Source organism: Orcinus orca, chromosome 13 (assembly GCF_937001465.1).
Source record: "Orcinus orca chromosome 13, mOrcOrc1.1, whole genome shotgun sequence".
Classification (NCBI taxonomy): domain Eukaryota; kingdom Metazoa; phylum Chordata; class Mammalia; order Artiodactyla; family Delphinidae; genus Orcinus; species Orcinus orca.
The window spans coordinates 90,696,279-90,984,636 of NC_064571.1; the positions used below are offsets into that span (position 1 = coordinate 90,696,279).

General features: G+C 47.1%; 1 protein-coding gene across 1 annotated transcript; it reads right to left on the reverse strand.

Annotated features, from left to right (window-relative positions):
* Window positions 1–10,434: 10,434 nt before the first annotated feature.
* SNTG2 (syntrophin gamma 2) lies at window positions 10,435–211,200 on the reverse strand. The gene is made up of 17 exons (XM_049695901.1): window positions 210,997–211,200; window positions 140,304–140,441; window positions 127,408–127,464; window positions 127,262–127,319; window positions 117,525–117,568; window positions 117,371–117,412; window positions 109,607–109,694; window positions 104,171–104,262; window positions 78,268–78,395; window positions 61,530–61,659; window positions 59,907–59,945; window positions 52,066–52,182; window positions 40,708–40,779; window positions 34,553–34,759; window positions 24,737–24,829; window positions 17,204–17,314; window positions 10,435–10,694 (listed from the first exon to the last, which is right to left on the reverse strand). The coding sequence occupies exons 1-17, from the start codon at window positions 211,066–211,068 to the stop codon at window positions 10,563–10,565; spliced, it is 1,620 nt and encodes a 539-aa protein (XP_049551858.1). The 5' UTR covers window positions 211,069–211,200; the 3' UTR covers window positions 10,435–10,562.
* Between the last annotated feature and the right edge of the window lie 77,158 nt (window positions 211,201–288,358).

The following is a 288,358-nucleotide window of genomic DNA, read 5'->3' on the forward strand; positions in this document are numbered from 1 at the left end:
CAGGACATAGTTGAAGCACCAGAACGTCACGATTAGCACAGGAAAGATCAGTTTGAAAGTAACACAGTAAATGAGTTAGAAAAGCAGGTGGGGAATCGTCAACAGTCATGGTAATTTCTCCCTGAAATGGTGGGAACAGGCTGAGACAGTGAGATGAAGGGCAAGACTCAAGGCCCCTTCACAGCAAAGCAGGGACTTGGTGACTTGCTTCCCTGGGAGCAGGGAGGGGGCAGAGCCAGGGCCCCGCCAGGCTGAGCTGCTGGCCTGAAGTCGTGGAGATCCCGCTTCTGACCCTGGGGAAGCCAGGGAAGCAGGGGAACCGGGTGAGAGAAGCAGAGGTGACTGTTCGGGTTTGGACGCTGGACTTGAGGCACTGGCTGTGCCCAGGCAGCCAGCTGGGGCATTTGGAAACACACTTGTGTAACTTTGGGTGGAATTTGCCTGAAGAGGGTCATGAACATAGATGAGGCAGCTGGATGTGACACGCGGGATGGTTCAGGGAGAACACAGGGACGCAGAGGGGTCTCTTTACTGGGACACCAGCTGCTGTCGGCCTGTGTTTAGGGCCCTGGACGTGAGGACGATCCCAGTGGAGACCAGATGTTCCTCTGAGTCCTTGGCTGGCTCAGGGCAGACGCTCAGACGGGTGGCCTTGTGCACACACCTCAGAGGCCAGTGCCTTGACGTAACTGTTTCCACGGGCATCTCGTGCCGGCTGGCTGCGCCCAGGAACAGCAGGTCCTTGTGCTCAAGTCGCCCTCCACGACTGGGCCCAAGATGTTCCGTGACTCGCGTCAGAGCCTGGAGTTTGCGTGGTGCCCTGTGGGGATGAAGCACCCACGTCCCACTGAGCCTTCTAGAGGTTCCAGCTCACTGGTGTCCCCACCCCACGTCCTCACACGAGGGGTCAGAATAGCACAGGGTTGAGCAAAACACAGCAGCCTGAGATGGAATCCGGGACCTGACGCTTCGCTCTTGCCGGTGCGCTGAGGCCTTTACTGTTCACCCTCCCAGCCCTGCCCCGAAGTGGAGGGTCCCAAACAAAGGTCCTCTTCCTCCAGAAGAGACAGAAGAAGGTTGCATCATTCTTCTTCCTTTAGTGAATTCGAATCACTCCAAGGGGTGATAGAAATGTTAGCGGGTGTTAAGGCGGCAATGTGCTTTTCCGGTTTATTAAACGTTCTGACGAGCTCAGTTTTATATTGTGCGTTAAGAACACTGATATTTGGCGAGTTATAGACAAAAAACTATAGGACTCTCCTGAAATACCTGTATCATTTAACTAACTGCTTAAAGACAATCTAGGAAAGGGTATCTTTGGGGAGACTCTTAAAAAGCAATTGTGCCCTTTTTAAAAAGAAATAAAGAAAACATTTTGGCTTTTGTTAAAGTAACAGTTACACAAGGAAACCTATCTGCTTGGTCAGTCTGGAAAAACCAGCTCAGGGCTGCACTTTCAAGAGGTATTCGTTGCATTTCCAGCTGCCTTTGAAGGGCCCAGAGCATGTGCCCTTTTCAATGTTCTGATAAAACATTCTCCAGCTTCAGGTAGTGAGACGCTGACAGCCCCTCACCACATACGCACACATCCCAGTCGGTCACGAGGACTGTGGGAATTTATTGATGTGACCGTCTTTCTAAAGGTATTTTAAAAGTCACGGTGCATATGATTTGCCCATGTTCACGTACACAGAAATGAAAGCCCCAGGACGTGTGTCCTGAAGCTTCTGAAGGATGTGTCCTACATTAATAATTGTGTTGCCCGCCGTCCGTCGCCCCAGGACCTGGGTCCCCTCCACGCTGTGTGTGACTCTCCATCTCTACACCTGGAGAAGTGGATGCTTCTTGGCCGTCCCCTGAACACATATGAAATGGGGGGAGGTGACAACTAAATACATCTGGATGTTCCCTCTGTGCCCACGACCTTCCAAACGAAGACGGGGTCACGTGATCCGCCTCCTTTGAAGACATCGTGTCCAGAGTGAGACGTGGCCTCACCTCCTTCCCGGACCCCAGGGCGCTGGGTCGTGTCCCGTGGGCTGGAGACGGCGTCTTCCCTGTGTCCCTACTATCCTCTGTGTGTCTGCGTGTCTGTGTCCTGACCTCCTCTTCCTACAGGGACACCTGTCCTCCTGGGCTGGGCCCCTTCTGAAGAGCTCACTTTACCCAAATTACCTCTTTAAGGACCCTAACTGTACACACGTCCTGAGGTTCTGGGGGTCAGGGTTTTGGCATGTGAACTTTGGGGGGGGGCGTGGTGTAGCCCATTCAGGCTGCAGTGAGGTGCAGCGAGTCCCCTCCCGCTGGGTCCCCACGCAGGGGCCCAGTGTCCTCTCGCTCCAGCACCAAAGGGAGCAGAGCCGCTGTGCACGTTCCTACCCGCCGAGGAGAAGATGCGCCCTCACGGCAGTGTGCGAGAGGCAGCCGGACCCAGGGACCACGCGTGGCCGGTCTGCCCACATGGACTCCGTGTGAAGACCTGTGTGTCCGCGGGCCCCGTGCCTTCCGGTTCCAGTTCACGTGCGACTCTTGGGCGCGGTCTGTGCCGGGGAAGTGCGTGGCCTCCTGCCACGTGTAGGTAGGTGGACCCTCCCGCCCACGGTAATGGTGGCATCCTGTGGGACGCCGGCGGCGTGGTCCTTCTCGGGTCACTCGAGCCTCCCGGACTCTGGCCCCCAGGCCACGTGGGCAGAGCCAGCCTGGGGACATCGCTGGTCTACATTCTGGGTGAGGCTAGTGGTCCATGCCCAGGGCTCTGGGTGGGAGAAGCGCTCAGTGCCCACTCAGCTGATGGGACCACGGGTGTAGGCTCGGCCAGGCAGCTGGGGCCTTGCCTCGACACCGTGCTCTGCGACTCGAGCACCGAGGGCCCTCCCGCCTGCCCGCTGTGCTTTGCTCTGTGGGTTGCTAGCTCAGCAGGGCCTCTGGGCAAAGGCTCGCCTTGGGGCTCCCCGCTCCCGCCAACCCCGACCCTCCCCCCCGGCCCCCGGAGGAATCTGGAATTTACCCTGAGAGACGAGTGCCCGGAGCCCTGTCACTGCAGAGACATCGTCCCCGGGTGGAGCCCGGTGGCCGGGTTCGAGGCGGGTGTGGCAGCCGTGCCCTCGGGTGTCAGATCTCAGTTCCCGCTGGAGGTGCGGGGTGCTCCTGGGCGCCAGCGGGACGGAGGGGCATGGGGCACAGGGAGCGGGGGACGGGCACGGCTGTGCAGGGTCTTCTCCTCTGGGGACATCGGTGCTGAGTCGTCCCCAGAGGTGGCCTTGCTGGGCCGACTTGCAGCCCAAATGCTGGAGGCCTCTGCGATCTCACAGCCGTGCTCCCTGCACGCGGGGGCACCTGGACCGAAGCTCTCTGCCTTTCGGACAGGGAAGGGGACGCTCTGTCTAGGTCGAGGAGAGACGCCCACAGCGCAGGGCCCAGGGGACCAGCCAGAGTCCCCACCAGGCCCGAGGACGGGTAGGACAGGGGAGACTCTGTAAGAGGGCTTTTCATTTTGCTTGTGTGGCTCGCAGCTGTTGCCACCAGGACACGTGATTAGAAAGCGGTCTCTCTATTTATATTTTTGTTAAAGATAAGAGGAATTTTTTAAGAAGTTCTCCTTTAGGTTTAGTCATTAGTGACTGACTTGCCAAGACATGAAGAGAGTCTGTGTGAATGTTTGATTCTTGCTGATAAAAATCCTGAATAAACTCACACCTACAATGAACGCATCACCAGTTTCATTGAAATGTGAAGTAAACTTACATTTTCACTTAGACTGCTGGGCGAATTCGCACATTATAGTGGAGCGGTTCTTCTTCTCAGACACTTGCACAGTCAAGTCACAAGTATTTCTGGTTTTCAGGTGCAGCTGTACGTGTTTTCTGTAACCCAGGAGTCCCCCTGCCAATTTAATAACTTTGCAAAATGAGTTCTCTGAATGTAAGAAGCTTGCTAACAAGGACAGAAGGTCAAGTGCTGTATGAAGGATGGAAACTAAAGTCCACGGTGTCCAGGCTGAAAAGGGCTCTCCAGCTGGAAGCCCCGCGTTTCAGGTTGTGGTTTCTTGTGGGAAAAGCGGGTAACTTTCCTGGTAAGCGGTAATAATCGCCTAATTCAGAGAATCTACAGAGACACCATGCTGTAGCAAACATGGCCACTGTCACCGCTGACCTCCGTCCCTGTCAGCGCTGACCTTTGTCACTGTGCCTGCTGACCCTGGTCACTGTCACCGCTGACCTCCGTCCCTGTCAGCGCTGACCTTGTCTCTGTCACTGCTGACCCTGGTCACTGTCAGCAATGACCTGAGGCCGTTTCAGTGCTGATAGCATCTGCTGACCCAGGAGAGGCCCAACTTCCCAGAATAAAAGCCCAAGGAAGCAGCAGCTGAGCCTCCAGCCTCAGGAGTGGGACGGCCCACAGCCCTGGCTGCAGGGGTCAGAGTTTAGGGCCGAGCGAGCGTTGGGGGCATCGGATCCCAGCCCTGCCGTCGGAGTCCCGGAAGCTCAGAGGGAGAAGGCAGGCTCCCCAGGGGTCAGCTTCCGGGCACTGAGGCAGGAGGGGCCCCCGAGCCCGACCCCCGCGCTCTCCCCAGCCTCTCCCGTCACCTGCCTGTCACCGTACCTGGAGGGTGCGCCCAGCCCCGTGGATCGGGCCGGCTTTGTGACTGTGAGCCCCTTGGTGTCCGAGCCGCTCCACGATGACCCGATGGCAACGTTTGTTTTCCTTTCTCAGTTAGAAGATCCTCAAACCGAGAGTCTGCCCCGGGGAACGGGTGGGGCTGGTAGATGTTTGCTGTGTCCTCAGCGTCACCTCTCCAGGTTCTGGAAACAGAATCCATGTTTATTTCTGAAATTGCCTTCCCCCTGCTCCATACACACACGTACACACATTCATATGCACACACACGTGTACACACACCCACACACATGAACTCACACATGCACACACGTACACACACTCACACGTGTACACACACACACAGGCTCCCATGCAGGCACACACAGGCAGGAGCACACACACACACATGGTACACACACGTGCAGGCACATTTTATTCTTGTGGAGCTCGTGAGTCTCCCACCAAATCCGAGACAAAGACTGTGCTCAGGGCAGGCAGGTTCTCTGTGTGTGTGTGAGTCAAGGTGGAAAATACCGCCTGCCTGGAGGAAACCGGGACATCGAGTTCCCTGGAGGAAACACGTGGGTGTTCTCTCTGTTTTGCATTCGCTTTGAGTTCCAGTTTTAAGGGAACAGTTTATTCTAGGAGAACATTTTTTCTCAGGAAAAGTATGTATTACTTAATATTCTTGTCTCTTACTGTGGTGTTAATTTACTGTTGGGTACCGATGACGCATGTATCCTTTTTCCAACCAAACTCTGTATTACCTATGTTGTCATTGCCGGAATATAAACCACCTTTCAGGAGAGCTGTGCTCTTGCTTCTGCACCGCTGTCTGTCACGCTGTCTGTCACGCTGTCTGTCACGCCGCCACGGCCCTCGGGAAGTTCTTTAGAAACGTGCATTTGGTTTTCTTTCATTGCCAGAAGCATTTAAGTTTGCTCAGTTCTGAAATACCATTGGTTGATCTCGGGACGTTACCTGTGGTTAAATGCCTTAATTCTTCACTCTGGGGAGAGAGGGGGAGTGGGGAGGGGGGCTCGGGCCTGGGTTTGGCTCAGAAGGCGCGGCCCTGCTCATTTACGGCCTGGGCCTTGGCCGCGCAGTAGGGCTGTGCCCCTGGCCACTTCTGGGCCCCCCTGGCAGGAGCACCGTCACCTGGCCGCCACCCCTGGCCCTTCGGCGCTGAGAGTGCCCGGTGCCCTGCGGGCGACATGGACACGGGGCCCAGGTCCAGGAGCTCCAGGAGGATCACTGCTCCATGCTAAGTGGAAGGCCGTCCCGGGTCATTTCTAGGCAGAAATGGAACCTCTGAGGACACGAGCCAAAGCCCCTTAATGACCTGTTTGCTCAAATCAGACAGACTTGTAGGAATGTCCCTCGTGGACTGTCTGAAAGGGCAGAAAGGCCGCTCAGTCCCGTTTGTGTGGACTCGTGCGGCGGCTTCTTCTGCAAGGAGTGGAAGAGGGGCACGCTTTTTATAAAAGCACTTGGCACTGGGCGACCGGCTGAAGGTCAGAGCTGGGCTTCGCTCCCGGCAGGCGTTTGGGGAGGACAGGCTGGCCCTGCGGGAGAAAGGGGACTGTGCACCCCACTTCCAGGGGCCTTGGGGCCGGGCTGTACTTAAGTGGACAGCTGGACCCCAGACGGCAGAGCCGGGGCCTCCTTCCTCTTTCTCTTCCCAGGTGTAGGGGGACCTGTGAGCTGACATACCTCCCACCCCAGCCCGGGTAGGAGGCACCTGTCAGAGCTCAGCCTGCACCCAATGCCCAGGAGACACACTCGAGGGACACAAGCGTCCTGAATGAAAGACTCAGGACCTCACTCCCAAGGGACTGAGGGAAACACGCGTCCCCTGTGACTGGAAATAGCCTCCTGGGTCCTCACCTCCATCTCCGCTTTTCCTCACCTTCCGGAGACAAACAAGGGAATATCGCAGAATCGTGGTCAGCATGCAGCTTCAACAAACACAGAAAAGAATTTAGAATCCGAAGCCTGATGGAGCTGTAGGTTGAAAATACTGAGTGATTCCTGCCTCTGAATACATTTCCATGTGATGGTGTAGACGCTGTAAACCAGAATAGAGCCTCTCTTCCATCATGAAGACGAGTTTTGAATTCACCACTTCACTCTGCTAACGCAGACCCAAGTTAAGAGTGTGATTTTTTCTATCTCCTACCTGTTCTATCAGCAATTTGTGATGGAAGTAATTTGATGCAATTTACTTCATGATAATTTTTTCTTTTTAAAATTTGAAAGTGAGAAAAAAAAGAATGAAAAAACTCACTAACTAATCTTTTTGTGTCGATGTTTAAAATTCGCATGCATCTATTTAAAAGATAAATCTACAAATGAAAGGGCTCACCTTTTCAGGTGTGCTGTTCTTCCCAAAGAATTCCTCTGTCAACAATGTTGCATAAATGTTTTCAGATATTCTCTGCTGAAAGTTAGACCCCTAAAGGGCCAACATTTGGTTCTACTAGATAGGAAAAGCCCAACACAGCAGGGACTGTTTCCCTGAGAGGTCGTGGGTTGGTAAGTCTGTAACACACTTCGAAAATTCATTATCCACAACTAACAACAAAAGACGAACTCAGCCAAAAATTCAGCCGGGTCAGTGAAAACAAAAAGGAACACACACACAAAAGCCTGGGGCTGGCCGGGGCTGGCCCGTGGCCGGAGGGGCAGGAGGGTTTATGATGGAGGTGGCCAGAGGTCCCGCCAGGGAGGAGCTGGTGACACGGCTGCAGCACAGGAACTGGACTCGAGGGGGTTTCCAGTTCCTCGCATTCCAGCAGTTTGGGCCTAAAGAGCGTCTCTGTCCAGACTGGATCCTCGTGACCTTGTGAAGCAGAGAGCGTCCAAAGCCTTGACCCCGAGAGCAGTTTGTCCGAGGAGGCCTGCTGCTGATTCAGCGTCCGGAGTCCTTGCTCCGTTGTTTCAGAGCACCCAGAATACGTCTTCAGGACTCCCCGTCGGAACTGTGGCTCCAGTCTGGGGAACACGGCAAAGGTTTTTGTCTGCTTGGCTCTCCGCTGCAGTCCTGGTTCTAGAATACTCTCTGATTAGGGGCAGAAATCCATTTGAGAGTGGTTCACCCACAACCCCGTGAGCGGAAGCCCTGGGCGGCTCTGAAATCTTGAGCAGGGAGAAGCCTGCTGATGCTGCAGCTGATTCTTCTCAGCGTTACTCTACCTGTGTCCCGAATGCACGCAACGGGCAGGGAGAGGGAAAGGGTGAGAGAAGCAGAGGCCAGGTGGTGACGGTGCAGCTGCTTCTTCTGTTCCGCTGAAGAGTCTTCAAAGGTGGCTTTTCTTCCCAAGGGGAGAAAAGAGTTCTAAACCAACACAGGCATTTCTATACCTATTAGCATAAAAATGATGCTAATTTATCACACTTAGCATATTACTTATGAATTTGAAATGGACGCTGTAGACATACTGTAGGTAGCAGCTTACTTTATCTTTCAGAACGCCGTTTATATTTTCCTTGAATATTCTGAGGCTATATATGTTCCTCTCACCACTGTTTGGGGTTTTAGGCATCACCAACAATTGTATGTCAGTGCACACGTTGGAATACATTCAGGCTTGGGAACTTCAATTATCCATTGACCTTTGAAATTAATGACACCAAAAATACTGAGAAAAACAAAATTAAAAAAAGAAAAGAAATTAATGACAAGGGGAATAACAGTGAGACTGAAGGCTGGGCGGGGGGTTCCTACAACTGTGAACACGACCCTGAACTCTCTGTGCCTGAATTACCTGCAACAGTTAATGGTTAATGGCCCTGAGCATAGCAGGGATTTCTCAGTGCTTTCTGAACAAAGAAAAGAATGTCTTCTAGGACAGAGCTGTGAGTCGCCTGCACTTCAGAAAGTCACGAAAGTCTGTCCAGACTGTCACCACTTTGAGAAAAAAACTACAAAAGCTGTATAAAGCCAGTTACATTTGTGTTCCTCCTTATTGCTATGACTGTTTCTGGAAGCCAAGCCCCAGCGTGCTGGTGTCTGGAAGCAGCGCCTCTGGGAGCTGATGAGGCCACGCGGGTGGAGCCTCATGAGATTGGTGACCTTATAGCACCCCTTCCTCCGGGTGAGGACACAGCGAGAAGACGCCATCTGAACCGGGAAGAGGGTTTGGAGTCTGCAGACGCCTTGATCTCAGACTTCGGCCTCCAGAACTGGGAGAAATGAATGTCTGTGGTTTGTAAGCCCCCAGTCTGTGGTTTCTGTTACAGCAGCCCGAACAGAATAAGACGCTCGCTCTTATCCACATTTCCAAGTAAGCACTGTTTTATCAAGAGTGAGGAAATTCTAAGTCACGTGGGTATTGCCTTTGAGTTTTAAAATAAAAACACACAAAAAAGGACACTATAGGCCAGATTCTGGAAATCCTGCTAACGTGGTACAACCACCATCACATTTATGAATGGTCCAGGGCTTTAAAGTAAACCAGCTTCCTAGTTACTATACAAAAATCTAGAATTCCTAACCTGTGGTAGACAGTCGTAGTTTATACAAAACGTGTTATATTACAAAATGATGTCTATTTGGAACCAATATGCCAACGTTCTTCTGGAAGCATGAAGGCCACATCCCATGTCTGAACTGACCCACGAGGGTGGATCTCGGCTACTGCCTCGGCCGCCGTCACCTGTCACGTTGGCCTTCTGAGGCCACCTGGCCTCGTCCGAGCCCACAGCCTGCACTGGGTCCTCAGCCGCCTCTTGCTGTGGCTGTAGGACCAGCCACAGTGCCTGCCCCGAAGAACCTTCCGCAAGTGTTTGTTGAATAAATAAACCTACCATCAGCTGTTCACCTCAGACCTCCACGTTTTTCTCACACTAGCTCTGTTGACCTGTTCCTCTGTTCCCTGGATCTAGAGTCTTTTAACTTCAGTGTAGTGCTATCTTCTAGAACATACGCTGTGCTAGTTTTATCCCAGGGTTAGCCAGTTGGGAGCTTTACAAAGTTTCTAGGGTGCGTTTTCACCAATCCCATCTCTCTTTCTGACTTAGCTGTGCTTCTGATGGGTGGCCTGTGTCCCTTTCCCCGCAACCGCAAGTCTGCAGGGCTGCCGAGTGGCCCAGTGTTCACTTGTCCACGTTGGCCATGGTGGGCAGAAAGGCCTCCTGAGGTGGGAATCCTGTGTCCACAGCCCTGTGTCAAGCAGGGTCTTGGCCACTGAGAGGAAAAGGCTTTTCTGAGTGAAATCAAGTTGGCCGTCAATGACCCCTGCATCTTTTTATCTTTCTCTTTATATATATATATATATATATATATATATATATATATATATATATATATAGTGGTGTGTATCTGTTAATCCCAAACTCCCAATTTACCCCTCCCACCCACCTTTTCCCCTTTGGTAACTGTAAGTTTGTTTTCTACGTCTGTGGGTCTGTTTCTGTTTTGTAAATAAGTTCATTTGGAACATTTTTAAGATTCCACATGTAAGTGATATCATATGATATTTGTCTTTCTCGGACTTACTTCACTTAGTAGGACCATCCCTAGTTGCTGTACAGCACAGAGAACTATATCCAATGTCCTGGGATAAACCATGGTGGAAATCCAAAGGAGAACTTGCCATTCTTGGGGAAAATGAAAGTGGTGAAGCTCTGGGGCTCTTCGACTGTAAGGAAATAGAAATGGAAACGAGATGTGGGTCTTAGCAGCGTGTGTGCTGTTGGCGCCTCCACGTGTCTGGAGGATGTGGTGACGCGGCTTACTTCACAGGGAAGGCGAGTTTCCTCAGCCACAGCTCTCCCTGAGCGGAGGCTGTGCTCCTTGTCAGATGCAACAAGTCCGACCCATCTCTGGAAACTAGCGACATGTTTTATTGGTATCACAACTATAGGATCATTATAAAATCACACAAAGTCGCAATATTGTGCAGGAGATATTCATTTCTTAAGAAAATAATTTAAATTTCAGCACTCAACAGAAGCACTGCTCAGCTGCTATACATGTACTTTCTGGCAATACTCTGACTGTCTATAAATACCGGATCCACCGAGGCCACCTTCGCTGCTATGAAGGAGTGGATGCAGTGTAGAACAGCCGTCAGATCTGGAAACTCCAGCTCCTGCAAGAAAAAATAGAATGCACTTATATATTATAAATATTAGAAAAACACATGACAGAAAATCTAACAGATTCTATGTTCTTAGAACCACAAGGAAGTTACTCAATTAAGTACAAATACACACGAACTAAGAAAGGCGGCTGTAAACATGAACACACTGGCTTTCTGGGTTTTGTGCACGGATATCCTGACGGTTGGGTTTAATTCGTGATTTTCTTGTAACTAACACAGGTCAGCGCTCAGGTCCTCTTCCGCATCCTGACTCCATCTGTGCCGGGCTTTCAGTCACCTGACCGGCAGCACCAGGTCGGGACTCCGGCCTCCACTGCAGCCTGTCAGAGCTCTCACACAGCAGGGCTCACCGTGTTCCCAGTTTAGCAGAATGAACCGTGCTACACCCTGTGTGTGTGCACGTGCGCCTGTGCACGTGTGAACGTATGTGCACACATGTGCCCCTGTACTTATGTGCCCGTGTGTGTACGCTCTGCATGCATGTGTGCCTGTGTGCGTGCGTGCACACGTGTGCTGTAAGTGTTCGTGCACGTGGATGTGTGTGTCCGCGTGCTCGGCAGGTGAGCTAGAGGCTGGGGCACATGGCCAGCAAGTTCTATCTCATGTTCTGTGAGTTTCACCCACTGAACCCTGTCACCCAGTTACTTTCCTCTGCAATTTATTTGTCCCAATGACCTCGATTTTTATAAAGTCTTTTAACATTTCATGGTGGCTGAAACACTGATTTTAAATATGATCTACAGCTTGGCATAATTATCAAATTTTAAGTGTTTTAATACCTTGATCTTTTCCTTAATTAGCGGAAACTCTCAGGAAGCCATGAGGGTCTATACTGGGCTCGTCAAACTATGAAGACTGAGGTCACCCAAACCTGAGAAAACATTTCTTCTTTTATGATCCTTACTCTCAGGAATGTTCCATCTATCACAAGGGTGACACTTTCAATGAACGTGTAAGTGTTAACGTTGCCCGGATGTCCTCAATACATCTCCTCGCGCAGAAATCACATTTCCTTAGGGCACTACCTCTATTTCCATCCTGCTGCGCAAACTGCAGACATGTGTCCAAAACTGTCTGTGAGATGACAGACAGCCGTTCCGAGCAGCGGTAGCCATCCTGGGCTTTTAGTTTTCGCTAATTGTCATCTAATGGCCCAGTGCACGAGGGGGAAATTTTAGAGTCTGTAACCGTTTAAGAGACCAGTTTCCACTCAGCTGTAGCAATTCAGACACAGACTGTACTTCAAGGGGAGCCTTAACCACTGCCCTTCCCAAAGAATTCAACATGGAAGCCGATCAAAGCTATACTTGAAAGAGATTATTGTTAAATAAATGTACGAGTCTCTAGAATAAGTGAATCGCGCTGTAATTTCCCTTATATAATTGGATGTGACAGTTAGCAGGGATAACCACACACAGAACACAATTTACCACGTGTTATTCTCCAGGGAACTCAGCTCGGGGCCCAGCCACTGAGCGTGGAGACAGGCCCACTGAGGGGATCCGATACGGGTCTCCCACCTGTGGACTCTGCGGCCCAGGCAGTGCTGTGCCAGGGCCTCTGAGCTGCAGCATTTGCTGATGGCTGTGGTGTTTGTAAATACTCCCCACGGACTGATGACAGGCTGGCAAAGTTCCTGAAACGTCACCGAGTGGCTCCCCGTGGGGTGTGATGCACACGGCCCCGGACGGAGCCGGGCCAGCACAGGAGGCGTGGAGGGAAGGCGTGGCTTCCGGTACAGCATCGGTACCCAGCCAATGCCGGTCCTCTTCCAGCTGTCTGTTAATAGAGCATCGTCAGCCTCAAAGGTCAGAAGTGAAGTAGGACACGCCGAGTAAAGTGCCAAGTTCATCTTCCAGAGGAGGAAATGGCGGTTTTAGGGGTTTAAGTAACTTCTGCGAGGTGACGAGGCGGACTAGTCACAGAACTGGCACCGAAATCCAGGGCAAACTGGTGCAATGGGCCCTCGCTGTTTCCTGACAAAACCTTCCAGAAGAAACCTAGTGCACTAGCTCTTACACCGAGCGGTCCTGAGGCATCAGCACCTCTTGGGAGCATCCTGGAAAAGCAGATTCTCAGGCCGCATCCCCCGTGGTGCCTGGTGGTCTGTGTGCCCCTCGGAGACGGAGGCTCTGCGTAGGGGATGTCGTCCTGGAGGAGCTCAGGGAGCAGGGTGGTACCTCACAGAGGCACCCGGGCCTCATCAACCCCGGAGGAGACGCGTCCAGTGGGCGCGGCTGGGGCCCCAGAGCGGGTGGAGGGGAGGGGCTGGCTGCGGCTGAGCTGCCCTGGAGGCATCCAGCAGGCATGTGGCGGGTGGAGCCGGGCAGGGAGAAGGGTTCAAGTGCAAGGTGACGCAGAAGCTGCCGCGAGTCATCCAGGAGGTCCAGAGAAGATACTCCACAGCACGGCTACACTGAACCACTGATCTTCCATATGCAGACAGAACCGCCCTGCATTGGAAGTACTGCCACCTAGGACTCGCATAGCTGGAGAGGAGAAGTCCATTCCTGGCTTCGAAGCTTCAAGGACAGGCTGACTCTCTTGGTGGAAGAAACATTCACGTACTGAGGTCTGGGGAAGTCGTTCTGGCTTGTACGTGAATTAACGTAAACTTTATGCCGACTTGAACAATCTGTTTTGTACCATATTGAACATATATTGTGATGCCAGCGCTTCTCTCCTGGGCTGGTTGTGGGGATGAGGCAGTCGTGCTTAGGAAGGACTGAGCACAGCGGCGGCTTGTAATGTAACGGGTGCGATAAAAGATCCCCCCGCCCACCGGGCCGCGGTGAAGGCCTGACGGCCCAGGAAGGCTCGGAGGGAGGGGTGGGTCCCCAGGCAGGTGTCGTAACCAAGACGACCCTTGCACAGAGACCCTCGGACACAGCAAACCTTTGACCGATGTTTTCCAAGCAAATGTCTACGGGAAGCACAACGTCCAGGAAGAAAGCCGAGAAGTGGAGTCAGAGGCCAGCAGGTGAGAAGCGGCGAGGCGGCTGGGTGATGCTGGGCTCTAACCTGGATGCAGCGGGACGCGGCTGGTGCGCCTTCCCTGTCCCCATGCGGAGGAGGGGCACCTTACTGACCGACCACGCAGGGGACCTGGGAGGGAGGAAGGAGGGAAGAAAGGCAGCGAGGAAGGGAAAAGAAGAGCAAAGAAAGGAAAGCTCTGCTCCGCTCCAGCTTCCGGGAGAACAGATTAAGGCCAATTTCAGACCCATATTTGGAAGGGGCTGCACTCGCGTGTCCCCTATTCTGTCGAGGCCCCGCTTCACTCCATTTTCAGGAGGAACCTGGCCTTGTCTCCCTCCACCATCTCTCCACAATCCGACGCCGCCACGGTTACTCGCTGAAGCCGGCAGCGGCGTGATGTACCCCTGCTCAGCCCCCGCCGTCCACGTCTGACCATCTGTGCGACTCGCGACGCCGAGGCATAGTTTCCAGTGGAGTTTATCCTCCCGGATCATCACAGAGTGAAGAACACCCGCCTCTGTTCCTCCTAAAGACAGAATTCTTCTTCATCACACAGTGCGCTGCCTTCAACGACCAGCATCCGCCTCGTGGATTCTCAGCTGGGCTCGCCGGAAACCTTCGTGTGCAGAGGTCTGTAGCCGTCGGGGATTTTCACGATAATTGGAACAATTTTTTCCTTGGAAACTGATAACAATTTTTGTGAGTGTATCTGGTAGTTCTTTCAATACTAACTTGCTCTTTCTTTCTTCATTAATTTATTCATTTAAAACATATTTACTAAGTTCTGAAGATAAAAAGCTAAAGAAAAGCTGCCCTTGGCGGCTCAGTCTAGAGGCAGAAATGAAATCATAGAGGAACGTGTAAAATACAAACAACGGGCATAGGAAAGGGGTCGGGGGTAGAAGGGCACCGTCCCTCCCTGCAGTGGACCCCGAATTCAGTCCTTGTAACTTAACTGTGATTCGCTTATAACCTATTAAGTAGATCAGTAGGCAAGTAAGTCCTTCATTTCAGAAAGCTTCTTTATGCTACACTCTTTATTTAGGAGAAAGACGTAGAAAACAGGAAAACAAATGCTTTCTTTAAAAAAGACTGCAGCCCCAAAGCTCCGGCCATTGGCCTCACTGTGGGCTCAGCCCACGTCCCGGAACCGCACAACGTTTTTGTAAATAACGGATAGAAAAAATAACCTCCCCTCTGTGCTCCCAAAGCCCAGAAATCCTCCCTCGGACGCATTTTCTCTTTACGCTCATCCCTGAGGCGACGACCGTTAAACATCCCATGAAGATTCTCAATAAACACTCAAAGGTTAACTGCTCACGACTATCACTCCCGTAACGAAAATCAATTAATAGGAATCGTTTTCTCTGAAACTCTCGGTTCACTGAGGACATCATGCCACTCTCCCTTCCACTGGCCATAGCCCTGGGTCCTATTCAGAATTCAGCGCCCGGCTCTTGGTTTAAGTCCAGCGGTAGCTACAGGTGTTCTCACGGGTTCTAGATTCCTATTGGCGTTTCCAACCTTCCCTCTGTCTCACAAGCTGTAATAAACGCAGAACCTCAGCCTGAAGCAGTTTTTTCAAACCGCCGCCCATGCTTATTAGAGGCTCTCCACGTGCACGTTTCCTGCTCCGTGTGACAACATGGAAACTACTTTTGTCCCATTTCATCCCCACTTGCAAGGCCCCGGGAGGGGCCTGAGCAAGGGGCCCCTGGTCGTTGTGCTACCTGCTGAGACCCCAGCCCCCCTCTGCCCTACTCTCTCGCACCCCACGGCCCCGGAGGGGAGGCACAGGGGGGCTGCTGGAGGTCCTGGGATCTGGGGGGAGGGTTCACGTGGACATGGGTTCAGTTTGGGTCTCCTGGGAGGTGTGAAGTGTCTCACACTCATTTCTGTGTCTAGTTAGCTTACCACACTTGCAATTTTGTATATTTTTTCATAAAGAGACACCTGCAGACTGTTTAAGCTTCAATTCTGCAAATCCTGTATCCGCCCCTATGGCCTCCACGACTTTCTAGAACTTTCTCTTTGCCTGAAAATGGAAACTGAAGCTGCCTAAACTGAGGGCCAAAAAGAAACCGAGTCTGCTTCAGTACACACGTCCCAAAGTTTACGTCACCTGTTTCAGACTGTCTGGTTTAGACCATCCAATGCCTCTACCCCCTTTACCAACACAGATAACCAAGAGTTGACTAAACATCAAAAAATAAATACTTTTAAATCGAATGAAACAGGAGTCCCTGTGAAAAGGGACAGGGACGTGACCGTGCCCTGGGACATCAGGTGCTCTGACAAAGTCCCTGGAACCCGTGAGCACAGGAACCCAAGGTGCACTGCGGGGCTAGCTTCCTAAGTGGCCCCCCGGCTCACACGGATGGCATAGGACCTGAGCCTGGAAGGGGTCCTGGGGCTCCTCCCGGCCGCAGTCCCTAGGGTGAAGGGCCAATCAATGCGTCAGCAGAGGAGGTCTGCTGTGTTAGCCGCATCCATGCAGATCAAGTACCAAACACACGGTACAATCGCTTCCAGCCTCCCTCCCTCTCCCCGCTCTCCTCGGACCCCCCTCTGCTGGTGGCAATGTCCACTGGACTCCGCTCAGGGTGACGTGACTGAGAGTGGCCACGTCTCCATCACAGCCCAGGGACCCGTGTTCCTGCCAGCATCACTGTCGCATTGGCTGCCCTGTTGTTCACCTCCAGACCCAAAAGCCTTGACAGTGGTTACGGTCTGATTTGATTTCATCCACTCCCTAAACAGAATAATGTCAAGCGTTTCTGCACAATCTCAGTTTTACTTAAAAAGTAGATGTGGTTAAAAAAAAAAAGTAGATGTGGTGCACTATCTCATTAACCTCAGTGAAGAGGTGTTAAAAATTGACACAGTATTCGGATATAACAATGTCACAGGAGCTGTGTCCCTCTGATGGATTTCATCAAAAAGTGCGTGCAAAGTGCTGACAGTCAGTTTCCAAACAATATGTGTTTGTAGGTTTTGCATTTTTGTTTTCTCTTTCTTTTGGTTTTGTGTATGGAACTTATCCTTCAGTTTGTCTTTAGTTTATATTAAAACTGGGTTGTTGACAACACAGTTATACATAAAGTAAGGAAAACATCAACAGTTGCTCATAGTAAAACGATAGTTCAATGCAATGACTTTGTAAGTTATGTCAAGATCCTCTGAATTAACAGAGCAGTTTGCTCCTGGTACCACAGACAATCCATCACTTAAGGCGGTTCGTAAAACTCTTCCTTTAAGGACCGACTTCCCCTGTATTTTTAAATATTGTTTTCTGCTAATACTGACTAAGCAAGTTGTGACTTTCAGTGGAACCAAATAATGTTTCGATGATTTTACAGTTTTAGGACATTAAAGCCTCTAACAGGAGACATACTACGGGCTCTCGTGACATCCTTGCTGATCTCTGAGGAGGGTTCCCACTCCGATTCTGATTATTTTCCCTCCACCCTCGGACGCTTGGTTACTCGGGCGAGGCTGGGCTCAGGTGGGTGAGCTCCTACCTTCATCTCGATCTGCTTGGTGTCCGGATTCTGAAACAGCAGCTTCACCCGAGCTTTCCCATCATCTGAAGATCCTTTCAGCTGAGAGAATTTAAACCTCCAGAGCACATTCTGTAAAGGAAGGCAATTATCTAGTGGTTTAGACAAGAGCTCACTTCTTTCATTAACATCTGTCAATATGTTAAATAATCTATTTAAATAAATGCAGACATTTTCTCCGTTATCTTATGTACACTGAGCACGTGGTGACTTAGAATCTCCACCTTCTCTTTCCGAGTATAAGAGACTGACCCCCTCAAACCACCAGACTTCCTGGGGGTCCCTCCCGTCAAGGAGGCTGTCCTGGTGCCCGAGCGCCCAGACCCCTGTGGTCTCCTCTTCAATCCATGCTACCCGCACCGCCTTGCTCCTGGGTTTTCCTTAACGTTTAAAAGCATCATAAGCGCTTTGCTCCCTTTTCTTCTTGTAAAGCTTAAAAGAATCCACTGCAAGGGCCAGGTCTGGCTACACAGAGTACATGAGACGCGGTCAGCAGTGCAGAGAAAATGAAAACCTTTCTCCCGCCCCCTCCTCAGGCTAAGTTCCAATCACTCAATGTTGGTTTCTCCTGAGCCAAGCTGAAAAACGTAGGTGCTATTACCTCTTAATACTAGTGCAACAATTGCTTCATGTTTGCTAAGGTACTTTAGAGATGATGTGTGCTCTATAAACACTTACTCTTCAATTAAAAAAGAAAGGCTGCGGCAAATAAAGACTTGGCTGCCTTTTATAAAAGATAGCCTTTAATTATAGACTCGTTATGGTAATAAATCTTTATCTTCCCAGAAAGAATCCCAAGAGAGGACAGCATTATTTTTTAGCAAGCTATAAGTTTGTATTAAAAGCATTTATTTTGAAATAATGAACATACGTTTCTCTAAGTATCACAAAAGGCCAAGAGGCTGGGACGTGGGCAGAGTTTCAGAGGCGCTGTCATCCCATCGGCCCCTCGGCCCGTGTGTTCATACTCGCACTGGCCTCGAGGCTCCTGGCACATGTTTCTTTTATATTGAATCTTGCAGCGGAACAGAGGCTCTGCAGCTCGCGGTCAAGTGTCACCATGTATGTTCCTTCTCGATGCCGAGGAGTTGGAACCCCGTGGGGTCTCGGGGAACAGTGACTCCAGTGCTTGCACTTTCACGCTAAGTCCCCACTTGGGCACCAGGGCCCTCTCAGGTCAGAGTCACTGGACCCACCCAGGATGAAGCCGCTAGAAGCCGCTTCCGTCAGCACTGCGGTAGCAGAGGCTGCAGGAGGGCTGCTGGCCCACGAGATAAGCCAGAGGACAAACCACAGCAACAGCACAGACCAGCCAGGAGGGCCCGGCACCGGCGATGAGACCGGCGGCGGCGGCGGGGAGCGCTCTCAGGCCGCCTGCGACGCCCCCTCCCGGGCAGCTCCCATCTCCCAGGGCGTCGCCCCGGTTTGCCCTTGGAGGGCAGGGAAAGACGGCTGTGATTTCAGCCTCAAGGATTTTGTGGAAACAGCCCAAATCTCACCTGCCTTTAAAACTACCCACCCTCCAGCTGTCCTGCCAGGAACCTGTGATCACAAGGGCGTGTATCCGGAGGAGCCGGAGGCATCTGATAGCATATAATGGTTTGCGAAATTCCTCACCAAATAAGCGAGACCGGGACTGCTCTGAGAACATCACCTGGTGTTCAAATTTGCTTATGAAGAAGAACAGCTCAGTGGTCGTAAGATTCTAGGAATAACCTACCCAACCATCATTTACATGGTATCATAAGCGGCTGTCAAAAAAAAAAAAAGGCAAGATGAGCAACAGGACTTAGAAACAGGGCAGCAAGTGCGGGGAAACAGCTAAAATTGTGGACGGAGGGGGCCATGGGGCGTGAGAGTGACAAGGGGCAGTTCAGAGGACTGCTTTTCCATGACACATCTGTTGGTACTAATAAGCCTTTTAACACTTTGTACACGTATAATTTCGATTAAGGTAAAAATTAATAATATTCATTCTAATCATGAGAAAACCACCAGGCAAATCCCAACAGAGGGGCAAATTTTACAAAATACTGAACACCTGACCACTGCTCTTCAGAACTGTCAAGCTCATCAGATACCAGGAAGTGTGAGAAACTGTCACAGTCAAGAGACATGGCAACTAAACGTTATACGGTATCCTGGATGCGATGTGGGAAGAGAAGGGGGCGTGAGGTAGAAACTAAGGAAATCTGAATAAAGTGTCGACTTCATTCATGATAATTTATCAATATTGGTCCACTAATAGTTACAAATGTACCATACTAATGTAACTTGTTAATAATAAAGGAAACTACGGGCAGGATATATTGGGAAAAAAATAGTATAGACAAAAAGTGCAGCAATCCCTGTGAAAGCCCTGCTTGTCGTTTGAAGAATCCACAGTGGTCCTTACGATGAAGTCCTTTAGCTGCATCATCGTTAGCTGTTTGGTACGTTATTTTTACACTGAAACTGTCCTGCAAGGTGATATGAAGGAAATGCAGCTTGTGAAACGTACATACACAGCTCCTTTGCTTAAAATCATGCTCTCATGTCACGTGGTGGCCCATCTGGGGTGAGGTAAGATGTCCTAAATGTGGGAGCTGGAGGACAGCCTTCGGGGGCGGCCCCCTTCCCTTCCCGCAATCAGGAATCTTCAAGTCACTAATGGTGGCCTCTCGGAACTCTTTCTCAACTTCTAAGTACCTATAAACGGTAATTTTTATTTAAAAAAAGAATTTTCCATTGCCATTATGGATGACATTTCTGCACATTTTATCTACAAGTGGTTCCAGGTAACAGTCTAACTTGAGGACTCTGAGCTTTGCTGTGCGACTGGACTTTCCAGGCCAGAACCTGACACGCTGTCCACTCACAGCTCAGAGATGCCGCCTTGACTGACCGCTAAGCCCAGCAATGTCCTGGCTGGTTCAGCAGCCTCGGGATGTGTTTGGAGGGGCCCTGGGTCTCCCTGCCAGCCATCTGAAGGCTGGAGGGAACCCTGATCTCTAGAACTCAATCTTGGAAGACAGAAAATGTCTTTCCAGCATTTCAGTAATTAAAGAACAGTTTTACAGTTAAGCGAGTGTTACAGGAAACATGCTAACGTTTATGTTTTATTTTTATGACTCTGCAGGGGGTTAATGATGATAACCTTCCTCTGTAGCAAATCTGAATTATTTTAATTATTATTACACACTGATAGTGGATAATTGACATAAATTGATAATAAACTGATAATTATAAAAACATTCAACAAATAACCCAACTAGCGGTTCCAGAGACTTTACGAGAAAAGGATGAGGCACTAGAGCAGAGTCACCGGTTGGCATTTTCCTGGGCAGTCCTGTGGAATCCCTCTTCACTCCTCCAGTCAGGCCCAAGCCAACTCTTCATTTCCCCTCCTATGGGAAAGTCAACTCCCGGTTTTTTCCCCAAAACTATTCTTTCTGTTCCTCCACCTCGGTCTCAGCTCAGCCCTGCAGCATCAACAAGTTTCAGCCTAACAAGCGGGTGACGTAGGGGCTGAGGCCCATGACGAGGACCACCCCCCACTCCCCGATACAGAGATGTCAGTTTTCTGCTGTGCACGGGGACCATCAGAAGGTAACAAGAAAATGTGGATGCACGTTGACATTTAGAGGCAAGGCGAACGCCCCAAGTAATAAGTAAACATGGAAAGAAATTCCCTTTGTTTCCAGGTCCCAAACATTTGATGCCGTGCACACGGGCAGCAGCAGAGTCCGCGGCCCGTGGAGGACACGCAGCCTGGAGGAGGGGCTGGTCCGTGGCCCCGTCCACGTGTGGTCTGAGGTCCACACGCAGTTTTCTAAGTCTTGTTACGTCCTCTCCCACTTCTGCTTAATTACAGCGCAGATGGGGCATTGGTTGGCCCTAAACCAGAGGGATCAATACAAAATAGGTCAGTTTGGAAATGGGCAGAGATGTACGTCATTTCTATCACGGAAGTGCGGGGGCCACCAAAGATGGAGTTCTGGTTTATTCTGGCTTAATATTTTAAAAATAGTTTGGAAATTTAAAAATATTAGATAATGATCTTCTTACTTACTTTGTAAGTGCAGAAAAAATTTCCAGGTCAAACGTATTTCTTCTCCCCTGTGATTTCAGATCTTCTCAGCTTAACTCATCTTTATCAATGTTGAAAAGGAGAATTGATGGTGAATGAACTCATGCTTGGAAATAACTGCTCAGCTCTCCTCTGCCAGGCACAGGGGTGGGGAGTTAAGAAATATGACCTCATGCGTGCTTCTGAGGTGAGTGCCGAGCAGACGCCCAGCATCAAAATTTGGGCTGTTACCGAATTCTAGGGGCTTTTTTAAAGCATTTGGTTAGTAAGTAGCACTGCTACATTGTGTATTTAGCTTTACCCACACATCATACACAAACGGTGTAATGTGGTATAGGAGTGCTAATTATCTTGTGAAAATAGGCGTGATAAATCCCAATCTAAATATTTTGGGGCCCCCAAATTTTTCCATGATGACTTACATAAAGGGCATATGGAGAATACCTCATTTTCATAATGTTCATAATTATTTCATATTCAGTAATTATTTAATTATTTTCATAATTATTTCATATCAATCTAGAAATACTGAAATCCTATTAGTACTGGACTTGCAAATGTCATCCTACATTAAAGGACTGAAGACACATCAAATGAAGTAAAAGTATAAATATTTTATATATTTACAACCCACTGGTGTACTCTTCACTGTTAGGTTGAGAAAGCTTTGCTTTTCAAAACTAATTCAAATATTGTAAGTTCTGAAAATAAAATTTCAAAAGGAATCCATGAAACAAGCCTCCGGAATAACCTTGTTTTTTCCTTTGTCAGTTTTTGGTTTCATTTTCCATTACTGTCTACTGTTTACTGTGTAAATAAATGTATAAGTATTAGGCCAGAACTTCTTGAAATAAAGAAGTAATCACAAGAAAAACGTGGAGTCAAGAGTTCACCTTCAAAGGGGAACAGGTCAGGAGAGGGCTCTGGAGTCTGAACCAGAGGGTCGGATGAGCAAAAAGAGGGCTTAGTTGGAACTTTATGAAAACGTGACTGAACAAGAGTGGACCGGACGCGAGTGGGAGAGGGCTCCGCTGAGCGCGGCAGGGACGCAGAGCCTGCGGTGCCCGGAACCTGCGGCGGGCGAGCTCCAGGCGGGGCTCAGCCCTGACGTGCTGGCAGGGAACAGCCGCAGCTGCCCACGCCTCCCGCAAGCCCAGCGGCTGCAGAAGCCGCTCGCTCTCCACCAGGGGGGTCGCGGGCAGCCCCGCGTGTTGGGCAGAGCGAGGCAGGCAGGGCCACCCATAAATACTATTTCAACTAGGAGAGCTTCGTTGAGTTACGCGGTTCGGTTACCGGGACATTTAACACGGCAGCCCGGCCGTGCACAGCGGTAAGAACACAGTGTGCCTGTTTCAAGTCTTATTCGATTAGCGTGAGGGCGAAGTGGGGAAACGTGCGGGGTTCAGGGCTGGGAAGAGTCTCCCAAGGGCCCCGGGCCTGCACCTGCCTGCCCGCCGCCGGGAAACAGCGGGCCACGCACAGGGCGACGCCCTAAAGACAGAAAGACCCGCGGCCGCCAGGGAGGCAGGGAAGCTCAGTGGGCAGGTAGGAGAGAGGGTGCGGGCATCGCAGGCCACCCACGGGCTCCCCAGACCCCCCCCAGCGGCTCCGGGGGAGCCCCTCCGACGCGGCCAGACCTAACCCGGCTGCACAGGCTGCAGGCCTGAGGGACAGGGGGCCTTTAGGGAAGCGGCTTCCCGTCCTCGGCGCCGTGCCAGCGGGCTCTTCTGCGGGCGCCTTGGGAACATCAGCGTCTGGGCCTCGGGGTCCCCGGTAGGGAGAGTGCCAGGCACTCGCTCCCGACCTCTCACAATCACTCACACCCCTCCCCGGCCTGGCCTGGCCCCGGGGGGTGGGTGCGGTGTGGCCCCGACAGAGTGAGGCCGCACAGCGGGGACCCCGCGGGAGACACGGTGACCCCGGCCAGCTCACTGGGCGCCGGGTATTATGCCAACCGTGACCAAAGTACCAGACCTGCCGGCTGGGAACAACCTGCGCACGGAAAAGCTGACAAGGAGTGGAGGCTTTGCTCCTGGACTGAGCAGGCGGGCCTGCACAGAGCCCGGAGCAGCCGGGGAATGGGTACTGGCTTCAGAAACGCACCCTGAAGGTGAACTCTGGAAAGTCTCGGTTTAGATGTCCTGACACACAGGATTCCTTGAACCACAAAGCAAGAAACAGACGTTATAAATCAGAGTTGCTGGTTAACAACTGTGTTCAGGGCTTCTCCCTTCTCTGGGGGAGGTGCTTCGTCACTTCCCTGTCTCCGAGGACACGTGGAAGGAGGTCGTGCATGTCTGGCTAAAGGCCAAACAGCATGAACAGCGAGTCATGGAGCCCGAGCTGGTGGGAACCGCGGGTGGACCAGGTACGTGGGAGGATGCCCGCACGGGGTCGGGAGCCTTGGTCTCCTCTGTGACCTTGATGTCGGATGGCAGACAGGAGAGCCTTCTCAACTCCAGTTTTATGCAAGCAGACCTCTCGTCATTATAAACGGTCTGTGGACCCCTACTGGGGAAACATCTAACCATCTTCCTGGGAGGAAGGAAAGTGACAAGAGCACAGTGGGTTTCCGGCCCAGAATTCTGTGACGGGTGTGGACTCCTGCCCAGAACGGGGTTCCCTGCTCGCTCTGCGGGGCTGCCCCGCGCATTGCGGATGTCTGACCTCATCGCTCTCCCCTCCCCACTAGATGCTGGTAGCAACTCCCTTCCAAGCCGACATTTCCGTGTCCCTGGCAGGTCTCACTCCTCTTCCCATCACACCGGTGCTCTCCCCTCACCTCTGCTCCTAATTAGCAGACAGTGGATTTTTAAAAATATCGAAGGACAAAATACTGGCTTCATGTTTGCAACAATATTCTCAGCACTTGTGTGGTTGGGTGAACACCCAGGCCCCTTCGAGATGCTGATGGGAGTGGGTCTCATTTCCCATCCCTCACGCTGGTTGTTCAATGTCCAGTGAAACTGAAATCCTGTCACGGCTCACAGGTGTGGAATCAGCACCTGGTCAGCCCCACCAGGTGTGGGGCGTCGACCCCCCAACCAAGGTGTCGACCCCCCAACCTAACAACCCAGGTGTTAGGTCCGGTAGGGGTAAGGGGTCTCCCCAAAGGGCTCAGTCGGTGCGGAGGGTCCTCCCCCTGAGCGGGAGAGCCCTGCTGACCTCCCCCTCCCCACTCCAGACCCCTGGGCACCTTCCCACAGGCACCACGTGGTGTGGTGTCAGCCCTGCCCGGCTCTGGGGCTTGTGAGATCCTGGGACCCTGAGCTTTCAGAGAGAAGGTCCACCACGAAGGATAACTTGCACAGGACACGAGACTGTCGGGGCTGGTGATGGCTGAGACGCACACAGGTGTTAATGGCCCTGAAATGTAACAAAACGCACCGCTGATGGGCGCCGACCCCCAGATGCTTGGCCCTTACCTTTGTCTTGCTGTCAAAGCAGGTGAATCCCAGAGCGAAGTCCACCGTGAAGCACAGAGCGTCTCCTTGCCAGCTGCACATGTACGTTTTGGACTAGAACAAAGTATTAACTGTGAGCAAACATTCTTCAATGATGAGGTTTAACATTAATCGGGTAGTTACAATACTTCCCCCCGTCAAAACCTATTTTTTTAAAGGTGTTAACGTGTCAACCACCTGGAGGGAACCTGGAGGCCCGCGGTCACACGAAACCTGGGACACGGCTCACACGGGCAGCGTCCCTAGCTTTTGGTCTGTCAGCAAATTGTAGAAGTTGGACCACCTGCATGGGCGTCACTCTAACTAGAAATAAACCAGCAGAGGACACAGAGTTCCATTCGCTGAAGCCTCTTTGAAACACATCCCAGATCAGTAAATCCCTGTTGGGACTCATTCCAGAAGGACCATCCCTGTTGCACAAATGGGGGGTATTGTTTTGCTCCTACAAATTGCCTCGGGACAGGTCAGGCTGGAAGTGTGTCCAGGAGAACCTAGACCCGGCTGTTCTTGGGAAACCGTCCGAGAGGAGTTTGTTGTAAAACGAGAACAAAGGACAGAAAAAACGGCAGCAGCGACGTCACCAAAACCCAAACCAAGGACCGAGGACCCCTCACAGGTGGCAGATTGCTGTGAGGGGCCAGCATCCCACCCTCTGGGGCTGGTTCAGGTAGGGCGGCCTCAGCTGTCGCGTGAACTTCTGTGGGCCCAAACCAAACTCCACGGGCCACCTGGTTTCCAGGGACCAGCGCTGTGAGGACGCGGGCACACGCAGGCACATACACACATGTGCACACACAAGCACACGCACGTGCACACAGGCCGCAGGCGCACGTCCACACTTCCAGCCACGTTGGGCAAAAGCACAGAAACGCACAGGCCTGTGCTCTACTGTCTGGGCACCGCTCTTAACATGAGGTGTGACTGCAGGAAGGTGAACCCTGAGGTCCCGGGAGCACAGTAGTTACAACCCTGAGGTTAACCTGCAGGTAAAACGCTCCACTCAGCGGGGAACCTCACCATCCGTCTGGACAGGAAGACGTGGCAGTGCCCTGTTCCCTGAACCCGCAGGCTTGTGACTTGCTGGCTCTGGGGAGTGTCAGTCACTGTGTCTTTTCAGCCCTGCCCTGGGTCTCCTCTGTGGGGACTCCGATGACATGGGGGCTTCATCCCCCGTCCGCCCCTTTACTCCCTGAGCCTTGCCTCCAGCGGTCCTGCTTTTCGCCCTGAAGCTTCCCTGTGTCTGCTCTGTAACTCACCGCCTTGATCGCTTTGCTGAGACTTTCCAGTCTCCATCTGTTTCAACGTGTTGGCTCTTGTTTTGGAAGTGCGGTTATCGGGGCTGCTGGAAAGCACCTGTGGACGCTTCTGACCTCCTATGGGCTTCACGTTGGCTTCTGTGGTCGTCTCCGTTCATTCCAGATCTTCCAGGTTCTTGGCAGGAGCAGTGACTGTCGATCGACACCTGACTGGTTTTGAATTTCGAGACGCTTAATCTGTTCTAAACCCTCTGTTCCGCCCGACTTTCTCTGACGCATCTTCCTCAGGGGAGGGAGCCGCCCTGTAGCCGGGTGCCCCGCTTGGCCTCTGGAGACGCAGGGCTCCCTTTCCTGCCGGGCAGCGATGGGCATCGGCCACGTGGTCCCCACGGACAGCCTGGGGGCGTTCCTGACTCGGCCCCCCAACAGCACTGGCAGGGCTGGGGGCCTCGTCCAGCCTGGCGCATGGGGTCAGGTAAGCATGAGGTCACCCTGGAGGAGGGAGGCCCCGACCCAACCTGACCGGGGTCCTCGCAGGACGGCGGCGGCAGAGCAAGTGACGGGGGCCACGCAGCAGCGCCGAGCCGTGCGCGTCCCCGTGAAGACGAGAGCTCACGTGACGTCAGCTCTGCACGCTCACGTGACTTCAACGCTGCACGCTCACGTGACGTCAGCGCTGCACGCCGTCCGGGACGCGAGGACTGATGCTCCAGCAACCCGGCTCCTCTCCCACGGGCACACGTAGCGGGAAGCGGGCAGGAGTAGTCACGACCTTCAACGGTGGGACCCAGGTTTCTGTTCATGAAGGTGGATCAGAACACGCCACCGCCCTGAGGGGAGGCGCGGAGGGAGAAGCTAGAGGCGGCTTTGATTTCCCCGGAGCTGCCGCTTGAGGCTCCGCGTTGGGCAGGGACCCGGTGCTGGTGTCACGTGAGAACTGCGTCTCGGGAGCCCCGGGAGGACCGTGTTCTGAACCGCTTCTGGGGCGAGTGTCCATCGCCTTGTGTGTCCTGCACTTGGGCTCGGAGCGGGAAGGCCGGGGGCACGTCCCCTTCACTCCCGCCCCCGTGAGCTCAGCCCTCTTCTGACGTGAGGATCTGTTACCAGGGACACTCTCCGAAGACCGTGCTTTTCTGAGAAACGTGATCTGTCTGCAGACCCCGGGCCGGGCAGGTGTGCGTCCTGCCGCGCGTTCCCTCCGAGCGGGGCTCCCACGCCGGCAGGGCATCCAGGGAGGGCGCTTCGGGCGGGTCAGTGGGTGGCTGAACAGCGCAGGGGGTTCAGGAATCAGGGGCCGCCCCGTAAGACAGGCAGGTAGTCCGTGCGGGTGGGCTGCTTGCACTTCGTCCCCTAAACAAAGGGGTGACGGTGGCCCCAGCATGCTCGGGTTTTGTGAATATCAGGTGATCAGTACCTGTGTAGCTCATAGCCGTGCTTGGTACGTGTGAGCACCAGACGGGTGAGCAAAGGCTTCTGTGGGTGCTCGTCGGTCAAATTCTAAGCTAGGTGAACAGACCGTAACGCAGTGCTCGCTAGGGAGAAGCTGCGGGTGAGCTCTCCACCCCCGGCAGGGGCCACGCCTTCTGCAAGTTCTACTTCAGGAGACGTTTCCTCCTGTCACAGCACTTCGGGGGTGCGTTTTCCATGTCCTTATGTAATGCCTTTGGGGAAAGTTAAAACTAAGGAATACTTGAGGCAGGAAGATGGGTAACTATTTTTTATTTTTATTTTTGCACTGGTCTCTCACTGTTGTGGCCTCTCCCGCTGCAGAGCACAGGCTCCGGTCGTGCAGGCTCAGCGGCCGTGGCTCACAGGCCCAGTCGCTCTGCGGCATGTGGGATCTTCCCGGACCAGGGCATGAACCCGCATCCCCTGCATTGGCAGGCGGATTCCCAACCACTGCGCCACCAGGGAAGCCCGATGGGTAACTTACTGAAGAGGACATTTCCTTTTTAAAGAGTCTCTCTCCCCGTATAAGTCTCTGCACCCTTTGGGGAAGTGAGGCTGGGAAGTTGAGGTCATCCAGGTAAGTGGGGAGCAGAATCCTCGGTGAGCAGGTGCTGTGCTGGCCCAAGACACAGTGACCTGCTGTGTGTGGCGTCCGTCCCTCTGGAGCCTGGGCCGTTAATCTGAAAGGAGCCTGGGCCAGACCCACCTGCTGAGCTTGGCGAGTCTCCAGGGAGGCTGGAGCTCACCTGGGGATGGGGAAGGTGGCCTCAGCCTCTTTGGGAGCACGTTCGACCACGAGAATGCTGGCGCTGCTGAGTGCCATTGTGGAGTCTTCCCTGTAGTCTACTGGTGCCAGGTCCCAGCTCCAGCCACCAGCCAGTTGGCACCAGTCCTGGGACCCTCCAGGCTGAGCAGCCAATCCTGTGGGGACCCAGGCCCACCCACCAGAAAGCCAGCACCAGCACTGGGTCCCGCCAAGGGATCTGGTGCCACAAACAGGCCTGGACCAGCCCTGGGCACCTCCAGGCCCTACACCTATTACATCGGGACACAGGCCCACCATCAGCCTCCAGCAACCTCTGCACAAGGCAGGGCGTGGCAGCCAACAGGGCCAGGGACCAGCCCAGCCTGTGACCATGCCCAGGCAGTCAGCCAAACACCCCTCACGCGGAGGTACCACTAGAGCATACAGCTCTGATGACCAGAGGGGAGTGTGCTGCTAGAACCCTCAGGACGTCTCCTACATAAGGCCACGTCTCCAAGACTGGGAAAAGTAACTGACCCACCTGATACACACAAGTAAACACAGAGAAGTAGGGACAGTGAGGCAGCAAAGGAAGATGTTCCAAAGAAGGAATAAGATAAACCCAAGAAGAAGAACTAAGCAAAGTGGAGCTAAGCGATCTACCTGATGAAGAGTTCAAGGTAATGATCACAAAGATGCTGAAAGAACTCGGGAGGAGAACGAACATAGTGAGGAGTTTAACAAAGAGTTAGAAAATATATACAGAAGAACCAAACAGAGCTGCAGAATACTAAAGCAAACAGAAAACACACTAGAAGGAATCAGCAGTAGACTAAAGGATACAGAGGAACACATCAGTGAACTGCAAGACGGAACAGTGGAAATCACCCGAGCTGAACAGAAAAAAGAACCTTAAAAAATGAGGACAGTTTAAGACAACATCTGGGACAGCCTCAAGCATATTAACATTCAGATGATAAGGGTCTCAGGGGAGAAGAGAGAGAGAAAAGGGCTCAGAACGTAACTGGAGAAATAACAGCTGAAAACTTCCCTAACCTGGGAAGGGAAACAGGCATCCCAAGTCCAGGAAGCACAGAGTCTCAAACAGGATCAACCCAAAGAGGACCACGCCAAACACACTGTAATTAAAATGGCAAAAATTAAAGTTAGGGAGTATTAAGAGCAGTGAGAGAAAAGCAACAAATAACATAGAAGAGAACCCCCAGAAACTCCGCAGGCCAGAAGGGAGTGGCAGGACATATTTAAAATGACGAAAGGGAAACACCTACGACCAAGAACATTCTATCCAGCAAGGCACTCGTTCAGCTTTGATGGAGAAATCAAAAGCTTTACAGACAAGCAAAAACTAAAAGGGTTCAGCACCACCAAACCACTTAACAAGACATGTTAAAGGGATTTCACTAAGTGGAGAAGAAAAGACCACAACCAGAAACATGAAAATTATGAAAGGAAAACTCTCCCTGGTAAAGGCCAGCATACAGTAAAGATAGTAGATCAACTATTATAAAGCCAGTAGGAAGATTTTTAAAAGGTAGTAAAAGCATCTATATCAACAGTAGGTACTTAAGGGATACACGAAACAAAAGAATGTAAAATACGACGTCAAAAACCTTAAACATAGCAGGAGGGAGTGAAAGTGCAGGTGGATAGAATGCATTCAACTTAAGAGATCATCAGTTTAAAATAACACACGCACAAAACCACACACTCACACACACACACGCACTCACAGACACACTCAACACACACTACACAATACACACACAGACACACACACAACACACTACACAACACACACGCACTCACACACACACAGACACACACTCTCACAATGCACACTACACAACACACACATATGCACACAGACACACACACAAACACATTCTCACAACACACACAACACACACAGTCTCTCACACGACACACATACTACACAACACGCACTGACAACACATTCATACACACACACACACTCTCACATACTCTCACACACAGACACACTCACACACAGACACACAGACACACAGACACACACACACACACACACACATATATATGTTGATATATACATAAACTTCATGGTAACCAAAACCCAAAATCTTCAGAAACACACACAAAAAAGAGAAGGGAATCAAAACATAACACTAAAGACAAGTCATCATACCACAAACGAAGAGCAAAAGGAGAAAGGGACAAAAGAGAACTACAAAACAACCAGAAAAATAATTAACAAACGGTCAATAAGTACATACCCATCAATAATTACTTTAAATGTAAATGGAATAAATGTTCTAATCTAAAGACACAGAGTGGCTGAATGGATACAAAAACAAGACGCATGTCCATGCTGCCTGCAAGAGACTCACTTCAGACCTAAGGACACACACAGATTGAAAGTGAGGGGATGGAAAAAGACATTCCATGCAAATGAAAATGAAAAGAAAGCTGTGGTAGCCATGCTCATATCAGACAAAATAGACTTTAAAATAAGACTGTTGTAAGAGACAAAGATGGACACTACATAGTGATCAAGGGATCAATCCAAGAAGATCTAACAATTGTAAATATTCAGGCACCCAACACAGGAGCACCTCGATATATAAGGCAAATATTAACAGCCATAAAGGGAGAAATTGACAGCAACACAATAATAGTGGGGACTTGAACACCCCACTTACACCAATGGACAGATGAAACAGACAAACAAGAAGAAAATACTAGCCTTGAGCGACACATTACCAGATCTGTCTGTCTGTCTGTCTGTCTATATGCCATCTATCATCTATCTATGTATCGGGGGGCGGGGAGAGAGAGGAGGAGAGAGAGAGAGCATTGGGGATAGCAAAGCAGCTTAGGCAATAGCAGCAGATGATGGACACTGCCTGAAGGACGTGGGAACACAGGTTATTCACACAGCTGAGTTGAGGCCAAGAGATCAGTGACAGAGCAGTTCTGGGAGGGGAGGGACTCAGAGACACATGTATAGGTGTGGATGCCAAAGGACCGGGTATTTCTCAATGCTAGTGCTTATGTATATATATATATAGATGAACATCTCACAGCGAATGTTTAGTAAGTGTTGAGTTGTGTGACTTACAAATAAAGCTGAATGTATCCATCAAAAACAGAAATGTTTATTTTATAAGACAATGTATGGATGCAGTATTTGGAATTGGTGATTTTGTTGGCAGTGCCTTTAATGTTCTACTTGTTTTCTGAAAACTTAGCTCTAAGTGAAATCTTAAAAGATAAACCCAGGTTAGTCTTGTCTTACTCACGATTACATGGAGTTCTTTTTCTAGGGATACAAACATAAACTTTAAAAGAAAGTAGTTTGCAGTCTTATGCCAGAAGGCAGTAGATGTCAAGAAACGTACCCTAGTTTTAGATGTTTTATAAGTTTTTGGGAGGCAGCTGATCCGTGATATCATATGTTGGAGACTTTGGGTTTATAGTGAAAAACTAGGACAGGATCCCCCCATTATTGAGCTTGGATTCCAGATAAATGCTTGGACTCGTGATTCTCAGCCACATTTTCAGGTCACGTCAGTGTTCCCTTCCTGTCCTCATCCATCAGAACCAGAATGGTTACAGCCTGGAAAGAGGAAGGTTTAAAATGCGAACAAGTAATAAAAGCTAATTTGGCTGTGCTCTTCCATGATGGGAATGCTAATTGGAGGACAAGATTGACCCCGAAATAAATTCAGGAGCGGAAATAGAAACGTTACGAGCAGCGCTCTGAGTTCTCATTTAATTAAATTAAGCCGTGATGGTTTTTAGAGAAATGAGTTGCTGAGCTGTAACCTAATCCGTACTCCAGCATCTTCTGGGAAATCCTCAGAAGAGCTCATCTGGGCCAAGAACAGCGCCTCTCACAGTCACACAGATGTCGGCGATTCGCTCTGGAGACTTGCAAATATTTACTGTGGAGATTACTCAGCTTAGGCTTTTCAAACAAAATTTCCAAGGAGAGCACAGCTCCAGTAGTCTAGATATGTTTTCTCATCAGTGGCTCTGTCGGTGTTCAAACAGCTGGAGAAGGAACACGGGCTCTTTAACTGTTTAATCCCCAAACGGCAAGGATGCTGCGGCCCACTCGAATCCCTAAACGCTGCTCAGCGGCTACCTGTTCTGCACGGGTGGAACCCAAGGGTGACCAGGGTCCTTGAGGCCTGGGGTCACACTACATCCAGAAGGAAAGCATGGAAAACTAGGGTGTGGACGGAGGACGGGCCGCAGATGCAGAAGGAGCCGCGTGGGTGCTGCAGTGTGGGAGGGTCAGGGGCGCAACAGGGGGCGGTCGGTGTGCCCCGAGGATCGAGGCCCACAGTCCGTCCAGGGCACAGGCAGTTTCGTGGGCCCGAGCGGCCCGCCTGGACCTGCCTGCAGGGTTGTCCCCGGCTGCACCGACGCAGGGCTGCAGGAACACGAGGACGCACGCTCTCTGCCACTGACAAGTTAGGTTAGGATCTGGGGGTGGACAGGAGACACACAGGAGCCTGGGACGGTCCCCCTGCTGTGAGTTCGTGCTTCTGGCCGAAGGACAGCCGGGCGGCACCCCCAGGCCAGAGTGGAGGTCCGGGGAGCTCAGGCAGACAGGAGGACGGGGTGGTAGAGCCCTGACGCACAGCCTGATCTCGAGTGCTCGGGAAGACCTGGGTTCAGGCCATCAGCGCGGGGGAGGGCACAGACCGTCTGCCGTCCTCCTGGCTGCGGCGGGGCTCGGGGGCATCTGCGAGGCCTGGAGGACGGGCTGCCCTCTGGGCAGCAGCTTCCCCGGCATCAGAGGATCTGAAGCCCCAGCCCCGGTGCTCCTTTCAGCTCAGCCGCTGACCTACTACGGCCACGTTTGCCTTAACGTCTGCATTTTGAGCATCTTGATTATATTTTAAACATAACTTGGAAAGTGGAGGTGCAAGTTCTTTGTGGTAAAGGGATGAGCAAAGGGGGCTCAACTCACTTTAATGGACAAAAGTAGAGGCAACACCAGGAAATGCAGGGGTGCTCTGCTGACAGGGCTGGCTGTGAAGGGGGAAAACACTCCAGGAGCAGGAACTAAAGACACCCGGGCTGGAAAGACGTTCCAGAGAGGGCTGTGCTGTAAAACCAGGGAGAGCCACAGTGAGTTATGCGCAACGAGATTCTGCAGATACAGAAGCTGGATTCTCTTGTTTGGTAGAATCTGGGAGGATTATAATTTTAAAACCTCTACCGCACAGATGCCACTTAGCCCACCTTGAAGCCCGGCTTCCTCAACAGACTGGCCGGAGTTCTGACTTCAAAAGCACACAGTTGCACTTTCTTACATCCACAGTGTTTCCAACTGAAAGAGTTGTAAGTTCATGAGCAATAAATGAATGACAGATTCCCTGGGAAGATGTTCACATCATCAGAGACAACTACAAGTGAGCAAGGGTATCTCGGGGCCCCAGAAGGGACCAGGCTTGGTTTCCGTGAACGTCTGCGTGGGACCCACCATGTGGACCACAGATTTCAGAGAACATCACACAGTTGAAGGGACGCTCCCTGCTCCCTCCTAGCCCTGAGCATCAGGGGACTCCGTACATTTTTACATCCCGAACGAGAGATAAACGATGGCACAGAATCTTTTCACATTCAAAGCAGTGCTGATAAGTGAAGGAGCCGCTCCCAAGTCCTCGCCCAGAGCGACTGACGCCAGGCCAGGAGGGAGAAGGAACCCAGAACTTCCGTGTGGAGTTAAACCCACCCCACGATGCTGCATCTGTTTTCTCACTTCTAGCCATGCGAATTCCCCCATGAAGGGCAGCTGCTACTTCCAACAACGCGGATCACGACCCACACTACCTCATCCATTTAGTCCCTACACACCCCGATCTGGGAGAGATTTATTTGCTGTCCTGAAAAGGGAGAAGCGACCCAGTCACATGAGCTGTTTTATGTTCCTGTTGGATCATTAAGTTTGAGAGGAAGGGCCATTGAGTGCCTTAAACTACGACACAGGTCCCGGTGAATCACAGTAAACACGGCTGGCGAGCAAACACCAGGGGCCTGACTGCGCCGCTGGCTGAGGGCGTTTCCCTTAACGGCGCAGGAGGCCCTTCCCTCACAGTGAGTAGAGAGGCTGACGCAACCGAGACGAAAGCTCTGCCTGCTTTCCCCTAATTTCACCCTCTTCGTCTGCTGGGCGCACTTGACGTAGGGACCCCGGCGAGAAGCACCCAGCTCCTGACGACGCCTGATTTCTGGAATGCTCGCTACAGCTGCTCTAATTTACGTCTCCGGTGCCCAAGCAGGTTTAACCAGAGACGACAGCGAGTCGCTCACCCCCGTCCTCTGCACGTCCAGGAAGGTGGCCCTCTGGAAGGACAGCTCCCACGCTGCGAGCTCGCTCCCCAGCTCCACGCTGAACACGTGGCTCCTGCCGTGGCCGACGAGGACGCTGAAGCAGAAGGGCCTGTGCTCCCCGCAGGTGGGGTCCTGAAGACCCAGGCAGAGGCTGGTTTGGGCCCAGCAGTCATCCGGAAGCCAGAACTGAAACAGAGAGGGGGGCACGCAGGTTAGAGGGGATGCCCCCCGGGTGACCGCCCGGGACAGAGGGGCCTCTTCCAGGCTGGGGGCTGGGGCCGCACTCCACCAGGCGACCTCCTGGCCACGCGCCTGGATTCAGGAGCGGCGTCCCCTGACGTCGCTGCCGTGGAGACGGGCCTGTAAGTCAATATCTGGGAGTCAGTTATGTCCACCTGCCAATGCTCTGCAAGCATCTTGCACCTAAACCATCAGTGGCCACAACTTCTGCTTCTATGCTTAGCTTTAAAGATAAAAAAGTCACGAGACGTTTGTGCTTAACTTGAGCACAAAATCAGCAAACACTGAAGAGAGCGAGACCGCACGACTCTCTCCGCTCTGCCGGGGTCCCTGAAGGGTCCCCACCCCTCAGCCATGTGCGGAGCACCTGGGGTCCCCCAGGGGCACTGGGCCACCGAGACCTAACTACGTGAGCCCAGAGGTCCTGGCCACACAGAAGACGTGTTTTAGAAATAGTTTCAAAAGCAAAGGTTGAAACAAGAAAAAAGAGCCGTTATTCAGTTCCTGATTAAACATTTAAGCAGAAGACGTGAGTCAGCCCCAGCGCGTCCGTGGGTCACAGACATAGCGGGCGGATGTCCCGGCAGCTCTGAACCTCGGGGCGGGGGGTCTCCGCCACAGCCTCGCCTGAGACATGAACGCACCCACCCAAGGAGCAGCTGTGTCGGGCTTCACTCAGGGATCAGGAGAGATGGGGCCTGGGGCCTCAAACGAGTCCGCGTCTCAGGCCGGAGCCTGCTCTTCCCTTCCTCCGTGTCTCTCTGTCTCTGTGTGCGTGTGTCTCTGTCCCCTGGAGATTCACGTCTGTCTTCGTCTCCCGCTCACCCACCCACTGCACAGACACCCTGAAGAGTCCGCGCCAGGCCCTGCACTAGGGTGGCCTCTGCCCGCACGGCCTCCCCGGGGACGGGGAAGCAGGTGGACATCCTGCCAGGGCTGCTGAGCAGCTGAGGGGACATGATGTGAGCCACAGCCCGGTGGCAGCAGGAACAGAGGCTGCCCACAGGCCAAGCCTTCACCCCCCGACTCCGAGCTATTCAGATCCACGCGGGCTGTCCCGCCAGGCCACACCCACGACTCACACTGGTGGCCAGAGTTCATTCCCAGAATCCCCGTGCCCCACCTGTGGGCTGGGCTGGTTTTATGTGAAATACACTTCTGCCTACTGGGCCCAGGCTTGTGAGAGCAGTGGCTGCTGACGGGGGTGGAGATGGGCGCACGGGCTCTGGGTGCCCCCTGCCTTCTCAGGGCCTCGCGGCGGCTCTGCAGGCCCCGATCCGCGCTGTCCCCGCTTCCGCCGCCCAGGGACCTGTCCTCACGCGTCACTCAGGCACTTGCTGCCTTGTGGTGTGCGACGTGAGGGTGCGTGTGCGTGCGTGTGTGCGCACGGGTGTGGTGTGTGCTGGTGCAGCTGTCCTGATCCTAAATGAACACGGTACAGAGGCTGCACCTGGATTTTGGGGCCGCCAGATCCTTGGCCTCAGCCTGGCATATGCACAGAAACCCTTCAGGAAATAGGATATCAGGTCCTAAGTCGAGAAGAGCAAGATGTGAGTCACTGGCCTGACTTCTCAGGAACTCCGTCCATAACTACTGACCTTGAGTGTCAGGACTGACCACCAAAGAAGGACTCTTAGCAAGTGTTTGTGCGGGTGGCACCGTCGATGGTATGGCTATGTTCTTTCCTGTACTGGTGTAGGTGGGGGGCTGTGCGCTGCTATAGGAGAAAAACAGGCTTTGGAGTCAGACAGACAACGCTTGGGACCTTCCTGGCCAATTATCAGCTGTTACCCTGAGCTTTTCACTTCTCTCTAAGCCTAAATACCTGAACCATAAAATGGGGTGTAAGAGAATGGTTGTCATGGGTTTAAAGGAAGCACGGATGAAGCGCGTAGCACCTGCATCCTCGCCCATGTGGCTGGTTTCTGTTTACACGGAGCCCACCGTCCACAGGCAGTGCGGAGTCGTGGCGTAGACTGAACTTTCACATCTAACGTATAGCGAACTGTCTCCCGACAAAGTCAGCGACTACACAGTCCAGCATCAGGTTTCCAGCTACCCGCTCCTGATGTGGCCCCCCTGCCCCAGACTGTGAGAAGACAGAAACCATCCTGGGTTCACTTTTCAGACAACAAAATGCAAAGACTATTTTAGAAAATTACCTGGATTTTTTCCTGCTTCTATTTATTTGAGACGATTAGAGCAACAATACAGGAAACTTAAAAGACAGATCATTCTATTATGATCTATCTTTTGTCATCTAATTTGTTTTTATATTTCCTCCATGCAATGTCTCTTTGTACACATCATTCTATAAATGTGTAATGTGATTTTAATGGAGGACTTGACATATACGACCCTATTAGGACTTTATTTCTCAGTGGTCATCTGACAATTCTCCTAATGTTCACTACTTAAGAATATCATTAAATATTGCCATGCTCACAGCTATCTGACTCTTGCAAATTCCTTGTTTTGAGTCAGTTCTGAGGAGTGAGCTCATTTGATTGAGCAGTGAAGTGTCTGCGAGTCTTCATTTGAATGGACAAACCTCAGCTCTACGCGCAAGAACAAACAGAAGAGTTAAAAATAACGTTTGAACCACCTGAGAAATCCAAGAAAGGACACTGAAGGATTTCATAGATGTGATTACTTTCTGCACCTCAAACTGTTGAGCCTCACAAAAGATAACGCGCTATAAATGCTGCGACGTGAGTGAAATCACTGATCGATACACAGCTCATTTCCCCGGGTATTTTCTGTAGCTTCTTTTGGAAGCAGGAGCTCAGTTCTTATGCACTGCAATGTGTTGTTAAGACTGAAAATCGGGAGCGATTACAAAATTAAAGGTCCCTGAGCTGCTGTGGCACCCCCCAAATCACTTCCCGCGGCCTGACCAGTGGCAAAGGCCCCTTCCTGACTCTGGGCGCCCCCTGCCGTCCCCGGAGCATTTATGGTAGGAAACCCATCCCTCTAAACCTCTCTCTGCCCCCTGGAAGTGCAGACCTTTTTAAAGCCTCCGCTGGTTCTACAGGGCGAGCCTGGGTGCTATCCACGCCCCTGGGGCGCGAATGCCCAGGAATGGGGCCCGTCTTCCCATCTCTGCGGGCGGGAGCCCCCCTCCGCGGGACCCAGGCCAGGCTGCACAGACACTTCCCTCCACGAAGACGGGAGAGAGGCTCCTCTTCCTTTGGGAGGGGCCCACCTGGGCCACACTCGCCCCTCACCCAGCTCGGGGACCCCTGCCCTTTGTTTCAGTGGAGTTGAGGTCGGTCTCTGCCCCCAGCAATGTCTTCCTTGTCTGTTTAACTTTGATGGGTCCAGGTTTTCTCTGACAGGACTTGAGGAGAATTGTATTCTCCTTATTCACAAGGCTGCACTTGAGAGGTGGCTGGAGAACAGGTCACAGGAGGACACTCCAGAGAGCTTCCCGCGAGGCCAGCGCTTCTGACAGGTGAGGCAGAACAGGATTTAGAGAGGTGGCATTTCAGGTCAAAGGTCGTGGACTGTTTACATTTTGATAGGCCCTTCCTCGCATTGTCACCAACCTTTTCATCTTTGACAGCCTAATTGGCAAACATATTATTTCACGGTTTCCACTTGCATTTCTTTTTCACTTTTAAAAAATTTTTATTTTGTATTGGAGTATAGCTGATTAACAATGCTGTGTTAGTTTCAGGTGTACAGCACAGAGATTCAGTTACACATATACATGTATCTATTCTTTTTCAAATTCTTTTCCCACTTAGGTTGTTACAGAGTATTGAGCAGAGTTCCCTGTGCTCTACAGTAGGTCCTTGTTGGTTATCAAAATGTAAACAGTCCACATCCTTTGACCTAGAAATTCCACCGCTCTAAATTTTTCCTGGTGATACACTTGCACACGTGTGAAATGAGTTATTACATTGTTTGTAATTGCAAACAAATGGGCACAAATTAAATATCCCTTGATAAGGGCTTGGTAAAATGAAATACGATACATTCATGGAATTGAACACTAGGTAGCGGTTTTAAAGTGGGATCATCTCTTTGTGTATATTGAAGAAAGAGCCACAAGATAAACTGTAGGGCAAAAAGTGACGTGTGGAACAGTGCGCATGCTTCCATCTGCAGAGGGAAAGAAGAATAGTGCACATATAAAAAAATAGAGTCGGATTCAGCCGAGCTTCAGGCCGAGGGAACCTGGACCCCACCTGCCTCCAGTGAGGCTTCTGGAACTTACTCCCCCTCTGTGCTTCTGGGTCTTGCCTGTCAGATGGAGATGACAAGGATTAAGTCCGCAGTTGGGGACAGGATTAACTCAGGATGTAGATGGAGCACTTAGCAGGGCTCCAGGAGGCTCACTCAGCAAAGATAAGGTATTATTCTCAAGATCCTTTGCCAAACATTTGAGTAAATTTGGTTCCACTGAAAAATGCAAACGGAATATTCTCACGTTGAGAGGGAATATTTATGCAGGAGGAGCCTCACTGCTGAGCAGTGTTTTTATGATTCACTGTGTGGAGGCTGTTTATGATTTAGGTCACGATTGCAATCAAGTCTGATTGATTCAATTTTCTCATCCCTTTCATGGTGAGTGTGAAATACAGACACATAATTTTAAGAACTGGAAAAAGGAATTTGGGGAGAGGAGGAAGTGTCATAGAAAAACACCACCACAACTACAAAATTTGATTTCTGGACTAAATATTAATGACTATACTTTGAAATGGTGATTATGAAAACAAATCATTAAAAAAATTCTATACTAAAGTGCTAGTTCTTACAATAATCATACATTTATTTCAATTTTTGAAAACTGAAGTAAATATTACAGATAATTTAAAATTCATACGTGCAAAATGACCAACATCGACAACTAAAGGCACCTGAGAAAAGGGGAGATTTTGTAAGATCACTGTTTAAAGACTCCCAACAAGACACAGAATTCAATCTCCTTTTTTAAAATGTTGAATGCTATACATTTATTATGATTATTATTTACCCTGCATTGAGTTTAATACTTTTGCTGCAGCCATCCTCCTGGCTAATTTCATGATTTCATGTTTATTGATTAAAATTGTAAGGCCCATTGGCCTGGGTGAAAGGAGGCCCAGGGGGTAAGAGAAAACATCGACCAGTATGAGGTAGGAGAGGCATTGGGACATAACAACCTCACCTGTTCTGGGAATCAACAAGAGACTCTAACTTCCTGCCCAGAAAACAATGGGGCTGACGGGAAGGGAAAATGGGCTTACGCCCGCACAACAGACCAACCAACACCTGGCCCTGCTGTATCCTCACCAAATAAGGAATTACCCTGTATAGCAAACCACCCCCTCCCCTTGCAAGCCGCCTTCTGCTTTTACCTCAATAGAAATCCCCCTCATCCAGTACTGGGCGCGACTTCTCTGGCCCCTTTCTCGCGGACCAGTGCACCTCGCCCGGGAGCGCTCCCTAATAAAGCTCACTTGAAGCTTTCCTCTGTTTCGCGGTGCCGTTTGTTAAGATCCGACCTTACAAAAATTTTTTTTCAATTTTTCTGAAAAGATATGCTGCATGAAAACAGAAGAGGCTCGATAGTTTATTAATGAAGAACACATATAAAATATGATGGTCCTATGAGGACATCTCAGTACCAAATGAACATCTCAGATGTCTGGAAAGCCATATAAACTAGTTGAAAATATAAAAAGGCCAGAATGAAATAATAAGGCACCTACATAAAAAAAAGAATAAGGACTTAAAAGTTCCTCTATGATACTCTTTTGTGGAATTCTGATGAATGATTGTGGGATGAAGCTAGATGTTCATGTTATCTTACTATTTCAACAGACAGTGGGAAACAAATATTTCTCTCACTCTTTAAGCCCAAAGATCATCTTGTCAATATGAAATGTGCAAAGGAAACTTACCTTGTGAACTTTAAATAGTACCTCACAGAGGTTATAGGTTTTTTCCGCTCGGACCCAGTCTAACGTGCTCACCTGCAAGAAATATAAAACAGACACATGAATCCTATGTGCTCTCACCCCAAATAAGGGAAACTGTGTGAGGTGATGGAGGTGCTAACTAACTTGATTGTGGGAACCACTTAACAATGTACATGGATATCAAATCATCACACTGTACACTTTAAATATATTCCATTTTTGTCAATCGTACCTCGATAAAACTGGAAAAAAAATGTAAAGTATACATGCAAAGACACATACTATTTTTAGTATGAGAATTTAAACATTTACAACAATGGAGCTAGTCAATGTGTCTTTACCTTCATTAAATTCTAAACCAGGAGCAGGACAGTTGAAAAACTAAACTATATGCCACAGCAAGTTTTGCTGAGTAATTGCACGTCGCCGCTGTTGGCGTGAAGCATGAAGATGTTTAGATACATTATTGATACAAGAACCCAGTAACGGCAGAACTTATCTATTACACACAATTGGGCATAATTTTAGGAATTCATTTTGGATGTCTTTTGCATTAATTTAAGGACCGATTTTAGGTTAAATTTAGAGACTCCTCACCCATTCTGCTACGCTCCTAACTTCTGTTAAGCAGCTACTATCTGTGTGTCTGCATGGCCATCTGTGGTTTGAGCTGTCCCCTTCCATTTAGTTTTCATTGCTGATGGTCACTTTCCTTTCCCCCCTGGAAGACCCCCTCTCCATGCCCGGCTCCCGTGCTCCTGGTGGGTGACTGCTCAGTCCAGGGTGGAGGTGCCCTCGGAGGTGAGTCGGTCCGTGCGTCTCACGCTCTGGGCCATGGTGACTGTTTCAAGGAGAATGTGCCACAGTCAGAGACACAGCTGACACTGAGAAGATGCTCGGACTTCTGGGATGGACCGCTTCTTCCATGGACTTAAAGCAGAACACTTCCACCCTGAGAGCCTTTGGAAGCTTGTGGGGACCATGTAGCCATCAGTCACTACGATGTACCCGCACTGGTCATCAGCTGTGACACACACACACCCACTAAGGCAGGATGGTGAGAACAGGGAAGATGGGGGGCCTGAGCTCTCTACCTGCCACTCACTTTCCTGTAAACCTAAAACACAAAGTTTATTAATTAATTTTCAAAAGCAGGTCTTTCTCTTCATTACCTCCTGCTTTGACTATTTTCTATTTATCTGAGCACATCTGATTTGAAATAGAGCAGAGAGTGTAGCTCCTCAGATGTAGTACCTTGGCGTATTTTAATATTATTGTGGAACCCTTGTGTGGCCCCAGGACTGACACAGAGAGATATTCTATATTAGATGCATAATTGTCTAATATGCCTTCAGCCTACAAATCTTCACTTAAATTACTTCTTTCCAGGTAAATATTTTATTTTAAATGATAGAATATACTCCCCTAATTGATATCCTTAAAATTACTTCTAGTACTTCTTGCATATTCATAGGTAACTGCTATATAATTTATATGTTAATGTTATAAGATGCTATAAACTTGGTTTTATAAGTGTTATTTAACACATTTTAATGGTGTCTGAAAACATGAGTAGCTGAAACATTATTTCTCAGATTCCAATTTGCAAATCAGAAATGACAGTTCACGCTAAGGAAGGAGAGCTGAGTGCATGAGAAAGGCCAGAGAATCCTGGTTCAATGCAGCCTTTCCAGCATGCATCAGCACACAGGACAGACCTGGGGTCACAACTCCCCACCGCCGGCTGTTTACTCTTCGTAGGTAACTCAGCCCCAGAAAACCCACCGCCTTCCCCCGCCCCACGCTGCTCCTTTCCTGTCTTCCAGCCCTTCTCCCTTCTGTTTCCTCGTTGCCTTCAACATCTCCCTTTCCCTCACCTTGAAGGAGCTCAGAAACCATCCTTGAAGACAGGACTTTCTCTTTAATTTTTCCTAATTTATTTGCCACAGTGTCTCTGGGCCTTTTAAAAGTTCATTTAGATATTCTGACACAATGTCTTGGCCACAAGGCTCCATCAGTGTGGTCGGGCTTTCTCGGCAAAGACTGCTGGCCCGGGGATGGAGGAGTGAGGCACCCAGGCTGGGGGGGTCTGAGAGCAGATCAGCAGGGACACTTGTAGATTCACTCCCCTGGAGCCACTTATTCTCATTCCAAAGAGAAATGGACCAGAGGCTTGCCTCCCACGCCCTCCCAAGAGAGCTGTTTATGTTGCCTGAACTCAGAGAGGCTTAAGGACGTCGAGCCCCTCCCGTGTGGCCCAAACCTCTGTGTACACAGAGCCCACCAGCCTCACTGGCCCGCCCGTGAGGCCCGGTCGGAGGGAAGATGCTGTGACTAATTAACAGTCCCCCTCACAGCCACGACCTCACATTTCATGTCAGAATAAAGGAGATCAGTAAACATATGTATTAGAAACTTAACATACGGTTGTTTCTGATTTGGGCAATTTGCTTCCAGCGCGAGGATACAAAAATCCAAGGTCAGACAAAAACATGTGCAAATATTTAGGTGCAAATTCACTCGCCATATTTTGTGTATTGCGTTTACAATGAGAAGTTGCTGAACATTAAGAGTAAAATTTCTTCTGTTAAATTCAAATGCGCTGGAGTTTCAGACACACTTATGAATACACACATTAAGTCCCTCAGCGCTCCGTTTCATCCTGTGAGGTAGTCAGCTAGCATTTACCACCCCCATCCTTAAACTGAGGAAAGTGCTGAATAGAGGGTGAGTTAGTGCCTGTGGTCCCACAGCCAGGAAACAGATTCTGTTTACAGCCCAAAGCTTCCAATCATTCACTTACAACTTTTTCTACTTCGGCTCTTTTCCCTAACATTTTGCAGAGTAAATACTTCCATTGTCTTATAAAATCTTTCAGGCCCCATTTTCAAATACGCTTGTGTTATTCTGGATAGCACAGGAAAATGATTTAAGTCAGCACAATGCCATTGTGTAGAGGTCATTTTGATTTTTTTTTCTATTTGAAAAGTTACAGTGTTTCTGGTTCTGCATGTAAGGAGCTTGAGCATCACCACTCCTAAGTAACCGTCAGCATGAAGCGGAGGGGGTGGAAAAATCAACAACTCTTGCTGGATGCGGAACAGAGGGGAGGACACAGGGCCAACCGTGGCCCCCAAGCACATATATATTGACAGCAAGTGGATGGAGAAAATATTCCATGTTAACACTAGTCAGAGGAAAGTAGAGGACTATTACTTTCCTACAGAGCACACTTTACAATAAGGAATGTTATCAGGGATAAAAAGTGTATGACATAAAGATGAACGGTCAATTCTCAAAGGAGACACAACAATACTTAACATGCGTGCACCTAACAACAGAGCGTCAGACCATGTGAGGCAAATACAACCTCCAACCATGTGAATGGAACTCGAAGCTTCCCCACTAAGACCAGGAACGAGCAAGGATGCCCCCTTTTCACCAACTAACTGGAAGTCCTTGCTGTGCTATATGGCAAGAACCACATATAAAAGGTGTACAGATTGGGAAGGAAGACATAAAACCGTCTTTGATTGCAGATCTTCTCTGTAGAAAACCTGAAGGAGTTGACCAAATGAAACAAACCAAAAACCTCCTGGAAATAATAAGCAATTATAGCAAGGTTGAAGAATATAAGGTTTACATACAAAAGTCAATCACATTCTTGTATGTGAACAGTGAACAATCAGAATTTGAAATTAAAAACATATTACCATTCATATTAACATCCCCAAAATGAAATGCTTAGTTATAAGTTTAACAAAAACATACGAGATGTATATGAGGAAAACCACAAAACTTCTTTGATTAACAAAATCAAAGAAGTAAACAAATGGAGGGACATTCTATGTTCATGGACAGGAAAACTCAACATGGCCAAGATGTCAGTTCTTCCCAACTTGATTTACAGATGCAACACAATCCCAATCAAATCCCCAGGAAGTTATTTTGTGGATATTGACAAGCTGATTCTAAAGGTTATACGGAGGCAAAAGACCCCAAACAGGCAACACATTTGAAGGAGAAGAGCAAAGTCAGAGGCCAGAGACCACCTACCTATAAGATTTACTATAAAGACAGTGCGGTATTGGTGAAAGAAAAGACAAATAGATCCATGGAACAGAATGGAGAGCCCAGAAACAGATGAATAGACTCATCTGATCTTTGCTAAAGGAACAAAGGCAAAACAAGGGAGCAAAGACAGTCTTTCCAACATATGGTGCTGGGACAACTGGATATACAAATACAAAAAATGAATCTAGACATACATCATACACCCTTCACCAAAAGTAACTCAAAATTGATCATAGACTTAACTGTAAAATACAAAACTATAAAAAAACTAGAAGATAACACAGGAGAAAACCTAGATGACCTTGGGTGTGGTGATGCCCTTTTAGATACAACACCAAAGGCACCACTCATGAAATAATAGATAAGCTGGACTTCATTAAAATTAAAAACTTATGCTCTGCAAAAGACAAAGTTAAGAGAATAAAACAAGGTATAGACTGGGAGAAAAAAATCTCAAAAGACACATCTGATAAAGGACTGTTAACCAAAATATACAAAGTACTCTTAAAACTCAGCACTAAGAAAACAACCTGAGTAAAAATGGACCAAAGACCTTCACAGATCCCTCACCAAAGGAGACAGGCAGATGGTCAATAATCAGGTGAAAATGTGCTCCATGTCATATGTTGTCAGGAAATGAAAATTGAAACAACACTGAGAGACCACCACACACCTATTAAAATGACTAAAATCCAACATCGACAGCACCAAATGCTGGCAGGGATGTGGAGCAACAGGAATTCTCGGTCATGGCTGGTGGGGATGTCACATGGTGCAGCCACTTTGGAAGACAGTTTCTCACAAAACTAAACATATTCTTCCCATATGATCCATCAATCACACTCCTTGGTATTTACCCAAAGGTGATGAAAGTTTATGTCCAAACAAAATCCTGAACATGGATGTTTATAGCAGCTTTATTCATACTTGCCCAAACCTGGAAGCAACCAAGATGTCCTTCAGTAGGTGAATGGATAAATAAACTATGGTTCATCAGACAAGGGAATATTTTTTCAGAGCTAAAAAGAAATGAGCTCTCAAGTCATGAAAAGACATGGTGGAAACTTAAATGCATACTATTAAGTGAAGGAAGTCAACCTGAAAAGGCTACATTCTGTATGACTCCATCTGACCTTCTGGAAAAGGCAAAACTCTGCAGACAGTAAAAAGATTAGTGGTTGTCAGTGTTGGTAGGTAGGGAGGTACAAATAGGTGGATCGAAGAGGATGTTTAGGGCAGTGAAACTACTCTCTAAACCACAATGGTAGACACACGTCATTGCACATTTGTCGAAACTCATAGAATGTGCAACATCAAGAGTGAGTTGTAATGGAAACTGTGGACTTGGGTGATAAGAGGTGTCTACGCAGGTTCATCCTTGGTAAAACACGTACCATCTGGGGGGGATGTTAATGATGGGGATGTGTAGGGCCTGGGAGTAGAGGGGAATCTCCGTGCCTTCCCCTCTATTTTACTGTAATCCTACAACTGCTCTAAAGATAAAATCTTTGAAAAAAAATTACCCGGGCTGTTTCATGTCTTTATATGTTGTGTTTAATACACAGCCTTTTCATCTCAAAGCAAATTACAAGGTGAATTATTGTCATGTGGTTACCTTTGGAAATGGGTATGTGCTAAACTATATACTATGGTATCACACACACATATCTACACACACACACACACATCTACACACACACACACATCTACACACAAACACACCCCCCAAAAGGAGCCATGAGAATCCTGCCTTCATGCTGACTTTGGAAATTTTTGTGGTCCATACCTTTCTGATCTCTACCTAACTCTTGTATGTACTAACACTGTGTACTCAAACGTTCTCAAAACACTTGACTTTAATAGGAAAATATTTACATACTTGTTTTCTTTATTTAATTAAAATAGAAATGGAACTGCTACCATTTTTACCTTAAATGATATGAATGAACTCCTGGAAATCTTTCCAAAAGTCTGGGAGATGGAGCGTCCACACCACACTGTCTCCGGCAGGGAAACTTCCACACCTGAGAACTCGCCGTGCAGAACTAGGGCTAGCAAGTGCACGGGCTGAAGGCTCCGCCTCTGCGGGCACCTGGATGGGGGCCTCATGCACGATCCCTCACCCCACGGCTTCCTTTAAGCTGCAAAGGCTGGCAAGATCCTAATGTAGTGTCGTTGCTTCTCGTGGAATTTGCTCGTGGTTATTTGAGGGTTTCCATCACGAACTGTTTTGAGATCTGTTGGCTTTACTGCCCTCACCTGCCCCCAAATCTAAAGGGCTGATTTTTCCTCTGTACAGTTGACCTTTGAACAGCACGGGTTTGAACCGCGTGGGTCTACTTTTACGTGGAGTTTTTTCAGCAGTAAATGCATGTAGTAAACACTATGTGACCTGAGGTTGGTTGAATCTGCGGATGCAGAACCGTGGGTACAGAGGAACTGCATATAAGGAGGGTGGATTATAAGTTATACTGAATTTTCCACTGTGTGGAGGGTCAGAGTCCCTAAATCCTGCATTGCTCAAGGGTCAACTGTATTCTCTTTAGAGGATTTGATGATATTTCCACATCACATAGCTCAGCCACAGAGCTTTAATGCTTATTATTAAATATTTATATTAATAGCTATATTAGATATTTATTTAAATACTTAATATTCACTTTACAGACTATCCAACCAGTAACCAAGGGGCATCTTCTTCACGTTCGGCGTGATGCCAGATTCAACGGGGCCACATTAAGAAGCTCCCAGGACGGCGGAAAATAAACAAGTTGGTTTGCGGCGTTTACTAACAGAGAAATTCTCCATAAGCCATCTTTCAACCTCACAGCACCTCTCAAGTAGCCATTTACTTTGTACTTGCTTATAGGTGATATTTAGTAAGGAAATTTTAAAATTATATGAAGACATCAGGAAGTACACAAATAAATCAACTCAGTCTAATTTCTGGAGCGAATATTTATAAATACTACTGGCTTCATCCTTTCATTTCTTCCTGGGAATTACTAGTATTGATTACCCTGGAAAATAGAAATTATGCAGATTCAGGAGAAGCAGATGGCTTCTGCAACTTGTGACCATGCAGAATCCAGTGAGATGACACGGAGGCTCATCTGGTCTCGCAGCATTAAGGACCATCTACGTACTGATGCCTCCAAACTCATCCTGCCAGACAGATGTCGTCCCTGCACTAGAAACAAGGGTACCTAACTCTACTTGAAAATCTCCTTGGGGCATCTCTAGATGTCTCCGGCTCAGGAACCCCCAGCGCTCACTACTGTGCCCCCCGTGGGGCTCCGTCTGGGGCGCCAGTGGCATCCCCACATGGCTGGAACCACAGCCACAGGCACCGAGTGGTCTGCACCTGTGTGCATGTCTCAGTGGGCTTCTTAAATTCTGCTGCGTTCTAGGGCTTCAGAGGCTGCGACGTGCTATACTGATGGGATGTACGATTTTATATTCACACCTAAAAATCACAGTGTGAAACTACAGGCTTTCTTCAGGACAAGACAGTTTTCATATTTCAGTGATGTGAGACTCTAATCTGCGAGCGGGCAAGTTTGAATGGATGCGAAAAACTTACATTAGCCTCTGGCTACCCTAACTCCAGTGTGATCCGTAAATGAACGCGGGGCTCATTCAGTCTCACAGGTCTGCATCCTGGACATCACTTCCAGACTCCCCTGGGGTCTCGCTTTTCCTTTACAAGTAACGGCATGAGATAAACATATAAAAAAGGCCTCCCTCTTTTTTTGATGTCGACAAAACTATAATTATCAAAAGACGTTGCTGCTGATGACTCTGAGAAGAGATGGGGGCGGGGTGGAAAGTACCTCCTGCAGAAACTGTTAGGAATGCGAGTTAATGAAAGATGCGCCTGCCAGGAAACGCCTTTACTGGGAGAAGGAGATGTCAGTTATAGGAAAAGACGAGGGGGCAGGTGTTTCTTTCTTCTTCTTTTTTTTTAAATTGTGCAATTCAATGTTTTTTCGTATGTTCACAGTTGTGCAACTGTCCCCACAGTCAATTGTAGAAGATTTTCATCATCCCCCAAAGAAATCTTGTACCGTTTAGCTGTCACCCTGCGTCCTTCTCCGCCCTCCCAGCCGTAGGCCGCTACTAAGCTACTCGCTGTCTCTCTGGGTTTGCCTGCCCTAGACGCCTCCCATGCACGGACTCATACAGCGTGCGCGCCTTTGTGGCTGGCTTCTCTCACAGGTGTCTCTTTACTACAGGGCAACGCCGCCCTTTCTCCATATCAGAGATGCAACTCTGTCTCAGTGGAATTAGAAATCAGGTAAGGGAGGAGACCCTGGGCAGAGAGACAGAGAGAGTGACAGACAGACAGACAGACAAGCATTTCCCGCAAAGCACCTGCTTTCTGCAAACACCTTCTGAACGGGCCCCGCAGAAGAGACAATATGCTGCCGGATCCCACATAATCCAGAACCGGCAATCTCCGGATTTCCAGAACGTTCGCGATACGGGGCTGATGGCCACATGTAACTAGAAGCTCACACGGGAGGCTCACGTCCAGCTGCAGGGAAGTGGAGTGGCTTTGCTAGGATTATGTGCAAAGTAAGCGAAATCCCCCAGGGCACAGACGCTAACGGGCAATCCAAGGAGCGGCCGCCAGCCCAGCACTGGATTCACCCAAACCTCAATTTACTGGTAAGAACTGGGCCAGTTCACCTCGGTTCACGGAGGAAAGCAGGGTTCCTCGCGCTGCCCTTTCCATCTCTGAGGGTCACCTGAGCACCTCCACCAGCTGCACCCAGAATCGGGGGGGCAGGCGTCTGTGAAAAGACGCGGGGCATCCCGTGTGTGCCTAGAATACCTGTAACGTAGAAGACGTTGTCGCCAAACCAAAGGAAAGGGGGGAGTAGATTGTGAAAGCTGCTCACCGGTGCCGGGGAAGCCGGGCGGGGAGGGACCCCGGCCCCGACGGGGGCACATGGGGAGGACTCAGCCCTCGGCCAGGCCAGAGCAGAGAGCTGAGCAGATTTCAAACTTCTAGGAACGATATTTACGGCAGCAGAAGGCCTGCTCCGGGCAAACCCGAGCAGCTGAGGTCAGCAATTGATTCGCATGATATATGCTGCTGGTGACACGGATCGATGCAAGAAGATGGGCCCTGGGATTTTAAAGTAAACAAGCCAAGCCTGGTGTTAATACAGATGGCATTATCCATATGGTGCTGTGGAGATCCCCTGAGCCCCAGATGAGAATTTCTGTCCATGAAATTGACACTGCCATGGGAAGTGGATGAAATCGTCTTTCACTATAACAGTACAGAAATCTGATTAAATATTTAAAGCATTTCTCATAATTTAGAATGTTGTACTATGTAGGGAAAACCTATACCCTGAGAATATTAATTAACAAGAAAAGAAAAATTAGAACTCTCAGGCGTGTGACCTGGGACATCAGTCACTTCCTCCCCCAGTTCTGCAGGGGGGAACCCTCCTTCCAGGTACATCGGGTGAGGTAGGGTGACCCTTTCCTCCTCTCCCAACTGTCACAGGCCAGCGGGAGGTCCCTCTGCTTGGAGCCTCACGGTACTGATTCTCGATGCCCCTCCCTGATCCACCACTCTTGCCCCAGCCGCCTTCCACGTCACTCACTGCTGTAGCCAGAAGTGAGGCCATCGGGGTTATCTGTGGTTATTCTTATGTTTACTTTGTTAGACAAAACCATGGAAAGTTACATTTAGCAACAAATGCTAAATAACATTATTGCATTTGAGAAGAACTCAGTCATTATGCAAATCTGTAGATAACCCTCCAGCATCAGTAAATTCACAGCCTTGGTTTATGAAAAGCTCGAATCCCTGGTGGAATACTGGCCTGGGTCCTGGGGAGAGAAAAGAAGTCCGTGGGAAGAATGGTGAGGTCTGGTGGCATCCGTGCTTTAGTTCCCAGTGTTGTGTCACTGGTAATCCTTCAGTTTCAGCAAACAGACCACAGTTCTGTATGGGGTCAGCCCTCAGAAACCTGGAGGGAGGCTACGTAGGAATTCTCCTACCCTGTGCGCAAGGTCTCTGTCAATCTTTTCTTAAACCATTTATTGAGGTATGATTGACGTTCAGAAAGCTATACAAATTTAATGTATACAACTTGATGAATCTGAAGATGAGAAAACACCCAAGAAAGTATCACCCCCGTGTTTGCCATAAACGCATCCATCCCTCCAAAGTCAGAGAGGACACGTGCTGTGAGGGTGTGAGCCAAAGGGACCCTCGTGCACTGTTGGAGAGAACGTAAAATGGTGCAGCCACTGTGGAGATGGTATGGAAGTTCCTCAGAGAGATTAAACACAGAACTGCCGTACGATCCAGCAATCCCACTTCTGCACATTCACCCAAAGGAAATGAAAGGTGAGACTCAAGACCCCTGCCCCCGCATGTTCATCACAGCACCGCTCACAGCAACAGGACACGACACAAGCACAGTGTCCACTGATGGATGGGTGGATAAAGAAGATGTGCTGTGTGCAGACAAGGGCACAGCATTCAGCCTTAGAAGGAAGGAAATCCCTTTATTTATTTGTAATGGCAGAAAAGTAACAGCACTGTAGTAAACGGCATCTAACTGTTTAGATGCCTGAAGCTATCAGGTTCTGCTGCTTTTTGCAGCTCTGATGTTTGGACTCACACAAAGTGAAATTGCTTTAATTGACAAACTTGGAGGCAGGGCACACACATTACATTTGGTCAGTTTTGGGAAAATGGCGCTGGTAGGAATTAGAAAATGAATTGTAAACTGTAGCATTCACCGTTAAATTTCTATCACGGGCCCTACTACATCAGGCTGTTTGTTTATTTTTATAAAACTTGGAAGATATGAGGGAAAAATAGCTTCTTAAGTTTCATTATTTGACCGTTAAATTAGAAATGTCTTAACAGAAGGGTTTTCTTCTGTTTTGTTTGTTTTCTGGATTCTTCAGCTATATACGTGATGCTCTAAGACATCTAAGCCTTTACTTCCCCACGTCCCAGCCAGCTATTTTAAGCAGGAAAACACTCTAATGTCTTAACGGCTGTTCGATGGAAGGAAAACCATGGACTGGTTGATTTACGGATTTAGAGTAAGAAAAGCCAGCAGGTCCACACAAGAGCCCTTTCCATCTGCGTACGTAGGGGCGGAGGGGAAGGCCGGCTGGTCGTGCACCCTCTCTGGCCTCTTCCAAGCGCTAGATCAGATCCTTGCTTCTCTTACAAGAATGGCCTCGTCGGCATCCCTCCCAGAACCCCGGAGGCCTGCTTACCGGAGGAGAGGTGAAGACGTAGAAGGACGAGCCCTTCAGGGCCAGGAACTTGGATCTGAAGGTTCGAGAGGAGCTGGCCCCTCCCAGTCTCTCGCTGACCCACCCCACGTGGACGACCTGCGGAGCAAAACCTTCAGAATTAACAACCAGGCCTTAGGAGAAGCACAGGGCCACCGGGGCGGAGAGAGCAAGCAACACACCACGGGCCGCAGACAGGGACGGGGGAGCCCTCAGCCATGTCCAACCTCCGATCAAGTGGACGCCACGAAGATGTGTAATATCTGGGTCAAATGCACTGGGCCAGGCTCGAAATTCGAGCTTCTCAGTTCTCTTAGTTTGGGCCAATGCTGGACGTCTCAGCTGCCTCACACTTGTGCCTCCCATACGTAGATTTTTACAACCACGGTATTTAATTACATCCTATCAGGGGTTAGTATTTGTAATCTGTCTATGAGGTTGCAAAAGCAACTATTGTATTTTCCATTTCTGTAGTAAATATATCGTTAATACACGTGGGAGAAATGATTGTTTCTTTACAGTTCAACTTCCTAACAACAGTGAAAATAACACAACAATATTAGATTCCCACAACTGGCACTGACTATCTAGTGACACAAAATGCAAACTACAACATATCAGAATATGGTTAAAAAGTTAACAGAAATAGTAATACAATTTAAAAATTGAGTGCAGGAATTTAAACTAGTACTAAGGTCAAATCCCCGTGTTGTCTCAGCTAAAACTGTAATGTGACATGTACTTTGCACATTTAAGCAAACTTAGTAGTAAACTATCATAGACAGGCCGAGGGCTTTAGGGGATGAACATCCTCTGCGCTGTCTGAAGGGGCTGCCCTCCAGGTCTGGGGACCGCAGCCCTCGGGAAGCTCCCTCACTGCAGCCGCGTGAAGTGACTCGAGCCGCGGGGGCTCAAGGTAGGTCATTTCCTTTCCATTTTTACTTGCTAAATCACTGACAGCTTTCACTCACGCCTGGTGAAAGACTTCCCAGGTCAAGATGCCAGGTAAAATTTTACAAAAATCCTATTTTCACAGTGTTCCTGGTGATGGAAAAGAGAAAATTAAAGAGTATCATTCTACGGAGAGTGGCAGCCACAGCTAACCAGTCCAGGTGTTGAATAGAAGTTGTCTAGCGCATCAGTGCCCTAGATACAGAGCTTCGTAAGGTAACCCAAATATTCCGCTGGCTCATGGACTTGTCTGTTCCCTCTCGGTTTAGCTATTGTCTTGTGAAGACTTAGGGTCACATCAATGTGATACAGTTTTAATGTTAAAACAGAGAGTTTTATTATTAGTATACAAGACAACCTTATTTCATGTGTCCTTGGACTCGTTTAATGTTTCTGGGTCCGTTTTCTCGTCATAAAATGGGACTAGGATTCCCTCACATGGTAATTTCGAGAATTTAACGCTGTACCACAGAAAACTCCCTCCCAAAGTACTAGCAGGCAGGAGGCAAGTAACACACTGCTCGGATGGAATCAGAACTCTGCGGAAACAACACAAATAGGACTGAGTGCTTGAATATCTTGTGGATTTGAAACTGATTACACACGTTACTTAAAAATGTCTGATTGACTTTTCTCCTTTTTGTCCGGTAGGATCACACAGATACACTTTTGTTCATTATAACAGTAGCATTAATACTGCTGTAAACCATAAGACGTGCTCAATTTCCATGATTAAAACAAGCTTCATTTTAATCGGGTTATTTGTTTTCTTACTGCTGAGTCTTAAGAGTTCTCTGCATATTTGGGGGAAGAAACGTTTCATTTTCTCTAGCTAGTTCAGCAGCTCCTTGATGTTCTACAATTAACACAAAGTCAATGGGTGGTTCGAATTCCACACTCACCACTGCACGAGCACAGTGATTTGTATATTTATAGAAGACAGGATCCATTTTAAGCACGGTTACTAAAAACAATGAATTGCAACTGGATTGAGTTTTACACAGTGAAAACCAGGGATTTGTTCAGAGATCAGCCTCTGTTCCATGCAGACGGGACGTGGGGCATGAAGAGGCCGTCCTAGTTGCCTTAAGTTGGTACGAGACCACCTTGCTGAGCATCACCCAGGGGCAGTGGGTGTTTGGTAACGTTTTACAAACCAGTCATCACTGTAGGTCTCAAACGGCATGGTTAGCAGCATGGGTATATTTTTTTCTTAGTGCATTTATCAGCGCTCATGAGACATCCTGTGGTTCTGGACAATATTCACCCCGTTGTCCTATTTCTGAGAGGGCTGCCTTCTCAGTAGTGGGGTGGGGACCACAGGTGACACTCAGTGAAAGCAGCTCTGGGGGCAGGAGCTCTGGACGTCAGGCTACACCAGGCCCGTCAAGGACTGCGTTTCACCTCCTTATCTTCAGAAGTGGACGGAGGCCGCTGCACACGCCTGTTTTGAGGCAGATGCAGCCGTTTGCACGGCGATACTCAGCATCACATGATGTCAGATCCTCTCGGCATCTCTAAGCAGGATCAGGGCTGTCTTTTCTGGGGCTCTCACACTGCTTCCCTCTGGGTCTGCGTTAGACCACATGCTCTCTGAGGATGAGACCTGTGTCTTTACCTGTATCTACTCCACACCCGCAGGATCGGCAGGGAGGGCTCGTCCCCTAAAATTTCTTGAAAGAACCCATGTGTGGCTCTTCGTCTATCACTACCTGTGACTTTATGGGAAGTTAAGCGATCACAGCAGGGAGGACCTGCGTATTGTACCCACCAGGTTGGCGGACTGGAAGCCTTTTGTTTTTCTGATTACCCTCAAAGTGTGGGACCAGCATCTCTAGAAAGCACAGGAAATTGTTTAAATTCTAAACTATTGCCCATTTTCAGGCCAGCCGCAAGCTCAACTATCTGCTTTGATACTATACTTAGTACCGGGAATCTTACCAAGATGCTTTCAAACTACTGAGCTAGTGAGGGCTGGTGGGAACAGAAAGCGCCAGCCGGATGAGGAACTAAGTAATGGGAAGAAAGCAGCCCCCAGCGGGCCTCTAGCAGTGCGGCGTGAGGGTCCCTAACACCTGTAAACACGGTCTTCTCTCCGCCAAGAACTCCGAAGAGACCAAGCTTCAGCCTTGGGTCTCAAAGCGGGCTGTAGGGAGGACAAACTCTGCCGGGTTTTCCTTTATTTTTAAATCATATATTCAAATGCTGACAAGTCTCCCATGGTCCTCTTTCTCTTCATGAAATACTTAGTCACAGACTGCAGCGTAGATTCCACAAGGGATGAATGATGTACTGGAACCTGATAATAGGAGCTTAATTTAAGACAGGGCTGTAATAGGCACAGACATGGAAATGTAGATAGATGATAGATAGATAGTTAGATAGATGATAGATAGCTAATGATAAGATATATAGATGATAGATAGATAGATGATAGATAGATATAGATATAGATAGATAGATGATAGGTAGCTAGCTAGCTAGCTAGATGACAGATTACAGATAGTTAGATGATAGATAGATATAGATAGATAGATAGATGATAGGTAGCTAGCTAGCTAGCTAGATGACAGATTATAGATAGTTAGATGATAGATAGATGATAGATATATATAGATAGATAGATAGATAGATAGGTAGCTAGCTAGCTAGCTAGATGACAGATTATAGATAGATGATAGATAGATGATAGATAGATATAGATAGATAGATGATAGGTAGCTAGCTAGCTAGCTAGATGACAGATAGATAGGTAGATAGATAGATGATAGGTAGAGAGGTAGATAGGTATGACAGACGGATGGGTAGATTAGATTCACATTATAGACTGGTCGAGGGTGAGTAGAAAGCTGGAAGTGTAACTTCTAGGCTGACATGGAGAAGCTGGGATTCTTTTTCTAGCACAGCAGCAGCCAGCGTTCCTCTGTGCGGACAATTTGTCAAGGGAGAGATTTTCCATCTGATTCGCACTCAGCTGAGCGTTGCCCTGTTTCTCTGGAGACACAGACACCGGTTGTGGAGCCCCCCCGCCCCTCGGTCCTGCCGTCTTCCTCCTCCAGGGCTGGGGCAGTGTCTTATTCTGCTGCTTCTCCTTCCCACATCTGGTTAATACAGTGCTGGGCACAGCATCCAACAGGAGTTACCTACCGAACTAGGAACTCCTTTTCTGGCCAAGATGGAAACACACACGTTGTTAATAACCTGAAACATCTATAAAGCAGATGTGAAGTTAATGAAATTCCATATGTAATTTAAGTCTGCCTATATTAATTAGCAAAGAAATAAGTTATCGCTTATCTATTACTGGAAACATTGGCTGCTTTAGGAAGCTTTTTTAGGTGTATGCAGTTCATAAATAATTTTAAGGGAAGCTAATTTTAAATTTCACATTATGAATTTTCTATGGCTTATTACATAATCCAAGAAATGTATATTATAATTTTATGAACACCTACTTGTCCATCAGATAACAATTGTACAACTGCTCTGTTCCTTTTCACAGAAAAAGCTAGAATAACTTGAATTATTTAAGCCTCTTTTGGATTTGGTGACTAAGGTACCCATATTTCCTTTAATTCAGGTTTTCGGGAAGAAATTTATTTTGGAAAATAGATTCTTGCTGTTTTCGCAGGGTGAACACATGTCCTAGTTTTCCTGGGATGATTCTAAAGTTACTCCTGTTGTCTTAGTGTTACTTTTAGGTCAGTCTCCATCCCAGAAAGAAGTGTCCCAGTTTGGATGACAAATCACACAGCCATTTTACTTATCAGATATAAGAGCCTAAAAATCTATACTTATGCCTCTTGTATTATCCTTCTAATTCTGTTTTCTTTGGTTTTTGTCAATTTCAGTGGTTGTCAATATCTTTATTTTTTTCTTATTTATCCAATATTATTTTTTGCTACATACCAAAATCAATAATTAATTGTTCAAAATGAGAAAAAAAATCCTTCTTATTTTTAAATAGGGCCCAACACCATAAATCTAAACTCCTATAATGCGTACAAAATGTTTAGTTTTTGGAGAAAATGTGAAAGCATCCTCTACTGAAATCTCGGCAAATTGGGGCAGCGGTTAGTTCTTTCACAACCTCACATAGTGAGGCCTGTCTCTGATGTTTCTTTCCAGATAAACAAATTCAAGCCCTTAAGTAAATTCAAAGTTATATAGAAATTTTAAAGTTAAAAAAAGACTTTAGATTACCCTTTGCAACTTTCTTCTCCTATAGATTAAGAAACTAGGGCTCAGGTGTTAATGTGTTCCAACTGCACCACCAGAGAAGGGATTAGGTGGGATTAGAATCCAGGTTTGATTCACCTAAGGCCACCAAGACTGATATCACACAAACGTGGCTTCATATATGACAAACTTTCACTAAGATAAAACCAAAGCGAAATCACTCCACTGCCTTTGAACCATGATTCATTCCATGTCCTTTGTGTTGGGAGTTTTGCTCCTCAGATAGTTTTAACTTCCACTGAACCTTACTTCTTGATTCTCTCTTGTGAGTCAGTGGGAAAGAGGAGTTAAATTTCTAAACAAAACAAAACATGCTTCGGTTTCCAGACTGGTGCTCTTCCCAGACGGCCTGGCAGTCAGGTACAGCCGCAGAAACGCAGAGTGCGCTCCAAATGCGTCAAGTTCAGGTCCTGTGAGAGCTGCTCAGGTCTCAGGGCAATGGGCATTCACGTGTGCCCGCACGTAACTGTTCCCAAACCACTGACCATGCATTACGTGTTTGGGAAGTCGGGGACGGGACGACTCCCCTCTGTGACAGGACATGGAGAAACTGAAGGAAGGGCTCCACCTGCAGGGCACTCTCTCCTGTGCTCCTGAAACGACGCAGGGCCCGTGGGGCTCCGGGGGCCTGGAAGCCTTTTTGTGCTCCCCGTTTCCTGTTTGCAGGAAATAGGCTTCATTTAGCCTCCAAGGCCCTCCCTGCGTTCCAAAGGGCAGGTTCAAACAGTTGCTCATCAGGGAAGGGAGGGGATGCAGAGACAAGGGAGGAGCCCTCAGGAAACAATAGTGCAGCCTTGGGGCAGGGCCCTGGTTCCCCTCAAGGGATACACATAACAATGTCTTTGAGTTCTTCTGCAGAACTAAAACCCCGAACAAATGGAAGATGTTAGTACTCTTCATTCCACAGAGAAGGTCACAGTTCCGGAACCTTGAGAACCACAGGAGCCCATCCCAGACCACCTGAAGCCGAATGATCGCTGGATCGAAGGAATGCAAGCCCTGCAGGCACCCTGATACTTTCCAGCAGCCCTGCCTCCTGACCATAAGACTCCGCACTGCCGCCTCCAGGTCAGGACACACTGTTTTGAGGGCATTAGCCCGCTGTGGCCCGCTTTGCCAGGCAAAGCAATAAAGCTCTTCTTTCCTACTTTACCCAAACTCTGTCTCTGAGATTCTATTCGGTGCCCGTGTACATAGGCCGACTTTTGGTAGCAGTCTTGGAAGAGTCTGATTCACGACAAAAAGGATCCCCCGGGGACACTTTGCTAGTTTTGCTTGTGCCAACAGAAATCCAATTTCAAAGGGCAAATTATTCTTGGAGACAAAAACACCAATTTGGTCTATTGTCCCACCAGCTTTGGTAAATAAATCCAGAGAAGACAGGCTTTAAGTGTGAACTACGGGGAGGTGTGTCCTCAGGGGAAAAGTCCAAGAGAAACTTCTGTCTCAGAAACACTAAGCCCAGCAGAAAAGCTGTATTTTATGCGTAAGAATATGCAATGAGTCCCACAGTAATCTGAAGACATTTATGGGACCGTTACTCATTAAATAGCTACCCACCCTCATTTAGCTATGTAAACAAAAATAAGCTGTTCATAAATTTAGGAAAACATTACAACAACTAAAAGTTAGAAGAACCTTTCTTAGTGTTTCTCATCTAATTTAGAAATGTTGACTAGAGGGGTTTAACTTAAAACATGGTCCGAATTTCCTATCTTTTCCAGGAAACATTTGATGGGCAGGTACTTACTCTCCTGAATGCCTTCCATTTTAACGTAAATGTTATCACTCAGCTCTATGTAAAGGGCGGCTCTGTGTGCTATTTAAAGCAAACTGAACACATTCCTTTAGTTTGCTTAACTCGAGCCTACAAGGTATACTGCCTCAGACCTATATGAAAGACACAACCAGAAAGCTAAGCAGCTACACATCTTAAAAAGTTCACACTTACAGCTTGAACTATGACTTTATCAAAAAGGAAACAGAAAAATAATGTAGTGACTTCCAAGTGTATTTACCTGATACACAGCTAAGCACTTACAGACCTAGTACATGAGCAGTCCTTGAATTAGAAAGCCAGGCGCGTTACAGGTTGGCCTCTGCTCTCGGAACGAACGAGCCCAGGCTCCTGAAGACGCAGGGCTACCACCACCGGAACACGTGGCCTCCAGGTGGACAAGGGCCAGCGCGGGGCACAGGGGTGGGGTGCTTCCTTCCCACCCGCGACAGTAGCTCCCAGTCAAAGCCTCCCAGAGTGAAACCTCCTGAACGAGGACGTGAGCTAAGAAAATCACAGGATGCTGAAGACTCCCGATTACACGGGTGAGTCTCAGCTGTCACACCCTCTAAGCTTAGACAGTCACATCTAGGTTATCATTTCATCACGATTCCTTAGAAAATGTACGTGCGGATAGATCACTGATAACACGGCACACTCAGGTCAGAACGATTCCTCCTGCGCTATTTCCAGGACAAACGAGTAGCTTCCTGGAGTTAACACTGAGGGTGAGGATGGACTTCAGTCTGACGTGTGCTAATGCTTTCCTGTCAAAATTTCCAAACCAAATCTCAAAAACAGAAAGAGGCTGCCTTCGGGGACATCGTATAATCAACACAAAACCCACGAATCCTACCTGGTCACAAGGAGAGCGGCACTGATTTGCCATCTTCATCTGTAGAGAGAGGGAAGCAAGGAGTCAGTGTGACCATGTATTGATGTCATAATTTTTCAACCTAACTGGCAACTGGATTTAATTAGCTGCATGAAGTGTCCCTGCATGAAACGTTTCCTTTATGAGGTATTTCTTACCTGAAAACCAAACCAGAGCATGTACAGATGTCTGGCAACGACTCTCATAACAGAAAACCCAAGACTAGCGTATCGACGCTACTGTTTCAAGCATCAGCTCTTTACTAAGTGAAGCCCTGGGGCAGCGGATGCTTAAATGTCCACGTCTGAAATAACTGGGGAAAATGATTTCTGTACTACATGGTCTTAGGTAATTACAGTTTTCACAGTTCACATTTGATTCTCCCAGCAATCCTGCAAAATTTAACCAGTGAGGACATGAAGGTCCAGAGTAATAACAAGGTCACGCCTACCCAGTTGGAAAGTGGCTTTGAATCCACAGTTCCAGCTCGAAAGTGTCTGCGTCTCCTTTCCTCTGCTCTGCCCAGTAGCTGCAATGTGTGAGATTCATGTAGAACCATGCATTTCTGCCAATAACAAGCTACCACCACCTGGGTTTTTCTTTTCCTTTTATCCGTCCAGATACCTTTGGAATTCAAAATGTCAAGTTGGAAAACTGAGGTCTTAGAGAGGGTCTAGTACCTCCTATGTAGCTGAGAGCCTCTGAGGTCTTTGGAATAGAAATCTCACATTGCTGCTTCCCTGATATTTCAAAGTGCTCAGGCGAGCTCTGTTCAGTAGTCTCCAGGAGTGAGGCAGGTGTGAGACTACGCCGTGTGCGTCCAGACCCCTGGGGTCCTCCTGCCACCAGCTGCCCTGGGCCACAGCAGGCCCTGGGGTGCAAATGTGGACAACGGGGCAAGTCACCTGCAGGGGCTGAGAACAAGGAAACGGGTCCACGGCCTCCTCGGGCCAAGGGCTGGTCCCTGCATGAGCCTCCCACAGCTGTGGCCATCAACTTACTGCCGGGATACAGCGGCTGCTTTAGGGAACTGAGTACTTTATTCATGTTTTACTCTCACCCCATCTAGTTTTATTGTTTCATTTTGAAGTTTCATATTGACCTTGATCATCAAACAGATCACTCAAAGAGACAGAGCGTTTTTCTTTCCTGGGTGCCTGCGGTGATCCATTGAGAAGGGATGTTTGTGGTGGAGGTGCCTCTTCATAAGTTTCCTTAATGTTCTGGAGAATTACGTATTTAACCCAGTTGGGTTCCCCAAATAAAAACGTCACGTTACATCAATGCATTTGGATAGCGTATATATAAAATTACGTGCACACAAATACTTCTGTGTAGGTGCGTGGAAAGGAAGAGGGAGAGACAGAACCAGCGGGGAGGTGTCCAGAGGTTTGATTCAGTCTACACTCTTATACCAGGAAACTTTTAGATGACTTAATCTTTAACATTTTTAGTCAAAGGTTTCTTATGTTGAAAAAAAGTGCATGTTCGTCTGTTTAATGTTATTACCAACTGTTTCAGGATTCATCATAAGTAACAAAACATCATAATTCTTTTCGTGGATTAAAGAGCAAAAACAGGGACATGGAAAGTCTCCGTGCTCACTTTTTGCAGCGTCAGGTCGCTGATGTTGGCAGACACGGCCCTCAGCCAGGCGGTGCTCTCCTGCGCGGTGTAAAACCAAAGGCTTCCCGAGCTCGCCCCATCCAGGGCCTGCACCTCAAATGCACTGGACCTGCGGGAGGAGGACAGGAGATGCTGGAAGGAGGCCCCTGGGATCCAATGCCCCAGGACCGGGAGAAGGCGGCGCCCACTCAGCCCTGCTCAGCACCGACCTGCAGTCACTGCGGGAAACACAGCTCACAGCCGTGGGCACAGCCTAACCCATCTCCGTATCTTAGGTAGGTTTACTGAAATTAAGTTCGAAACGCTGAAATCCCTATTTCTAATTTAATAAACACATGAAAGGCAGCTCCTGTAGGAAATACACTTGCTCTTAGAGCAGGGCTGGAGCTACTGTTTTGTGGGGTCCTTAGCAGTGATTCTTTCGGAGACCACTTATCATGGTCTGAAGGCTCTTGACCCCGTGACGATGGAGCAGGTCAAACACCACCATTCCTCAGTGTCGACGGTGTTTTAGGACCACACGTATACGTCTGATTTACAACAGAGCTTTTGAAGAAGTTGAAGTTGGTTCTCCTTTATTTTTAACCATGAGAATCAACCTGCCACAAACCCACCCATGGCAAATCATTCGTAACGGCGACATCACTGTCTCTAATTCAGTAGTTCTCCCCTATCATGCAAGCCGTTTTTTCCAGAGATAATTTCCATATAACTATTGCTATAGACTGATGTGTGTATTCCCCAAAACCTACATGTTAAAGCCCTAGTCCCCAGTGTGGGTATATCTGGAGATGGGACCTCTAAGGAGAGAAGCTTAGGTGAGGTCAGAAGGGCGGGCCTGATCCAACAGGACTGGGGGCCCTAGAAGAAGAGGGCCCAGAACTCTGTTCCATATGAGGACACAGTGAGAAGACAGCCGTCAGCGAGCCAGGAGGACAGTGCTCACCAGACACAACCCTCTGGAACTTTGATCTTGGACTTCCAGCCTCCAGAACTGTGAGAAAATAAATTGCTGTTGTTCGAGCACCATCCCCCCGCCCAACCCCCGCCGTCTGGTGTTTTGCTAAGGCAGCCTGAACTGACGGACACAACCCTTACAACAAAAGAATGTCACTTACACGTCTGTTCGTTTTCTCTTAAGAAAAATGCACACTAACCCATGCAGCTTATATCTCCACGGCCTTAAGAAGACAACTGAAAGGCTAAAAATGACAAAACAAACTTTTTTTAAACAAGGTTGGCGCTAAATTATGTTTTAATAGTCTTTCAGATGTGGGTTCAATCATGGTTTCATACGGGAAAGGATACAAGGGCGGGAGAAGGAAGTAGAGACATTATAAACCAGCCCTGCACGTTCTTGGGCCAAATCTACCAACCGGAGTTTCTCTGATTAAACAATCCGTCTGTCTTTTTTATAAGTGGATATCCCTTACTAGGTATCATTCCCACCCTAATCAGCACTGCTTGAATCAGAACATAAGGTTCATTTACAGACAAGTGTGTTATTGTCCCTGCACCCCGCGCCCCGGCTCAGAAATTTTACCTGGCGAGGGGGTGAGGGACAGGCAACAAAACCTACAGCTCCTGGTCAATTTCCACAGGAAGTGACTTCACTTGCAGTAGAATGTGGAGAAGTTCAAGGTCACGGGCACTTCAAAAACAGTGGAAATTTCGGTGAAAGGCAATTAGAAAGAGTTTCATAAATTAAATGAATACAGGCTGAACTGCTGGCCGGCTAATTTTCAGGAGAAAACCTGAGAATAAAACAGCTGGAAGGAGCTCTCCTGTGGTCAGAACAAATCTCAGACACCGACCCCAGGAACTAGTTCTTCAAAGGAACCCAGATTTGACTGGAATATTCTGCCGATCCATTTACACCACAAAGCTTTGCTGAAAATGATAGACCAATCCGCTGGAAATGAGTGAAGTTGAACAGCCGGGTGTGGTCACAGGAAGAAACCAACCTCAGGCTTAACAGGACGGCGGGGAGAGCGGCGCCCAGACTTCACTAAAATGATCCAGCCGGTCACTAAACAATAAACAACAAACCGCAGGTAGGGGTGTGGGGTGAGGACCTGCACCCGGAGCTGCTGGAGACAGGACAGTGCGCCGCGCCGCCTGGGGAAAAGCAGGCACGGAAGGTGTCTGCGAGGTGACCAGACGTCACATCAGGCAGAAAGACTTCAAAACAGTCATTGTAAACACGTCCAAGAAACTAGAGGAAAGCTTGGTTAAAGAAGTAAAGGTACAAAGACAACGTCACTTCAAATACAGAATGTTAGTAACGAGACAGTAGCTACAAAAGCGAGCAAATGAGTGTATTAGGGTGAACAAGTATAATAACGGAAAAAAATTTACTAGAGAGGCTTGACAGGAGGTTTCAACTGACAAAGAATTAGCAAACTTGAAGACAGATCAGTAGAGTTTATGCAATCCAAGTAAGAGACAGAAGAAGGAGTGAAGAGAAACTGTCAGAACCTCTGACACTCAAACTAGAAAATGAAGAAAAGGTCTCCTGTTACTGCACGGAGGTTCCCCAAATGTTGCCGTATCTATTTGGTTTATAGTGTTGTTCAAGTCTTCTGTTTTCTTCCTGATGTTCTGCCTGGTTTTTCCATACACTATTAAAACTGGTGTATTGAAGCCTCTGACTATTACTGTTGAATTGTTTGTTTTGCCTTTCAATACTGTTAGTTATAGTTTCATGTATTTTGGTGTTCTGTTTTTAGGTGCATATATATTTATAATTGTTATATCTTCCTGATGGATTAAACATTCATCTTTTTAAAATGTCCCTCTTTATTGCTAATAACATTTTCAGTTTTAAATTCTATTTTCTATGATATTAGTAAAGCTACTGCATCCTTGTGTTTGCTGTTTGTATATTTTTTCCCATCTTTTATTTTCAATCTATTCGTTTCTCTGAATCTAAAGTGTGTCTCTTGAAGACAGAATACAGTTGGATCTTGTTTTTTCTATTCAGTCTGAAAATCTTCACCTTCTAACTGGATTATTCAATCGTGCAAATGTAATTTTATTATTGGTATAGTTAGACTTATGTCTGCCAATTTACTTTTCATTTTCTACGTGTCTCAAATCTGTTTTGTTCCTCTTTCCCTGCTTTCTTTTATAGTATGTGAATATCTTCTAATTAAGCATTTACATTTCTTTAATGATTTTAAATATATATGTGTATATACATACAAATAAAGATCAAAACATAAAGCAAGCAGAAGGAAGAAAATAATGAAGATTAGAGCTGGAATTAATGAAGCAGAGAGAGAAAAACAACAGAGAAAATCAATGTAACCAAAATCTGGTTCTTTAAAAAGAACAGCAAAATGGACAAACTTTTAGCTATACTGACCAAGAAAAAAGAAAGAAGAATCAAAATACTAGAATAAGAGGTGAAAGTGGAGATATTACCGTCAATATTACAGAAGCAAAAAGGATTATAAAGGAATCCTTGAACAATTGTATACCAATAAATGAGATAAATTAGATGAAATCCTAGAAAATACAAACTACCAAAGTTGATTCAGGGAGAAATCTGAATAGACAATATTACAAGTTTAGAAATTGAATTTGTAACCAAAAAACTAACCACATAGAAAAGCTGAGGCCCAGATGGCTTTACCACTGAGTTCTACTAAACATTCAGAGAAGAATTAACAACAATTAGTCACAAACTCTCCCCAAAATAGAATAGAACATTTCCCCAATTAGTTTATGAGGCCAATACAACCTTAATACCCAAACCACAAGTCATCACAAGAAATCCACAGACCAATATCTGTTTTGAATATGGATGCAAATATCCCCCGTGAAATACTAGGAAACTCAATCCAGGAACATCTATTAAGAATTATATACCACCATCAATGGGAGTTACCCCAGGAAGTCAGTCAGTTTGACATCTGGAAATGTTATACATCATAGCAACAGAATAAAAAAAAAAATCAAAAAACCATCTCAACAGATGCAGAAAAAGCACTTGACCAAATCCAAAATGCTTTCATGCTAGAAAACACTCAACAAACTACGACTAAAGGGGAGTGTTCTCAGTGTGATAAAGAGCTTCTACAAAAGCCCGTGTAGGGCGTGTAGACAGTCGGCTCTCTGGGGAAAATGGATGAGATTTGAATCCATCCTGTTCGTGCTTCAGCTGTGTGAGACAAGCTAGACGCCTAACCTTTAAAAGATCCTTGTCTACACAACGGGTCTTGAAATGCCAATTATACCACAAATGGAAATATTGGGAGAGACAAGTGGGGTAACGTAAATATGGTCCTACCAAACCCACAGATGCTATACAAGCATTGCTACCAGTGAGGTTATCTGTCAAGCAAAGCAATACAAATTAAACATTATATGAGCAGAAACGGTGAAAGTGTTGGCGTGAATGCTGATGATAGATGCCAACGTACCAACACAGTATGAAAACAAATTCGCACTTTGGCTTATTGTACAAAAGTCATATTAATTAGAGGCAATGACACAAACTCTGTGCGTGTATGCCCGAACGACGGATGGACATTCATGTCTCCTGATTGACTCTGAGGTTTTATTTTCTCAGCTTTTCACTTGTGCGGTGTTCAGGCTCCCCTACAACGTCCCTCCCCCGTCCACAGGCGGATCCTGCCTCATGGTTCTACGGTCATGGCATTGGCTCAGGATTCTCAGGACTTTAATCCCATGGTCAAGGTCACAGTCAGAACTAGAAATCCCAGAGTACTCGGGACTCAGCGTGCTCTGTGAGGTCACATGTCAGCTTTGAAAAATCAGCAGTAAAACCTACACCCAGAGAAGGTGGAGTATTTGGTGCGTGTGTTTCCCGGGTAGAAACGAAGCCAAGCCCCAGACACCACTGTCAAGGGCCAGGGAAGGAATGACCCTGCCCGTGCCTTTGGAAAGCCCACCTGCTTCCAGGATTCCTTCGAGACTGAGAGGATTTTTGATTTTCGAAGAGAAAACTGGTGAGACAGTTTCATACCGTAGGAAATGAGTCGATTCACAGTTTCTGGCTAAGCAAAAGAAATCTATTCCAATAAGGTTCAAAGTACGTGTATCTTAACCTATTAGAAGATTGAGGAACTGAAAGTTCAATGTTGAGTCTGCACTGCCTTTGGAGGAGGAGGGGTCTGCATCTTCTCTTCCTGCCCCTTCACCCCCCCCACTTCTCCTCAGATGACAGCTCCCCCCAGCATCCTGCTGCTCCCCTCCCTCCCCCACAGACGCCAGCCCCCCAGCCCTGCCCAGAGCCTCCCACAGTCCCTCCTGAGACACTCTGCATCAGTACCTTTACCAGGCCAGCTGCTGGAGGCTGCCGGTGACCTCACAGCTCATCTCAGTTATTTACAGGCCTAACGCTGGACATCTGTCTGCATCCCACGTCTGCATCCTGTGGCAACAGACGATCTTCCCACACCGACCTCAGCTGTGCCGTGGGATTCCAGCATGACCCAAATCGGGCTCTAAGTACTGAGCGTTCTTAACTGCCCCTCAAAGCTTCAACATTGGAGAAAAAGAACTCAAAGTTTATAAATCATCTTTTTAACACGTTGTGTGTTTTTTAAGGAACGAAAACACTCGAGCTTCCAAAATGACCCACGGAACCTCTTACCCACGAGTCATGGCTCACGGCCATCCAGGCCCCCAGGTTCCGGCCAATCCTGACCCTTTACACCTGGACAGCATCCAGGGAGGACTGACTGCACACAGCATCTCTGCTCTGGTGAACCTGAAGCCCCCCCTGCTCTGCAAGCTGAAGGGTCGGCGTCTGTTTATTTTACTCACATCGAGAGTTACGAACATTCACTAGACAAAATGAGAGAAAAACGTGTATATTCCTCAGAATTTGAAAAAAATCCCCCAACTGCCATTCACATGTCACATTTCAAGCCTGCCTCTGTGGCATGCGTGTTATCTTTTCATGGAAGCCAGAGAAATATTTTCTTTCTGCTTCCCCACCATGCAGCGGCATCTCTAAGGGCTCCATGTTAAACAGTAACAAAGACCCAACTTCAATGCAGGCACCCTTCTCCCTGTGTCAGTTTGTTTATTAAAAATCACTATTCCTGGAAGATTCCAGGCACAACAAAAGTCCAGCAAGTCCAGGAAAGAAAGATAACTTCTCCTGCGTGCTGCCCCGAAGGCCAACTTGCCCTCCTCTGTCACCCCGATCACCATCCTGAGACCAGGTCCGAGTCCTCCGAGCCCCTCGCCCATCATGGAGCAGGGGCTGGAGAGGTGTGAGGGCGGAGGGTCCCATGTGGGCGGCGCCCGAGCCAGATGGCGGAGCCCCTCCCAGGGGTCCCACTGAAAGAAAGCGGAGGCAAAACCACCTCACCTAGGTCTCCCTGCTGGTCTGAGCTTATGCCTGTTTCCTGCCTGCATTTCCTGCCGGACGGGAAGCTTCCAGAGAGCATGGACTCCTGGGTTTGCCCATTGCACACCCTCAGCCTGCAACATCTCCGGCAGCGCTGCACGGAGCAGGCATGCTAGAATACCTGTCGCGTCAGTAAGTGCTGGAGAACACGCAGCACGGTGGAAAAGGCTCCCACCTCCCATGCCCACTGCCCGCTGATAGAGAAACCACTGTCCTCCCAACCCGGCCAGGGGCGCGGCCTCCTCATGTGAGAGCAGGCACCTGAAGGACCGCTCGCTGGGCCCTGGGGACAGGTCGGCGAGGTAGGTGGAGTGACGGCGCTGCAGCCGGCACGCGCGCACATAAATATAAGAATATTATACATGTATTCAATGCACGGGGACGGGCAGCACAGAGAGCCCAGGCTCTGTGCTTGTCAGAGATGTTTGCAGAACCTGTGCAATCATCTTCCTTATATTCTTAAATTCTTCATGTTTGACCAATTAATCATGCATTTGAAAATTCCCCTTTCCATAATGATTGAAACCGCTTTGAACAAATTCAAAATATTGTAAGTCAAGAACAGAGAAATATCTTTACTGTCTATAAAAATCAACACATTCTAACAGATTCGGAGGCGGCTAAGATCACTGGCACTGCTAAGTCCTGACGTTTTCTCTTTACAACCGTTTTGAATAATGGAACCTGCAGCTTTATCCTATGAATAAGGAAATCAGACATAACAGACACTGCATCTCTCTCTGCATTTTCTTTGTCTTTCCCTCAGGATTTCTGTGTCCAGGAGGCATTAGTCAGCCCTCGAAGGCTTTCACTTCCATGAAGCAAACCTTTCAAATCCCTGGATACCTCCTTCAAAGTCGACGGGGGGCCATTCTAATGGGAGTGACCGCTGACCCAGCATAACATTACAGCAGGTGCCACGTGGAGCAAACACTACAACCAGTTCCTACTTCTTCGTCTGCTGATTTATCTACTAGGAAAATCTGAATTACTGGGTGAAAATACATGAACTTCCTGAAAGGCTGTAATCTGCACTGGGGAGTGCTCTGAGTAACAATTCCTTCCTTGAAAAATGCACATTTTATCCGCACAGCCCTCCAGTTTCCCCGTGCTCATTAGCCTTTATTTCTACATTCAAATCCATACTTCTAACTACTTAACCCTTGTTGTTTTCATCTAAACGAAGAGCCTGTTAGACCCTGAAAGCAACTGAGTCAACGGATGTTTGTGAAATGGGCAAGTTTGGTGTCAGGCAATGGATTCATCGGTTAATACTTTCTCACTTCTCAACCTTCAGTTTTATTTGCATAATAAATTGATTTTTAAACATATTTTCTTATTTATTCCACAGGAAGCTAACTTAAGAACTTATTCAAGAGAAATGGACACGGGGATGAACTTTCTGGTGGTAAATTAGATGTTTGACAAAATGTCTTAAAGGCCTTAAAACGTTTTAACCTTTTCATTCCATGATCTTACCGTACTACCTATTCTAATGAAATGATGGGTAATGTGAATAACAATGTATGCATAACGACATCAGAGCAGTCCCCAAAACATGTTTTAAAAGAAAAATAAGCCCCGGTCTCATTATAAAGGAATACTGGGTACGCACTATGCACACCAAGAGGACAAAAGTCTCATTAAATCCCAATGTCCAGACACCCATCCACAGTGTTCTCTCTCCATAGAAAAGTCCAGACAAACATACGTTAAGGTGATAATGTAGTTTTATCTCGTGGTAGAATTTTAACATATTAACATTTTCCCCACACATTTATATTTCCCAAATTAGCCAGAAGCAATGTTTTTAGCTGTGAACCCTATGGATATATGTATAAATGTGTGAGTGTATATACATATGTATACGCGCACACACATGCGCACACCCGTGTCCACACACACGTGCATGTGGCCCCCCTGCCAGCGACCCCTGCTCGTCACATCCGCGCGTGATCTGCGTCCTTCAGAGCTGCATCTCTCCTTCCCAAAGGCCCTTCTAACAACCTGTGTCCTCCAGGTCCGACAGTCCTTCCCACCCTTGCACTGTAACACCTCACAGCTTTTGGACATCTAAATTTTTCTTCCAACTTAATTGTTTGCTAGAATATCAACACTTGGGTGACATAAAGGAGGTTTCTTCCCCTCTGTAGCACGTGGCACTAAATGGTGGTTAAGGAATGTTTCCTGCACAAGCTCCATGGTGGAGATTCAATCTTTCCAAGTTCTTAGGGGACATTTAGAGGGGCTCAGGTGGCCAACACCAGGAGGGTGAGTGATTCTCCAGGCAGCACTGCGGGACCCTGTCTTGGAACCCCGGAACTCGCTGGGTCTCCCACAGTCTGAACTATAACATCAGGCCACCTCGTGAAAACTGCCAGCACCTCTTCTGTGCAGCAGAACCACACAGACCCTGCCTTCAGGACTCTGCAGAGTTCATTCCTTCAATACCTGGTGCTTTGTTTTAAACACATGTTTGTTTAAGTCTGCTGGAACGGTTCCACGACTCCAGTAACATGACCATATTTTGCCCTTCGAGTTTTCATCACTTAGATCTCTCTTCTGAGACAGAAACACTGCATCTCAAGGAGACACTGGAAATGCAAACTCTAACCCGAAGACCCAACACCAGTCTGGCGGCCGGGCTGAGTGCAGTGAAGGAAGAAATCTCCATGCCAGGACATCACTCAGCCAGGACGGTGTTTTACCCCCTTAGACATGACTGGGAGCATCCTGCATCCTGGACACGCCCACTGGTAACTGCTCTACCAGGAAGCCCTGGGAGTGTCCTGCATCCTGGACACGCCCACTGGTAACTGCCCCACCAGGAAGCCCTGGGAGTGTCCTGCATCCTGGACAATCCCACTGGTACCTGCCCCACCAGGAAGCCCTGGGAGCGTCCTGCATCCTGCACAATCCCACTGGTAACTGCCCCACCAGGAAGCCCTGGGAGCGCCCTGCATCCTTGACAATCCCACTGGTAACTGCTCCACCAGGAAGCCCTGGGAGCGCCCTGCATCCTGGACACGCCCACTGGTAACTGCCCCACCAGGAAGCCCTGGGAGCATCCTGCATCCTGGACAATCCCACTGGTAACTGCCCCACCAGGAAGCCCTGGGAGTGTCCTGCAACCTGGACAATCCCACTGGTAACTGCCCCCACCAGGAAGCCCTGGGAGCATCCTGCATCCTGGACACGCCCACTGGTAACTGCCCCACCAGGAAGCCCTGGGATCGTCCTGCATCCTGGACACTCCCACTGGTAACTGCCCCACCAGGAAGCCCTGGGATCGTCCTGCATCCTGGACACTCCCACTGGTAACTGCCCCACCAGGAAGCCCTGGGACCATCCTGCAACCTGGACAATCCCACTGGTAACTACCCCACCAGGAAGTCCTGGGACCATCCTGCATCCTTGACAATCCCACTGGTAACTGCCCCACCAGGAAGTCCTGGGACCATCCTGCATCCTTGACAATCCCACTGGTAACTGCCCCACCAGGAAGTCCTGGGAGTGTCCTGCGTCCTGGACAATCCCACTGGTAACTGCCCCACCAGGAAGCCCTGGGAGCGTCCTGCATCCTTGACAATCCCACTGGTAACTGCCCCACCAGGAAGTCCTGGGAGTGTCCTGCATCCTGGACAATCCCACTGGTAACTGCCCCACCAGGAAGCCCTGGGAGCGTCCTGCATCCTGCACAATCCCACTGGTAACTGCCCCACCAGGAAGTCCTGGGAGCGTCCTGCATCCTTGACAATCCCACTGGTAACTGCCCCACCAGGAAGCCCTGGGAGCGTCCTGCATCCTGCACAATCCCACTGGTAACTGCTCCACCAGGAAGTCCTGGGAGCGCCGGTCCTGAGTCTGGGGAAGGAGTCATGGTCTCGGGGTAAGAACAGAGTGGGGGCCATGAGGAGAAGGGGGCTGACGGCTGTCAGAAGAGGAGGGAAGCAGACTTACTGACAGATGGGGCAAGGCATGGGGTCAAGGGTCAAGAGTCAAGAGTCACATGCATGCCCAGGACCACCCGCCAGGTAGAGGCAGGAATGGAAATGCAGACGGAACTGGGTCAGTTTCTGAGAGTGTGACTTCAAAAGTAATTAGAAAGTTGGTCGAATTCATAAAAAGCAGGCTTCCCCTGTACACCCCCAAGCCTGGGGTCAGTACCTAAGGAGCAATGGGACATGTTCCTAGAGACAGCAGCCTGCCTGCTCCCTGTGCCCGGGGTAGTTTGATCCGGTAGAGCGAGGTTCCCTGAGGCCCTCTCCTCTCAGCAGCAGGAAACTCTGTCACTTCAGCTCATTTGCTTTGTTGTGACGATAGGGATGCTGGTGAAATGAGGACAGAGACATGTGATCCCTCAGCAGCTGGTGGAGATGGAGGGTCTGAGAGAGGCGACAGCCAACCCTGGAGATGCTCTGAGGAATGCAGGGCGCCCACAGGAGGCCCCTCGTCTATAGCGACGCCATTCTCCCACCTTAAAACGCCCTATTTATTGTCATTTCAAACTTCGAGAGCCTATTACATTTCTATACACAAAGGAAAGGAAAATCAATTTAACGTTCCAGGGGGAAGACTTGTGATGACACCGACCCTACTCGGATAAGAAGAAAAGGCCCGAACGTCCGAGGGCTGAGGCTCTGCGGCATCTCTCAGTAGCTGGGGCTCTGATCCCCTCACGGTCACCATGGATAATCCTCGGCGCTAAAATAAGAGGTGCTACTTTGAGACACTGCCATTGGATGCACCAGGAAAGAGAGAGAGAAAACGTTCTCCGAGGCAGCGAATCCAGCAGAGACAAGGAGCATCTCCCAGGATAAGTCTCGATACCGCACGTGTGGGATGGCGGGCTGGGGACGAGTGTGAGACCCAGCGAAGAGACGCGGGAACCCTGCCACCTGCACCAAAGACGGCGACTCGGAGCTGCTCTGCGCCGGCTGCACCACGAGGGGCCTGGCTGTGCGGGTCACCCAGCTCGAGTCCTAAGCAGCACAGACCAGGGAAGGTTACAGAACGGTCCTCGGCGGTCAGGTGGGCAGCGCTTCCCACGAGCCGCGGAGGGAGGGGCCCTGAGGCTTCCACGTGTCAGCAGCGGCCCCCCCGGCAGCCCCCGGCCCCAGAGGGCCGGACAGCGACCTAGACGGTCACCACTCCCGCCGGGGACTGTCCAGACCCGCCGTGCCTTCCGGTCGTGGTAAGAAGCCACCGTCCCAGGGCAGCACGTCTACACGGGGGCGACTCACGTGGCCCGTGGTTTGGAGATGATCACAGAGGAGGCAGGCTGGCCTCCGGGGTTAAAGCCGGTGATCAAGGACCAGAAACGCACGGTGAAGTGAAAGGCCCACTTCTCTCCGCCGGCGTCCGGGGGTAGCGTCCTCTGTCCACACCCACAGCGGGACGGCCGCCCCGGCGGGCTCTCCTCCCCAGGCTGCCCTCCACAGCGGCTGCAGCCCGGCTGGCACCCCAGCCACTGTCCCGTCACGACCCTGTTGCAAGGCCGGGCTTCCCTGCGACTCTGCGGACACGGCCGACCAGGCAGCTCCTGCCTCGGAGAAGCTGGCCCACCTCGTGGTCCCAGGCCGTCCACACCCCATGTGCAGGGTGCGGCCAGAGCCTGGACGTTTGGGGGACATTCCTAGAAGGGCATCATTCCCTCTCAGTAAGCACACATGCCCTAACCTTCTCTCCCCACGATGGAAATTTCAGAAAAAATTAAAGACGCAGTGAGTTGAGAAAGACAGCAGCCTTGTTACTGAAAGTGGGGTCCGGCTGCTCGCTGCTCAAAAGCCAATAAAGAGGCCAGGAAAGTGGAAAGGAAAGTTTGCTTTATTTTGGGTGCTGGCAACCTGGGGGCAGGGTGGCCGACTTCCCCCCATTCCCCACTGACAATCGGGGGCAAGAGCTTTTATAGACGGAGCGAGGGGCTCCCTGCAGAAACAGCACGGTCCACTCTGATGGTCACCTTGAAATTGGTGCTGCCGTGCTCTGACCAGCATCATCTTGACTGTCTTAAGTACAGTTAATCTTCGGTTCCAGGGTCAGTGTGTTCCCATTCCCTTGAGGCCAAGGCTCCGAATTGTGGCAGCTTATGTCATGGCTACATCCTGGTCATCGTGGAGTTCACTCCTTCCACCAGACACTGGCGGGGTTTCAGTGTCTACAAGACGGCTCCCAGGATACGGCTCAGAATATGATCTATAGCCCTTGAGGAGGGACTAAAGGTCCTTGACTCTGCTAATGACTAGACTCTTATTATTTTGTCCTGTTTGTTTTCCTTTGCTTCTGCATTTTTCACTTATCTGATAAAACTTATTCTTTGACTAAAGTTTTTCTACAGACAAAAGGCAGGTGGAGGACACAGGGGCTGGGGAAGGACCACAGGGTCGTGCTCCGTTCCAGCCTGACACCCGACAGCTCCCAGACCGGCTGTGGGATTCTTCTGCTGAACATAAACAGTTCCGAGCCCGCCCACAGCAGGCGAGGGCTCTCCCTGAACTCCAGGAACAAGACAGAAAAGGGCTCGAAATCCTGCCCGAGCAGACGGAAACACAAAGGATGTCCGGCCACCAAGACCCTCCCTCATCCCACCCTGACGACGGTGCTCCCCCAGGACAGGCCCAGCCCTGCTCCCAGACACCCCACCCTGCATCCTCCTGGATGTAGTCAAACTCAACGATGACCCCGGGGGCCCACTCTCCGAGCCCCCAGTGCAGAGCAGACCCTGAGCTCCTGACCCTGCTATGGAACCCCACCCCACAGAAGCCCCTCCTCTTGTGGAGACGCCTACGGCCCTGGGATCCTGTCTCCCCTGCTCTGCTTGACCCCCACTTTGAGGATCTCCCAGCTACAGGAGAGCGGGTTTTGGCGCAAGTGTCTAAGCATGAAGCCGTCCTTTGCAAAGCAGATCAGAGTATTCAGCAGGACAGTTTTGACTTGTAGCATCACTTTTGAAAACGTGCTTCTCTGCAGGATGTCTCCAGCATGGCTGCTGTAAAGCCCGTCTGGTCCCTTCCATGCTCTTTACTCTGAAATAAGGGGACCTCCTCCAAAGCCACATGGGGTATTACTGTCAGTGAAAAGACGTCAGCCACTGTTATTTTCACAAATACGAAAGATGTGGGACAAATAGAACTAAAGCTTTAGTTTCCTTCCGTCCCTTTGGAAAAAGGAACGAGATAAGTGACTCCCTACACTTTTTCAGGCCAACATAGAACAAGAGCCCTGGGAAGGGCCCATCTGAGCAGAAGCACAGATAGCAGCGCCTCGCGTGAAGAATCCGCCGGCGCGGGTGAGCCTGCGACGCGGCAGCGACGGCTCGGATCTGAGTCTCCTCCCCCGTTCAGGCCTATTCCTCAGCCCATAAACAGTCAACAATGGCGGTAACCCCACACCTGGCAGCTCACTTCTAAAGGGGTTTTAAAGCTCCCTTAAACCTCGTTATTTTACGCTTTCTCCATAAACCATCTTAGGAAGCAGTGGAGAATTCACATCATGTCCTGCCCGCTTGGCTATCAGGAAGGGGCTCCCTGAGGGCAGGTCAAGTGGCCCCAAGAGGCCCAGAGGCAATGCGGGATTAGAGACGGTTCCCTCCAAACCCTGTTCTTTCCTCCACACCATCCGCCTCCCCTCTTCTCGCCCAAGTCCAGAGCCCCTTAAGGACGGTCCCGACCCCTCAGCTTCCTAAAATACACACACTAAGCCGGTACCTTGCTCAGCCCAGGTCTGGGACCCTAACCAGGCTCGTCATGGGGACGTGAAAGCACAGCCAACCGCAGACCGAGGCTCAGTGCGTCTTCGAAGGACAGATCCCTAAGATGGGTCTGAGCACGCCCTGCACTTAAGCTCAGACCACAGCCTCCAGGGCACAGGCAGCTGCACCCAGTTACTCTGTCAGACACAAAGCTAGGTGTTGCCAGGCGGGATTCTGCAAAAGTAATTCAGACCTGAAATCAGCTGGCTTTAAATTAGGAAGATTATCCAGGTGGCCCGACGTGGTCTCATGCCCTTCACATCTGGGTCTGAAGGTCAGAGACAGGAGGTCAGATTCCATGCACAAGAGGTCATCTGTTGCCGCCTTGTAGGGGAGGGGACATGAGGCCTGGAACTTGGGTGACAGCCAGCACGGAGATGGGGAGCCCAGCCTTACAGACTCGAGGGCCTGAATTCTGCCAATAACCAGCGAGAACCTTGGGCAGGGCCCCGGCTTCAGGCGAGAGCGCAGCCCGGTCACACCCCAGCATCGGCTTGGAGACCCCGGCACACACAGCCCAGCTGACCCGTGGAGTCTGTGAGATGACACACTCGCGCTTTTGAAGCTAAATTTGCACTGACTGGTTATGTAGCAACGGAAAATGGAGAGGGTCCTGCTCAGAAAACTCTCGCCCTCTTCACAACCGTTAGTCGCCCCAGGAAGCATGCTTTCCTCCTCGCAGTGTCAGAGAAATGTGCTAACAACCACCTAATAGCCAAAAGCACGAGCTTCTGCTGAGGAATCTGTGATGTCTCGTGGCTACTTCCCAGAGTCTGCAGACGTGGTCTATTTTCCTACGTGAGCACTCGAGGAGCAGCCCTACTTTGTAAGGAGTCGGCTGTCACCCTCACTGGGCATCGTGCTGTTTTTACACCTGTTTTCGTTTCATATCAAGATGCTCTCCCCCAAATTCTCATGGAACCATCTTTTCCTGTCCTGGGCAGTCGATGATTCGACCTTCATTAATAGTGATGTATAACTTACGGAAAAGCTTAGTTCCCACCGTGCCCAAGAACCACTGACACTAACGTCCACCTGACAGCGAACAGGTGTGAGAGGCCCCCGGCAGAGGACAACCCTGCAGCCCCGGAGGTGACGGGACATGGGAACCGTCATACTCACCACAACTGAGTTTTATCATTTCAATACGTATCTCAATGTTACATTTAAATATGTGTCTACTCTTTAGAGAATCTTTTGAAACGTCTTCGGAAAACTAAGGCACCTCAACCATCGTTGGCCAAATTACTGTACTTTCCAAACAAGGAAAACGCAGAGCAGCTGGTGACAAATTTTGGTCCTACAACTGGACGACGACAGAAGCCCCAGGACGCTGACCTCTGACATGCTCATCCCACTTGTTTTCATCCACTCAGAGGATCTCCTAAAAATCCTTCCCAGGCTATAGTTTAGAGCTTTGGCTTTTAGATTTTAAAAAGCATTTGGTTTAGAGCTGGCAACTCCTAAACCTGCTCCTTGCACGCCCCAGAGCGAAGGTCCCTCGGGAGAGAGCACAGGAGCTGCAGAAGTAACTCAGGCTGTTTGAGGCCACGTGCTCACCTCCTCTCCTCTTCCCCTCCTCCTCAATGTGCGACCAGGGGGCTACAGGGCAGGGGAGGGGACAGCACCCCCTCTAAACGTGCACGTTAATACTGATGTGAGTCAGACAAACACACTCGATGAAATGCAGAATTTTCGTCATTCATTTTACTTTTTGCATCTTCCTGCCCACGTTAAAATCATGAGAGAGTCAGCAAAGCTAATAAGATATGTTTGTTTCCATAAAACGACATGGAAACCTTTGGTTTGCTCGTAGGATTTGACAGCACTCCCCAGGGCAAAGGAGGGGCGTGTGACCACCCGGGGCGCCTTCCTCAGATGCTTTGTGTTCACACGAACATGGCCTCCGTGGGCACACCTGTCTCATCAAGAAAGTACTCAATTCCAGGACAACGAGCGCTCTTCCTTTGTTCACACAGTTCTCTCCCCAGCTTCTTGAGAATGAAAGGAAACTCACCACCTACCTACTTCTCAGCCTTTCCACAGTGACTGGACAGCACAGTTGGCCACAGATGACACACTGCACTAACTTAGAGGGAAAAATGCTACCTTATTCCACAAAACAGTGAGGGACACACAACCTTTACAGGTGAAACTCTGAAGTTACTTCATTAACCAGGCTCGAAAACTAGTGAGCAGTTCTTGAACACTGGTGCTGGTCTAACCTTCTCATTTTATTAATGAAGAAAATGAGGCCCGTGGGGTTTAACTGACTTTTCTGTAATTGTATGCAACGTGGATAAGAGTACAGTCTTATTTCCAATCTAATTCTGTTAACAGTTCAAACTGAAAATACGATTTCTTCTTCTGATGACTATGTCTCAGAAGAATGAACACAGTCCCCACTAGACAGAACCCTCCTGACCGCAAATCGGCCCCTGCTCTGACTAGTGTTTTCTTATGATGCTTGACTTTTATTAATATTGTGACTATTTCTGCAAATGCTAAATCCAGCTGGAGACAAGGACACGCACCTCGGGGTTTATCGGCGCTTCCCACTCCAGACATCGGTCACGCACCTTACTTTTTGTGCTCCAGCTCTGCACCGTGAGACCCGAGCCATGGACAGAGGGAGGGACACGGCGTCCAGCCAGCGTTTCTCATATTTTGGCTCATTAGCGACGGGCGAAGAAGGCGAGGACGGAGCCTGCGCAAAACAGACGAGAATCAACGGCCACAGAATCAGGTGGAGGCGCCAAATACAGGGGGAGGCCCCGACGGGCCCAGACATCACAGCCCCCAAACCCAAATGAGACACATTTCAGCTGCTGCAAAAGTACGTGATCATTTTCTCAAAGCTCCGGAAAGAAAGAACGGCTCTTCTATTTCGACATAAACGATTTTCTGCCTCTAGTTTTCACACAGCATACTGCTCCAAAGACAGAAAAGTCCCAGGGAAGGGGACGGGGAGAGACGCTAAAGCTGGAAGGAACCTGAGGGACACGACGAAGGCTCTGAGTCCAGGAAGGCTGTGAACGACCACGTCTCCCTGGAAGGTCAAATCGGAGCGAGTTCAATACATAATAATATTGACGACACGCTAACGGGTGCCTAGGTCACAAGACCCTGCCTGTTCATCAGCGGCGAAGTCCCCACTGTCTGTCCAAGGTGAGCAGAGAGGGAGCCCGTGGGGAGGGGTGGCCCGGTCCCTCCTCGGCGGGGCCTGCGGGGAAGAGGAAGATGCTCGAACGCCTGAATGAAGCCACGCAGACAGCCAGGTCGCCAGACAGGACGCCGCGCGTGCCCAGTTAGTCACAGGGTCGGATGCTGGCCCGTCTCGCCCCCTCGGAGAAGACAGCCCCGGCACGCGCGGCCGCGCCTCGTGGGACGCCGGCTTCCGTCACTCGGAAGCATCCTCGCGGCAGCCGTGGCTCCCAGCCACAAGGGCAGGTTTTCCCGGCACCTTCTAGCTCAGGCACGGGCGGCCAGAGCAAGGTGTGAGTCCCCGGGGCACTAGTTAGGACGGCAAAGCTGGATCTGCCTGGGAGCGCTGGAAAGGCCCCCAGATCAGGGAGGCCACTTCTGTGCTGTCCCGACAGGGGTCGTCGGGAATATGGGGGAAGGGCCTCGCTAAGGAAAGCAGGGCCTGCAGGGTGGCGATGGTGAGCGCTGGAAACGGACTCTTACTGGGACGGCTAAGGCTGCGTGGGACGCGCGGTGCTAGAATGCTGCGGACTCACCTCCACTCTAAGACTCCAGCAAGACCTGAAACCACTCTTACGGTGAGGATTCCTTCCAGGCCAAACTCCCGACGAGTCTAGTGTCTGACCGTCTCAGGCCACCCCCGGATAAAACATATCGGGGCCTAATCCCGGGACCTGGTACCTTATTTGGACAAGGGGTCCCCGCGTGTGTGATTAAATTTAGGGTATGTACCTGGACTATTTGGGCACCCTCAACGCTGTGGCATCTATCCTTACCAGAGGGATACAGGGGAACCCAGACAGGAGGGAGCAGGGCCTTGCAAAGGCAGAGGCAGAGACGGAAGCCACATGGCCGAACGACCAGGATGCCCGGGGCGGTGCGGGGGATACCAAGAGCGGGAGTGGGCAGGAAGGACCCTCCTCTGGAGCCTCTGGAAGGAGCAGCCCTGCCAATGCCTGGATTCCAAGCAACCAGAGGCTGGGTTTGCGTTGTCCTCATAACATTCTTTATTTAAATTTATTAATTCCACGGCCAATAGCTCAAAAGCAAAGGTACTGTAACATTAGAAGATTAAACTAGAGTTTATTAATGCTCATTTATTGTCATCTTTTTGCATCATGTTCTAGTGTCTGATAGAATATTTGCTTTTGGTGTACACATGACACAGCACTGGAAGGCCTACAGATTTATTACTTTACTATGGATTTCACTCTGGCTTTACTGAGATACCCGTTTGCCTACATGTACTGCTGCTGCGTGTAAGAATTCGCTGTAATTTATTATACGTTGCGGCGTGTCTTCAGTTGTCAGTGTTCACTGAGTTTTATCACTGTTATTTGCATTCACAACACTGCATTTAAGGTATCAGAGTTCACCAGGAATAACGTTTCGTGCATTTTCTTTGAATGCGGTTTGCTGCCCTCACTGATTCAAACTTGTAAGCGACAACAGGCATCAATAGTCAGAGTTATGAGAATAATTCTGCAAAACCACCACTTAAAGTGTCATAATGGATTCCGTGCATAATGAGCAGTATTTAAATGAGCACAAGGATATGGTTATTAAATAAAATCATTTTAAATTGGCTTTTCAAAATGTAGGATAAAAAGCGATTCCCCACTAAGGAAAACAATTTTTTCCTTTATAAAATCAGGTTGCATTTCATAACCTATTGGGCACATTTTAGCAACAGACTATAACTTTTTAAAGGAAGCTTTTTGTTCCCTCTGCTTTGGAAAGCTTCTACCTCAGGGGCCACTGACAAGCCCAGAGTTTCATGTCAGATTTGACCGGTGTTTCCTCTGGAAAAATACTTTGTATAATCCTGAGAACCTTGAGGCTGAAGGAGGACACCAGGTCTCTGTGGACCAGTGGGGGTTTCTGTGATGCTCACATGGCTTCCTTGATGGTGGGTTCAGGGGATGCCTGGGAAAGGAGGAGGAGCCTGGCTGGGGTCCCCTCCAAGCTTGCTCCATCCCTGGACTCCTGCCATGGGCTGCAGGACAGTAGCTGCCTGCCCTCTGTAGCTGCAAGCCCTGGGGTCTGGGGGAAAACAGACTGCGGGCCCCAGCACTGCGGGAGCCCGGAGCTCTCGCGCCTGATGGGACACCAGGAAAGTTGTGCCCGGACAGACCTTCCAGAACCTGTGGTCAAGGCTGGGGCCGCTCAAGGTCTGGGCAGGCTTCCCCTGTGTGTGCAAGTCCGCGTCTGAGGGGAGCTCGTCACCCGCAGGAAGCAGATCATGATTCTAATTTCAGCCCGAAATGGTACATCAGCTTTAGAGCTTGCAGAGATCACGAGGCGTGGTCCCCCCAGCTGAACCGAAATGCCGTGGGTTGTACCCGTCAGCTCTCCTGATTGTGCGGCCCAGCCCAGGGCCGTACGATCTTAAGACCAGCCGTCAGGTCTTATGACACCATCTACTGCTACCCACCACCCAAGACATCGATTTTAGAGGAGGAGGGACAAGTCGTGTTTCCTTCCATTTGACACCAGTCAAAGGCGTCAGAGGAGTGAGGAAAAGAAGGCCGTCCTGGTTCTAAAACATTTATATGTGACCCATCGACTCACAGGACCGTTTACTCTAGGACATCGTAGTTTCTTTGAGCTGGAGATTCTGAGGTGAGATGGCTCAGTGGAGGTCCTACCTCGTGGGACAGCATCTCACCTGATTTTTGGGATCCCTAGCGTGACGGGACGCTCCCCGTGGAACTCACTGCCTGCAGAGGGCTACGCACCACAGAGGATTCTGAAGGAGTGGCAGCCAAGGATGCTGCATTACAGCCACGATCACGCTTTCCTTGACGTCATGAATACGAGTGGCAAACTAGTGAGGGCGGACCTTCTTGTTCTCAAACGCTCTACCTGTGCATCTTCCACTCCTCCCCTGTCTCATTTCTTGGGTGCTGGGATACGTCTTCAAGTCATCTTTTTCAGGAAAAATGTTCAACATTCAATACTTGATGTTTAACTGGGAAATTTGAAGCCAACTTTTTAGGTACTGCCACATCTCTACTTTGAATGGTTGAGGACTTTCCACTTTATTCTTCTATTTTTAACTGAACTATACTGAGGCGTCAATTATGTATAATGACATGTACTGATTTAGGTGCACAGTTTGATGAGTTTTGACAAATGTATCCACCTCACGCAACCAAGCCCTAAATTAGAATACAGAATAATTCCACCCCAGCCACCAAGAAAAGTTCCCTGCGCCTCCTGCACAAGGCAGCCACTGGTCTGACTTCTGTCCTGCACGAGGCAGCCACTGGTCTGACTTCCGTCACTATAGATTACTCTGAGTCTTCCAGGGCTTCTATGCCTAGAATCATACAGGACATACTTGTGGGTGAGGCTTCCTTCTCTCGGCAGGAGGCTGTGAGAGGATCCTCATCACTGCGTATTCCAGCAGATTATTCATTTTCATCACTGAGTCGTAGTCTACTGTCTGCATCTGCCAGCATGTCTTTATCCATTCACCTGTTGAAGGAGATCTGAATCATTCCCAGTTTAAGAACAATCTAAATAAAAGTGCTGTGTTATCAGTTAAATTTGGGTGCCAAGCTTGCATTCCTCGGATAAACCTCATTTGCTCATGACACATTATTCTTCCTTTGACTTGTTCATATATTTGAAGATTTTTGCATCTACATTTATGAGGGTCATTGGTCTGTAATATTCTTTACACATAACGCCTTTAAAAGATTCTCGTAAAATTATTCTGGCCTCGTAGAGTTAGCTGGGATGCAGCAAATCTTCTATTTCCTGAACGTGTCTGTGAAATGGACATATTCTTTGACAGGATTCACCAATTACAGAATACTTGAGTTTTCTATAAGCCTTTGCTGCCCTGAACAGTCTTCCATGGCCTTGCACGTGACCCATCTTGATGAATGTTCCATGTTCACTTGAAAGGAACATTGATTCTACAGACTTTGGACACAGTATGCTGTGAGCCAGTTAGTTGACTCAGAAGGTCGGTTACATCCTCTATCTCCTTACTGATGTTTTGCCTACTTGTCCCATCAACTTCTGAGCAAAGAGTATTAAAATCTCCAAGTATGACTATGAGTTTGTCTGTTTCTGCCATTTCTGCCAGGTTTGGTTCTTATATTCGGAAGCTCTGTTACTAAGTGCAAACTCCATCCAGGATTATTACATTTTCCTGATGAATTGGTCTTTTAATCATAATGCAACATTCTTCTTTGTACACTCATTGCCTTAAAGACTACTTTGTCAGATATTAATATAGCCACAATTATTCGGTTTCTGTTTATAAAATATATGTTCTCCACTCTTTTAATCACCACCTATTTGCATCTTTACGTTTAAATTATAATTTCAGTAGAAAGCATAGAGTTGGGCCTTTCTTTTTATCAAATCCAGTCTGACAACTTGTACCTTTTAATTGGAACATTTAGTCCATTTACATTTATTATAACTCTTATGTCACTAGGTTTAATTATTATTTAATTCCTATTTCTTATTTGTTCCTCTTGATTTTCTGCTCTATTGAACATACTATTTTTAAGGGGTTGGTCAACTTTTTTCATTATTCTCTTTTATCTTCTCACCAGTTGTAGGAATCATAATACATATTCTTAATTTATCAATGCTTATGTATTATATTGTATCACTGCAAAATTCCCATCTGACACATCACTGTTCCTACACCTCATGTCACAAATATAAGAACTTTACAGCAGAATAATTCAATTTACCTGACCCCATCCTTTGTGCTATTCTTGCTACATCTTTTACTTCAACATACATTATCAACTCCATTTTACTGTCTTATCATTTTGTCCTCTGAAGTATTTATATTTAAAGGAAATTATGATAAGGAAAATAGATATTTTATACACACACCCACTTATTTACCATTTATGCTGCTCTTTACTTCTTCCTGTATGTGTAAGTCTCCATCTGGTGTCTTGTCCTTTCAGCCTGAAGAGCATCTTTTAGTATCTCAGGTAGTGCAGGTCTGCTGGTGATATTTTCTCTCAGCTTAAATTTCTTTTGAAACGTTTGTATCCCCTCACTTTTGAAGAATATATTCCCCTGGATATAGAATTCTAAATAGATATTCATTCATTTCTCTGTTCCTATGTAAATAATATGTCTTTTATAAAAATCTGGCTTCTACCTAGATTTTCTCTTCTTTGACTTTCAACAGTTTGACTGGGATCTGCTGACGTCTAGTTTTCTTTGTATTCATCCAGCTTTGTCTTCGTTCCCATTTTCCTTCTGGACTCCAAGTACACGTAGCCTTGGTCCACTTGAGTTATGCCACAGGTCACTGGTGCTCCCTTGCTTTTCAGTCTTTTTCCTGTTCTTCAGATGGGCAGATTTCTGTTGGTGTGTCTCCAAGTTTACCGCCAGGCCTTATGCCATCTTTAATTCATATGAAGCCTATCCGGTAGATATTTTTATTTTCTTAAAATTCTAGTTACTGCACTTTCAGTTCTACAATTATCATTTGTTTCATTTTTGAAATCTCAATTTCTTTACTCAGAGTTCCTATCTATTCAACCATTAAAACCATATTTTCCTCAAGGCCTTGAAGGTATCGATAACTCTTGTGTTAAGGTCTTTGTTGGCTAAATACAACATCATGTGGGGTCTATTTCTACTGACTGAGCTTTCCTTAGCTTTATATCACTTTGTCTCGCTTCTTTGCGTCACTAGTAACTTTTGATTGCATACTGGACATTGTAACCTAGGGCAGGGACTATGGATTATATTATCTTCCTCTAAAGAGCTGTTTTTTGTTCAACAGGCAGTTCAGTTATTTAAGCACCTTAAAATTAGGAAGTTTTAAGCTTTGTTGAGGTGGGTTTTTGGAAAATCTAAGCTGTTTACTAAACTCTGTAACTTAGAGGAATCAGCCCCAAACTCTGTTGTCTCTACAGATGTTTTCAAAGCTTGGTTTTGGACTCTGTTAAGACAGGTTTAATATGGTCACAGTGACAAAGGTGTAGCCTTTCTGAGGTTTCAGCCGCCATGTCCGGGGGCGTTAAATCTTCCCCATTCCGGGCAAAGGGGAAATGCAATTTCATCCCTACTGCTTGACCTCTAGCATCTTCGTTTGCTCCTACCCGTCAGCAGCCTTTCCTGGGTGGGCACTGATAGTATTTCCCTGTGCATGGGTATCCTACATTCAGCCAGGGAGGGGCCCAACACCCCAAATCTTCTGACTCCCCCTCTGCCACCTCCTTCGGGTTATGACTCTCTGGTGCCTTGTCGCCCAGATTCTAGCTGATTCAGAAGCCCTACATCCTTCTTTTTGCTTCTCAGTGCAGCAGGACCATGCACTATGTTTGAGTTCCACTGTCCCCAGGTGGTACTCAACTTGTGATGTTCTCTCTTTTCCAGGGTCACTGTGTGGAACTGCCAGCGCCCAGCACCTGAGCACAAATGCCTTATTTTTCAGTGTAACAGGGTATTTATTTTTGCAGGAGATACACTGGGGTGGTTTTTTTGGTGCATCTTCATCTTATCCTTTGGGTGCTCACGGATTCTCCCCAGAACGGGAGAATTTTATAAACAGTTTTGGAAGAAACTTCTTCCAAACTCCTGTTACTGTTGATATTTTGACCTCTTCCCAGGAATCACAGATGTTCTTAATGGCATCTAGAATGGTGAATCTTTCCAGATTGTTTTCAGTTGACATTACCCATCAGAGGAATCACTGTATATGGCAGCTATAGCTTTACGAAATGCACTTCTTAAATAATAAAACTTGAAAGTTGAAATTACTCCTTGATCCATGGGCAGAATGGATGGGTGTTAGCAGGCCTGAAAACAACATGAATTCTGCTGTTCGTCTCCATCAGAGCTCTTGGGTGACCAGGTACATTGTCAGTGAGCAGTAATATGTTGAAAGGAATCTTTTTTTCTGAGCAGTAAGTCTCACCAGTGGACCTAAAACATTCAGTAAACCATGCTGTAAACAAATGTGCTATCATTCAGGCTTTGTTCCATTTATAGAGCACAGGCAGAGTAGATTTAGCATAATTCTCAAGGGCCCTAGGATTTTCAGATGGTAAATGAGCACTGGTTTCAACTGAAAGTCACCAGCTGTTTTAGCCCCTGACGAGAGTCAGCCTATCCTTTGAAGCCAGGCATTGACTTGTCCTCTTCAGCTATGAAAGTCCTAGATGGCATCTTCTCACAGAAGGTTGTTTCTCTACATTGAATACCTGTTGTTTAGTGTAGCCACCTTCATTAATTATCTTAGCTAGATTTTCTGGTTAACTTACTTGCTGCTTCACCTTGCACTTGTGATGTCATGGAGACATGGCATCTTTCCTTAAGCCTCGTGAACCAACCTCTGCTAGCTTCAAACTTTTCTTTGGCAGTTTCCTCACCTGCCTCAGCCTTCACAGAATTGAAGAGAGTTAGGGCCTTACTCTGGATTGAGCTTTGGCTTAAGGGAATGTTGTGGCTGGTTTGATCTTCTATCCAGACCACTCACATCTTCTCCGTATCAGCAATCAGGCTGTTTCACTTCCTCATCATTTGTGTGTTCACTAGAGTAGCACTTGTAATTTCCTTCAAGAACTTTCCTTTGCATTCACAGCTTGCCTAACTCTTTGGCACAAGAAGCCAAGCTTTCAGCCTATCTCGGCTTCTTCTGACATGCCTTCCTCACTAAGTTCAGCCATTTAAAGTGAGAGACATGCGACTCTTTCTTCCACTTGAACACTTAGGGGCCACTGTAGGGTTATGAATTGGCCTAATTTCAATATTGTGTCTCAGGGAATAGGGAGGCCCGAGGAGAGGGAGAGATGGGGAGATGGCCGGTTGGTGGAGCAGTCAGCACACACACAACATCTATCAATTCAGTTCACTGTCATATGGGTGAGGTTTGCGACCCTGCCCCCCACAATTACAGCAGTAACCTCAAGGATCACCGATCACAGATGACCATAACAAACATAATACAAATGAAAAAGTCTACAATATTGAGAGAATTACCAAAATGTGACACAAAGACATGAAGTGAGAAAATGCTGTTGCAAAAATGGCACGGACAGACTTGCTTGGGTGGGGTTGCCACAAACCTTCAACTTGTAAACAACCTAGGATCTGCAAAGCAAAATAAAGTGAGGTGTGCCTGTATCAAATGCAATTTTTAAAAATACTTAGAATAAAACATGATGGTTAAAATGATTATCAAGAATGGCTTCATATGAGAAGGGAGTATTATGTAATTTGTGTTTGTTCGTGTGTTCTCTGTATCCAGCTTGATACTTTGCAGGTTGGGCTCATAGGTTAGGTTCCACAGCCATGTAATAATAATAATAAAATAATAATAATAATGCTTATTTCCATGAAATTAACTAGTAAGTCACTAGAACGGACGGCAGGTATTTGGTGGTATTACTGAAGGTCTGGATTTTGGATATTCTGACCTAGCACGGTGCAAACATTATGAATTGACTGCTCACAGGAGATGTTGAGAATGTGACATGAAGCCTTCAGTGACACAGACAGCAGACAGGAAATTCCAAACCCCGGCTTTATTCTGCATGGCTCTCAGGAGGTCCTTCTACATGGCATGCTGTAATGCCCAGATGTTGTTTTTCGATAAGCCCAAAAATGTGACTTCTATTCCCTTCTAAAAGTTTTGATCAATAAAGACAATTATTAAACCTAAGGGAAAGACTCAAAAACTAGCAAGTAGCTAAATATTTACCACGTCACGTTCAATTCAAACAAGGTGTCTACCCAGCAGACACACATGCCTGTGGGTCGCAGTCTGTACTTTCTACCTTTATAGATTTTGCTGGAGGACGGGCCTATTTCATACATAATTTAAGACTCTACTATGGTACAGTAATAATGGCAAAGAACAGTATTTCAGTATTGCAAACAGAGATACAGAACCCTGTGAGGGTGCCTTAGTTGGAAGTGACCAGAACTGTAAAACACTGTCCAAGATGACAGCTATCCCTGCAAGGACTTCAGGACTTGAGGGAATCTGAAATCTCTAAGCATCTAGTAAGTCCTAAGAAGGAAGGATTTCTGTGAAAAGTCCCAATTACCCCAATACTTTAACTTTGTGAGAGTTATGTGAACTTCATGGCCTTAGGCGGTCACAGGGTGAGACCACTGAGGGTGCTGCCGGGGTCTGTGAGCAGCGGGCAGGACACCCGGGGAGGGGACAGCCGCCCCGCCAGGCCCCTCCGGGGCCCAGGTAACAGCCCCACCTGCCCTCTCCCTCTTTGATTTTCTGGGCATTTTGGCTTCTAAAGAGGAGAGGGTGACAGGTGACGTGGAAGGAAGGGCAAACCGCGGTCTGCTGCCTCGTGAAACAGTAACCGGCCCCGTGGAGAGGCTGCTGCCCTTCCGGCCCGAGCACGCCGGCCGCCCGCGGGTGTGGACGGCAGCCCGAGCCCCGCGCCTGCACCAGCTCCCCGAACATGGCAGGTCTGGCTTCTGTGAGCCGCGAGTCCGTTTTCCCTGCGGCCCTATCGTTTCCACATCTTGAGTCATTTTAGCGGAGTCGGGAGAAGTTCGGTCGGCGACCCCGCACATCGCGCTTCCTGGGAAACGTGCGGTGGACTGCAGGCCCTGACTGTCTTCAAGGAATGAACTGCAACTCCCTGTGCCGCCAAGTGGGGTCCAGCCCCTCGGAGAAGTGCTGGGAACCCACGGACACGCCTGCTTTTCACCTTCCCCCGGGAGAGTCAATTCTGTGCTTCTGGAGAAATCCAGCGCAGCTCAGAGTTTTCGTCCACTGACTGTCCTTCCTGAGACCTGGCGTCCAAAGGGCCGAACCTCTGTGTCCTCGTGTCGGTCCGTCTCAGGACGAAGAGCAGACGAGCCAGCAGAGGCCGGCGGGGCCTGGGGTGCGGCAGGGACGCCTCCTGGAGCCCTGGGTCTTCCCATCGGACTGCGACAGCTGCTGATAATGCCTGCTCAGGCCGTCCCCAAGCTCCCGGTGCCCTGCGGACACCGAGGGGATGTGGCATGCCGGCTCTGAGTCGCCAGGCCTGATTCAGGGACCGACGGGGACACGGGGTCCCAGGTTCACGGGAAACAGGGGCTAAGGAGTCCGGGGCTGCCCCACATGCCTGCTTAGGGACAAGCGGGCAGAGCCCCCCACTGCCCTCCAGCTCCCCCTCTGTCCTTGGTCCTGTGCCCCACGCCTGCCCCTTCAGCATGAACCCTGCCTCCCCCATGGGTCTCACGTCGCCCAGACGCTGCGACCCCCATGCCCGAGGCCCCTTCACCTGCTCGGACTTTGCTCAAAAACGACGAGTCCAGCAGGACAGGCTGGCTCCGCCCCTCGGCATCAGGCAGCCCCAGTTGGGGCGTCTCCCCACCAGCCTTGTTCACGGGGGGGCAGCCTTCCTGGCCGTCTTCGCCTTAGAGCAACGCTGCCCCTACTCCTGTGGCCCCAGATCTCCTGCACTAAAGAAGCTGGCGTTACCGTTTAGACCTGGCTTACTTTACCAGGGTCCTCTGTGCCCATAAGATCCTTTAGTATCTTTTGGAGGAAGAAGGACCAGGGGAACAGAAATCACCTAGCGATGAGGTAACATCGATAAAGGGGATCACAGCAGAGAGAACCAGGAACTGCTCCCAAATAATCTCGTCCACGTATTCACTTCAGAACTGAGAGACCAGAACCTCTGGGGGGGAAGCGCGTCCGCACCGAGTAAATGCCTCGGAACTTGGTTCTTCATTGTGTGAGCTGGGAATCGGAGCTCGACTACGGAAACTGCAGGGAGTGACCTCAACATCGATACGCAGCCCCACCTTGTCTTTGGTAGATGCTTCCGAATTTACTCTCCGTCACCGTCCCCCAAACAGACACGTTCTGAAAATGCTCCCTGCCTTACTACATTATTGACCATATATCATAAAGTTAGTGCTTTTAAAAGTGCAATTGATTAGAACAAAATTATTTATATAGAACTTTTATAAACACTTCTTTTTTGGGGGGAAACAAGATGCACCAAATCTATACTTTTTAAAAAATTGAAAAAAAAATCCAACATCATCTGAGAAAACAGATTATTTTTTTCCCCAACTAGAAAGACCTAAAATTGGACATGAAACAGTCACACTGCATTTTGGATGTTGGCCCAGATACTAGCTTGGAATTTTAAACCTGAACTGTCAAAAACAAAGAAACATGAAATACTATTTTTTCAGGACTCAGAGATTTAGGACAGAAAGGCAAATGCAATAGACTGAGCAGTTAGCTCAGAGTTTCCCAGCATATTCTTAAGAGAACAGTTTTTCTTTACGGGAAGTTGTTTTATAATTATATAATTAATTTTACTGTCAGTATCTAATTTGGGATGAGAGCATAACGTTTCTATGGCGGATTATTCTGACCGCAGTAGGATGGCCCCTTTGGAACAGTATTCACAGGCGATGCTTCTGTATTTCTTATTTTTAAAAACTGTAATCACGCTGACATACGGCGGGCCTTGCGCTCATTCCGGGGAAAGAGTTGGTGGTCACGCTGTGTCTCCACTGTAATTTCTCCTTCAGCGCTCTGTCATGACTTCCCCGCGGTAATTTTTACTCCAGAAATCACCCTCCTCGTGCTTTCATCTCTGGTGTGTGTGACGGTCCAGGCCCCGTTCCTTACCTTCTAAGCCACCTGCTGCTGCCCCATAGGCTGCCCGTCCCGGCCCCGAGCCGCACTCCCGCCACAGCCCTGCTCGGCCCGAGGACCGCAACCCCCGGCCGCCCCCCCAGGAAGAAGGGCACTTGGGGCTCGGCGGGGCTTGGTCCCAGGTGCAGCCTGGGGTCTTAGCCTTTGAACACAAAACAAACAAATATTTAATATAACAGCACTGTAAGGCAGCAGTAAAAGTGTATCTAGCCCCTTTTTACATGAAAATCAACGAGGGTTAAAACAGGCTCAGTGAAGGGACCCAGGATTCCTACAAAATTTGACTTTTAGTCCAGAATTCTTATAATTTTCTAAATTAAATAAATTATTGGTCAATATTTTATAGGCGTTTTAAAATACATACATTCCACAAAACCACAGCTTTAACAATTTTAAATCCGCATGCCAGTCTCCTGGGAACGGTCTGGGTTTGTGTCCGTGTTTGCTGTGCAGTGAAGGCAGCCGCAGGTCCATGAGATGAAGCCGGTGAGTTTCGTGCAGAGAAGACTTTCTTCCACCAGAACCTCATACCTGGTTTGCACTGAGACGGTCACTGTATCTGAGCCAGGTCCTCACGGGTGTGACGGTCCCACGGCCTGAAACACTGTCGCGGAACCCAAATCACAGGGGACCAAAGCGTCTGTCAGGACGTGACCATCTCTGCCAAAAGTATTTCAAAAGCCCCTGGTGCGGCTCGAGCCCTAGGGGCCCAGGCGGGTCGGCCTCCGGCTGGTCCAGTCTGGCGTCCATCGGCACACGCGCCCGGAGCCCGGCTTGGAGGAAGGACTCATTTAGAGAGCATTCACTACTCTGTGCTTTGAGTTCTCTGAATTTAAATCTGTAAATTTACCAATAAAACTGTCCTATTTACACACTCAAGAAATGTCTCCTGGATGAGACATACTTGGAATATTTTGCCCAAGAAGAAAACTCTGGATCCTCAGGGTACAGTTAGTTCTCTGAGTTACTCGCCCCCCATGGCTGTTGAACTTGGTCTAACCTGAGTTCTTCTAACGTCACAGACGCCAGCCAGAGCTGCAGGGTGTCCACGCTAGTGTTCCCTTTACATTTCTGTTAAATATCTAGAAGCTTGAGAAGACGATAGGCTTCTGTTCTTATGCCGCGTGGGGTAAGGGATCCACGTAAACAGTCACCTCCTCTGACGTGCTGAGTGATGCTCACCTGTACGGTCAAGTTTCTCCCGACGACACTCAGAGTGGCAGCGTATTCACAGCTCCCAGTGCCGGAGGTGACTTTGTTACGAAGACATTTCTTCAGGAGAGATAAGCAACGCTGCAGGAAGAGACACCTAGTGCGTCACCCTGACAGGCCTCCTACACGTTTCTGTCTTTCCATCACTGCAACAATGAAACATCCATCTCTGAGGCAGGTGGGGAGTGGAGGGACCATACTGGTGACATCAGAGGGACGAGACCCACCTTCCAGCCCTGGGGCCTGGCCTGCTCCCAGGGGCTGCAGGGTCACGCGTGAGGCGGGACAGGAAAGGAGGCCCGGGCCTGGGGAAGCAGCCTCCCTGCCTGCCCCCGCCCCTTGTCTGTCTTCTCGTCACTTTCCAAGAGGCTCTGGAGTCAGTGAGGAAGGGACGGCCCTCCACCGCGCCTGGGCGGCCACACTGTGCCGCTGCTCTCAGGGTCAGCATCAGGGACACACCCTGGCCTTTCCTGGGGAGCCGCCTGGCCCCGCAGAACCCAGGGTCCACGCAGGCCGAGCGGCCAGCACAGGGTGTACTTCCCAAGCGTCCCAGAGGCTACGAATCCATCTTCCCGGCCAGTCACTCGCTCTGCTGGGGAAACAGTCTTTCACACATTAGGACACAGGGATTCTTACTGAAAGTCTCCAGGGAGGAGCTCTCGTGAGCAGGCTGTCCCACAGGGCCTCGGGCCGGGAGCCTGGGCTGTCGGCAGTGTTGCCAACTGGATGTGCAGGTGTCGCCGGCTGATGCTGGGGTGCCCGGAGAGGACCGGCTGACCCGGGCCGCGGCCGGACCCAAGCTGGCCGTCCACACCGGCAGTCAGAGGCATCACCTGAGGACCACCGGTGGGGAGCTGGGGAGGGAGGGTCCCGGGGAGCACTGGCCCTGCTCCCTCCTCCCGTGAGCTGGGCCCTGGGGCGCTGGGACAGGCCGGCCGTGTCCCCGGCGTCCGGAACAGCCTCGCGGATGACCCACTGAGACCAGAGGCCTAAGGGCGACAGCTGCGGGACCAGCAGAGCGAGGGCGCCTCGGGCCCAGCAAGTGGGGGGACTTCGTATCAGGAAAGAGCTTTGGGGGGGCCACCAAGCTCCTAAGGAGGAAGTGCACAATCTCGCTCTGTCCCACGGAAGCCGTGAGGCCGGTGGCAGCCGGGCCGCGGCCCCGATAAAGCGGCCTTAATACGCTTTGCTGGGCGTCAGTCCTGAACGCTTTCTGTGTTGGCTTCTCACCGGCCACCTCCTGATGGTGGTAATCTCGCTCGGAGACGGAAGACAAGTGCCTTGGGCCCCTGTGGAGGCTTCAGAGGCATCCTCTTCTGCCCAATTCTTTTCTTTTATTTTTTGGGAAATAACTGTTTTTTTTTAAAAAAATATTTCTTTATTTATTTGGCCGCGCCGGGTCTTAGTCGCAGCTTGTGGGATCTCGTTCCCTGACCAGGGATCGAACCCGGGCCCCCTGCATTGGGAGCGCAGTCTTAGCCACTGGACCACCAGGGAAGCCCCCAATTCTTTTTAAAACAGACCCAGAACTAAAATATTTTTGTAACAGAGCTTCAGCTTTTATGGCATTTCCAGCTCTAATTTTCTTTGAAAATGCCTCCTGTCAAGCTGCACCTGAATCTGTCAGGGGCCCGGCCCTTCCTGGACAGTCGGACTGTCCTGCTGGACAGAGCAGGTGCGCACGGACAAGACGCCACTGGAAACCCAGCGCAGCAGGTGTGCTGGGGTTTTTCTGGGAGGCGACCTATCAACAGGTCACCAAGGTTACGGGGATCAATGACAAGTGCATCTCAGGAAAGTAATTTAAGCAAACGCAGGCAGCTTTGCACAAACTATGTTCACATATTCTACAGAAGTGTCATATCTGTCAACTTTTAATCAAGTGTGTTTCCCACTAAAATAAGTTTTGTTTTCTCTCCAAAGGGCATCTCTTAAAGGCTCAATTAACCATCAAATATTAATTATTATTGAGAGAGAAGGTTCATTCTAAAATATTTTTCTGCAGCAAATTTAAGACCTATAACTCAGGAATGAAAGAGCTGTGCTGTACTATATGGTCTCAGCATGCCATAGAAATATGTAAATAATTTTTCTATTTGAATTTGACATATTTTGAGTGGAAATGCTTGGCTTCTTATCTTAATGAAATTAATTCATTAATTTTGTGAAGACAGCAAGTATCTAAAGTATTTAAGTCATATAAATTTTTAAATATTACAGCAATACAATAATTTAAAAGCAAATGAACGTATCTGACAACAGGTTACTGTTATATTCTTCAAATTGAAATCATTATTATGATAAGATTAAAAGTATCTTATGAAACACGAATGATGGAGTAAAAATAGGGCCTGGTTCTTAAACTCTTCACTGAGTGGTGGTAAATCAGGCCGATTTGGAAGCCAAGCGAAGATTTAGAGCTACCAGAATCTACTTAAGATACAGGTCAATGAAACGCGGATGCACAGGATGAAAGTCAGAGGAGTGTGCAAGTTTTTAGAAAAACATGATATTATTAAACAGGCTGGGGGGCTTCAGAGGTGGAACGACGCCCTAATGGAATCCTACGACCCGCAGAGCTGAGGCACCAATGCAAGCAAAGGTGCACCATTTCCTGTGTCAAGATTATTAGGAACAGACTTGGTTCATGTGAAAAAGATGGCACAGAAATTATACGAGAGAAAAATGACTTCTGAGTTACAAGAGAGAAAACTCAACATCTCGTGAATTGATAATGGAAGAAAAACAGATCCATTTCAATAACAGTTACTTGAGCCGTTCCATCAGGTTCGAGCAGGGCTCCAGGACCAGATCATGGAGTTCCAATTCTGACTTGAGTATGCATCAGCTGTTTCCTTGGTGTGCACTAGCATGCACTAGCTGTGTTTCCTTCCTATACTAGCAGGCACGACGTGTGTTTCCCTCCTACGTGCTAGCATGTGCTAGCTGTGTCCCCTTCCTATGTACTAGCAGGCACGATCTGTGTTTCCCTCCTATGTGCTAGCATGTACTAGCTGTGTTTCCTTCCTATACTAGCAGGCACTAGCTGTGTTCTGTTGGTGTGCACAAGCGTGCACTAGCTGTGTCCCCTTCCTATACGAGCAGGCACTAGCTGTGTCCCCTTGGTAAACGAGTTACATTCTTGTGCCTCAGGGTTTTACCTTCTCGCACACAAAAAAGGTGATCATGACAGATACATAATATTTAGAAAGATTCCTGCTATGTAATAACCACTATGTAAATTGTTGTTGTTAATACTATTATTAGTAAATAGATCTATATATATAAGGAAGAACATTAAGGTGACCCACATTCTTTCCTTCTATAGATAGTCATTTCAGCACTTGGCATATATCGTTTATTTTCCAATGCCTTTGTAAATTATTGTGTTCCTCACTATATACACTTTTGAAAATTAACATGATGTGTTTTCCAGTCACTAAACAATCTTGGTAAAATTCATTTTAAAACACTGAAAAATCTCATCGCATGAATCTATCCCCATATAACGAATTATTTCCCCATTATTGAGAAGCCAGATTGAAGTCACTTTTTCTTAAGCACATATTGAATGTGCTCCGAAACACGGCTTGTCATCCATTCCTGGGTGTGGAACTGCTATGTTTGAGGTGTGAGGATCCACAGCGGTGTTAGCACCTGCTGCCAGACGCTTTCCAGAAACGCTGCTGCACTGCACTCGTCAGGCCTTGTCAGTCATCCCCACAGAAAACAAGGCCAGCTTTTGTGGGGACCACTTTGCAACACCCTCTGCCGAGCCCCCAGGTCAGGACCAGTGGAGTCATCTTCGCTTGAACTTTGCTGAACCTCTACACACCGGCCACCAGTTCTGATTCAGTACCTTCTGGGAGACCAGTCCTTCTGCCTCGCTGGCCCATTCGTGGTCTGTAACAGACCTACTGTTTGTATATAACTGTGCTATTTTTGCCTAAATTCCTTGGAGGTAAGGTAGCTATTCACTGTCTTCCTCCAAATAACCCTTCTCAAGTTTTAAGATGATTCCACATTATTTATTTAAATGTCTTTCTAGCAGCTTTTCTCCTTCAATCTGCTACATTAAAATTTTTGTTGTATTTGATATATACAGAGTGTAATACATATATCCTTATGCACACAAATCATAGAGGAAGTTATGAAACATAAAACTGAAACGAAGCCCCCTGAAGCTCCCAGCGGACTCACAAATTAGAACATCGCCGCTGCATCCCTCTGTGTCCTCCTGTCTTCCCACGTGGGCACGGTTGGCCCCCATCTCCCCCATGACCAGTACCCTGAACCCTGGAGCCGATGCAGTTTTCATAAAGCCCAAAGACGATAAAATGTGAAGGGGGGATTCTTTAAGAAAAAGAATACAAAAGTAAGGCATACACAAGAGGAAATCCAAACGCACTAAGAACTGCTAGTAAATCTTTCCCCAGCAAAACTGCCCTCAGCTGGAACACAAACAGTTGCCCAAACACCACCCCATGGGACTAGAAGTGTGATGCAGGGGAAATCACAAACGTTACAGAAACCTGAGACCCCCTGGAGACACTGCCATCTGCTCCCAGGCCCCCAGATGACACTTGTTACTTCTTGCCATTTTGATGACAGCCGTTCTGACACCGTGAGGTGGTATCTCATTGTGGCTTTGATTTGCACTTCTCTGACGATTAGTGACATTGAGCATCTTTCCACGTGCCTATCGACCATCTGTATGCCTTCTCTGGAGAAATAGCTATTCAGTCCCGCTGCCCAATTTTGATTTAAATCGCTGGCTTTTTGCTATTGAGTAGTATGTATTCTTTCTATGTATTTTGGATATTAACTTCTGGTAAGGTACACGATTTGCACATATTTTCTCCATTTTCATTATGCTGATGATTTCCTTTACTGTGCAGAGGCTCTTTAGTTTGATGTAGCCCCACTTGTCTAGTTCTGCTTTTGTTGCCTTTGTTTTGGGGGTTAATTTTTTTTTTTTTTTTTTTTTTGTGGTACGCTGGCCTCTCACTGTTGTGTCCTCTCCCGTTGCGGAGCACAGGCTCCGGACGCGCAGGCTCAGCAGCCATGGCTCACGGGCCCAGTCGCTCCGCGGCATGTGGGATCTTCCCGGACCGGGGCACGAACCCGTGTCCCCTGCATCGGCAGGTGGACTCCCAGCCACTGCGCCACCAGGGAAGCCCTTGGGGGTTAAATTTTTAAAAAATCATTGCCAAGACCGATGTCAAGGAGCTTACCATTTGTTTTCTTCTAGGAGTTTTATGGTTTCAGGTCTTATGTTCAAGTCTTTCATTCATTTTGAGTTAATTTCTGTCAGTGGTGTAAGACAGGGGCTTAGTTTCATTCCTTTGCATGTGGCCATCAAGTTTTCCCAACACCTTTCATTTATGAGACTATCCTTTTCCCTGCTATATATTCCTGACTCCTTTGTCATAAATTAATTGCCCATATAGGTGTGAGTTTATTTCATGGTTCTCTATTCTGTTCCATTGATCTATGTGCCTTTTTTATGCCAATACCATACTGTTTTGATTATTATATCTTCAAAATTTAGTATGAAATCAGGAAGTGTGATGCCTCCAGCTTTGTTTCTCTTTCTCAAGATTGTTCTAGGTATTTTTGATCTTTTGCAGTTGCGTGTACATTTTAGGATTGTTTGTACTGTTTTTTTTTGTAAAAAAATGCCATTGGAATTTTGATAGGTATCCCACTGAATCTGTAGATTGCTTTGGTTAGTATGGACATTTTAACAATAGGTTTATTCTTCCAATCCATGAGCATGGAATATCTTTCCATTTATTTGTGTCTTCTTCAATTTCCTTCATTAACGTCTAAAAGTTTTCAGGGTACAGATCATTCATGTCCTTGGTTAAATTTATTCCAAGGTATTTTTTTCTTTTTTATGCAATTATAAATTGGATTATTTTCATAGTTTCTCTTTCTGATAGTTCATTATTGTGTATAGAAATACAACTGATTTTTGTAATAGATTTTCCATCCTGCAAATTCACTGAATTTGTTTATTAGTACTCAAGAGTTTTTTAGTGGAGTCGCTAAGGTTTTCTCAATATAGTATCAGGTCATCTGCAAATAAAGACAATTTTACTTCCTTCTTTCCACTTTGGATGTCTTTCATTTCTTTTTCTTGCCTAATTGTTCTGGCTAGGACTTCTAGTACTATGTTGAATAGGAGAGGTGAGAGTGGGCAGCCTTTTCTTGTTCCTGACCTTAGAGGAAAAGCCTTAAGCTTTTCACCATTGAGTACAATGTTAGCTGTGCAGTTGTCATTTATGGCCTTTATTATATTGAGGTATGTTCCCTCTATATACAATTTGCTGAGTTTTTAAATTAATTAATTAATTTTGGGGGGGCTGCGTTTGGTCTTCATTGCTACATGCAGGCTTTCTCTGGTTGCGGTGAGCAGGGGCTACTCTTCATTGTGGTGTGCAGATTTCTCATTGCTGTGGCTTCTCTTGTTGCGGAGCACAGGCTCTAGAAGAGCAGGCTTCAGTAGTTGTGGCACGTGGGCTCAGTAGTTGTGGCACATGGGCTCTAGAGCGCAGGCTCAGTAGTTGTGGCGCATGGGCTTGGCTGCTCCGCAGCATGTGGGTTCTTCCCGGACCAGGGCTCGAACCCATGTCTCCTGCATTGGCAGGTGGATTCTTAACCACTGTGCCACCCAGGAAGTACCCCTGAGTGGTTTTTTTTTGATCATGAAAAGATTTCGAATTTTGTCTAATGATTTTTCTGCATCTATTGTATTAAGATACTCATATGATTTAATCCTTTATTTGTTAATGTGGTACATCATGTTGATTGATTTGGAGATACTGAACCATTCTTGCATTCTCAGAATAAGTCTCACTTGATTATAGCATAAGATCCTTTTAATATATTGTTGAATTGGGTTTCCTAATATTTTGTTGAGAATCTTTGTATCTATGTTTATCAGGGATATTGGCCTGTAACTTCCTTTTTGTGGCATATTTGTCTGGTTTTGGTATTAGGGTACTGCTTGCCTTGTAAAATATGTTTGGAATTCTTCCCTCCTCTTCAATTTTTTGGAAGAGTTTCAGAAGGACTGGTATTAATTCTTCTTTAAATGTTTGGTAGAATTCACCAGTGAAGCAATCTGGTCCTGGACTTTTGTTTGCTGAGAGATTTTTGATTACTGATTCAATCACCTTACTAGTAATAGGTCTGTTCAGACTTTCAGTATTTCTTCATGATTCAGTCTTTTTAGATTTTATGTTCTAGGAATTTATCCATTTCTTCTAAGTTGTCTAATTTGTTGGCATAGTATTGTTCAGAGAAGTCTCTTATGATTTTTTGTATTTGTGTATCAGTTGTAATGTCTCTTCTTTCATTTCTACTTTTATTTGAGTGCTGACTTTTTTTCTTGGTAAGTCTAGCTAAAGCTTTGCCTATTTTATCTTTTCCAAAAGAACACCAGCTCTTAGTTTCACTGATATTTTCCATTGTCTGTTTAGTCTCTATTGCACTTATTTCCATTCTGACCTTTGTTACTTACTTCCTTCTATTAACTTTGGGATTAGTTTGTTCTTCTTTTTCTAGTTACTTGATTTATAGTTTTAGGTTATTTATAAGAGCTCTTTCTTATTTCTTAACATATGCATTTATCACTATGAACATCCCTCTTAGAATTGCTTTGGCTGCTTCCCATAAATTTTGGTATGCTGTATTTCCATTTTCATTTGTCTCAAGATATTGAGACTTCTACTCTGACCCACTGGTTGTTCAGTAGCATGCTGTTTAATCTTCACATATTTGTGGATTTTTTGGTTTTCTTCTTGTAATTGATTTCTAGTTTCATACCACTGTGGTCAGAAAAGATGCTTGACAGGACTTGAATCATTTTAAAGATTGAAGTAAATCCGTGGCTCTTAACTATAACTAGTAAATTCAGTCTATGTATATTGATTTTATTACTGCTATGTCTGTACTCATATCTACCTCCTTAAGTTTGGCTCTTTCATTGTCTTATTTTTCTATTCTTTTTTTCTTAATGCATTTTAGTTAAGGATTTTTTTGTTATTGATTTGCTTTTTTTCATTTGATGTTTTATTTTTACTGGTGTTTTATTAATTCGTGAAGTGTCTTAACAACAGTAGGACTTTAGAATGCTTTACATCCAGTCCACTCACTCTGAACCACATACATTGTTTTCAGTATTCTGTATTTGCCCTCTTATCTTAACCTAAGATATTAGACATTAATTTAAGTGATGTTATTACTTTCTGCAGAGAACATTTGTTTAGATTCACATACATAGTCCTCTCCTTTAATCTCCAACTGCCCTTCTGGGATCATTTTTATTTTCCTGACATGTGGTCTTTAGAAATTCTGTTACTAATATACTCTTTCAGATTCTCTTCCTATGAACAAGTCTTTATTTTTATCTTGTTTTGGAAGGATGGTTTTGTGAGGAACACAAAGATAGACTAGTAGTTATTTTTCTTGTCTCCATGATTTTGAAAATATTATTGGGCTGTTATCTAGCTTCCATTGTCACTATTGAGAAATGTGCTGTTAATAAAATTGTCATTGTTCAAAGTGATCTATGCTTTCGCTAGTTGATTTTAAGATTGACTTTTGGCAACAAGGTCAGACAGAAGAGTACGACCCCATCCACATGAAAGTCAAATACAGGTAAAATTAATCTATAGTAATTGAGGTCAAAATAATAGTAATTTTTTGAGGGAGAGGGTAGTTTGAAATTATGGTGATATGCTATATTTTGACCAGGGTGCTATAACATTTATTGAGCTGTTTCTTCAGAGTTGTATACTTCCCTGCATGTGCCTTATACTTTAATTAAACAGTTAAATATCATTCACGCATTCGTTCTCTCTGCCTGGGAGACCACCCCTCCTTCCATTTAGAAGACTCAATTCAATGTTTAACTTATGTGCTTATTTGTTTAATATTTTAAAATATATTTTGTTTGTTTATTTTTCTTATTATATCTGCTTTTCTTTTGCAACTACTATTTATAAGTTTCATATCTGTTTCCTTATAATTTCTGTAAAATCTTGTTTCTGTTTTGATATATTGTTCCTGTACACTTTTGAGCATTCAATTCTCTGTAATGACCCTAATCTTTTGAGTTAATCTTTTGAAATTCTTAACTCAGAAAATCAGGCATTTACTGTCATAAATTCTTTGTTTTTTAATTGCATCTCCTTATTTATATTTGGTAAAGTTTTCTGACAAAGGGAAACTAGTCAGACACAATTTAGCCTTGCATCTGCCACAGGGAAAGCAGAGACATTGGCATCTGAAGTCCCTCAAAGGACCGGGTCAGCACCCAACTTCCAAGCACACCAGGTGAAAGCACCAGCTATCTCTCAGGAAAAAGGAAAACATTTTTGGACAATCAGGTAATCAAGGAATAACCCCTCTATGTTCCCTCTGTGAAGGCAAACATGAACACTAACCCACTAACAAGGGAGCCAGAACGGGACGTGCAGGAGTGTGGAAACAGGAGTGGAGGGAGAGAAGGACCTGACAATATACACGTTCAGCTGAGACGAGTGACACTGATGTGAATGAGACTTTTTGTTGTTATAAATATTCAGTATGTTTTCTGACACGAAAATAGTGCAGTATGAGCAATGAACTTAGAATCTTAAGGTGTGTGAGCCGTTCCTGGGTCTGGAGGAGAACGTGGGGCCTGGGGGTGAAGCCATGAGCAGACTCCTTCTCATGGAGGGTAGGGAAGACGGAGAAGATGTAGCATCTGGGGAGGGAGCAGTTAATAATTTAGTTTCAAGTGAGAACCCAGGGAAGTTGTCAAATACACAAGGTAGCACTGGGAGTGGCTCTGGGAATCACAGACAGAGTGAAAACGCATTCTATTGGCTCCCCCTACTCCACAAGCAGGGGTTACAAATGTGTTGGGGGTCAGGGGCACACAGTCATGAAGGGGAAACCCAGCCTCCAGGGCTCCTGTGATTGTAAGCTGCTCTGAACTTGGCAAACTCTGCCTCTTGCTCCATCACGTCTGGTCCTGGGAGAAGGAAAGTGATGTGAGCATGTCTGAAAGTGCAGCCAACGAAAACGGCCTAAACCCTCTGTGTCTGAGGAAGGTTCCAACTCATTTCCTTTGATAAAACAAACTGCAGAGTGGAGCCCATTTTCTTCTCCAATCCAGAGATACGGTAGATCCTAGTCTTCCAAAGACTAAAGCTTTGTGGTCACTCCTTGTACTCAACGTGGATTACATACAGTCCACAAGAAAAAGGTAAGTGAGAGAGAATGGAAAAAATACAAAGACTTAGGACGTTGTGAGACAGCGTAGGCTACAGTGACAAAATTTATTATAAATACAGAGTAACTAAGCAGTGTGGTTCTGGTATTGATATTGCAATCAGAATACAACCAAGGTCTCAGCAATAAACCCAAGACCAGGAAACGTGCTGTGGTCGCAGTGACCGAGGACACGGGTTAGAGCAGCCGGTTGCCCAGGAAAATGAATCTGGGACCCAGCCTTTCACGTGTTTTACAAAAGTAAGCCTCATATGCTTTGGAGACCTAAAGTGAAAAAAAAAGCTTAAAAATATTTAGGAAAAGAAACACAAGGAAACATTTTTATGAGCTTAGGATAAGAAAGGATGTCTTGAACCAGATCCTAAAACCACAACCTCTACCAGAAAGAAATGGACACACTTGGCTACACAGAGATTAACTTCCATTTATCAAAAGGTAGCGTAAATATAACGAAACGCACGCTGTAAATTGTGAGAAGAGATTTGAGACCCAAACTCAGCAAAATATTAATCCCAAGTGTGTATGGAGATTCCCATGGGATCAGGAAGGAAAAGACAAACAGCTTTACAGGCAAAGGGGTGAAAGTGGACGCACGTCCCGGAAGGGGAGAAAGCAAAGTTACCGCAAGAGGAGAGGCAAACAGACCTCCTCAGCCAACCCGGGAGCAGCCACCAGATACCCCTGTGCTTGGGAAAGTGAACCCAGAGCATGGAGCCCTGGGAAGCCGTGGCCACCTGCAATGCCTCCTGCTGCTGGGACGGCGACCTGGGACAGCCGCCTGGGGAAATAAGGTGTCGTTGTTTTGAAAATCAGACACTGGCATCATTGTGCCCAGAAATCCTAGCTCTGGGTCTGTAGCCAAGAGATATTTATAAGCATGTTCACGGCAGCCTGGTTTCAGTTGACAGCAGATGAGTAAACCAAGAAACAAAGCCAAGTGTCTAGTGATGACTGATAATCAGTAAGTAAACTGCAGTGTATTCACACAATTAACTATAATACAGAAAAAAACAAGCAAGCGAAAAAGAACCAGGGACCTACCTAACATCTGTGGATCTCAAAATCATAATAGCAGGTAAAAGTGTAAATCCCAGAAGGCTATGACAGAATAACATTTTATAAGCCTCAAAATGAAATGGTATATTTTGGGGATCTATACACATGGATAAACTTTTTTTTTTTTTAATCATGCCAGTGACAAACTCGAGATTCAGGATGCTGTTTATTTGGGGAAGGCCAGAAAATGGGATATGGGAGTGACACACAGGCGGCCGTATAAGCTGGGGACAATGTTCCTAGTACCGATTTGAGTCTTGAGTTCAGGGACATTTGTTTTATTTTTCTGCTTCATAACTCACGTAGACCCTAAACACAATTTTTAAATATCAAGAACTATATTAAAGGGTTAAAAATGGAAAAGAATGGTATTTTAAGAATGGACTGTGCAAACATGAATCACTTCCTCTGGCTCCGCCTGCCAGTCAGGTAGGTGGTGGTCGGAAGGTGCAAGCGGATATGATTTCCAAGGAAACATTTTTTCAAGCTGCTTGCAGGAGTCTAACCCGTATCCACTAACGGCTCAGTGGTTGAGGAGACCACACCCTGGACGCTGGCTCTTGTCAGGGCCCACCCAGCCGGGGTCTGGGTCAGGCCAGCCCTCCCTGGGGGAGGGGCAGCCGTCCACACCCAGGTCCCCTCCAGCCCTCTCTTTCTGCTCAGCTCTGGTTTTCTTGGGAAGGTGAAGATTTGGAGGATGACGGAAACTCACTGCAAATACACAGCATCACGCTTCCTAGGAGATTCCATTAACCTGGAATGAACCCCTTTCCTGTGAGTCTGGAGGAAGCTTCCTGAGGACAAACCCCGGCAGTTCCCACCGTCAGGTTCCGAGGAAAATTGGAGCCACGACTCCACATTCTACCTCAAAATGACGTACTCAGGCCTGTTCGCGAGATATTGTGAATTAGGAGCCGAAAGCACCCTACGGTGAAAGACCAGGCGTCCACGTGGGAATTACGCGCACGTAAGCACACTCTACACCCATGTTTGAACCTCCCTCTGAAACGGGCAGCAAGGGCTTTTCTAAATCTGCCAGGGGAGCTTCTGGTTAAATCAAAGGTGAGCACGAGTGAGCTTACTGTGTTGCTGGAGTTTCCGTTCAGATGCAAACCGCTGTCAAAGAGGGGTGAGGAGGTCCCGCTGCCGGGCTCGCTAGACGGTCCTGGGGACCCTGCAAATCAAACAAAGACTCACTGCAGATGGAGCCACCAGAGGAGTCGCAGCGCGTTACCTGCAGGTCCACCTACGGGGGTCGCCTAGGGGGGTCCCCAGACAAGCCCCCGGGGGAAGCAGCTGCTGGTACGGGCTGTGCAGCCAGCGCTGGCCCCTCGCCACCCGCCCACCATGTGGACGCCCCCGTCTGCACCCCACAAAACACCTGGCAGAAGGAGGGCAGGACCAGCTTCTCGCCAGGGCCGCACCAGGTCCAGGTGCAGAGAGACGCGGCCTCTCCAAGCCGGTCCCCTGGCCCCGGGGGCTCCATGAACCTGCCCTCCCCACCACTAGGATAATGATGCTAACTTCCCACACTTATTCTTGACTTTCCGATGTTAATTTTTACATTATTTATTTGTTTGACATTTTCGGATTATCTCTGCACTGCAAGTTGCTTTAGTGAAAAATAGAAGGACCAATCAGGTAAGTTTGAGGAAAGTGATATTTATGAGAAGAGGAAGCAGCTCTGGACTGGGGAGGGAGCAGGGAGCCGCCGTTGGGCCTGGAACACGGATGAACAGAGGGTCCAAGTCGAGCGTCTGTCTCGGGCAGGTCAGAGCCCTTCCCGAGCACAGTCCTCTTTTCAGGAAGTACAGGGATGGAAAGGGATCTCCGTCCTGTCGCTCCAGCACCAGGCGGGTCCTGTCCCCACCCTTCTGCCACCGCTCAGCCCCCGCCCCGCCCTCCACTGCGGCCCTGGACATGCCAGGTGAGGTGGGGCGGCACCAGCTGCCCCCAGGCCTCGCCTGAAAGACCAGCGCTCCAGGTGGACAGCAGGAAGGGCAGCGGGCCCTCAGCGCACATCGGCCCTGACTACGTGCCCAGGACCCCTCGCGGGACCCCAGACGGGTGCCAGCGCTGCAGGCAGAAGGAGGTCCGCGTCCCCTCCCCGAGTAGGGAGCCCTCCTCCTGACCACGACGCACCAGCAAGACCGACTCGGCGGCCCCGGGCCCCAGGTGCCGCCATGGGCAGGTTCACCCGCCGCCCTCCTGACTCAGCCGGCAATTTCAGGGAGAAGCCAGTGACCCCGCACCTCCCGTTACCAAAATGGGCGACGGGAAGGACCCCGATGGGCTGTGCAGGGTCAGGGGTGCCCCGGCCGCAGCGGGTGCCAGCCTGATACACGGGTCCGTCATTTTCTTTTAGCTTGAAAATTTTCAAAGCCAGCGTTAGCCTTCAAAAGCCAACTACTCGGGGGATAAATCCCATTAGGCAGAGGCTCCAAACTGGCAGGTGAAGCTCCGTCTGACCTGCAAATCGGTTTTGTCTGATCAAAGCCAAGGCACTGCATTAAAAATCCAGACTTCCCTTTCTTGGAAAACGACAAAAACCTTTACTGGGGTAAAGCTCCCAAATGACAGTAAACGGCCGGAGCCGAGGGGTTTCCCAGCAGGCGCCCCAGCCCTCCCCGTCCTGTCCTGCCCAATCGTCTCCGTCAGGCCTGAGGGTCTGCAGCACGCGTGTCACCAGCATCCGTGTCGCTGAGGACAGAACTGAAAGCCTCGTGACGTTGTTGTATTTACTACTTCGACACACAAGCCTCAGGTGTGCTTGTTACTTATTATTATCACCAGTTCACAGATGAGGAAAGTTAGTGGGATGTCGTGCAAGTTACTTCAGTGACGTCAGTTTTCTCCTTGAAAAGCCGTGAATGCGTTTATGGGCTCACCTTCAAAGCAGCCGGCACAGTTCAGGTCCAGCAGATGCCCCAGCGACCCAATTTCCCTTTAAACGCCACGCAGGACAGCCAGAGCTTTAAACCTCTCAACAAAATCAGATAAACCCATGGGTCTTCATACTGATGCTTCCAGGCCACCTCCATGTCCGTGACCAGCTTCAAGAGGGAGGCTGCGCTCCTTCACGTCCTCACGACCCCGCCCGAATGTTTTCTGGCCGGAATATGAGCGTGGGCAGCTTTTCCGTCCACCTGCTCTGGGGTGCTGTGACACACGTGGCACCCTGACTGTGCAAATTCCCTGCTGTGAGAAGCGGAAGCACCTGGGAAATACAGTAAAGGAGACCCTTACTGATCCCTGAGTAAACTCCAGGGCCTGTTACGGGTCACCTGGGTGCTTGAGGACGGGAAAGAAACACTGAGGCGGGCGCGGCAGCAGGACAAGTGGTAACAAGTAGGCAATGCTTCCTGCTTCCACACTCCTAAGGAAAGAAGCACGTGAAGCTGACGTGGAATCCGACGGATGCACTTCTGTGCACCCACCCCCACCCCCGTGTCCACAGCGTCTGTAGAACACTCCACACCACACCCCTGCAGGCGTGGGGATGGACTGAACAGCTCCAAGAAGGCTTGAGAACATGACAACGACTTAACTCTGCTTGAACGGTCGTTCTCACTGCATCTGACCACCCAGCTCCCTTCCCGTTTTCCTAACCCTCCAAACATTCTGCGACCAGCTCCCCACGTACAGAACTGCTTCTGGACCCAGAGTCTGTTCTGCCAGCACCTCTACCTACTTCTTACTACATCTTCTATCTGCAGCTCCTTCCTGATGGCACATGTGTTATTCCCGTAACTAGCTCATCAGTAACTTGGGAGCGAAATCAAAATATTTCTAATTTCCTTCATTCGCCAGATGCTCTCACTGGAGGGACTAACTCTGCCAAATCAACCCCGAGGGGCGGCTGAGTGAGCGGATTGTAACCTGACAGTCATTCATGCGCTCTAGGCTTCTATCAACTTACTGCTGGTGAATGAGCATCTTTTCATCTATATCCCAAAAGAGAAATCTGAACATTGTAATATTTGTTTCTGCTTATCACTACTTAAACCCGTTATTTTTAAAAAATCAGTGTCAATGATTATTAATAATAAAAATAGTTACTGTCAAAAAACAAATACTGGGGGCTTCCCTGGTGGCGCAGTGGTTAAGAGTCCGCCTGCCGATGCAGGGGACACGGGTTCGTGCCCCAGTCTGGGAAGATCCCACATGCTGCGGAGCGGCTGGGCCCATGAGCCATGGCCGTTGAGCCTGCGCGTCCGGAGCCTGTGCTCCGCAACGGGAGAGGCCACAACAGTGAGAGGCCCACGTACTGCAAAAAAAATAAATAAAAACAACCAACTACTGGAAAAGAATACAACACAAATAGTTTCAACGAGTATTTACAAAAACACCTAACCTAAAAAAATGAGCTGTGATCTATAGCAGCTACACTGACCTCGTGCAGGGCTGGTGGGGTGTGAGATGGAGGCGTGGAGGCAGCGTGGCAGGTCCTCAACAATCCAACCCAGACTTGCCGTATGACACAGCACCTCCACTCGCAGGTGTGTGGCCGGGAGAACTGAAAACACGTTCACGTAGACCTGTACATGAACGCGCACACCGGCATTGGCACAACGGTCCCCAGGTGGAAACAAGCCACCTGCCCGTCGGCTGATGAAGAGAGAAACAAAACATGGTCTCTCCAAATAATGGAAATTATTCAGTTAAAAAAAGGAATGAAACCCTGCACACAGGGTACCATGTGGATGAATCTGGAAAACATGCCGAGTGAAGAAAGCTCACACGAAAGGCCACACGCTGCACGGCCCCAGTTACGTGAAGCGATCAGAACAGGCAAATCCATGGGGACAGAAAGTGGATTCGTGGTTTCCAGGGGCTGGGGGAGGGGATGATTGGTACAAAGTTCCCTTCTGGGGTGATGGAAATAAGTGAAGCGATCAGAACAGGCAAATCCACGGGGACAGAAAGTGGATTCGTGGTGTCCAGGGGCTGGGGGAGGGGATGATTGGTACAAAGTTCCTTTCTGGGGTGATGGAAATATTCTGGAATGGGGCAGTGGTGACGGCTGCACGGCACAGTGACAAATTAAGAACTGCCTAAGCACGCACCTTAGAATGGTGAATTTTATGTTATGTGACTTCTATTTCATAAAAAGTCTGAGTCTGAATTTATGCAAAATAATCAAAGTCGGCACTGACTGTCTCCAGAGGAGACCCCTCCCGCCTCCTGTGCCCTCCCGGACACACCGTCAGGTGAGGCGCCCGCAGGAGAGATGTCCAGGCAGAGCCGTGCACATGCCCCCCGCGGCTACACGATGCTGTAAACTCACACGCGCCACACACCTGGGCCCCAGGCGAACGCTTGGGATTGGCTGTCCATGGGCCTTTTACCCTCTTCTGGAAGAATAAACTCTTGTGCTGTGTATAGCATTTATTTCTCTTTGAACGTGTGGCCTGATTTCTCACGTTGGTCTTTTTAGAAGGCAGGACGTGTGATGAATCCTACTGATATATTTTCATACCCATGGGGGGATTGTCAGTTTTTCTTAGATCAGTGAGCAGCATGGTTTCCAGGTTGAGGTCTGATGGGGACAAACATCGAGCTGCTGAAACCGATTTGCTCGGTTACTCAGGAAGATGGATGGGAGCAGGGCCAGAAGTTCAATGGCCCTTTTTGTGACCGTGGATTCGAAGGTGAGATCGGGTCTCAGCAGCTGCCGTGGCCCCAGAGAGCTGGGCCAGGCCCAGGGGCGGCAGCGGAGGCTCCGACAACAGGGGAACGATGGAAAAGAGAGAGAAGATTCCGGCCATAAGGTCAGCCCAGGAGAGAGGCTGTTCCTTCATGTGAGAGAAAAAGCCGGAGAAAGAAGGGAAAAGAGAAGAGAGGGGCTGCCGCGGGGGGAGGGCCCCGCTTCCCCGCGAGCCGGGACGGTGTGCTGACCACAGCGGAGCTGCAGCCCCTGGGCGCGACCTCAGCCCAGAGCCACTCCGGTTCCAAGGTCAGCACCCGACAGAGGCCCTGCCGCTACGTCAAGGAAGGACGGTAACTTCATAAATTCTGCAAAGCCATCCTCCCAAACAGAGTCAGTCACAACACCTGTTCTGATCCACTTCCCGGCTGGATCACATCAGGTCTAATAGAGAATTACAAGCTCTGCAGGAAAACACGGGCGATGCTGACACATCACGGTGCAGATTTACTGTTCTTTCCTCTTTTACATTAAATACTTCTCATGTCAACACAGACATCTTAAATACAAACTTTGTTCCTATATGTGTGCATGTGCGTGTGTAGGTAAATACAGTCACAGTGAGGCGACCTGAGGAAGGCAACTTAGTTAATTCATTGACGAAGCGCCGTCTGGGGACGCCCTCTTTTAAAAGTCTGTGGACGGATTAAAGGGTAGGACGTCTTAGGAACATGCAATGCTGAGGCGCTCTCTGCGTCTTTCCTCTCTCGGAATATGAGCTCAGGAAACGATCTACACTCCTGCCAGTGCCGTAACGTTTGCATAAATAATGTGCTGCGTGGCACCCTTGAGCTTGTCCCCTCCCCCTTACCTAATGGGAGCTTCAGAAATGATGGTGCTTCCCTGAGATACTCGACAGTGACGGTCACTTCATCGCCGGCATTTCTCAAAAGATGCACCTGTCAATGTGACAAAAGACAGTTACTCTACCATCACAAAGTGACCAGAACAGAAATAGAAATAAATCCCTACACGTCTCGCCTGTCTCCCGAGAATTCAATGTTCACGATTACCTTTGAAACTCTGGAAGTCCTGCGAGCTTTACCTGCCGTAACAAAAGGATGGCTGCATGTCCCCAGGTACAGGACTCTGGCGCCTCAGCTACACACACGTTCACACGTCAGCAGAGGTTTGAGGCCAGGCTCCCTGCACACTCTACCCACGCCATCCTGGAAACTCAAGTCATGTGAGAAACCCGCGTGGCGCGCAAACTGACAAATTTCAGAGGCTGGCAACACACGCCAGCTGGTTAACTGTGACGCTGCAAACCGCAAATACGAGCTTCGGAGTTTAAACGACATTTTAATTTTGCAGAAACCAACGGGCAGCACTTCGCCCTTCTCGGCCGCAGCGTCACCATCCCCACGGTTCCGGCCCTTCCCCTGTAACCCAAACAGCTCATTCCTTTAGCTCTAGGGTCAGCTTTTAACGCTCAACGTTTGCCTCGTTTAAGCAAACGTGATTCAGACACATTAGCCAAAGCCCGGAGTAAGAAGCTGTACGTGTTCGCGCCCCCAGCGTCCCATCGGGAACGCGTGCGATGCTGCCACGCGGCCCCGGCCCTCCTCTGAACACGACCCTGCTGACGACCTGCTTCTGCCTGGAGACCCACAGAAAGGCCTTTCCCGTCACCCCGGGGACGTTCTCCGTGTCCCCGAGCCTGAGCTCCTCCCCTTTGCCTCGGCCTGTGAAACCCGCCGAACGCCCCAGCCCGGGCCAGCCAACGTGAAGTGGCCCCCCGCTCATCTCGCATACGTCTGTCCTCCTCTCCCTGAGGCCCTGCGTCCACAGCCTCCTGCGCCACGGGCGCCGGCGTGTCTCTTCCACGTATCAAATCTCGTGACCCTGAGGCCTTTTCTCCATTTCACGCCTCACCAGGCGGTGCCCCGGGAGCCCTGAGGCGAGCCTACCCTGGCGCCCCTTCCCGAAGCCCCCTCGTCTCCTGCTGGGTGGGTGCAGGTGCAGACACGGGATGAAACGCCCCAGGGTCTGTCTTCCCTAAGTCAGGGCTGCTGCCCACGGCAGCGCGAAGGGGAGGGCTCAAAGCCTCCCACCAAACCCAGCAATGCGGCCATGAGACGGACGCTCTGCTCGGACGACTCAACGGCTGGGGCCCAGCTGGGACCACCCTCCGGCCGGCCCGAGGCCCCGGAGACAATGACCATCGCCTCAGCTCCTCCAGGCCGTCAAGGGCAACGGGGCCCACGCACCTCCTCCTCCGAGGGCGACCCAGGGCGAGTCTCACAAAACCGTGGTGTCGTTGCGCCCTCTCCTCCTGCATCGAAGGGACCCCGAGCTGCAGCGCCGTCCTCTCCAGATGTGGCTGCTGCGGGGTGTGGCTCACACCTGAGTGCGGGACGGCCGCCGCCGCCCAAGAGCCTGCCTGTCCTGGGGCTCATGGAGCTTTAAATTTAAGACCAGGGTGTCACGTGGACAGCACGAGCCTGAGATGCGTGCCCCTGTGTGGAGTCAAGTTCTCCCGCTGCTTCTGTTATGTGGGTCTGCCCACGTGTGCGCACGCACACGCACACACACACCCACCCCTACCTCAATAAGTGAGCATATATTTAACAATTTTACAAGTCTTCCTGGAGATAAAATGGAGTTTAAAGCATTAAAATCTATCTAATCGAGGCTAATTAGCCCCCAGAAGACTCGCTCACACATTTACACAGCTCAGTCCTTCAGCGTTGTTCCCCAGGCCCTCGAAGAAACGTCACTTTGGACAAGTTAGTTGTATCCGGGAACAACAGTAAAGAGTGAGGCAGGTGCACCTTTGATGAAAGAGTGGGCTTAACTTCAACGTGTTATTAGTTTTCAAATCCCAAGTGTCTGCCCTGCCTTGATGTTTCCAGACTTTGAGATGCTAGGACAAGGCAAAGGTTTTACTGCATCACCAGTTTCTTTTTTTTCAATTTAGTTCCAAGTATGTATGTGTGTCTGAGAAAATATTTTGACCACCGACCATTAATGCCTCCGAATTCAACGAATGATCTCAAAGCTACGTCTGCCCCTCAGACCACAGCCTTCGGACTGACGGGTGTCGGGAGGGACCTGACTCCACGCTCGGCTCTGGATGGCGGGGCCCCTGCTCTGCCTCAGAGCGACACGGACTTGCCTTTGCATCTATTTAAGACCAGCGATTCCGGCACCTTCCCACCTGCGTCCCTGTCACCAGGCACGTCTGCTCTGCTCTGACAACGTAGGTGCAGGTTCCGATTTCCCACCTCTGACTCACCTGCTGGGCCGCCAAGTTTACCGGTGAGTCAGACATATTTCTTTTTTAGGAAGGATTCAGCTCTCGTATGAATCTTCCCCCAAGCTTTTAAAATGCCGCTCGAGCCATCTAAACTGCTGGGTGTCTCAGGTAAACGACTTGAGCTGCCACGACAAAAAGCCACAGGCTGGGGCTTGGACGACAGACACTCTCCGCCACAGTTCTGAGGCAGAGCCCGCGGTCAGGGTGCCGGCCGGGTCAGGGCTCTGGTGAGGGCCTTCATCCTAGCTGCAGACGGCCACCTTCTCGCTGTGTCCTCACAGGGCACAGAGTGCGCTCTGGCGCCTCCACCCCCTTACACGGACGCTAATCCTACTGGACAGGGCCCCACCCTCATGACCTCATCTCCCTGGATTCTCCTCCGAAAGGCTCCTCTTCCTGACGTCATCACCCAGGGGTTACTGCTCCAACCTGTGAATCTGGGGCACAGACACTTGGTCCAGGACAGGGGCTGGCAGCCTTGCAGCCTCAGAGCAGTTTCTCCAGGGAGTCTCTGAAATTGTCTCACCCGGGACGCCTTCCAGGGAGTGAAGAAATCATCCCATATGGTTATGTCTGAGGAGCCAGCACAGCTTTAAAATGTCATAACTGAAATATGATGACTGGATATTTTAGAACAGGAAGTAACAAACAGATACACGATGAAAGCATGGGTGTCTTTCACATGCCAGAGCCCTGGATGGACACCTCAGACACACGGCTACTGGTGTATCTTGCGTGTCCTTCCGGAAATCGTCTACGCATTTGCAAGAATGCCTTCTCTCTTGAGGGCGTTTTGTGTGCCTTTTGGCCCCGTGCCCACACGTGTAGGTACGTGACCATGTGGGAACAAAGAGGCACACGCAGGAAAGCACACTACACCACGTGAGCTGTCTGTCCTCTTCTTTGGCCCTGTTTTCACGTCAGTGGAACCATGTCCACTAGACAAATCACTCTCTTTGCCTAAAATCGAATCTGCAGTTCACCTCACGTCAGCACATAGACCTGTCCTGCTCCTTCACATACAAATACATAGGCTCACACACACACACACAAACACATAGGCTTACACACACACACACTCACACACACACACACACTTGCACCTGCTGGCCTGCCAGCCCCTTGGCCGTCGCCTGCAGGGTTGGGTCCCCCCTCCGACCCTCCCTCATTAACACCGCCACTGTCGACGTCTGCCAATATCCCCCCATCCTCTATAAAATGATGTGCGGAACGGTGACAGCACTGTGAGAGCAAAGCTTCCAGACGCCGGGTCTGCGCTGATGCCTGGACACCCAACACCTGCCCTGGTCCACCACTCAGAACAGGAGGCTGATGTCTGCCAGGTGATCGGTGCCCTTCGTCCTGGACCCACCTCACATCAGTCCCTAACACACCCTGTGGTTCTCTTTCCCTTCCCTGAATAGAGGGTTGAACAGACATATTCCCTAACTGGTAGAATCTCCAGGCTACTTTCCTGACTCAGGCCTAGCAGGCGAGAAGGGTCAAGTGGGAGCCCCCAGAACTGCTTCTCTGGGGTCAAACAGGAAACCACAGCCGTGCTGCACGGAAGACCTGGAAGATGCGGTCTCCTCCACCCTCCCAGCCAACTTAGGTACTGGGCCCCGCAGAAAGCACATGAATTGTCAGTAACAGCCGTCCTTTACTGTAAGTATAAACACACATAACTACAACGACAACCGTGGCTCCAGGTGCGTTCTCCTTCCCAGAACAAATAGAACACGTTCGTGGTACCTGGGCTACAACCACAGACACAGGCAACACTTCCCTTCCCTGGCGGTTCTGGCTGTCAGCAAACGCCAGCAGAGGCAGCGGCAATAGTGGACCCTGGCTCTCCTGCATCCGGGCCAGGCCGGTCGTCTGTCTTTCTGTCACCCCGCCCCCAGCATCTCACCAGCCCTCGCGGCCCCCGGCTGGTCAGCTGCGTCGTGCCGCTGTGTGTATTCAGCTTGCGGGGACATGAGGCAACACCCTAGAGAGTCTGTGAAGACGCGGGAGTGTCAGAGCGGGAAGTGGCCCCAGACACAGACAGGGGGCTGGGACTGGCACCTGTGACATGAGAACGAGTTGCCGCAGGAGCGCCCCTGCCGCCAAGACGGCAAGGCCCGCCGGTGGTTGGCTTGGATCCTGATGGTGGCGTGGCCCACAGCTGGACACGCTGCCCTTCCCACGCACCTCATGGTCGTCGTGCTACCGACGCGGTGACGGCTCTGCACTATAACCACGCTGCCCCGGGCAGGCGCCCTGCCGCCCAAAGACCTCAGGTGCCGGAAGTGTCCGTGGCAGATGGGATTCTAGGCGGTGTCTGGAGGAGGCTAGCGGGATAATCACACGCATAGCTTTGTGTTTGCTCTCCTCATGGAAAAGCTCCTACCTGGTTACTGGGCTCAGGGGGGTCTGGATGCTCGACCGTGGTCAACGCTACAACACAGAGTCCCGTCCATCAGAGTTTGAGTGTCCTCTGTCTCCCAAGGCCATAGGGGCTGGACACGTGCATCTCTGCTACCAAGGGCAGCCGTTTATACAAGGCCGGCCTGGCCCGGGCCCCAGGGGAGGAAGTGGGCACGTGAACAGGAGCCAGACTCCCCCGCCCCCGGTGCTCCTGCACCAACGAAGCCCCACAAGGCACACCGGAGACGCTACTGGGAGTTTAGATCCCCATTCCAATGGCTCTGAAGCCTGCTAATTTCGAGGCCCGGGAATTAGGGAGCAGTGATGCCGAACCAAAGCTACATCCGCTGAAACCTCTGCGGGTGTCAGGCGATTCTCATGCACATCGGGGTTGAGAAGCATGTCTCTGAACAATTTTCCAACTCATGCATGAGAAAATACTGTTGGTCGGTTATCTCTCTATTTCTCTATCCATCCACCCAACCACCCATGTTCTATCAGCTACCTGTCTGTCTATCTGTCTACCTGTCTATCTACCTACCTTCTATCCATCCATCTTCCCTCTACCTAACCTACTTATTCCAGCCTGTTTCTTTCCATAGCACTTATGTTCCTTCCAACAAGATGGAACGCTGCCTTAACCTCCTGTGTTCGGGACAGTTTCTCACATGAGCAGAGACTGAGAGAAGGTGACCATCGCCCAAGGAGGGCAGACATGAGGAGGTGGGGGGGCCGGGAGTAAGCCGGCTGCCGCGGGGAAGAGGAAGTCCGGACAGCCCAGGGCCCGAGAGCGGAGGCTCATCCTTGAGGGCAGAGGCCTTGCTGACGCCTGACAGATGCTTCGGTACCCAGGGGAAGGAGGGTCCACAAGTACTTGCCAAACGACCTGGAGAAACAGGCGACCGGCCTCAGCTCCCTCAGAACACCTTCTATCAAACGCAGCTGCAAGCTGCTGAGTGACAGCCCACGAGATGCCATGAGCTGGGGGTCTGGGGGTGTGACGGCCTGGCTGCTGCTTGGAACAGTGACCTGGAAGGTTCCATTTCTACCATTTATTAAACACAAGTGAAGACTTTATTTCTAAGGGTTCTCGAGTTCAAAATCACCAGAACTCAGAATCTGTCCTGAGATCTTAGTGATGACCGAGCTGCTGTGTGTGAATAAAATGTGTATAAAAAGGACTCATTTCCACTTGAAAAGGGGGCCTCGTAAAACAGTCTGTGAAGTTTTATCAGTTAGGGCAGATTTTAATCAATGGTTTTCATGGGACTTAAAACCCTGGCCTGCCATTCTGGACTAGAAGTTAATTTAACATTTGAGATATTTTAAAAAAATTCTGAGCACGTTGCATAAAAATGAAGTTCTGTAATGTTTCTCGTTCTGAGACCCTTCAGGACGGAGTGCTGACCCCGCTCTGACTCTCACTGGACATCGGTCTGGCTTCTGCTGCGGGGACTCTGCTGCCAGGTCTCCTGCCATACGCGTGGGCCTGGGGGTCCCACAGGGGGACCAGCTGCGCCCGCGCCACCTCCCGCCAGGCATCCCTAACCTCTGCACACAGGTGAGACTGAGTGATTTTCCAAACATCATTTTTCCTTCCTCTCTGAATAGTGAGATGTCTCAGAATTTGCCCAATAAAATTATGGAAAGTTTACTCTCTGCCACGTCGGCTACGATATTATATGTTGATGTGGATGAGGACACATGGTGTATGAAAAAGAGGGAAATAAACACATTTTTGTCGCCGAAAAGCAGTACAGCTTTTCCAAAGCAGGAGCCCATATACAGGATGAGGCTCATTTTTGTGGGTCTTCTGTGTGGAGCAGAACTGACTTTTCTTCTTTTAGGATTAAGTGAACCTAGAATCTACTCTGAAAAGTGAGTTTCACAGTGTGCAACTGTGATTTATGAGGTCTTTTACAAATTTAATATTTTTACGAAGTTCATAAGTCTGAAGAGCTGAGATTGTATGTCATTAGCAGTGTTCCAATCATGGCTTTTGTGTCACAGAAGACTGTAGACTTGTAATTTGATAATTGGGTCCAAAACGTATATTTGTATCAGTCAAGTATTGGAATAGCTCCATTTATAAGCTTTACACATCATTTACTTAATTTAAAAGTCTTTCTTTTCAGACGAATGCTTTTTACTTTCCCTGGGCCGGGATAAAGTTACCTAGGTGTACACTGTCTCTTTTTGAATTACTATGTATTTTCTCACCTTAAGAAAGCAAACTTTTGCAGAGATTGAAAAATAACCCAAATGTTAAGTTTAGGAAGTAAACAGATGAGAGCACATCATCCACTTGAACCTAAACCTAAAACTGCAAGTCCCTTGAGACCAAGAAACACGTCATCCCACCTGCGAATCTTTCCTCCGTGCCTGGAGCAAGTTAAAGGACTTCTTCACCTAGTTAACGACCTACTAATATGCTGTGTTGGAGCCTGACCTGACCTTGGGCAAGGTTCATGTCTGGAAAGGGGTGCTGGGGCGGAGCCTGTGACCCCCATGTCCACAGGCCAGCATCCCAGACACACACCAGAGGCGAGCGTCCCGAGACGTCCTCCAAGGCGACGAGCACACAAAGCCAGAGGGAGCCGGTGTGCGGACCCTCACAGGCTCCACTCCGGTCACCCGGGCGGGGTCCCACGCCCTGAATTTCAACCTCCCATCTTTAAAATAGCAGCCACCAATCTACCTTTTATAGCATCGGAGAGGACCCATGACGTGTGGACTGTGAAGGGACGTGGCACAGAGGCCCCTCTGAAACACGACTTGCTAAACTTTCTAAGCTTTTCTGAAGCTCTGTGTCTATGAGTACACTCCGTGAAATGGACTTTCAGAGAAAAAAATAATAAAAGGCTATCTAATAAAAAGAACAAAAAACATAAAATATCATACACTTACCACTTCTTCGTGGGTTGCATTTTCTACATTAATGCCATTAACCTGAAAAGATGACAAATTAAGAATTTTGAGGATAATAATTGATGAGTCTCAATTCAAAACTAACATGAACTAACATGCAACAGAGCCAAGGACTGAAGTTTAAAATACTGACCTGGAGGAGGGCGTCCCCTACGAATAACATCCCTGTCTGGTGGGCTGCAGGGTCGCAAAAGGGGCAACAGTGTTAAGAGAGATTCAGAGACATCGTGCTCCTCCTGGCAGTGGTTTAGGGTCAGAGTTTGCAGCAACTGGCATTGTGTGTGTGCAGGTGTGAGTGTGTGCACATGTGTGCATTGGGAGTGTGGGTATGTGTGAGCACACGTGTGCATGAGTGGGTATATGTGTGCACACGTGTGCATGTGTGTGGTATGTGCGTGAGTGTGGGTATGTGTGCGCACACGTGTGCGTGTGTGTGGATGTCTGTGCACGCAGGAGTCTCTGGGTGAACATGTGCATATGTGTGCACACGCTCGCACGCATGACGGGTGAGAATGTGAGCACGTGTGTGTCTGTGTGTGTGCACATGCACGTGTGTACACAGTGTGGGGAAACGCCAACAGCACAGCCCCAGCGCCCCCCTCGCCCGGCTGGTGAAGCTAAACAGTCAGCTACTTTTAAGCACATTAAGAGAGTTACTTTGTAAACGCACAGCCTTGTTCAATGAGAAGCACAAATGTCACTTCCTCCTAATGAAGGATTTCATTACATGTGTGGAAAGTCTGATCCCCATTTTTCATTAAGTCGACACAGACAATAAAATAGGAATCCCAGAAGCCACTCAGCATTTTCCCCTTTCTCGGGAACACATTTACATAGACTGCTTTAATTAAAGAAAATGTGCCCAGAATATTAAAGGAAAAAGGAAAGAAAACCTTTGTATTGTAAAGTTTGAGTATAATCTCTACAGCATTATTCCACTTCACTTTTCTATTTTCATAGAAGCAGAGAGATAACTCCTTTCAATAATAAGACTGAACGAATTCACACCAAACGTAAAGCATTTTGCAGTGTAAAGCCTGACAGCTGTTTTTTCTTTTTTGTTACGCACGTGCCCGACTTCAGCTCTGCTCCCCTCGACGAGTCTGCCAGCCACACACCAGACAGAGCCAGGGCCCCGGCCCCTGCGCCGCAATGAGGCCCCTGTGCTTTAGAGACCTTGGTTGATTTCAGTAACTGACCGTTTGGCCCCTTGTTTTTCCTCTTCCTGTGCTTTAAATTCCCACCTTTATGTTTAAATTCACCAATAAAGAGTGATCCCGGGAAACCCCAGACCCCGGCCTCGACCCCAGTGAAAGCAGGACCCCGGGCCTCGCGCTCTCTGCTGGCAGCCTCCATCTTGCCGTGTGACCCAGGGGTGCTGTGTGATTTCCAGGCCCTGTCAGCAACGAACCTTTATTTTTTCAGTCCCCTCATGGCTACTGCTGGAGGCATCGTACGACCATAATAAGAGCCACAAGGGCTGGTCCCGCCACAGCACGGGTTAGAGACAGGCTGAGACCTGCAGAAAACACATTTTCACAGGTTTTTTTTGCCTTCCTCTAGATTTGTTTTAATTTATAAGTCTTTGGTTAAATATTGGAAATAATAAGTTATTAACACTGGAATTCTTTAAATTCCAGGTAAATATTTAATGTCAATTGTTAATATTAGTTCTAGTCATTAACTAGTATTAAATTTTATTGAAAATAAAGTACAGTCTTTATAGTAATGAATTTAATGGTATGGTTTTAGGTAATAAAGTTCTCATTTACACTGAGCCTTTACCCAGAAAAGCTCTGTCACCCACTAGGTGAGATCTACACTCCCTCTAGCTCCACAGGGGGCCCTTTCAGAATCTCCCCCAGCTCTGCCTCTATCTCTGTCTCTGTCTGTCTCTCGGACTCTGCCTCTCTCTGCCTCTGTCTCTCTCTACCTCTGTCTCTGTCTCTGCCTGTCTCTCTGTCCTTTCTGTCTCTGTCTCTCTCTGCCTCTGTCTCTGTCTTCTCTGTCTCTCTGCCTGTCACTCTTTCTCTGTCTCTGCCTCTGTCTCTGCCTCTCTACGTCTCTGTGCCTCTGTCTCTCACTGCATCTATCTCTGTCTCTATCTCTGTCTCTCCCTGCCTATCTCTGTCTCTGTCTCTCTGCCTGTCTCTGTCTCTCTCTACGTCTGTCTCTCTCTGCCTCTGTCTCTGCCTCTCTATGTCTCTGTCTGTCTCTCCCTGCCTATCTCTCTGTCTCTGTCTCTCTGTCTCTGTCTCTGCCTATGTCTCTGTCTCTCACTGCCTCTATCTCTGTCTCTATCTCTGTCTCTCCCTGCCTGTCTCTTGTCTCTGTCTCTCTGTCTCTCTATGTCTCTCGTCTGTCTCTCTGTCTCTGTCGTTAAAGCAAAGCTAATTAAAAAGACTTCCCAGTTAAATCTTTGAAATGTTTTTCTCTTTGTAGGACACTTTTAGCCCTAAAGAAACAAATTAAAAAGTGGTAAAATGGATGATAAAATAAAACCATGGAAATTTGATTTTAATTAAAAATTTTAATTAATGTTCCTAAGTAAACTCTTTGGTGAGATTAAGCTAGGTTTGGAGATTGCAGCTGAAAAATGGCTCTAGTTTATTTCTGTGGTAATCTTGCCATTACATCAGGACGTAAAATGGAAATATAGCGTAATGTATTTGAACCACATAAATATTCAAACGTGCAAACTAGCTACAATGAGATATTTTCTATTTCTGTTATACTTGCCTTTTCAAGTCAAATTAATCGCTATTACTATAGTGTTATGTGAGACCGTGTAAATTGAATCACTGTTTGCAATACAAGTGTGTTATAACAGAAACTGTTCTTTTTGCAAATTAATTAGTCTTTGTAAAATCCAGACGCTTGTTAAATATTCATTCACATAAACTTCTGGGTAGTATTAGAAAATGAGAACACTTCTTAAAAAGTCTTACGTGCACTGAACATCTGGATTAATAATGACTAAAACCCTCCTCATCATCCTTTACAAGCACTGAGTCCTTTACGCCCCAGAACCGGCCACGTGTGGACATCGTCACCACGGAGCGGTCAATGGGAAGAGGGACGGGGCTGACCCCACCCTGGGGAGACCTCCGAGGGGCCAGCCGCTTACTCTGCCTCAGAACCAGACTCAGGGGCGCAGGATTCACTTCCACATTCTGCCCTGGTTCAATCCCTCTCCAACCTTCCGTTGCCCCCCTGCACAGGGAGATTATCCTATTACCTCACTGCCAGTGAGGATTAAAGGTTGGTCCGTGAAGCGCTAACACGGTTTCTCTTCCCATCTTCCAAGGGGCCCTGGGAGGTTATGTGTTATTGATAATGGGGGGAGTTAAATTCTTTAAGTAACTCAAGATATTTCAGCCATTTCAAAGTATCTTGTAAATTAAAATTAAAAAGCACTTCCATCTTCCAGGATGGCCCTCAACTGTGGAAGCTGACACAGTGGATGGTATTAGGAGGATTCAAGGAGCAACGACAAAGTGGGTCCAGGACAGAAAGGACTTGTACGGAGAGCCTCTCACACACCTTCCGTAGCCATAGCAACTGGATTCTTCGCTGCCAACCTGCCTCCCTCTGATCTTAACATCAAGTGATCCTTCAACAGTAAGAACACGCTGTCAGCCCGGCAGCCAGATTCTCTGCTGCGTTTCGCTCTCAGCAATCAGCTACCGAAGGTGACGGCTCTTCCCACGTGGAATTTCAATTAAACCTGCAGCATTTAACATGCGTCCTTCCAAGATCCTGATATATCTAGTATGTCTTGTCCAGGTTCCAACATTCCTCATTCAGCTACAAAGTCAATTTTTATTGTCTGCTCCAAGTTCTATTATTTGGAAGCTTGAAAAGCATATTTTCATTGATTCACTAACAACAAAGGAGAAGGAATGCGGAAATATTCTTCACTCTAGGAGCTGCACTTCCACCTGGATCCAGGGTGTGGGAAGGGTCTCCTTTCACCCTATATCCAGCTCCTGAGGCAAAAGGAGCAGATTCTGGTTTGTTCTAGGAAGCAGGGTCAGGAAAGCCTGACCTAAAAATTCCAAATCGGGCCCACAATCTCTTCCTGAGGTGAGAGGACTTTCTACATCTACACAAATTCAGTCGGATCCTAAAATAGGACTCTGTTCAATATTAAGAGTCTAGAAAGAAGTTAGCAACTACTGGCGAGACACACTGGCCCGAATATTTGTGTCAGATCTTAACGTTTCCAAAGCTGTGTCCTTTGCAGCACAAAAATGAGACGGGGCAACAGCAGGCCCTGCTGCTGGGGTCAGGGGCTGCACAGTTAACACGGACAGAGGCAAAGGACCGCTGTCTGAACCCCCGACACCAGTGGGACAGGCAGTGAGACAATCGCATTCTCTGAAAAGGTCGCCCGGGCCCTGCAACCTCTGCTTCCCTAAGCCTGGACCACATATTTGGACTATGCAGTGGGGAGGGGTGCCACGTGGCCTCAGAATTAACACAGATGAGGGGCTGACGTGTAGACGGAGGGGAGGGAACCAGAGGGATGCAAAGATCAAGGGGAAGATAAAGGTTTCCACTGAATTCAGCAAAATGAAATTAATGAAATGTCATAGATGTGAAAAGAAGTTAATCACAAATCTTGTATAACGGCGGCATTTCACGGCTGTAAGACACCAAATACAGGTGAATATTCTAGAGAAAAATAAAAAGTGGGCATCTCAGGGGACCTCACACCCCAGGAAGCTCCGACCTCCCCCTGAAGTTGGCTCAGTGTGAGGAGTCCCGTTTCGACGGATCTCGAGGCCGTGGCTTCAAAAGGCGGAGGTCCCCTGCACTCAGGTTCCCCCCGCCGGCCCTGTGACGGTCGGGGTGACCGTGCAGCTCCTCGGCATGGGCTTGGTCCTCTCGCCCTGGGGTGATACCTGTGTTTGGATGATAGTAACGGTCATTCTGTGCAAATGTGCAGCGTCTTCACAAGGGACACAGCCGCCCCATTTCCATCCACACTCAGCTGTCACAGAAACGTCCTCTATGACCCCACCATCCAGCTGCAGGTAATGATGACTGTTCCACATAAAAAAGGCTAAAGGATCCTAATTCTTTTTACTGTCCTAATGGGACAAACTTCCCCCCTCCCTACATGTTAGTTCAATTTTCTGGATATATTCTAACTGTCCCATCTGTCTCCTGGATACAAGCACCAAACCCGTCACAGGGTGCAGGCCTGCCCGTCCAAATCGTTACTGAGACATTAGGATGATAACTGAATTAAACCTCGGCTGCGAACGGATTTTACTAGTACATAATGTGATGACACGGTATGGAGGAAGAACTGGATTCAGAGACAGAAAAATCTGGCTTATAACTAAGCCTCCCTTCCCTGGCAGAGTGAGACTGGGCGAACCACCGTTTCTCTGTTCCCTGACCTACGAGTGTGAACAGCCAGCCACATCTGCCTTGTCCAGTCATGAAGACCCGACGAAAACGCAAAGAATTTGAAAAAGAACAGATGCATGTATATGTATAACTGAATCACTTTGTTGTACACCTGAAACTAACACAACATTGTTAATCAACTAGACTCCAATATAAAATAAAAGTTCAAAAAAAAAGAAAACGGAAGTCCTTTCCATGTCACACAAGCATTATTCTAATGTAAGATATTGCTGCTAAGATGACAATTTCTAACTCCAAGCCTCTTTGTCATCCATGTTTCTCTTCATTGTTTATTTGCTATATACAGTTTGTTTTGGGTTTCTAAGTTTTTGCAGTATTAGAAATAATATATTTAAATTTCATTCAATTGTGGAAAAACTCCTCATTCTTGCTTATTTTTATAAAGTACAAAGTGGTAATTACTCACAGCAAGCCGCTGTGACCACCGATTAAAAGGAGGACTGGAGAACGGCCCAACACTGCTTTTGCTTTCCAGAAACATAAAGTGTTATTAAGAAAATGTGTGTCTAACTCAAGATACCTCACACCTATGTGTGTGCACGTGTACGTGTGCATGTGTGTGTGTGCCCGTCGTGTATTCATCACAGAGCACGTGTGCAGCCTCGCGGGCGAGGTCGGGTGTGCGGGAAGCAGAGCTCTCTGTGGGCGTGAAGGCGGGGGATAGGAGGGGCACCGGGGTGCCAGGCCTCACACGGGGGCAGGGCTCACGTCTGGGTTTGCAGAATCACCAGTGACACGGAGAAGGGCTCAGATGTCCAGCCTGAGCACTTAACATGTAAGCAGCAGAGGGTCAGGGGAGACTTCTGGGCAAGGGGACGGAAGAGCCACACAGAAGAATTAAGTTCAAAGAATGTGGACAGAGGCCATTAAGTCTGCGTTCTCAGTATGGGCACCACACTCACACAAAACCTAGGCAGTGACCTTTCTAGACTGGCATTAAATCCTATGGCCCCTGGTGGTTCTAGGGTTTTAATAGCATTCCTGGTGACTGGCCCTGATGGGTACCTGGGCAGGACACCCTGGTGGGCAAGGACGTCTGTCCCTGGAGCAGCTGGGCCTGGGCAGGTGCACTCAGCACCTCGCAGGAGCAGGACTGCAGGTGTGCACCCGAGAACTGACAGGCCCAGCAGCTGAGCCGGACCTCACACAGAACCCAGGACTGCCAGCAACAAGTCCTGTGCCCCTTGGCATCCTCCAGAAACAGCAGGACCCCAGACCACCAGCAGGGCCTGGACGGGCAGAGCCTTTGGTCAGAGCCCAGCCGGGGGCCGAGCTCTCACAGGGATAAGACGAGACCATCACCTGCTTCTCCAGCAGAGTCTCCGGGTGGACGGTCACAAGGCCATCTGAGAGCCTCTGTGATGCCCGAGGACCCAGGAACGACGTCTGGCTCCCCGGCCAAGATGGGGAGCTTCCCTGCCCTCAGCGAGAAGGACCCCATGACCTGACCCAAATGTGACCCTGCAATGAGGGGCGTGAAGCCACAACTGGGCAAAGGACCTCACTGGACTTTTCCTTCCAGACTCCAAGGCCAGTTCTCTGCTGGTGCCCTAACTCGCCCCGGACGCTGCAACATATTCTCCTAGCAGCAGCCCGACTGATTTTTTAACGTAAGACCTACCTTATGACCCGGCTTTGGGAAGTCCTCAAACGACCCCTCTACCTCCTTAAGAAAATCCAAGTCCTGCCCCAGGACCACGAGGCCCGAGGACCTGCTGCAGCCCCCACCCCCCCGAATCTCATGCCCCCCCTCGCCTCCCGCCTCAGCCGCCCCTGCCCCGCTGGCTTTCCTGTTTCTGAGTGAGCACGCCCCTCCCTGCACCGAGCTGTCACCCTTCCTCCCCCCCGGGGCCAGGATGCCGCGGCAGGGCCTGCTCACCCCTTACTCTGGGTGATTCAAATATTTGCTTAAATGTCACCCACAGAAAGATTCCCACCGACCGCCCTATAAAAACAGCGATGCTCTATCCATCACTGTGCACACCCCAACACTGATTAATTTTCCTCACAGCAGCTGGCATTGTCTGAATGCGTACTATGGCCTGTTCATTTACCGCCTGTTTTCTCCCACGGGACACGGGTGGGAGGAAGCGGGCAGCGCTCGCCCTGAATGCCCAGACCAGAGTTCAATCTCCGCACGGTGGCTGCCGAAGGCGGCCAGGTCCGTCTGTGGATGAATGACTGAATAAACGGGTTACACTCTGCTCTGCTCTAACGGTCTGTGGCTACCCGATTCCTAGACGCAGTGCCAGGTGGACGGCAGGCCGCCGACCTCGCTGGTCCCCACAGTGAGCGCTGGAGGGAAACTCTCCCCCTCTGGACTGTTCTCCTGGGACGACTAGGCACCTGCCCTCCTCGGTGGGGGGAGATCGAAGCAGGGTGCTGCCCCCACAGGAGCAGTGGGGACCCCAGTTCTGTCACCTCCCCTGAGCGCTCTGCCTCCCAGGAGAAACCCTGACTCGGTGGGTTGCTGGTTGCAGTGGGATGGTTATCAGGTTACCAGTGCCGTGTGCGCCCGCCTCCTGTGCATGGCCCAGCTTCCCGGAGCCCAGGCTCCCGCACGCTACGGTCCCTCCTGACACCGACGTGCGCGGCAGCTCGGCCAAGGCGCTCCCTGCCTGTAAGGTACACATCCTGAGCCAGACCCTGAACATACGAACTAAGTTACACCAAGCCCGGGTCCCTGAAAGCTCACAGTTCACTAAGCATTAATGCAAGAGTTTCGGGTGTAGAAGAAGCCCACAGTGAAGAAAGGAAGACATCGGTGGGAAACACCTTATCTCTGGCCACAGCAGATGGAGAGGACCCCAGAGGGAGGGGGAGGGCCTGCTGGCCAGCCTGGCCCCAGGCAGGACGTGGTGATGGAGACAAGGGGCCAGGAGACGCAGGGGGCGATGGGGACCTGCTCTGGGGACTCGCTGGGTCTGAGCTGCTCAAGATGCGTCCCAGACGCTGCAGAGTCTCCGTTTCAGAAGAGAGAGTCGTATCCGCACGACTGGACTCTGCTGAGGGGTCCAGGAGCCCAGTGTGCTCCCCAGCCCACGGAGAAGGTGCAGCCTGTCACCTGTCACCATGTGCGGCCTCCTCGGCCTGTTCACTCCTCTGCAGAGAAGGTGGATGCGCTTCCTGAACTGAGCGTGAAATCCTTTTCGCGCGGCCTCCACGGCCTGTTCACACCTCTGCAGAGAAGGTAGACGCGCTTCCTGAACTGAGCGTGAAATCCTTTTCGCGCAGCCTCCTCAGCCTGTTCACACCTCTGCAGAGAAGGTGGATGCGCTTCCTGAACTGAGCGTGAAATCCTTTTCGCGCGGCCTCCTCGGCCTGTTCACACCTCTGCAGAGAAGGTGGATGCGCTTCCTGAACTGAGTGTGAAATCCTTTTCGCACAGCCTCCTTGGCCTGTTCACTCCTCTGCAGAGAAGGTAGAGGCGCTTCCTGAACTGAGCGTGAAATCCTTTTCGCGCGGCCTCCTCGGCCTGCTCACACCTCTGCAGAGAAGGTAGACGCGCTTCCTGAACTGAGCGTGAAATCCTTTTCGCGCGGCCTCCTCGGCCTGTTCACACCTCTGCAGAGAAGGTGGATGCGCTTCCTGAACTGAGCGTGAAATCCTTTTCTGATTTTAATCTTATTCCCTTTCTCTTCTGAAACTTATATTCATATCCACAAATTTAAAACTTTACTTATAAAAAAGAACTGAGAATGCTCACAAGGATTATAGGAGCAGAAGCAGATTTGAGCAAATCCTTCCTTCAAGTATTAATCAGCCAGCCAGGTGGTTACGGTCTCGCAGAAATGATTAAACACTCCGAGTTCAGTGACGAATTGATTCGTTCTCCCTGTGGACCCTCACTCCAAACGCAGGGACCTCTGAGCTCCTGCAAGCTTTTCGACTGCACAACTGCAGTGCTTGATTGTACAACTGTTACACTTGGTTTGTACAACATTCCACTTGCCCATTACAAGAAGGAATCCCGTCCCCACTCTCACTTCTACACACACTGATCTGCTCCCAAAGCCATCGATTCACTGTGTCAGCGATTAACGAGCTACCGTCAGCACCGCAGAGGCCTCTCGCTCACGGCTGTGATGCCATTTTACACGAGAAACCTCATCACCACCGACTCTGTGCACACTGCATCCCCCCAGTGCTTCGTCTTTCCTGAGAAACCAGAGCTCAAACCACTGCCGTGTCCGTGTCTCCTGGGGATGACTTGACACCACGCTGCGAGTCAGTATCTCTCTTAAGGGCTCACGGGATCAGGGGAAACGAAAAAGGGCCGCGTGGCAGCAGGGATGGGAGAGCGGACAGCTACAAACTAAGACGGCAGGCAGATAACCAAGCAACACACACAGCTGCTATCTCCTCATTTAAGACAGTGCACTGCCTTCCAGACTGCTGCCATGCTCACAATCACTCAGCGGCTTTCACCTGCGTGGTCTTTGAATATCTTCGATATGACGACCGGGACTCCGTGCTCCACACCGCCCTGCAAGACAGGAAGCAGGAGCGCAGTTAAGATCAGCGCGGGGACCTTCATGGAAAAGTGCGTCGAGGAACATCCAGTGCGCTCATACCTTTATGCTCAGGCCCAAGCCGCCCACGGGCTGTCTGCGAAGCGTAACAGTTCTGTGCTTTAAGAAATTTAGAAAACAAACCCAGTTTAGGTTAAAATGCACAATCAGAAAGTGAATGCAAAATGTATATATAACTTCTTAATTAAAACTTTAGTGGCTGTTTATACTTCCAAAGGGACGTTGCTTAATTACTACAGTGATGGTACCACTTCAAATCTCCATCTGCAGTATTACACGGAAACAAAGATACTGATAAGAACAGACACCATTAGGTGCATTCTTTACACAAGATTCCTGCAAAGCTGGGGTCATCTTACCCCCATTTTGTCTGAGGAAGTGAGGCCCCTGAGGGAAATACCGGCCCTGGTTCCCCAGGTGACAGACGGGGAGGCTGCAGAGCACACACTCTGCTCTGTTTCTAAAATCTGTCTTTCCACTAATCCCAAAACGGGCTCCCTTTGCACCACACTTCTCTGTACAGTGCAATCGCTTTTAGTCCACTTGTTAGTATTCAATGTTAACTCATGAACGATCGATTATCTCACGTCCTGACCTTGTTTAAAGGTGTCGCTGCTGATGAGAAGCCAAGATCCACGCTGCCCCTGTGGGCTGACGGGCTGGTCAGTGTCTCCATCTCTTACATGCTCAATCACGTAACGTATTTTATTTTGGTCTCAACTGACTATTTGATAGTTGTGAAGCTGAGAGGGCATGAGTAGGGCGGCCTGGGGTTAGATGAAGGGGTGTAGGAAGTGTGTTTGCCTCCAAAAGGTACTATCGGAATAAAACAGGGACACGCGTTGCTGTGATTATTAAGGGAAAACGTAAGCGCTTTTAGACTCAATGACTCTAAAGCCTGTGTGTTTGCAGAGCAACAGCAGAGAGCGAGTCAAGGGTCCGGGAAGAGCCGGGGGTCCTGCCCAAGCCTGGGGGGTCCTGCCCGAGCCTGGGGCCCGCTCACCACCAGTGAGGAGAGACACGGAAACTGTAGAGCCACTTGTAATCTTATTACAAGTTTTTATTTGTATTGTTTTATTTATATTTATCATATTATTTTTATTTATTATTTTAGTATTTAAAATCCATTTGTAATTTAATTCTCAGGAGTGGATACATTATAAGCTTAAAGGAAAGAAACCAAAAATTAGAGCAAATAAAACTATTTTAAAGTGTATACGTGGAACACATTTTATAATTCTGAGCTCTTTCGCACATGTAACATTTTGAACTGATGAAATACTTATATAATCATACATGGAAAAAGAGCTATAATTCGGGACTTTGGCATCAGAAGAATCGTTTTGCCTTTTCCCTGGTCCTGGGCTGGACTCCCAATGAGACACTGGAGACCAGCAGGTGACACTCGTGTGACAGGGACACCAGGTGACATCGAGACCACGTTCCAGGAATACTCCTGTCACCTACACAGAGGCAAAGCACAGCCGACACGGTGGGCGGAGGGGGGAACTCTGGGTCCAGCTGTGCCCAAAGTGGGCACAAGGCAGTTCCCACGTGTGACGTAGTCACACTGATGCTTGCAAGGGAAACTTCCTGAGCATCAGAAGATGAGAAAGTTGGATCACCAACCAGGAATCTCTACGGTATTTCTCAAAACATTCGATAATGTTTTTCATTTTAGCCATTAATATAAGCATTTGAACCTCACTGAGGGCAAATATTGGTGAAAATATATTTTGAGAAGGAGTAAGTTGGTTTCTGCCTCAACTGACCTCACCAAAAAAATGCCCTTTCCAATCCATCATTTTATTCATGTATCGACCTTGGGCAGACAATGTAAAGGAAATGTCAGGAAATGGCCACAACTGTGGCAAAGTGTGTCAATGCACACCAACAATCTGTTCTAATACGCCTAACTGGTGAGGAAAGGAAATTAGGCCACAAAGCTCTTTAGTGTGTGTTTAAGAGAACTCGAAGAGCCTACTGCTGCTTATTCCGGCCAAGCCAGAACACTGCTTATTCACATATTTGCTCTATGCAACCTGCTGAGATGTCCTTTCTGAGCACACGCGGTCCCGGCATCTAAAGCTCGGCAAAGCTGAGTTTCTGCACGCTTCTGAGTTTCCTACACAGGAAGCTGCTGTGAACCGAACCGTGTCCCCCAGATCCCTATGCGGAAGCCCTACCCACCTGCTGACTGTGTCTGGAGATCGGGCCTTTCAGAGGCTTAGCCTAAGGTTAAACGAGGCCACAGAGGGGCTGGTCCTACAGGAGGAGCAAGCGCCCCCCGAGCCCTCTCTGCACACAGAGGACACGGCAAGAGGACAGACGTCTGGCAGAGGGCATCCAGAAACCTGGCCAGAGCCTGGCCCGCCCCTTGACCGTGGGCTTCTGGCCTCCAGACGGTGAGAAAAAGAAACGCCTGTTGTTCAAGCTCCACCCCCACCCCCACCCCCGTCTACCCCCTCGTCTGCGGTATGTTGTCAGGGCGGCCTGAATTGCCAAGACAGAGGCCAAGCAAGGGAATTATGGGAAGGAATGTTGCAAACCATCGAGTTTCATAAAAACACCGGGATGTTGAGTCTCTTCTATGAAAAGTTGTTCTTCCGTATCTTTTAAAACCCCCTCATTCAAGCATCACAGAATCTAATATTTTAAAGTTGGGAGAAGAGGCTCGGCTAATCCATGCTCTCTTCAATGAAGATTACATAACTATCGATATTAAGGTTCTAAAAGAGTTGAACAGTATCACATACAAGCACCTTATTTTTCAAAACACAATTTGTAAAAATTAGTGGATGGTGAAAACTAAATAGGAAACAAAAGTTCTGCAGCTTTTAACTGAAACCTTTTACACCACAGCCCAGACAAAGCCACTCTTCCTTCTGCGTCCTGACACTCACGACCTCACAGCCAAGCCAGGGCTGATCCTTTTGACTTAAGGTCCTGCATAGAATGCTCCATCGTGGTTCCGTCAGCGATCCAGACAGAACTAATGTTATCAAAGGCATCTTCTAATTAAACCAAATAGTCATTCTTCAGTTAGTTTACTCAGTACACACTCTGCAGGATCAACTGCCCAGAAGATCGGGAACCAGATATGACCCAACGAGAGGCTCAGTTATAAGAGGACACAGTGTGGGAGGGGCCTCCGCTCCCTTCAGATGCGTCTTCCCTGTAATCCGGGCTCTTCCGCCAGTCCGAGGGTCCAGAGCACAAGCAGACTGACCGATGAGACCTCTGGAGGATGAACTGTGGAACCTAAGAAAACCATCCAACCGATTCTCTTCAGCTCAGTCCCGCACTTCTTTCTTCACAAACATAAGAAGTAAGGTCCTTCAGCAAATATTCTTCTGCACTTTATCATTGAATCCCCAGCTATGTTTGATGGTCATTCACGTCTGCATCCTGGAGCCATCACCGTAGCAAGACTCCGCTACGCCCATGTTACCTGACTGTAAACATTTTGAGACAATTCTTACCTATTATAAGAGAAAGCGACTTGGGGATACTGAAAGTTGGATTTCCTACTCTGTCTTGCTCTAAAATACTGATCTTCAGGTACTGCTGCAGCATATGTACGATCTGGCCACACGTTTTTACTCAGGCATTTAAAGTGCGGACTTAACACTAACTTCAAATTTGTTACAGCTGTTAACAGATGTTCAGCTCTGACTGTTGCGGTCTCCAGAAAGATGGGTTTCAGGCAGCAGTTAAAATAAAAGTTGCCTTTGCGGGACTGTGCCAGCAGGCCCGATACCCTCTCCCCAGCCTGGGCTTTCTTCACTCAAGAACCTCCCATCAGTGGAGGACTCCAAGTGCGGCCTCTGCGCCCCTCCCCGGGGGCTCCCACCTGCACCCCATCGGGACCACCTGAGCCACACCTGCTGCTCAAGGAGGAAAGGAGAGAGCAGGTGGGAAAACAGTGACAGAGGCATGAGCCTGAGTTTCCATGACATAATTGAAGGGCCTGAAAGAGCAACTTTTAAAATTAGCAACTTAGGGAAAGAATTTTCTGAAGTATTTTATTTCTCGCACACACACACAAATACTTGTTTAAAAATTATTATTTTTCCAGAAAATAAAGTGTTACTGGACTTTGATGTTGAGGAGGGTTTCGGAGGAGGGGTGTCAGACCCCAGGGGCCTCCGTCCACAGGGCTGGGATTCTCCAGGGAGCAAACACCTGGAAGGTGTCTTTCAGGACAGGGCCGTGGCCTCTCTCCCCTCTTTTTAAACCGTCCACTCAAGCGAAATTCCCTCAATCAGTGAAGAGTCTGGACTTGCCACTTGAAATAAGTAAATTATTCCTCCATGGATTGTGGTAAGTATTTCAAAACAATAATAGTTATTTGAAAACTCTCGTGCATATTTGTTCAATTCGGTAACGGACTCAAATCCGCCTTAAGAGGACTTAAAAATCAGTATACCAGACTCGGAGTTTCCAAAAATGTACCACAATCCCTAGAATTTAAAAATACCGAAACCTCCTACAGTAGTCCGGCCTCGGGAGGAGTTGCCAGACGCTACGTGTGATCTTTCAGGCCTGACCATGGCATTGACGGGGGAGCGGCCCTCCACACCCCGGACCCGCGCACCGACGGCGCCCTAACGCCGGGCTCCTACACGACCGCGACTCTGCACGCCCTGCCCCGCACGTCCGCGGGGGCCCTTCGTCTGAGGTCTCGGCCAGGCCTTGCTGCGGCGGAGGGAGCCCTGGAGATGCTCCACCCGGGCTGGGCCAGCACCCAGGACCCTCCCACCCCAAACACCCCCGGGACCCATGAAACACAGGAGCTTTGTGCTCAGGGCTCCGGTGGGCAGGGACCCTCCCAGAGCCACCCGGCATCGGAAGCCATGGGGGGCGCCCCCCCTGCCCCAGCTCTGCCTGCGCGGTCACAGCAAGTGATAAAGGCTCAGCCTTCTCTGTCCGCTCGTTGCCCTGACTGGTATTCTGAGCCCTGGCATCTGATTGGCCAGCTCCTCTGAGCTCGGATGGTTACTATTCGCACGAAGCTGAGCGGCAGCTGAGCAGACGTTGCACGATCATCTTCCTGTTCATCCCACAAAACCTCAACAAAGAGAGTTCACCGCACTGGGGTCAAAAATGGGTTTTGAAAGAATGTATGCGTTATTGGGAAGTAAGGTTACCTGAGATCAAAATATTGGCTGAATTTAAAACACAGACTCTTCTTGGGGGCTTGAATCCAAACAAGAATGTGCAGGAAAGGCATCAGTCACCTCTGGGTTATTCACAGGGGAGTCTGCAGTCACCACAGGGATGAAGTGACCATCCACAGGTACCACGTCGCCATAGTCTCACGGGTGAGTTTAAATAGCACAGTATTTGCAAGTGAAGGAACAATGTCATTCCACTCATATAAATTGAGAAGCACCATTTGGCTGTGGAAAGTCCACGTAAAGTAAGAATGAAAATTTAAATGGAACAGTGTATACGAGTATCAGTATAGCGGGGCTTCAGCGGTATCTGCACATTTCATTTCTTTAAAAAAGTGGAGAGATTTAAAGCAAATATGTTGGTATATGGTAAATACGGATGATAATTACATGGGGTTCTGCGTATTACTTTTCAACTTTTTCTATGTTGAAAAATTACATAATTAAAGGAAACAATAATAAAAATGTTTAGTAGATTACGCAAAATACATTGCTATTATGATTTTAGTTATTCAAAGTTTCATTGAATGACATATTTTTGCATTTAATTTCCTTACACAGTGGCTTGTGTGCACACAAACGCAGACAAACATGTATAAATTATTATTTTACCCTTCAACTAAGTCGCGGTATAAACCTTTATAACGAATTCGCCCCATCTATTCCCTAATTCAAGGTTTTCACATTTTTAAAGCCAGAACCACCCTACTGTGGTGAAATGGACTACGTGGCGAATCCTCGGCGTTTTAATGAGCAAATGCACAGCACTGAGGGCCAGGGCCCGGGAGAATCCCACAAGCCAGGAGTCAGCCACTGTCCTGGCGGCAGGAGGGAATTCCTGGCTACTGGCTGACACCTGCACTTCGGTGCTTGTCCGGAAGCCTCTCGGGAGAGATTGCCCACCCTCCTCCTGAGGGCGCGACTTCGGCAGCGCTGGTTCAACTCCGCGGCTCCCACCCCCTCCCCCGGGAGGGCTCACGGGTCGCGTCTCAGGACGGACCTGCACTCTGCAGGGCCCCTTCTGTGTCTTGGATCTGTTTCCACGCGGGCACCCTCTCTCACCACCCAGCCCTCAGCTACGGAGAGGATTCTTCTGGAAATGACCCTCCCGAGCAGAAAGGCGGCCTTTCCACGACACACAGATTTCAAACAGGAACGAATCGCTAATGCCAGCACGTGCAGAGGGCTAGTCAGTGATTTCCATGAGCAGGATTGCTTCCAACTAAAAGTCAGTCAGTCAATCACAAGAATATATATATAGAGAGAGATTTCCTCTGGGACAAAAGAGTACTAATAATGAGTGAATAGTTCATAGTAATTTTTTCATACAGGCCCACCCCAAAGATCGTATATAATCCTTCAACTAGTGGGTTAATCATTGAAAAAGGAAAGCTCAGACGGTGGTTTTGTCTTTGGTATCCTAGTTTATAGGAATGATCGCCAATCCTTCTGATGTGGTGTTTCACTCTGCAAGGAGGAGTATCTGCCCCGCATCGATGAACTGGCTGGAGCAATGGCCCAGGGGTCCAGTGACCTGCATCTCACAGATGTAACTGGGGCTCGCTCCTCCCCGGCAGGATAACGCAGGAACCTTCTGGACCAGGAACTCACTAAGACCCAGGAGGCAGCACTTAGAGACCCAGAGCCAGTTTACAGTGTGAATATACACGTAGAAACCAATTTTCAGAAACTAAAAGGAAATGGATTTTCAGCTGAGGTCCTGGAAAAATGGAAAAAATTAAGAAACTAATGAATGTTTGTCAGTAAGCAGGTATCAAGAACAGGGAAATATACAAAGCTGAGGAAATGTATCCAATGAGTTCAGAAGAGTGTTTTGTTACTAGGTCACTGGTACTTTGGCTGAATGACAAAACGCCTGATGGGAAATCAATAATTACTAGTGTAAGAAAATACAATACTGTAATAAGATTAAATTCAAAGAAAGAAATTTAATTCAATTAATTGAATTCAAAAAAATTTTAAATTAAATACTAAAACAGATAGAGGTGGTACCTACTCCTGATTTATGGACCCAAAGAATAGGAAGCAAAAGGGGACTACAGAAAGGGTATCAGTTTAAGTGGATAAAAGTAGTAATAAGGCATTTATTGTACAACAAAAAGCAATTATCGAATTGTGTGTGTTGTGCACCATGTACAGAAGTTGTCAGAAACGGCCATTACTTTGGCAGGTGTCGTGATAACAAATTCATCTGTCTCAGAAAGTTTAATCCAAGTTTAGTTCTTGAATCAATACACTAAATACACTAAAATAGCAATCTGCTGATACTCTTCACAGGATCTGTTACGTAAGCCATAAACCTAATTTTTGAAAATGCTTTTAACAGGCTCCGTGGACCATCGGGATGTACTGGACAATCTGCAGACGCCTCTCGCGGGCTCAGGACCATGTGGCCACCAATCAGTGCATCACGTGCGCTCAGCGGTCCTCACGAACGTGATCGGAAGTGCATCTACTTCTGCTCAAACGCCACTTGCCCACACAGGTGCAAAGATGCAAGTGGGAAACCAAGGAGGGAGCAAGCCAGCTCCTGGGTGGGAGGGTGCACACAGCCCCAGAGAGCGGCAGGGCCAGCTCACAGACGTCTGCAAATGCCCACGTGTCCACAGCACAGGGGCCACGACCCAACGTGTGTCCACAGGGGACAAGCGAGTGGAAGGCCGTGAGGTCAGGTCAGGGCCAGCGTACGCGGTGCCTGGAACGCAGAGCAAAAAGTTTCCGGGCCCGATTCTGATTTCTACCATCAGTTCGCAGGTTCGTGATATTAGCCAGACAGACCCGTGAAGAAGACCGAACACCGACAGGACACACACGCTTCCAGAAAGAGACCAGAGCAGACACCTCCAGCTCTGTGCGAGGCCCCTGATCACAAACCAGAGGAGCAGGTACAGAAAAGGAGAGCAGGCCTCCGCCTCTCGGAATCTGTTGGGGTCCCAGACCCCAGATCCAGGTCCTTCACCACTAGGGACTCGCGGGGCGTCTGGTCCCGGCTCCCCTCCCCCCACCTTCTCCCTGCGGCTCCCCGCGTCCACCCGCCAGCTCCCTCGCTGCCCGCGGGGCCTCCACGCCACTCATCTATGTGTTCCAGCTCTTGACGTTTCCTTCCGGAGACTTCTTCAGATCTACTTCACAGCTCGGACGCTTCGTTTCTTATTTAACTGATACGTTGAAATTCCGATTTCACTGACCATCTGTGGCTCGTCTCGCATTGGCTGGCTCCCTTTTTACAACCCTCCTTCCTTTGTCCGACTGTTAGAACCTCCCGTTTAGTCTTCAGATGTAATGAACGTGCACCTTGCATGCAACGCACCTGACCCTCTCAGAACCCCAAGTCTCCACAGGCCCATCTCTGCGTCTCTGGTTCACGGTGGTTTTCCTCCCTGTGGCTTCATCCCTGCAGGTCCCCATGAACCCGGAGCTGGGAGTCGTCTCAGACCTGTGAGTGTGTTCCTCCAGAAGCGACCTGCATCTTCCTTCCGCGTGGACCTGGGGACCCGCACACCTGACACCACCTCGAACTTCGTTTTCAGCTGGAGGCTCTTCGTGCCACATGGGACGTGTAGACTCCAGCACCAGACCCAAGTGAGCGGAGGTCGGGGAGGGGTCCTCAGGGGACAATTGTCTGGTTTGGGCCCTCTTCCTTCTGAAGCCAATCCCAGCCAGGCAAAAACTCTCACTGCCCCTTCTGTGGGAAGGACTTGGTTTCCAAGTTCACACTCTAAACCTGTGACCTGGGGCTTTCTTCCTCCAGGTGGGGCTTAGGAGAGTCCGGTCTGTCCCCTCCTCTGGCTCTAGCCCAGGCTGCCTCCTGATGTCCACTCTGACGGCTGTACCCAGCTCCCGTGGGGCGGCAAACCCAGTCCAGCTCACGCTGTGTGAACGGCCGCCCAGCATTTTCAGGGTTCAGCGATGCTTGTGCTTCCCTGGGCTGTCTGCACTGCTCTGCGCTACCCTGAGAATTTACCAGGCAGCATCCCTGGACTATACGTTAGCAGAGGAGTAGCTAAGATGCTGCCTAATTCTGTAATTAACTTTGTGAACTCAGACCAACAACTTCCTCTTCCTGAATCTTAATTTCCCAAACAGTAAAATGAGGGTATGGAATTCTCCAGAATACCTTCCAACCATAAACGTGCCATGACTTAAAGGGCCAAATACAACACAGAGATCTTCTAAATTTTTTTCTTTATATGTAACTCCCTCACTATACTCAAACCACAAATGTAAACTTACAGTTTAGAAAAATAAAATATGTCAAAAATAAAGCAATCTAGACAGAAACTCGGAAATGCGAGAACAAGCCAGCTCTTCCATAGTGCAAAGCACACACTCTCTTTAGGAGATAATTAGAAAACCCGGAGACTCTAAGCATTCCAAGCGCCACGGTGATCTGAACGGATAGGAATATAAATGAAATATGAAGTCACCGATTCTGAAGTCTGATAATGAATCAGCAGATTTGAGAATCTATTGGTTTTTATTAAAGAATAAATTGAGTTTCCTCTCCTTCTTTCCCGATAAGAGTAACATCCATTCTTAACTGATATAATGCTTATTTTTTCAGCAGTTTCAAGAAAACAAAATACAAGTCTCCTCCTTAATCCTGACTTCTCAAACAATCAAGAATATAAGCGCAGGGGCTTCCCTGGTGGCGCAGTGGTTGAGAATCTGCCTGTCAATGCAGGGGACACGGGTTCGAGCCCTGGTCTGGGAAGATCCCACATGCTGCGGAGCAACTAGGCCCGTGAGCCACAACTACTGAGCCTGCGCGTCTGGAGCCTGTGCTCTGCAACAAGAGAGGCCGCGACAGTGAGAGGCCCGCGCACCGCGATGAAGGGTGGCCCCCACTTGCCGCAACTAGAGAAAGCCCTCGCACAGAAACGAAGACCCAACACAGCAAAAATAAATAATTAAATAATTAAAAAAAAAAAAGAATATAAGTGCAACCCAAGGTGTAAAGTTCAGTGTAAACGGTCTTAGGTTTTGAGAGAACCAAATTCCCTCCAGGCTCCCATTCTGAGTACACGTTGGATCACAAAGTGTGTTGATTTTGAAGCAAGCATATACCCCCCACTGAGAACAGAGCTTGAAATGTAAGAATCGACCATCAGTGTTATTATTATTATTATTATTTTCTATTAAGAAAACTGATCTTGAAAATCAAAGCACCGGTGTGAGCCGCCCACACGACAGTGAAGCGCCTGTTCTAAGGCACTAGCTGGGCCTCGGGGTCCCAGTGACAAGCCAGGTACTGCTTGACTTTACCTTCTGTAAATGTGTGTTGAGCTGAATCTGATGGTACATTTTTCATTTCCTGGGATCCCAGGGACTCAAGGTTTGGCGAGATGTAAAATTCACACTCATTTCTGCTGATCAGCTGAGGAATCATCGTTATTACATCTTCCTTTCCTGCTCCTCAGAATATTTTCGATGGAAAATAACCGCTCTCCACCAGCTTCTCTGGTGGAGGTTAACGCGGAAACAGTCAACGATATGAATATACGAGAATCGCTATGGTCCGACCCCCTTAGAGGTGTCCTGATTCTGTACCAACAGCCGTGGCCTTTGTGAAGAGTCGTCTTTCTCATTCTCCAAACACACGATAAACTCCCATGTCCAGGTTGGCTTTATTTTTATAATCATCTGAAGAACACAGGGTTTCAACTGTTCCTGAGTAATGGGATTGAACCCAATGTGATTCTGTATCTGGGGTAGAGTAGACATTCTGATCTCAGTAGCTGAGTATGTTCTTCTAGGTACAAAAATGTCCTCAGAATCTCCCTCCCAATTATCTAGCCCAGATAGGCATGTTTACTCAAGGAGATACTCCCTCCTTTCCTACAAAGGAGGGCTTCCTAAGGAATCAGCAGAGACCAGTAGGGATGGAGCCGGCAGAGACCCGGAACAAGTCCACGTGCCCCACCCTCTAACTTAGAGCAGGGAGTTCTAATATCGAGCTTTAGGCGCCAATAAATCACTTGAAATTGTAAACATAAATGTATAGGTCTGAACACTCACCCATTTTTCTTATGAAGGAGCCGATAATTTTCATCAAGAACATAACCTTGGGCAGAGAATCCAACGCTGAATTCTAAAAAGTGTAATTTATTTTTCCTGGACAACACAGCACAGAAACATTACCTGCTTTTACTGTAACTTGTCTGCGATTTTCTGTAGGGTGCAAATTCACTATTAAGAAGGGTGACACTTAAGTGTTTACAAAATGCCCCTGCTTCCCCCTCTCCCCACCATCCCCCGTCCCGTGTGGTATTTAGAACACGTGGAGGGAAATTAGCAAAGGGAAGGTCAGTGACGGGGCCAGAGAAGGTGAGCACAAGACTGCTTTATCTGTTCTAGAGAGATCAGACTGGGGGCCAGCGGGAGTCTTAGCAAGAGCTGGTGCCGGGGTGGGGCTCTGCAGGGCGCACTGGGGGCTCTGGAGGTCGGGATGCAGGATCCGGGCCTGAGGTTCCAGGGGGGAGCCCTGGGAAGGACGGTGTCCTGTCTCTCGCCCTCCTCGTGTGGCTCCACCGTCCTGGACCCAAAGGGGTGCCCTCGATCAAGGCCGGCGGCCAGAATGGGCGCAGCAGGCGGGCGACGGGGCGTGGGGGGTGGCCTTGGGCTCCAGGACAGAAGGAAGAGAATGCCATCCAGGTGGAGACATGAGCGCTGAGGGTCATAAAGTGCCATGTGTGTGTGGACACAGAGGCAAGGTCACCTGACGTCAGGGAACCTGATGAGGACACGTTGACTGCAGGACTGCGGATGGACCTGTTTATGTCATCTCCAACATAAAGGTCGTGAGGACCCAGAAACCCACACAAATAAGGGTGTCCAGAGCCTCCAGAAGAGCCAGCCGTGACCTGGGGATGGAAGAGCTTCAGGGATCTTCCAAAAATACACGGAGGGAACCTCCTTTCCTCTACATGGTTTCCTGCTCATCATTTTCACAGCTAATGGGAAGGTCTATTCAAAGGAAAGAGTAATGACTGATGTTGATAATTTCTCTATATAATCATATATGTGGATATGTAACACAAAATGCACCTGTATATCCACAGCCATTTAAGTCCACTGGAAGGAAAATAGGAAATTTCAAGTATAATATATTGTATACATATATACATCATTTGCAATAGTCCCAAGTTAAACTTGGAGATAAAACTTGCAAAAGCATTTTTCCCTCATCTTTATTCAATATTCTAACACATCTAATACATAAGTTTCTTCCCCTTTAGAAAATTGCACTTGTAATTGACTGAAGCTGAGAAGGACCAAGCTTTATGTGAAAATCCCTTCTTGTATCCACAGAGGCAGGGACCAGGCTGACACTGAAAAACACCTGCTGCATCTTTCATTGCCTGTCGTTCTAGATGGGAGCCCTCAAGTTATTATTCTTTCAGGAATTAGATTATCTGTCGAGTTACGTCTCTCTAGTTTCCAATGAGAATATGTCCAATCTCATGCTGCGGTGTCTGGGGATATTTTTAATACAAAGCTGCTCAAGGAAAATACATTAATGAAGAAATTAAGAAAGTCAGGGAGAGTGTAAACGATACAAACTTGAAAAGATGCTTTGCTTTGCAATAATGGGGACATTTAGATACGGCTGAGGACCTTGTCAGGCCACGTCCCGCAGGACCACTCTTAGGGGGCTTTCGTCCGGGGAGGCCTCTGGGCTGATCTACGAGACACACTCTGAGACAAACCCCTGGGGCCTGCAGACGCAGAAGCACTTACATTTGCACTGTGATTGCTGCCACTAACACAGATGACATCTTGTTTTTGAATTGTCAGTACCTCTTTCGTTAGCTTCAGGCGAATGTCATAGGCGTGTCCAGACCCTTCACCGTGCAACAAGGCAGTCCCGGTTTTAGTCTGAAACGAAACAGAGACGAAGAGGGTGTGAGGACGGGAGAGCACGGACCCTGACAAGACGCGCCTGCCCCTGTTCACACCTCCTGAAACACGCCTGTGTATTTATCACATACCCATGCATCTGACTAGGATTTGATTAATTTAGCACAAGATAATGGAATTTTTAATATTTCTTCCTGAGTAGTTTTTATAGGATTTGTATAAAACATGCTTTTAGCAGGTGGAGAACGATGAGTCAGTAAGGCACCTTCGGATAAATTAGAAGAAGTCACCTCGTCCGCGTGAAGTCATCGACCCGCCCCTGACTGAGCGGCGCCCGGTCACACAGGTGGGCACGGGTCCCGGGCGAGCACTCGGACGGCCCTCCTGTCCCTCTTGTGCCTGCACAGGGCTCCGGCCAACACGGCCTCGGACACAGCCCTGCAGCCAGGAGCGGGGTAGGAGGGGCGAGATGCGGGGGAAGGCCGCAGGGGTCGGGTCCTCAGGCCAGGACCAGAGGGCCCCAGGGCTCACTGCAGTGAGGGTGCGACCAGGTGCGGCCTCTCCCCCTGCCGTCCAAGCAGGCACACGTGCACACACGCACACGTAACACGCAAAGGCACGCAGCATACGTGTCAGTGTGCTGTGACTGCTCAGGGCAGGACGATGAGGTTTGGCTCACACAGACAAGCCCTCAGTTGTGAACTTAGGAATCCTGAACTCAAAGTAAAACCAAAGGCTGATAAAAAAAAAAAAGACTAAGAGGCAGTGTCTGCAAGGAGGCGTTTTATTCCTACTGCGGGGTCAGAGGTCATCATGCATCCTTTTATAAAACAAGCTTTAATCCAGCAGGACGTGGTGTCTCTGTGGGAACAGGAGGTTCGCCGGCTCCCGAGTCACGGATGCGCCCACGAACACGCTTGTGGGGTTGACCGCACGGAACAGCCGTTCCCTGGGGGCCTTGGCCACGTGGAGTCGGTGGGGACACTCAGGAGACGACCCGGGGTGGCTGCTGGCGGGGCCAGGGCTGGAGGGAGCCAGCACCCAAGGGAACCCGAGACCAGGGCAGCCCCGCAGGGAGAGGGCTGATCCTTGCGTGTCGTTCAGAGGGAGAACCGTTTCGGGTTCACATCGAAGAGGCGCAACGTCGACCCATTTCTATCGATGCGTAAAGCACATGCTCACGTACAGTGTTCACTTCTGGCTAATTCATCACCGACCAACCCACGTTTCTCCCAGTCTGTTGTCTTGGGGACGAAACCCCCTCCACCCGGCCCACGAGAACACAGGTCAGAGGCCAAAGGAAGGGTGGCAGAGCTTTAACAAGTTAAACACAGTATTTAAACTGTGTTAGACATTTAAAGAGTCAGCTACTGAAAGCAAAGGGATTCAGTGGAGAACTAAGTCGAGTCATCTGTTGCCTTAAGGTGCTATCTGACCCCGTGACGCTGCCCGAAGTAAAGCCAACTGCTGCTCAAACTGTTGCAAAATAAAGTCAGGAACATGACCAAACTGGAGGGCATTCAGCATTCCACTCAAAATCACAATCTTCTTCTCATCACTTTCTTCTAGAAAATCACTCCTCTTCTGTCAAATGGCATGAGTGCGCCAGAGATGAAGATCCCCGTAATATAAACGTAACAGCCCCCTTCCCGGGATCCCAGCACCACCGTCCTCAGGGGACCCGCCCAGAGGCGCAGAGGCAGGAACAGAAGAGAGACCGCCGAGCCAGGTTCTTCCCTCACACCAGACACGGTCAGCAGGTCCCCGCTTTACAGAACTGAACACACTGTCTTGACATTTCTCGGAAATAAAACAACTTCTTTAAACTACATGTTGGTCTTTGCCATTCAAAACCCCAAAAATTAAGAACAAAACTGTACCCAAAAGCAAAAACGTTAAGAACAAACCTAAACTCCCCCCAAATGCAGAACAAAACGAACGCCTGCCGTGCGGGGCCCCCGCCTCAGTGAGTGGTGAGCCCTCGCTGTGTCCTTGTCCCGCGGCGGCCCCCGTGGCCCGCCCTCCTCACCCGCATGGTGAGACCAGAGGCCCATCCCACAGCCTCTGCCTACGAAACGCCCAGAGCCCACGCTGTGCTCAGTACCTGGGCTGCCGCCCTCCCCACTGCAGCCCTGCCCGACCCAGGCTGACCCTGTCAGACCACCGTCCACACAGGCCACCCATCCTCTGGACACGGCCTCCCAGGAGCGCAGGGCCGCTCGCCACCTGAAGAGTCTCTCCCTCTGGCCCGGGTCCTCGCCCAGCCCGGCGGTGGCCCCCAGCCTGGCCCAGGACCTGGTCCTCGGCTCCTGTGTCCCCTGGTCCCTCCGAGTCCCACGCGGCCCCTCTCGTCACCTGTAGGTCTTGGCTGAGACGGGCCTTGTGGACAGACCTCCCCACCAGCCACAGGGCCCTAACCCCTGCCCCCTGCTTTGTCTTCTCCCTTCAGCCCACGGGACTGTGGGCCTCGTGCCGGAGCCAGGCGTCCCGGCCTCACTGCCGGGTTCCCAGCTCTCACAGCAGAAGCCATCGGCCAGGGGCGCAGGGGATGCTCTGTAAACAAGTGAAGTAGGAAGGCCACCCTCTTCCCACAAATGAATCTTCACATCCACGCAATTCCAATAACAATCCATGAAGACGACTGTGAAGTTTACCAGGATGATACTAAAGTTACGTTTTGTGAAATAAGACTGGTGCTGTGGGAAGACAATTGATCCATAAAACATTAAGCCCACCACACATTGTGGTGCTGAACGGCCGGATGCAAGAGGCAAAGGAAGGCTCCAGAAAGGTTAATTACATCATTGGAAATAGTTCATAATACATTCTGCTTCTGTAGCCTCACCACATGGCTCGCGGGATCTTAGTTCCCTGACCAGGGATTGAACCCAGGCCCTCGGCAGTGGAAGTGCTGCATCCGAACCACTGGACCGCCGCAGAATTCCCCAAAATACCCTAAGACTATTGCTTAGTGATTTCGATTATTATAAACATGGTTCTCATACCTTATTTCAAAAACACTCCCAGAGAGATCAACCCTTGTAAAAACATAGAAAAACAAAAGTTCTTGAAGAAAATATTAGCGTGTGTGTGGAAAAACTACCAGGTTAGCTTAACTCAAAAGCCAGAAATTCTTGAGAAAAAGATTCATGGAATTCACTACATGGAAATATAAAATTTTGTATGACAAGAACTCCATATACAAAAATATATGCATATAGTAGACACGAGGTTAACAGGAAGAGTCTTACAACCGAAGACGGACAAGTGAACAGCCTATAAAAACGGCGTCAAAGACATGAAAAGGAATTCCCAAAAGAAGGAATAAAATGAACAATACATTTGAAAAGAGACGCCAGCTCACCAGTAACCCAAAGACTCACAGTTACTCAACAATGATTTATGATTTTTTTTTTTTTTTGCAGTATGCGGGCCTCTCACTGCTGTGGCCTCTCCCGTTGCGGAGCACAGGCTCTGGACACACAGGCTCAGCGGCCATGGCTCACGGGCCCAGCCGCTCCGCAGCATGTGGGATCTTCCCGGACCGGGGCACGAACCCGTGAACCCTGCATCGGCAGGCGGACTCTCAACCACTGCACCACCAGCGAAGCCCTGATTTATGATTTTTAAACTATTTGATAGGCAAACATTTAAAAAGAACAGCAGTACCTAGTGTGGACGGGACCTGGAGGAGCAGCTGGCCCACGTGTGGCTGGTGCAGATGCCACCTGCCTCCTGGAAAGGGTCCGGGAATAACGAGGGCGTCTGTCATGCCTGATCTGGAATCGGGTGTCTCTGCCTCCGGGAATCCACCCACAGGCGCAGCCAGGCAGCCGCCCTGGGAGTTATGCAAACCACTGTTCCCCACTGTCTTCACGGTTAGAGTGTGTTACCCTCTAATGTGACACTAAGCGTGAGCCTAACAGACTTAACACACCTGATGTACTTAGAATATCAGTTCTGTATCTCTTGGCAAGGAAAGTGTCCACAGATATCAATTCTTGAAGAGCAAAAGAGCACGCAGCACCTAAGATATAAAAAATTAAGTTTGTACATAAATATAAATGTAAAGAAGTGCATGGAGAAAATTTAGAATGACAGGATTTCAAAAAACAAATACTAGCAAACAGAATCCAACAGCACATTAAAAGGATCACACACCATGATCAAGTTGGGTTTATCCCAGGGATGCAAGGATTCTTCAACATACACAAATCAATCAATGTGATACACCGTTTTAACAAGTTGAAGGATAAAAACCATATGATCATCTCAATAGATGCAGAGAAAGCTTGCGACAAAGTCAACACCCATTTATGATAAAAACCCTCCGGAAAGTAGGCACAGAGGGAACTTACCTCAACATAATAAAGGCCATATATGACAAACCCACAGCCAACATCGTCCTCAATGCTGAAAAACTGAAACCATTTCCACTAAGATCAGGAACAAGACACGGTTGCCCACTCTCACCACTATTATTCAACATAGTTTTGTAAGTTTTAGCCACAGCAATCAGAGAAGAAGAAGAAATAAAAGGAATCCAAATCGGAAAAGAAGTAAAACCGTCACTGTTTGCAGATGACATGATACTATACTATGTGATACTATCCTACATGATACTATAGAGACTCCCAAAGATGCTATCAGAAAACTACTAGAGCTAATCAATGAATCTGGTAAAGTTGCAGGATACAAAATTAATGCACAGAAATCTCTTGCACTCCTATACACTAGCGATGAAAAACCTAAAAGAAAAATTAAGGAAACACTCCCATTTACCACTGCAACAAAAAGAATAAAGTACCTAGGAATAAACCTACCTAAGAAGACAAAAGACTTGTATGCAGAAAACTATAAGACACTGATGAAAGAAATTAAAGACAATACAAACAGGTGGAGAGGTATACCACGTTCTTGAATTGGAAGAATCAACATTATGAAAATGACTATACTACCCAAAGCAATCTACAGATTCAATGCAACCCCTATCAAACTACCACTGGTATTTTTCACAGACCTAGAACAAAAAATTTCACAAGTTGTATGGAAACACAAAAGACCCCGAATAGCCAAAGCAATCTTGAGAAAGAAAAATGGAGCTGGAGGAATCAGACTCCCTGACTGCACACTATACTACAAAGCTACAGTAATCAACACAGTATGGTACTGGCACAAAAACAGAAATATAGATCAATGGAACAGGATAGAAAGCCCAGAGATAAAGCCACGCACATATGCTCACCTTATCTTTGATAAAGGAGGCAAGGATATACAATGGAGAAAAAACAGTCTCTTCAATAAGTGGTGCTGGGAAAACTGGACAGCTACATGTAAAAGAATGAAATTAGAACACTCCCTAACACCATACAGAAAAATAAACTCAAAATGGATTAAAGACCTAAATGTAAGGCTGGACACTATCAAACTCTTAGAGGAAAACATAGGCAGAGCACTCTGTGACATAAATCACAGCAAGATCCTTTTTGATCCACCTCCTAGAGAAATGGAAATAAAAACAAAAATAAACAAATGGGACCTAATGAAACTTCAAAGCTTTTGCACAGCAAAGGAAACCATAAACAAGACAAAAAGACAACCCTCAGAATGGGAGAAAATATTTGCAAATGAAGCAACTGACAAAGGATTAATCTCCAAAATTTATAAGCAGCTCATGCAGCTCAATATCAAAAAAACAAACGACCCAATCCAAAATTGGGCAGAAGATGGGCTTCCCTGGTGGCGCAGTGGTTGGGAGTCCGCCTGCCGATGCAGGGGACGCGGGTTCATGCCCCAGTCCGGGAGGATCCCACGTGCCGTGGAGTGGCTGGGCCCGTGAGCCACGGCCACTGAGTCTGCGCGTCCGGAGCCTGTGCTCCGCAACGGGAGGGGCCACGACAGTGAGAGGCCCGCGTACCGCAAAAAAAAAAAACAAAAACAAACCAAACAAACAAACAAAATGGGCAGAAGACCTAAATAGACATTTCTCCAAAGATACACAGATTGCCAACAAATACATGAAAGGATCCTCAACATCACTAATCATTAGAGAAATGCAAATCAAAACCACAATGAGGTATCACCTCACACCGGTCAGAATGTCCATCATCAAAAAATCTACAAACGATAAATGCTGGAGAGGGTGTGGAGAAAAGAGAACCCTCTTGCACTGTTGATGGGAACGTAAACTGATACAGTCACTATGCAAAACAGTATGGAGGTTCCTTAAAAGACTAAAAACAGAACTACCATATGACCCAGCCATCTCACTACCAGGCATATACCCTGAGAAAACCATAATTCAAAAAGAGTCATGTACCACAACGTTCATTGCAGCTCTATTTACAATAGCCAGGACATGGAAGCAACCTAAGTGTCCACTAACAGATGAATGGATAAAGAAGACGTGGCACATATACACAATGGAATATTACTCAACCATAAAAAGAAATGAAATTGAGTTATTTGTAGTGAGGTGGATGGACCTAGAGTCTGTCACACAGAGTGAAGTAATTCAGAAAGAGAAAAACAAATACGATATGCTAACACATATATATGAAATGTAAAAAAAAAAATGGATCTGAAGAACCTAGGGGCAGGACAGGAATAAAGATGCAGATGTAGAGAATGGACTTGAGGACACGGGGAGGGGGAAGGGTTAGCTGGGACAAAGTGAGAGAGTAGCATGGACATATATACACTACCAAATGTAAAATAGCTAGCTAGTGGGAAGCAGCCGCATAGCACAGGGAGATCAGCTCAGTGCTTTGTGACCACTTAGAGGGGTGGGATAGGGAGGGTGGGAGGGAGACGCAAAAGGGAGGAGATATGGGGATATATGTATATGTACAGCTGATTCACTTTGTTATACAGCAGAAACTAATACACCATTGTAAAGCAATTATACTCCAATAAAGATGTTAAAAAACAAAGGAGAAAGAAAGAAACAAACAAAAACCCAACACTTTATGTAAACGTCCCCAATTCTCATATACGTATCTGCATCACCTATCATGGATGGTTTAATCTGGCCACTCTCACACTCGCTGCTAAATGGCTTGCCCTTCACGAGTGGAGGTGGCAAGAGGCAGTCTGCTCGCTAATTTTAAAAAATCATAAAAACTAAACTTAACTGTTTTATAGCTTTTTAATTTACTTATACAACCAAGAACACCCCTCTCAAATCACTCCGTGATGTATGTGTTAGGAGTGTGGCAAAGCTGAAGGTTTCCAGGAGAACCACACAAAACAGAAGCCTGTTCTGTAACAGAACACGGTGGACGACCTCTCACCCACCAGATGCTCATGGCCATTCTACCAAAGAGCATTGTACACAGGTAGTCTCAATGCATTTTCCTTGTTTATTCAGAAATAAGCATATTTTCTCCACTGAATTGTTGACAAATGAATTAAAGAATGAATATCAAGTGCAAAAATAAAACAAAGACAAAGAGCTATGAAAACACACGGGGAAGGGAGACAGTCTATCTGTGCCCCTTAGCAGTTTGTTCACGGCGAGAAAGACAGGGATGGATTTTTAATTTAGTCCAGTTTTTAGCAATACATACCTAAGGGCATTATAAGTAGTACTTTGTTATAAAGAATTCTAAACTTCTAATATCGTCTCTTTGATCTTGGTTTACTGGGTCTAACGAATATGAAAGATCATACAAAATATTCCCTGAAAGGCTGCAGACATTCTATACACGGTACAACTGAAACTGTGAGGTTTATGTACTTTTGAGCAATTACTTTTGCAATATGTAAAAAATGAAAAGATCCTGTAGAGAAGAGCAGTGATGTCATAGAAAAAGCATCAGAGGACATAAAAATTAATTCCAGTTCTGTCACATGCTGGCCATACACATTTGGACCATCCACCTTCCTCCTCTGAGCCGCCGTTTCCTGATGGGTAAAATTAGATCATTCCAACTTCCCTGGGTGATAGAATGAGTCAATGAGACATTACCTGTGAAAGTTTCTAATAGCCTGTCTCAAACCAGCAGAAGGTGAATGCAATCCAGGGGTTTTCCTGGTAGGTTATCTTTTCACACTATTTACATATCAGTAAAAATGAAGCCACTTTCGGTACCAGAAAGAAAAAGTCGACTTTGTTAGTCCTGCAGCACTTCACACAAAATGAAAGGATAAAGGCATCAATGGGCAGACAGCCAGGAAGAGCCATCGCGCCAGGAAAATCCACAACCAAGATTTTAGAAAGAAAAGGGCGGAAAGAGGGGTGGGATGAACTGGGAGACGGGGATTGACATGCATACACTAATATGGATAAAATAGATAACTAATGAGAACCTGCTGTATAGCACAGGGAACTCCACTTCGCTGTACAGAAGAAACTAACACAACATTGTAAAACAACTACACCCCAATTAAATAAAACACAAATGTCCCCAAAGAGTTCAGATACGGGGGAAAAAATGACAATCAGGCAATATTCCACTAAAAATACATCAAAACAACTACCGCTTGCCTCTTAGGGGTAAAGAAAAACAGGACCTTAATGCATTCATTTTATACCAACCAACAGAAAAGGAAGCTTTACACTGGAAAAACAGGTAATATTCTGCCCACAAAAGCAAGAGTTTGAAGTTTAAAAAGACACAAACGACATCCCCAGGAAAGCTGGGTCACGTGCTGAGACTTGCTGTGGAGGACGCCCCAGGCAGCTCACCACCACGAGGTCATGTCCTCACCACCCGAGCAGTGCCTCGGACAGGCGGGGCTTAACTTACAGATGCACGCACACAAGCTACATCTGTAGCTTTAATCGGAAATGCTCACCTGACCTATTTTTCTTGGTTATGTGACCTTCTGTAAGTTATCACTCCTCTCTGGCCATCAGTTTTGGCATCTATATTGGGAGATAAGTGAACCCATATGGTCCATTCTGCATGTTAACATGTGATTCCATGATTATTTTATTCATTTTGATTTCAAAGGACATTATCTTTGACCCACATGGCAATGCAACAATGAATTAAATAAGATACATACATAAAAGTGATTCAAAGACTTCAAAGTACAATAAAAATGAAAGGGATACACTGTCAACATTGCTTCTGTTAGGACATTCTTGCTGAAGCTAGACTTTTAATTTAAGCAGTACCTGTTATAATAATTATTTAAGTTCTGCTAAATCAGGATTTGAGCTGCTTTAAATTCACACTGCACTTACTCTTGAAAAATGTTTCCTAAGAAAGTTATAATGTAAAATTGTAGGGGTGTGTTTGGCATTTTATATATACAGTAACCTTTAAATTCTTTAGGGATGTTTACAGGTTAAAGGCAGTTAATTACAAAATAGAGACACTCCTAAAATCTCTTCATTTAACCACTCCTTCCAAGTTCCCAGGGGGAACAGACTTAACTTAGTGTGTTTTGGCCAAAAAAGAAATGTCAGGAGAAAAAAAAAAACCATCAAAGCTGGTGAGGTCACAGTGCTTTAGAGCTTACAATGTGCTGTTTTCACAGGTGTTACCTCCTGTGGCGGCCCCAGGCTGAATAGGAGGTATGCAGGGCCCCTTTTGCAGGTGAGACCCCCATAAACGACCCTTCCCACAGGTAAGGCACATGGAAGCAACGCTCATCTGAGACGGACCAAGCTCTGCCTGCCTCACACCTGCCACCAGGAAGCTGGATATCTCTCTAGCCAACAACCTCCTCCTCCTTCATCCAGAAAAGTGGGGCAGAGAGATGAGAGCTTGCTTGGGTACCACATCCCCAGAGCCAGCACCTGCCACACCCATCCGCCCTCCCGTGGTGGCCACAGTGGTATCAGTCTCCTCCAGGGGCCTGGGTCGTGGTGCTCTCCCAGACTCAGGGTGCCCTCCAGGACGAGCCCACACTCACATTCCCACTTTCATAATCGATGGCCAGGACTTTGATGGCAATATAGTTCATTTTCACAGACAGGTCAGACAATTTTAGAAAGTAAACTAGAAGACAAAGATTTTTCCACTTACATAAACTGACATAAAAAACTCTAAACATATAAAAAGACACTCAGGCTATTTGAATGTCCATCGCATACATTTGGGTACATCTGTCCGTGTTCAGCATGTGATAAAGTAACAGTCTTGTCACAGGATGGGCCTTTATGTCATGACTTATTTGTTAAGGTATTTAGCATTTTATGAAATACTGAATACAAGTTCAAACACAGATATGTTTTTTATGATCAACTACAACGAGCCCTTTCCACCTTAAAGCTTCTACAGAACACTCCTCATCAAAATGATAAAACAATGTAATGCGCTGATAAACGTGTTATGGATATGACAACGTCTGTCTTTTAAAATGCACATTGTGGTCCAGAAGCTTCGTTCTAAACAGCCCCAAGGAGAACCCCTGCCGTTTCCAGTGAAGGCAGCGGCCTTGCAATGATTCAGTGGTAAACAGCTGGCTCTCAAGCTACATGATCTTAATGCCTGGAAAGCGAATGTCTTGTTTAATTACTATGAACGCTGTAGTAGGTCACAAGCTAATTCCACATGATCCACTACCGTCATCCACGTGCAGCTCCGAATGCATAAATAAAATCATTAAGTCTCCATGTCATGCCTTCCACCAGTACTGTCAGCAGAAGAATTTAAAGTAAGTGGTGCGTATTTTTAAGCAAATGCCAAAACGGTCTTTGTTATGAACACTGGAGCTGAAACCTGGTAGTAGGTCAGTGTACAGAAAATAACAAAACAGAAAATGGCTGTGAAAGTTAGAACATCTAATTGCCATTGTCTTTCGTGTGTTTCTGGTTTTTACAGCATTTTATCACTAACACTATAGACTAAGCACGTAAGGAACAATCATGCCGGGATGGACCCAGGACTAGCAATTACAATAATCACCTTAATCACTCACCTGACTGCAACAGCTTGGACGTGGAAAGCACGTTAATTCCGTCGTGTTCCTAGGGCCTGCTGAGCGTGTAGAATAGGAAGGGCACTCAGAGTAGAGGAATGTTTGATTCTTCGTCTACTTACATGTAAACTCAACCTGCAGGAGAACTGTCGTTAAAAACAAGGCCAATCTAGTGAGTTCCAGGCTCCCTGCGGAGTGCGGACACCTGGTGCCCAACAGCTCCTGAAAACGTGACCCTGGGAGCGGCCGTCCGCTGGAACCAAGGTGACCTCTCAGCAGAAGCAGGAGGAGCTGGGTGTGTCAAGCCACCTCCCCACCCGCGAGGACAGACCGATTCAGAGGTCATCAGGCCCCGTGTGAACGCCCTCCCCTGCTGAAGTCTCACCCCCAGCCCCGTCGTCCTCAGAGGAGCTGGACCTAAGTCTGAGTAGACCCTTTTCTCTCATTCTGTGTCTCTCTCAATGTGATCCCTGTAAACAGCTCAAAGTGGGGTCTTGTCAAGTTTCCAGCTTTTTAAATGAACCCTCAGACTTTGCCCTGGAGGTGATTGTCCACATGGTCTGACTTATTTCCACCATGTTTGGTCTTGTTTTCTGTTTGGGCATCTGTTCTCCATCCTTCTGGTTCCTTCTTTCCTGCCATCTTTGGATGAATTTGAAGTATGTGCTAGTTTTCCATTTCGTCAATTTAAAAAAAAAAACTTTTAACCATATAGCTTTGTTCTATTTTCAAGTGTTTTCTCTGGATATGGAAACATACATCTTCCCGTATCACCATCTACCACCAAGCAGCATCGCTTCGTGAACAGGGTAAGAATGTAATCCCTCCGACTCCCTCCTGTCCTTCCTGGTCTCCCATGGGTCACTTCCATGTCACAGACCCCAAAATACATCATTTTATCTATGTACTATTTTAATTTATATTTTTGTTTCATTCTGGTTACACAAAGACATTATGAAATAATACATAAATGTGTAATTATATATCTAAATACTAAAATGAACATTTTTTATATCACTCCATTCTAATGATCAAATTCAAGCAATTTATCACTGACACTGACGGAGGTTCTGAGGTTTGACTCAGCTTGCAAGATAGCAAAGTAACCTGCTGGGATTTCACGGATGCTGGTGGAAGACAGGAGACACACTTCTCTCACTGGTTAGCAGTGTAAGTCAGCACATGCATGGTCTGCGTGAGGTCCTGGATTATGTCTTATAACGTGAGGACCCTGTGACAGCACTTACAGTCTGGTGTACTTGGCACCTACACAGGCTAGACAGACAGGAAGCGAAACAAACATTTTTTTAATGAAATAAAAATGAAAGGGATCAAGAAGAAGAAAAAACAGCTCATCTTGGCGGTATTATTTTTTTAACTTCGAAAATGCCTAATTTTTATCACGTGTATTTCAGGTAAACTTTTATTGAATTGAAATGAGTTATTATATGATTCAGTTTTACCCTGTTTGTCTTCCTAATTTAGTTTGTTCAACTGAAAATGTACCTTCTAAGAAAATCCATAAAATACGTCAATTCAACCTCAGATAACATATGAAATGTGGTATTATTGCCTACTTCTTTGTATAGAAGATTTATTCATTGCTACGGCGGTCATTAATGCTGCTTTGTACTTGAGGATTTATGGAAACACATCACCTCTACAAAATCCCTCATGAAATCAACACCCAGGCCCCAGCAGGCCCCAGCAGGGCTCACGCAGGCTCACGTCCAGACAGGCTCGTCAGCATCACCACCCACTTCAGGCTGCACCTCAGGTCCTGCTGGAAGGACCAGTGGAAACTGCAGTGCGGGCTGAGGTTTGCTCCCAGGATCCTTCAGCTCATCAAAGTGATGTCTGTTTGCAAAACCCCAGCCCTCTACTTATAACGGAGAGTCAGAGCATTGAAAACTCGGATCCCAGAAGAATTACACATTTCCATGGCATCAGGAGGAGGGCTGCCTTCCAAACACCTTCGAGGAGGTTACTCATAGCAAAGAAGCTGCAGAGGGCACAGACCCGGGCCAGCCCCCAGGAGACGGTGGTTCCCAGGGGGGCCAGCAGCAAGGCCGGGGCCGGAGGTGCTGCCCTCAGGACCACAGGCTCCGGGGAGCACCTCCTCATCCTGCGTGCTCCCCACATCTGACCACAAGGTCAGCACCAGAGGGTCAGGCACCACATCTGTCCACATCACTGGCCTCATAGTAGGGGCCCAGAGTGTCAGGGAGGTGGGCGTGCACTGCCTACTGCCGCCTGTGAGTGAGGGCGCAGCACTTATACCCCAGGCAGGCGTCACTAAAGGAGACGTAGGGATCACCGGGCTCCACGCCCCCCTCAGAACCACCAGCAGCAACACACACAGACAAGCCCTCTCCCTCGCGATGAAATAAAGAAATGGCGCAGCTAAAGATCACAACACAGGATGCACTTTCTCAAAATACTGTGAAACTGAGCAAAAAATGAGGAAAGATTCTGACAGCTGACCTAGAATTCCTCAGACTTGGAACGCTATGCTTCTCTGAATATAAGCACACATTCCTGAAGGGTAAGCTGATGATCTGGGGCTTGTAGGCCAACAAAGTGTGGGTTAAACCCCTGTAAGGATGAGCTTCAGTGCAGTGCCGGAGAGCAAGAGGGGGCATGGGGATGTGGACAACTGGAGGGGGGATGGGGAGGGGGCGGGGGAAGGGAGAGAGGAGGGAGGGGGAGGGGAGGGGAGGGGAGGAGGGGAGGGAGGAGGTCAAAGGGTCAAAATCACTCAGATTGTGTCCTTTTCACATACTCTACAGTGGAAAATGAGGCAAAAAAGATAACATAAAATCTCCTCTCCTTCAAAGTTAAGCAATCTACTTCCAAACTACTGCAGGTCAACGTAAAAGTCACAGTGGAAATGTACTTGGAATAGATAATCGAGTTACAACTCTTTGAAATGTGTTTCAAAGAAAATTTACATCTTTTAATGCATTATTTATTTTTAAAAAGCTGTTGAAAATCAGTGATCTAATCACAGGGCGGCCAAAGGCCTGTTTCTGTAAATAAAGTTTTATTGGAATAGCCACACCCACCCGGTTACTCCTGTTCATCACTGTTTTCATGCAAATATTACTACATGTTTTAAAAGCTGAATTCACTATGAAAAATCTTTCACAAAGTAAACTCTAGGCCTATATAGCTTCAGCAGTTAATACCACGTATTTCAGGAAAAAATAATGCTATTATACAAACTCTTCCAGAAAAACAAAAAAGGAACAGCATTTAGCTCATTTATAACCCCAAGCTAAGCTAGTTCTAAAACCTGTAAGGAGGTTATAATAAGTTACATTTACTTACCAAACACTCTCTTGAACAGAAATGTAAACATCCTAAAGAAAATGTTACCAAATTGAATCCAGAAAAATATAAGAAGGAAAATACTTTTTGAACAAGTGAATCAGGGAAGGGACTGTAGTTTCTCATCTGAAAGTAACTGCACCTCCATGTAACAGTTACCTAACTCCGCATAACAAGACATCCAACACCTCACAGCTTCTGGGACCTGGATGCGGGTCCCCTGCGGCCGCGGTCAGCCATGGGGGCAGCAGTCAGGTGGGAGTGGGCTCCGGGTGACAGGTCGGCCACCACCCGCTTCTGTGCTGCCGGCCGGAAGCTCCCCGTCTGGGCCCCGGGGCCGCTCCAGCTGGCCATTCACAACACAACATCCCCCAGAAAGCGTGATCCGAGACAGAAAGGACCTGCCCCCAAGATGGAGCGGGGTTTCTGTAACTGACTATCACCACATCAGCCCAACACTATGGACACGCAGACTAGCCCTGGACAGAAGTGGGACAGGACCACACGGGGCAGGCGGACAGGGCTCCTGGGAGGCACCCCGTCACAGGCTCAGAACACGGAGACACTCCTGTGACCGTGAGCGAGTCTCAAAAAGCCATTTGATGAAAGTCATTCACAGCGAAGCCTTTTAATAAAAGGTACCTTCCCTGACCTTCTGGAAAACCTCTAAGAAAGACTCAGAGCATCTGTGGCCCTCAGTGTTGAATCTGGAGAACATCCTCATGGGGACTGAGAAATAGATGCTCACCCCGCCACCTCCCTGCAGCCATGCCCTGCAGCTCCCAGCCAGCATCTGCCTTTGTATACTTACAAGGCCTGAAGGTTGGAAAGGAAAAAACAAAGTATTTTCCACAGATGCCATTACTGAGCACAGAGATAATCTTAAAGTATGAAAATAGATAAATGATTAGTCATGGTATTAATAAAGGTATCAGTTAATGGTATACTATGTCAATATTTTGAAAGTACATGTCAACACATCAGCAACAAGTATAACAACTGAAAGATATAAGAAGATACAACTTCCAGCAGCATTAAAAGTCACCAATATCCACAGGGAGATCAGCTTGGTGCTTTGTGACCACCTAGAGGGGTGGGATAGGGAGGGTGGGAGGGAGACGCAAGAGGGAGGGGATATGGGGATGTACGTATACGTATAGCTGATTCACTCTGTTATACAGCAGAAACTAACACAACAATGTAAAGCAATTATACTCCAATAAAGATGTTAACAAAAAAAGTCACCAACATCTAGAAATCAATTTAATAAAAGACGTACAAGGTTTTGGGGCTTCCCTGGTGGCGCAGTGGTTAGGAATCTGCCTGCCAGTGCAGAGACATGGGTTTGAGCCCTGGTCTGGGAAGATCCCACATGCCACGGAGCAACTAAGCCCATGCGCCACAGCTACTGAGCCTGCGCTGTAGAGCCCGCGAGCCACAACTACTGAGCCCATGTGCCACAACTACTGAAGCCTGCGTGCCTAGAGCCCGTGCTCTGCAGCAAGAGAAGCCACCGCAGTGAGAAGCCTGCGCACCGCAACGAAAAGCAGCCGCTGCTCACTGCAACTAGAGAAAGCCTGCGGTCAGCAACGAAGACCCAACGCAGCCAAAAAAAAAAAAAAGAGACGTCCAAGGTCTCTGAAAATTTTAAAAACGTTATTAACAGGACATAAGGAGATCTAAATATCATAGAATAGATCGTGCTCGTGAAGTGGATGAATTAATATCGTCAAGTTGTCACTTCTCCCCAGGTTAATCTAAGATTCAAAACAATAGAAAATCATAACCTCAGCAAGTTTCTAGAAATTGATAAAGTGATTCTGAATTTTAAATGGAAATACAAGACTCAAGTGCAGTCAAGGCAATCTTGGAAAAGAGAAACAAAGCTTAAGACGTACACAGCTGGATATCAAGAACTATTACAAGAGCAAACGGGGCATCTGCTCAAGGAAAAAAGCTTAATGGGAAAGACAGAATCCAGGATCCAGAAAGAGATACACACACACATGATCACGTCATGGGACGTGAACGTGGTCCTGCAGTGAAGTCTGGAAAGAATCATCATTGCTACACACAGAAATGTGAACCTGGAACCCTGCTTCACAGCATACAAAAAAAAAAAAAAGAAAGAAAGAAAAAAAATTCTGATTGGACTTAAGATCTAAACAAAAGGCAAATAATAAAATGTTTAAAAGAAAAAAACAAATGAAAATATCGTCATGAACGTGGAGTAAAGTTTATTTCAACATCATGCAAAAAGTTCTACCCATAAATTAGAAATTGATAAAGTATTCTGCATTAAAATCGAGAAATTCTGTTCAATAAAAGATATTATTAAGAGAGCAAAAAGGAACCCACAAAGTGAGAGATTTTGGCATCACATATGTTTGATAAAGACTCAGATGCAGAACATATAAAGAACTCCAAAATCAGGAAGAATAATACTAATTCTGTGAATCTGTAATAGAGCAGCTGGTTACAGCTCCTCCAGTAAACATCATTTTGTTTACCTTCACTTACCATGAGACAGGAGAAAAAAGGCATAAAAATTCAATGGCGTTAACAATATTCACAGATGGTATTCATATCCACAAATAAAACCAAAGACTCTATAGACATATTAGAAATCATGAACATCTAGCAATATGGCTGGATAAAATTGCAATCTATCAATATGATTCATGTATTTATACAATAGAACCAGGAGAAAAAAATTAAGAATATAATCTTTCTTCCCCGAATCCATTAGATACCCAGGAATATACAAAACATCTTGAAGACTTCAAAGGAGAAAATTTAATCCTTATTGAAAGACATTAAAGAAATACTGATTAAATAGAGAAATGCCTGTAGATGGGAAAACTGTCCCCAAATCGGTCTATGCAGTCACTGTATTCCAACCAGAATCTGAATCAGTTTGGACCTTGACAAAAAGACGCTGATTAAAAGGAAAACAAGGCCAAGAAGAGTTAGAGCATCATTAGAAAAAGAAGTGGTGGGACCCTCCCCCTGTCAAATACCAGTATCTGAAGTTTGCCACTGGGTCTAACATGGATTTCTGTTCATAATTTAGCATCTGTGAAATCAAGGTGTACATTACAATGGATGTTCTTTGTGGTACAAAAAATAACGGGGTATGTTGATGTTAATTACATCTTATAACTGAAGGATACGGCATCACCAAGTTATAACAATTAAAACTGTGGAAAAAATGATACAGGGTTTGAAGAAAACGACCAGAAGAACAGAGGAGAGCCCAGAGTCCCTCTGAACATGGAGACTGGATGTCGGCCGGCACCGCTGACGGTGAGGAACAAAAATACAGGATGCTGGGACAACGGATTAACTCCACGAGGAACCTGTAAATTGGACCCTTATTTATGCCGTGTGCATTAAAGATGAAACTGAAAACTTGAAATAAATATCTTCTGGACAGTTGGGACTCAGGAATGCTTTCCTAGCAAGACACAAAACCCAAAACTAAGTGGGGAAAAACTGTTGCATACACTACGGTTAAATGTTCTTTCATCCAAGGACCCTGCTGATGGTGACACAAACCAACCCTGGGCAGAGGGACCGTGACCCAGGAGAGAACTCAGCCTGGAACACACGGCACAGGTGGGCAGGTTTGCAGGACCAACGCAGGAAGCTCACCCCGACCGCCTCCCAGGATTCACCTAACAACAGATGCTCACTTTTGTTTCTGAAAGCCTCTGAGTTTAAATTAACATCAGTTTCTGCTGAAAATCCACCCACTCGCTTGACTGCAAGTCGACAGAAAAAGCGAAGTGAACACGAAGCAAACTCAGAAACCAAACGCTCGTTTGCGGGCACACCCGTGCTCAGTCTCACAGGCGTACTTCTGAAGCATAAAGGTCAAAGTCAAGGGCGGCAGGATGAGGAAAGTGCAGTTATTCCACTGCCTACACTGTCACTCTTTCCAGCCTCCTCAGAAATGATGGTCTCCATCACTTCTTGTGAATTGAGACATGCCATCAGGTACGATATTAACTGCAAAGAAAATCGCTAAATTATTTTAATCTGGAACACAAAAAGGGAAATTCATGTTTTAGGAAACAACGGTTCCCTATCACCGATAGATTCGTGCGATCCGTGGGTCCACCCCGACTTCGGCAACGGCCAACAGAAACTCCATATGGAGCCCCCGCACTTCTCTGAGCTGTAGGACCAAAGAGCCCTCGGGGCTGCCCCCAGGAGCCACAGGGAAAAGGCTGGGGGTGATGGGGTTGGCAGGGCTGGGGACCAAGCTGTTGAAGAAGGAGAGCGGAGAGAAAAGCTGAGGCCAGGAGCTCAGGAGAGGGCGCTGGGGGCAGTCCCGGCTGTGCTTCGGAAACCACTACCCCCGGGGCCCCCCAGAGAGCCTGGCCTCACAGGCAGCGGTGAGGGGTCTGCAAACTCCCCGGGTGACTCTACTGGGCACGAAGGTCTGAGAACGACCCCGCTGGAAACTGAGGATGAAGAGGCAGCAAGAGGCCCCCCGAGGGGGCTGGAGATGAAAAGCAGGAGGGTGGTGGCCACCACGGGCATGGGGTCTGCACGAGGGCCCCGCGGGGAAGGTCTGGGCTGACTGAGACGCCCTCACTTCCTCCGTGACACGCCCTCCATCCGATGGCTCAGATCCAGACAGCCCCCCACACGGCCTGACGGGCCGCAGGGCTGAGAAGCAAGTGGCCCCCAGAGGTCTACGCGAGGTCGCGGGAGACCTGAACACGAACCCGGTCCTTCCGTAGGAAGAGTGATGCCCAGAGACACGGCTGCACAGTGGCGCTGAGACGCAGGGCTTATATCTTCCCATAATCCAGGAAAAAGGTCATATGGTCATATTAAGCATTTTAATCTTCTGTTTGAAAATTTGTTTAGGGCCAAACTTTGATCAGTGATACTGACCCGGTAACTGCCACTCAGATGTCTGCTTGATTCCATCATCCCAGTGAATTTATAGCCATCAAAGGAAACAAGCAAGATCTGTCAATAATGACCTACTTAGGATGCACTTTTTGAGGGAAAAAAGGTAGGACTCCATGCTGTTGAATGATTTCTAATTCTGCAAAAGCAGACTGCTATAATGGGCCCCAAAGATCAGAAGACTCACCAAAACGGCGTAACAGTTGAGTAACTTGGACTTGACACACAAAAGGCATTCCAACGTTATTGAAAATAGATACCTACTTCCTTAAACTGTATTTTATTTATTTTTTATTTTTTTACATCTTTATTAGAGTATAATTGCTTTACAATGGTGTATTAGTTTCTGCTTTATAACAAAGTGAATCAGTTATACATGAAGTCTACTTGTGAGAAAAAGCTTAGGAAAAAGAGACATGTATACACATATAAAAGTCATAAAAGACATTAGAACAATCACAACAAAATAAATGAATCGCCGGTTCTCATTACCAGATTCAGCTGTCAGTCCCTCAGACACTGTTCCCGAAGTTGTTCAAACAAGTCTTTGTGTATTTTAAGAGGGGATTAACTCTGCGTCCAAAAGTGGAGTGAAGACTCTCGTTACCACGCCAGATAGAGACTGGCGCTTTCAGCAAGGGGTCTGCGCCAGCTCTGCACACTTTACAGGAACTTACGGACTTGCAAAGAGGAGCCGACTGTCAAGGCGAACAGTCAGTGAAGACTTCGTTCTGCAAAAAGGTACGAACATACAAATACGGGCTCATGTGGGAAGAGCAAACAGCCGGTGGAAATGGAGAAAAAGCTCAATGTGTCTCAATGTTTCACGTGTGCCCTGCATTTCAGTGGAGATGTCCTTCACATTTGACTCTGAAAATAAATCAGATACACGCTTCTCACTTTAAATAACAAAAACCTTAGTTACTGAATTTAGCAGAGTCCTCACGGCATCAACTCGAACATTCTGTAAACTTGTTACAAAGCAAACTTGAGTTGCACGTGTCAAAACCATCATGCAGCTGAGACATTTAATAACCGAGTTCTTCAGAAGACAGATCCTCCTGTATAATAGCTAAGACCCATCTTTACTATACTGAATTTCTTTACATTTTAACTCACAATATCACAGAAGAAAATGGCACAAATTCCTAGCCTGGACGCTACTAAACGTGAGCATGAGAATGGCTGATGGGAAGGACCGGCTCCACCGAGCACTGAGGTCAAGGGCAGGGCAGCACGTGACGCCCTCCAAGGGAAGGGTTTCCAGGAAGATCCTTGAGAAGTCGCCTTCTATTTCAGATGCAGAATCAGCCGTGCCCCAACTGCTTTTTGTGCCACAATAATGTGTTTGTTGTATTTTTTCCAATCTGGTAATTGAAACTTACAGATTCACTCTGTGAGAATGTAGTTACAAAAGAAACAATCTTGCCTAAATTTTCTAAGGGAAATAAATAATGCACAAAAATCCTTACAGTGAGATGATAACAGTTCCCTTTGTAAAGGTTTTGATGACTGGATCGATCCTGATTTATATATATATATATAAAATACATATATTTGTATGTATATACACACAAATCGATCCTGAGGCCCTGGATACTTTTGTAAAGATGATGAAATGTCTCCAAGGATAAGGTAGAAACTCTGACACAAACACAAGGAAAGACTGTGACCCCTGATGCCTTAACTCCTCAGACACGAGGAAGGACACACCTGAGGCAGCAGATCCAGCCTTCAGATACAGCATCTGAACACCCGCAGTGATTTTAGCAAACTCTTAAATGACTGATTTAACTGAAATTTTAAAACTGTCAAAGGAAGGAGAGATGAAGGACAGAAGCGCCTCGGGGAGGAGTGGACGTCGTCTGCCCAGCAGGGGTCCGAGGGGCCTGCACAGAACAAGGAGATGAACCCGCACAGCAGTCCCCAGACTCCACCAACTCACCCCTGTTCACTTCTGGGAAGAGACCAACTACCCACAACCTTCCCAATGTTACAATTTTTCTTCATCCTCCTGTTGAAAATCTTCTGCTTTGTACCTTTGTGAGGATTCACCTGTTCTATTTTTATTCAATTTACTAAAATTAAAAAATACCAAGTTCACCCACTTCTCCTCCCCCACCCCACCTCTCGCGGACACCACTCTGTCCTCTGTATCTATGAGTGTGCATTTGGTTTTAGTTTTTTAAGATCCCATGTATAAGAGAGAACTCACGGAAAATACTGTCTCTGGCTGACTCATTTCGCTGCACGCAACGCTAAGCAAAGGCGCACCTCACGGGTGAGTAGTTTTACTGGCACATAGGACGGCCATTCATTCACTCTCCGTCCAAAGCGGCTGCCGTGCCCCTGCAGGAGCAGGATGGAATCCCTGCCTCGGAGGCCCCACAGCGGGAAATATTTACTATCCGGCCCTTCGCTGGAAAAGTCTGCCACCCCCTGCCCTACACAGCTGCCACTAGTGCAAACCACGTGCTACCTTTCCCACATCACCAGCTACCCGTTCACACACCGACTTCCAAGAGCATCTTTTGGGTCTGGTTGGGAAGCAGAGGTCATGGAGCTGAGATGCAGTCACACCTGGGACACTGTGCGGGCACAGTGACGGGGGCTTCCCAGGGAACCGCTGACACTGAGCCCGCTGGTCCCACAGCATCGTCACCAGAGCTGCCTGGATGACGTGGGTCACCCGAGTGGTGCTGTCCACAGGTGGGATGATCACTGGGGTCGGGGCCGTCAGTTTGACAGCTTGTCCCGTGAGGCCGACCCTTCGAGTGGCCATAGGATTGGGGGCACGACCCACCGTTCAAACTTTCAGATTTACGACGCCACGAACATTCTAACAGTAACTTACTACCTACCTGAGGCATACATTTATACTTTATACTTTAACAAAACGTTGTGTTTAACAAAAAAATTAAAGCTGTTTAATCTCCGTGCTCCAAAACAAAGACTCAACACCGTCTATGTGCACTTTCTGACTGCAGAGAGCTGCTTTAAAAATAGATTGCCCACCGTCCAGAGGCACACCCAGCAGCCCGGGCAAGTCACCCAATTTAAAGTACCTCTTGCTGTTTAAATGGACAAGAACATTCCAGGAGTGAGACTGGTCCCCCTCCCCCTCCCCGGGGGGGCTCCTGAGGGGAGGACGTCCCCGGGCCAAGAGACCATCCAGGCTCCAAACTTCAAGCCACCTTCCTCACTCCAAGCGGACAAGCAAGGTGAACCCCGCCCAACGCCCACCTGTGCAACAGGGCAGGCGGCAGAAGCAGGAAAGCGAATCCCGTCGTCACTGGTAGTGGCTCAGACATAAAGTGACACAGTAAACCCGCCACCACAGTCCGAGCTCAGGCGGTGGCGGCAGCAGACAGACAGGGCCACCTGCTGCCCGCCGACCCAGCGGGTCCCCAGCCTCCCCCCAGCCCGGGCTCCTCCTCTAGTTTCCTCTCTTCCTAAAGGAAATCTTGACTGTGCAGGTGCCCTGGCGGCTCGCTCTGCAGGTCTATTTCCACCTCCATGGCGATGAGATGCGCTTCGTCAAGCCCAGACTCTGGCGGGTAGGTGGGACCCAAGGGTGGGAAGCGCAGGCCAGGAGGGAGGAGGGTGTCTGGTCCTCGCACGACGGGGAAACGGCTCCTCACGCACGCACCCTGCGCTGATCTAAACACGCCGGAGCTGCCCCACGTTCCAGACACACGGCGCGACACACGCACCCGAACGTGGCCCTGTCCCCCCAGGACCAAGCCAGGGCCACCGCCCCTCGCTTCCCGCTCAGGGGCCCTGGTTTGACCCTGGGTCCTAGAAGGGTGAGCTGCCTGATCAAATTGGGTCATTGTGCAGGTAAGTCCCTCCCAGACACTCAGGGGTCTTTCTTGTGGGCCAGTGGGGACCTGGGCCACATGGCGGAAACCGGGGTTACAGCCTGAAGGACGCCGTCGGCCAGGACCCACCTGCCCTGACTCAGCAGCCTTTAGCTGACGCTTCTCCACTGAACTGGCTGTTTGCTCTGCAAGAACTCGGTCTGTTCATTTGTAGAATCAGAACTGAACCGAGGAAGGAAATCTAATGCGCGTTTTTCTGACTTGAAGGAAAGGAATAACATTCTCCCAATTAACATCGTTACAACTCCTGACTTGAAGCGCTGGTAATGTGAGCTGACATGACGTCATGGAAAACAGCTTTCTTTCTTCTGGAGACACTGTCTCAGTTACGAACCTTTGCTATACTGAGAAGCAAGCCCTTGTCACTAAATTTCTGTACAGTTTCTGTAATTTCTTTGGGAAAATGTACATGAGAAAACCCAGCTAATTTTCAAGACTGATATTAGCATACCTCTCAGGACACTGAACTAGAGAACTTCATGTTAGACATTTTTCCCCCTTAACTTTCAATAAACCGTTTAAATAGTTCACTGTGGCCACGCGGTACTAACCACACATACTTCATTTCACTAGTTTACTTTAAAAATAAAATTCAATATCCCAGGGCACTGACAGTAACACCTGTAGTCCTGGGCTTTTCCTTCACGTAATATCATGCTTCTCACTAGAGAACTCACTCTTTCTTAACAAAAATTATGGACATAAATCAGACGTAAGATATGAAATGAACACACTAGCTTTTATTCTCCAAATACATGTAATTCAAGTCAAAGTACAAATGTAGAATCAATGACAAAATTATTTCATTGTGCCAGCTAATTACATAAACACGGGGACGGGGCTGGATATCCCCCAACTCCCCATGTTCTAGAAATGATTGCCCAAACCATTCCCAACATCCTGAAAGCTTGTTTTGTGTGATGTAAATGAAACTCCTATGAGACAGTATACAACAAAAATCATATGGTCTAAATTCAAAGGAATTTACTAATTATGTATGACTATGTCAGCAAATCATCATAATTCTGAATTCCAAAAATGGGTTTGCCTGATTCATTATCATTTAGTATTAGAAACAGTGGTTCAGTAGAATTCAAGAGACAGCAAATTGTGAACACTTTTTTAAGTGGAGACCAATGACTACCTAATGCAAACTGCAGTTCTAATGGCAAGTTCTGGGACCACTTCACTGTACTTTATCGCTTATAATGTTATGATATAAATTAAATCATTGCTCAATTAATCGTCCAGAGATAATACTGTAATGAAATTTCTTAATTCCTTAATGGTACACTAACCATAACCACCAACTCTAAAATGTGTGCTTCGACTTGGTAGCACAGAGCAGACTTTTCATACCTGAGAATATATCTGGCAGAGAACACAGGCTGACAGCAAAAGCCACCATGGGAAGTTCTTACCGAGATTCCCTGGAAGATGACGGATTTCCACCACCTCTGTGGTCCATGCTCCACAGCAGCCTTACAAGAAGCAGGAATTCCCTGCTGTCTGAGGCAACGGAAGTGAATTAGCCATCAGAATCCTCAGATGATACCTTCTATAGTGACATTTATCATCAGAGCCATGTTTGGTCAACATTTAATTAAATGATAGGATCACAGCAATGCTACCATAGATATGGGAAAACCCCTTTCCACAATGAAGTCAGAGAATTAATCTCCGATTCCCACTGGAAAACTGTAGCTTTTAAAATTTAAATTGATAGACATCTTTGAAAAACTTTAGAGGTTAGCAAGGAGAGCAGGTAAAATTACCCACAGCCCATATATCTGCAGCGTAACTAGGAGACAGATAATACTGTAAACGTACATTTGCACGGGAAGGTGAAAATACACACCTTCAGCCAGAAGCACAAACCCTGTGCCCACACCTGAGAAGCCGTGTGTCAAAGCTCTGACTCATAAACACACAAACATGTGACCACAGTCCCACTGGTGAACCCCTGAAGGAAATACATCATTCAGCTAAGTGCAAAGCCTACTACCCCAGGGAAAGAAACTCGAATTCCCTAACAAACCACGCATGTATCATTTGACCCTGCAACACCTCCTTTAGGATTCTAACTTCAAGATGCCGTCACCTACAGAAGACAACATATGCACAGAGATACTGACCGCAACACTGTTTGCATTTGCGAAAGCCTGGGAAGAATACAAGTGTCTATTAATAGGGGACTGGATGAATACATACACTGTACCGTCCCGCAATGACTACTGTGCGGCCCAGCGTAAATGAGGGGACACCAGCATATCAGCATGGACTCAAGTTCAAGACATGCTAAGGCACAGGGCAGTGTCGACAGAGTCAGATAACCTTGCATCTGAAGAAGAGGAACATATAAGAAAAGGAAGAAAATACATAGTTACTTTTTTCAAAAGTATCATAAACATAAATTTACCCAGAAAATAACCAAAATGATTACCAACATGTGCAGGAAGTGTCAGGATTGAGAGAGTAGGGACTGAAGTGAGAATTCTCTGAGTTTTCTCTTTTTATAGTTTTAATGTTTCACAATGTAAATTTTTACAAATTCAAAAATTAAATTAAGTGAAAAGAAAAATATTAAAACTCAAATATTAGAAATAATTTAAATATTAAAGCCAATTACATAATAAACTACAGAGAGATAATAAGTATCTCAAAAAAATTTGAACACTATACTGACCTGTATGTTCATAATTGATTACATTCCAAAGATCAAAGATGAGCAATAAATAAATATTTGATCAATAATTTTAGAGCTCATATTTTGATATAATTTTGAAAATATTTAATGTACTTAGGGGGTTAATAAGTAAGTAAGGGTGAAAAGGTTATTAGGATTCAAGATCTTCATTGAATAAATAAAAAATAGAAAAGAAAAAAACCTAGTCTAGGCAAGAAACCTGTCATGTGAAATTTGAGTAAACACTATTAATATCATGTCATGAAAATTTAAAAATATTTTCCCTTACTCTGTCCAGGGAATGGTCTTGGAAGCTTTTGGTTTCTAAAAACTCAACTGAAAATGAAAAAAAAGAGCAAGTCCTTAGGAAACAGGAGATCCATGAAGAGGTTAAAAGGGTGAGCCTGAGATAATCTTTTATCATCAGAACGACAAGCATTACCTGCCCGAAGGTTAAAGGAAACCAGCCTGCGGACCCTCCACTGACCATCTCATAGAGACATACCTGACTGTGATTCACAGAACAAACGTGCGACCGGGACCCACGACGGTTCTCAGAGGCTAAAGAGAAGGAGGTGGAGAGGCAGACACGGGAGGGATCAGGTCACATCTCCCCTCCTTCCCGTGAAAGCTGTGACTCAGGAAACAGAAACAAGCACCGATCCTGACATTTCACGAGGGACAGTGGTGCCTCTCCAGTCGACAACAGAAAGCTCTTCTTTAGAGGAGAGAGGCCGTTGATAAATGGAACAGAAAACCACCATTTGGCCATATTCAATGGATTAGCTCATCAGAAGGCTCATCAATAATGCTAAGTCCATGAGTCGAAAAACTGCTGGTGAACAGTATGCTTTCATGGTGCCACCACAGTATTTGCAAAAAAAAAAAAAAAAAGAAAAAAAGTTGTACTGTTAAAACCAGAGTAATCAGAGTCCCGCCCTGAACCAAGTCAGGAATTCGGATCAGGGATAACAGAGCTGCCAGCGAGGTGGGCAGGCTGACACGACTGTGGCTGAGATTCACAACATACGCGAATGACTTTTCAACAGTTCGGCAAAAACAAAGCAAAACACACGCACGCGATGAAGAAAGCATATACGAACATGAGTGTGGGATCTGGGCGATGGGCTTATGGGCATTTACTGCGATTATTTTTCCAACCTTTCTCTTTCAGCAAATATTCGTCGACACAAATTTGGAGAAGAATCGCAGGAATCGGCACATGGACTTGGCACAATCAGACCCGTCTGGACGGTGCTGGTGAGGAACGGTTTGTGAGCAGTCCCCATGGAACAGCGAGTCACCCCGGGGCCCTGCGGAGACGCCCTCCAGAGCCACGCTGCTGCATGACCCGTCCAGCATGTTCTCCGTGGCCGTCTGGCCCATGCAGGTGCCAGGTGTTGGGTCGGAAGAGCCAGGCCCGCCGCCGGCTCTGCGGTTGCAGCCTGTGCCGTGGAGACTGGCCCAGGACCCCAGCTTGGCTCAGGCCGAAAGCCTGGGCATCCCCCCACACCACCCCCCCTCCAACCAGCAGGTCCTAAGAGGCACCTGACACCCCTTGCTCCCAACCTCCACTCCTCGCACATCCACGGCCACTTCCCTAAATCCCAGGAGATCCTTCAGGAGCAGCGACGCTTGAGACGGGGCCGGGAGACCGTCTCCGCGGGACCACCAGGAACGCCCCTCCTGGCTCCTTCTCTCCGGCACTCAGCAGAACTGAAGAGCCTCTTCAGAATTCAGCCAGCTCTAACGGGATTCTAAGAGCTTCTGTGAGTTAGTCGTCTTCAGACCCTGATAGCCCAGCAGTCTTGCACGGGAGTCAACCGAGGCTCCACCCTGCACTCAGCTTCACGCCTGTTCCAAACAATGCACTGACCCACAGGTGGCTACTTATTTCTTATGTGTGGATGCCGTATACACGCCAGGAAGCACATCAGGGTACGGAGAGTAGGGTGAGGGTGCAGGGGGCTCGGGGGTGGGGCTGGGGCACCTCCCGCCCGGACGCAGACGTGCCTCTTCATTGCAGCACTTAACTCACAACCAGCCGTCCCCAGAACGCCCGCCACATGATCTAAACTGGAAGGTTAGGCGTGTATCTTATCCTACCAGACAATATTCCGTTGCCAGGGATCACAGCTTCCCTGTGATGGGGAACAAAACCTAGGAGGACAAAGCCACTGACTCCTGTTAATCATTTTAGGTTTGTGTGAGCTCAGAGGCAAACTTTAAAACTATGATGTGTGTCTGTTTATCCAACACTAGATTTATGACATCTTCACTGATACCATGAACACGGACGTACACACACGTGTGTGTTTTTCTGTTAAAAGGCATGTGTGATGGCGTCTGCTGTCTCCCCGGAGCTGGTCTCTACGACAACCAGGTCCAGGGCTGAGGGGCCGCCCGCGTCTCCTGGGACACAGCCTGCTTCCAGCCCGCGTGTCCTGTGCGCCTCGGGCTGGCCGCCCCCTCGTCCGCGTTCTAACAGCGCATCACCTCTTACCTCAGACACGACGACGCCAGCAAAAGCCCTGGCCTTTCAGCCAGGAAAGCTCGCTTCACCACCAGTCACGACGGCGGCGAACAGGGACCATCCTCACGGGGCTTCTCCCCTGCGAGTCAGAGCAGCCGATTTAAAACCGAAAGAATGAAGAGAGGGTGGGAGGAGAGACCCTCACTCCCTACCATAAACCTGAGATGAGGCAAACTTGAATGAAGATAAACTCGTGTGTGTGTGTGTGTGTGTGTGGCAGCCGAGTCTTCTGTGGTGACACGTGTGGCTCAGGCACACACATTCCCAGGGCCAGGTGTGACGGCCACAGAGCTGACTGCCGGCAACAGCAGTCTCCCTGTAAAAGCAGATTTTCCTAGGTGCTTTTTTTTTTCTAAACAGTGTGTCTTTTCCTTCTTAAGGATGGTAATTTGAAAGACAATTATGTGTGTGCAATTTTGTGTTGTCATAAATGCTGTTCTTTCCTGCCACACTGACATTTAATAACTTGAAACAGCACTTGCTGTCACGTGCACTATTATATCACCTAGAGTCTGTCAAAAAAGATTGAACTGAAAATTATGTTGAGTGGGAAACTTCAAAAAATCAAGTTTAAGAACAATTTTAAATATATGTAATTCATAAGCTTGTATGTATTTTTATGTAAAAGAAAAAGTAATTACTATCCAAATCTTCTCCAAATCAGATGTCCTTTCTTATCATTGTATTTTTTTTTCCACAATCAAAACTGTAACTAAAACATTAAATGAGGATTTACGTCATCTCTGGTCAGCTCCGTGAAGCTGACAAATAACAAATAAAATCTGTTCAATCATGTAGACACCCAGGCATTTAGTCTGTAATTCCGGTACTTGATTCAGTATAGCTTGTGTTTTTGAACTGAAAATATTCACAGTACTAGAGCTACATATTGGTATGTGATGATTTTTATATGGGGGCTGTCTAAACATCCTTCTTTGTGCATCTCAAAAAAAGTGATAAAACTATTACAGAAATGACTATAGTTTTTGTGAAGCACTGAAAATAATCAAGAATGGCTATAAATACGCAATACTAATCTACCAATGTGAAATAAAATAAAGAGATGAGATTATTAGAATCCACTTAGAGATTGTGAAGGTTATAAACATACTAAATTCCAAATAACTAAAGTAACTTTACTTACAGAAACACAGATCAATATGTTATTTGACCTAGATTTGACTCACGGCACCATGCAAATGGATTTTAAAGAAAAAAACTGCTGCAAGGAAGCTTCTCCAATAAAATTAAGAATCCTCCTTGGAAATCACTGTAAGATAAACTTAACATCCACTTTTATTAGCTGTCATTTGTCCTGAACGTAATAAACAGTCCTGAGGTCCACGCTGCAGTGGACGGGCCGCACACCAGGCTCACCGATAAGCAGTGCAGACCCAGTTACGCTCAAGTGAAACACAAAGTACCCACAACCTAAAAACAAAGTCCAATAACACTCACAACCAAATGTCATACCTACCACCAGCTAGTACATCAGGAAAGTTAGTAAGTGTTAGGTCTATTTGCAAAAACTCACATTGTCGGCTGTAACGAGTAAAACTTAAAAAAAAATAACTCTTGTATTATAGGATCAATGCCATTCTAACTAGGTTTTAATCCTTAGACTGCAAATCTCATGTAATTATTTTAGAAAAGGAGTTTTGTTTTTTCTTTACATACAGCAGGTTCTTATCAGTTATCCATTTTATATGTATTAGTGTATATATGTCAATCCCAATCTCCCAGTTCATCCCACCACCACCCCATCCCCCCTTTCCCCCCTTGGTGTCCATACATTTGCTCTCTACATCTGCGTCTCTAAGAAAAGGTGCTATTTTTAAGCAGAGATTTCAAGCATATTAGGAAATAATTCACCTTTATTTTTAAAGGGCAAATGAAGACGGGAGTTTGGTGTTTATAAGACACACCCCTCCAGGAGATTTCAGAGCCACAATAATCACAGCACATGAGCCTTTAAGTGTTTAACCAGAGACCAAGTGACAGATACAATAAAACCGTATCAACAGACCTGAAACACCACATGGCTGGTCCATGCAGAGAGAAACTGGTCAGGAATCCATTTACGAGTGTGATGCAAGCTTTTTATCTCGCAAACTTGGTTTACTGAGAAAATTGCCTCTGTTACATGGCAAGAGCACGGATCATTTTGAGTTTGTTACAAAAGCCTAAGGACTTCAGTAGTTAAAACTAAAATTTAAGTCCTATGAACAACCACCTCCCTGCTACAGAGACTAAGGATGTAATTTCTGTCACATGACAGTAATGTCAAGCACTATTATTAAATATAAAGGTATCATTTTCTAAAAATTAAAATTAATATATGTTGTATCTTTCAGGGGGCTTTGCATGAGTATTACTATGCAGCAGAGTTTCATTTCTAACAGCATCTGCTTTGCAATAACTCACTTCCTAGGCAAAGCCATTTAGGTCACGGCAGGTATTAAAATGAAGTGTTGAGTTTGCACTGGGAATTTAGAAGCGTGCAGCACAGTACACTGAGGGGTAAATCAAAGCAAGAAGCATAACAATTCACAGTTGCTTATTTGAGAAATAAAAAGGCTATGTACAAAGAAAAATGGTGTTTCAACAAAGTTACATTAAGTGTGCGTCTCGAGCAATAAAGTTTTCAAACTGAACTAAGAGGCACCATTACAGAGATGTGTACAAGCCCATCACAAGGGGGCGGGGGCGACCACTGACGGCTCCGGGCACGGCCCCGTCACAAGCGGGAAACCCCTGGGAGTGTCATCTCCCCCACTCTCACCTGCCAGAACGCCCAGACTAAGGCACAAGAAAGGAAGGCTGTCCACACGTGGACAGAGAGGCTGAATCTCCTTACACTTCCTTGAAACAGAAGCAGAGGGGGCAGTACCACCCCAAGAAAATCTAGAGCTCTGCGCTCTTGGCTAATGTGCTGGCCTCACGTCAGCTGTGCAGCCTTAGGGGACCACATGGGTCTCACGCCCTCACGGCTGAGGACGCCCAAGCCCTCATCCCGGCACCTCGCACCTCAGCGGCTGCCCGGGACCACCTGCTCTGTAAACCTCTTCCTCCAGCCTCACCTCCTCTGACGCCATCTGCGTTCTTAAGTGTCGACCTCCAGAAAGTGGCCTGTTACTAGGACAGGACCTACTATTTCTATGCAGTCGGCATGTGCCGAGCGCTCAGGGCGTGACAGACACCAAGGTGAGTGAGAAAGGGCACAGCTTCCCCATGGGCTCGACTCCAGCGACCACGACCAGAGTGACCTCACAGACACGTGCCTGTGACTCCCGGCCTCTGCTGTGGGATCTGGGAGGGAAAGACCGGGTCAGAGAGTCCTGGACGGGCTTATCTGAGGAAGCAGCAGGGGCGGGTACCTGAGAGCAGAGGAGGAGAGGAAGGAGAATGTGGGGCAGAGCAGGGGCACGAGCAGAGGCCTTGGGACAGCAGAGAGCTGCTGAGATTGAAGGTGAAAGGTCCGCGCTCCACAGGCGAATTCCGAGGGCAGGTGGATTTTGTTCAGTTGATGATAATCTAGTTCCTTTTTTATTTTATTGATCTATTTATTTTGCCCTGCAGGAGTTCCCCAAGTGTTCTATTTATTTTTGAGATTCCTAATGTCAACAGTGTATCTCTGAAGATGCCAGAGGTAAACTCTGACTCAAGAACGTCTTGTAGTTATAATTAGATTCTTGCTTCTGTCCCATTACTAGAACTTCGCAACAGGAATATCTATCATTTGTTCTGCCTTCCATATCTTTTACTTTTCTCATATTTGTGTATATCTTTTCCCTCCATATTGACAGAAATCAGTAACCTTCTCAGTATCTCTAACTCAGTTTCTACGGCTGTCTGTTTTCTGCTTATTTATTTTTGCTACTGCATTTTAAGCTTTTTGTTTTATAAAGCAGTCAAGTGTCTGCTTTTCAGTTTGATACTTGGTGTTGATCATTTATATAAAAGTATGTCGTGTTCTGTGGGAAATCCTGCTGGATGTTCCTTGGCGTTTGCGTGGCCTGCCTGGACCGCGGACACACACGCCCACTGAGTCAAAGTCACTCCTGCTTCTGGCTCCTTCCCTGAACAGCGGGTGAGCTGAAGCCAGGGGCTCCGTCCTCTCCCCACTAGTCCATCTTAGTACAAAGTGAATCCCCTCCCAAATGTAAGCTTACGGGTAATGTGACGTGTACAATCTCTCAGGAAATTTCTCATCATTTATCAGTGGTTATAATCAACTGAGGGGGATAGTTTCTCACAACTGCTGCCTGGTCTCATGATGATAGCAAGGAAAATCATTCCTGGGAAAACAGAAGAAGCCTGTGTTTTTCCTTTTCTAGAGGGAATACACATTATACGAGCAGCCAAGGGGACCCACTCTTATGGGTTTTACTGTTTTTGATGTTACATACGGTAGGTGCATTTTCAAAGCCGCACAGCACTGGTTCACACTACTGTCATTATTTGGGGGAAAACTGTCTCACAACCCAACACATGATTATTAAGTCAAAAGCCATAAGAGGGTTATGGAAAATAAGCCAGAAGGACTCTAGTGAGTCGCTGATTATAAATATTGCAGTACAAGAAGGCAGGCTGTGGGAGCGAACTATTGTATTGTCCCGTCAGTTTGGAATTAAAGTCACAGCTTTGTGTTTTCGGATGTTACAGAAATGATACCTTCCCTCATCCAGCCCCACTTCCCCGAGAACTTCAATTAACATGCTGCCTGGATTGAACAGTTATGCCTGACTTAGGAAACTGAATCACTTCTCGGAGGTACTCGCATTCATCCCTGAAATTCATTAGATATTAATAGCTAGAGCACACTTCCAGGGAGACCTAGCTCTAATCCCTAAAGCTAAGGAACGATAAAATCATCATCCGGTTTTCTCTGTCTTTAGTATTAAGTTATCTGATTACTAGCAGAAACATGCAAATTCAGAGCAAGTTTTCTCAACAGCACGCCAAGAGGCATGTACCATCAGCATATCTGAAGGTTGTTACTAGTCTTTGGATGGTAACTATTCAACGAGTAAATAGGAGAGAGAAAAAAAGGACAGTGAACTGTGGTAAAATGAAAAACCATACAAATCTCACTTACGAAGTAAGCTACACCTTCCTTCTGGTCTGCAGAAATAAAACGTAAGTCGATGACTTTAAAAGCAGATTTCCTCTTTAGTCAGTCAAATGCCAGAAAATAAATTCAATCTACATGGAGTCTCTAAAGCAGTGGTCCCCAACCTTTTTGGCACCAGGGACCAGTTTCACGGAAGACAATTTTTCCATGGACCAGAGGAGGGGGAATGGTTTCGGGATGATTCAAGTGCATTACATTTATTGTGCACTTTATTTCTATTAGTATTACATTGTAATATTTAATGAAACAATTATACAAAGCAATTGATTTATGATGGTCTCTGTGCAGGCAAACCTCTCTGCTGATGCTAATCTGTATCTGCAGCTGCTCCCTAGCGCCGGCATCACCTCCTCAGCGCCCCCTCACATCATCAGGCATTAGATTCTCGTAAGGAGCGTGCAGCCTAGATCCCTCGCATGCGCAGTTCACAGCAGGGTTCGCGCTCCTGTGAGAATCTAATGCCGCTGCTGATCTGACAGGAGGCGGAGCTCAGGCGGTAACGCGAGCGATGGGGAGCGGCTGCAAATACAGACGGAGCTTCGCTCACTCGCCCGCCGCTCACCTCCTGCTGTGCGGCCCGGTTCCTAACAGGACACGGACTGCTAGCGGTCTGTGGCCTGGGGGTTGGGGAACCCCTGCTCTAAAGGATATACAAAATTCATTAAGTACATTATTAGGAAAAGGGCACCAAATTTTTCCTCTAGCTTAGGATGACATTTCCAAAATAATATTATAAAATGAGTTACTATACAACAGTTTTATTGGGTGCATTTTAGCAATGTGCTCTGTCTTCAATTTCAATAAAAAGATGCACATCAGCAATGCATGGAACTGACCAAGGAGAAAGATGCCCACAATGTATAACTAAGCTTATCAGGACGGAATCCCCTCTGGTCAGGACGTAGAACACGCGAGCCCACGGCTCTGACCCCAGCACAGACGCTGAGGCTCCCAGGCGCCCGGGACCAAGCTGCAGGATGACAGGCCCCCCTGGATGCTGGTGGAATTCATCAACTTTTTGCCTTTGGCAAAAACCAGGAGGAAAGATGTTGGAAATAAAACCAGGAAAAACAAAACCCAGAAATGCCAACAAGGGCATAAAGCTGAGCGGGGCGCAGGGGAGGGGGTGCCCTCCAGGGCTTTCCTGAACCCCAGCTGTGCTCAGCAGATGAGGAGCCCCTGACATCTGTTTTCTCCCCTGAAGCAGAACCATCTGTCCCTGGGTGAAGACACAGGAAGACCTCCCAGGCGCCCCCAGCCCAGGGAAGCCACCGCCTCTGGGGGAAGGACACCCCCGATTCTGCTGCCAGGGGGCAGGGCCGCAACACCAAGAGGGGGTCTAAGCACAGTGCTTCAGAGACTGGGGCTGCGGGCGAGTGTGGTGAAGGAGAAGGGAGAGAAAACACCCCTCAAGAGACTTCTGGAAGGAGTACGGCAAGGAGGCAGACCACGGAGAAAGGTGGTGGGGGGGTCGCCCCGTGCAGGGTGAGTGGGGTCGCCCCATGCAGGGTGAGTGGGGTCCTGGTGGGAGCTGGGAGGGGTGCTTGGGGCATCACACCTGGCTGCCGCAGGCTGGCCGAGCCCTCAGAGCGAGGGACCACGGCAAGAGGGAAACCCAGAGCCGAGCACCGGCTGGGTCAGCTCCCCGTCCTCGCCAAGCCCCCCAGGGAAAGGGAAGCGGTCACCTCGGTGTCTTCTGCTCGGTGCCTAGCAGTCCATGAAAAAGGCTGCGCTCCTCCCAACAGAAGCAAGAGATTTAAACAAGCCGTTGTCACCACATAAAGTCACCAGTGGAACATACAGGCACCTGCCTGTGAGTGTGGACGAGGCCTTAAAGGAGCTAAGATGAGCAAGTTAGGAACATCCACTGGTAAAGCTGGACGCGTGAATGAACAGGAGGAGAATCTCAGCAGAAAAAACTGAAATTACAAAAAAAAGTCCACTGGAAATTCTAGGAAAAATCTGTAATACAGATTTAAAAAAATTCTTCTATAGAGTTGTCAACACACTAAACACTTCAGGTTGAAAAATCTGTGACCTTAAAGAGAGATCACCAGGATGGAAAAATAGAGCAGAATATACCCAGACACATCATAGTCAGACTGCTGACACCCAAAGATCCAGAGAAACAAGGAGTAACACTCTGAGAGACAAAGACGAGACTCACAGCACGGTCCCCAGACAGTGAGGCTGCAGGATGACCCAGCGATGCCATCAAAGCACAGAAAGGAAACGAGGAGGCATCAGACCAGATTCCACACGAGGAAGGTGTGTTTCCAAAGTGAAGGCAAAACAGAGCTGTGTTAGTTGAACAAAAGTGGAGAATTCACAGCCAGAGATGTGAATTCACACAGGGTGGAGAAATGTGGAGGGAAATGCGGAGCACCAGAGAGACGGAAACAAGGGGATCCATGAGCTATGGCTTTCTTTCTTATAATCTCCTTAACAGATAACTGCCTAAAGCAAAAGCAGTCGATCTTGCCTTTTTATCCAATCTGTCATTCTCCGTCTTTTAATTTACGGGTTGAAGCCATTAAAATTGAATGTAACGTAGTTATCCTTATGGTTTAGTAATTGCTTTTTAGTTCCATCTGTCTTTTCCCCTGTTTTCCAGGCTTTTAGATTCAGTAATTTTATTATTTAATTTTATTTCTGTTGTTGGCTTTCTATGTTTATAACTCTTCCTTTAAATGTGTACGTGGCTGATTCGGGATTTACACTACACATCTTTAACTTACCACCATCTCACAGTCTGCCTTCAGGTAATATATGACCTCACATACAATGTAAGAACCTTAAAATAGTATCCTTCCCTTCCCCCATCCTCCCTACTATTGTTTTCAAACCTTCAACACCTTCAATAAGTCCTCCTATAACACACTGTTAAGGACCGGAAAGTGTACACCGTCAAACACCCATCAAAAGCTTGAACGGCGATAATAACATCAAACATTCCTTTGAGTGCACATGAAATATTAACCAAAAAGGACCAAGTTCAACCTATATCTCAAAGAAGGAATCATAAGGGGGATTAGAAAACATTTTGAATGGAATAAAAATTTTTATGTGACATATCAAAATTTGTGAAATACAACTAAAGCACTGCTTAGAGGAAATAATAGAATTAGATATTTAAATTAAAAACAAAGAAAAGTCCCAAATCAGTGATCTAGTTTTCCCCTTAAGAAACTAAAAGAAGAATCATCCTAAAACATGCAACAAGAAGTAAATAAGTTAAAAGAAAAGAGATCAGCATTTTTTAGAAAATAGAGAAAAACAGTAAAGAGAGTTCTTTGAAGAGATCAACAAAATTGATAGCCATTTAGCTAAATGATCCAGAAAAAGAGGAAGAGGAAGAGGGGCAGAGAGGGGACATGACCACAGTCAGGGTTCACAGAGGGACATAACTGAAGTTCCAAAGGTCTGAGAGGATAAGAGGATATTGTGAGCAATAACATGGATGAAATGGACAAATTAGTTAAAAGAGTCAAACTACCAAAATTCACTCAGTAACAGATAGCCCAAATGGCCCTATGTCTATTAAAGGAATTGTTACTTCTACAAAGAAAGTTCTAAGCCCGTTGTTTTACTGGTAAATTCTTTGAAAAGCTCCCAGAAGATAACAGAACAGAATGTTCCCACTTATTTTACGATCTCAGAATTACTCAGATATCAAAACCAAACGAATATATTAAAAGAGAAAAAAATCAGATTTATATCCCTCATAAGCACAGCTGCAAATACCCACAACAAACCAGTGTCAAATCAGTTCTGGCAGCTATTAAAGAATAATAGCTAATGTCCACTGGGATTTATACCAGTGTTGCAAGTTTCCATAAACATTTGAAAATCAATGCAATGGACCATCAGACTATAAAATTAAAAACATCCAAACAACTCAACAGATGTAAAACCAGTTTTTCACTAAATTCAACACATGCAAGATAAAAAATGGTCAGTAAACTAGGAATGGAAGGAGAACCTCCTCAAATTGATAAAGAAAATCTGTATAGTTGATGTGATAATTAATGATGAAAACAATCAGTATTTATCCCCAAGGTCAGAAATAAAGCTTTGATATCCCCTTTCACTTCTTTTTAACGTTTTACTAGAGATTCCAGCCATTGCAACATGGAAAGAAAAAAAATCACCCACTGGTAAAGAAAGAAGAACTAAAACTGTCTTTGTCACAGATAATATAACTGCCTACATAGAAAATCCCCACAAATCTAAAAGTAAATCTACTAAAACTAATCAGTTGGTTTAACAGAGTCACAGGATTCCAGGGAAATATACAAAAATCAGTTACATTTCTATATGCTAAAAACAAGAAAAAATTGTAAACTGAAACTAAAAAACTTTACAATAGGATGAAGTATATTGAATAGACATAAAATTACAAAACATTGCTGGCAGAATTTGAAAAACCTGAATAAGAACTATTTCATGTTCATATGTCATGCACTTAACTTAGTTGGAAAACTAAGTATCTTTAAGATATCAGTTTTCCCCAGATTGAGCTATACTTTCAACAAAAGTCTCCATTAAAATTACAGCAGGCTTTATTTTTTTTGTAGAAATGGAGAAAGTGACTCTACATTTATATGGAAATGCAAAAAATCTAAAATACCCAAAACAATACTGAAAATAAAGGATAAACTTGAATAATTCACATTAAGTGATTTCTAGGCTTACTGTAAAGCTACTATAATGGGCAGTGTGTGTTACTGGCATCAGGAAATACACACCGACAAGTGAGACAGAGCCAGAAACACACCCACACAGATGTGCCTGATACATTGTTAATAAAAGTGGCAAAGAAGTTTAATGAGGAAAGGGTAGTCTTTTCAAAACATGCTGCTTCAACAATTAGAGAACTGTATGTGAAAAAAGAACTCCAATCCATACGTCATTAATTATACAGAAAGTGCACACGCTGGATCCCAGACTTAAGCATAAGAATTCAATCTATAAAATTTCAAGAACAAAACTGAAAATTTTATGACATTAGGTGAGGCAAATATTTCTTAGACATGACACAAAAAAGAGAAGCCAGAGCACAAGGATGGAAGGAAGGAAGGAAAAGAGAGAGAGAGGAAAAGAAAAGGAAAGGAAAGAAAAGAAAAAAGAGAAGAAAGAAATTTGATAAATTGGATTTCACCAAAATTCAAAGTGTGTGCTCTGTGAAAGGCACAGTTAAGGAAATGAAAAGATCAGACCGAGACTGGAATAAAATTTTACAAAATAAAGGTCTGAGAAAGGAGCTGCATCCAGAACATACAGACAACTTTTACAACTCAATATAAGGAAAAAAAAAAAACAATAAAAAATGAGTAGGGCTTCTCTGGTGGCACAGTGGTTGGGAGTCCGCCTGCCGATGCAGGGGACGCGGGTTCGTGCCCCGGTCCGGGAAGATCCCACATGCTGCGGAGCGGCTGGGCCCGTGAGCCATGGCTGCTGAGCCTGCGCGTCCGGAGCCTGTGCTCCGCAACGGGAGAGGCCACGACAGTGAGAGGCCCGCGTACCGCCAAAAAAAAAAAAAAAAAAAAAAAAGAGTAAAAGATAATCAAATACAGTGTTTTCATCAGAATATGAAAAGAGATTTTGCAACTTAATTACAAAAAGACAACACAAAATGGGCAAATACGTGAACATGCTTCATGAAAGAAGCTACCCGTGTGGACAAGTTACACTGAAAAGATGTTCAACGTCCTAGTTCATTAGGGAAACACGATCAAAACCGCAGGGGTGTAGCGCCACGCACCACGTGGAAGAGCTGAAGCCAAGAAGCTGGAAGGGTCAGGTTCCGGCAGAAAACATCGCTGGGCACCAGAGTCGTCCAGCCCCGTGGAGAGGGGCCTGGAGTCTGCCTGCAAAGTTATAAACGCATCGAAAGAAAGACCCAGCCATCATGCTCCTAAGAATTTACCCAAAAACCACGAAAATGTGTGTCTGCAGAAAGTCTGCTCGTAAAGAACTGCAGCCACTTTATCTGTAACTGCTCCAAACTGGAAGCAACTAAAAGTCCATCACCTGGTGAAAAGATAAAGGGAGGCATTTCCATTCAGTGGTACACACCCAGCAATGAAGGAATGAACTTCTGATACTTGCAAACTCCTGGGTGAAGTTCAAAAGCATCGCGTTATGTGAAAGAACCCTGACCAAAACAACCACGAAAGCTGCACACTGTCAGACTCTTACGTGTATGACCTTATGACACAGGCACAACTGTAGGGACAGAAACCAGGTCGCCAGTGGCCAGGAAGTGGAGAAAGGGGATCATCTTGGTCATGGTGTGGTTCCCCAATTCTATTTGTCAGAATTTATAAAACTACACAATTTTTTCTGTGTGCACAGAAGCCCCAGAAGCAAGGACAGGGGGCCTTGTTCTTTCTAAAGTCTCTAGGGGAAGGTCCTTCCTGGCCTCCTCCAGTGTCTGGAGGCTGCCGCGTCCCTCGGCTCATGGCTGTGTCACTCCAAGCCCTGGTCCATCCTCTCCTCTCCTTCTTGGACTCTGACCCTCCTGCCTCCCCTGTGACAGGACTCTGTGACCTCGGGCCCCTGGATGGTCCAGGATGGCCTCCCCAACTCAAGATCCTTCATCACAGCTGCAAACACTCTTCTGCTATGTAAAGAAACATATTCGCAGGTTCCGGGATTAGGACGTGGGCATCTCACATCCAACCTGCCATCTGGCCCCACAGTCCCTTCTCAGACCATCCTTACATGACCATTCCTGGCTTCAGAAACCCATCTCCTCTTGGCTCACACAGGACATCCAGGCCCTGCCAACTGCGCCTGCGTCACTGGCTGTCACTCCGACATGCCTCCCTGGCCAGGCAGTGTCATCTCCCGGGGGATGCAGACCATATTTTCCATAACTTGTGCATTTTCCAAACCATGTGGCACAGTGTTAAGTAAATAATGACCATTCCAAAAATTTGTGTCCGAAAATTATTTGTCAAAAAACATATATGTAAACATATATATATATATAATATAGTATAGTATAATATATGTCACTCATTTACTAACTACAAAAAAATTTCAATTTTAATATAAAGCTATTAATGAGGGAAGAGCTACTGTATTTTAGGAATATTCTGTAAAATTTAGCCCTTAGCTGTTCACTCTGAAAATGCTAACCATTTATTGGCTTTTCTAACATGTTTTATCTTTCAGGAATGCCAAGGACATTTTCTTTAAACAACACAATCTGTGCTTTAATTCGAACAGTGCTACATTTTGTCTTTACTGAAGGAACGAATCCTTTATTTAAGGAAGAAAAAAGTGTCCCGCTCAGTAAGGAAGCAATTTTCCCTGGATCTCTCACAGAACTACTGGACGTCTTTAAGGATCTGGGGCTATTTAAAAAGATGCCCGCCCCAGGTACCACCCGGCCAATGGATTTCTTCCTGCCTCGTCCTGAGCTCCAAATACTGCTCTATGTATTTCATCTCGTCTCCTTCCTCGCAACTAAGCACGGTGGCCTCACTCAGGGCATTTGATGAACACCAGCCTCTCCATGGAAAGCACTGTTTAATCATTTTAATTTACATTATCTGCTATTGAGTCCAGGTCAACTCACGTACAGGGCGTCTTCACAAACATGAAAATGAAAACGGAAACCTGATCCCATGTGAGATTTTCTCTTGTTCTGAGGGTAAAGTTCCTCTCTCCAAAACAACCCTGTTAGAGCCTGTGAGAAGAGTGGCTGGGAGATCCCAGGAGATCCCCGATAGAAGATCCCAGGAGATCCCTGCTATGATATCCCAGGAGACTCCCTAATAGAAGATCCCAGGAGACCCCCTAATAGAAGATCCCTGGCGGGGCTCAGGTCCGAGGGGGCAGCGAGCGGACATCATCCTGCCCGCGGCCACACGTCCTTGCACTTTGCCCCAGTGATCCAGCCCAGGGTGTGAGAGGAAAGTGGACATTTAGAAAATACGAAATCCTCTCAGCTCCATCTCTCTCTCTCAAAAAAATTATATGATTTTATTGTTATTTGCAGGAAAATACACACACATACTTTATATCTATAATTTATAATACATAATAAATCACTCACACACACACACACTCACACACACACACACACACACACACACACACGGGAAGTGATGCAAACAGATAAGAGGCACTTCCCCTTCTCTCCTCTTTCCTCAGCTCTGCTTAGTTTGGGTCTTTGAACACGACCTTTTTCTCTGTTCTGTCCTTCCCATCCATGAAGCTCTGATAACACCTGCCTGCAGCAGTATTAATAATTCTTGTGAGAAAATTCAGGTAAGCAGTTGCGAGGGTTCATGATAAAGCAGCAACACTTATGTCAATCCCAGGAAGGGCTCCTTGGGGGAAGGGCCCGGGTCCTGCACAGACGAGGGGTCATCGCAGGCTTGTGGGGACTGACAAGCCTTCCTGTGGAATCACCACGGACAGCCGGGCCCTGACTGCAGTCCTGAGAGGCCAACTTACCAGGAGTCAGTCTCTGTCTTAAAAGAAAATTACTCTGTAGACATGCTCTGAAGTTAAGTCACACAGTGGCCTCGGGCGCTAGATTTCAGTCCTTTTGGGGACATCTCTGCCTGGACCACCGTGCGAGCTGCAGGGGTGATGGCTGTCACCAGCACCAGCCCCAACATTCAAGCGGAGATTCTGGTTTGCCACATCCTAGAAAAGAAAAGGCCTACTGGGAGAAACAGAAAGACACATCTGTCAGTGAACACAAACCACGCTATTCTGGAGGAAGGAAATATCTTAATTACAGAAGCTGCTGTAGCATGAAATGCTTTCCTGCCAGTTTCTACATGTGCCAAAAAGGAAAGAAAAGAAAAGCAACCAGCCTTTATGTTTAATGGAAACAGGCACACATGTTTTGGTAGATCTTCTTTTTTGGAATCTGATATATATTCACTGAGGAAAAGGCAATTACTCTATGGGAGCTGGAGTTTTCTTCAGGAGACATTTCTTTTCTTTAGAAACCAGATTGTGCCCAAGAATGAATGTCATTTATATACACTTGGTTCTCTGGCAACACTCGATGATTGGATTTTGTATCTTCACAAATTGAGGTGATGCTTTCGGGAAAAAATGAACAGAAGTTTCCTGGGAACAAAAACGACATGTAATGTACTTGTGCCCAGAAAATCTCTCCCAGCAAATTGTGTAGCTTATAACATCTCTTTTTTACTGTTACTGAAGAAAACCCTGTACAAGGAACAAAAAGGTCCACGTCAATCCTTGTTAAATTCTGATACTAAAATTCCCTCTCTCCTATCATAAAATCGGCACTGGACTTGCAGACTTCGGGTCTGGGCTCAGGAACTGAAAATGAGGTGTATGTTTGCTGTATCTTCGGATGTGCTGTGACTATATCCTCAGCTTGAACAATGCGACCCCTGTCCTCTGCTTCGTTGCTCAGAACTGCTGACATGCCCAGCGCTGTCCTTCATCCTCGGGACAAGGTTCTGCCCACCTAACGCTGCCTGTTACAGAGGATGCCCACAGCAGAGGCGGGTCTGCAGGAGGCTGTGCGGGGTGAGAGCACAGAGCCATGGGGCACGGAACAGCCAGTGATGCAGGGGGCAAGGCGCTGAGAACGGAGGGGGTGGGTCATGCCCGGCAGAGAGGAAGGAGGTCCCAACTGTGGTCCAAACAGACGGAAACACAGAGGTCCTGCCTGAGTGGCGGGAATGAGCTGGAAATGGGGGGCCTCCCCCGGCCCGCTCAGAGGACTACGTCCCATTCCAGTTGCTTTCTCTAGACTGTGGGCTGAACTGGCAGAAGCACCAGGACCCGGGCTTCTTCTTGGTCCTCTGAGCCTGGGGGCTCCCGCAGCACGCCCGCTGGGGGCTTGCAGGGCTTTTAGCAAGTTAACTCCCTAGACCGAGCAGACTGAACCAGCATCTGCGCACGGCCGCCTTCTCTCTCCTCACTATGCTCCCAACAGGGCGAGGAACAGGTCGACGAGCCTCAGGGACCAGAGCCTCGGATCTGAAAACAGCTCCTGCGCCGGGGGCTTCCACCTCAGGTGGGAGCCGGCTACCAAGTGACAAAATCCACCCTGAGTAACCAGATTACAGCCACGCCGGGCTAAGCAGGGGCCGCACAGCAAGCTCGACAAGTACAGCAAGGCTGCCATCGAGTCAGAGCAATCTGGGCACCTGCATGGAGGAAGCACCCCTCCCAGGCTGAAATGTAAGAATGAAACCGAAATGTATGAACTGTTGACTTTGTCACAGGCCGTGTTTAAGGCGTAAGCTTCACGATTTTAAGAAGTTTTCGGCTGGAACGGCATTTCCTATTTTACATGAGTGTGTTACTTCCTCCTCACTTTTACTCCCAACCCCGAGGGAACAGGACCAAAGATGATCTAGAAAAGCAGCGTAGACCCACAGGGTTTCCCTGCACGTTGCAGGCTCACTGCACCAGCGAGCTGAGCGCTGGGCTCAGCTCTCATCACCCCACATCCAGGTGTACATGACACATCCAAGGAAGCGCAGCCACCTCTGAACCATCCGTTATTCTCAGAGAAAAGTGGGGGAAGCTACAGCTGGTCCTTCAACAACGTGGAGGTTAGGGAGACCCACCATCTGCACATCAAACTCCGAGTGTAACTCACAGGTGCCCCCGGTACTCGAGGCTCCGCATCCAACCAGCCCTGGGCTGCGCAGCCCTGCAGTGTTTACCGCTGAAGAGCCTCCCACAAAGGGGGGGGTCCATGCAGTTCAAACCCTTGTTGTTCAAGGGTCAACTCTAATTCCCCTAACTTTTTTTTTTTTTTTTTTGCGGTACGCGGGCCTCTCACCGTTGTGGTCTCTCCCGTTGCGGAGCACAGGCTCCGGACGCACAGGCTCAGTGGCCATGGCTCACGGGCCCAGCCGCTCCGCGGCATGTGGGATCTTCCCGGACCGGGGCACGAACCCGTGTCCCCTGCGTCGGCAGGTGGACTCTCAACCACTGCGCCACCAGGGAAGCTCCCCCTTAACTTTTAAGTAACTCTAAGCCTTGTTTTATATTAAAACAATCTTATATAGTATGAAGGAGACTGTGACTTTTATGTGAATTTTAAAAATAAAACTCATGGGAATGAGAAGACTGGAGTTCTAGTCAGGGTGAGGCCAACACAGGCGAGTCACCCTGCTCGATTCTGCAAAGACTGGAATTCATGTCTGCAGACAGCTGTTCCGTTGGGAGATGAGGAGCCCAAGGACGAGCCTGGGGATGCGTGTGTGCACGTGTACACGCATGTGTGTCTCTGTGCGTGTGTGTGCATGCCTGCATGTGCATGTATGTATGCGTGTGTGCACTGTGTGCACGTGTCTCTGTGTGTGTGCATGCCTGCATGCCTGCGTGCACGTGTGTGACTGTATACACGCATGTGTCTCTGTGAGCGCGCATGCCCGTGTGCATGCGTACATACATGTGTGTCTCTGCGTGTGCATGCATGTGCATGTGTGTGCCTGTGCGCACATGTGTGTGCATGTATACATGCGTGTGTCTCTGTGCGTGTGTGTGCACGCCTGCATGTGCATGTGTGTATGCCCGTGTGCACTCGTGTGTGCATGCCTGTGTATACACATGTGTGTGCGTGCCTGTGGCCCTAACAGGCAGAAAAAGCAGGCGGGGGGAGAAGAGATCTGGACACAGGAATCAGACCAGCAGGGGAAGTATCCGTCCTGTGAGCAGCCTGTCCAGGCCACGTCACTCCCTTCCATGATGCCACAGGTTCTCAAGGAGAACGGGAATTTGTCCCCATAACTTGCTCACGCCCGCTGCCCAGGGTCACACTCCACAGGTGGGTGCAGATGCCATGGTGGTAAAGTTGAGCTGAGGACGGGGCAGAGGTGGCTGGAATCCCAGCCCTGAAAGCCACAGTTCTAACCCTGGGAAACCATATGTAAAACAAGGAAAGAGCAGGGCCGCTGACTGCCTGTCAGGATAATGAAACAGTCCTTAGACCAGGGCCTGGAGGGAGGGATGGATTGGGGAAACAATTTGCTATCCTTCAGCACCTCGTGTGTTAACGCCTTCCAAGAGAAACAAAGTATTTTCCCTCTGTGATGTCAAATATTAAGTCAAGGTTTCATTACATACCTTTATTTTTATTTATTAAAAAGTAAATAATACCAGATCAATCCATTCATTACACTTGTATCAGACAGCTCGCAAGGCTAAAATTCCAGCTAAACGTCTGGTAGAAAATATGTGCTCTGAAGAGACCACTGTACTCTCGGTAAAACAGAGGATAAGCCAACATTTCACTTTACCTTAAATTAAAGATAAAACAGTGGATGAAAAGGCAGATATTATCATCCAAAATGTATTGTTTTCTCTGTGTTGGAGTCCCAGTGACTCCAAAAACACTACAGTTCCTTCAGGTAATGCCTTTCCCCCAGATCTGTAGGAAACAGAGAACTTTCCATGAATTATTCATCTTCAGATGTTTTTTAGTTTACTCCTAGACACTTCCTGTTTTCGGTGTTTACTATGAAAATCATCCTCTCTCTCATCTGTTCACCTATAAATAGGGACCCTAAGCCTGAGCTGTGACTGAAAACTTGGTCCAGAGCATTTAACACAGTAACACTTGGTTAGACTGGTAGGTGTCTGTGTGAGAGATTAAGAATTAACTATAAATAAAAAGGAGGCTAATCTGATTACTCTGGATTTGAGACAGGCTGTAATTCAAACCTGCAAGTCCCATGGAGGTGAGGGACACTGCATAAAAAGCATCAAAATCATAAACGATCTGACTTCCGAAGGATTTCTGCCACTAGAAATTCCGAACGATGACATACAATTAAGGATTATAATTAAGGATTAATAAGGACTTAATCCTTATTAAGTATTAATATTAATTAATTAAGAATTAATTGTATTAAGTATTAATACAATACTTTCATAAAGTTATTTAATAGAACGTAATTTAAATCGAATAAGAGTCTTTCTGTATATTTCAGCAAAAATTTGGTTAGAAGGCTTCAGCACTCTGCGGGCATTGGGTTAGAAAGTTGCAAATATGCCATTAAGAGTTAAAAGATCTTTAAGTGGAAAATTGCTCTAGCAGCTGTTTGAAAGGAACCCACATATCTGCATAATAAGTGGGACTGATTTGTTCCTATTCTTGCAGTTTTGAGAAAGGGAAATATCTTTTTAAAGGAGAACAGAAAAAAAATCACGGGCAATGGTGCGCTTCTCCTAAAACCACTTTTTGAAGAAGATACCCCTGAGCACAGAACCCCGGGGCATGTTTCAGGCGCCATCCAGCTCCCCAAAGGTGACTTGGCAAGTGACACAGACACCCCGTTTAGTCCACAGTCCAGAAGACAAGGGGTCGCAGGCAGCACGACGGGGTCGCGGGGTCAGTGAGACAGAGCAGGTGAGGAAGCTCCCACCTGCCCCCAGACCCAGGGAGCCCACTTGGCCCTCCCTCTGCCCCCTTCTTTGTCCGATGATCCTGATGAATTCGTCACTGGGCCGGCAGAGGAGAGCAGGCAGGTCGCCGACCGGCAATTAAACCCCGGCAGCCTGAAATGGGCCATGCACAGCACTGAGCCCACAAGGATCAGCTCACGCAGCGAACCAGCCTGTTCCCTCCCTCTGATCTGCCCTGGGAGCCAGGGGACCAGCGCATCACAGGTTTCTGGCGATATTCTGAGTTATGCTTCGGGCCTTTCCCCTGAGATGGAGGTAACGAGAGGGCCCCTGATGGACCCCCAGTGCCTGGCACTGAGCAGCCACGCACCAGGTGCCCCGTGAACACGCAGCCTTCAACAGTCCAACTTAACACCACCAACCAGGTGTGTCCTTGTAAACAACTTCACAGATGGGTGAACTAGCACAGCTAAGGTAAGGATCTACCCCAGCTTGCGTGGTTGTCTACAAGAGTGGAGAGCGTAAGTGTAAGATCGGGTTCCCGCCCCGCCCAGTGCCCATTCATCCTTCTGCTTAGATGTGTTCGAATCTCAGGACAACGGTACTGGTGCACACCACACGCATCACACACACACACGTCCACATGGTCAAAATATCTCTAATTTAAAAGTCTCTTCCCAATGATCTTTAGCTCATGTGAGTGCCACGGACCACAGGGAAGCTTTGCTTAGCCAAAAGCAGGGTAAAAATGTGAGGCAAAAGATTTGCATCTTAATAGCTTTGGGGTAGAAACTAAAGCAAAGGCAGAGTAAACCCAGGCTAAGTTAAGTTTATGGCATCCACAAAAACTGCCCCTTTCATTTAACTTTGGAGACAAAGAGTTAACCTTTTGGATATGGTCCCTGAAACACATCAGATGGCTTCTACCCACTAAATTCGAAAGAAAAAGTGATAATTTCACAATTCTGTAGAAAGGAACTTTTCATAAAGTTCCCGAACCATTTTATTAACTGTTTAAATCTTGATACCACAAAATACTACTCAAAAAATGTTTATTTTGTAATTAACATTTCTCAAGTTTATAGAAATTTCCCTTTCAGAAGACTCACTGTTTCTTTCTTATATTTGCCCTAAATATATTCTGCCTCTAATTATTTCGATGATAGTAATAACCACAAACACCAGGTCCATTATCTGTGCCCCCAAAGCCACTGCATACAACTCTTCCAATTTATTCTTAGCTCAAGCCAAAGACTCCTCTTTCGAGAAAAAAAATGCCAGTAGAAGGAGAACTTGTTCATGTTGCTGGTGTGTGGTATGACTGTATGCAACCCAGACAACTTCTGTCTAGATTTCATTTTATGTCCAAGATTACATGAGAGACCAGTGTACTTTCTTTGTCGTGATTTCTTTGTCACATACTAGGGCATCTTTATAGCACATTAATAAAGGTTACCGCCAGTAACATAAAATTTTCAAGAATATCTTTGGAGAATAAATGAGTAATAATGAGGGCTGTGCCCATAGAGAGTAATAACCTTTCTTATCAACTTACTGGTTTGAAAAACAAATTTGACATATTTAAGGCCAAAATGTACTAAATACATTCAAGGTGAACACGTAATTAATTCTAGTCTTTGAACATGTTTATTTCATTATTTTCAAAAAATTGTGTATTTTTGTCAACAATAAAACTGTGGGAGTGTGTGCATGCGTAGAAGAGGTTGTTTGGGCTTTGTTTGGGGGTTTATTTGTTTACTCGTTAATTTATCAATTTTTAGAACCTATTATATATGAGATCTTAGATGTATTTGACATCATCCGTGGAGAATTTTCAGAGCCTACGATTTAGAGAACAGACTTTCTGCATGTGCACATGTGCACCAGGACCCAAGTGACTGTCCTCCTGCATGTGCTCCACACTCTCTGTGCAGAGTAACTAAAATGTAAGAGTCAAGAAGCTGGAAGAGATTAGCTTTGGGTTTGGGCTCAATTTTGTTTTTGTTTCTGTCTTTCGTGTAAAATAAAGACATGAGACAATGGCCCCACCAAACGAGAGCCCATAGTACCTTCTTTGTTATGATTTCTTTGTCAAATAGATAGAGAGTTTCAGCAAAAAGTGGGAAATGTAAAATAAAAGACAAAAGGGAATGCAAGAGAGAAACACATATAACATCACAGATGAAGAATCCCTTCAAAGGGCTTATCTGTCAAGTGAACACAGGTAAATAAGGACAGAGTCGGTGACCTTGAGTACAGGTCAGAATTACACACACTGAAAGACAAAAAAAGAAAAAAAAAGAATGAAGGAAACAGAATAGGGCATGCACAAGCTATGGGAAAATATCCAACTGTGTAACATCATGTAATTTTAGTTCCAGAAAGAGTAGAGTTCAAAAAGAAAGAGGCAGAGGAATATCTAAGAAGTTAATGATGGAAATCTTATCGAATTAATAAAAGATAAGCCACATAACCAAAAGCCTAGAAAGTCCCAATAAGGATAATCTCCCACCCCCCCCCAAAAAAAATACCAAGCCTATATGCAAGGGAGTCCTGAAAACCAAAGGCAAAGAGAAATCCCTGAACGTATCTAAAGAAGAAGAAGACAAAGATTAGATACAGACGAACAAAGTTAAGAGCAGTTTAAGCAAATCAGAGACACTTTCAAATTACTGAAAAACCAAAATGAAAACTTTCAACCCAGAATTCTATACTCAGCAAAACTACCTTTCAAATACATAGGCAACATAATATAAAGACATTTCCAGAAAAACAAAAGCGGAGAGAATTTAATGGCAACCAACCAGCACTGCAAGAACTGTTAAAGGATGAGAAATAATACACTGTGTGGTTCCTAAAAATATAGAAGCAAAAGGAAAGAGGGGTGAGAAACCTAAGTAGACTTGTAAGATCCTTACACTGTACCCCAAATGGCACAACATCACATAAAGGTACATACTGAGAAGTTAAAGATGTGCACTGAACAAACAATACAAAAAAAAAAAAAGGTATACTTAATAATCCAATAATGGAGCAAAGTAAAATCATGAAATACTCATTTAATCAAAAAGAAGGCAAGAAAATTTGGGGAAAGGAGAACAATGTACAGTTGGGACAAATGGAAAATTGGCAAGATGATAAATTTAAACTAAACCATATAAAAATTACATTATATGCAAAATGTCTAAACACTCCAATTAAAAAGCAGAGATTATCAGACTGAATAAAAATGATACCAGATTCAACTCTATCATATCTACAGGAGGCCACTTTAAATATAATGAATGGATTTCATTTTATAATTTTCATTTAATAAAGTGAAAAATTTGGAATTATATATAATACAAATACTAATAGAAATTGGAGTATATACATTAATATCAAAAAAGTAGACTTCAGAATAAGAATTATTTCCAGAGATGAATAAGTACTAGAACAAATAGAAAAAGAAACAGAACCTATGAACTGCACTATCAAATAACTTCATCTATTTGACATTTACAGAACCATCAACAAACACCAGCAGAATATATATTTTTTCAAGTGCACATGGAGTGTTCACCAAGATAAACCATATTCTGGACCCTAAGACAAACCTCTACAAATATAAAAGGACTGACAAAGGGTGGACAAAAGTATGTCCCCACTCACAACGGAATTAAGCTAAAAATAAGTATCTAGAAATCCTCAACTATTTACAAAGTGAACTACGTATTTCCTTGTAAACCAGTAAGTCACTGAAAGAATCAAGAAGCAAATTAGAAAATATTTTGGCTGAATGCACACGTGTTGCATCCCCAAGGACTGCCCTTGTTGGGAGGTTCACCGTAAGTATTGATGTAGTCATGCTCACGGCTAAGAAGCGTCACGACGGGACTGGGAGGACGCACAGCTGGGTCCCAGGGACACACAGGTACGGTGCAGAGGACCCCTGCATGCTCTCACCCTCCCGAGGGGCTCACGGTATGCTCTCTTCCCCAGCAAAGCAGATGCAGCCCTCATATGACCCTTCTGCATCCAGAGCACATTGGAGAATGGAGGCCAAGGTTCCTATGGGGGCAGGTCACGTAGGCAGCCTCTGCCTGCCACACACCAAAATTCCAGATTTCCAGAGGAGAGCAAGTGCTCAACAGAAGTCGTGCTGTTTGGACAAGGAGCCCAGAAACAGTGAGTTGCCCTTATTAGCAAGAAAAGGGTAGCGACACCCTGAAACACAAGTCCCCAGGGGCCAGCAGGGGTCTGATTCTCTTGCAGGAAGACCTTTCTAGGGACCAGAAGTCTCAGACCTGCTCTCTTGACTCTTGTAAAACATAAAAACACAAAATGTAAAAACCTGTGGGAAGCAATTAAAATAGCGGTTACTTGCAAATGTGTAGGATTAAAAGCTTATAATACAAGCCAAGAAACGTCTTAAATCAACAGTCTAAGATTCCACCTTAAGAACCAAGAAAAAATAAGCAAAGGAAGCCCAAAATCATGCTCTAGGAAGAAAAGAAGAACCAAGTCAGTGAAGATAAAAACAAACTGGAATTAAAACTGTGTCATTGTCAAGAACATTAAAATTGATAGCACACTGGAGAGACTGATCAATAAAAAACAGAGAAGTCACAAATCACCAGTATTATAAGTGCGAGAGGGAACAGCACTACAGAACCTACAGACTTCAAAAACATTAATAAAGAAATACTGCAAACAACTTTATTGCAAAGAATTTTATAACTTAGATAAAAGGATAAATTTCTTAAAAGACACAAACTACCAAGATTTATCCAAGAAGAAACAGATAACCTGAATAGTGCTTATCTTTTATAGTAATTTAATTTGCAGTCAGAAAGCATCCCACAAATAAAACCCCAGGCTCACATGGAGTCAGTATGAATTTTACTCAACAGAAAATTAACACAAAACCACAGAAAGTTTATGAAATTGTAGAAGAAAAACACTTCCTAACTCATTTTTGAGGCCAGGATTACACTGATACCCAGATACCAAAACCAAAAAAAAAAAAAAAACCCAAAAAAAACAAATGGTGTTATATGAACCGAACAATACAAACCAATACCCATCGTGGACACAGACACAAATAGACACTGACAAAATCTTAGCAAATTGAATGTAGTGATATACGAAAGGATGAGATAGTGACCAAGTAGAATTCATTCCTAGAATGTTTAAGGTTGGTTCAACTTTCAAAATCACTAATGTAATTCACTAGATCAACAGCCTAAAAGGCATAATGTCATCTCAACAGATGAAAAAGACTTTCCATAAAATTCAACATCCACTTCTGATAAAAATCTCAATAAACCAAGAGACGGGATTTTCCTCAACCTGAATAAAGCATCTACAAAAGACATATATTAACATAGTTAATGATGAGTAACTGAAGCTTTTTCCTAAAGATCAGAAACAAGGCAACTTCTGTTCACTATTGCACCTGTGTCCCACCCACTTACTAGGACAAAATAAATAATACTGGAGTACAGATTCCAAAGGAAGAAATAATAGTATCCTTACTTGCAGACAACACGATCATCAATATAAAAAAAAACCCCACAGAATCTTTGATTCTCCCACTGTTTTGGTTGGGACAGCATGTGTCTTTTCATATATTTATGACTAGTTATAATTCTTTTTGTTTAAAGGCAAGTTTAAATCCTTTGTACATCTTTTTCTCTTAGGTTTTTTTTTTTTTGCAATTTCACAAGGTCTTTTTAAATTAAAAATATAGCTCTTCAACTGTCATTTGTATTAGAAATAATTTTCTATTTCATTGTTTTGAATTTGTTTATTTTCTAATTTATCTATTTTTTCCTACAAGATTAAAAAGCCTTTCTTCGTAATCTGATTTGTCTGCATTTTCCTTATGGCTTCTACATTATAAAAGCCTTTCCAAATCTTAGAACCCTCAGAGACCAAGTGTGAAGGAATATATTCCTCAAAGAATGCTCACTATCAGATTTCCAAGAAACACAAAGAGAAATTACTAAAAACACAAGAAAATAAGTAATACCCCAGGAGTTAAGCAAAATTAGCAAACTGCAGAATCAGGCAATCAAAGGTTACAGAGGTTAAAATTATTAAGTGCAGAATATAAAATGAGTACATTTATAGATTTAAACATATAAAAGAAGTTACTGTAAGTGAAACGACTGAATAAAAAATTATCAAAACCAACCAGTTTTGACGACCAGGAAAGTAAAACTAGACATTACATGGAACGCAGCACAGAGAGACAGAGAAGTGGGAAAAAAAGACAGTGTGCTGGTTCAGTCCCTTCTAGAAGCAGACACCCACCCAGGGGTCCAGGCACACCTGTGAGGGGTGGGAGGAGCGAGAGCAGGCAGAGAAGGCTTGGTGTGAGGTAGGGGTCTGAGGGCTGTGAGGCGAGGGGTGAAGGAAGGAGGGTGGGTAGCACGAGCCTGGGACCCCAGCGCAGCTCTCTGAACACCCCAGACAACAGGGCACCTGAGAAAGGTGCCTGGGAGTGGATCCCGCCCCAGGACTCCTGCTGGTGGGGAGGCAGCAAGCCAGGTGCTGCTGAGGGAAGACCTGAGTGCCCACCTCCATGGACAAGCAGAGAGGCCACAGACAGTGAGGATGCTTCAGGTCCCAGCACATTCAGGTGGAATTCCCCACAAAGAGAACAGGCACTGTGGGGAGGGGCAGAATTCTCAGAGAAAAGGCTTGAGGATTACTCATAACTAATGCAGCTTGAGGATGGCTCATAACTAATGCAGACACACCATGACACTAAGACTACGAAGGAAAAAAGGTCTTTGAGACACAGAGTGTCAACAGTCACCTGACCAGAGCGACAAGTCCACTGATGGCCGAGTGCTGGACAGCACCAGTGAGTCAGAGGAAATGATACCTTCAGAATACCAATGAAAAATAAACTAGAATTCTGGAACTTTTTCAGGAAGCGAGTGTGGTAAAATGAGCGATTTTAGTCCTAAATAGACCCTCACCACTGAAACCTCTAGGGATGTCCTTCAGTACGAACAGGGATCCCAGAAGGAATGCCTGAGATCACAGAGGAAGAGCACAGAGAAAACCGCAAGATGAGGGAGGAGCTTGTAGAAAAAGCAGGCCTAAGTCTGACTTTTGAAGTTAGAAAACAAGAGAGCACACATCATGTCAACAGCAGGGCATGACTGGGTTGGAGCCGATGGGTTTCCGTCTCCCGTGGCCTTGAGGGTCTCCTTCCAGGAACCTATTCTCTCCCCTCTCGTCCACAAGGACCTGCTTCTATCGCACCTTCAGCTCTGATGAGCAGTTGCACTGGGTATAAAAGGCAGGACTAACAATGTTTCTTCTTCCATCAGCACCTTGGAAAGCACCATCCCACTGTCTTCTCCCCTCCATAGTCAGTGGTGAGATGTCAGAATCAGAAAATGAACCACACAAATCCACCCTGAAAACATCATTTATTGATGTATTTCTGACAAATGAAAACAAACAGCTTGAGAACTGGCGAGCCTTGTGGGATTTAGAAATCTGGAATTTTCTCCTCATGGGATTATAAACTGTGAGAAACTTAAGTGCTAACACGGATTCCTAAGGAACACAGTCAGCTTAGCCAGAGATAAGTGAGCCAGCAAGAAGGATCTGGATGGGCTGGTGCTGATTTCCACACACAAAAGCAGACATTCATCATTAAATCCCTTCTTATGAGAATAGCTGCAAAGCCTCTCTGCTGATACAAATAGAATACTGAGCAGAGATTCAACAATATTGACGAACGTGTCTAAAAAGTGTGAAAATTATCATTTTTATAGTGAGAAAAATTTAAATGCAGGACAAAAAGTGCATCTAAAGGATGGTTTTAGCTAATAGGATACATAGTGAAAAAAGGCCAGAAGAGGTGTATGAAATGCTAGCCATACACATATGTCCAGGTCACACTCTTTCTTAGGCTGTTCAATGTTTTACACACTTTCCACACTGAGGCAGGAATATTATGCTACCATTCACACAAATGCCAAAATGTGAAACAAATGTATTTAAAGCAAAGGAGGTAACAGAAAGAGCCAGAATCCCACAGGAAGGACCGGAGAGGGGGCTCAATGCAGCCTCGCCCACGTGCTGCCACGCGGGGCCTCGTGACCCTGCTGCGATGTCCAGCTTCATCCCCCGTCACCTCAGTCCTCCCCTGCTCCCACCAACCCAAGCACAGCCTGAGGCTTTCACAGCCAACGTGGTGACACCACCGCGTGTGCGCCCCGTGGGGGCTCTCCCGGCTGAGCCACTGTTTCTCATTTTCCCCAGGACTGGGCTTCTTATTCCAGAACCCGCTGTGCAGACTCCTCCCAAACCTGCCCCTCCTCCTTCCCACCTGTGAAAATGGAAATTACAAATCTAAAAGCATTTTGATTCCACCTGCTAAAAGTGAAAAGAACCTATAGGTCACAATGGAATTTGATAAAGCGTAGGAAGGAAATAATTTTAATGCACAAAGCACTTAGAATTTCAAAGATCTGGGCTGCTCCCCACCTACATCAGGAAGAGAACGTACAAGGCACATCACTCTTCAACGCAGCCAGGGTTTTGTATCTTGTCCTGACAGGAAAGCTTTGCAATTTTACTTCCCCTCTTTCTTAGCTACCAGCTTTTCCCTCTTCATTCTATTAAGTAATCTGCTACTTAATATAACATACCACGTTATATATTCTCATAACAAAGTAATAGTTAAATTACATTATCCAATTCAGAAATTAATTTTTAAATGTGATTAAATCTTATCTAAGCATTGCACTTCCCATTTATATCATTAGTTACTTCTTCCTATTTCATTTCTGTAGTTAGGACAAATCTACTTTATATACAGAGAAAGAGTATGTGAGTGCTCATGTCATTATTCATCTTTTATTATCTTTTGTTATTAGCAATTTCAGATTTCGATTTTAATTTCTTAAATCTTAGAGAAATACAATGGTTTTAGGTGAATATTATTCCAGAATCCTGAATGTCAATTTAGAACATTTGACCTTATTAACTATATTAACATCAAAATATAAAATACATACATTTTACTTATATTGCATCTTAAAGTTAAAACATTTTGTAAGCTCAAATTATTTTTTTACATCTCTCCGGATTTTAAATGGACCAATTTCTTTTTAAAATGCCACTGATTTCAATCACAAGAAATTTTAGCTGTAAATCCTGGTTCCCACTGTATTTCAAATCCTAAACACCAACTCAGATAAGTGGCTTTAGAGTTTCTCTCTAAAGCGATTACAGGAAATTCACAAAGCTTCAGTCAGCCCAGCTTCACTAAAATGTCACTACTTTGCAGAATTTAAAAATATGCCACATTTTACATCCAAATCTTGCATTATGTATTCACCAGTTATCACTCCAATGAGATGGAGAGTAAAAGTTAAACAACAAAAATACTTTATTTACAAATACATATTTAACATATAATAATAAAGGAAACTCTCCAAAAAATTCCATTCCAAATTTATTAAACTGATCTTATAATTTTAAACTGAAATTTGAAAATGTTTGTTTGAATTTGAATTTTTCAATACGCTGAAACAAAGATACTTAGAAATACAGTTCTGAGGGAAAAGGAAAAATATTTTAAAACTTTAGTCTTCAAGAATTAATTGAGGAGAGTGCCAGAATAGCGACTAACTGCTGAACAATCATTGACAAGAAGACAGTGGAACTCACCAAAAAAGACACCCCACGTCCAAGGACAAAGGAGAAGCTGCAATGAGATGGTAGGAGGGGCGCAATCACGATAAAATCAAGTCCCATGACCCCTAGGTAGGTGACTCACAAACTGAAGAACACTTATACAACAGAGGTCCACCCCCTGGACTGAAGGATCTGAGCCCCACGTCAGGCTTCCCAACCTGGGGGTCTGGCAACAGGAGGAGGAATTGCCAGAGAATCCGACTTTGAAGGCTAGCGGGATTTGACTGCAGGACTTCAACAGGACTGGGGGAAACAGAGACTCCACTCTTGGAGGGCACACACAAAGTAGTGTGCGCATCGGGACCCAGGGGAAGGAGCAGTGACCCCATAGGAGACTGAACCAGACACATCTGCTAGTGTTGGAGGGTCTCCTGCAGAGGTGGGGGGTGGCTACGGCTCACCGTGAGGACAAGAACACTGGCAGCAGAAGTTCTGGGAAGTACTCCTTGGTGTGAGCTCTCCCAGAGTCCGCCATTAGCCCCACCAAAGAGCCGGGTAGGCTCCAGTGCTGGGTCGCCTCAGGCCAAACAACCAACAGGGAGGAAACCCAGCCCCAACCATCAGCAGACAAGCAGATTGAAGTTTTACTGAGCTCTGCCCACCAGAGCAACAGCCAGCTCTACCCTCCACCAGTCACTCCCATCAGGAAGCTTGCACAAACCTCTTAGATAGCCTCATCCACGAGAGGGTAGACAGCAGAAGCAAGAAGAACTACAATCCTGCACCCTGTGGAACAAAAACCACATTCACAGAGAGACAGAGAAGATGAAAAGGCAGAGGACTATGTACCAGATGAAGGAACAAGATAAAACCCCAGAAAAACAACTAAATGAAGTGGAGATAGGAAACCTTCCATAAAAAAGAATTCAGAATAATGATAGTGAAGATGATCCAAAACCTCGGAAAAAGAATGGAGGCAAAGATGGAGAAGATGCAAGAAATGTTTAACAAAGACCTAGAAGAATTAAAGAACAAACAAACAGAGATGAACAACACAATAACTGAAATGAAAAATACACTAGAAGGAATCAATAGCAGAATAACTGAGGCAGAAGAACGGATAAGTGACCTGGAAGACAGAATGGTGGAATTCACTGCAGTGGAACAGAATAAAGGAAAGAGAAAGAAAAGAAATGAAGACAGCCTAAGAGACCTCTGGGACAACATTAAATGCAACAACGTTCTCATTATAGGGGTCCCAGAAGGAGAAGAGAGAAAGGACCCAAGATAATATTTGAAGAGATTATAGTCAAAAACTTCCCTAACATGGGAAAGGAAATAGCCACCCAAGTCCAGGAAGCAGAGAGTCCCAGGCAGGATAAACCCAAGGAGAAACACGCCAAGACACATAATTATCAAATTGACAAAAATTAAAGACAAAGAAAAATTATTAAAAGCAACAAGGGAAAAACGACAAATAACATACAAGGGAAGTCCCATAACATTAACAGCTGATTTCTCAGCAGAAACTCTACAAGCCAGAAGGAGTGGGATGATATATTTAAAGTGATGAAGGGGAAGAACTTGTAACTAAGATTACTCTACCTAGCAAGGATCTCATTCAGATTTGATGGAGAAACCAAAAGCTTTACAGACAAGCAAAAGCTAAGAGAATTCAGCACCACCAAACCAGCTCTATAACAAATGCTAAAGGAACTTTCCTAAGTAGGAAACACAAGAGAAGAAAAGGACCTACAAAAACAAACCCAAAACAATTAAGAAAATGGTAATAGGAACAAACATATCAAAAACTACCTTAAATGTGAATGGATTAAATGCTCCAACCAAAAGACGCAGTCTCGCTAAATGGATACAAAAACAAGACCTAGGTATATGCTGTCTACAAGAGACCCACTTCAGACCTAGGGACACATACTGACTGAAAGTGAGGGGATGGAAAAAGATATTCTATGAAAATGGAAATCAAAAGAAAGCTGGAGTAGCAATACTCATATCAGATAAAATAGACTTTAAAATAAATAATGTGACAAGAGACAAAGAAGGACACTACATAATGATCAAGGGATCAATCCAAGAAGAGGATATAAGAATTATAAATATATATGCACACAACATAGGAGCACCTCAATACATAAGGTAAATGCTAACAGCTATAAAAGAGGAAATCGACAGTAACACAATAATAGTGGGAGACTTTAACACCTCAGTTACACCAATGGACAGATCATCCAACCAGAAAATTAATAAGGAAACACAAGCTTTATATGACACAATAGACCAGATAGATTTAATTGATATTTATAGGACATTTCATCTGAAAAGAGCCGATTACACTTTCTTCTCAAGTGCACATGGAACATTCTCCAGGAGAGATCATATCTTGGGTCACAAATCTAGCCTTGGTAAATTTAAGAAAACTGAAATCATATCAAGCGTCTTTTCCAAACACAACACTATGAGATTAGAAATCAATTACAGGGAAAAAAACATAAAAAACACAAACACAGGAGGCTAAACAATACATTATTAAATAACCAAGAGATCACTAAAGAAATCAAAGAGGAAATCAAAAAATACCTAGAGACAAGTGACAATTAAAACATGACTATCCAAAACCTATGGAATGCAGCAAAAGCAGTTCTAAGAGGAAAGTTTATAGCAATACAATCCTACCTCAAGAAACAAGAAAAATCTCAAATAAACAATCTAACCTTACACCTAAGGGAACTAGAGAAAGAAGAACAAACAAAACCCAAAGTTAGTAGAAGAAAAGAAAACATAAAGATCAGAGCAGAAATAAATGAAATAGAAACAAAGAAAACAAGAACAAATATCAGTGAAACTAAAAGCTGGTTCTTTGACAAGATAAACAAAATTGATAAACCTTTAGCCAGACTTACCAAGAAAAAGATGGAGAGGACTCAAATCAATAGAAATAGAAATGAAAAAGGAGAAGCTACAACAGACACTGCAGAAATACAAAGGATCATAAGAGACTACTACAAGCAACTCTATGCCAGTAAAATGGACAACGTGGAAGAAATGGACAAATTCTTAGAAAGGTGTAACTTTCCAAGACTGAACCAATCACAATATGAATGAACCAATATGAACAGACCAATCACAAGTAGTGAAACTGAAACTGTGATTAAAAACAAAAGTCCAGGGCTTCCCTCGTGGTGCAGTGGTTGAGAGTCCGCCTGCCGATGCAGGGGACACAGGTTTGTGCCCCGGTCCGGGAAGATCCCACATGCCACAGAGCGGCTGGGCCCGAGAGCCATGGCCACTGAGCCTGTGCATCCGGAGCCTGTGCTCCACAACAGGAGAGGCCACAACAGTGAGAGGCCCGCGTACAGAAAAAAAAAAAAAAAAGTCCAGGACCAGATGTCTTCACAGGTGAATTCTATCAAACATTTAGAGAACAGCTAACACCCATCCTTCTCAAACTCTTCCAAAAAATAGCAGAGGAAGGAACACTCCCAAACTCATTCTATGAGACCACCATCACCCTAATACTAAAACCAGACAGAGATACTACAAAAAAAGAAAATTACAGACCAATATCACTGATGAATATAGATGCAAAAATCCTCAACAAAATACTAGAAAACAGAATCCAACAACACATTAAAAGGATAATACACCATGATCAAGTGGGATTTATCCCAGGGATGCTAGGATTCTTCAATATATGCATATCATTCAGTGTGATAAACCATATTAACAAATTGAAGAATAAAAACCATATGATCATCTCAATAGATGCATAAAAAACTTTTTTTTTTAATTTATTTTTATTTTTGGCTGTGTTGGGTCTCCGTTTCTGTGCGAGGGCTTTCTCTAATTGCGGCAAGCGGGGGCCACTCTTCATCGCGGTGCGCGGGCCTCTCACTATCGCGGCATCTCTTGTCGCGGAGCACAGGCTCTAGACGCGCAGGCTCAGTAGTTGTGGCTCGCGGGCTCTAGAGTGCAGGCTCAGTAGTTGTGGCTCACGGGCCTAGTTGCTCCGCGGCATGTGGGATCCTCCCAGACCAGGGCTCGAACCCGTGTCCCCTGCATTGACAGGCAGATTCTCAACCACTGCGCCACCAGGGAAGTCCCATAAAAAACTTTTGACAGAATTCAAAACCCATTTATGATAAAAACCCTCCAGAAAGTGGGCATAGAGGTAACCTACCTCAACATAATAAAGGCCATACATGACAAACCCACAGCAAACATCATTCTCAATGGTGAAAAACTGAAACCATTTCCTCTAAGATCAGGAACAAGACAAGGATGTCCACTCTTGCCACTCCTATGCAACATAGTTTTGGAAGAAACTATGTAAATAGTGCTGTCATGTAGTGCTTCTTCTTTGGAAGAAGAAAAAGAAATAAAAGGAATACAAACTGGAAAAGAAGAAGTAAAACTCACTGTTTGCAGATGACATGATACTATACATAGAGAATCCTAAAGATGCCACCAGAAAACTACTAGAGCTAATCAATGAATTTGGTAAAGTGGCAGGATACAAAATTAATGCACAGAAATCTCTTGCATTCCTATGCAGTAACAATGAAAGATCAGAAAGAGAAATTAAGGAAATGATCCCATTCACCATTGCAACAAAAAGAATAAAATACCTAAGAATAAACCTACTTAAGGAGATAAAAGACCTCTACTCAGAAAACTTTAAGACACTGATGAAAGAAATCAAGGATGACACAAACAGATGGAGAGACATACCATGTTCTTGGACTGGAAGAATCAATACTGTGAAAATGACTATACTACCCAAAGCAATCTACAGATTCAATGCAATCCCTATCAAATTACCAATGGCATTTTTTACAAAACTAGAACAAAAAACCTTAAAATTTGTATGGAGACACAAAAGACCCCGGATAGTCAAAGTTATCTTGAGGGAAAAAAACGGAGCTGGAGGAATCAGACTCCCTGATTTCAGACTATACTACAAAGCTACAGTAATCAACACAGTATGGTACTGGCACAAAAAAGAAATATAGATCAGTGGAACAGGATAGAAAGCCCAGAGATAAACCCACACACCTATGGTCAACTAATCTATGACAAAGGAGGCAAGGATATACAATGGAGAAAAGACAGTCTCTTCAATAAGTGGTGCTGGGAAAACTGGACAGCTACATGTAAAAGAATGAAATTAGAACACTCCCTAGCACCATACACAAAAATAAACTCAAAATGGATTAAAGACCTAAATGTAAGGCTGGACACTATAAAACTCTTAGAGGAAAACATAGGAAGAACACTCTTTGACATAAATCACAGCAAGATCTTTTTTGACCCACCTCCTAGAGAAATGAAATAGAAACAAAAATAAACAAATGGGGCCTAATGAAACTTAAAAGCTTTTGCACAGCAAAGGAAACTATAAACAAGATGAAAAGACAACCCTCAGAATGGGAGAAAATATTTGCAAATGAATCAATGGACAAAGGATTAATCTCTAAAATATATAAACAGCTCATGCAGCTCAATATTAAAATAAACAAACAACCCAATCAAAAAATGGGCAGAAGACCTAAATAGACATCTCTCCAAAGGAGACATACAGATGGCCAAGAGGCACATGAAAAGCTGCTTAACATCATTAATTATTAAAGAAATACAAATCAAAACTACAATGAGGTATCACCTCACACTGTTCAGAATGACCATCATCAAAAAATCTACAAACAGTAAATGCTGGAGAGAGTGTGGAGAAAAGGGAACCCTCTTGCAGTGTTGGTGGGAATGTGAATTGGTACAGCCACTATGGAGAACAGTATGGAGGTTCCTTAAATAACTAAAAATAGAATTACCATATGACCCAGCAATCCCATTATTGGGCATATACCCAGAGAAAACCATAATTCAAAAAGACACATGCACTCCAATGTTCATTGCAGCACTATTTGTAATAGCCAGGTCATGGAAGCAACCTAAGTGCCCATTGACAGACAAATGGATAAAGAAGATGTGGTACATATACGCAATGGAATATTACTCAGCCATAAAAAGAAACGAAATTGAGTTATTTGTAGAGATGTGGATGGACCTAGAGACTGTCATACTGAGTGAAGTAAGTCAGAAAGAGAAAAACAAATATCGTATATTAACGCATATTTGTGGAATCTAGAAACATGGTACAGATGAACCGGTTTGCAAGGCAGAAATAAAGACACAAATGTAGAGGACAAACATACGAACACCAAGGGGGAAAGCGGGGGCGGGTGGTGGTGGTCGGATGAACTGGGAGATTGAGATTGGCTTATATACACTGATATGTATAAAATAGATGACTAATAAGAGCAAATGATTTTTCCAAGTGTGCTGTAACACACACACACACGCACGCGCATGTGCACGCACACGCATGTGCACGTGCACGCGCACGCACGCACACGCGCACACATGCACACTCACGCACGTGCACACACTCGCGCACACACACACGCACACACGCACACACTGGCTCCTGTTTGTAATCAGTTATATCCCACCTGGATCTTTTGTTATTAATCCCCCCCCAAAAAAGAATTAATTGATAGTCATTATTCTAGAGATATGAGTATCCTCCCTATTTTTCTCCTGACCTTACGGGTGAGTCACAGAGAAGTTGGTACCTGCCCACCGTCGCACAGTCACCTGAGAGCATCCAGGCCCCAGACTCTGGGGTCACAGAGCCAGGGTACAGCCGGGCAACTGATGATCCAGGGCAGCCTCTCGAGACGCCAAGCTGAGCACTTATGATTAACACACACGATATTCTCTGAAGGTCGTGTCTCTCTCCCTCACAACAGCCATGAACATCTGCGATCATGTTTTCCGTGTGTCACGCTTTTCCTGTGCACACAGCCACAGTCGTACCCCCAGCAACAAGCAGCAGTCACCACTCGGGGCAGGGAGGAAGCACCTGTCGCCCACCACTCGTGCTCCCCTGCCCCGCCCCAAAGCCTGCGCTTCCAGAATGTACCTCCTCTAGTTGTCATGGGGGCGGGGGGGGAGCTGAGGGGTGCTCACTGGCACGCACCTTGTGTCTGGACCCCTCTGCCCTGCTTTGTCCTCTCAGCTCCCTACACAGCTCCTAACAGGTGCTCAGACTTTGCTCTGTTCATGATGTACACGCATAAATGGTGTGCACGCAGGTGCAGGTATGTACACATCTGTAACCACAAAGCACTGTTCCAAATGACACTTAATTTTACCTTCATAAAGTCCTGACCCCTTCAGGAAAAGCCTCAAGCCTGTGAAAAAGGCCAGCCTGGTACCACTTCTCCTGGCTGCCCTCCCCGGCAGGAAGGCAGTGAAGCCTCTGGCGTTTCTAATGCCACAAATGCAGAAGCTGCTACTTGTCTACCTTGTCACACAAGCCACGACAGCCTGGATGTATCACCAGGATGACAGGACTGGCACTGCCTGCGCCGAGACCACCCACCTTCCCCAAAGCACTGCTGCCGCCTCATGGGGTCCGAACGTCCCCAGGTTTACAGATGATGAGTAATTTTATATTCCTCGGCACATAACAAAAGCTTAAGATAATTGTAATGTGAAGAGTCAACTACTGAAGCCATTTGGTAAAGTATAATTATCTGAAGAGAAATCATTAAGGATAATATTCAGCAGGATAGAGACGAGAAGAGAATACAGTATATTTTACCAGTAACAGTTATGCTGATTTGTAAAATCGATATCAAAATGCAGCTATTATAGGGCTCCCCTGGTGTCGCAGTGGTTGAGAGTCCGCCTGCCGATGCAGAGGACACGGGTTCATGCCCTGGTCCGGGAAGATCCCACATGCCGCGGAGCGGCTGGGCCCGTGAGCCATGGCTGCTGAGCCTGCGTGTCCGGAGCCTGTGCTCCGCAATGGGAGAGGCCACAACAGTGAGAGGCCCGCATACCAAAAAAAAAAAAAAAAAATGCAGCTATTATAAAAATATAAAGGCACAATTTTATTCAAACCCGAAATAGCTAATCAGGGCTTCCCTGATGGTGCAGTGGTTAAGAATCCACCTGCCAAAGCAGGGGACACGGGTTCGAGCCCTGGTCCAGGAAGACCCCACATGCTGCGGAGCAACTAAGCCCATGCACCACAACTACTGAGCCTGCGCTCTAGAGCCCGCGAGCCACAACTACTGAGCCCGTGAGCCACAACTACTGAGCCCATATGCCACAACTACTGAGCCCACATGCCACAACTACTGAAGCCCGCACGCCTAGAGCCCGTGCTCTGCAACAAGAGAAGCCACCGCAATGAGAAGCCCGCGCACCGCAATGAAAAGCAGCCCCCGTTCGCCGCAACTAGAGAAAGCCCGCGTGCAGCAACAAAGACCCAACGCAGCCAAAAATAAATAAATAAATTTACAAAATAGCTAATCATAAATATAAATTCTCAGTACAAGAGCCAGAAACAGAACTTCCTCCCTCTTACAGCATGACATACCATTAATTCAGATAAATACTTATGATTCAACAGTGCGTATCAGCTGTTACGTACCAGGCATGTAATTTATTCACGCAGTCTTGTGTCTCTTTCTGAAAGAAAGGGGAACTTCCCTCCTCACTCACAAGCAGCCTCACTGGCAAAGCTGCAATCGTGCCCTTTCCAAAGGCAATCGTTGACTTAGACTGGTCCATATTTACACCTGAGGGTGGGATGAGGCCCATAAAACATACGGGCACCATATACCCAGACAAAGGTGGGTTCTGAAAGCAGGAGAGAAGGGGCGCGACTGTGACTGGGAATAAGCAGGGCTGATGGAGGCTGGGACAGAGGCCAGGGATGGGGTCAATGTCCAGGGAGAGGCCCTGAGGTGGCCTCAAGGACACGAGCACATCGGACAAAGACCTGAGCTGAGTGGGAAGTGCTGCCGTCGTCTGACACATAAACACAGAGAGAGAACGGGGTTTCAGGGTTAAGATTAGGCGGAGGATCTTGGAAGTGTTAACTGAACAGCCAAGCAGGGCTCACCGAGGCACCGCGTTGGGCATCAGTGGGTTAACCAGAGGGGGGTGAGGCCACCTGGAAATATAAAGCAAGAAAAGAACCTACAGAAGAAGGTCTGTAAACCCCACTCTGAAAGGCAGAGCAGAGGACTGGGTCCCCAAAGAGCCAGAGACGGAAGGAGGAAAAGCAGAGGGTCGGGGAGGGAGGTGTGCCAGGTGAGCCGTCAGCAGCTCAAACCACTTAGAGGTGAAGCCAGAAGGGGGCAGCAGGTCTGGGGCCTGGGGACACGGCGGCCTGAGTGTCGCAGGGACAGAGGTGAAGATGGTCAGCTGGGGGCAGGGACCACAAAGGGACAGCTCCAGGGGCAACACACTCGGAGGGAAAGAGTCAGGGAGGTGGGATCAGCTCCCCTTCCACCTCTTGTACTCTGACTTAGCAAGGGAGGCTGGTCTCCTTTTAAAGACCCGACGGCCACCACACTTAGTTTCTGAAAGTTGTGTCATGCAAAATGTGTGCGAACATTGTCAAATGCAACATTTATTGTCAATAGAAAGTGTTGTAATTCCTGATAGGAATAACTGGCAGCTATGTCACACTTTATAAATACAGATTATTCTCCTAAACACTAGCTCAATGAACGAAAATGTCCTAATGTAGAATCTGGGTGCATTCGTGTGGTTATATTCCTACTGATGCTAATTCATAAAATAGACAATAAAACATACACCTGCTGAGAGCATTCACAGTCATTCTAGAAATGGAATTGGATTCTTACAATGATTTGTCATTCAAACTACTTCGATTAAAATATAAATAATTACAGTTACCTCTCTTTTAGTCAACGCTTAAATGCAATTACCACTCACTGCAAAGGGGAGGGGAGTCAGCCTTCAACTAAAATCAGCACGAGAAATAAAGTAGTATGAATGCTAATAACACCATGAGATTGACAATACTGAATCTTACCATTTATATGATCGTATTTATAATAGTACAATTCAGCGCCATAAGACAATGAGATTCATCCAGATTTCAAATGAATTTTGGTGCCTATCAAAACTAGAATTGGGGCTTCCCTGGTGGCGCAGTGGTTGAGAGTCCGCCTGCCGATGCAGGGGACACAGGTTCGTGCCCCGGTCCGGGAGGATCCCACAAGCCGCGGAGCGGCTGGGCCCGTGAGCCATGGCCGCTGAGCCTGCACGTCCGGAGCCTGTGCTCCGCAACGGGAGAGGCCACAGCAGTGAGAGGCCCGCGTACCGCAAAAAAAAAAAAAAAACTAGAATTGATGCCAAATGTGAACAGTTCAGAGTCGGGTTTATTCACTCAGAATAATAAGTGTGACTGTAAGTAACCTGCAGACAGTGCTGAGTGCAAAGCGCAGAGACACAGCCGCTCTGGAAACTCTCACAGGAGAAGCAGGTCATCGCTGGCGCCAGGGCTCCACGGCAGGTCAGCTCGGTGCCCACACGTAACTGGCCTTTTCTAACTGTTTCCAACAGGGCCTGCCGAGCGGTCCGCTAAGCAAGCTAAGAGGCACATTCACTTTTCAAAAGTCCTACTTCTTTGCTTAATTAAAACATAGCTAGTTAACAATATTTATGGATGTAAAACTACAGCCTCCGTAGAAAACAGAAACTGTCTCACCAACAATTTTAATTGAGAAATCACAACAGCATAATATTCGCCACACTTTTTTAACATCCTTGAAGATGAAACACAAGAGAGGAAGGAGGTGAGGGCTGCGGGGAGGCCCGGAGGGTGGGCGTCCAGGGCACGGAGCCTCTGCTGCTCAGCACAGAATGAGCGGGGACCTCAGTGGCCTGGGGGAAACTGACATCCAGTGTTCGCGGGAAAACAAGCCCAAAGCTCTCCGAAGTACAATCTGAATGACAACATGCAGCAACCAGCTGATACTAAGGAAAAGCACACGCCAGTCTAAACACAAATACTTTTTTCCATGAAATTCGCATGCACTTTTCCCCTAAAAGCATTTCTTTAACCTGCCTTGGTACACTGCAAAAAATACAGGTCGATTCTAATTAGCGAGTTTCTGAGGATGTTGGAATCAGGTCTGAAGTGACTCAGAACCCAGACCACAGGCTCTTCGGGTGAGGGGGAGGCAGGGGACACAGGGTTCCCCGTCCCCGTCCCGCATGCAGCGGCCACCCATCACCCGTGTCCACGTGCCTCAGAGCGAGTGTCTTCTCGGAGAAGGGCAGCGCGGGGGCCTGGGGTACAGAGATAGACCTCACGTGCCTGACGCCACCTGCTCTCTGTGGTGGCAGGCGAGCTGCTCTCATAATTCTGCAGCTGGGGTACCCCTTTGACAGAGAGGGAACCCGGCTATAAACTCACTGACACGAGCTCCCCTCCCTCCACCCAATGATAAAGCAGCTCAGCGTCTCCGTCTGCCACTCGCTCCCTTGATGGAACTCACATCAGGGCTGCCCTCTTGTCACCCTTCTTAAGTGTGTCTCCTGGGACATCTAGGGACATGGAACTAAATTAAACTTGGATCTTGGAAACCGATCCAAGATAGGAAACCTATCTCCTGGTAAAATCAGGCAATTCCCCATCTTAAAATATGAGAATCTTGCTTATGACATCATAGACATCATAGACATCATCAGAAATTCTACACTTGAAATCAAAGATGAGTCAGCAAGGATGAGAAACACGTGACAAAAGCACAGAACAAACGGACATCCTTCCCCAGAGGTTACCTGTTTCCTTTAGCTCCTGCGATAACTCACATCTCTAACTAGATGACGAAGTGGTGACACTAATAGATGCACACTTTAAATGACCTGACATGCTCTCACCTTCCAGTCGCCAAGCTCACCGTGAGAACTCACATATGACTGGCTCTCCCAGGCTTCCAGCCCCTGGACTGAAGCAGTGATGTTAATTAAAAACAGAAAATTGCATTCAGCACAAACCAACAGCAGTGGTTGAACAGGAAAGCAGGACACCTTTACACACTGCACTGGCGGTTCTCCACCAGGGGTTTAACCACAGGGACACAGGAGACTCAGGGACACAGGTATATGAACTGGCTCAACTTAGGGAATACAAGTAACAGGGAACGGCCACCTAAAACGAAAGAGAAAAGGAAGTTCCAATCCTGAGCAAGAGACATTCAAATGTGGCCAGATTCTCATGATTCAAACCAGCAGTCATAAAGAACATGGTTCCAGCCATGACTGTGATCTATGAACGTTCCTGTTTTAAAAGACACATGTGTAGACAGAACAGTTAACAGGGGGCAAGCATCTGAGCCCTGCTGTAGGCTGTAGCACGCAGCATCTGAGCACACCTGATTACTTAGGACACCGGAGGGACCATTCCTGCTACTACGGGATCCATGTTACTGTTCCAACACTTGTCCTTTGGTGCTGACAGAACTTCCTGGCTGGAACACAATCATGGCTGGAACCTTGGCTGGAAAATGGCCCTAAACATCTTTGCACTGTGGACCTCTGATGGCCATAAATTTTTCACTTGAATCCTTGGAATCTAGACAACCATGCAGATTTTCTGCTTTTCTTATCAGTAACTATCCATAACATTGAGTTTACATAGTTATTTAATCACTTCAGTTAAGAACTTAGTGCTTCTAATTAGAAAAATGATGACATGCAAGAAAGTCGTTTCAAACCCAGTATGAGGCACATAGGATGCATCTTATAATCAAGGTTCTTATCACAAATAAGCACTAATTACAGCCTCAGCAAATGGGGCATGGAGCCCCTCTCTGAGCCCTCAATTTAGTGTCTTAATGTAGTCAACATTTAGCACCCTGGAGAGTACTTATTTGAGAACCTGCAGTTGATATATTTTTTAAAAACTTAAACTATTGCCAATAACTCGTCCACTGGGTCAATTATGCAGTATGATCAATCCACTTGGTTCTTCCACTATAATTACAGTGGTTATAAACAGGACGGCTGCAAGAACACCTCAAGCGGATGGGCAGCTCCTAACCAGAGAGGGCATGGCTGCAAGACTCCAGGCAGTGACAGAACTCCCAGCCTCTCTTTCTTAAGCAGTTTACTTCCAATTACTCCAAGCACATCTTCCCGGTTTAATTTCCACCTGCAGTAGCTGGAAAACTACTCTGTGGAAAAGTACTTTACACAATCAGCACGGAACTTTACATGAAATTTAATTTCAAGATTTTGTGGAAACACCCCAAAATTGTACAACTTGAAGGAAGAAGCAACTGTCTCTACATAAGCTTTTTTTTCTTTTTAAGAAAATCATACAGTCATTAGTACTACTGCCCTGGTTTAGAAGCATCCTGACACACAAGAATTTATAAAAGCCTTCAACCCACAGTCTCCGAAACATTTCTCCGTTATCCTGAAAAGGATTGCTAGACACACTCCGGTTTTCACTGTCGCTCCGGGGCTTAGGGAGTCTGTGAGGACAAACCCGAAGGGAGGCGGTTCCAGCCAGATTAGTCAATCAGTCGGGGAGCCTCGGCTGCGGTTCCTAAACTGTTTCCAGAACACTCGGTTATGCTGGGGGTGGCGACGCGAAGGCTTCCAAGAACTTTTCGTTTTTGACTGAGCCACATTTCTGTTTTCCCCCAACAGTTAAGTTATTTAAAAGTAAGAGGGTGGAGGGGAGTCGTCTGGGGCAGGGATAAGAAGCGATGTCACACAGACACGCACGCACGAATCGGTATCACGAAGTGGGCGTCCAGAGCTGAGCTGTCCCCTAAGTAGCGGGGCGCTCGGCCGGGGGGGGGACCCCAGCACCGGGCAGAGGCCCCCCAAGACGGAGCTGAGCTCAGGAGGCCGCCCGCCGCGGCCCCTGAGGCCAGGAGCCGCTCGCAGGGAGACATGAGGGGCGAACCCCGAGCCCCCAACACTGGAGAACCTGGTTCCCACGGGCCATGGAGCCGCTGCACCTTCACGACAGGGAAAGGCAGACCCTACAAGCTTCCGTCTGGGATGCTGGGCCGGGAGGACGGAGGGTCAGGGGGCCCGCCCGCCCGCACGAGCCGCCCCGGGAGATGGGGATGGAGGCGCAAGAGGAAAGGGGGCGCCGGGTGAGGAGGGGGCGGAGGATGAGGAGGGCGCGCGGAGGAGAGACAGGGGCGCTGGGAAGGGGAGGGCCTGGATGGAGAAAGGGGTGCAGAGGAGAAGGAGGCGCAGGGAGAGGAGGGGCGCGCACAGAAAAGACGGCCGGGAGGGCCGGCACTCACCCTCGCGGGCACTAGCAGGCGGCCGGAGCGCCCGCGGGGGGCAGCCGGGGGGAAGGGTCCCTCGGCGCTCATCGCCGCCCACTCGGCGGGACCAGCGCTCCGGGCCGCGCGAGCTCAGCGCCGAGGCCCCGCGCGAGCCTCCTAGGGCCCCGCGGGCGCCACGTCCGCGCCCCTCTGCGCTCCGGCGCCGCTCGGGCTCGGCTCTGGCTCGGCTCTGGCTCCGCGGACAGCGGCGGGAGGAGCTGAGCGCCGCCCACCGCCCGTGAGTGCCGCCCACCGCCCTGAGCACCGCCCTCCGCCCTGAGCACCGCCCACCGCCCGTGACCGCCGCCCACCGCCCGTGACCGCCGCCCACCGCCCGTGAGCGCCGCCCACCGCCCTGAGCACCGCCCACCGCCCGTGACCACCGCCCACCGCCCTGAGCACCGCCCACGCGACCCGCCGGGAGAAGAGGGGAGCGCGGCTGCCGGGGGGCGGGGACGTGTCCCGGGTTGCGGCGCTCCGGGGGAGAGCAGGAGAGGTGACAGCCTCTGGGGGCTGCCGCTCCACCGGGCCGGGGTCGAGCGCTCCTCCCGCTCGGCGGCCCCTCCCCGCCCCTGCTCCCCGGTGGATCTGACCTGGGGCGTCCCCCCGTCCGCAGTCGGGTGCCTCCGGGCCTTCCCCGCCCTCGGATGGTCGCAGGGCAGCTGCCTGCCGGGTCCCTGGGGACCCCTCCGCCGGGGTCTCCCCTTCACGTGGAGCTGGTGCTGGACCCTGGGGACTGTCCAGAAAAGGAAAGGACGCCTCTCGCGCCCGCGAGCCCCACCCGCGCCCCGGGCTGGCGGCTCGGCGGCGCCCGTGTCCTCCCTGCGGACCCGGGGACGCCCTGGGGCGCGGGGCTGCGCGCACCTCCCGGCAGTGGGGCAGCAGCCGGTCGGCGATTCCCTTGCTCTCTCAGGACAGTATCGGGCTGCGTAGACTCAAGTCATCCTCGTTCAAGCGTAAACGAAAGTTTGGCATAAATCTCAGGAAAACACCCCCACCCCCCAAGCTACCAACCTTTATAAAGGGCGTGGGTTTTCCTCCCTTTCCAAATCCCGCGTCTCCCGGTCGCGCAAACTCTCAGGGGCGCAGACGCGCGCGGCCTTTCATCTGCGGAAGCCCGTTCGCTGTCCTCTGAGGCGGGAAAGCGCGAAAGCCGAGGTGGCAGGACCGGCGTGACCCCGTCTCTGCGAGTGTAACGCCTGACGCATGGCGGACAAGTGGCGGTGGAACAGACACGAGAGACGCTGCTCTTTCTGACGGCAACCTGGTTTTTTCGAGCTTTATCGGGAAATAATGGATGGATAACAGTGTGTAAATTTAAGGTGTACAAAGTGTTGACTTGATACACTTATACCGCCGTGTGATTACCACCCTCGGTTAGCTGACCTTCACCAGGTCACATAATTACCATTTCTTTTCAGAAGTGGGAAATACAGTCTTGATAACTATAATCACCATGCCATACATTAGACCCCCAGAATGTATTCATCTTATAACTGAACAGTTTGTACCCTCTGATCAACGTCTTTGCAGCCCCCAGCTCCCCAGCCCCTGGTACCCACCCATCTACTCCGTTTCTCTGCGTTGGGCTTTCTTAGATTCCATATTTAAGTGAGATCATACAGCATGTGTCTTCCTCTGACTTAACGGAATGCCCTCAAAGTCCATCCATGTGGTTGCAAAATGGCAAGATTTCCTCTTTCTGATGGCTGAATAATATTCATTATATGTACATATAATATACATACATATACACATAGGCACATATATATCACATATACACATATATATCTGATAGATATCCCAATACATATACATACACACAGGCACACACACCCCACATCTTCTTTATCGTTCATCCGTTGCTGGATACTTGGGTTGTTTCCATGTCTTGGCTATTGTGAATAATGTTGCAGTAAACATGGGAGTTCATAAATCTTTTCGATATCCTGTTTTCCTTTGGTTATACGCCCAGAAGTGGGATTGCTGGGTACAATAATAATTTTATTTATTTTTCGAGGTACTTCCATACTGCTTTCTCCATCTTCCTATGAGCAGAAAACTAGTGTGTGTTTTTGTTTTTTTAATTTATTTTTTTTAAACTGAGGGTTTTTTAAAATTTATTTTATTTATTTATCTTTGGCTGCGTCAGGTCTTCGTTGCTGTGTGCGGGCTTTCTCTAGCTGCGGCGAACAGGGCTACTCTTCATTGTGGTGCGCGGGCTTCTCATTGTGGTGGCCTCTCTTGTTGTGGAGCATGGGTTCTGGGTGTGCGGGCTTCAGTAGTTACAGGACCTGGGCTCAGTAGTTCTGGTTCGTGGGCTCTAGAGCGCAGGCTCAGTAGTCGTGGTGCACGGGCTTATTTGCTCTGTGGCATGTGGGATCTTCCCGGACCAGGGCTCCAACCCGTGTCCCCTGCATTGGCAGGTGGATTCTTAACCACTGTGTCACCAGGGAAGCTCCTTGTGTGTGTTTTTAAAACCATATTTGCTACAAAAGAAGTGTGTTTGCATACGCCATAATTTCTCGATGTTGTCTAAACTAGAAATTCACTAAAGAGTAAAACAACTAATTATTTAAGAAAAAGAGCATCACATGATCATTACCATATTTCTATTTTTAAACCTGATATTAATATGAATTACAACTAAAACTCACAAGAACTACAATGTAGAGCAGGTATCACTTTTTCCCAGTCTTCAGATAATAAATTTTACTGCTAAATTAATATTGTTTTGGAAATTTGTTAATATTTGTGTGCTAAGGAGTTGAAGTGAGTACTATTTTTGAGACTTTTTTGGAAAAAATGACATTTCACATTAAAAAGGATGGTGTGATATAATCGACACTAATATGCTACTCAAAGAACAGGAAGGGAAGGAGGGAGGGAGGGAGGGAGGGAGGAGAAGGAGAAAGGAGAGAAAGATTCCACAGCAGTGGAGGGGATTCCTGTAGGAAACCTCTCCCAGGGGAGCCATGGCTGTTGGGGGCCCTTGAGAATCAGCAGATCCTCGAAGGACTCAGAAACTGACCAGGGCTAGCACCAGGGTCCTGGGGCCTGTGCAACTGCAGGATAACGCAAGGGCTTTTAAGTCATGGTCCAAGAGTGGGTTTTAGGCAGGTGATCAGTGAATGCCTCTAACTGTATGTAAATATTTATATCTCTTACCGCTTTTAATAGTCAATATTTTTTTCAATCATTCACACATTCAACAACAATTGATTGCTGACGGATGTCTAGATGCTTTGGAGATATTGGGGATGTGATGAATGTAAGACCACCAGGTCCTCATGGAGCTCAGAGTCTAGTGGGTCACGGACATAAAGTTACTGCCTCCCTTATTTGATGGATTACAGACATTTTATTACCCATGTAATAAAAATGTCCTTCCCAAATCAGGTTCTTAGCATACGTGTTAAATATCTTTGAGAATGAATGAGTGAACTCAAAACTGATTATGTCACCATATCCTTACCTGAGTAAGAATATTTGGAGAAGATATTAAATATATCCAGTAGGCATTGTAATATTCAAATATGTACCTGAATTTTTAGAATGGTCTCCAAATAGAAATAAACCATGAACACATTTAGTTTTGACTCATAACCAAGTCCCAAATCTTATTTTCAGAGTTATATAAGTGTACAGAGGCTCTGAGGAGAGAATTCGTTTCTGAACACAAAGATACTTTGATTCTCATAGGCTTAAGAGAAATGAATAGAAATTTGAGCAACATGATACGATTCTCCTCAACTTTTGCTGTGACAAAAACAATTATGAGGCTAATTTCTCATTTAATACTTTCTTTTTCTTAATAAGTACATTAGAAATGTACAAAGTGTATGAATTTTGAAAAGTTTGAATTTCTGATTTATGTACTTTTTCTTGCAGAAAATTGCTTGCAATCTACAGGTTTTTTTCTTTATAAGAAAGTGCTTCAGTAAAACACCCACCTACAACCAAGAATATGGGATTCTTTTGTTTCATAATTTAATAAGATAATCATTCATTTACCTCCTTCCTTACTTATTCAAAAATCTGCACTGGACTTGTGTTATGTATCAGGCTTGTGCTACACGGGACAAACACGATGGTAACAGAGACCACGTGCTCTGGTCCAGTGTGCAGAATACAACACCGGAAGCGTCAGCAGAAACAGCGGGGGCCAAGGGGTTTGGCATTAGTTGGCGAGTGAGTACGGATGCCCGAGATTCTGTCCAGTCTCCTCAGTCTCCCCTCCCTCAACGCCATGGTCCTCACCGCCCACATCTGCCCTACCAGCCCCAGGAACCAACCACCTGCAGTCCCACTGTCAGTACCCCTCCCCGCAGCTCATTTCCTCTGCATGTCCCCTGTGTCTCACTCTACACCACTGTCATCAGTCTCTTACAAACATTCCTAATTTCCCCCAGTTTTTCTCGCTGTCATACTTGCCTCGTGAAACCACAAACCTGGTTAAGCCCAACTATCCACCTGTCCCTTACCTTTCCCCAAACACCTGAACCCCGTGAGGGAAAACCACAGAGCCCTAACGACTGGTCTGTTTCCATCCAGGACCACATCTCAAGCAGGCGCCCAGTCACTCCTGTGGTTCAGCCACCCCTCCCGGTGGGTTTGACTTCCAGGCTCTAAAACAACTTCCCTCCTTCCTCCCTCCCATATTCTCTCTCTCTCTCTCTCTCTCCCCCCCCCTTTCCCTCCACCTCCATTCACTCCGCTGCAGATATTCTCTCTAATTCAAAGAGAAACTAGAAACAATTAGATAGGAGCTACCTCATGTGTCTCCCACCCTATAATCAAATCCACCCACCTTCCGTTCCCTCCACAGACACTTTCTGCTGCCCTTCTCAGGGGACCTGCCCTGCCTTATGGAAGGTAGTCCGCCGCACCCCAATTGCTAAGGAACCTGTCACTTTCACCTTTTCCTGCAGTACCCCTTCCTCCCCTCCCATACCCCCTCCCTCATCCTCCGGAGGAATTGCCCATTTTCATCTCCCTCCCAAACCAGATTCTCAAAGAGCTTTAACTCCCCACCTCAGGCTCTCCTCCATCCTCTCCAGCTGGCTTATCCACCTGCCACCAGGAGTCAGCCTCCTTCAGGGCTCCAGCGACAGCCCCCCTCCACCCAGACATTCAGGTCAGCACAACAAGGTCCCCCACGGATCTGATCAAATTTGAGTGAATATCAACCTGAATAATCAATTAATGAAAAATGACGAAGTCTTTGTAGTTACTTGAAGGCCCAGTTACAAGTTGATCCTCAGAAAATGAAAACCAGAGTCCTTTTTCCTGGAAAGGGGCCAACAGTCAGGATTAACCTGGACAAAGGGAATCACACACTTTCAGTTCCATTGCTCCCAGGCCAGGTCCGTGGTATTTCCCTGCTCATCTTTAGAGAAGAAGGCCTGGTCTCTGGGCCTTCAGAAGGCACAGTGGCAGAAGAGGTAGCGTCCATATCTGCGCACAGGACAGCTCTGTGGGCAGCCGTGCACTTACCCAGTCATTCCAATAACTTTCAGTGCTGGTATCATAGTCCCAATCTGAGGAAAAAAACCAGGGCTTGAGAGGTTGATATGTAAGCTTTTGACTCAGCAATACCACATGTAAGAATTTATCATAGTACATGAGAAAAGTAACTGTGCACACACACACGTAGATACAGGACTGCTCATTACAGCCTTACTAAAACAGAAAAATATCAGAACACCATCTTCATACATAAAAAGGGATTAATTAAATAAAATGTCATCCGTACACATTTTTATGAAGCTGTTACCAATAATGAGGTATATTTACATTTATGTCTAGTAGACAAAGTCTACAATATGTTAAGAGAAAACAAAGTTATAAAATGTATATATTGAATAATACACTTTATGAAAAAACGTAGTACCATTTATGTAATAGAGAACGCATATAAGTAAGGTGTGCTCTGGGGCAGGCTCAGGAGAACCCCAAGTCCTCTGGGTGCGGAGAGGCGTGTTGGCGACCTGGCCACAGACAGGGTACCAGCGTCTGAGAAGGTGGTGTGTGTACGCGCGTTAGCATCTGTACTTCCATAGACGTGAGGATGGTGGCTGCCGTGGAAATATATGTGATTATGAAGAATACTTTTATTTCATTCTTCATAAAATTTGTAGTTTTCACTTTTCAAAGAGAAAAGCTAGTACCTGTATATCAATACAGTTCTATATGCTATCAGTGCCATATAGCTTTATATGTAGTATACATATGGTAAATACTACATGATAAACACTATGCAGAAATAAGTTTTTTCCTTTGGAAAAAATACATGTGAATTTATATTCCACTGAACTCTACAGCAAGTTTCCAAACACGATTTAGTATCCATACTGTTTCATCGGAGACTATTACTTACAATTCCTTATGAAATTTTACGTAAAATACAGACTTTTATTTCAAGTCATTCATTTTCTTTGACTTTCATTGACTTTCATCAGTATTTTGTAAGTCTCTCTCTATACACACACACACACACACACACACACACACACACACACACACACACCTATAATATGGGAAAAGTGGCAAGTATTTAACACATCATGAATGTTTTTGCATAGAGAGTGAATATCAGTTGGGATTTTCTCCAAAAACAAAGATTTTGGAGTATGTCGGGAAACTCTGAACTGTCTCATCCATGGTGAGTGGCTACAAGATATTGACAAGCTTTGATTCCCCTGTGAACCTCCGAAGGTTAATTTACCCATAGATCCACCCAACTGAATAAATACTCTTGAGACTATTTATACAAATCACCACCACAGAAGTAACTCCCACCTCAGAAGTGGCCCAGCCGTGATGCTTATTCCCCACCTGGTCCCGGAGCTGGTCCCTCACTTTCCACTTCCCTGGTGAGGTGACCTGGGAAGAAGGATGCAGGTAAGTTGCAGAGGTCACCCGGTCTGAGGGCAGGGAGGGAGTCACACTCAGTAGTCACGTTTGGAGCCCCGGCTCTGAAACCCCTCAATATTGACCCTGGAGGGCACACATTTTTAAACACGAGATTGTGAGGTTTAAAAGAGACAATTCCCTTTCTCTTTTAAAAATGACAGTGAGAGTAGATTTATTTTTATTTTAAAAGTCCTTTTGATAAAAATAAAATAATATTTTTAAAAAATGTATGCCAAATATACCAAATGCAAATACTCAGTTGTTTTGCTCTCCCATTAAATTTTTTTAACATATTTTTTTCGTTTTTTTTTTGAAGTATAGTTGACATACTATACTTCATTGATATTATAGTAGTTTCAGATGCACAACAAAGAGATTTGACATTTATTTACATTACGAACTGGTCACCACAATGTTTAGTAACCATACATCACCTTATAAGTTATTATAATTGACTATATTCCCTGTTCTGTGTATTACATCCCCATGACTTATTTATTTTATAACTGGAAGTTTATCCTTCTTAATTCCTTTCACCTACTTCACTCATTCCCCCACCCCACCCCCTCTGACAACCATCTGTTTGTTCTCTGTGTCTATGAGTGTTTTCTCATTTTGTATTGTTTGTTCATTTGTTTTGCTTTGGGCTTTTCTTTTAGATTCCACATATAAATGAGAACACAACATATCTGTCTTTCTCTGTCTGACTTATTTCCCTAAGTATAATACTCTTTATATCCATCCATCCTATCACAGATGGTGAGATTTCATTCTTCATTCTTTTTTATGGCTGAGTAATATTCCATTATTAATAGTCTGGCATATATAAATATATATATATTTCACATCTTCTTTATCCATTCTTCTGTTGATGGGCACTTAGGTTGCTTCCATATCTTGCCTATTGTAAATAATGCTGTAATGAACACTGGGGTGTGGATATCTCTTACAATTAGAGTTTTCATTTTCTTCAGGTAAATACCCAGAAGTGGAATTGCTGGATCCTATAGTACTTCTATTTTTAATTTTTTGAGGAACCTCCATACTGTTTTCAACAGTGGCTGTACCATTTACATACTCACTGACAACGCACAAAAGTTTCCTTTTCTCCACATTCAATCCTGAGAGATTTACCAGCCTTTATTTACTGACACGTACATCACTATTTCTTTATTATTTTATTTCTACAATTATAATTTTCCTCTAATCTACGTATAGTTCTGTTTCTGTGGGATTTCTAAAAGGACGGGAAATGTGGGAATGATCAACCTGTCATATTCTAGCATCGTTTTCATTGCTTAGGCTTTAGGTTGACAGGATTGAGCTGGTAATAGACAACTCCTCTTAAATAATCGACATTGGTTTGTTGAGGGACTTTCTTTATATCACAATAATTCCTCTTCTTTTATCTCCACGCCCATCCCCTATCTTACGTGCATATTTATTTATATATGTATTTCTTTGGAAATATGTAGTGGGGTGTGTGTGTGTGTGTGTGTGTGTGTGTGTGGTATTTTGCTATAGAAATCATTCTATTTCTAACATTCTCCACCTTACTATGTTTTTAGAACTATTTTTTTAAACCTATAGTAAAATTTTATTTTCTTTTTCATTGGAGTATAGCTGCTTTACAATGTTGTGTTAGTTTCTGCTGTACAGCACAGTGAATCAGCTATATGTATATCCCCTCCTTTTTGGATTTCTTTCCCATTTAGTTCACTGCAGAGCATTGAGTAGAGTTCCCTGTGCTATACAGTAGGTCCTCATTAGTTATCTATTTTATACATAGTATAAATAGTGTATATATGTCAATCCCAGTCTCCCAGTTCATCCCACCCCCCTTCCCCCCTTTGTATCCATGCATTTGTTCTCTACGTCTGTGTCTATTTCTGCTTTGCAAATAAGTTCATCTATACCATTTTCTAGATTCCACATATATGCAATAATGTACGATATTTGTTTTTCTCTTTCTGATTTACTTCACTCTGTATGGCAGTCTCTAGGTCCATCCACGTCTCTGCAATGGCACAATTTCATTCCTTTTTATGGCTGAGTAATATTCTGTTATATATATGTACCACATCTTCTTTATCCATTCCTCTGTTGATGGACATTTAGGTCATTTCCATGACCTGGCTATTGTAAATAGTGCCGCAATGAATATTGGGGTGCATGTGTCTTTTTGAATTATGGTTTCCTCAGGGTATATGCCCAGTAGTGGGATTGCTGGGTCGTATGGTAGTTCTATTTTTAGTTTTTTAAGGAACCTCCATACTGTTCTCCATAGTGGCTGTATCAATCTACATTCCCACCAACAGTGCCAGAGGGTTCCCTTTTCTCCACACCCTCTCCAGCATTTGTTGTTTGTAGATTTTCAGATGATGCCCATTCTAACAGGTGCGAGGTGATGCCTCATTGTAGTTGGACTTGCATTTCTCTAATGATTAGTGATGCTGAGCAGCTTTTCATGTGCCTCTTGGCCACCTGTGTGTCTTCTTTGGAGAAATGTCTGTTTAGGTATTCTGCCCATTTTTGATTTGGGTTTTCTTTTTATATTGAGCTGCTTTAATATGACACATAAACAATGCGTTATCTCAAGTACTTCATAAAATTCCACTATTTTACTTGTCTATTTGCCAGACAAATAAAGGGTAAATCTTTAGTTTATCTATGAATTTTGCTGTCGTAGCAACATTGTGATTAAAATCCCTTTCACGTTTTCTCCTTGTGGATGCCCGAGGAGCATCTTTGAAACAGGTAAATCACTTAGTATTAACAAATTACACAGAAAATCCGGTACAAAATTTATTATTGTTGTTCATCCTTCCCACACATTAAAAAAAATCCAAACCCAGCCTTCAAATCTGTCTCATAAACAATCGCTTTGCTTTTGCCCAGCGATCTTTCTGCCTGTTGCTGCCATTCTTCCAAATTACTACACTTCAGAATTTCAGATAATGGGAACTTTGATTGTAAAATGAGTCAATGCAACAAATAAAGAACAATGGAAGACTCGTTGCAAATTTATTTCTAAAGAAGGAGGACATGAATTTTAAATGTTGAAAGGTATTTACAGTTTTTGTGAAAAGGCTTCAGAACATGGAAGCTTAACTCCTTTTCTTAAGTGGTCAATGATTTGAATTAAAAAAGTGGAACCCAAAATGTTGCACTGCTCTTTCAAAACTTTGCAGAGTGTTTGGTGTGATAGTGGTGTGCTGGGGAGGACAGAAATTGTTGCTGCATGGACCTAATGTCACCCCCCCACAGAATACCTTCAATGGTAACAATAATTGATTTTAGGTCAACTAAGTTTCTCCTGAGCTTTCTATACAATGCACCAGAAGCTAAGTGTCGTCTGTGGATGAGCTCACGGTATTTTCTCTGGAGCCCTGTGAGCTCAATGCCAGTCTCATCCCATTTTACAGATGGAGGTGGAGGCCTGTTTTGGCCCAGGGCTGGTGAGCAGGGACCTGCGGTTGGAGCACAGTGTGTGGCCTTAGCATGGAGCCCTACGTGCTGCCAGACGCCTGACTAATGAATCGATGCACTTTATTCCTTGAACTTCGATTTCAAAGCCAAAATCCTAACGCCTACTTTGGAGAGCTGTTATAATGACTAATTTGTAAAATGTCTGGTGTCATCTGGAATATAAAAGGAGCTCAATAAATTTACTCACTATAATTATTACAAATTTCATCAATTGCTATGACAATTAGTCGTATTGTAGACATAATAGCTGCCACCACAGATAGACTGGGAGTCCTGACCTGACTCAGAGAAGTGTCACATCCTCTCCCCTTAAACACAAATGACTTCTCCCTCAGAAAGTGTGCTGTAACGTCAAAAAGAAATCAATCTATGGTGTTGCCCACAATCCTTTGCTTTTAATGGGCTCTTCATTTCATTACATATTATGATAATTCTGCTAATTCGCCCTTCAGTAAACTATAATGTGAAAACTCAATAGAAGAAAGTATTGTTTGCTTTAGCAAAAATTAGCCCCTGGCATAGAACCAGACACAAAAAACTATCTATTTGGCATGAGATTTGCAAACAAGTTTTCCTAATAGTAATTCTCAGACTCTGTATTAGAGCCCCTTCTACTTTATTGAAAGTAGTTCTGATCTGCTGTGAGTATAACTCCTACTTAGTTATGGCTGGAGCTCACAAAGGCAGCCTGTTCCATAAGAGTTGATAAGCTTATAAGCAGAACACCAACCCCCGTAGGATTTTGTTAATTTGGAGATCGTTAATGTTCTTTAATTGCCTGATAATATATTTTGAACTGATTTTAAGAATTACCTTTTAAAAATCATTTTTTCCCCATTTCCTTGGTTAAGATGGTGGAAAAAATAGAAAGGACTGAGCTACACTTTTCTTGAGCTAGTTTTTCAGATGTTGCATTACTTCGAAGCACGGTTATTTCTCAACACGCTCTGTACGAGCCGAGTAGGAATGTGTTAAGGTGAGTGTGGGGGAGTGCCACTTTACTGCCCTAGAGGGTTTTTGTTGTTGTGGGTTTGCTTCATTTTGTATCTTTTTATAATTGCCTAAGTCCAGCTGAAAAAGCATAAGATATATGGTTGGAGATCATAACGCACAGCTCTGTCCTGTGGGCAAATATTGCCCAAAGTACAAACAAATGAGACGTCTTTTATCAGAAAAAAATACATAACTATAAAATGGCTAACACATTTGCTCTGTAAATTGAGAATAGAAATTCAGGATAAATTCAGGCTGGTTTCAAGAAATCCTCCTCCCACTGTTAGCTCTTTCCCTCGTTCTGTGGCCGTCTGTAAACACCTTTAGGCTGGTACTTATTAAACACGATCTTGTGTTAGCGTAAATTGTGCACACACACTCACATGCACACACACTCACATGCACAGATGCACATACATACACATTCACATGCCCTGGAAGTGAAGACAGGCCTGGAGGTGAGGACAGACTGGGTCTGGCAGTGTCATCAAAGGCTCGTCCTAAGGGAACCCCGACCACTTCTGCCAACACTCAGTGTCCACAGTTAGTCCTGCGGCCCCTCCCCGCTCGGGTGGGCACCGGCCCTGTGTCCTGACCGGCAGGGGCAGTGCCCAGTTCCAAAGTCGCCCAGGTGCGCGGCACAGCTTCGCATGCTTTCAAAGGCTGAACGGGCTCCTGCACGTCCCAGGACAGCAGGACGGCCCCTCAGACCCCGGAGATGGAAGCCCGACTTGGCATCCAGAGGTTTCACGCTGCTGCCTCTTGTTCAGGTCCTGCTGCGGCAGCTCTCGGCCTGCAGACCTGGATCTGCTTCTTAAGGAGAAGGTTCCCTTCCCTACTCTCTGTGCATCTGGACAGGACCAAACTCACTGCCTTGAGCACCCTCAGACGGAGAAGCACCCAGGTAATTCTATTTGTAGAAATGAAACTTCTTAGAGCAGCACATAATTTATCACCGGGTAACACCTTCATGTCCTTTATCCTCATTGGACGTAAGTTTCTCACATTGCCGCACAGAAGTTCTGTGGCCAATGAGTAACTCAAATTACACAAAGTTGGATTAACAAAGGATGTTCCTCTGTTTTCATCATTGGATTAAGAGCAGTATGAAAAGCAAAACCAAAGTACTAGATGCCCCGTCTTCTCTCTGGGGCCGTTAATAAGATTTCTTTTATTAAATCATGAAATGTGCTTTAAGTCTCAAGAAGAAAACATCACAATTATTAACCTGCATACAATATATATTTTAAATTCTAAGTGAAATGTCTAGGTTGTCTGTGTAGATAGAGATAATATGAAGATAAATGTTCTTGCATTTAGACTTTGAGTTTTCTCAAAAAAGAAAATTCTGAATTGCAAAATTATTTCTCCTATGAATCATTGATATATTTATTGTGTGATATATAACAGATCCGTATATAAATATAGTTTCACCAGAAAAATAATGTAAAAATATTTTGGGCTTGAATTTTCCCTTCAGATTTTAATAAGAAAATGTGTCATTATCACTTTAAAATTTTTATATGAAGATGACAGTTGAGTTTCAAAGAAAGGTATTTTTAGACAAATGAAAAACGTTCAACAGAAAATTTAATATAAAAACAGAATTATTATAGCTATTGTGTAAAGTGCATTTTAAAAGCATTTTATTATATCAAACAAAGTAGTTAAAGTTCTGTCTGAATCTCTTAGAAACGCTCCTTTAAAATGTTCTGACTACCAGTATTACGGGATGTTTTTGAACGATCCATTCTGTGCACTAGAATTATTTCCATTCTTCTGCTACGCTGCGGCAACACCAGCGCATTGGCTGTAAGAGACAGACCTGTCCTTTCACTGTTTCCGCTCTTACTGCAATCCCTGCCCCTGGCGTTAGCTGACAATGAGAGACTTTTCTCCTCTTTCTACTCAGTACATAAAACACGGAGAGAGGGCTGACTGGCCTCTAATCTAGTGACGGGCACAGAGGTTCTTGGATTGACTAAGACATTAGAGTCTGTGACTTCAAGGTGCTTCTTAAAGTCCAGGGTCGGGACAGGCGAGTGGAGAGCCAGATGCAGTGAGCTCGGCGTGTGGTGGGGTGCACCTCTCAGGCTGCCCGTCTCTCCTTCCGGGCGTCTGAAGGGATAACACCCCCTCCTCTTGCCTGTAGAATGGAAACCTCACGCCCGCTGAACAGCCACCCCCTGTCATCCCATCCCAGGGCCCTGGGGCCTCCGTTCTACTCTCTGCTTCTGTGAGTGTGACCCTCAAGGCACCTCGTGTAAGTGAATAGTGCAGGATTTGCCCTTTTGTGATGGCCTATTTCACCTGGCATAGTGTCCCCAGGTTCATCCAAAGTGTTCTGTACATCAGGATTTCCTTCCTTTTTAAGGCTACGTTATGTTCCTTTGTACGTATGTATATATACCGCGTTTTTATCCATCCATCCATCCATCATCCACCCATCCATCCATCCACTCATCCATTCATCAATGGACACTTGGGTTGTTTCCACTTCTTGGCTACTGTGAATAATGCTGCAGTGAACATGGGGGTGTAGTAGCTCTTCCAGATGCTGATCTAAATTCTCTTGGATACATTATACAGGTGTGGACTCTGGAAGTTAGGCTAGCCATGTATTATTTAATGAATAGATGCTCATATGGTATTTATCACAAACTTCTTTTTAGTTCAAATTTTTTCCTTAAAAATGGTTGTAATGATAATAATCAAAATCAGTACAATTTGTAGCACTCCAATCTAACAATATTTGCCTCTTCAATATTAATTTTATTTTCGGCCATATCACTTGTGCTTTTTTTTTTAACCTATGATTTCTGTGATTCCGTTACTGTCTTTTTTAAGCCAGCTTTCTGTTGCCATTAATTTTGTTGTATCATTATTTTGTATTTTATCTCTTTTCTGAAACATCACTTGTTATTCAATATTATGAGAGTACAGAAAGTTGGCTAAAATTAATTACTATCTCTACAGTAAAAATCTCAGTAAAATAGTATGTCACTGCTTGAAAACTGATCATGTGAATTTTTCCAAATTTCAATCCTGGTAATACCTTATCATGCTGTGTGGTCAAGTGCTAGACAAATACTATTTGAATTTGAATTTACTCACAGCAGCAAAGAAGGATATTTCAGCCCATTTCTCCTTGCATCCTTCCTTCTTTATACAACACTCTTTGTGCTAATACACTATGACTAAGAATACACTGTTTGAGCAAAGTATTTCAGGCTTTAGTTTATTCCTTGTGATTGTAGCTCACAACTTTGAGTGATTCCTTTGTGTTAGGCATAATTCTAACAGTTTTCAAGTCAATTAATTTAATCATAATGTCACCAGCCCATCTTTTGGATGAAAAAGCAGACATAGAGTGGCCGGGTACTTTGTCCAAAGTAACTCAACTAACATCGGGAGAGGGGATTTGAGAGCAAAAAGTCCACAATTTAACCAGTATATTTTAATATGCCCTTATTTGTGAAATACGAGTAGAAAATGAAAAATAAAGAAAACACTAGGGTAAGTATGGCAGAAAAAGGGAGATGAAAATGGTGGGAAAGACGTCATTATTTAGAAGTATTTTTGGAAACGCTGCTTTACTTTGCCTGAGAAATGGGATTTCAACCCTCAGTGCCTGGTGGTAGTGAGTCTATGTTTATATACTCACTATTCAGTCCACAGAGATGCACGATTTTCTCATCCTTCTGCATGCTTGTACAGTGTTAGAATTCTTTCAAATGAAAATGAAGTATTAACTAAAAATGAAAAGAACTCAGCATCTTTCTTTATAAGGAGGAATAGTTCAAGCCTTTAAGAAATACTATTTTGTATGTTTTCTGATACTAGCTGCCACTTTCGGGAACTCAGTGCTGACGAGATGTGTGATCAAAGGATCTCAGGAATGACCATCTAGTGTCTAACATGCGCCCCTTTTGATAAAGAAATTCAAAGCTTGGATATTTCAAGTCCAAGTGTCAAGGTCACACAGCCAGTAGTTGATGGAACGTTCTCAGACCTGCTGATTCAAAGCTCACTTCCTTGGCGTGGCCCTGCTTCTCCAGGATTGTGAGCTCCAGGATACGTGGCTAAGGCAGCTCTGTAGCCGCCAGTGAAGTACCCGCCTTGATGAGAAGATCTATTCTTTTTTTTGTTTTATAATTTTTGTTTATTTATTTTTGGCTGCATTGGGTCTTCGGTGCTGCGTGCAGGCTTTCTCTAGTTGTGGCAAGCGGAGGCTACTCTTTGTTGTCATGTGCAGGCTTCTCATTGCGGTGGCTTCTCTTGTTGCAGAGCATGGGCTCTAGGCGTGCGGGCTTCAGTAGTTGTGGCTCATGGGCTTAGTTGCTCCGTGGCATGTGGGATCTTCCTGGACCAGGGCTAGAACCCTTGTCCCCTGCATTGGCAGGCGGATTCTTAACCATTGCGTCACCAGGGAAGCCCCGAGAAGACCTATTCTTAAAATAGGTCCCCGAGTCCTACCGCAGACACACAGAATCAGTGTCGGGGGAACAGACCTTGCAGGAGGAGGGGATTTTCATGATTTACCAGGATTAAGATGACAGAGGTAGTCTCTGCAAGGATGCTGATTAACACACGTGATTCCAGAGAATCAGGACGGGAAGGAGAAAAGGCACAATCATCTCTGATCACAGGGGAAAGAACACTGGCCAGAGCATCAGAAAAGGGCCAGATCCAAAGGCTCCCATAAAGCAGTTTACAGGGAGAGCTGTGTATGGGCAGGCATGTCCCGAGGAGGGAGCAGGGTCAGTGGGTCAGACGGGGCTGGCCCTCTGTCGTGGGATGCAGAAGGTTCCACGCGGAGGAGCGTGTGCTGCCTGGTACTGAGAGCTGAAATGTAAATGTCTTTATGTTATAACACGTTATTTTCAGTAAAAGTTTATTCAGCTATTTAGAATCTAAGAATCACGTCGTGAAAAAAGAAAACCGGTTGTTCTAAAAATAAATACAGGGTGAAGATGGCTGTTGAGATCAGAGCAAGCTCTAAGTCTGGGTTTCCTGCAGGACAGGTACAGGCTCACACTTGCTTTCTTTCCAAGTAGCTGTAGGACGTCCAAGTTCATCCGCAGAAACGTTCTCTTAAAGTGGAGATATCTTTGTGATAAGTTGAAACACAGGACATTAATATAATCTTACCACTCATAATTAATAAAGATCTTGTGAGCTGACTTTCTATAAAGAACTCACCTCACTTGTAGCTCTAAAATAGAAGCCAATGCTCCTCCAAGGATGGAGGGTGACGCTGTGGGCAGGTACTTCAGAATTGTTTATATCGCCTCAATGTTTACCATTTCCATTTGCTACTGAAAAATTATTCTGTCAGATTTGATTACTGAGGAAACATAAACCAATTTAATTTTATTCCACGGAATGCTCTTTCCAGCCGGCAGGAGCTGAGACAGGCTTCCGAGGGCAGTGCTTCCGAGTCCCCTGCAAGCCAGGGGTTTCGTTTTAAGCTGTGAAGTGTCTAATATATATTCTCAAATATTTCTTATCCTTTCGACAGTGGAGTTGTTCTTTGAACTGAGCTAATTATCATATAAAGGGCAAGTTTTCCATTTAAAGGACTTGATGCATTTCAGACTTTAAGTCCCCTGGAAATGGCTTTGGCTTCATTATGTCTTCATCTCAGGATGTGTGAGCAGTGATATCCTTTGCTCTCAAGATGAAGGGAGAGGTTGGCTGTTGGGATGTAAGGAAGCCCTCGCGGCACCCGGCCTTAAAGGCGCCTGAGGGATTTCATCGTGATCACGAGGACACCGTGTGGGAAATGGACCCTACCTGTTTTATTGCATTGATCTGCCAAACGCCTCCTAATTACCTGAAAAAAACTTCTTCTCAGTTTTCAATTTCATTTTAGTGTTTCAAACGCTCACCTTTACCTCTCCTCACCAGGTGAGAGCCTCGGCCTCGGTGGCTTTCGTGGTGCCCGGATCGGAGAGCCCTGGGGCTCAGGGCCACACCCCACCCAGCCCTGACCTTGGGCACTTAGTTCCCCTCTCTGGGCCTCGGCCTAAAGTGGGCGATAAAGTTACGTCCACAAAAATTATGCTGTTGTGAACTCAAACGAGTGAATGATTGTTGCAAGTGAGCAAAAGAACACGATTAACAACAGGCATGTTCTGACCTTTTCCTGTGTGCTTGTCCGCGGGTCACACAGCCTAGAATATCGAGCAGGCTGAGTTCCTCCTCCCTGGAAAGCACAGAACGGGCACGTCGGCACATCTTGGCTTTCCGGGTGCTGGGGGTGGACGCAGAGCCCCGAGGAGCTCCGAGCTGCTGCCCGGAAGCAGGGCCGGCGCTTGGGCACAGGGCTTTATCTGGGCCCCGTGTCCCTGGAGTGCTGTCTGTCATGTTGGAATGTTCTTGACCATTGGCCGTTCTGGCTGCGGGTGGGTGTCTGATGACCCGACAAGGATTCAGCTCCAGCTCTCGGTTTGCCCTCCAGCCTCTCCTGTGCTTGGGCACTGACCCTGGCTCCCCGGGAGAATGAAGGGGCAGGGAGCTGTGCAGGGGGGGATCTTTGAGGTTGCGGTGTGTGACGGGACTGGTTAATGAAGTGTCACCTTCCTTATTAATGACAGACCCATTTTACAGTTGTCTTAGAAAAGTCGGAAATATCAACCTTGAGGATCCTTTAGAAATAAAGGTATTTATTGTCAGGAAAAGGCAACGTGGCTTTCCAACAAAGACACTGAAGAACGTCTGAGACTCAGGCCCCTGCAAGGTATCTGACGGGGCTCCACAGACCAGGAGAACATCATCAACTCCCACTGCCTTGCAGCTTCACCGAGGGTCACTACGGCCCAGACATGGTATCTATGATGTTCACTTACTGCATGAGTTTGCACTGAAAAGACTGCAGACCAACAGGTATTACCAAACAATTCCTTAATAGGTGGCCATGTGTCCCTCACCCTAAGTGAAGAGCAAACCGGTCTCAGGAGAATCCAGAATTCCACAGAAATGTGACCCTCTTCCAGAGAAAACAGGAGTTAAGGTTTCCTCGTGGGGAACCCTGGGGCCCCTCTCTTTGGTTCACAAAGGGAAATCCAGGAAGTTGCTTCTTTTGGGGGCAGACACCCTCGGCCTGTTTCCCTGCAAGCATCTCGTGTTGATGCTGATGGGTCCTCTGTTCCTACTGAAATTAGCGTTTTTGTCAACTCAAAAAAGAGTAACAACCAGCATAGACCTTAGCTCTGTGAAAGACAGAGATATTCCCTGGGGAGGTTTCAAAAACGTGAAGCTCGTGAATCGTCTTGGGTGCCCTCAACTTCCTTATTTCAGGGGCTTTTTCTCAAGTCTGGGGGGGACGGGGCCTCCAGCCGCTGCTCACGTGCATCTAGGTCCCTGGGGAGGGCAGAGGCTCCCCAGGGTCTGGGCGGCCGTCTGTGTTTCCTGCAGGATGATTGTTGCGATCAAACCTGATGCCATCGAGGCACCAACACCACACGTGTCACCAGCACTTTTGTGTTTTTTAATCAGACTCACAATTCAAAACTCTCCATTGGTCCTCCCGGGGGCCTGTAGCTCCCTCCCACCCCCTTCTCCTTGAAATGCTCCACATCTGTTCATGAGTGTCATCTACACTGGGAAGAAAGTTATGTTGTTTGCTATCCAGCTGTGCCCGTCTGGGCTCTGAACCTGAACAGACACGATTAAACAGAGAGAATATTATTGCTACAGAGCCGATCTGGGTGTTCTCCCCTTTCACACGCGAGGAACCTGAGGCCAGGGTAGGTGGGTGACGTGCCCAGGTCACAGGGACTGGGAGTCGGATCCTGGCCAAGGCACCTCCTGGTTTGCTCGCCAACCACCAGGGCTGAGCCCGGGGCACGCACCTTTGCCGTGTGTGGGTGAAGGTTTCCTTCACACCGTTTCCTTGTATTGGCTTGAAATCTCCCCAAACAGCAGGGCTCCCAAGGTGTGGACTGCGATGTCTCATCCCTGTGGCTGGCCTGGGTCTCCTGCCCTACATGACTAGCATGGGCTGGTCAGAAGCACACAGTCAGCCTTGATGGGGTGGGGAGGGGGGGCGGCTGGAGTAAACTTATCTAATGATCCGTGATGAATGGGTGGTGAGAAGCGGAGCTTGCTTGATTACAGAATTCCAGGACCTTCACTTAAAATGCATGAGATTTTCAATGGAAGGTAAACAAGCCTTCCTGTGAGATGTTAATTTGCTGGATTATTTGCATTATGGACATGGAGAAAAACATGGCATAACTTATGGACAGAGATGCAAACTTCACTGTACCGTTGCTCTCAGCTTCTCTCATCATAAAAGTAGAATTTTAAAGTTTCCCAAGTTTCTATTTATTTATTTTCTATGGCCTTTCTACTTCACATAAAAAGGCTTCTAACTTCCTTGGGCTCTCTTGACAGAGCATGAATGTATTTCATCTCTTGAAATAAAATGAAAACATAAAGAATGAGAAAGTACAGAGAAATGAAGGAACTGTGGCTACGTGCACAAAACAGGAATTATGCAAAAACACTTCTTGCATTTTTAAACTGGCAGTTCCAGCAGGGTTCGGAAGTCGCTGCAGTGACCAAGTCGGATGGAGCCCAAGGTCAGGCACTTTATCTATATTATCTCGTTTTATCCTCACCTTTCTTCAGAAAAAAATGTGAACGTTGCAAAGTGACTATTTCTTACTCTCAGACTTTGGTCTGAAATCTGGACATGAGATGAGAGTCCAGGGGGACGGGGTATTGGTTTGGGGACCCCAAGGAGCTGAATGTGTGATGCTGTCACTGCATCACTATGACCCCAAGGGTCCCTGTAGTGGGACCACATCCCGCAGCTGCTCAGGGGAGGGTGACCCCCCAAACAGCCTCGGGAGGCCCCGCTGTCACAGGGCTGACCCCAGCGTGGCTGTATGTCCTGTGTGGCCCATTTCTATCTCCCTGGGAAGTGGGCTCTTGGACCCCGAAGCCTCGCCTGGCCAGGACGTGGTGTGAGGGGGGGATGAACGGGGTGGGGTGGAGGTTGTGCTGTCAGCAGAGCCAGGGCACCGCGGTAGGCAGCGGGGATGCCCTCCCCAGGGAAGCGGGCACCTGGACCGAACAGCCTGTCCTACAGCATTGCCCCTTTGTCCCTTTGTCAGCATGGGCTGTGGGAGACCAGTCAGAGGTGCAGGCAGTGACACAGAGCAGCTTCCCACACACAGGGCAGACTGACTTTGCAAACACACAGGTGGTGTCAGAATGTGGGTCCCGGGCGGCAGTGACCCCGAGTGCTGGCGCACTGGGCAGACACCCACGTTCGTTCTGACCCGCATCCAGTTCTCTGGAAGTTCATGGGCGCCTCTGCCGTCACGTGGGAGAAACACCACCGAGGCGCAAACAAGTAAACTTTATCCACCCCGGAAGGTCTCACAAGGCTGAAGCATTAATGGAAAAGCACACTAAAATTAATTATACTGACGCCTGCGTGTGCTGAACACAGACTCAGGGGTCAGGAGTGGCGAGCAGAAACGGAAACATGATTTTCTAAAACACTGCCAGCACTCCAAAACTCAACACGACAAAGAAGAAGTTTTTATCTAAGAAATGTTCATACATTTAAGCTGTTTGTGGATTTTGTATAAAGAATTCCTTCTACGAACTCCCAGCGCTCACACGTTGTCAGTGATGTGCTCACGTATTTTCCAGCCTGTTTTGCTAATGAGACTCAAGCGCATTTATGAATATAAATGACTAACATCGGCCGACTGATGCACAGTAGCTAACTTTCGAGATACTGTTGGTAAAACACCATAAAATTGCATCAAATATTCATACAATCGTTGTGATAATTAATCCATAAAGCAATTGTCATTAAAATGAAAGTGTCTTGTCTTATGAGTAACCCAATAAAATAGAACTTTAAAAGATAGGACAGCAGCCCTTCAAGGCTTCGAGCTCCTGTCGCCACTTAGTTTTGGAGGCTTTTGTCTTATTTGTTACCATCCAGGTGAGAAAGCCAGGTGGTCACAGGGTCAGGCCTCAAGCAACATGCCCAGGGCTCGGGGCTCGGGCGAGGATGCTCTAAGGGTGCCCTCCCACTGCCCTGCATGTGCCAGGAGCCGGGACTGCTGTTCAGTCTTGGCCTGGACCGTCGTCCTCAGGAAAGGAAGATGAGGATGAGGCGGAGGACGAATCTGAGATGTTCTGGGGCACTGGTCCAGGCTGGTTTTCCACAGGTGGAGCCCCAGGGATGCAGAAGGTCCAGGGTCTGGGGGGCTGGGATCCCTGCCCCTCTCCTCACCACCCTAACATGCCAAGGTCAAGAGAGGAGAACTGGTCGCCGAGAGCATGGCGCCCCCTTGCTTGTCCAAAATTATGGAGCCGAGAAGCAGGGACCCAGGATGCGAATTGTGGTCCTTGACCCTAATTCCTGCTTCCGCCGACTGCCCCGGACCTTCGCTTAGTCGTGATCATTCCAGCAAGCTGTTCGTGATTCTTTCCTTGGGGGCACACATGGTCCACAGGTGTCCCTAGGAATTTGCCCCTTTTGGGTGATTCTGTCCCTAAAAGCTTGGCCCCCTTGGACGTCTGCACTGCACATGTGGTCCAACACTGAGGCCAAGTGTGCTGGCCGAGGTCACTGCTGTGCTGTCTAAGGACCCGAGAGGGATCCTAGTGCAAGGGAAGGATAAGAGCAATTGCCTAAGTAGACGTTTCTCCAAAGAAGACACTCAGATGGCCAAGAGGCACGTGAAAAGCTGCTCAACATCACTAGAGAAATGCAAATCACAACTACAGTGAGGTATCACCTCACACCGGCCAGAACGGCCATCATCAAAAAGTCTACAAATAATAAATGCTGGAGAGGGTGTGGAGAAAAGGGAACCCTATTGCACTACTGGTGGGAATGTAAATTGGTGCAGCCACTATGGAGAACAGTATGGAGGTTCCTTAAAAAACTAAAAATAGAACTACCATATGATCCAGCAATCCCACTACTGGGCATATATCCAGACAAAACTCTAACTTGAAAAGATAAATTCACCCCAATGTTCACAGCAATAGCCAAGACATGGAAGCAACCTAAATGTCCAGTGACAGAGGAATGGATAAAGAACACGTGGTGTATATACATAATGGAATACTACGCAGCCTTAAAGAAGAATGAAATAATGCCATTTGCAGCAACATGGATGGACCTAGAGACTATTATCCTAAGTGAAGTAAGCCAGACAGAGAAAGACAAATATCATATGATACCACTTATATCTGGAATCTAAAAAATGAATCAAATGAACTTATACACAAACAGAAACAGACTCACAGACATTGAAAACAAACTTATGGTTACCAAAGGGGGAAAGTGGGGGGAGGGCTAAACTAGGAGTTTGGGATTAACAGATACACACCACAATATATAAAATAGACAACCAACAAGGACCTGCTGTAGAGCACAGGGAATTGTATTCCATATCTTGTAATTACCTATAATGGAAAAGAATACGAAAAATAATATATATCTGTATCTATCTATCTATCTATATATAATGGAATCACTTTACTGTACCCCTGAAACTAACACAACATCGTAAATCAATAATACTTCAATTAAAAAAAAACTTAAAAAAAGTAAACCCAACCCATTCTAAAAAAAATTACTATTTGGGATGATCTCCTTTGAGAATTGTAACGTACCAGAACACACAAACACTACAATGCTTGTTGGTATAATCTGCCTTCTGATAATGAAAGAAAATAAAGATATTTAAAATATGTTAAAAAAAAAAAAGAGTAATTGCAGCTCCCAGACAAGGATGGAATCAGACCAGCTGGAGAAGTGTCTCGATGGCAGACACGACTTGTGGCACCAAGAGGCCCGTCTCCCTCAGGACCCTTGCGTGGCCCTCAGGGCCTGTGTCACCACGTGACCCTCGGCCTGCAGACGGCGTGGGGCTGCTCTACCCTCGCCCCTTCCTGCCGAGAGCCTCTTCGGGGTAAACAGGGCTCGGGTTTACCTGGGGATCTGCATCAGGGGACCGGGGTGAAAACAAACGGAAGAACAGAAGAAACACACCTCATGGCGTGTAGCTCGTCTGCAAAATGACACCAAGGATGGATGTTCATTTGCCCTTTTTGTTTTTTTTTCTCTCATTCTCTTTTCCTTTATAGAATCTCTCAAGGCCAGAAGTACTCAAAAATTTGAGATTTTAACACTGGGATAGGAATTCTTGTAAAGTAAGAAAAAACTCATGTTATCTGGCATCCTCTTAGAAAATCGTTTGTTTGTAACTTACGTCTACACGTTTTCCTACTTAACCCACTTCTGGGGACGAGGGACTTCGGCGTCCTAGAGATTAGATCTCTGCGTGATTAGTGCTGCTGCCTCACTGCTTCCTGTTATCAGGAAACGGGGCCACGGAAAGGTATCCATGACGGACAGAAGGTGGAAACAGAACTGGGTTGAATTCCAGGCAACAGAAACTACTCTGATTAGTTTAAACAAAAAAGTTTCCAAGGATTAGATGGTTTACCCAACTGCTGTGTCTGGTGGACCAAACTGGAGGCAAAGGACCCCAGGTGACCCCGTTCCCAGCCTCAGGACTCTGGGTGTCAGGAAGCCCCCCAGGGGGCAGGTCAGTGCACAGTGGATGGCGAATCCTGCACAAGTGGGTCCAATGGGGTCGAGGGCGACAGTGCTCCGTCCACAACAAGACCATCTCTGGTTTTCAGAGAGGCCTACAAGGCAGATGCGGGTAAATCAAAACCTGCGGATGATAAGTATTTGAATAAGATGCACTGTTGCACGCTGCAATCATTGCAGACTCTTAAAACTTCTAACGTGATTCTCCATGGAAGAATTTATTGGGGGCATTTCTAGAACTCACTAATTTCTAGACCTTGTCACCATTTAAACTTGACTTTTTCATGTGTCTTTTCTCCCATTTCCCCCCAGCTAATGAATTCTTACTGTGACGATGAATACCTGCGTATTTAGCCCCACCCCAGGCTGTGTGAGATGCTGCATAAGGTTGTGGAGAGTCTGCAATTACAGGGCTGACAGCTCTGCTGGGGAAGCAGGGTCTGCACCTGGCAGGGGATGGGCTGCGAGGAAGCCCGTTGAAGCATCATCTGAGTACCAGCCCCGGAGGCCGCCTCTAACCAGTGTTAGTTACACGAAGCTGCGCTCTGGGGCAGAAGCACAGGCTGTCACAGTTAAGCAGGTGAAGCGGTCACTGTCCAGAAGGCTGGACATTTCATTTTTATTGAAAAGTTGCATGTACACGATGGCAAGTCCCAAATAAATCAGAGCTTGCCAAAAAGAAACACTCTAAAACGTTTAATCTGGTTTATAGGTTACTAGAAAACAAGTGCTCAAGTCAAATTAAAATGTGCTTTTCTCTTCCATTTCAAAGTTGCACACGGCCAATTATGTAGCGTTAGCAACTGGGACCACTGCCCACGAAAATACTTTGAGCTTGCAGAAAAGGACTACATTTTAAGAATGCAATTGGAAAAGGTAATTTTCTGTTTGTATATAAGGAAATAGGTTTGTGAGCCATTTAACTGGTTATGAAGTCGTTTCCTTAAAAGCCTGTCTAGAGCCATATTTATGACCATTTTTTCTTTGATTAAACATTTTCTTCAATGCCTTTTTAGAATGTCAGTGAACGGCTGGCTGCAAATGAAGGACTCCCCAGGTAAAAAGGAAATCAATTTGTATCTCTCTATGTGGTTACAACTTTGGCTTACATTGAAATAAAATGCCCTTTCTTCCATTACTTCCTGAAATAGAACTTTAGTCTAGAACAGAAGTTGCTTAATGAGAAACTTGAAACTGTGACACGTTTAATTGATGTGGCCCCTACATAATCCACCTTCCATTTCGGAGCTTCTAAACTGCTTCTCTCGGGGTTCAGATTAAGTTGTGCAAGAGCAGAGCCCGTCCCGGGGAGAGACAGAGAGAGACAGAGACAGAGACACATTGGGAGAGAGATAAAGAGAGACAGACAGAGAGAGACAGAGGGAGCTCTAGGGCTGCCCCTGTGGAATTTAGGGTTGTCATGACGACTGCTAACAGGTCCTGAGCCCCTGCTTCGTGCTAAGCCCTGTGTCAGGCACATGCTCCCCTCCATCACTACCTAATTCTCTCAATCTTCCACCGGGACAAATGTTGCTACTTCATCTTCTCCACCAGGAACCTAGAGGCGAAACGGGTCACACGACTTCCCAGGGCCACACATCCTGGAGGTGCTGCGTTGGGGGTGGATAGGGAGTGCTGACCCCTAAGTCTACCTTCTCTCTGCTGTGTGTGGTCCAGACGACGGGCTCACAGATCACTATGGAGACGCCACCATTTTGACCAAGTACAATTGATCAGCTCCTAACCTAAAAGGATATATACTGCCAACTTGTTGCCAGACCTTGAAATTCCTTCCTTTTTACTGAGAAATAGAGTTGAACTCAAAATAGTTTATGGAACGTGATTAACATTTGATTTGAAGTGTCTGTAGGATCGAGGGCTTATCATTCTCACACCTTGGGGGAATCTTGTGTCCCTCAGCCACTCAGGAGGGGATAATTGGGGTACCTTGATCCCACAATTCCATTTCCTACATGAAAATAAAAGGGGTGAGCTCTCTTCAAATTAAAATCAGCACCTAAGGAAACTGGTTTTATATACTGATAGTTTTAAGTTGTAGACATTCTATACCATATGTCGTGAGTTTAATGAAAACCTTAGCAAAGATGCTGTTGACTTTCATTTTCACGGCAGCTAATCTCTTGTTCATTGAAGCAGGAAGAGGGGCAGTAAAGGAAATAAATCAAAGCCAGTGCAGTTGTGGTGCTGAGCAGAAACAATCCTCATAAATGTGTGTAAATGTGGTTACTAGCTATGTGACAGGGAAGAGCCAATTCTGACTACATGTTGGATCTGTTTCTTGTACTTTATCCTTTGCTTTCCGCGCTTTTGTTCACTGCAAGGATACTGTCTATACATAATGACCTGCCTCGGGGAACCCTGCCCCTCTGCCTGAATGTTAAACCAAAGTGTTTTTGTTCAGGGAAACATCTGGACCCTGCCCCCCCCCCGCCCCGCCCCGTGGATCGCTGCAAGAAAGAAGAAATGGACCCATCCCCTCCCCGAGGCTGGCCATTCCAGGGATATTTGCAAAACTTACGGCCTTTTTACTTTACTTCTCATCTCCTCCCCCTCTCTGATTCTGTAAAGGAAACTGGCATCCAGACCCCGCTAAGATGGTTATTTAGAGACACTGGTCTGCCATCTCCTCAGTCCGCCAGCGTTCCGAATAAAGTCGCGCTCCTTGCTCAGCACCTCGTCTCCAGTTCACTGGCCTGGCGTGCGGCGAGCAGACGTTAGAACGGCTCACATCCCGGCTGTGTTGTCACCGCCATCCTGGACAGGACGCCCACGTGGCGTGTTTCCGTGACGTTGCTCCCGGAATGTTCTCGTGACATCGGCTGGGATGCCGGGAACGGTGCAGACGGCAGCAGGAGGGGCCCCTCAACAGTTTGTGTCAGAATGTTACGTCCCGTTTCCATATGCCTTGAACACACGTGGCCAGTAAAATGGAAAAGCAATTCCGGTGAAAGAATTTGAGAAGCCCGCTGCAAAAGGATGAAGGGCACGTGGTTGTGGCAACTTGGAACGTACGGCCCGCGTCCGCACCAGCCTCCCTCTGTGGTCGGAACATGCCTTTGTGTGTCCGTTTCCCCACATTTAGAACGCCTGTTACGACCCGTCTCGCCGGGGTCTCAGCTCTACCAGGCTGAGCGTCCGGGCCCCGCTCGCGAGACCGGGGAGGCACAGGGCGGCCGCGTGCACAGGCCTCGAGGCGGCCGCGAGCTCCACGGACCGGTGCTCCGCAGCGGGAGGCGCCAGGTCTCCTCTCCGGAGGCGCAGGGGAGGGGCGGGACCTTCCGGGCGGGCGGACGGCAGAGGGCGCTGCGAGGGCAGCGGAGGGCCGGCCTTACCCCGGGGCCTGGGGCCTGTGCGGCGGCCCGACGTGGGGACGGGGTGCGGGGACGGGGGGCGGGGACCCACCCCCGCCCCGACCCACCCCCTCCCCTGACCCTCCTCCCACCCCCGCCCCTGACCCTCCTCCCACCGTCCCGGCTTCAGCCGGAGACTCTCTCCTTCTCTTGGTTTTATCCGTTAGGCTACTGAGCTGGTGAGCATTCATTCAAAAATAATCAAAACCTTGGAAGTCATTGCTGAAGGCAGGAGAGCTCCCTGGAGGACGTGGCCCTGGAGGGGCTCCCTGGAGGGGCTACGGAACCGCGTGAGCGGTGAGGCCGCCTGGGAGGAAAGAGGGGACCCGAGCGAGAGGGAGAAAAGGTGTGATGCGTGAGCTGACGCTGGGGGCACAGGGAGGGCGCCGATGCCTCTGAGGGGTCCAGCCGTTGTCACAGGGAGCACCCTGTGCCCTTGACCGAGAAATAAAAGGGCAGGGAGGAGTGAGGGACCAGAAGAAGCAGAGGGTGGTCTTCAGAGGGGCATTCTACTAGAAATCAAGTACACATCACATCCCAAATGATGGGGAATTGCTGTGGTGCTTGTGGTTTAGAGCCGAAGGCTTGATTTAGAGTAAATGCTAGTTCCTTCCGAGGGTTTAATTTAGGCCCCTCATGGCCACTCGAGAGAGAATTAATTAACTGTTGATAATGAAAAGTCAAGAAAGCGTTTGAGGGAAGAGGTCACGTGCGCGCACGTGTGTTTAGTGACCAAGCAGTTTAACACATCTCGGGTAGAACACCACACTCTTCGCTTCAAGAGAAACCAAAAGAATAAGAGATAGAGTTCCTACTCTTAGTGAGATTACGATAAGAGAGTACATATGCACTGAAGCAATATTCACATAACGTGCAGAAGGTATAAGCAGTCTATCATTAACTAGATACGACAAGTTCTCAAAATGTTACACTTTTAAAAATAAATTTTGATAAACATGTTTACTAAAATTCATTAGCTAAGCACCTTCTAATAGACGTGTTCCTTAAAATCCAGGAGATGAGTTTCTCCCCTGGGTCAGACACATCTGGGTCCCTGGAGTCCCCAGTTTATAAGAATCCCTGGAGCTCTGTCATCCTTCTGTAAGCTGCATACACCATCTCATACTCCTGTGATTAAAAACAGCTCCTAAAGATTCTTGCAGGTTTGACCAAATGTTTTAATTTCAAAGGCATTAGAGCTTTTTCCAGCAGAGTTACATTTACTACAACAGTTGTGCCAAGTTACAAAGAAGAGTCCTTCACAGATTTTCTGCATGCACTTAGATAAAAATATTCTCCTTTTAAGAGAAGAAAGTCAAGGAGTGACACAAAGTAGGGACTGTACTAAGAAGACCGTGAAGCAGACATTTCCTGGTTTTGATAACCAACCCTGTGCAGATGTGTTTTTGTTCTCATCATGGTTGATCCTTCCCGAAGCGTTCCTCCAATATTTAATAATTGAGGTAGTTCATATAAAATTTATATTTATGACCTCTCTAAAAATCTAGATTCATGATAAAATTTAGCCTCTGTTTTTGCATTAGCAAAAATCAGACAAAGTACCTGCTTCTTTTATATCGTATGTATTTTTTGGTCTTTTTTGCATCGTGTGTGTTTGTTTTTTTGCTACCTTAACAGATAACCACAGACTCAGTGGCTTAAAAAACACGAATTTGTCATCTTACGGTCATGGAGGTCGGAAGTTGGACTCGGTCTCACTGGGTTAAAGCCAAGGTGTGTGCAGGGCTGGCCCCCGGAGGCTCTGGGGGTCTCTTCCTGCCTTTCCTGGGCTCCAGCGACGCCCACAGCCTTGGCTCAAGTCCCTGGCTCTGTTTTGAGTCAGCAATGCCCCTCACCTCTGACCTTTCTTCTGTGGTCACTTCTCTCTGACCGCAGCTGACCTCTGCTTTTAAAACTCACCCACCAGAATAATCTCCCCGTATCCATGTCCATAACCTTTGTGACATCTGAAAATTCCCTTTTGCTACCTAAGGTGACATATTCAGAGGTTTCGGGAATTAGAACTTGGTCATACTTGGGGGCCATTACTCCCCACCACACACAGGCTTGTCAGACGCGTTTTGTTCCATCCTGTTACCTGCTTGGCCCCTTGCTCTAGCCCATGCTGGCAGGGCCGCCTTCCTACACCCTTAGGCTGGGGGTGCCTCATTCCTACACCTGCAGACCCACCTGACATTCAGCACAGCCATGGCTGTTGGGCTGAGGGTCCTGGTCAGAACGGGCAGGCCCCTCACTTCTGTGCAGCCTCCTGTCCGGTGCGTCCTCTTCTCTCTGCACCGGACCCTCAGAGGTTCCCTCTGGTCTAGGCTTTCAGGGATAAAGGAGATGCAGACAGATGGAGAGTAAGTCATTCCAGAAGGACATTAGTGATTCTGTGACAAATTCTACAGCAGAAGAAATACTGAGCCTACATTTGAGGAGACAGAATCATTTCATCAATGTATTTCTCCTCCGTATTGAAATTCCCAGCAGTGTTCTTCCTGGTTAAAGTGAAGTTTGGCAGCCTTTAAAATGCTACCAATTTCTGATTCATACATATATTGTTTTTATATATAAAACCCCATTCAACAGAGCCCCATGGAACACAGCAGGCACACCTGTACAGAAAGCCACACTGAAAACTGCATTAGGAAGAAAGAAAAGATGAAATGCTTTGGTAATGGCAGTGTCACCCGGAGGCTGCAGGAAAGAACATGGGATGCAGTGGAGACCAGATGCCCGTCTCATCTGCACAACGCCGTCGATTTGCTTGCCCTCCACCCATACATCCCTGTCTTACTAGCGTCGGGGGGGCGCCTCAGAAGCGACAAGGCGGTTACCCCGCGTTTTCTCATCACGTTCCTGTGACTGTGGTGTTATCTTGGGAGAGTTAGTTAAGTTCATGGCTCTCGTGAACCATGTGTGTGAGACGGAAAGCCGCCAGCACGGTGGCTTTGAGACCACTTTAGAACTCCGAGTTCGCATTTCACGCCCAGATCCTGGGAGGAGGGGACCTTTGGGAAACCAGGGAGCCACTGAGTGACGGAGAAGAAGAGCATCTTGGGCAGAGGGGGCGGCAGACATCTGCCTCTGACTGGGAGCAGGTCGGCGATTCACACACACATCAGCAAGAAGCTGGGGTGAAGCAGAAAGTGGGGGGCGTTGGGCTGAGCAGGTGGGGTGGTGAGCTTAGCCTGTGTCTGATGGCTCAGGAAAGGGTTCCTGGATCTGGTGCGTGGGAGAGGCGTGGCCTGATGGCTCTGTTCACTCTCCTTGGTTTGTGGAACATTTGCAGGTAGGGGCGCGGTGAAGAGACCCCATCCAGGGAGGGGTGAGGGAGGCTGTGGATGGGTGTCAGGGAGGTGGGCTGGACTGGGTGTCCATGAGGATGGAGTGTCAGCGGGAGCTGCCTGTGGGCGTGCGGAAAAGAGGGAGGCTAAGTCCTCTGCAGGACCTGCAGATTTCTCCGTCATTCAGATTCCTGGACTTCTTTTCTCTCTGTGGCAGATTCTCATCCAAGTGGTTTTTCCAGTTGACTTTGGAAGCCCTCAGGTGTTCAGTGATTCCTGTTAGAATGCAATCCAGGACTTGGGCGCCTCAGTTTCATCCCGATATCCTCTGAAGAGAACCTCCAGGACAGAAGCACTGGTGTGTCCGTTGGTGGTCTCTGGGGAGGATGCTCCTCTGTGAATGTCCCTAGTTCTCTGGAAGGATCGCTGGGACCCAGCACTTCAGGGTGGGGGGGGGGGTGCTTCCTTCTGGCAGATGGGCTTCTAATTGAGAGCTTGAGGCCCCGTATAGATTCTCCACCCGTGGTGATTGTACACACAGCCTCTACTCGGGCTGAAGCCAAGGGCTCAGTGCAATCACCGCAGCAGAGGTGGGTGTGCTTTAAAGACGTGATGAGGCTTCAGAAGTTGTCCTGCCTGCACTTAGGCTCTGAACACTGGAGTTTGAAACCCTGATGAAACTGAGATTTCTTTTCCTCCCAAATGTATCAGAATTCAACTTAAAGTGGAAGCAGAAGGATATCTTCTCAAACACTCGTATCTGTTTCACGGGAATACATTGAAATGGCAGGCGACAGACTGTGGGCGTCTTAAGACCCATGCGTCGTCCCCTCGTTAGCGTTAGGATGGTCTCTAGCGGCCGAGACGCCTTCCCAGGTCGCTGGCCGACCTCCGTGAGGAGCCCGAAACCTGTGCATATATTCATTTATGTTTTTAAAGGGAAACACGCATTGTGTTAGAAAAGGGTACGTAGCACCAGCATTCGGGGAATTAATACTTTATTGGGTCCATTTGTCTTTATGCTAAAATTGTGTTTACTATAAATTCATGTGATTATGTCAAAAAAGTAAAATAAAAGATTACCTTTAGCTTCTGATGAATGTATGCGGCATTCGTGTTTGTTATGTATCTGATTTAGGGGCAGAGCACCTGTCATCCTGCTGTTTTTCTCTCTTCAACCCCTTCTGTCATTTGGTTCTAAATAAGCCCCATTCACAGAAGGAATGAGCCCGTTGTACAAACAGATCTGAGCTCCACAAGGAACCAGAAATGATCCTTTGCTTGTGAAATAGCTGCATTTAGAAGCATGTAACATTTTGGTCTTCGGTTCTAAATATTTAGTGGGAACTGTTACTTAACGGCAACATCTGTCTGTTTGAAGTAATAAACATGACTGTACAGGGATTGTTTTAAAAAATGGATTCTAGGACTTAATGTGAGAGCCAGAGAGTTATGGACTGAATCGTGTCCCCTCCAAATGTGTGTCCTAACCCCAGGATGTGACTGTATTTGGAGGTGGGGTCTTAGAGGAGGTGACCAAGGTAAAATGAGGCCGTGGGGTGGTCTGTGTCCCACCTACAAGAACACAGCCACGCACAGGGGAGCCAGGAAGCAGTTTGCTCTCTGTTGACTTCAGCTGCAGAGGGAGGTTTGTTTTGCTTTTCTTCATCAGAGTTGTTGACTCACATCGTGCAGAGCCGGCCTCCTGACGCTCTTTGTAAATCCGGAGGGGCTGAAGGCATGTCCGTAAAGGAAGAAACACGGTGTGCAGTAGCATTTGTGGGTGTCAACACGTATGCACACAAATACATTCCACCTGGACTTTCTGGAAGATTTCCTCTCTTTGTTGACCTATTAGCTTGCATAGGAGAGAGAAATTATTTTAATTCAGGAAATCTAATAAATTTAAACCCAGCTGTTTGCTCTTAAATTATAAGAGCAAAGATCATAGAGATCCAGGCCATTAGACAAGCCCATGGCAGGGCTGAGAAGGGGAGGGAGTGAAGTGTTACCCAGTCTGGGTGCAGTTCCACAGTGATTTTAGCAGTTGTCTACTGTGAATTCTAAATGCTACAGTTCTATTATAAAATGTATACATTTGACTTAGAAAACAGGGGACAGCTTTATTGCTGTAAAACTTATGCTATTAATTTAAATTGCTTAAATGCGCTTCTCATGCATTAGTAATAAAGCTAGAGACTAAATTACTATCTTTAATTTTTTGCTGATGTTTTTATTACTTGGTGATTTACGGAAAATTCCAGATCTACAAAAATTTTAATTCCTCTTTTTCCCTTGTCAGCCTCTGGAAAAGTAACAGTAAAATGAAATTCAATCAGTACATTAAAAAGATAAACTTTAACAAAGCTTACACTAATCCATTTGTGATTTTATAGCAAAAACAAACAATAAAGGATTATAAACTCCATATCAATTTATAATGGGCTATAGAGTACTTTATATTTGTAAAGTATTTTATAGATCATAAACCACTTTTGAAAATAAACTTTTAAAAATTTTGGAATCATTTTAGATTTACAGAAAGGTAGCAAAGATCTTTGGGTGAGTTTCTATAAACTTCACGCCCAGGTTCTCCTATTATTAACATCTTGCAGGGGGGTAGTGTATGTTATGATTGAGGGACAGCATTGGTAATTATGATGAACTAAAGTCCATACTTTTTCAAATTTCTTTGCCCAGAGTTTCTTCTCAGTTCCCGGATCCCATCCAGGACCCAGGCTGCATTTCACTGTCCTGCCTCTTTGGGGTCCTCTTGGGGGTGACAGTTCTCAGTCTTTCCTAGTTTTTGGTGACCTTGACAGTTTTGAGAAGTAATTCCTGGGAATTTTGTTTTTGGCTGCGTTGGGTCTTTGTTGCTGCACGCGGCCTGTCTCTAGCTGCTGCGAGCGGAAGCTACCCTTTGTTGCCGTGCGCGGGCTTCTCATTGCGTGGCTTCTCTTGTGGAGCACGGGCTCTAGGTGCACAGGCTCTAGGTGCGCAGGCTCAGTAGTTGTGGTGCACGGGCTCAGTTGCTCCCTGGCATGTGGGATCTTCCCGGACCAGGGCTCGAACCCGTGTCCCCTGCATTGGCAGGCGGATTCCTAACCACTGCGCCACCAGGGAAGCCCTGGGAATTTTACATAATGTCCTTGGGTAGATTCTGTCTGATATTTTCTCAGGATGAGACTGGAGTTATGGGCTGTTGGGAGGAGGACCCCAGAGGTAAGGCACCACCCTCTTCACATCACTTCCAGGGACTATGAAGTCAGCCTGACTCGTGGCTGTGGGTGTTGACCCTGGCCACCGGGCCCAGGGTGTTTGTCAGGTTTCTTCACTGTAGTTACACCACCAGCACCCCGTTTCCCCCACTGTGGTCTGTGTGTTGTCTTGCTATGCACGGCCCACACTTAAGGGTTCGGGGCTGTGCTCACTTTCCTGAGGGCAGGTATCTACATGGAGTGTTTGGGGTCCTTCTTTTTTTTTTTGCGGTACGCGGGCCTCTCACTGTTGTGGCCCCTCCCGTTGCAGAGCACAGGCTCCGGACGCGCAGGCTCAGCGGCCATGGCTCACGGGCCCACCCGCTCCGCGGCATGTGGGATCTTCCCGGACCGGGGCACGAACCCGTGTCCCCTGCATCGGCAGGCGGACTGTCAACCACTGCCCCACCAGGGAAGCCCTTGGATTGAACTTTTACAGTTAAAATATACAAGTTATGCCAGCGTCCCTATGAAATAAGCGGAAGTGCAGCAAACAGCCAGGAAGCATGCTTTTGACAGGCCCTCTGTTCCACAGCTGCTTTCACGTCCCTTCAAACACACACAGAAGTTTTGTTATCTCACCAGCTGTCCACATACAACCTGCAGAGTGGCTCTGAATACATTAATCCAGCACTTCACTCTGTAAGTCATGTCCTGGGAAATCTGGACCCAAATGAATGAAATAGTTTTAAATCTAAACACTCGTTCTCTCGCTTTAATTTTTGAAGTATATGTAATATTTAATTTTATTTACTGGTTAAATTCTTTCCTGATCAACATTAGCTGTAGTACACATTTTAAGGGTTTAAGTTAAAATGTGCTAAATATTTTGACACAGTCAAGTTAAACACAGCAATGTTATCTTTTTTAATAGAAAAATTAATGCACTTAAAATCATTTTGGTCACATATGAACCAATTTTTAAGAATACTTGAATCCTCGGCACTTGTCACTGTATGAAATTAGCTTGTTTTGTCCACGAAATGCACAAGAATGTGGAGGATAGAGCCTGTGTGTCTGCTGTGTCTTCATAACCCCAAACCTGAATTAAGCTTCGGTAAAGTCGGTTAGGTGCTGAGGAACCATGCACTGAAGGAAGACAGGAGCTCAAGGGCAGGCAGGAGGGGGTGTAACTGGTGAGCACAGGCTGCTGAGAGGGCAACCAGGAGCCCCTGAGAGAGCCTGTCACCACCCCTGCAAACCCTGCTTCACTGGACCCCAGGATCTGGGATCTGGGAGGGACACGGTCGGCTGGGGCTCCAGAGAGACAACTGTCCGCACTGTGGGAAAGCGTTGAACACGAGAGCCAGCTCAGGAGGTTTTATAGTCAGTCCAGTGGAGGAGATGCTCTACCAGTAGGTGCATTTTTTAAAAAGGAACAATCTCAGATTTTGGGGAATTTGCTACGGTGAACGCCAATTAAACCTCATAATCTGTTACAGCCTCTAGACGGTCACTTTTCCCTGTCTAACTCAATAAAATAACATAAAATAACGTAGATAAGATAGAATAAGATAAAATAAAACAAAGCAAAATGAAATGAAACGAAATAAAAGTTATTATGGCTTTACCCTGAGGGAAAATGAGGGTTGTATTTCCAAACATTTCCAAGGAGTGAACCAATGTTCCACAGACAGTCCAAGGCATTTCCTTCTCAAAAGAAGGCATTTTGCCTCAATTAGCTGATTAATAGGTAATGAATTTCCAGCTGTGAGCTTCACTGAGCCTGGGAACAACACCCAGTGCCTGTGGAACTAGTGAAACCCTTCTTGTTGTTCCTGAAAATCATGACAGCAAGTGCACGTGACCTAGGAATCGGATGGATCTGAAATGGGTATTTAGCACAGATAAAACCAAGATTTTTTTTTTTCTTTTGTGTTCTGATTCCAGAATGTCTGATTATTCATTAGCTTTTAAAACGCTTTCATTATTCAGAAGCAATGTCGTGGATTCAAAAATAACAAACTCAGAGAGAGACTATTACTGTAACACCCATGAGTTTTCCTGACAGTCTCTAAATCAGCACCTTGATGGTAATGGTGGGGAGAATACACGGCAGCACAATCGCCCCAATAACAAGGGGGCAAAACCACATTTCAGTTTCAGCTAACTCTTCTACTTATTATCAAATGTAAGTCATTTTTAAGATGACAAGTGTTCGCATAGTTTTAGTTCCCAAAACATTAAGGAATTAAACTTTATTCTTATTCAAATAACTCACTCTGTCCAACATAGTGAATGAAATGAAGTAATTCATGAATTTATTTCATTTTACCTTTTACTGTTGATCTTCTCACCCTCAAACTTAGAATTGTGTCCAGGTTTTACATTATTTTATTATTTTGGTTTTTTAATTCTAAACTAAAGTGGTCTCTCTAAAATAAACACCAAATATGTCTCTAAGCAATTACATCATGATAGGTAGCTGCGTGTTCTATACACTTACAAGTAACGGTAAAGACTGCTTGGGGTATTACAATCAACAAAAGGTAGCTATCCAAAGCCACTTCGAACGCAGGAAAAGCTAAGAAGATACCTCTGCCCTGACGGGTGGGTGTTCCCTCTGGATTGCTGGCTTCAGTAACAGACAGGGCAGGGATTTCAGTGGCTGCTCCCCTGAGAAGCCAGGGGCTTGCACCCCAGGGTGGCAGTGGAAAGGGCAGCAAAGGCAGGCAGACCCTTGAGGGTCTCAGTGACAGTGGGCTGAAAGCACAACCTGCCTGGCGGAGAGGAAGATGTGCAGAGTCGGCCGTGCTTAGTGGGAAGCGTGCTTTCTGTTGTGCATTCGTGAGCGCAGATCAGCCCCAGGTGGGGTTGGAGTCAACGTGGCTTTGTGTCAACATGACCCCCCAGGTGTGGTCCACCTTGGGCCAGTGGTGGCCACTGGGTACCAGGCGAGAGTAAATGCAAACCAACCCCAGACCTTTCACATTTGGGTGCTCTCCTGAGTGGCACATTGTTTATTCCAATTTCCAGTTGTTCGTATAGAATCTCAGCTGACTTCTAGGTACCGACTGCCTGTTCTGCAAATCTGCTGAAACTGTGTGTCTCTCTTAGGAGATTTTTTCCTAATTCTCTGGGATTTTCTATGAAGACAATCCCGTCCTCTGACTTGGGGGCAGTTGTCAGCCTTTCTCTTGCCTTGTCTCCACCCTTCCTGCAGGGAGGAGGCTGGCACAGCTGGCCCCTGGTGGTGGGCTGGGGGGTGTCTTCGTCCTTCACTCCCCACGTGAGAGCAGCCTGGACTTCCCAAGGCCCCTCCGGAGACTGAGAAGTCCCTGAGTCCTTGTTTGCTGGGATCTTTCTTTCTTTCTTTCTTTCTTTCTTTCTTTCTTTCTTTCTTTCTTTCTTCCTTCCTTCCTTCCTTCCTTTCTTTCCTTTCTTTCTTTCACGAATGTTTAGTTTTGTCAAATGTCTTTCCTGCATCTATGGTCCTTTACATGGTACATCTGTTTTGTTTTTTGTTTTTTTTTATTTTTGCCGTACGCGGGCCTCTCACTGTTGTGGCCTCTCCCGTTGTGGAGCGCAGGCTCCGGACGCGCAGGCTCAGCGGCCATGGCTCACGGGCCCAGCCGCTCTGCAGCATGTGGGATCTTCCCAGACTGGGGCACGAACCCGCATCCCCTGCATCGGCAGGCGGACTCTCAACCACTGCGCCACCAGGGAAGCCCACATGGTACATCTTTATCAGCCTGTTACTATGGTGAATGCTGTTCACATAATTGCAGTGTTAAATCAATGTAGTCCAACATTCCCTCATGGCCGGTTCAGTTCGCTCACGTTTTGTGAGTTTGCTCCTGTGTTCCTGAGGGCCCGCCCTGCCCTCCTGTTGGCAGTGTCCCCTGGCTTGGGGTCAGGGACGATCTGCAGAGCCCAGCTAGCTGGCCCTCCGCTCTGACTTGGTGGAGGCGTCTGTGCAGACCTGAATCCTCTTGTCCTCTGTCTGGGGGCCACTCCCAGGGCCGGGGGCTTCCTCAGGCCCAGCAGAGGCCCCCTCCCTCCACCTGGTGACCTTTCTTCTGGGCGGTGCTCAAGGACAGGACAGAGTTGGAGACGGTCAGCGGTGATGAGCCTGCAGTGTGACCCTGAGCAGATGAGGGTCTGTCCGCAGCTTTTCCCAAATGCCCTTCATCCCCAGGATGGTTCCCCAGGCCCTGCTGGGCGGCAGCTGTGCATCCCGGACAGAAGGGAGGCTGGAAGGCAGCTCACGACAGCGCCGCCCTGACAGAAGTTGGATCTCTGTTCTTTTAAAAGGTGGAACTCTCTTTTCACTGCTTTGGTTATAATCTGCTGGTCACAAGCTGAGGAAAAGACTAAAACCTCCTGACACTATTTTACTGTCAGTATGAATTTCAAAAGGAGAATAAGAACAATATACCTATTGCGTTAAAATTATTCTCATTATAGCTACAGGGTAATACATATTTAAAAACAAGGTACTCTTCTACATGACAGCTTTAAACGGTGCCCTTTCCTAATCCCAGAAAACATGACAAAAGTTTTAGGGAACGCTAACTATAATTTGCAAAACTGCTTATATCTGCCTAGACAATGGAATCAGAACATAAGAGATTAGGGACTCCCCTGGCGGTCCAGTGGTTAAGACTCTGAGCTTCCACTGCAGGGGGCGAGGGTTCGATCCCTGGTTGGTGGGGAACTAAGATCCCATATGCCGTGCGGCGCAGAGAAAAACAAAAAACACATAAAAGATTAGACGAGGGGTATTGTGCTGCCCAGGCTCACAGCCAGGTACCAAGACTAGTCTCACCATTTAGTTGTCACATTACATAAAGCATGAGTTAATTCTGTAACAGAAATATCAGTGGATAACACTGAATATTAAAGTCAGCTGCCACAACTCATCAGCGTCCGAAGGAACAAAAGATTAATGTAAAGCGTACCCTGTATCAACGTCAATGCAATTCCTAAAGAAATAATTGGTGGCTCATTCAACAGTAACGTCTGACTGTTTGATTGCTTAAACATTTCTGTAACAAAGAAAATGAAAAAAGAATTCAGTAGAAGTTTTCAATATGTTTTCAGTAGAAAAAACCCAATATTTTCTAAGTGTTTGGATTATCTATCAACTTATTTTATCATTTAGCCTCTATTAAAGTATCTGTCAAGTGGACTTCCTAGGGCCAGAACTTAGCATCAGTGATGCAAGCGTGTGTAGTTATTTTTACTGTTTAGTGTCGGGTGCACCCCTGCCTGTCAGATCCAGTACTGAAGATGTACACCCAGTTTTGTACAGCACTAGGTCAGTTAGTTGTCACCACAATCCCATAGCATGGATTTAATTGAGTTTATTTTCAGGGAAACATGTAAAGACACAGTTGAAGTAGCTGGAGAGAATCACACGGTGACATGGGGTCAGTCAGCATCTACATCCTGGCTGGGTGTCATCCTTGTCTTTTGTAAGATTTCCTGTCTCCCTTGGAGAGAGCCTTTTCTCACCACACCCCAGATTCCAGAACCTGCATACTCTCTTCCCTGTGTCCTATATCCTGTATCTATATCCTACATATACATCCTATATCCTATAGATACATGCTATATCCTATAGATACATCCTTCCCTATATCACATATATATGTGTGTGTGTATATATATATCCTATATACCCCATATCCACCAACGTCTTTGAGAGAAGGAGCTGACACATCCCATCCAACCAAACAGAAGTTAACGGGCTGCATCTTATTCGCCCTCGCAGCTTGGAGGGGTGTTCCCTGAGGGAAAACTTCAGAGCAAAGGAGCCCGGGCACTTTGCACCCTGAGCAAATAGAAAAGCCATGGAGTCACAAATGTTGCTACTATTATTATAGAATTATTAACAGTGCACATTTCTAAAATTAAAAAAAATGACAGTCCCATACTCATATTTCAATCAACTTAGCAATTCAAGCAGTGAAACTTCTCACTTCTTAATCTTTTTCTCTATTCCCAACAAACTATTTCATCGATGTATTTTATTTCCATGGGGCCTTTGTTGATGGGAATTACATTATACCATAGTGTGAAGGTTCACTTTTACCACATTCTAAACAAAGATTAAAAAATAATCACAATATCGGGTCTGACAGATAAGGAATCCCTTTCTGAAATCGATAGCATACAGCCCCAGCCTTCCCAGGTGGCTCAGATGCTGGAGACGTGTCAGGGTTCACAGAAGGAGTTCGGAGCCCATCTGAAGAGCTCTCCTGCCAGGAGGGGAGAATAAACAGCTCAGCATCTTTGTGGCAAACAGCCTGTAGCAAGTGGGTCACGGATTCACATCTCTAGCCCAGCGTCTCCTGTGATCAGGACCCAAGCGTTTATGATGAGTGGGGAGACATGTCTGCACATGTAAATTTTACTGCAAACTCAGCTCCAATAAATTGAAATCTAAACTCACACCCTCCTCCTAGAACTGACATACATTAACATATGTGATCATTTTGCATAATGCATGTTTAAATTACCAGATTTTTGTTACTATATTTTGCCTAAAAGGATTTTTTGTCACCTCAGTAATACCCTTTAACACCATTAACAAATTTCAAAATTAAGAATGTCTTTTGAGAATCTGATACAAGAAAAAAGATGTTCGATATTAAATTTGTCATCCATCATATATATGGTCAAATTTAAAAGTGACTAGCCATGTTTTCAATTGAGTAATTATGAAATTTGATACTTCATAACTAAACAGTAGTCAATTCGATGTCCTTTGTGCTTGTGTCCATACATATACCAAAAAATATTAGCATGATTTATATATTTTAATTACTCAATGATAAATATTTACAATATTTATAGGACACTGCAGATCCAGAGAAACTCAGTTGTATTGGCTCTTCTACTTTAAGTAACTTGACAAAGAGCACTGATGACATTTTGAGTAACACAAATTTATCTTTAATGGAATTAACTGTTTTAACGACTTTCTTTCAAGACTGTCCACTTATGAGAATCATTATTCCTTTACTAATACAAGGATTTGAACTTTAAAAGAGGAAACACCCAAGTGACTTCGAGTAATGTGGCATTTTTGCAAAGCTTATGAGAGACAGACATTCTCAGAGCCAGAATCTCCGGTTGGTTATTCTGCTCTAGGTTTGAATTTCATGAGGACAATTGAGCAAAGGTGAGGCAGATCCGGGCCCCTTCCCACAGCAAGTGGAGACGAGTGGCCTCTGGGAGGGGCAGGAGGTGGACAGCAGCCTGTAAGGACCGGGCATCGGGCTGCCCCAGGTCCAGGAGATGCTGGCCCTTAGCTCCTGGCACACAGGAGCCTCACCCCGGGTCCCACAGAAGGGCAGGGAACGAACACGGTCGAGGAAGGAAAGTGCCCAGCTGTCCCCAACTCTGGGGCTGACACGTGGAGTTGCCAAATCTCCCACAGGTGGTTGTGTCCTTGCGGGCATAGGAGCTGGGCAACCTTGTTCTTACTTATTGCTCAGAAAGGTCAGTCCTTTAGACAAAGAGAACGGGCTCCCAAGACAATGGACAACCGGCTGCCAGACAGGATTTAGAGAAACCTCACCGTGAGCGAGGCCTGGGAATAGGGAGCCGGGAGCCCACAACTTTCAGCAGCAGGAAGGGTCCTACTTTGGGTAATTCTGCAACTCACAAGACTGTTATTAAAGCATTCCAGGGTAAGTTACTTTATTTTCTACATATTCTGACACCAGCTTTTAGTGGGAAGAAGATACAAGGTCAACAACATGTCCTTTCTGCGTTACTGAAAAGAAACAGATGCAGTGGTTAGGAGAGGATTTCTTCCCAAAGATCCCCTGCCATTTCTGCAGCACAGGTGACCACAGGGGACTCCTTTCCACGTGGATTATTTTAGTTTCATCACTTGGGATTCTTCATAGTTTTGCAGCAACTCTGATAAATTCTTCAGACAGACAGGCTCCTAGCTGCATGTCATAGTGGGAGAGGACAGGCGTGGCGACAAACACTCCCCTTCACCCTTGAAGCAGTGGAGGGGACGCAGGGCTGGCGCTGGAGCCTGTCCTGCGATGAAGCAACTCCACGGAACCTGGCCAGGCGGGCGACGGGTATGTCCACAGCAGCCCCTGAGGAAAGGGACAACCAGGCTCAGTGAGGGTGAAATCAGGCCTGACTTTACAAAGAGTAACGACGTGGCCCTCCGTGTGACGGCTGGGACTCGCGCCCCCTGCCTGTTCCAGGAGCCCCCAGCTGGACCTGTTTTCCCTAGCAGCGCGACCTGCCCCATGTTGGGCAAGCTCGCCACCTGGGGCTCCATCCTGGGCCCGACGCAGCTCTGCAGGCCCCTGGGAACACGGCCGCCTGCTTCCCCTTGGCCGGGCTGGCTCCTCTCTGTGCCGAGCTGGTTCTCCTGCATCTTCAGGTCGAAGGAGCATGAGTCCTTTGTATTTAGTATAGACTTCTCAACTGCATTTCATTAAAGCTTACAATTCCACCAAGAATGTGTAATGCATATTCTCCCAAATTCTATTTAATCCAATAATTTGCAAACTAAGAGGAAGAAATCACAATTCATGATGTCAGTGTCTGTTTTACAACGAAGTTAAGCATCTTTAGGGCACTTCCATCTCGCTTATTAGTGAGTGAATCGGTTCTCTATATTTTGGGCCATTTTTCAGTTTTTATTATTATTATCATTTAACTTTTAATTTTATATTGGAGTATAGTTGATCAACAGCATTGTGTTAGTTTCAGGTGCACAGGAAACCAAGTTACACATGTACATGTATCTATCCTTTTTCAAATTCTTTCCCCATTTAGGCTGTTACACGATATTGAGCAGAGCTCCCTGTGCCATCCCATAGTTTTTACTATTGAATTGTACATTTTCTGGTTGGTTCATTTTCTTGGACACAATGCAGCATTTAAGACGTTGATCAAATTGTGAATTCTAAAACTTCTCCCACTTTCCAGTCATGCTTAGAAACATTTCCCATCCTGATATAAGAAAATATCTCCAAGTCTTCTTCTGGCACTTAGATGATTTTAGTTTTCACATTTAAATCTTTGACCTAAGAAGAATATATTATGATTGAGTTGTGAGATAAGGATTCAACTTAATTTTTATTAGGAGAACAGCCATGTGTTTTACTACAAAGTATAGGGTTTTCATAATACTGTATGTGTCCTTGAAGTTAGAAATTCCAACCAGGACCTGCCCAGGACCGTGGTTTACTTTCTTTCCCTCCGGTTGCTAATAATTTTGTTATTCACATGTCCAAAGAACTGAGAGGTAAAGAGAAGCGCGATAAAAGTCAAGCAATTGATTTTGCTAATTACTAATTCTTATGAATGATTTAGTCAGTTGGAATTACTTTTTGAATCTTAGCCAAAGAAATAGTAACAAGTATTATGGTCTCCAGATACCATTTCTCGCTGAAAGAGTCGCCGCTGATTTCCTTTCCAGGGAAAGAACTGGACCAGATGAAGCTGGGACGCCTTGAGACTCCAGAAGGAAGGCAGCTGACCAGATGACGTCTCTTGTTTGGAAGCACGGAGGGCGTGTCCTGGAACATTCATGGCAGCAGCATTGCTGTTGCGACCCAAAGTGGGATAAGACACAAGGGCCCGTGGAGAGTCATGTGCATGAACTGTTGATTCTCACAGCAGATTAAGGCAGACAAGACTGAACCACTTGTAACCACAGCAGTAGGGGGGATGGATGGCCCCCACATGGTGCTGAGCGTGTGTGCACGGCCCCCCTGTACGGACGGCAGGAATGGGCAGGTCTGGCCGTGCTGCTCTCAAGGTGGAGCAGCAGTCTGGGGCTCCAGCTGTTACGGGGCGGGGGCTGGGTGAGGGAAGGGATTCTGAAACGCTGGTGGTGTTCTCCTTGGCTGGTCCAAGCACCTGTGCAGTTTGTAAAAATTCACTGAGATGGAAACAGGCTATGTGCGCCTTTCCGCATAATGTTTTCACTTACTAAAACTTTCTTGAAAAGTGCTCAGGATACAACATAACAGCTTCCCCTGAGAAAGGACAGGACAATTTTAGCATCAGGAATGATAATTTCTGTAAGGGACCGAAGCACCTCTATTATATAAAATTCCATGAATTATTAATTATTCTCCACAAGTAAAATCAAAAGAATCCATGATCTCTTTTGGGAAATACTCATAATTTTGAAAATGGAAAGAAAGGGAAAGAATAAAGCATTTATCCTGCCTTTCATATAAAAACCGTACCTCAGAGTAACCAAATAGTTGATAAAGGGAGGCTTCTCTTTGTAGAAATATTTCAGCTATATATTTTCAGCTAATAAATAAGAAAAGAATAGTAATGTTAAAATATCTCGACTTTGCTACCCATAATACATTAATGAGCCTCCGTGGTAGCGATTATCAACGCCAGAGAGAGAGAGGGAGGGAGGTGAGTAGACACTAGACACTTCTTGGTGGTAGAACATGGTGTCACCAGTGGAATAGTCTCACCAAAACATGTACCATGAATTTGGTGAAGTATCTTGATCTAACTATCCATTTACAGAAAATACTGGGAACTGATGAAAATACCTTAAAAAATTAAACATCAGGAAAGCAATCATCAGTGCCAGCTGCAGGACTGCTGCAAGACAAAAGTCTCAGTTTCTTCAACACATAAATTGTAAGGGGAAAAAAGCAATGAAGAAGGAATAGGCAGACTCGTAGAATTTTAAGGGCTATAAGAGCCAATAACAAATCATAGACTATGCCTGGGTTCTATTTCAAGCATTTAAAAATGTATCTTAAATACTTTAAAACAATTATAGAAATGTGAAGAATGACTGGATATTTGATGATATGAAGAGATTATTGTTGATTAATTTCAAGTTTGGAAATGTATTGTTAGTTTCTTCAGAAACTGTTTATATGGTTCAGCCACAGATGTGGAGTTAACTGGGAGTTGATTGAAAAAAAAAATTCCTGTGTCTTTTAGAGATACATGTAGAAATATTTAGAGATATGCACAGAAATGTACCTTGGGCATATCAGCATGACTGATAAAGAAACACATACAAAGACTTCACTGCAGCATTCATTACTGGTTACAGAAAAGCTGGAAACAACCTAGGTTTCCAAAGAGTGAGAAACGACCGATAACTTGGTGTGGTGATAGAAACCAGCCTGGCTTTAGGGAAGGGGTGGGAGGGGAGAAGCAGAGGACAGGAGACTGGCCAGGAGTTGATAAAAGCTGAAGACGAGCCATCTGCAATTAGAGCTAATTATACTACACTCTCCTTTACGTATGTATTTGACATTTTCCATGATAAGAAGTTATACAAAAAGTAAGAATAAAACAAAATCTTTTTTTTCAGACAATAAAGGATTATCAGCATCAAACCCTCATCTAAAAAAAAAAAGAAAATCAGAAAGACCATTTCAACCAGAAGGGAATCTGACCGTCCCAGGAAAGGAGTTGCGTCCCACAGCTATGCGAGTACAGAGGCCAGCGAACAAATAACACGTTGCTGAATTCAATTCTATTTTTTATGGAAAATCATAACAATTTTGTTTTTAAAAGGCAGAATAGAAAATAATTATTGCTCAGCCTCATTTGTGAGCATAAATACAAAAATCTTAAATAAAATATTGGTACATCTAAGCTAGCTGTGTCCTAGGAAACATCCATCCATCTTGAATAAATAGCATTTACCTCAGGAATACAAAGATTATTCAAGAGATGAACACATTAACTTAACAAATGGAAGAAGTTAAAAAAAAAGCAAAATAAACAAAAAAGCACACATTTGATAAAATTTCAATCAACTAATCAATAAAAACACTAAAAGAACAGCAATAGAAGTTGTCAATTTTGATTTTTTAAAAATAAGTACCCACCAAAACCCTATATCAGTGCTTTCCTAGTGAAATATTGCTGCATTCCCATTTTAGTCAAGAGTAATTTTAAGTAAGTCATCATAATTTTCAACATTGTCCTGGGGTACAGACCGATGAAGTGAACGGAAACTGTAAGAGGAAAAGAGAAAATACTAATTGTGAGCACGATGGTTTCAGAAACAGAAAATCCAAGCAAAAAAGACGCCACAGAGATTGTATAGCTAAGTTTCAGCCTGAGAAGTTTTTGTAACATTTGTAATAGTGAGTTAGTATCAAGATTAAATAGAGACCATTCACAATCCAATAAAAAATCTATTGAAAGATAAAGAGATTTGTCACAGAAAAAGTGGGGACAGACTGAGAACAGACAATTCATACAGGAGAAAAAGAGTGAGTTTATGAAAGACATCAGCATTTTTTTAAAAATTATTTTTATTTTTTGCGGTTGCAGAGCACAGGCTCCAGACACGCAGGCTCAGCGGCCACGGCTCACGGGCCCAGCCGCTCCGCGGCACGTGGGATTCTCCCGGACTGGGGCACGAACCCGCGTCCCCTGCGTCGGCAGGCAGACTCTCAACCACTGTGCCACCAGGGAAGCCCATCAGCATTATTATTGATTAGGAAAATATGCATGAAAGACAATTTCATAGCCCATCATTTTATAAAAATGAACAAATCTGAACGCAGAATTGTCAAGGATGTGGATCTTACGAACAGGCTATTGGAGTATAAATTTACACAGCCCATCTGAAGAGCCATTCTATTGTGTCCACTACAACTGTTATGTGCACCTGCTTTCAAACAGCAGCTCCAGCTGTAGGAATTACCTTAGAGTAACACCACCACAGTCACGGGGAGCTACGCAGAGGACGTTCACTGCAGCTTAACTGGTCAGAGTGGGAAACTGGAAACAATTCAGATATCTGAATAGTGTGACATGGGCAAATAAACTGACAGAAATAAGGTGAGCAGCTATGGGAAGCGATGTGACCTGAGAGGGTGGTGTGGAGACCCTGGGAGGGAGCTGCTCCGTACCCGGGTCAGGACATTCACGTGCCGTGTCTGTTTGTCATCAAACGTACTTAAACCTTCTGTATTTCCTGGTGAAGTTGTAAGTGCACGTGGGTAAACTACACAGGACATTGCACGTGGTCTGAAAATGTGTTCAGCGTTCACATCCCAGGCAACCGTGTCAGTGTGAATCTGACACAGGTGGGTGTGTGTTCTGGGGCAGAGGAATTGAGTAACTGTGCTGGTTTCATTTAGAATGGGCGTTTTTGGCCCCAAAATACACTTCTAAAGACCCTTCAGGTGTGGCTTATTGGATGCACGCGACAAGCTGGGAGACCCCAGCATCGTCCCCGCCCGGGGCTCACGTCACACGCTTCCCAGGCGCTCAGCGCAGGCTCGGCGGGCGGGGGTTCGTCAACAGCCAAGTCTGCAGCCCCAGCGCCTTGTCGGGGGCTCAGTACAGCGGGATTTCCTCCCCGTCCAGCGCTTGTGTCCTTTCGCAGTCGTGCTCCTGTGTCCTCTTATCATCCTTTCTGTCCCGCTGTTGACTTTGGGGCTGTATCAGTTCCCTTTCAATGGAGTCCCTCAAAACCACGACATCCATCTTTGTGTTTTTACGGTTTTCTCTGAGGCAGCCTCACACGTCTGTCACGCAAGACCTTCAGGACGCTGTTCATCACTCAGGCGCTCCTTCCCTACCTGCTGGTCTCCTCCGCTTACACGTTAGGTGGTAGAACTCACCATGTTTTGTTGCTATTGTTGTTTTAAACAGTCAGTTAACCTTTGAAGAATGTAACGGAAGGAAGGGTCCTCGCATTTACTATTTCCAGTGTTCCTTATACTTCTGGGCGCCGTGATTCTTTCCAGCATAATCTCTCTTCAGCCCGAAGGACCTCCTTTACCATTTCCTGAAGCGTGGATCTGCTGGGGACAGATTTATTCAGCTTTAATTCATCTTAAAATGTCTTTATTTATTCTTCATCTTTGAAAGGTGGTTCTGCTCGACTTATTTTTCATTTGACAGACTTTTTATTCAGTGACGTTTTCTTCTGCCGCTATTGTTATTTTTGTGACAAAATACCCTCTGACGGGTTTATCATTGCTCCCGATGTGGAGTAAATCCCTTCGTGCATCTGGTGCGACTTTATCTTCGTTTTTCGACAACTTGCTCCCAGGGACCTCGGGTGGTTTTCTGTGTCGTTTTCCTGTTCAGCTTTTGCTGTGTTTTCTGGATCTGCAGATTGCTGTTGCCGATAATTGGGGTTATTTTCTGCCAATATCACTTCAAATATATTTTCTGTCCATTCTTTTTCATTGATATTTTTTCCTGGGGCGTAAAGTGCCAACACGTTTGAGTTGTTTATACTGTCCCTTCCACAGGGGATTGAGGCTTTGTTCTTTTTTCTCTCTGTGTTTCAGTTTGGGTGACGAGTACAGACAGGCCTCAATTTTTACCAGTTCTTTCTTCCCTTACTCAATCTGCTTTTAGTTCCATCTAAGGAATTTTTAATAGCTGGGACTTGATCTTTCACTTCTAGAAATCCAATTTGGTTCCTTTTAAGTTTCCAGATCTCACCTGAAATTCCCCATCTTTCACCCAGTGTACCCAGCTCTTCCTGTTGCTATGGTGACGGGGAGGCTTCAGCACATCCTGAGACGTGGCTCCCGCGGCCAGGACACGGTGGAGACTCTGGTCAGCTCTGGGGACTATGGCTGTCGCGGCTCCTTTCCTAGGTCCACGAGGAGGCACGTTCAGCCCACCACCCGCAGGTGAGAGCTGCAGCCTCCGTCCACTCCCAGACCTGGAGTCCGCAGGCCGCCTGGCCCCCACGCTCGCCACCTGGGGTATCTGCCAATTTCTTATTTCTCGAGGCCTCAGATCCAGGCTGGAGCTCGAGAAATGCGGGTGAGGACGTGAGCCCTTAGGGGCTGAGGCCTCGTCCTTGCTCTGGCCTCCTTGTGCTGTTGGGTGCAGACCTGGGCAGATGTCAGGAACCAGGAGCAAGGGCCGGCAGGTGCAGAGACCCCAGGAGGAAACGTGCTGCGGGGTTTGAGGGGCAGGAAGGAGGCGGTGGGATCGGCATTGGGCGAGAAGGGGGGTGGGCCTGGGAGCCTGTCTCCATGCAAGCCCCTGGCTGGAGAAGTGGAAGGAAGGTGTGTTTATAAACATCAACTTTCATTTTCCTTTCACTCACCCTTAACAACTTTTTTCCTATTTCTTTGCCTTTGAAAAGTCCTTTTTTTTCCTTCAAAGCCAAGCTAAAACATCAAATCACTGGAAATCTCCCATGCGATCAAATCTAAGCTTCACATAATAAAAAGAAAGCTTGTCTCTGCACGTGAAGTGCTTTGCGTCCTCCAAGCCCAGGGCTTCTCCTGCTGAGCTGTTAATGCACGACTCCCTCTGACGGTCTGGGGGCAGCGGCCTGACGGGGACGATGACAGCGATGTGGATGCAGAGGTTCTGATAAATAAGTGATCTAATGACCGTTATCAGTTGTTGTGAGTGTTCAGTTGAAAAGTGGCCGTATCAGTGTCTATCCCATAAAAACAACCACTCTCAGTAACTGATGCTCCGCCAGCAACCTGCCCAGCTCTGTAGCTGGGTCCCTCCTTCAGCCTTGCGGACACCATCCATCAGCAGGGCGTTTCTCATCCCTGTTCTAACTCCTGTGGTCCCCACCCCCTCCTTCCCAAACACCCCCCACTCTTCATGAAATTCTCTGGGAACTGAGCTGGCCAGTCATCTGAAGGCCTGGGTACGGATTCACTACTTTATTGAAATATAACCCCTGTGGTGCGCAGATTACAGCCTGGCTCACCTGCACAGCACTGTGATGATCAAAAATCAACTATGAAGAAGGCAGTAAAGCATGTAGCATTAGACACATCCACACATTCCCGATAGAAACGTGAATTTCCAAGTTCACTGCTTATCAGACCCTGAGGCACCATCAAAAAAATAAAAAAATAAAAGCGGAAGTAGAGCACGGCATGACTCCTCAGTCCTAATTATCAAAGGGGCTAAAACTAACAAGTGTAAATTTTAAATCCTGCCCAGCTGTAACCTAAATAATCAGCCACAGTATCATTTGTAATTTAACATAATAGACTCAGAAATCAGTAATATCCATCATGTTGACTCTAATTTAAAAAATATATTTAAGTCTAAGATGTATGAGGCTAAAAATGCATTGCTGTTCTCCTCCAGATGCATCTCAGAAGCCTCTCACGTCTGAGATGTGGAGGACCCGGATCCTCCGCGGCGTGGCTGTCAGCATCTCCTCCCATGTCCAAAGGCATCTTCTCATCTCGAGACACGTTTCTCCCCGAGTGGGCGTGGTCTGGTCAGGAGCACAGCCTCCGATCACGCTTCTGTCTTCCCTCCGTTATGAGGGATCCTCCAGCGGGGACGCTCCCTTGCTGGACTGAGTGACGTGGGGAGGGAGCCGCGGGGGGTGACTGCAGGGCAGGAGTGATGGCCGTGTCGGGGCCACGGCCAAGGGCAGCTTCCTCCCGGTGCAAGCCTCACGACGTCACTGTCATCACACCCAAGGTGCCCGAGCAGGACGGGGAGCCGAGTGACAGCCAATGTCCCTGAGGCTGCGCATTCGATGACGGGCCTGAGAAGTGTGCAACCGTTTCCTCCTCACGACGGATCAGGACACGTGAAAATCTTGGGTTCTCACCCCAGGTCTCAGAAGCAGCCTTCCGCTCCATCCCGCCCACAGACTTTCCCACGTGCTTCCAGGCAGCTCATACACCTTTCTGGGGAGTAAAGCTGCTTTTGGAGACTTTGCCAAAGTCCATGCTGAGATCCAGAGACACGGGTCCTCTCCAGGCCTCTCGGTTCACCCTGTGCTGGGCCCTGGGGATGCACAGGGGGAGAAAGGTGGGCACCTAGGGAAGAAGCCAAATATGACATAGTCGGAAGTTGCCCTCCTTCTGGGAGGTCCAGGCTGCGAATTCCGTGGGATCTTAGCAGCGACGGAAATCAGTGAGAGTCAAGCAGGCTATTGAGTAGCGCAGAGATTAAACCTGGTCTTGGCCGTGTGAGGAGGACCGTGGGTCCGTGGTGGACGAGCCCTGGACGCCGGCCCCCGGGATTCGGGAGAAGACAGGAAACAGCGGGCCGGGCAGGTTCTCAGAAGGAGCTAAAGCTTCCCAACCTTTAGCTCGGGACAAACCGCGAGGTTGAAGGGGAGACACCGAGGAACAGGACACAGGGCGCCTGTCCCCAGAGGCTGAGGAGGTGCTGCCCTGCCCTGAGAGCCCGGGGTCTGCAGGGAAGAGGACCCCTGGACATTTGCAAAGCCGTGGCCCCGGTGATGGCAGGAAGTGGTCCCTTGGTTCCCCCCGAGTTTAATCTGCCCCACGGACCCCACACGAAAGCACCGACTTTGTATGTCTCAACAGCGCCAATCGACAAGGAAAAAAATTACACTGCATACTCACAAATTATCCTAAATATAATTTATATTCAAGTCACATCCCTGAGGTGGGAATGAATAAATGGGAACCTTGAGAACATTGGCAGTGAATTGCAGGCATAAGTACAAGGGAATATTTTTGAAAACAGAATGCTTCTATTATCACATGTTAAATTATTTATTTAAGAGAACCAGAACACGGTGCATCTGGTTTCCAGGGTCCCCAAAACGTTCCTTTTCCTCCCTCTGAGGAGAATAAAAAGCGCTCCTCCAAAATAAGTAACTTCTCTGTGCAGAGAATGAGCAGCCTGTCATCGACGCTGCGGGCACTGTGCTATAATCGCCACCTTCATGGCGCTCAGATTATTTTAAATAAATGTACTGTGGGCCATGTGTCAGCTGAATGCAGGCTACAGGCGGGGTCTGACAAAGACGCGGTTCCTCCATTCAGGACACCGGGAGTGTAGGGGTGGATAGACCGCTCAACCCTTGTCATTTCAGTAACTTTATTATCGTTATCTTCTGTCCTTCTGGAATGTGAATTTAACCTCACGTGGACATGACCGGGATGCACGCACAGGTGGAGGAAAGCTGTCGCCCTGAGGAAATTGCAGCGACCTGTCCCTTTGCTGGGTCAGGAAGGATCCCGCGCCGGGGGCCCGGAGAACACATCCTCCCCAGGCCCGGGAGACTGACCTGCACCCACGCCTCCCGCTGCTTGGGGGCAGGGCCGGGGTTGACCTCTGTACCTGCCTTCTGCCTGCAAACCCCCAACGTCAGGAAGGTAAAGGTTTGGGGCAAGAGTGGCCTCCCCTCAAGCCCCCGGTGGGGAGGGACGGTTGCCGTGAGTGCACCCCCAGCAACCCTGCGGGCCTCTGGCTCCCCTCTAACCCCTGACCCTCCTCCTGCTGTCACCTGGCCTCTCAGGGCTCACCTGTGACCCCACCTGCCCCGCAGGAAGCGCTGTCATTTCCTGTCTCACAGCATCAGTGGCCCCTCGAGACCAAGAGCCGTCACTTCCCTGGGACCAGCCGCGGCCTTGAGCTCTGATGTGTCAAAATCCTCTGGTTTTTGTTCGGTTTTCTTTAAGATTGAATTTTTTATTGATAATTTAGAAATAATTGTTTTAGATTTACAACCTGTTACTGGCAATAGCACAGAGATTTTTTCAATGTTATTGAAATATTGGTGATTTACAGTGTTGTGTTAATTTCTGCTGCAGAGTAAAGTGATTCAGTTATACATATACATTCTTTTTCATATTTGTTTCCATCGTAGTTTATCACAGAATACCGAATACAGTTCTCTGTGCTCTACAGTAGGACCTTGTTGTTTATCCATCCTAGATGTAACAGTTTGCATCTGCTGACCCCAGACTCCCGCTCATTCCCTCCCCCACCGCCCAGACTCCTCTGGTTTGGACTCCTTGCCTGGGACCCGTCTTCCTCTGCAGGGTCCCCCTCCACAGTCCAGCCGACTAAGCCTGGCCGCCCGCGGTAAGTCGTTTTCTCTGCTGAAACGGGAGCCACATAAGACACAGGATGCCGGTGGAGACAGGCACACGGAACAGAGCTGGGCCCAGGGGACGGGGTGTCCCAGGACCCCCCTGAGGCAGGGTCCCTGGGGCAGTGCAGCTGTGCCCCAGAGGGAGGGAGGTCTGAAGCTGAAAGTTAGGGTGCTGGGTCCACTGCGGTTCGCTGCCTTTAAATTAGCCTCCAGACTGTGTATTTTGGTTTTGCAGTTTTCTCTTTTATGATAATAACCAGATCAAAATTTTTCTTAAAGATTATGGGAGAGAGCATGCCTGAAGCAAGTGTAAATAGTAAATACTTTGTGGGTGTTGATTAAGTTATAATTAGTGTAGGGAGGAGACTGATTGAAGGAATGTGATCAAAGGCTTGAGTGGGTGAAGGGGTCGCTGCCTGCCCAGGTCTCCTGGGATCAGGCCTGGGTGCACAGCGCTCCCCTCGGCCTCAGAGCACGCACAGGCTGCCACTGAGCCTGCCATCCACATGTCTAGATGCTCAAAGGGTACATCAAGGAGGAAACTGGTGCCTGAAGCCCATTTTATATTCCCCCCTCGATAATGAGTTTTAAATGATTGAGAGGCAGCAAAATAAAATCTGCGACCGAACTTCATAATTATTTCCCATATGAGGGTCACAAGGCCACCTCGTTAAGCGGGTTTTATTTACCGTCTGCGTTGAGCTCTATGGTTCGGGAAGGTATGTACAGAGATTCCGATTCAGGCTTCTGTTATCCTATAGGAATAAGGAAATTAATTAAAAACTAAATGCAAACTCTAACCTATTTAATATAATGAGTTTATTATGTGAAAACCCATCATTATGCATTTTTGCTTAACTGTCCTTTTTCAGATACTTTCTGTAAACGTTAACAGGTATCAATCACACTCTCAAAATACTATAATTAAAATCTCTGTATAACCAAATTTATGTAGTTAAAATCAGCCAAACTACGTGATCTTAAGATTTGAGATCATAAATTACTCAGGGGATTATTCGTATTTCTGGAAATGAGATAATGAGGGCATTTCTAAGAGCAAAGCTAGTTTTAAAAATTTGTCTTTATTGTTTGAGAAATAGTTGCCTCAAGCTGTAGGTAGTCACTCTTCACAAGGAAGCGGAATTCCAAGGGACCTAGTGTTAAAGAGAAATGGAGACTTCAGACATGCAACTTGGGAATAAAAATGACAGCGATGAATAGAATCTCAGATGCAGGACTGATTCTCTAAAGCCATCATTTGAAACATCACACCAATACCAGGGTCAGAGCCAGCTACCATTAGGAAAGGCAGGCAAGTTTTAGTCCTTCTTAGTAATTCTCGTTTCTCCGGCGCTGAGTAGAGACTTAATCAAGGCTCCCAAACTAGGCTATTGGTTCGTCAGCATCAGAAAACTGCTTTGGTAAATAAGCAGCCATCAGCCCCTCCCCTCAGAAGGAGAGTCATCACTGAGTCCTCAACACAGAACACAGTGTAAGAGTGCTGCCTAGGGCGTGCGTGAGACGGGGGTGCTGACCCCCCAGACCCGCGGTCAAGGCTTTTGGACCCGCTGGTGTCGTGACTCAGGCAGGACGTGCGGGGCGGGGGCAGCGGGTTCCTCTGTTTCTTTGGGGTCTCCCTGCCTGGAGCCCGCCTGCTACCCCTCACGGGGCTGCGCCCTAAGAACACCTCACAGCCCTGGGCCACCTGCCACCAGCACAGGCTCAGACTGAAAATGAGGTTAAACCCTTATTTTTTGATGACATGGTTCTCAGGTCAAGTTTCATACAGTAAATAGAGCTTCCTCCCTCCCTCCTTCCCTCCCTCCTTCCCTCCCTCCTTCCCTCCCTCCTCCCTCCTCTTTCCCTCCCTCCCTCCTTCCTTCCATATTCTTTCAACACCTTACACCCCGCCCCCCTTGCTTCCCCAGCCGTCTTGGAGGGCAGCTGTTTTCACACTCTTCACTTGCAGACGTGAGCACCTTGTAACCACGGCTGCTGTCCAGTCACTGTGTCCAGGGCTCCACTGTCTCTCTTCTCCTGAACAGGCGAGTTTCCGGGACAGGTGATGAGTGTCTGTGCTCTCGGTCCCCAGGGGGTGCAGAAGGGACGAGAGAGGAGCATCCAGGCCCGGGGGCCGCAGACCCTCCTCCCACCCCCTCCAGGGCAGAGGACTTCAGGAGATCTGCCAGTAGCACGAGCTGTGTGCTGGTTGTGCCTGGAGGACCAGATGACAACACGCGATATTTAGGGTGAGTTTGTCAACTTTAACCCTGAAGTGTACAAAATATAGAATCTATGTCTTTCACTGACAGATAATTAAACCAATTACGATGTTACAGGAGAATTTGTTGCAACTGGCCACTGAAAAATGGTTGAAAAGGATATTTGGAAATGCAGTCACCCCGGCTTCATTTTGATAAATATTAAAAATGAGTCCCCTGACTTTGAAGAAACCGCCTTCACATCTGCCCTTCTTTTCCTGGTAGCATAACCGATGACCAGCTTCTACACAGCGACATTAAAACGAGTCACACGAGTCCGTTAGAAATACGGTGCCCTTGCTGTAGGACTGCTATTCAATCCAGAGAAGGTAAATTAACAAGAAGCAAGATCACTTGTCAGTTCATGCTTTAAATATTGATAAACGTGCATTCCCTTCGAAGTGAGCTTATAAGGCGTCACAGTGGAGACTCACTACTTCAGTAATTTTTTAGTTAAAAATGTGAAAGCAGAAATTTGGGATTGTGAATAACAGTTCTCGATGTTAATCACTTATATGAGAGCTTTAATTGAATAATATATACACTTTAACAAAATGTTTCTTTTTTTCTATGTTCTGTTTGTTATATATGTATTAAAATGCAACAGATATCTGAGTTTGTGTTTCGTATGTCTGTTATTTTCAGTTTCAGGTTTGTAGCCGTTTCTTTTTGCGTCTTTGACACATGTATCGGCCCATGACATACTGGAAATAATAATTAAAACAGTCCTTCCTGTAGATAGTCTGACAGACATTGGTGCAGCCAATGCCGAGACTGGGTGGGAAGTGTGGGTGCACCGGGGGGGTTTTGGGGGGTGCCTAGGGACCCTAGGAGGGGCCAGGAGGAGTGGGTGCAGGTGTGAGCTCTGCGATGACTCCCAAGCCCCGGACCCCAGCGCAGAAGTAAGCAGACACTCCCACATCTTGCCATCAGACCTGTGACCTTTGAAATCCCTTCCCCTCTTTGCTGCTCACACGCTGAGACCCCTCAGGTCGCTTCAAACACAAAATCAGGGATTACAAGATGTCTCGGGATCTCCAGAAAACCTGCGTTGTTAGAGACACGATCTTTAAATCCAGCTGGAGCTGGGACAGTCTTTCTGACACGTGGCTCCCGAGGCGTATTAGGACTTAGCAGAATTTGCCTCCTGACGCGCTGATGCCTCACAGCTGATGTTGAACCTGAATCTGGTCCATGGGTGTGTTTGGTCCGCTTACAGGGTAAATTAACAGGGAAAAATATTCACTGGGCAATGGTTTTAGATATAAGCTGAGTACATAGGTCTGTGCTCGATACGCTTCTTTGTTCTGTTTCGTTTTATTTCGTATTAATAGGCTTTATTTTTCAGAGTGAGGTAAGGTTGTTCATAGAAATAGAGAGGGGAAGGTACAGAAAGTCCCCACATACCCCGCACGCGCATAGACGTTCGGTTTCCCCTGTTATTAACATCTTGCCTGACTATGGTGCCTTGTTATAACTGATGAATCGATACTGACATTACTGTGAACTAAAGTCCATAGTTTACAGCAGGGTTCACCCTCGGTGCTGTACATTCTGTGGGTTTGGACAAATGTATACTGACATGTATCCGCCACTGTAATATCACACAGAGCATTTTCACTGCCCTAAAAATCCTCTGCGCTCCATCTAGTCACCCCTCCCTTCCCCAACCCCTTGGCAGCCACAGACCTTTTCCCTGTCTTCATAGTTTTGCCTTTTCCAGAATGTCACATACTTGGAATCATACAGGGTGTAGCCTTTTCAGATTGGCTTTCTTCACATAGTAATATGCACTTTTGCTTCCTGCATGTCTCTTCATGGCTTGAGAACTCATCTCTTTTTAGAGCTGAATGATAATCCACTGTTTAAATGAACCACAGTTTTTTAAGTCTATTTACCTTCTGAAGGGCATCTTGGTCAAGCCTCCAAGTTTTGCTAATTATCAAAAACTGCTATAGACACCTGTGTGCAGGTTTCAGTATGGACATAAAATTTTTAACTCCTTTTATATAAATACCAAGGAGCGTGATTCCTGGCTCATAGGGTCAGAGTGTTTACTCTTACTGTCAGAATGATCTTCCAAAGTGACTGTACAATTCTGCATCCCACCAGCAACAAGTGAGAGTTCCTGCTGCTCTGTCCTCACCAGCATGTGGTGGTGTCAGTGTTTCGGATTTTATTTGCTTTAATAAGTGTATAGTGGTCTCTTGTTTTAATTTGCATTTCCCTGGTGACATATAATGTGGAACAAACAACCCAATTATAAATTTTCTTTTTGTTGAATTTTAAGAGCTCTTTATATATTTTAGATAACAATTCTTTATCAGATGTCTGTTGCAAATAGTTTCTCCAAGACTGTGGCTTACCTTTTCTTTCTCTTAACAGTGTCTTTTGCAGAGCAGAAGTTTTTAATTTAATTAAGTCAAATTTATCTTTTTTTTCTTTCATGAATCATCCTTTTGATGTTGTATCTAAAAAGACACCCTCATACCCAAGGTCATCTGGGTTTTCTCCTGTGTTATTTTATAGGAGTCTTAGAGTTCTGCATTTTACGTTTACGTGTATGATCCATTTTGAGTTAATTTTTTTTTTTTTTTTTTTTCGGTATGCGGGCCTCTCACTGCTGTGGCCTCTCCCGTTGCGGAGCACAGGCTCCGGACGCGCAGGCTCAGCGGCCATGGCTCACGGGCCCAGCCGCTCTGCAGTATGTGGGACCTTCTCGGACCGGGGCACGAACCCATGTTCCCTGCATCGGCAGGCGGACTCTCAACCACTGCGCCACCAGGGAGGCCCTGTATGACCTTTTTATTAAAAACAAACTTTAGGAATGTGACTTTAAAAGTGTTAAGATGCACGGCTGTGCTGAGTCATGCATGGCCCAGTCGTCATCTCAGACCGAGGCACATCGCAGGTGCCTTTTCTCTCTCCATCCTCCCTCCTTCACATCCCTCTGAAGTTGGGTTCTTTCATCTTGGCCCCGTTCATTTTCAGGACCTGATCAAGTCCCGTTAGCATCAATTCCTCCTGAGCTGCGGGTCCTCTTGTCATAAATGGTCCTTCCATCCTCCTGAGGTGTAATTGCTCCCGACTTCACCTGGGGTCATAGAAAGCCTAAGGTCACTCCCCATGTGGCCAGGACCACTCATTTTCTGTCCTTTACTATGTTTCACTTCCGATTAGACTTTGATGCCTTTTGGCGGAGTCTGCAGTATTTCCCTTCTCTGAGGCAACATTTGCTTGCAGAACACACAGAATGAAGGATTCTGTTGACTGTCATGGAGTTACTGAAAGGCAGGGTGGTTACTTGGTTACAGATAGGTTATGTGACTATGTTCCTCTGATTTCCAACCACAGTCATGGTATTTTGCTTAAATCAGAGCTGGTGGCTAATTAATAATAAAACCATGTGCATGATTAACTTAAATCCTATAGGCTGGTGGGTTTTGTCTCCTAATTTGGTTTTCTCTGCTGTCACTTGCCTGGTCATCTAAAAGACCCATGTAACCACACCTTGTTGGCATGGTGCTGAGAGAACAGAAAAGCGATTAAAATATGTTGTTTCCCATTCTTTTAGACACACAGTGGATTTCTGGGGCAATTGCAGTTACCATGTGAATCATATAAGCACCATCATCCCCAAACGAGACTTTTTAAACCAACTGTGTATCTATCCATCTACCTATCAAATGTACACATATATATACACCTGCTGGATGTGTGTATATATCCAGCAGATGCTGTCTACAATGAAACCAAAATATCTCAGTTCCTAATATTAAAAATAGACAATTTTAAAAGCACACATAAAATATTTATGTCCTTTGAAGCTAGATACTTTTTGAAGAGAAATGTGATAGAAGGAAAAAAGGTTCTGTAACCTTTTAAAGAAAACTGCTTTCTTGAGGTGCCCGGAAGAATGACAGCTCTATACTCTTGAAAACAAAATTATGAAAATTGTCTCTGTTTCTGAGACAGCCTAAAATTAAGCAGGCTTTGAAACTCCTTCAAGCAGTTTTTAAAATTCTTTTATAAGAAAGCCCTAATTATTATTTAAAATACAACATTATCCAACATTCTCATCTTTATAAGCATGGAAGCTGTTTAAATTTAAGCCTAAATCAAGTTGATGGCACGTGGCTCCTTATTTCAGAAATCTTGATGCCGAAGCTGATGAAAATATCCCCCAAACGTGTGTTCATAATGCAAATTAGGCCTTTTGTCACGGGAACCTCCTATGATGCCAACAGCAGGGGCCTTTGTGCCTCTTCCTGCCCCTCAGGTGAGGGAGAAGGATGGACTGGCCCCCGTGGGTGTGTGGACAGTTGGATTTCTCTCACCCCCATGCATGTGGATTCCAGCAAAGTAGTCAGTAAGGATCAGGGGAATTGGGTTGAGTGTGCAGTCAATACATCAGGACTCCTACGGAGGATTTGGAGGAAGCCCCGCCCCCAGGAATGTCCGCATTTACTTTGGGGAACATGACAGCAAACAGAACTACTGGCCTTTCAAGCTTTTTTTTTTTTAAATTGAAATATAGTTGATTTACAATATTGCGTTAGTTTCAGTTGTACAGCAAAGTGATTCAGTTATATATATGTGTGTGTGTATATATATATATATATGTACTATATATATATATTCTTTTTCAGGTTCTTTTCCTTTATAGATTATTACAAAATATTGAGGATAGTTCCCTGTGCTCTACAGCAGGTCCTTGTTGTTTATCTATTTTATATACAGTAGTGTGTATATGTTAATCCCAAACTCCTAATTTATCCCTCCCCCTGCCCCCACTTTCCCCTTTAGTAAGCATAAGTTTGTTTCTGATGTCTGTGAGTCTCTTTCTGTTTTGGAAATAAGTTTATTTGTGTGTGTGTGTATGTGTGTGTGTGTATATATATATATATATTCCACATATAAATCATATCAAATAATATTTGTCTTTCTTTGTCTGGCTTACTTCACTTAATATGATAATCTCCAGGTCCATCCATGTTGCTGCAAATGGCAACATTTCATTCCTTTTCATGGCTGAGTAATATTCCATTGTGCATATGTACCACATCTTCACTGTAGTCTGGGATGTGCAGAAGAGACCAGTGGACGCTGTTGGGAGCTGGGCTGCGTCTCCAGGAATCTACTCTGGTTCAGTTTAGTAGGCATTTACTTTTGCCCACTTTCTGGAAGCCACCAGGAAGAAATCTTAAGCTATTTGAATAACGTTAGTTTTTGGAATTCCATTGAACCACTGGACTGATTAAGAGCCTTTGTGCTGGAGTCCGATGGGGACACACAAGTCTTGGGAGTGTGGAGAGTGATGGGAAAGTACAATTCAGGGTGAGGTGAGGGGTTAGACTGTACCTCCAGCTGCCGGAAAGCCTCTCGATAAGTATTTCGACCAGCAAAACCTGTGAGGCTTTGCCAGTGGAAAGAGCCCTGCTGCTTTTCGAGTACAACTTTAGTATCTGGAGACACTTTGGATTTTTGAGGCATCAGTGCAAAGGTCAAATTGTTACTACATGAAGACTCAGTATTTCTGAATAGAAATCAACCAGTTTTAGAAGTGCTGATTTATTCTCATGGAAATTAAAGTGTGTTTCTGTGTTTTCTCTATGACTGGCTAGTGGTGAGTGGGGAGGATCTGCAGATGCTCTGCTCCAGCAGGGACAGTTTTAGGGGACATTTAGTGCAAAGTAAGCACAGAGCCCCTCTATGCTCTGCCCATCGCCACCCCGTGTCTACACGCCATGCAGAATTCTGGTTTTAGACCTTACCTGGGGGGGATTCAGAGAGCAGTCTTTTTAGATTTCAGGTGAGTTTATACAGAGAAATTCTCTTGACCTAAGAACGTAGAACAAAAATGCCTATGGCCCAAATGTTCTATTCCCTCTCACTGTGTGGAAGAGCCGTCAACAGCTCCTTGTTGAGAATATTTGAAGATCTGAGGGGGCTGCAGGAGATTGAAGTTTTTCTGCTATTTATTAATTAATTCTGCCAATTAAGGATACATTTGTTGAAATGATGAGCTCTTAATAATATCCCACAATTTTCAGGAAATTGTGATTAGTGAATAAAGTTCAAACAAGGAAGGAAATGTCTAAGGATCCCAAAATAAAATGTGAAAGTCTGAGCTGTTCCCACCCCTAAGTGACGTAAGTGGACGTTAGCCCGTCACCGCCATGGACTCAGTTTGCTTTTCCCACTTGTAACGGATGTACCAATAGTTTATCAGGAAGGTGTGGCCTCTGACCTCTGGTAGCAAAAAGTAAAATGGCAAGAAATTAACGGGAGCAGCAGAGGGCAGCTCCTCGGGGAAGGGAACGAGCACAGAGCAAAGCTGACACCGAGTGTCCAAAGATTCAGATAATACGAGAAGAAAATGTTCCATCTCACTGGCAGTGAGAGATATTGAAATTAACAGCTAACATTTTTGTCAACAAACAGGCACACATGGGAAACACACACACACATACACACTCGTAAGACGTTGGCTTAGATAGAGGGAAACTGGAATTCTCTGGGGTTTCCCGGGGCCATAAAGCTGGATGGAAAAGCAGTTTTTCCATCAAACATGTGCACCTCCAGTGTTCTCAGTAATAAATAGAAACAGGGTTAAAAGTTGGTGGTTTTTTTTATCACAGTACTGTTGTTAAAATCAAAGGCAGCAAACACAGGACAGGAAGGCTGTACAGATGTGAGATTTGTGTCAGGCACTTATTAAGCATTGGACTTCAGAGTAGTTTCTGAAATCGATGGGCAGAAGGTACAATAAATAAAACCGGCGGGTCATTGTGAAGAGTGTAATCACATCGTAACTAACTACTCATATATGTAAATGCCCGAGCAGAATTAAGTATAACCCTAAACCCAGTGTGATCAGCGATTACCGCTGGCTAATGGGGTTGGAGGAGTTTTATTTTCTTCTTTTCCTCTATTTTGTAAAATGAGAATGTGCTCTTTCTCCATGAAATAAAATCTGTATGATAGATGTAAGCGTATAGTATACAAGCGCATGGAGAATATTTTTACTTCCTAAGTGCTCTTATGCTTTTAAGATAATCCGAAATGGAAGATTTTGCGAGAAAAGCAAATTGGACTTACTTGTGAAAAAATGTCCTCATTTTGGAAAATACACAAGAGTAACTCTCTTGAACCCTAACTGATCTTCAAACTAAATTCCCCAAAGACCTGAGACTTGTGTACCACTTTGAGAAGAGAAGATTGTTGCTTTATTAAATGGTAGACGTAGACACCAAGTTAGGGGTAGGTAGAGTCTTCTGGGGATTTCATGAATACAGTTGCTTTCACCCCCAAACACAGAAGATGATCCTTCCAGATCCCCACGAGGTTCTCTCTCGACCTTGTTGTGGCGTTTGTAACACGAGGACCCTGCCCATCCGCCGTGCTCCATGTATCTCACCAGCTGTCTCGGGGATGGACCTGAGGCTCAGGAAAGAAGGGTTGAGCTCATAGATTAATGACAAGAAGGGGATGCACGCTAGTTTCAAGAGCAGTTTATTTAAGCCAAGAAGGATTTTTCCCTTGGCTTCTCCACTTCATTGTCTGGGGCAAATCGTTTGCTTAACTGAACTGCAAGTTTCTGATCTGTAAAATGGGAACCAAAAATTATTTTCATCAGTGTGGTTGAAATAATTAAACATAATTATGGGGCTTCCCTGGTGGCGCAGTGGTTGAGAATCTGCCTGCTAATGCAGAGGACACGGGTTCGAGCCCTGGTCTGGGAGGATCCCACATGCCTCAGAGCAACTGGGCCCGTGAGCCACAACTACTGAGCCTGCGCGTCTGGAGCCTGTGCTCTGCAACAAGAGAGGCCGTGATAGTGAGAGGCCCGTGCACCGCGATGAAGCGTGGCCCCCGCTCGCCACAACTAGAGAAAGCCCTCACACGAAAACGAAGACCCAACACAGCAAAAATAAATAAATAAATAAATAAAAAATGAACTCCTACCCCCAACATCTAAAAAAAAAAAAAAAAGATAATTATGGAAGGTATCTAGCATAGCTCACTGTCTGCACAAAATTGGCACTCAATAAATACTAGCTCTTTGTTAGCTTATTATTACCCTTAATTATTAGTAGCAGCAGTAGCTCTGTGTCCACGGCAGGAGACTCTTAGAAAGAGCTATAAAATGTTCACCTGGCAGACTGAGGGAATCTATAGCATATAGATGACTTTATCGGTCACGTATTGGAAACACCCTTAGTTAATCTAATAATATGCACTTTCAACTGTCAAGCACAATTTAAAATATTCAAAAGAAGAAAAGCAGCCCATCGTATACGCCCAGATACTCGCCCTTTCTGCTGTGATTCCTCCTTTCCTGAGGTCCCAAGTCCGTTCTGTAATTACTCTCGTTAGTCTTTCTTACAGAGCAGGTCTGCTTTACTTACTCTTAAATAAAGGGAAACCAAGGTACTAATTTTCTACCTTATTGTTTTTTGTCATAACCTGGGTGTTAACTTTAAATTATAAAATTTAAAGTCATTTTATTTAAAAAGTATTATTGCTTTTTGGGTTATTCAATATTTCAAAAAAGATGGAAATAAAAAAGATAGTTTAAAAATCATTAAAATGCACTGCTTTTTTTCACGTAACAAAGCGATTCAGTTTTTCCATTGTGGTTCTTTCCTTTTCATAACTAAACAATGTAGTATCTCTGTGTCAAATGTGGACTTTGAACAGTGTGAGTGCTTCCATGTCAGATAAGGATGGGTTTGAGGACAGAGATGCCGGCACACCTGTGGATATCTCGTGTTTCTAGATATTTTCATAACACCGAGAAGAAAGCCCACAGTGGCCACGTCATCACACCATTAATTGCTGTGCGGTGACCCTAAGGTTTAACCCATAAAGGGCCGCACCAGGTAGCAGCAGGGCATCACCTGTGCCGCAGGTGCTCTGGCCTGCCACCCTCCACATGCTGGACGCCGCTGAATCCGACTCCTCAGTTTCCCTACCTGGCCTTGGGTTTCTGACACCCCATCAAAAGTGAGAAATTCAAATAAGGATTCTCGGTCGTGGCAGGGATTTTAATGTTCTGCACACACAGGTATCTTGTATTATGCAATTCTTCCCTCCTTGGTTCTCTTGACGCCTTTGCTACGTGTTTAGGGAATGATTTCCTAGAGAGTGGGGCTGACACGATTGTGAGCATCTCATCAGAACAGCGGTGTGCTGATCAATAAACATCTTCCAAAACATACCTAGGACAGGGGAACAGCCCTACTTACTTCTAAAAACTAAGGCTGCCTCTACTTCCTAAGCCGTCGGGGAGGGGCTGTTCCTCCTTGGTTCTATGGGAGCTGCTGATCTGATATTCAGAGAAGATGATTCTGGCTACTTTAGACGACAGGCATCCGGAAGGACCCCCGCTTCCTCGAAATTGTGTCATTTATGTTTACGTGAAAGGAATATAAGTTTCTCCTACGGCCAATTACTTATTTAGATGTTACTTTAAAAATCTTGTTGGAATGCGTGTCCTTACCACGTCACAAAGCAGAACTGCTTTGTCAGCTCGTTACCATTCACTCCTCGTAAAGCTGGTTCAGAGCCAAGTGGGGTCTTCGGGAGGAGTGATCAGGTTTAGGGCAACTCCATCGGACGTTCTCCAGGGTGCGATGATTGTGGCTTTCTTCCTTCAGTGAGTTTTATTTTCACATGTTTTAGATTATCATTGAATCATAATATAGTAAACATGTTCTATTAAATCCTGCCCCCCGCTCACAGCATCCTGTGTGAGGGAGGGTCGTAGCCCTGGGACGGCGTGCACACCACCTGCCCCCAGGCCCGAGGGGCGTGACCTGTCCGCACACCCCTGAAACCAGCTGTCACAGGTTTGGAGTGAGGGGGTTTACTGGGAGAAACCCTGCGGAAGGACCAGGACAGAAGGAGGGTGGGTGGAGTCAGGCCACGGAGCATCCCGGGGCAGAGTCCAGAGCAGCTGGGTCCTCACACTTGCTTTAGTTCGTCTGTGGCCTGAAGGTGTGCCGTGGCCAGACCTCAAGACTCTAAGAGCGAATAGAAATCCATGGGCTCCCAAGAAAAATAACGAGAGGACTTAAGGGTTAGTGATTCTTCGTCAACACGCCAGAGCTTTCTTAGGAAGCAGGGAGACAAGAAGAGTATTAATCCCCTATAGTTCGTGTAGAGCACGCTAATGACACACTTAATGGAATTAACTTGTTGCTTTTACTATCGCATGCTCATTAATTAGGGACCAGTTTCCTTATGCAACAAATATACCAGTTCTATAAATGTGCCACTCTTACATAGACGGGAAATATTACAGAGAGTATTTAATTAGGGGATGTTTGCGTTTAGCCGATGGCTGGAACTGAGCTGAAGTGTCTCACACAGAACATTGTCATAAAAACAAGCTCGCCCCCGTGGACAGACTGTCCAGGACGGAACCCACCCGCTTCTCCGTCACTCGGTGTCACTGGGGGCCTTCTCTCCGACCTGAAACTCTGGGTCTCGGTTTAAGTTGGATGTTATCATACACTGCTTTGAATTTTTTATACTTTAAAGTGATTTTCTAGTCTGGAATTACCTTTAAAATATAGTGTGTAGTATGTACAGTACGATAACTGCTGTCAGCATCTGTGGAAAAATTTCTGTTGCACCAGCCTTGGGAGATTTTCTTTGGGCCCCTAAGTGCCGCGTGCCTCCCCGTGAAGGCAGGGAGAGGTTACACTCGGACCGAGGAGGGGCGTGGGGAGACGCAGCCACAGCAAGGACCCCCGAGGGCCTCCAGAGGGGCTCAGCCGGCTAGCGCCGCCCGTCAGCCTGCACGCCAGACCCCAAGAGCCTGCCCTTCTGGTGTTTTGAGTCACTACGTTTGTGTTGATTTGTTCAGAAATGAACACGGCACCTGATCTGTGACGCAGGGGATTCAGTTTTATTTTATTCCGTCTATAGCTCAGACCCTTACAGACACAGGGGACATGACGGTGTGCCTCCGCGCGCACCTGCCCGTTGCGTACGGACACCGCCCTCTGACTAGCGCGCGTGCGGCTGCGGAGACGAGGGCGCCCGTCCGCAGGACTCGGGTGACCGAGATGCGGTGGGGCGTTTGGGGACCAGACCCTGCCCCGCCCCCTTGAACTTCCAAGCCCTGACCTCTGCACTGATAAAGTGGGGCACGGCCTCTTACTCGGGATCAGGCCCAGCTGAAATCCACACATTAGTGAGACAGAGACACGGGCGAGAGGGGCCCCTCGTGGAGGGAGTGTGACCTGTCCCCCGGGGTCTGTGCTCCACGGGCCGTTCCCACACAGTGACGCAGGGGGCATCGAGGTCCTTGGGGTTTCGCATCTGCTTTGAAGGCTGTCGCTCACGCCGAGTCCTGGGCGGTGTCACGTTTCCCGTGGGGAAGCAGAGCCTGTCCTGCACCAGCCAGCCCCGGAGCTCTCCCCCCAGAGGGTCGGATGGACTGCAAGGCGGGGGTGGAGGGGGGTGGCCACTCCCCACAGAGACCCTGAGGCCTCCCCGCCCACCAGGAACTGTCCTGGGCTCGGAGATCAGAGGCGGTGGAGAAGGGCGGCGGGGGCGCCGGGGGCCGCTGCCCTGCCAGCGCCCTGTTCTCTCTCTCGAACATCTAGAGAATCTCCCACTGGGCCTGGCGTTTTTGTTTTTCAGTCTGGACCTCAGTTTTGCCCTCGACCTCCGCTGCACCCCGTCCAGGCCTCTAGGCCCGTCCCCCGTTCAGGCTCCACCCTGCACTTTTGCCACCATCTGCATCGGCTGGTGAGGCGCCCGCCGCCCAGGTCAGGGGCTGCTCGAGCCGCATCACCCGCCCTCCCTCTGGGGGCGTGGACCGCGCGCTCCATCAGCGAGTGTGTCACGAGAGGCCGACAGACGGATGCACGGGGTCTCTCACCTCCTCCCTTGGTCCCCAGAGCCCGGGCTCCGGTGTCCCCACCTTCTGTTCCCCTCACTCAGAGGGCGTGGAATCGTGTGTGGGCAGCGCGGGTGTGCAGGCTGTGCCCCTGGGCGGCTTCCCTTCAGAAACGTCAGGATTGGCGGGCTCTGCACTGAACTCAAGCACAGTTACAATACAGTTATCTTCAAGCACGTCTCCTGTCGTGATTTCTTCATCTTTATAAGCCCAAGGAAAAGCACATTTCTAGGCACCTAGGGGGACCCAATAAATAGTTCTCCGCAGAAGTAGGTGTGATGTGTCCTTGGGCCTATTTCTTAAAAAGCATCATGTCTAAAGGGCGAGGACCTCGCGTCCAAAACCCCAGGCATTTCCTGCACCTTCTGTCTTAACTGAAGTCTCGTAGGCGCCCACCTGGGCCAGTCTTGCCGTCTCTCTGTCCATCCTCCGTTTCCAAGCCAGCTGTCCGGGGCTGACTTTGAGAGTCACTGGAAGTGGCTGCAGGATGCCCACAGTGGCTGCCAGCAAACACCAGCCTGAGTATCTGGCAGGACGAAGCCGGGGAGGAGGGACCCAGCCCCGGACCTCAGGAAGCAAAGGCCGGGACACCGAGGCCGTTAGTCAGTCGACACTGCGGAAAAACACTGAGTTCTAATAACAGGGCACCCAGGAGATTTCACTGCCTCCTGGAAAATTATTTGCAGTATGCTAGCAATTAGAAACACTCAAGGTTTTGTTTCTTTTTTCAAAGCACATATCAAGTCATATCAGCGGCAAAAGCCTAACTTTACTGTCTCAGCTTCTACTGGAAAAGACTCACGTCTGGCTAGGCTGACCCGGCTCTTGTTCTTAGCTGAAACCTCCCTGGTGCGGGAAGCTGTCTTCTGTCGCCCTCGTCAGAGCGCCCTTCGCTTGTGACGCCTGCATGACTGTGCAGGCTTGAAACTGCCCGTCATCTCGATAGCGTCGGTCCGTTTCTGAGCAGTCTGGGCTCAAGTGTGGCTCTGCCATGCATTTGCCCACTTATTTGCAATTTGCTAGAAGTCTTTGAACTTCCTGTTCCTCATCTGTCAGAGAACATAATACTTCAAAGGTTTCATTCATTTAACAATGAATTAAATGGACTTGAGGGCACGGGGAAGGGGAAGGGTAAGCTGTGACGAAGCGAGAGAGAGGCATGGACATATATACACTACCAAACGTAAAATAGATAGCTAGTGGGAAGCAGCCGCATAGCACAGGGAGATCAGCTCGGTGCTTTGTGACCACCTAGAGGGGTGGGGTAGGGAGGGTGGGAGGGAGACGCAAGAGGGAGGAGATATGGGGATGTACGTATATGTATAACTGATTCACTTTGTTATACAGCAGAAACTAACACACCATTGTAAAGCAAGTATACTCCAATAAAGATGTTAAAAACAACAACAACAACAATGAATTATTGACTCCTCCAAACTATGGCCATGGTGTATGGCTAGAAGTAAGGCTTAGGAATCAGACTGACTGGTTCGGTCCTGGCTCCGCCATCTAGGAGCTTCTTAATTTATGCAGCTCCTGTGGCCTCTCCAAGCCTTCATTTCCATATTTATAAATGGAATAATAATAGCACTACCTCAAAGGTTTGTTCAGGGGTCAGTGAGCTCAAACAGAAACAACGAGAAGTGCATGTGGTGCAAGGTGGTCGCTCCGTGGACAGTGTGACACTCACTGCCCCCTGTGACAAGGGAAACCCCACCATGCCTCTCGGCAAAAACATGAAATTCTACTCCTAAGAGACTTCAGTTATTTCTAAGAATTGAAAACACTTTACCGTACAGATGTGAAATAAGGAAGCCACTACCAAGACTGAAAAATCAGCAGTATAGACATTTAAAATATTTTCTAAAAATACCATAAAAACATGTAGATTTGGTGGAATGACAGCAACTTTATTTCAGCTGTAATTTTTTTCAGGCAGATCACGTGCAAATTTATGGTGTGTGGCTTGAGGCCATGTTCCAAGCTTTGCGTCCTTGAATACTCGCATACACGTGTCCTTGTAAACAATGGCCGTCAGCTCAAATCACTCTGAGAAAGTCGAGAGTAACATGCAGGGAGCTTGCGAGTCACCACACACCATCCCCTGCGGTCCCGTCCACCTGGGCGGCCTCCAGCACACCCAATTCGACTTAGAATTCACGTCAGCAGCTGTCACCTGGAAGGAAAGGTGACATGGCTGTGGCTCCTTGTAAGTGGGGACACGGCTCAGGAATTCCTCTTCACTGTCCGTCAGGCGTCCGACATTGCCAAGCTCGGGCCGGCCCTGCCTGCGGCGCCCGGAGGCCTGCGGCGCTTTCCCGCCCTGTTGAACACCACCATCTGGGAGGAATCGCCCATGGGCTCCAGGTGAGACCAAGGCTCCAGGTCACGGGATCTATTCATACCCTGGGGACGTTCCCTTTGTGACACCACGGGCATCTGACTTCTAGGATGTTATGTTCCTGTAAAATTCTGTGCAGGAAGGTTTGTAGGGCCTCTAGTTATAATTCACTTATAGTAAAGGTCTGGAAACAACCTGTATGGTCTTTAAAAGGAGAACGGATAAACAACTTGGTACGTCCGTATAATGGATTACTACCTAACAACAAAAAGGTAATAAGCAAATATCAGACACAGCATGGATAAACTGTAATTGCATTTTGCTAAGTGAGAGAAGCCAGTCCAGAGGCTACACATTGTGCGAATAGATGGTGCCCTGAGAAACGCAAAGGGACCAGGGTGGGAAAGAGATCCCTGGTTGTCAGGGGCTGGGGGAGGGTAAGGCTGGGCTGGACAGGGCAGACTGCAGGATCATTTCTGATGGTAGAACTTCTGCACAAGGGGCTCTGGTGGTGCATATGTGACCCTCGGCACGTAACCAAACACCACAAAGTGAATTTTCATGTACATAAATTTAGAAAAAAATCAGCCAATATGCTGGGATCCCAGGATGGAACGCACAGCCGGACAGCGAACCTAACTGAGTCACAGGTGGTGACACACCTCACTGAAGGAGGGAGAGGTTCCAACCCGAGTAACTCTGGAGAACCGACTTTTAACAAGGCTCTGAGAGGCCAGGAGCAAACAGCACTGCCTTCTCGTCGGTGAGCCTGCTTCGCAGACGGTACGGCTAGCGGCTCTGGAACCACTGCGCCTTTGAATCTTAGTCCACCGAATGAGGACACGTACTATATAAACCGGAGAGACGGGTCTTCCTGCCGGAGAAAGAACTCACAGAGGAGCCCGGGGAACTGCCGGATGGATCGCGGTGCACCAGACGCACCGCGTTTATTTTAGTGTGTCTGCAGATTAACGCAGAAATCAATCTAGCTGCGTGTGCACGCTGGGTGAGCACACACGCCACGCATGCGCCTGCCGTCTGCACGCGCCCCGGGGCTGTCCACTGAAGGGGCCCCGAGCAGTGTGGGCCTCAGGTGGTGGACCCGGCTCCCGGCCCGCCTCCCTTGCTCTGCCGGCCGCAGACCAGCTCTCGACCCTCCCCGCCCCCAATCGCTACTCTGACGCCTGGGGTGGTCTTGTGACCTTTTCAAAAGTCTCCAGTGCTTGGCTAAACCGTTTTTGTTTTAAATTGTCTGAAAATGACTTGCCTGGTTTCTGTCTCCTGAGTAGACTTTCACTGGCAGAGGGTCCTTATAATGTTCAAGAACTATACGCTGTGGTGACAGATGTCAGAGGTGCGGCCGCAGGGATGGGGGGAGGGGCAAAGGAGCTGAGCTCAGGCTCCTGGGACAGGAGGCGGTTGCACACCTTGTTCATTACAGTTGGTTTTGATCCGTTCACTTTTCTGGTCCTGTGACACACACACACACACACACACGTGCATCTGTGTGTGTATCAGGCAGGTGTGCAGGTGGATATAAAAGCCTGTGTGTGTGTGTTGTCAAGACAGAGCAGGTGTGAAGTTTTCAGGTCATTGCCTCGAGGTGCAAAAATTCTGTCTTCGTTTTTCTGAAACTGAATATGATTACTATTTCAAACCTTCCTTCTGCTGACTGGCACACTGCTCTTTACTAATTCATGTTAAACTCGATCTGTTCAAGGCTTTCTTAGTCAATTCAGGTATTTTCACTGGAGCTGCGCCTGGAAAAGCCTGCATAGCCGTGAGAAGCGTGGGGTGGGATCGTCGCCTGCTCATGGGAGCGTCCGCGGTGCACCCCAGCTGCTCGGGGTCCCCAGGCCACACCCGCCAGACCGCAGGGCCAGTGGTTGTGGACACGGGACACCTGCCCGGGGCTGCCAGGGCCGGGGGAGGATCTACAAGCACCGTCTGCTTCTGCCCCGACTCTGTCCATGGCCCAGAGCAGGGATGGGGTGGAACTGCCTCTGGGCCACGTGCACCAGTGAGACCTTGAGACATCTCCTTTTGTGCCTCAGTTTCCTCACAGAGAAAGTGGAAGCAGAGTCACAGCTGCCTCATAGGGCGCTGTGAGCATTAGACAAGATGAACTGTGGACATTTTAGAAGTGTCTGGAATGCAGGGAGCAGGCACTAACTGTAGTGACGGTTTATTTGCGGATCTTACCGTTATCGATAAACGTGGTGCCTGCCCTGAAACTACTGGGAAGGTGAGTCACATGCCAAGACGTTAACCAGTGCATCCCTCTAGGGAACGGAAGGGGTGGGAAGACATCGAGGCTTGATTTCCCCATGCAATGCTCTCCCGTAATGATTGTACATATGGGGCCACAGCTGCGCAGGAAAGCACACCCCAGCGTCCGAAGGACAGAGCACTGCAAGCTCCCAGGGAGTCGACGTTATCACAGGGCTGCGTCTGTAGATCAGAAAGAGCCCCGATCAGAAATGACACCCCGACCGTGGGACGCTGGTGTGTTTGCTCGAAAATAAGAGGCGAGGCAGATGCAAGTTACCTGTGATTCTGACAGAGGGCGTCTCAGGAACATCAGAAAGCGTGTAAGGTAGGGATTGGATTTTTAGATGCAGCCGCGTCCGATGGCTCAGGAAGGGGAAACCACTCAAGGACACCAGAGCGGTCACGTTCTCCTTCGCGAGGACTCGCGTGAAAGCGCACAGCAGGTTGAAGGAAAGACAAGCAACAGGACACACCACACGGGAGAGTGTTTTGAGCCGTCAGGAGCCCCAGATGTTTACAAACTCACTTGGGCTCAGGCTGGCAGAAATAACAACATTAAATCCAATTTCTTCTCTCTCTCTTTCTTTTCCGTTTAGTTACATTTAGATCCGATTGAAAAAAAAAACGTATATCTAGGACTGCTCTTTGTTTTGCAGTCAATGGTATGATGCCGATGGATTAGAAAACAGAATCATAAGCACTTGCTGTGCTATTGTCGTCCCTGTCGAGGGGACCGGTCGGAGGGCGGTGGGGAGGGCAGGAGGGAGCGTCGTGATGAAGTCAACCCCGGCGTGGAGGCCGCACGAAATCGGCTCTGATTACGTAAGAATCACAGCGAACAGGAGGCTTATTGGGACCCCGGAGGAGCAAACTGGTTTGTTTTGATCGTTCTGTGCTGTCTGTTCATTGGCTTTAACGTAGGCAGATGATTCCAGGAAGGAGTTTTAGCAGAAAACACAGCTTATTCCTAAACTGTGTTCAGATTAGACCTCAGATGCGTGGTGATCTTTCCTCTAAACTATGGCAAAGCCCCCGACCTCCAACAAGAGTCAGGGCGGACTCTTCCTGGGGGGAGGAACGAGCCGGGGCCGGCTGGAGGGAGCAGGTCTGAAACGCTGTGCTTTTCACACTGAGACGTGTGTCCTGTCCCGCCCACGGGCACGTGTGTCCTGTCCCGCCCACAGGCACGTGTGTCTCTGGAAGTTGGCCTGTAAGTAAAAAGTGAAAGAGCCATGTGGTGACATTCAAAGACCCATCGACGTCTTTTCACGGGCTGCGGCCCTCAGCCGTCTGTCTGGGTGACAGTGGGCGAAGTTGGGCCCGCAAGGCTCTGGACAGCGAGCCTGCTTGTCTGTCAGCCCAGCAGAGGGGCTCCTGGTGCCCAGGGAGCCCTGGGCAGGTGTGAGCGAAGCCGCAGCCAGCCCTCCGCGGAAGCAAACGGACAAGGGCCCCAAGGCCGAGGGAACAGAAGGTGCTGGGGGCCGTGGCGTCAGCCATTCGTGAGCGAAACCAGGGTCCAGATCTTCAAGGTCAGACCCAGGGCGCTCCACGCGAGCTGGAGTGGATCTTCGGAACATCCCCAGACGCTCCGAGGACCGCGGCCCAGCTCGCCGGACCGACGGCTCTCAGCAGCGGCCCCGCCGCTGGCCTCGCGGAGGAGAAGCCGGGCCGGCGACAGGCCCCGCGGTGGGGCCGGGGAGGCGCTGCGCTGGTGAGCCGGGCGCAGGGTCGCGGCGGGGCCAGCTCTTCTTAGGAGGAGTGCGCGTTCCCGGTTAGAGGCGCAGGAAGCAAGGCCGCAGGAGCTGTTTCGAGACCAGGGCCGTTCACACCTGAGGACAGAGCTCGGGACGCTGGGTGAGGAAATGATGCCCAGACACCGGGGAGAAAGAAGCCGGGAGCCTGCGTTTCCGGAGCGGAGGAGGGAGGAATCCAGAAGACGCCCGGTCCTGTCCCTGCAGCCCGGCGCGGGGGTCTGGAAGCATCGCCTCCGGCACAGGAGGCGGGAGGAGGAACGCGTCTGGGAGCAGGTGTGGCACGCTCGTGTCCAGGGCGCGCGCGCCGCGGGGTCTCCGAGACCCCGGGGAAGCCTGCTACCTGTCACCCACCTGGAGCCCGGGGTGCCACTGAGCCCGCGTGAGACTTCCAGGTGCCGGGTAGCAGTTCAGACACGCTTTGCGTCACGGTGCTGACTGCAGGCAGGAGCAAAGTGACCCGCGCCCAGAGGCGACAGCGAGAGGAGGCGCGCGCCCGCCCTGCGGGAGCTAAGCCGCTGTGCCGTGGGGGTCACCGATCCCTCTTAGCAGTGACCGCGTGTGGGAGGAGAACGGGCCTTCCGCCTTCTCAAGGTGAGCCGGCGCACTGGAGGCCCAGACGGAGGGCAAGGGCCAGAGCTGCAGGTCCGGGTGGAGGACAGATGAGAGAAAGACGACAGCTCAGAAAGCACCAAAACGCTTTATGTTTGAAGCCTTCACGGCTACAGAATAGGAGCCCCTAGAGCCCTGGCTGGGGAGGCTCTGCCTCCACCCCCTACGCCGCTGGGACCCTCCCCCAAAGCGTCTGCACGTCCCTGTGTCACGGGCGAAGACCCAGCCCTCTACCCTCACCGCTCTGAGTTTGCAGCCAGCCTGCAGTCGAAGGGTTCAGTGAGGGGACGGGGAAGGGGGCAGGGCTCTCCCTGTGCTTCTCCCCAGGACCACGGAGCCTTTTCGAGTGGACGGGACGGCACGACTCCTGTGGGGTCATTTGTCTGGCCACACTGAGGGGACGCTGGCCCCGTGCGCATCCACAAGGACCCACCGTGTTCCGGTGACACACGGCGGGGAGCACGTCACCAAGGAGGTTGGGGTCTCCGTGAGCCTGCCAAGGGGCAGAGGTCAGGAGAGCAAAGAGGAACTAGGTGGAAGCTGGGTCACCAGGGCAGTTCCCAGAGGAAGCAGGGACTGCGACGCGTGTGAACGTGAAGCAGCGAGAAGAAAACAAACGCTCCAGGCAGAGGAAAGAGGAAGCGTTTCCGAAGGCCTGAGACAGAAAAGTGACTCCTAAGAAGCGGCAGCTTTCCGAGCTTAGAGCGCGGAGTGGCAGGGGCGCGAGAAGGTTAGACGTTCCGGACAATTTGAGGTTTGTGTGTGCTGTCCGTAAACAAATGCACGATTATCCAGAAGAGGCGACCGTGCACGAGTTCCCTCCCTTACTGGAGAGCAGCCATTCATTTATATTGTCAGCTTTCTCTCCATCTGTGCTCCCATCCAACATAACATTTTGAGTTTGGCATTATGTGCAAAAGGGAGGGAAAATGTTGATGAGTTTTGAACTGTCATCCTATGAGGTCTTAACGAAAGGAAATAATTAGTAAGAATGTAAACAACCACGCAGATGAGGATTCCCACTGAAATGTCACTGGTGCAACCATCACATGGATGTGCAGCCATTAAGAGTTTTAATTATAAGTTTGTAAGACAAGATGGAAAAATGCTTGTGACTCAATTTTTACTAAATCATGCCTCGTTGCCGTGCATATAAGTACATAAAAAGGCTCCATGAATATCAAACTTGGGGAAGGATCACAAATAACCATTGTCATTATGTCCCTCGTGAGGAATTTCAGGTCCAGCCGTAGTTCTCAGTGCTCTTGCAGCCCGGCTATTTCAAAGAAAATGATATGAATGTATGATTTACATCCAACACACGTAACAGACATGCATGAAAGCAGAGGGGACACAGGCACAAGTTGTGGGTTACTGCACGGGATGGACACCACATCCAGGAAGTTTGCTTCTTTCCTGCCTCTGGGCGTGACCAGCTCTGAAATCTGCTGGGACTTTGGTGAGTCAGTGAAAACAGTGACCTGGATCAGATGGTGTCCCTTTAGTTTCTAATTTATAACAATACTGCTTTTGGGAATAGTGACAAAATGTCACAAAGTCAGAGAAATTAGAACCATCTTTCTAATAGAAGTACCGCACTGTGCCCTCTTCCGACGGCCCGTGTGAGTTTCTGCCTGTGAAACGGGACCCACGTGGGCAGAGCCCGTGGACACCCGTGTCCCCTCCTGTGGCTTCCTGACTCTCCGGAGCCCAGAGCCATCTCCGCTGCCAGTACAGAGACCTTTGAAATGAACGATTGACTGACCGAGGCAAGAGGTGAGCTGATCAATTGTTTCATGTGCCTTTGTTTTAAGCTAATTAATGTTCTCAGCTAACAGCTCAAACGCATGAGACACAGTTTCCTTTTTGCACTGTTCTGGATATTTGAGGTCCGGACTGTCATATGTTAATTACAAGTATATAGCAGACAAACACCGAGGAAAAATACCCTCAAGTTAACCAAAGGAGATAATTTAATTGTTATGAAAATGACATTAATCATCCAGATCTTAAAAGTTCATGGTCACAATAAAAGCCAAGACTCCGAAATTCTATTAATCACTTCCACACATTTACTGAACACCTGTGTGCCCCAAATGAAATATGTGTATAATGAAATCATCTGTCATTTCCACAGCATGGCCAGGCTTATCCTCTTACAGCTGCATCTGACACACCCATACAGTGTACACACGCTACCAGGTAAACCCGCTCAGTTAACAAACAAGGAAATTGCCTCTCCTCTGTCTACACTGTCAGACACTGAATGTTACCAACACCCCTGAATATTCGCGTCCCGTCAAATTACAGCCCTCCTTCTTCTCACAGGGGATCCCATCTTCTAAAGTCTGCTTGGCCGTCTCTTCCTTTTCACTTTAATTCACATGTACCACAGTTTACATTTTGCTGATCCATTTAGCTACTTACCCATTATTACGAACTGTAGAAATGAATTTGAAACAAACTGAACAGAAAGAAAGCAGAGTAACCCAAAGACAAAAGACAAGTATTAATGGGGAACTCCTTGTGAAGCCTTCATATTAACAGACTTTAAGGAAATCATTCTTCACTCTATGTTTACCAAGGTCCTTGACGTAACCATTAAGTTCAACATTTCTTCACGCCCTGAGGACTGTTAGCTTAAAGACAAAAATTGCAGGGTTGTGAAAGCAAATAATCTACTTCAAATTGAAGTTATTTCTAGTAGAAGCAGAACGAGATATGAATGTACCCAGGAGAATATTGACTTTCCAGACCTCTCCTAAGACTATCCTGTGAGTCTCACAGGGGAGAGGATGAAACTCAATGTTAAGATGCATCTGGGTGCAAGAAACCTCTGGGCCTCATCTTTGAGAGTCAAAACTAGAGTTGACATAAAGCAGGGAGGACTCGGGGGATGGAGAAAGCAGGAAGCCTGTTGCCTGAAGACGCACATTCCCATGGCGCTAACCAGACAGGATGTCTGACTTTTGGTACCAACTTATGAGACCAACATGGAAACCCTGGGTGGAGGACGTTCAGCTGTGAGGTTACTTTAGCCTTTGGGGACCTTGCTGGTTCTTTTCTCTCCTGACCATGCCTCTTCCATTAGCTTCCTTCTTGGGTTGCTTCAGGTAACTCCACTTTTTTTCTGTTGTAACCAATGGGCTTTTTTCATATTTCTCTGAGATAATGCAATCAGAAGAGACCACATGCCCACCAGTGTAGCTGTCTACCAGCATCTGTGATCTCACACTTGCATCCTGTCTTTTACTGCAGGTGCATTGGCCTGAGGTCAGCATCCCTGCCTGAAACTAGAGCTCATCCCACCTGGTACCTGGATCCTCCCAGATCCTCCCAACTCTGTCCACCTGGGTTACTTCTCCCTCTCTGCTTTCTCTTTAAATCAGAATACAAACACAGTGTCATTACTCCCTTCTTAAAAATATGTACATAGAGATTTCATACTTTGTGTAGCATACAGAAAACTGTAGAGAGGGCCGTCCCCACCCTAACAATAG

Bases quoted from the DNA above. Each gene is read 5' to 3' on its own strand.
- SNTG2 (XM_049695901.1), bottom strand. From the start codon at position 211,068: ATGAGCGCCGAGGGACCCTTCCCCCCGGCTGCCCCCCGCGGGCGCTCC. The intron at 140,442-210,996 runs GTGAGTGCCGGC...GTTTCGTTTCAG, and splicing joins GCCTGCTAGTGCCCGCGAGG to ACTAAAACCGGGACTGCCTT. The intron at 117,569-127,261 runs GTGAAAGCCGCT...GCGACCCTGCAG, and splicing joins GATATTCAAAGACCACGCAG to CCCACCAGACAGGGATGTTA.